The following is a 244,022-nucleotide window of genomic DNA, read 5'->3' as shown; positions in this document are numbered from 1 at the left end:
CGTCGCTTTTTTCATTTTTAAACTGAATTTCGGAAATCTGACTCTTACATCACCGAAAAATGAAACTTCTAGTGAGGTTTTTGAGATAAGTAAAAGATATTTGGAAAATATAATCAGAAGTCAAATTAGTAAAGTTGTCAATAGTTTTAAACAATACCTATAATGTAAAATATAAAAAGGCATTTACAACTCTTTTGATAATTCAGTTATATTGGGCATAGATATTATAGTGCAGTAGGTGCTACCATATAATTGTACGAATAAAACATAAATACGGACTAATTAATACAAAATTCAACATCACAATGCAAGGGCAATACGGGTTATCTGCAGTAATTTATACATATTGCATATTAGTAAGATAATAATAATACAAATAATATGAATTAGCGGTTGAAAACAGTTGCAATAAATTACGCAAATTATAAAACGGCGTGGTAAAAATGTTAATTAGCTCACGCGTGATACACATTTCCGTTTTTTTTATTGTAAAATATTATAATAATGTTAATATATTAGTAGTAGCATTATATAATACGCCTGACGTTAAATTCGGTGTCAGTAATAATAATTATATGCGTTTGCTGTTTACGATATTATTAACAATTGTATTTCGTTTTATTAGTTTGGTATAAATCAAAAATAAATAACCAACAAATTTCGATGAAATTAGAATTTTATTGAATATGTCTCCGCGTGGTATGGTGTTATTAATTATTGAGATCTTCGCACAACGTTAGAAAATTGCAACACAGATGCACTGCTTTAATATTATTACATTATACTAATATACAATAGGTAATTTTCAGAAAATTGAAGAGTTATGAAAATACTTCGTTACAGTAATACATAGTGTTTAAGAGTTTCGATACAATAACATCAATAACATCATATTATTATGGTTCATATGCCCATAAAGTTAGCCTTCTAAGTTAAAAAACATTTTTTTTCAGTCGTCAGTAAGTCATACTTCGTATGTATTGATATATTACATGTAAAAACTGATTGGTAAATTGTACGTATAGTCGTTTTTAAGTTCAAAACAAATTGGCTATGCACGTATGTCGTATATAACTTATATGATATATTATATAATTAATAAAATGTATGTTTTATATTATATAGTATAACTTAATCAAAATCTGATATTTGTTAGTCATTGCCAAAAGTTAAACTATCGAGCGAGATTTCTAAGTATTTGTGAACAAAAATTCAATGGAAAAAAAAGATATTTAATAATAAATAATCATTTAAATTTTAAGGATTACCTATAAACTATCTAATTATTTACAAAAAATCGTTGGTATAATGTAAAAGAGAGTCATGGACTTTTGTCTTAAACTTATTAAAAAAAAAAAAAAATTATTTTCAAAGATACCACATTCCTAACACGGTCGTTTGTATTTCTTGTAGTTTGAAATTCAATCCACAGATGGCTCTACGCTTATCGCATACTGTAAAAAGTCCCAGCTGTCTAAAATTTTTATATACTTATTTTTTCATATTAAAAGTATAAAATTTCGTTCTTTTTACATGATTCGCCCTACTTAAGACAAAAAAATTTCAATACGATTAGGTTTCAAATGAACAGTAATATTATATCAAAAAAGCATAATATGATATTAATACTAATGTTATTGTGACGATAAAATGATACATGATAAATATACGCTTTGGGCTAAAAAACAATGCCTGCAAACAATATTACCGTATCAAAATTAATGCACACGGGCGTTCGGCGAGGGAAATAGGGATTAGTGGAGAAAATAATGCACGAAATCGATCAAAACCATGACCGTTCATCAGTAAAAGCATGGCTGAAGTCTTTGGCTCTTGGCGGATATCCATATTAAACTTATATTATTATAATATTTTAAAATCATCCGGAAAAGTGACCGGAATTTTCAGAAGTGCGTTTGATGTTGTTTTATAAACATGAAATTCTTCGTTGAAAATATATCTAATAATAAAATGTTAATATTATATTATAGTGACGAGTGGAATTATTTTTAAAATCTTTATTTTGGGTTTTGTTATAGTAGCGCAGGTACCTTATTTTTTAATATATAGCTTTTTGGTACGCAGGTATGTGAGATATCGTTTTTTATTTTTAAATAGCACCACGTCAACGCCAATTTTTTAGAATTACAGATTTGGATAGTTTTGAAAAAATATAAATTTTTATTCCGATATCAAAAATTATTGTCAATGCCAGTTAGTTAAAATTTACAAATAATCAAGCTAATATTGCCTTTTTTCCAATATTCCAATATAAAGAATAGTCCTATAATATCAGCGTTTTCATCATTTATTTTAACAACAATTTGACTTGTAAGATAAGGTAACTAAAAAGTAAAGCCATAACATTTGAGCAGTTGAACATAAATTAACAAAACTAAAATATTACAATACTGATCATTTAAATTATTTAATAGATATATAATAAACATTAGTATTTGTTTACATCTTTATCTATATCATGGAGTACAAACAACGCGTAATAAAGTAATATTGAACCACATCGGGGATATTTCTAATATGAAATAAACATAATATTGTTTAAAATAGGGACTGCCCAATCGTACATTTTAACTTATTACAAATTTGTACGTTTTTTAACAACTTTAAATAAACTTTTTGATACTATAAACATTTTTGTATTCGAATCTGTAGAATAAATTGGTTTTCATTGAAAAAAACATAAGTTGAACAGCATAATACGCACGTACTGCAAGGGTTAAAAGTTTTACATTTGCTTAAAATGTGTATTTAAGTAGGTACCTAAATATATTGTTTATTTTACCAAAAACTCCATTTAAATTCAATGTCGTCCGGCTGAAATATTTAAACATTTAGTGGTACTGCTTGGTGTGAGCACTATGTAATATGTATATTATATACATGTACATGCATTTTGCATCTGACACAATCTAATGATATACCTACATGTCTGTATTACAGAACTTTTAACGAGCAATATCATATTTACATAATATTATGTTATTTTGCGTAAGTGTAACATAGTTAAATATTAATAATGTTTGCGTTTCTTGGTGGTGCACGAAGAAAAAAATAAAATGCTTGTCGGTTATTGTTTTGGTTATTGGTGTCTGCTATAAACCGTATCTGTATGACATAAATGGAAAAAAAAACTGAGGGTTTGAAGTCCCTTATATTTTTCAGTTAACTTAATGAATTACGACCATGGATTACACTTGCATATTATATTGAGCAACTTTTTATCACGCACGCCGCATTCATTAATCAAATTATATAAATATATATCAATGCGGCTTTGTAGTGTACCTACGCATTACTTTATTATTATAAAAAATATTTGACTATAATTATAACCATGACAATGACATGAAGCAAGATTTATAAGATTCAAAGCATACCCTCTCTCCCAAATAGCACCTATGATGATATAATATTATTAGAAGACTTTCATAACCGAGCACATTAGTATATGTATAATCAACGGGTACATTAAATAGATTTCCATATTCTTTAAGCTGCACCGGCGAAGACGTATTATATGACTAAAACAAAATATTATCATTTTGGTATCTATTATACTGGTATACGAGACTCGATTGAAAATTAATGTATTTTTTAGAGCTACTCTTATGTTAAAAGTGTGTCATTTAAAAAAATCTACTCATTCATTATAATATATTGTACTGATATTAGATATATTTATCCATAGACGTTTTCAAAAAGTATTTTTATTCGATACTAAAAAAATAATATGAGTCATTACGTTAAAAATCAAAGTTAAATTGTGCGAGTTCACTGACGGACATAATTGAGGAGATAATAAGCGCAAACAAAATGTTAGAATTGCTTGCATTTTAATCTTTGGAAAATATGTAGGAAGTATAGAAAAATATTTGATGAAATAAGAAAGAGTGCTTGTTTTCATCAGAATCGCTCTGTATAAAATAAATACTTAAAAACAAATTTATGTTTTTACTTGACGATTTCATGTGTATTAGTTTGAGTTGCACACGAATCGATGTACCTTAGTATTCTATCATATGCAATATTATATGCATGAAACTATTATAGAGCCCATATGGGTGTGTGTGTCATAAAGAATACAAACAAAAAAATTCTTTTAAAGCGTATAGTTAGCAAGGAAAAACTTTAAAAAAAAGTTCTACAAATGAAAATAAAGTCCAACAGAATTGGCGTATGCAGCAATGATGTCCAATAAATTTGTTCAATGTATTTCTTATTGTAATATGTGTGTATTTGATGGTTGTAAATGTTAAACTCGTTATAGTATAATTTTTTTAATGGGATTATTTTCTTAAAAGAATGTCGATCGACGATTTTCGGAATTCAATTTATTTGTAATTCGGTTGGTGAAAATTTTTCATAAATTATTGAAACTTAGTGTTAGCTTAATGATCTATTGTGAGAATCAGTTCTTCATCATAATATATTGAATATTCTAAATTTCTGACTGAGAAAAGCCAGTTCAGTGGTACAAATTTTGGACATACAATTAGCATATTGTATGCTTAATAACACTAATAGGCATAATATATTTTAATACATCCACCTAATGTGATTATAAACTTAAACTAGAAACTATCGTATTTGGTACATACAGATTGAAAATAACAATCAATTTTATTACACAGTTTTTAATAAAATAAACATAAAAACAAATGATTATAATATATATCGTTCAATCAATATAATAAGTTTTTCGACATCAGCGTCATATGATTTTTTTGTATTTAAATTATTCTTTTAAATAATAAATTGGTTTAGAAGGGGGTTTCAATAATTATGTGGTTTTTGTGTCGTCATTGGAGTGGGTGGTGTTTCCGATGTTGGATTAGTTGCCGGTGAAGGAGCTGTTGCCATTGAAGAATAAGTTGCCGATGTAGGATCTGTTGCCATTGAAGGATTAGTTACCGATGTGGTACGCGTGTGCGAGTTTTCTTGTGTAACTGGTGAGGGAGATGAGTAAGGTTCGGATGGACCATAGGCAATTGGTCTATTTTTTATTTGCGTTGATTGAATCTTGAATGGCATATTATTTGATGGTATCATAAATCCATTGCTTCCAGCAAACTTTTTATTTTCATTGTTATAATATGTATCGAAACGGTGAGTTGATATAAACCTAAACAATTTAAGGAAATTATTATGATAATATAATATAATATAATCATTTTATATAATTTGTTAAAATAATAAAATATGCGTACAATGTACATTTATAATACATGTAAAAAAATTATTGATAAAAATGATTTATTCAAGAGGAATGAAGCAGCTAAAAAGAATATTGTCCAAACTATATACCCTGCTACAATTACATTCCATATATAATTTTTAGATTCTGAGCGGAGCAATGAATGTATTGATTTTACCATGATGTGTGTTTTTTTTTGTCTGTCATCACGTTTTGGGGCAGTAAAAATGCTTCGATTTTTGACTTCAGTACCTCGTTCGATCAGAAAGTTAATACTTTTCTAAATAATCGAGAAAAACAAACTAAAAGTTAAATGAAAAACGGGAAATTTTACGCACAATCAGTTTTCGACAAAATCGATTTTGGTTTTTGATGTAACTCTGAAACAAATTACTATAGATACATGCAATTTTAACCGAATGTTTATATAAGTATATTTTATCCACCATGCAATTTTCAAAAATTTTCAGCTTAAGTTGAACTATTCATAGGCACTTCAAATTTTCGATCATTATTAGTTTTTTTTAAATTAATATCGATAAAAATTTATTTGTTGAGCAGAAAAGCTTGAAAATTTAATAAAAGACTCCTAACATATTGTTACAATAGCAAGTTGAAAAATAAAATAAATTCATAGTCACATTTTTTTTTTATAAGCATTCAAAGTTTGAATTTTGACAAAATACGTAAAAATCACAAAAATTCACAAATTATTTTAAGCTAGAAATTCATAAAAAAATTTCTTTTTAAATATAAGATTTGAAAATTTAATACAAGGCTCATAATATATTTTTACAATAGCAGTTGAAAAACAAAAGAAATATATAGTCACAATTTTTATTTACAAGCATTCAAATTTTGAATTTTGACAACACATGTAAAAATCACGAAAATCACGAAAATTCGCAAATTATTTTAAACTAGAAATTCATAAAAAATTTTCTTTTTAAATCTAAGATTTGAAAATTTTTAATAATCTATAATATATCCTAGACAGATAAACCGTCTTCGCTCAGAATCGTTTTTCGTATACAATAATATAATATCATTAGATTCAAATTGAATTCCATCCATTACAGTAATCCACTTGTATCCTACTGTACAGCAGAGCGACATCCACGACTTACCCGCCTTTTTTTATTGTACGTAAATTTAGGATTACGTTTTCAACGTTTATTGATGTTTATATAATGATTATTAAGACAAAAAGCTTGGTGTCAGGGGCGCGCGGCTATTGGCTGACATGTTTCACTAAATTTTATTTATTCTATGTTTATAATAAAAATATTATCCCACTGTACAAGAAACTGTTACAAATATTCCAGAATTGTTTTTAAATAATATATGTTAAAATAAAGGCAACAATGAATTAATTAAACTATTTATTTTAAGAATTTTAATCTGTGTTATGTTGTGTATTACCACTATGTAGATACTCTTCTTAAGTCTCATGCCTCGTATGTATGTATATATGTGTATATTTTTTTATCTTCTTCTCTTTCCCCACATATAATTATTGTAAACATTATTACAAATTGTATTTTTCTTATAATGTGTATTATATTTTTCAGATTAAAAAAATTATTAAAAGTTAACATATCAATGAAGTAATTAGGTATAAGAGTTACTATGATGTCATTTTTTTTTATGTACTAAACTTCTACCCTCTCCCTTAATAGGTATCGGTAGTTATTTATGTATATTACCTTTTCTTTTTAGATATAATATAATTTTAGCACTCATGTCAATCATCGAATAATACAGAAACTCATATAACCATATATATATATAATGTATACATTGGGTTAGAAAAAATGTATGTAGGTATATAAAAATGTTATATATTAATTTAATTATACTAACAGTTAGCAAGTTGGTGAATTGTCACCGCTACAAACAAGCTGCAGACGACGGAAATGTACGAGTGTGAGAGTAACGGGCCGTAACGTCTAATAAAACATGAATAGCTTGGAAGCGAACTGTGCTTTGAGATCCGGAACCCGAGTGTTTAGGATTTATAAAAGGCTACGGACGTTTATGGCACTTAATAAGCGTGTCTCAGCGGCTTACTGACAACCGATAACCGTGAAAAAAATAATTGTCAAAATAGATAAGACGGGTAGATTTTCATTCGATATCCACTTTCGATAACGGCATACAAACTAATCTAACTAACAAGGCAAGTTATCTGCAAAAAAATGACTCATAGTTTTCAATTTTATTACAACCTCACAAATCTTACAATTCGAAATTACAGTTATTTTTGATGAACGCGTTGTCTATAATATAATGAAAATTGTAACGCTTGCAACATTAAACTCTTCCAAAAATACTATTTTAATAATTATATCCAGACGTTTGTGGGGCAAGTGTTGGTTACGTTTTAATAGTTTTAATAATTTATTAGTACCTACCATGCGTGTGATATAAAATGATTTAAAAGTATTATTATAAATGCATAATGTTTTTATACGGACGCTATGAAGACGCTGAAAATAATTCCTAATATGCAAGTTTAATGTCAAACAATATGCCACGCTGTATTTTTGAATTGTAATAATACATCAATACCTTTTCTCAATTTTCAATCCCCCCATTAAATAACGAAAAACATTCAAAATTTAAAATTTACTTTAAAATTATATTAACTAGCTATTATAAATAAATTATTTGACAAATGAGAATATGAGGTACTTATACGAAACGCTACGTCGTGATAGGTTCGGGAATGAAGACAACGCCATACCAGTATACCATCATATGTTGTCTCCATCTTACAAACATACCTATAACATAGGCGCAAAAAGGGTTTGGAATTTGGAAGGCTGAGATTTTATTTAGTGCCAATTCTTATCAGAAATTTCTCATAAATTTAACCGTTGTTAACATGATCACGTAGTCCTCGATGCACCAATCGAATCATTCGCGATCTGCGAAAAGTGATACTTCTATTCAATGTGTTATGTTGTAAAATCATAAGACTTTTTTATTGGGGAGGATATAGCAATTTTATAGGGGGCTAAGCGCCAGCCCCCTATATTTGTGCCTATTCACATAACATACTAAATTGTACGTTCTGAACGATTAATTTACCTTCCTCTGTTATGTTTAATTTTAATTTTATTAACCTATTGCTTAATTTAGAAGTAAAAATTTTATTTAGGAATGATATAGGGTTTTTTAAAACGTACAAATTATTCAAAATATCAAATTTGCTGAGTTATGTACTTGTAAGACGAAGAAATTGTACGTGGATATAGCACTATAGCGGCTTTAAGAAGGGGTCCATTGCTCAATTTTTAAAGAATTCGATATATTGTATTAAACATTTAAGCCAGGTAATAAATATTATAATATAACATTATTAACATATTATTATTATATTATATAAGCAAAATCGATAAAAAATTTTTCTGTCACACCAATTTTATGGATGATGCGATTTTATTTGAATATTTGTAATCACTGGATGTCTTATTAGTCTACGTAGGTATGTTAATTTTTGATCCTACTAATGAATTTTGCCGTTTATTTTCTTAAACCCAAATTATACTGTTTATTTTTGTAGGCTAAACTATAAGCAAACAGTTTTAAGACCAGAGATTACCACGGTAGTGATAGCAGTATCATTATTTTCTACTTATACCATTCCGATTCTCGTATAATACCTTACTGGTCGTTTCTTGAGATAAAACTGTATTCTGCTGCCAGTGATCAAAATACATGCATCTAATACATATAAAATGTACATTATAACACAAGAATAATATTTGAAATCGGGACAATGAGATGATTAAACTCATTAAACATTTTTTTGAATACATAATATTGTGTGTATTTGACATTTGTACTGTGATCTGTAAATGTTCGTATTTAAGTATAGTTACGAACACAATCATGAAATCTTATTAAATAACATCGTTAATTGTACCTATATGAATAACTAAAAATATCCTGAATTCTTGTTTTCACCATGATAAATGTGAAGCTCATTTTATTAGAAATTTTTGAAGCATTTTTTGATTTCATTGAGTTAAATTACCACTGGCAGAGCATTTTAAAGTTTGTATTGCCAACTAAATAAACTTTTTGGTATCTTAAATATAAAAAAAAGTTGGTAAGTGGATGTAGTTCTGCTGTACAGTAATTCACAAATGAGTTACTGTAATAGATGATATTAAATTAGAACGGTTTAACAGTTTTGAGAAACCAATTTTTTTGAATTCTATAGTAGATCCCGGGGAAGAAGACGAAGCAGATAGATTTTGATCGCCCTAAGGTCCGTAATCATGACCAATTCTGCCTTTCACCACCACATACCAAACTGGTTGTTCCATAAACTGTACGGAGAACTGAAAATAAATAACACGATTGACGGACGAGCTTACTCGATGACCGATAAACGCGGACTTACATAAGGCAATTGTCGCTGTTTGCACTAAAAATACAAATTAATGTATTATTTCATCCTACTACTCAGTAATTAATGTTTACATGTTTACTTTCAAGTTTATTTAAGCTATAAACAAATTTGGAAAAATTGTTTTCTGTACAAACTAAAATGTATAGCTAAGCTATTATGGCTGTGCCATTGCCAGCGTGGTTAGACGTGCGAATTAGAATTGCGTGTTCATCATCGTGTGTCAGTTTGAGGGTAAGTCATATTTCTCTAGTTTCACATAATATAGACATAAATGCATATAATATTAATAGTTTATATCATCTCACAGTGCATGCATATCATAAATGGTTATAAATGTATTTATATTTATCATAATTTATGCCCTTATAAGCACAAAATATAAATTTAATAATGATTTAGATTTTAAAGCCAGAAATATACATTTAAAATATTTCGAAATCACTAATATATATATTTTATAATACTCTAAAATGTAATATTATATAATATGATCTTAACATCGAAATATACAGGGTGATTCTTTTATCAAACAACACTTATCATTATTTTAAAAAGTATTGACTTTTTTCAAAATATTTTTTTACATACTTAAGTAGTTTCAAGTTGTTAAAAAACCAACGTTTTTATTAAAAAATTATATTTTTAAATATTTTTATCCTTGTAATTTTTTAAGTTTTTTACTTTTTTGAATGACAACATAGAGTTTTAATTTCATATTCAAAAACAGAATATTTTTCTAAGTATTTTGATTCATAAAAATCGAATTTAGGACGAGTAGTTTATGAGTTATAAGTATTTATAGTTTAGACAAGCGGAATAGTGGACAAACATTTTGTGGGGTAACCCCGTACTACTCCACTCTGCCAATCTAAACTTTAAATGTTTATAACTCATAAACTACTGGTCCAAAATTCGATTTTTATGAATCAAAATATTTAGAAAAATATTCTGCTTTGTAATATGAAATTAAAACTCGATGTTGTCATTCAAAAAAGTAAAAACTTAAAAAATGACAAGGTTAAAAAATATTTAAAAATATAATTTTTTTAATAAAAACGTTGGTTTTTTAACAATTTGAAACTATGTAAAAAAATATTTTTGAAAAAGTCAATACTTTTTTTAATCATGAGTGTTGTTTGATAAATTAATCACCCTGTATAACGCCTTTCGGTGGAAATTGACGATGTTCACGTACTAATATTCAGAAACGTATGCCTTTTTTTTTTGAAAATTAGAGAATTCAGCCACTCTATGCATTGGAGAAAACTTCGATAGTAATTTACTATGAGATTAATCGGATACGGGATATGGTTTATGTTTATACAGTCAGAAAGTCGGTCCGTATATGAAGGAATCAGCCGTGGGTAAGCAAGTCAGACTATATGTGCCAAAATTGGTGGTTTTCACGTGGGTCGGAGTTAGTATTGTGTTACAGGCCCTCGAGCGTACCAGCGCAGCTGCCATTACAAGACTGTGGGTTACAGAAATAAACGTTGCGTCTGCCACGAGCCTGACAAGTTGTGTAACAGAAAGTGTCACGGAAGTACTTCTTGTAAAAATGATTAAGTCATAAAAATAATATTACAATAATACATTTTATTAAATTTGAAAAAAAATGCTGTTGTAAATCGTGTTTAAATATTATTATTTTTATTAAATACTTAGGATTAACGACCGGCGAAGAACGATATTATTTGTTTTGAAGTCATATTTTATTATAACATAATATTATATCATAAAACCCGATTGACGAAGCTTTGTGAAGTGATTTCGATGATTATACGATACTGAAATTAATGAGTAGATTTTCGCCATACAATTAAATAATATTATTTTAATCAAATTGATTAGTCACATATAATTCGAAATGGGTATAGCACATATTATTTTATAAAATTTTAAATACCTATAAAGAAAATTATGCAAAGTAGTAAAAAATGGTGTTGTGATCTATTAAATTAAATTAATTAATAGACTTACACACACAATGCGATTGACACGCGACGTGATTTCGCTATCCCGCGATTTCATAGCAAAGTTTATGGGGATCCACTAATGACGCAATTTGATAACAACGCGAGCGACGGACGACATGTGCGACTGGCAGTGCTGATCGCTTAGCAGTCGCGTTGCATGAATCGTATAATATATTATTATTATATACGTAATTATATTATAATATAACATTTTAATATTTTAATATATTTTATAGTATATTTTTTAACGATATAAATATATTTATTAATAAATAGGTTAGGTTAGGGTTAGTTTAGGTTAAATAACCTTTCCTTCTTTGATTCCTTTGCCGTTTTTCTCTACTAACTAACTTTTTGTAAAAATAGTACGTAGCAATATTGCTTCTTCGTCACTAGATAAAATCGACATTTTAAAAAAGGCTGTGAAGAACTGCAGTGTGCTGTGCGCAAACATAAGTAAACGACTGATAATAATCGAATGATACATATTAAACAATGATATTAATCGCACAACAATCGCTTCGTGTGCGTACGCCTATCGCACAAATCGCTCGTATCGCATACATCGCGCACACATCACATCGCGTGTCAATTGTGTGTGGAATAATAATAATAATAATAATAATCTATTGTCATCAGATAATGGTTAGCTTCTTTCAACAAAAGTCTCAAGATTAGATAATTGTGACTTTTATTACATATTCTTATTGTTTCTAGCTATTTATACAGATTGTGTATTACTTGTAAAATAGAAATAAATAAAAGTAAAAGAAAAGTATGATAATACTGTTTGTTAGATAGGACGAAAATCTGCTTGTTGTATAATAATTTATTAAGCGTAATACTATTATATTTGCGTAATGCAGCAATTAAAATATATTAACGTCTTAAAACAAGCAGGTTTTTATTATTCGCTTATATTTGACATATTAGTCAATTACTACAATAAATTACAAACATCGGTACACTCATTCCACGAAATTAATAACGATAAAATACATCTTAAGGTATTAATTGCTTTATATATAGTAATATATAATTGTATAATATTAGAGGGAATATCCAATACTTTACTAACTACGGCTTTTACCTCATGCCAATATATCGGACTTAACAAGCCCATCATTAATTAATATTATAAAATTACGTGTCACTAATGATTAAGTAGCATACTAATTCATACACAAATACATTTATATATATAATATATATGTGCAATGTTCATTATGCATTGATATACAACTAAAATGATACTATAAAAAAGGTTATTACCTACCGTTGTTTCTAATAAATAATACTAATCAATGATAAACAGACGAAGTTGAGAGTGATTTTGGCTTGATATCAAAAGATATTGAGCTTGTCTTGAAATTTAACCATCTTATTGCAGACTGCAGTTAGTATACTGCTGACAACTATTAATAATTAATTAATTTGTAGATATTTATAATGATTATTTATGATTCATTATTTTGATTGTTGATTGACAAATGGCAAATTTTATAGTCATTTATAATTCAAATAGAAACTATGCAATACAATTTTCAAAAACAAATGTTAGTAATTTTTGGGACATGATTGATAAGTATAATTAATACAAAAAGTTACCTTATCATAAATTATAACATAGTTTGAATAAATTTATGTATTATAGTTATGGATCAAAAGTTAAAAATAATAAATGAAAATATCACATATTTTAACAAAATGCTTGAAAAAATTAAAAACTCCTAGATATTCATAATAAATTATAGTTTTTCTAATTAGTTTAATTCATTTTATTACAAATGTTAAGAAAAGGAAAGAATTTAAAACAAAATTATTGTGTTCACTGTTCAACACAAACATTTTTATATTCTTATCACTATTCAAATTATATCTATTCTTATATAACAAACAGATATTGAATCGTAAAATTCGTCATGAATCATAAATGATTTAAAAAATCAAGTTGGCTTAAAAAATTACCTTAAATTATAAAAATGACATTAAAAAAGGAATATTATTGATAGGTGATTAGCATATTATATTATATCTATTGGATAATATTAATATTATCTATTTCTATTTGTCGCTGTATTTGAAAATTCGGATAAATCAGTGGATAGATTTCGGTGATTGCAAACTGCGTCCAAAGTACACAAATCATATATTATACACATTTCACCGGAGTGAATAATTCATTATGTAAAAAAGGTGACTTATAAACTACACCAGAGTAAAATTTTAACAATGAATAGTTATATTTCTGCAAAATTCAACTAAATTACTAAATTATTAAAATAAAATTACAATCTCTAATTTATATTTAGTTCATTACAGCCATATAGTATTAATAATTAATAAAATAAAATAAATTAAATGATTTAAAAAATTACATTATTAGGACAAATAACAACACATTGTTACATATTACTTATTTATAAATATTGGACTTTTACCACTATTATATTTATTAACTGACTTTGGTATTTTTTAATTTTTTTTTTTGTATTATAATTTTTGTATTTAAAGGGTTCGTTTATACTATTTAGTTTAATATACATTTATATTTGAATATCATTTAACTCTTCTATAAATATTAAAATATTTGAATGAGTTTTATAAAAGCTAGAATTAAAGTGAGGATGCATTAGTAGTTTAAGTTCGTTCTGATGATGTTTGAGCCCATTTATATTTCAAGTGGATACTGTGGATTTAAAATTTGAAATTATTTTCCAGCCCTATTTGTGCTGGATTAATTGAATACGATAGGTTCTAGCAGATATATGTCAAATGTAGTGATAACCATGTAGTTGTATACTGTGATAGTTAGTTATTCGACAGCATGTAGGTATTTTTATAAATAGTATGGTTTTGGACACAAAAATAAAATTGTTGTGATATAATAATTTTAAATAACACACACGTGACTTAAAATAATTCTAACCCTCTTGCCAGTAAGTGTTGCCGCTGTGTGATTACTTCATCAAGTCAATCATGTCATTAAACGTAAATCCTCAAACATGCTTATTGTAAAATGTATTTATAGATTGTATGTATTAAAAATAAAAGTTAAAAAAAAAAATAATACACAATCACAGAGACTTTAATAGATTAAAAATTTTGTATATTTTAAAATGAGGTACATCTTAAGTTATACCTTTTTAACACAGATAGAAATCGGGAACAGCTTACAAAAAAGGTCATTTGAGCGCCATTTACGTATGCCAATAGATTTAACATTGGTTATGTGTTGTATATTACCTGTAAAACCATAACATATGTCGTACAAAGTCAATTTGAAACGTGTAAGATACAAAAAAATAGTATTTTAACAAGCTTAAAGTCGTTATACCATAATTATGTAGGTAAATCTTTAGCTATACTTTTGACCTTATACTATACTTGCAACTTGCTATATTTGTTTGGAGTCTAACTGGGAATCTTCCCGCACGAAAACGAATAATAATTGTGTGTAGGTTATAAAGGCTATCAATAAAATATTTAATTATTTAGATGTTAGGACGATGACTAAGACTACTTAAATCATAAACATAAAATAGTGAAAATATATTTATTGTATTCACTAAAAAGTGAACTAAAATTAAAATTTTAAAATTTATAATCATAATATATATGGTACTGCGGTGGATAATAATAACAGGAAATTTTAGGTGCAATCGATAAAACTTATTAGACCATTGTAATTTTTTAACGGCTTAATAAATATTATCGTTATAAGAAAACAGATAACGTACCTAATGAGAGGTTCTATGCACGTCACACATTAACGCAAATATTGATCTACACTAATATTTTAAGCTCACGATTTGTTTTTTTAAACATAATACTTAAAATCTGGAATGATGACCGTCATTATATATTATATGACTATGAGTGGGTAAACAATATGATATATTAAAATGTTCACTGATTGTATATAAAGTACAATAAATGTATTACACCATTATTACCATTATTATAGGTAAATTATTGTTAAAAGTCTTAAAAAAATAAATTTAAATAAAATTAGGTTCTTAATAGTTTTGTTTATTATACATTATAATATTATTTTTAGTACATTAAAAGTTCAACCAAACAATGGTATACTCCCCGAACCTCAGCCGACGCCAAAATATTGCCATCACTCGCATCAGAATTGGCAACACCTTTCCTACACACTCCTTTCTTATTAGTAAAGACCAACCTCCTATATGCAACACATGTTAAACTCGTATCACCATAAGACATATTTTTGAAGAATGCCCAATACACGAGCCAACTCGCACACATCTCAACCACCGCCCACCCAACATCAAAGAAGCCCTCAACGTAGAATCTACTCCAAAAATCATCCAATTCATCACGAAAGACAACCTTATCAATAAAATATAGTTTAAGACCATATTAAATTGTAAACTTACTTAAATAACCTATAATTAATCAAATATTGTAATCTTTTTTTTATTTTTTTTAAATTTTTCTCAAAAAAAAAAAAAAAATGTCGACCATAGCAGTTAAAGCCTGAAACTTTAAAAAAAAAAATATTATTTTTGCTATATTATTTTACTCATCTTACGGATGAGAGAATGATATTTAAAAAAAATAATGTTTGCAGTAAAGGTAGGTAGGTATTATAATTATTATTGTAATAACGAGAAATTGCTGTGTGTATTAAGTGAAATTCAGTGCATTTATATTGTAATTAATCTGAGAAAATTGTTTTACTACAGACTCTGGATAAATATAATCCGTGACTTAAATAATGTAATATTTCGATATATTCGTTGAACTGCAGATGTAAGTACCTACGATATTATAAATGTATTGTAGTAGGTAGTCGCACTTCGTTCGAATTAATTATAACCATAAAATATGCAACGTCCGTGGGATGAATACCGTGATGTGTGGTGTGTCATATTTTACAAATGCCAATTCTCGTTGCCTTTGCGTGCTAAACGGACTTCTTTGGATGAACAGCGAACGTGACTCATTATTGGATCGTTCGCGGTGACAGTCGGTAATCCGTAAATGTACTAGTCACAAGTATCGCCGCTCACCCCCGCGCCCACGAGATCTACAATTCGTCGCATATAAAGTGTTAAATTCATAACAGTTATTCATCGCGTTTCATTTCATATTTAAATTATTTGTGTTGAGTTAACATCACTGGATTTTAGATTCTGAGCGTAGAGCTAAATATGGTTATACTGGCTGATTTAGATAATGCGTTGCTTAATTTTTTGATAAAATTAATTCAGTTTTTGTGTTGCAATTCAAAAATTAATAACCGTAATATTGGAGAGACTTGACAGTTTTGACAAATATCCATAAACCCGACAATGAAAGTTGTATGCACTGATTCAATAAGAAAAATAAATTTTATATAATTAATTATCATCGTTATGTTCATGACTTGACAGGTATCAATAACTAATAAAATTCGTGAAATATTTAAAAAAAAATACATAATATGGATATATACAGGGTGTCCCGCGAGGATTTACCCATTGCAATATCTTACGAAATAATGGAGATATCAAAATTCTGGTTTTATACAAATATTCTAAGGGATATGAACTACAATTACTTCATTTTTTAATTTATTTTAATGTTTTTGTAAAAAATTTAAGAAATATATTTTTTTATTTAATTATTTCCAAAAAAATTAAAGATGGCTATTTTGTAGAGTTTATTTTTCTAAAAATATTGACGTTTCAAAATTTTATTTTAATTAATTTCCTGATTTTTTTTTCGTTTTGAAGAAATAAAATATGATTATAAATTTATAACTATTAGGAACACGGAAAATATTCGGTCGACCGTATGGGAACGCGCGCGGCGCGGCGGATCACATGTTTGATAACATTACGGTGTTAAATAATTCGCAATTTTTCTCGAAACTAAAAAAAAAAACATTAAAAATCAGGAAATTAATGAAATTAAAATTTTGAAACGTCAATATTTTCAGAAAAATAAACTCAACAAAATTGCTATCTTTAATTTTTTTTGAAATAATTAAATAAAAAAATATATTTTTAACTTTTTTACCAAGACATTAAAATATGAAATAATTGTAGTTCTTATCCCTGTGAGTCTTATTACAAAACCAGAATTTCGATATCACCATTATTTCGGGAGATCAATGGGTAAATCTTCACGGGACACCCTGTATTATATATATATATATATATATTTCTGGTGTTTATGCAAAATAAAATTGTATATTAAAATAGCACATCATATAATCTTATACTAAGAAAAAGTTTCTTCCACACAGAAAAATCTTTGTTGAGTGGTTTGGGGCGTTGTTCAAAATTTAGTTTCAGTTCAACAAAATTGTAATGCATAAAACACGAGTTAAAAGTTCATACTTAGAGTTAAAACTTACCGTCATGTTTTATTTTTCAGAATTAGGTTTAATTATTCAGGATGTCTAATACAATTCTATATTAGTTTTTAAAAATATAAATTAAATAAAACAATATTAAATTATAATAAATATATGAAAGTAATTTTTTTTTTTTTTTTTAAAGAAATTTACAATCTATACCTTAGGCACAATGAGTCAATGTGGAACAGAAAATATATAAGGTATCAAAACAATTAATATTAATAATAAAAAGAGTTTAAAATAAATTATATAGTACATGCTACGTTTGATGAGAGCAGCCACCCATTAATGACACTCTCGCTCGTTTATGAAAGTAATTTTAAAAAAAAATTAAGTAGGTAAAATAATATTCTAAAATATTCAATATCATTTAAATGTAGTGTTAACTGGATAACATTGAAAACAAGCGACAAATAGGTTTTGTGTTTTTATAGTTTCTTTCATCAATATTTTGGAAAATAAAGGAGTTAAAATTCGAAAATAACCTTTTAAACACACAATACAATTAACGTGTTACACTGATTAGACGTCTTAATGCTTGATCTTTCAACTCTAAACTTATTACTAAAAGATGCCAAATTGGAGCATACTTCCAGTGGCGTCATGAAGGAAAAGTGTTCATCTGCTTTTCACTAAAAACATTAAAACTACTTTTCAGTTTTGATGATTTTTAATATTTTATTTTGATTATACTTTTACAACATAACATAATATATATTAATATACATAAAACATAACACTCAATAACTAAAAGGCGTGTGTGTGAGTGTGTACAACGGCAGTAAGAACATTTTTTCAAAAATTTTTATTTCTAAATTAACTTTCTTCATTTAAGCGCTAGAGTGCATCGACTTACGCAATAAATTCTAGAAACGATACGACCGCTCTAATTTATAAAAAAACCTCTGATACAATTAATATTCTTAATTGCTTTAAACAATCGATTCATCAAATGATTCACTTATGTTTAGTTTACCAATCCATGATTAAAAGTACTAAAACAAGACACATCTTCTCTAATTATTTGAAAATATGGTTTGGTTTTAAGTAGTGTACTATACACGTTCAGAATTAAAGCAAATGTATATTATTATTATGGAGTATCATAATTGCTGAATCACTGTCAGTACAGCCGTCAGCTTATTATTATTATTATTATTCGATCGAATATATTAATGATGTGATGTAACCTAACTTAACCGTAGGGTTTGATCATTAACGTTATGATCCCTCAAAACTCTTCAATAATACAAGTACAATGTTTGTCAGTTGTCACCGTAAATATATTATATCCATAAATATGATCATAATATTATGAGGTTTTTAAATACCATAATATTTACGTGTAGTAACTGAGTGCAACTTTTTATTTATGTTTTGTTTATTTTGGTATTGTGTTGACACACATATACACACATAAGCATAATAAAAATGGTAGGAATACTGATTGAATTAAATAAAACGTTTCAATGAGTGCGGAGAAGTGGGGTGACTTCGTTTGTTGCAATGGGAATGGGGTATGTGTATATGGAGGGGGCGTGGGAGAAAAAAGACGACGACCGTTGTTCGGGTCGTTTTAAATCCTCCCCTAATCGGATTCCGCTCAAAAACCACCGAAACCCCATCCCGTGTCGGTCGGACAATCTGCGAGCCATCGTCGCCGACACAGCGTAAAATACGCATACCGTATACTTATTATATATTCATACAGACTTAAATAACTATAGTGTATCATACGGCATCGCTCCGATAGCTACTCATCATTCCATTCCAGTTAACTGGTGTGTACAACCGACCTCCTATGAGTCAAAAACCAAATGAGCAGATTTTTTTGTTTTCAGCGTTCATCATAATATATATACATTAATCAGTTGGCAGTTAAATAATCAGTAATATAAATTAATTTTTCGACAACTTTTAACTTGACAAAAACATATTATGTTTTAAGAAAGCTTAATAATTTTTTATTACCTTAAGATAATTTTAACTTAATTTTCAATAATTTTAAAAAGTTATTTACCTTTTATAAACAAAAATTAATAATTATTAAACACATTACAGGAAGCGGTAACTTTCTGTGCATTATTGCCTTTTAAAACGTTTATAAAATAATATAATACTATAGTACTAAGAATTACAACTCAAGTAGAGCGATTGTTATTAAGTGCTGATAAGTAACTTTTAAGCTAGAAAAGAAGAGTTACAGATGACCGATACATCAAATAAATTATTGTAAACATTTTACTAACAGTTCTATTTATTATAATTTGATAATTGTGTATTTATTCATATACCTATGTTATTTTATTTGTTTTTTGTTAGGGGCAACCTGTGGCAACATACTCCATTGTTTCTGGAGTGGTACAGCGTGAGTTATTTTTGTTTGTAGGTTTTTGAGTTGGTAGGTTAGTTATGGATGTTATGTTGAAATATATAATTATATACTAGCTGAAACACTACACTAAACTGCACATAGAAAGTGTCAACTTTTATATCATTCAGGGCTCAAAAATTTAAATAAAAAAATACTATATTTTAAATTTTAAATTTTAAATTTTCCAATAGAAATAAGTACCTAATTCTTTTCTTTTCTAATTAGTAACCAATTATTAGTAGAAAAATACGCAGTTATGATTTTAATTCATGTGACTAAAAAATATAGTGACCAAATATCAAATATAGTTATATTTAAAATTATATATACAATCATAATCATAATCACAGTTTTATGTTATATAACCATAAACCAGTGAAAATCGTTTATAATATAAAAAAAAATTATTTTTTTAAAAATATTATTTGTAATAACGGCTTCAATTACAGAGGGTGATTAGCCTGCAGAGTTTAATATAGGTTAAATTATGATTAATATAGTAGCTTAGAATTATTTAAACATATACAGTTAAATACATTAGATGATATTTAAAATAATTGTTTCCAATAAGTTGGATAGTTTAGTGGTATTAAGAAAATAAAATATTGCACGGATGTTGGTCCCCTCAACCGGCTCTATATGATGTTGGTGGGGTGGTTTAATATGTTTTGATCGTGATTGTACTTGACACATTGGAGTGTGAGATGTTCGATTGTCAGTGTTAATTTACAATGCTGGCTTCAGTCAATTTTTTTTAGGTTTACTTAACTTAAAATAGTTCTAAAAAAAAAAATGGTTGACTTGTCTATTCCTGCACACATATATTATTGCCATGTCTAGTGTTTCATCATTATGATATCTTGCATAATATTACTATACCATCTTATTGTTAGCATTTCTAGTTAGGACGCACATCATTTTTATAGAATTAATTATTTTATTGAACACTGTTATGATTACTTTTATCACTACCCGATTTACGTTCTGGCGTGTCTAATCGTGATTAAAATGGTTCGGTAAATATTTTTGATTGAGTAATTCAATTATAACACTATAATTGATTCAGTGAAAGAATATAAATTCAAATTTTCAGGTGAATTACTCAGGATTCAGAGTATCATTATCACCGATTACATTAGGTATTACAAAAATAAAATTATGTCATTATACTAATTACAGTAAACAATAACGTGCATACCAACATCACAGGACCTGAAAACAACTGATTCTAAATAATACTAATCTAATAATTTGGTGGTGTGGGAAGTAGGTTCAAATCACTTGAACTCTGACCACCCCAATCACCAACAGAATTTTTTGACCTTAACGTCAGATGAAAATTTGCATCAATTATTATTCTATTGCTAAACTGAATTTAGTACTACTTCTTAAATCTCGGAATACTCTCAATCCTCATTCTGTATGAGATAAGGTGTTAATTTTATAGTAATAAATTTATATGTATACGGTAGGTAATATCCATTATTAAATATGTGATAGGTAGCCGAAAGAGTCGTGTGTGGATGGTCAACATTATTCATTGTGTAATTCTTGATAGATCATAAGTATAATAAAAATATTATATGATTCAACTTAATCACTTTTTTAATCGATTTATTGTAAGTAGCACCCATGCTACGCATGTTGATAGATAATTCTAAATATTTTGTAAACAAACGCACACCCTTTGTTATTGTGTGTATTTTTTGGTGAATATGAGTTTAGTTATTGATCGATCACAATCGGCGTTCGTTGCGATATAAGCTAAGGCGAACGCCCCCCCCCCCCTGACCAAGACCAGACCCATCGACAGGACTAGTCTGCGAGTCGTTGTCATCCGAAGCACTTTATTTCGTAATCGGCCATTAAGCCCTTTTTATTTTATATTTTAATAACTATTCGAGTAAAATAAAAGCTTAACTCTTAATTAGAACAAAAGATTATTGTTATTCTTTCGTATACAGTCCTATTCGTAACAGTATAACATACATTACTAACACTGAAATATAATGAACATAAATAAACATGTTCAATACGGGTTAGAGCATGTGAGGTATACAATACCTAATAAATGTTCTGTTTGTGATTCAACTGTGCAGTTTTCGGTAAAACCTCTGAAAAATGACAAATAGCAAACTCCTTTTAACCGGGTTGCACCTATCCGAAATGATAGCCACGGCAAATCACCGGTTTAATGTGATAATTATATAATAATATCATTATTGTGCTTTATACACATCAGTGTAACTACACACGTCACATAATAAAGTTGTTGAAGTTTTTGTTTATGCATTACGTATAACGTAATGTTGGAAGAGCGTTTAATTTAGCGTGCCAAACGAGAATGGTGGTTGACGGTAAAACGTTACGTTCGTGTGCACTACATTTGAACATTTCATACTGTTATTCTATTACACGTTTCACGTGACGTTCATAACAATGATTATTATTACAAATCGATTAATTCGTTTTCGTTTGTATTTAAAAATATATCACACAAAATATTATGAAGGAAGATTCTTTTCCACGATGAGTATGCAAAATTATTTTAACACTTTACCACATCCACTGTCACGGAGGATTCGTTTGCACTGAATGATTATTACTTCATATAATATTATTAACCCCATGATTTCCTGTTACAGGCATATAGGTATATCTACTATTTTGTATACCCGCGAAGGAAATTAAAACTAATTGTAAAATTATTTTTTATAAGACTAATTAACGTGTTATATTTTATTGCTTACAACGTCAAAGTAATTATATTATCAATACCGAACGGTTCAGCGTACATTATGGTTAAACAACTAACAGCTAATCGATTTTATAATTTTAGATTTTTATAATCAATTAATATATATTTAAAATTTTCAAAATTGTTTTTTTTTACCGGGACTTGCTTAGGAGCGTTTTCCCTCAACCTGAAAAAATTGTTGCTTTTGTTATATTTGAGTCTATGACTAATTGTATACCTTTGAAGATTGCGAATGATTCCACAGTGAAAATTGAACTATCATTTGGAAGCTTATAACTTCGCTTCAAGTCATTCCAGATTACCGAAGCTCCTACTCCCGCTTGACTTTTTGAGGCATCAGTGTATATTTTTTCATCCGGTAAATTATGTAATATTTGAAGATAGTGCTGTTTATAAGTTTTACTATTTGTGGAGTCTTTTTTTAATTATGATAAATTTGTAATGGCAACTATTGAATAATTCCAGTTAGGTGTTGTTGGGAAATGAGATTGGAGTATATCGGATGTCTTGAGATTGTGATGCTTCAAAAGTGTTGATAATTTTTGTAAATTAGGTGTGAAGTTGAGATTTTTTTAAGTAACTTGACCACCTTTAAATACTATTCATTATGATAGTTATAATAATACAAAGTGTAATAATAACGACAGCAATAATGTATCTACAATGAATGATTGCCAGTTTCGGAGAACGAATATCATTATGTTAATATAATATCATATAATATATATTACATTCTAGAACGCATGCGAAAATCCATCGGGGAAATCGTCGTTGTCGTTGTATTTGTTTAAAAACAAAAATCCCTATATATATATATAAGTAGGTATATAAGTTTGTGTATATATATATCCACACACATTACATAGATGTTATTGTTCACTAGTGCGTTTTCCCAAAGGCACAACGGCACACACCGCCACAGTGACCGTATTAGGTTATTTTATTAAGGGTTTAAGTTTTATTATTATTTTTTTTTCCATCCGGAATTCTATCCGCGGCGGGTCCGCTTTGCGCGCGAATAAAAAAAGGGACGAAAAGGTTTATTGGCCGATATTCACCAGAGACCGAAGTCCCTCGGACCGAGTGCGCCGCATTGACAGTGTCTTGGAAAGTGCATTGAACGTTTACATACTAAACACACACATGCTTTCGTGTGTCGAGTGCAGTGTGACGTAGGCATAATATGTGAGCGAGCATACGAAAGTAAAGCATTAAAATTATTATGACCGCGAATTATTAATGGAGTTACAAGATATACTAGGTGCTGTACCTACTTTATTATATCCTCACTCAATCGGCACTGATACTTGTTCCACGCTTGTTGTTGTCATATACATACATACAACATACACTATAATGTCAGGTGGAAATGTTCATTTATTGTTGTTGTGTGGGCCTGCAGTTAAATATACATATCTGTCTATTTAACATTCCGCAACGTTTACTCATTTTACTCTATTTATTTATGTACACTTTTGTAAATAGTTGCATGTTAAATTATCAACTGTTAAAAAAAATTAATACCACAATGAATGAGCTTGATGACTATTGGCTATCAAGGAATGTTTTAATAAAAAAAAAAATTCTGAACATAGGTAGTAGTAGTATTTAGTTAACGTTAGCAATTGGCTATTTCGAGTGCATAATAATGACCGCATTTACTACATTTTGATGAGAGTAGACAATTTAAAAATATTTAATTAAGGCGGTACACTGTAGTTCTTAAGGAAATTCCAAATTTTTAACGGAATTAAAATGTAGTGTATTGAACCGATGCCTCCCTAAATATTGTTATGTTGTAATAATATTTTATCGTATATAAATTCTCGGTATCTATCAGAATATTATTATTGTCGTTTTATACGTTCTCAAACTCCAAAACGTTGGATTAGCTAGTTGTGTTATAAAATCGGAATATTCTTCAATAAAATATCATCTGCACCGCGGTAAAATGCCGTTTATTTTATTGTAAACAGTAAATATAAATACATAAATGTATATGTGTTGCGTTTATGTACGTGATCATCACGGGTAAAGAGTTTTAAAAATGTTTTATAAATATAAATTATAATATTATCATTACCATTGCTTGTACATTGCCAATGCATAATAAAAATAATAATAATAATAATAATAATAGTAATGATACGTAAATTATTATTACATTTTTATCGATTATTATCGTCTACGCAACATATAACTTCGGACATTTGGATTTCTCACGTGTGCATGAATAAAAAAAAAAAAAACGTTACACGATGCGCATTGCGGTCATATATATATTATTACATGTATAATGCGGCCCGTCGCAGTAAAGAACATTAAATAGCTATTCCGAAACCACTTAAGAAATTGGCACACGAGTACATGTAAATGCACTTGGAGTACACCAATTTTATGGTGTACCACTAGGGTTAATGTGCAATATTATTTATCATCTCATCCTCGGTCCATATATATGGTATATATACATTATACAGACGCATTAAACGCTCCGTATAATATATATCTCTTCTGATGTCCGCGAAACGACTTGCCTGCGCCAAAGACGCATTTTAGTGATAAGTGATATATTATTTTATAATAATAATAATGATATAATTTCGATGGTCGTGTACGACCTCATAACGGTCGAGCGACGTCGTTCCATATTATTTACATGTTCCTATATATCCGTATCGTTTGTCGGATATCATATTAACAATGTTGTTCCTGTGTTCAAGTGGTGTCTGAAATCAATAGTTTTATTTTATCGTATTATAATATCAGTCAAGAGAAGATTACTTAACAAAGACAATATTCTTTTTATTTGCACACTTATTTTACCTCCAATATTCCCTTGTAAAACGAGACGGAGTGCCTATTTCGTATAGTTGGCTATTACTCATGGTAGGTATAATATGATCCCTTCGTATTTTAGTCTTCGATCTTTTATTATTATTAGTTTACCCATATTTTCCAATAATATACAGTCGTTGAATGCCTACCTATAGTAATATACGATCTGTCCATGGCATTCTTAACATATGCTTATACATGTGTAGTCACATTTCAATGGCATATATATTTTATCTTTTGTTAACTCTGTCAGTGTCTGAGATTCGATTTTAGATTCATAATACAATAATATTATACATTTGTTGCTTTATAATTTTTATGGAGTTATGCGATGAAAAACGCACTCGTAAATTTAATTTATTTTACAAGGAAGCCTGCGATTAGCTTGTGTCGTGATTTGAGATATATAACTATAACTATTAAAAAATATATATTATGCATCGCGCGTGTATATAACTATGTAATTTACCAATAATAATATAATGTATACCCCAGGGGTTCCAAAACGATGGGGCGCTTGTGTCACTTAACCTAACCTAACCTTGGAATGTGAAGGCGTTTTGAGTGGCACGTCTGCGTTCAAATTATATGGGTAGGTAATATAATGTACGAACAAATAACCTAACTATTTTGGGGTCGATAATTATGAATTAAATGCAAATACAATTATGAAAAATACCATGAAATACATTGTTTAGGTGGTTAGGTGTGAATGTGTAGTACTCGCTTAATTCGTATAGTTATAGACTGTTATAATATTCAAAGGCTAATATTCTACAGTCATTTTACCGTTAAAAATGTCATTAATTTATAGAATTTAATTACCGTTTTAAGAATTTAAGAATTTAAAAAAAAACTTTAGCATTTATTTCTTCATTTTATCATTCCGAAAAATGCACAATATACCTACTTTGAATATTTAAGACTTAACTAAAACCTAAACTAGTATACTATTTACATATTTTATTTGTTTAAATAAAATTTTTGAAAACGATGAGATAACAGCATACCTGCATATGCCGTTCGTACCATATTGTTTTCTTTCGTATTTCAGAAAATTTATAATTTATCGTTTTGACTGCATTAAAGTCGATTGATAAAAAATAAAATCGTTTTATCACGATCGTTACGATGGGATCGTACTGAAATTATTACGACCATATATAGTATAAAACAATATAATATACACACACGAAAAGTAAACGTTTCAATACAATATTATTATTCACTCGAGAATCGAGATTGATTCGTGGGCGGTGCGGCGAGGAGGAACCGAGTCAACCAATATCGTAGCAAGTGAAAAACGATTCGAATAGATGGTTATAGTTTCGATTATATTATTATGATAATAAACTGTTACATGCACATACGTTTATACGTTGAGTTATGTTGAAAGGCTAGCAATAGAAACGTTCGAGATAAATATTATATGGTACCCATGCCAATATATTATAATCGATCAACCCTTACGAGCATCATACATACATTATATATAAATAAAACACATTTATTTACTACGATGGAGAATAAGTAAAATGGCAATGAAAACCAAAAATTAGCATGCTTAAAAGTTGACACCCTTATTAAATACAAGATTTCGAAAAAATTATTGGTATAGTTGTATCATACCTAGACCGTGTTAGAAAGTTGACAGAAATTGGTGTAAGTTAACACGTATAAAAAAGTTCTGCTTAATTCTTCAACTCATTAAATGTTAGTCGTTGTATTCCAAGTTAAAGATAAAATCCTAACAACTAAAATAATTTATCACTATAGTATGGTAAAAAAAATAAACACATTTTATCTGTTTCAATTCGTATCATTTTTTATTAAATCGTTTTTGTGCTGCGTGCCAACTCCCCCCCCCCCCACGTTGGAATTTTCAAATTTTTTGGCAATATTTAGCATGTAATTAGCATGTATTTTAACTAGGCGTGAAATTGAAAAATAGGTGGGGGCTGTAGACACGTGTCTCTGACCCCCCCCCACACATCGAAATCATCTATTTTCAAATTCTTCTTTAGGCTAATATTAAGTATGTAATTAGCATGTCTTTGCATGCTTGGTCCCAAAACTCTATCTGTTGGTTCGTAAAATCATTTTTCATAATTCACACATGCCAATCAAGTTGGCATCAGCAGAACACACTAGGACTATAATTATATTATCAAAAAATTGTTAAGAATTCGTCACATTTTGCTTCACTATTTTTAAAATTCGCTACAGTCTGATTTTTTCGAAATACTAGAAAAATGAAAATTGCCCAGAACCAACACTTAGCACCAGCATTTTTGTTTTTATTAATTAGATATTATAATTTCACCTCACCTATTTTTCGATACCACGCTTAATTAAAATACAATATGCTAATTACAAAAGTTAGCATGCGAATACATGCTAATTACATGCTAAATATTTGCCAAAAAAAATTTGAAAATTCCAATGTGGGAGATTTGGGGACACGTACGTCGAAAAAACGACATTTTGGCGATCGTATTGTATATATTATGAATATTGCATCGAAATGAAACGTCGGGGAATCCCACGTGGCCAATGAAGGCACACGCGATGGACTATTAAAAATTCAAAACCATATTGTCCACTTTTTATCAAATTTATATGACGTACAAGTCGTTATAAAGCAATATCATATAGTATACCATCGGGATATAATATGTGCACATAAGTTGCAACAGTAAGAACGGCGTGTGAGCATTCTTCAGTGATACGTACCCAAGCTATTTTTTATTTTCTTCCGAAAAAAAACCCTCTTAACCTTTTACCTATAACGGCTATAACCTTTATGATAAAATGCAGGAATACACATTTTAATATTTATAAATACGTATTTTTTCATTTTAATATTTTTTTTTCACATTCAACCGTTAAGACTTATATTATTAATCGTCTAGCTATGATAATACATTTTTCTATGAAATAAATTATAACTCAACGATTGGTAATTAAACAACTGTACAACTTTTACGGCTGATTCAATAGAAGTCCGATGCCTACAACGTTTACATATCACCACGGTCCACGTATGTAGTGCAACGTAATATTATTTCATCTTAGTTTAATGATAGAAGGGGGAATTTTTTGACAATATTTCACAAAGAAAAACTGGTTTAATTTACAGACTGTGGCACTGACAAGATTGGTTTCCAAACGGTTAAACATACACAGTGCTCGACTGCACATAATTTTTCGGACTTTAATTTGTAGACCTTTGAGGTTTATTCTATGAATTTTAATGTGTACTGTATGGTGAAGAGGAGGTGTGTGTTCTAATATGTTATAACGCGTGTTTGAAGCTCATGCGCACTATAACAGCCCCATCTTCCCACTCGACTGAAATGCCAAAACGTTTGTCCACACCACTTCTATAATTAATATCAAAACACAGTGGGCGGTGTCATCACGTATTATTCGTACGTGTCCTCGCGACAAGGGAAAACGATTTACGGGTGCATTTAATACATTACATAACTTCATAGGGTCTTCGCTGCATTTCATCGACTATACGACGACAACAATAACAACAACACAAGTCACTAGATCGATTTGACTATTTTAATTGGGACACCTACACGTGAGTATACCGGAAAGTAACAGATCGAGTCGTCTGCAGGAGTGGGCGCGATGACGTGTTTTCATCAAAAACATTAGTTTTTTTTTTTTTTAAATCGTTTGAGAGAAACGTGACTTCCGATAATCATAGGTCGTTAATGTCAGCGCGTCGAATTTTCTATTTATTTTCGACTTCACAACTCGCTCAAGAGAAAAAAAAGTTCCACACTGGTATGTTAGGCTTATAATACCATACCTACACGCTATGTTCTCGAAATCTGTTGCGTTTGACTGCTACAGGTTGGAACGAAAAATCGATTGTGGTTACTGTTGTAATATTATTATATTAATAAAGTACCAATGAATCTATATTAAATACAACATATTATTGAGTTTATAACAGAGATATATGACATTCGAGTACTGCTATAATGTTTTTTTGTATTCCTAAGCTCAATGGGTTGTACACTTATGAATACAGTAACAACATTAAATTAAAAATTTAAGAAAAAACGATTTGTTAAGTGAAAAAAATTTAAAATGATATTTATAAATTTAATTACATTTACATCAATTTCATTTTTATTTGGCAAATAATAGATTCTATATTATTTTAACGATATTTGCTTATATTCATAGTTTTGTTATTTAGAATTATTATCATTATCAATTAATATTTAACTCAGAATAAAATAAAGGTCTATAATATTTTATTTTAACAAAGAAATATTACTTAACTTATATAGTTACGTAAATGAAAAAACTGCTTTTTGTGGTACAATTTTATATAAACTTTACCGGTAAATTCCACATCTTTAAATAATTAATATAATGCAATATTATGATTTCCTGAAGACACCAAAGTGAATACGTCGTATGGTTCCCGTTTGGATAACAATAATATGAGACATTGAGATGCATAATATTGTAATGTTTTTATTACCAATATTTTGTTTAATAATAGTAATATAATATTATTAATTTCCGTTGGCCGGCGTGTTATATAGGCAATTTCGGTACATCAATCTCGTAGCCTGTCTTAAAGGACGTTGTGCACGCAAGTGATCTTATCCATCTACATAGTAACAATGACTCAGTTTTTTTCACTTTTTTCTATACGAATACTAAAATAGTATTGGTAAGAATCTCACAACTAGTAGCGATTTGATTTTTATTGTTAGTTTAAACAAACGTATAATATGTTATCGATAATCAACAAATCGCTGTTTAGGTAACAACCACGTTACTTGACCCACGTCTTGTGGTTGTGACGGCGCGAGTAGGTGGATAAAATCCAAAACATTGATTTAATTGGTTATAATATTATTAGAATAGGTATTGAACTACCAACGTTGTGATGCGAAAATTGTATTCGTTAATAAAACATAGAAAACCCGTTTATCTTTAAAACGAACCATTAATAAATACCTGATACAAGCGAAAAGTGTTACATTTTATATGAGAGAGAGAGAGAGAGAGAGAGAGAGAAACTAGAGTGAAGTATTTACAAAATAAGTTTGGTTTACTTCAGTAGTTTGAATGGAATTTTGTTTTCATAGATGGCAATTGTGCGTAAAATAAGAATACTTTCCAAAGAGAATGAGCTATGCTGGGGCTTATAGTCGCTCACATATCAATCACAGGATACGTTGTCCATTAGTAAGAGGTTATAAAAAGTTTCTTTGTGGGGGAATTTCAAAGCTATAATTTTCCAGTTATTTAAAACGAATTGAGATAACTGAAGATTATATCGAAAAATAGTGAATATATTTTCGATAAACCTCTGTTATATATATACATACATATATATATATAAATATATATATTTTATTCCAAAACTTGAATTTAAAAAAAATAATATTGTATTTATTACTCTCAGCATATGAAATGATATTACGGTGTAACAAACTTACTTTGATGTTATAATTTTCGGTGAGGCCATGGTTTGATATAATATCGTAACGTCACGAGTCATTGCAATATTGTATTACATGACACATAATTACTATAACTGTATAAGCCGTTTCGTAGCACAAACGTCCGCCCGCTGAATAAGACTAAACGACGCCAATCTAATAACATTATAACGAGTACGTCAAAGTCGCCCAGCAGTTCTACACATGTTATCAAGACGAGGGTTCATGACTTATATGTACATTTATATACAGTACAATATCATAACTTGGTCCACGGGTCTGTACATTAATATATTTATACACAGATACATAGAATAGAGTGTAATTTCAAACATAAATAGTATTATTATTATTGAGTTTGAGTTATAGGCACACGTCAAACGTTTACTCTAACCCCTTGGAGCACTGGTTAATTTGTAATTATTCTAAATGCCATGGCGGAGGGTATATCGCTCGTAATTAAATTTGACTGGTTTCAAAGATTTAAATAGTATTCTGACATAACACACAATAATGGAGATGTGTCTTTGAGTTTGACGTTTTGTTTGACCAGATTTATCCGCTCTGATATAGCTTGAAGTGCTCGTCGGTGGTTTTGTTTATGTGTGTAAGTACACGGTATGGTCGTAAGCATAATAATTGTATTATACTGTTATACGTGATTACCAGAGTGGTGATAGTTATTTTGAGCGACGGTCAAACAGAGTCGAAGTACTGTAAAAAATAAACATTGTATACGCGGGATCTAAGGCTCACTAAAGGCCTCAACCTAAATGCGTAATTCAAAAAAAAAAAAAAAAACAATAAAAATAAAAATAATAATTTAGGATTTTAGGGGTTGAAAAAGGTCACTTGTTTTGTATTTCCCAATAGTATTGAAAAATAACCTGAACCAAGTTCCTAATTTTGAATAAAACTTGACCATTTTTGAGCACACATAAACTGGACTTTTACGTTGGCTACGAGACTTGTAAATCTGTATTGTCAGACATAATTTAACATAGCCTGATCAATGAATCACAAAAGTTTACTGTATGCATATGTACGTATTATGAACAATGCAATGTTTTGTAAGGTGAGACAATGGCAGACGGATCGACTAGAAGTGCAATCAGTATGTTTATTTGTCAGATGAGAAAGGTTATTACTTATAACTGTACAATCAAGAAAAATATTTCTATTGCATTTGTTTGTGTACCTCTGTAATGCATTTAAATATCAAAAAGTAAATTATGACAATACGTGTCTATAATATTATTTGTTAGCACTCACGTGTTCCCTCCACCATCGTTGAAAACCTACTGTACGACCCCCAACCACAATGGCCTATGTTGCCGCGGGTTAACAAATAAAAACAAAAATGAAACATGCCTCTCTCAAAATGTCCTGTTGTCTCTTATTGGGGGTGGGGGGGAGAAGGGATGGGTCTGGGCTCTGAACTTAACTCTTCAGTGTGCCACTATTAAACTAACTATAATTTGGCGTTAAAATTAATATTCAAACTAAACATCAAATGTTGGAAGGGGTTCATTATGTGTATATGTGTGTTTGTATATTCATACAATGTAAACTAATTAAAACAGAATAAATTTAAGTATCTAAAAGTTTTTAAAATAACATATATTCGTATATTTCTGTGAGTTATAAATTAAATTGAACTATTAAAATTATTAATTTCTGTGTTGCATTATTACGTTATTGAATAGTCAACTCGCACAAGTATGAACGCGGACCATATTAATAGGATATTTATTTATTTACAATATATAGACACACGAAAACCAGTTGATATAGTAGCCGATGTATCGTCTATGATTGAAGCTATTCACTTTTTCTTTTTAATTCCCTTACGCGTGAATATACGGCACTGAGTGGAAAAACCAATTAGAATGGAAATCGTAAAACGGGCTGAGATTTTTACGATGTTATGAACGTACATGTATACGCAAAGCCTCAGCTATACCATCATGTTTGCGTTTTTTTTAACTGTATCTCATCGGTCGCATCTTCCATAGCACGACCGCACTCGATAAAACGACTCAATTTTATTTTTTCCAGATTACTATTTTAATAGTCAGTGGGTAAATATTTTCAAACAATTTCGAAGAGAGACATGCGAGATTTAATGTTTATAAAAATGCCGTCACATTTACACTTTATATACGTGTTTTCTAGAGCGTATTTCGGCTCTTTCTCTTTCCCTCCCTCTCCCGAAGCACAAATCGAGTCTTTTTAATGGTTAAGAAAATACACAGACCAGAGTTTAGTGCGAATGAACTTTTGAAAAAAAACGTATATATTACTACACAGTATTTTTATTTTTATTTTTTTTGTCAAACGCAAAAATATCATATCAAAAGAACTCGACAACGTGGACGCCATACTGAATCTTACAAAAAGACACGTTTAGTTCGGTCACTGGAAACAGTAACACGGTAAGAAGAAGTGAAAAAAAATAGGAAAACACGCGCTCGACAAAACTAAAACTATTTGATGTAGAAAATTTGTAACGAATATTCTGCGTCAAAACGAAGATTGCTAGATTTCTGTATACAAAGAAAAAAAAACGTTGATGACGTAAAACTGTTCAATTAAAATTGTAAAAAATATCAAACTGAAGTTTTTTGCATAATATAAAATCTTTTTAATCATCGCAAAAATAAATTATTATCGTTATATAATGCTTAGTAATAACGAGCAGCGCAATACGCCTTAACACCCGTGAAATTGGGTTAGACCAAGATTCCAACCATATTATAATTTTTATTAATGACGCTAATAAATACTATTTCAATGAATAATCATTATAATATACAAAGTAATTATTTTAAAAGTATAGGTACAACCGTTATCTCAAAAAAAAAAAATTAACGTTTTCGGAAATTAATTAATTTTATTTCATTACAAATCATATTTATTCAAGTCATATTATTTTAACATTCTAGTTTTTTTTTATTGTTTTTTTGAATAACATAATGCATTTTTAATTTTAAATATTCAAATTATTTTCTTTTGAATTTGTATTGTTTATAAATCAAATTTTAAACGAGTAGTTATAATTACAAGTAATCTACAAAGAGTGGAATTCCATACTGTAAATCACCTTTATATAGCTATTACTGTATTAGATACTTTGTATAATACTGTATGATATACAATATCAAAATATGCGATAAATTATCATAGTAATATTTATGTTTTAAAAATTAAATTATGTGAAATAATATATAAATATACTGAAACTGTTTAAAACATCAAATAAATATTCATGAAAAAAGCTAGCACTAAAAAATAAAAATAATAATATCTAAATATGTTTTAAAGTAAATAATTAAGGAAAATAGCTTTGGAAATTAGTGAATGATAATTAATTTTAGCCATAATATTTATTATAATTGATGTCCTTTTATTTTCAGTTAATTTAAGTTAAAAATCTTATCTAATCTTGCACAGGCGTACACCATCAAGGCATAAAATCAAAACATACCTACTCATCTCCATTAAAATTAGTACACAGAAATATAAATATGTAATAGGTAGTATAAGTATATATTAATGATAATGTTATTTGATCAATATAATATTATTAAATAAATAATTTGAGAGAAAAAATTCTTCGATTTGATTAAAATTTATCAATTCTATGTTTAATTTATACAGATAAATATTATAATATACAATTCTTACAGACCTTAAGTATCGGTGAATATTTTTGGCATACGCATTTTTAACCAACACCGGTTGTTGTTTCAGTAAAAAAATAAATTGATCTTACAACCGAAACATTCGAAATACTCATCTTATCATCGCAATGTTATATAATGCGATGTTATAAGTAATAATTGCAATTTAATATATTACATAATCAAAAGTCAACTAGATGGCCTGTCACGATAATTTTGTACACATGACGGTACGGTAGTCTCATATATATATATATATATATATATAATATTTATACATTGAATATACGCGTTACACGTTGAATTTTAATAAGTCATCATTTGCAGACGACATGGATTAAATTACCATTATACGTTTTGCATAATCCTGGGAAAATCGGCACATTTCTGCCTCTAGCCGGACAACGTGCTAAATTATAATATTATAATATTATATCTGTGCGTTTTTTATTTTTCAATTTGAATTTGTGATCGTAATAATACTATACACACGACTGTACCTGCTGCGGCAAATCCATTCCAATTCTAAATATTATATTTCAATAAATTTATATGTATTCATAATAAATATCATAATAACATATAATATATATATATATAATACTAGCTGTCCCGACACGGCGTTGCCCGCGTATTAGTTTGTTTTTTGGCATTTTCGTAGGCCGTGTATAGTGTTATTACTTATTAGTTATTATGTACCTATGGGAAAATAATTTTTTTTTATTTGTAGTTTATTAGTGGCTTTGGAAATCATAGCGTATAGTAAACTATTGAGAATGTCAAATTAATATTCATATAATGTCACTAATAATAATTAATAATCCTTGGGATTAAGGATAGAACATAGTCTGCAATGAATGAGTAAATTACAAAGTTCTTTATTGTAACATAATCAAATATATTTTTATAAATGATATACATTTTAAACTATTTTAGATTCTGAACGAAGTGATGAATGTATTGATTTTACAATGATGTGTTTTTTTTTTCTTTTTTTATTGTAAGTGTGTGGGGATGTCGTATACTGGTATATGACTGAAAGATGACGGCCCATAAAAATAACAAAACACCAAATATAAATTTTTTTGAATTCATTGTATTTTTTATATCTTAACTAATAAATTTAAAATTACATCTCTATCATAAATTATATGAATTAAAAAAAATATTGTCAGTCTCTTAGTGCGATGGAGTGTACGATATTTTTAGTAAATCCATCTTTAGCCAACACAAACAAACTGGAAGGTTTACCCACGCGAGAACATGCCACGTATAATTGTCGGTGTGAAAAACACGGTGTGCCCAGATCTAAGCCACAAATAGTCATCGTTTGGCCTTGAGACTTATTGATTGTCATTGCGAATGCCAATCTGATTGGAAATTGAACCCGTTTGAATTCAATTGGGACATCTGTAGTGATAATAGGGATTCGTGGTAGTAATACATCTTCTCCGAGAAACTTCCCATTCAAAATGCTGGCTTCGATAACGTTTTTCATCAATTTTTTAATAACTAATCGCGTGCCATTGCACAGCCTTGGTGGGTTCAAATTACGTAGCAAAATAATAGGAGATCCAACCTTCAGTTGTAGATGGTGTGGCGGCATTTTCAAACTATTCAGATTACCACATGGCCCATGAATCATGTTTGTCGTAACAATATCAAACAGTAATGTATCGCAGTAGACATATCTGGAATTTCAGCAGAAATTATGCTATCGATTTCTTCAGGACGTATTTTGTCGATTAACCAAACCAAAATGTGTGCATGAGGTAATCCTCGTTTTTGCCATTCAACTGAATACATCCAGCAACGTGTGGGACCGACTACATGTAATTTTTTAATGAAACTCATTAAAGACTTTAATTTTTGTTTGAACACACGTGCTCAGGCACGCCCGTAGAGATGCAGCTCAGGGGGGGCAAACAAAATTTTTTTTATGTTTTTCATACAAGATTTCGGCAATTACGCCTAACCAGCCAAAAGTATTGAAAATAATCGTTATTGCGATTAAATACCTCCTATATGACTTGTTAGATACAAGGATTGTCGAATAGTCGCTCAAGATCAACTTTATGTAAAAAAACTTCCAATTTCGTAAGTGACACGAAAAATCTCAGGGGGGGCAATGGCCCCCACTGGCCCCTCCCTCCGGGCGTCCCTGCACGTGCTATAATGTCACGACGATGTATTGCATTTTGTCCTGGCAATAACAAAGATGTTATATCCAGCCATTTTGGATTACATGTGAACGTGATAAATAAACATTGTCGGCCGTATTCGCGCACGTAAGTTAGAGCATCCTAGCTGGCTGTATTCTTGCATATGACGTGGACTGCCTATTTACGATGATGGTAGAATGATAGAGTTACCAATTTCGGTGGTGTCGGCGTTGCACAGAATAGCGTCTCGAGTGAATGTATTCCTCCGCACGCAGCTTTTGTTGATTATATCGTAAATATCGTAGTCGTTCGCTTTCTATCTTCACGTATATGTCGACCATGAATGGTCGGCAAAGCTCACGACACCGTAGAATGACGTTGTCCTGACCGCGTCTAATCATCATACGATACGCATAATAATCGGGCCCATACTAGAATGCTAGACGAAGGAATGAATTGGATGTAAATGCTCTATGTACTTGTTGGCGTTGTCGGTCATTTGCCCTGCGTGTGTCAACTACGAATTGACGCGCTTCTAATCGTCTTATTTGATTTTGTTCAGCTTGTGCCTCACGCAATCGCACCATTGTTCACACGTACATTTTCATTGTTCGGTTGGATTTGTACGTCTCTTCTTTGTGCTCTTCTATCTCGCACGCTTGTACTTATGGTCGTTCGACGGACCAAATCAGAACCCTTGCGTCTTGCTGGCATTGTACAAAATACACAAATCGATACAATTAAAGTTCATGTTAAACTAAATTAATTTATTTATATTTATATCTATGGAAATACGTCAGACGATAGCGGCGACAACGGCGGCTGATCGGTCAGTGTGGCCATTGATTAAATATATGAGAAACAGCGATTAAAAAATATAAAAAAATAATAATAATAATTTAATATGTTTGGTAACCAACTGCAACTCTATAAAAAAAAAAATTGTCGTAGGTTAAAAAAAATCTTTGTATGAGCCACCCTTTAAAATAAAATTAGGGGTGTGAAAAATAGTTTACATCACTCTCTGAGACCTACTTAATATACACAACAAATTTCATGAAAATCGGTCCAGCCGTTTCGGAGGAGTTTGGTAACAAACATTGTGACACGAGATTTTTATAATAATTATATAGTTATATATTTATATATGATATGTGTATACATTGGGTGATTATTTTAACGGTAAACACTCATTAACTCGAAAAATATCAACATTTTTAAGAATATTTTTTTGGTAATTAGATAATTATAAAATACTAAGACAAACTATTTGCACGTATTCTGAAATGATACCATTTGTTGTTATCGATAAGCCCACAGCTTGTAGTCTATTAAAGTGTTCAACATTTTTATAGTATTTTTCCCCATGGAATATTTAAATTTCACGAACATAATAATTATAGTAAATAGAAATTAATATTATAAACGATTTCAAGGTAAAAAATACTTCCTCTACTTATATACCATGATACGAATAATTATGAACTAAAATAATAGACTTGGTATTAAAAATTGTATAATATTATGTATGTGTCACTATACAACATTTTATTTGATACTTTTCAAATTAAATATTATAATAATTATTATAAAAATACATTTAAAATATTACTATTTTCTTGAAAGACTTTATTGTTATGTAAATTTCGTATTGGTATGATAATATATAATCACACAACATAATTCGTAAATTAGTCGGTTATAACGTTAGAATAATGATATTATAAAGTACACAAATCATTAAAAGAAAAGAAAATTCGGGTTTTGATATACAAATCGTATGTGAAACAGCATATAAGACACAAGAAAGGTATGCATACACTGAAATTATTTATCATTGCTTATTTGATATGCCTATACAATAGTATATGATCACTGCATCAACGAAAAATTTTAAATATGTCTTGTGAAAGACGAATGTTTCTAGTTCAAAGACTTGAGTCGTCCAGTGCGAGATGGTTGGGACCGATCACGGTTTTAGGAAAATTTGTGTAGGGCCTTCGTGTCAGATACTCATAAAGGATATTTCTATTTAACGTCAGACGAACTCATGATTTTCAAAACAGTTTAAAATTCTAGTCAAGTAATAACTACTATAATAAGATTAGGTGGTGTTACTATAGTCAATCACCATTATCCATCAAATCCCACCATAACTAAAATTATCTTACTAAGTTATAAAAATAACATTAATAAATATGATGTTTTTAATCTTTAATGGTTACATAATATTATATAATATTTACAAAACCGTTATTTATTTTAAAATGAATACTGAAGGTATGAAGTACCGCCAGTGAGTTATAATGAATGATTGAAATATGTATGAAATGTTCTCACCTTTAATTATGCACATTTTAATCTTTATATATTTTATTTTCTATTACATTTTAATGGAGTAGTTCACTGTATCGATAAAAAATTAATACAGTAATACACATACCTAGTATATAGAGAATAAATAAATATATCAATAATTTTAAAATGTTCTTTTTTGAAATAACTTATCATAATAAACAATAATTTTCAATAAACATTTTTATTTACAGAAGTTATGATACCCATGAAACCAATTGTTTACGTCACAAATTATAATATTTTACTAACTTGGTCCCGTAGTGATTAAGGACCTCAAAGCTACAAACTGGTTTTTAATACAAGTATATATTAAAAGATGTTAATTAATTAAAATGATCTAGGTTGGTCAAGGTTTGAAAAACTAAATACAATAAAAAAATATGTGAACATTTTTTTATTATCTAGGTGGTGTATTTAGTCATCAAATGTTGATTGAGTGGTACCCCTCATTAATTTTTTACCAAACTCAAAAAAAAACTGAATGAATTTATCAAAGGCATTTTATACATATGCGTATCGTATACCTACTATAAATAATGAACGTGCGTTTAAAAAGTCTTCTTCTGCCCTGAAAAATTCAAATTTTTAACAAAGAAACTGAAAAAATGTGCAAAATCAAAATAAATAAAAATTATTGTTTGAAAAAGTACATACACTAATGAGAAATTAGGACGTACCTTAGATAGGTATAAGGTTGTAAAAATAAAAATAAAATCTGAATTTATCTTGTAGTAGGTTCCATCGTACACTTTCATCAGCCCTAAATTGTTTTAACAACCCTGTTCACAAAAAATCAGATTAATAACATGGTGTGCTAGAAAAAAACATAGAATTTGCATTATGAGGTTGCTGACAGAATTTACTCAAACAATCAAACAATAGATAAGTACGTGTGACTGATCTGTGAACCACTAAACGAAACTCTAAAATATCTGAATATCAGGTCGAACGAAGGTTCCATTGTCAATATCAAAGCGAAACGAAAAATTAATGAAAATTCCGAACAACCTGGACGGTGTGCCTACAGTAAATATTCTACAACTCATATGTGTGATGTAATTCGCCATTATTGCATGTGCAGTCTATTACCTACGTGGTTATGGAATGTTTTTTGAATATGAAACGGTTCTAGAAAATTCGACACAAGCCCCAAGACTATGATATTATTTACGCACAGACATCATCGACATCGGAATCTCTTTGATTGTACTACAATATAATATATGTACAGAAGTATAATATCATGGACTGGTGACGGTATTTATGATATTAGTATAAAATATAATACACACACCCACCACACCTCTCTTGCCCGTCGACCACGTCTCGTCGACGGAGGTAAGATATCGTCGGAAAACTTTTAAAACTTTATATTTTATTCGACCGTTTTCAACAAGGACAAGCGCACTGAGCAAGTGACTGCAGGGCGAGATGAGAAGTAGGAAAAAACTTTTCACCCCTTAAACGCGGTCCGAATTAAAATGAGCCTTCCGCGTAATTATATATATTATTATTTAATATTTATACGTCGACGCCGTGCCGAAAATATGCCGAGAGCTTCCGACAGTCGGGCGGGTGCGGTTCGGGGTGTGAAAAAAGCAGAAGAAATTAAAAGCATCGGTGTTCCGTCTGCAACACATATTATTATTATTATTATTATTACTACAGTCGTCTGTGTTGAGATTTCTATTGCACCCACCACCGTCTTACCGTCTTGGACTGGCTCGCTAACGGGTCCATGAGAATAAAAAAAAAAAAAAAAATAAGAATAAAGTTTTGTCGACGCTTTAACGAAAAAAACACAAACGGAAATTTACTCGACAAATTACATTACGCACATAATCTTGTGAACCCTCGAAGTGCACGCCGCGACGCCGCGTGCCCGCAATTATAATAATGCTTTTCATGAAAAACAAAATAGTGATCAGGATTTCCATGCGTTAGGTTTCGATCAGCATCCCCGGATAGAGGTTCACATGATAAAATTACATTATGTTTTCGAGGTGATTCGATACGTGCACTAAACGTATATAAGGAATAAAAAATATTATAATAATAAATAGAAAATGCACGTACTTACAGTATATTTACTATAGTTCCAATTTCGTGTCGTTACAAAACGACGAAAAACACAGTTGTAAAAAAACATAGAAAATATGATCTTACATTCGATAATATATATATATTCACATATTTATAAAACAAGCGACAACAAAAACTTGGAAGTACTGAACGTAAATTTGTAATTTTTTTTATTGGTCATAAGCCCGGCATTTATTGCGTCTGGGTATTATAGGGGTTAATACGATTGGTACGGTAGATTGGCAACACGTGTGCACTTTTTGTTACTAAGAATCAGGATGGTCACCCATCCAGTAACTAGTGTCAGAGAGCGCGGCGTACACTTCACTATGTTGCGTGACTGATTGCAGCAATAACGCTACAATCTGTAATCTATTGTAAGATAGATCCAATAACAGACGTAGGTGATTCGGACCTAACCGTTCTTGTGCAATAATTTAATACAAATTAGTTATGTATAAAGTGCATGAGTGTGACTCGTGCAGTGAGTGACTGCTATAATTGGTGACGGCGATCGTTGTGAATGACTAATGAGTTGAGTGTTTTTAGGGAGGGTTAGGGAAATTCTAAGCTATTAATCCCCTCAAAATGGTTGTGAAAGCTTAAAAAATAATTTGTATAATAATATTTATAATATACTACGTTATAAACTGTGATATTATTATGATATAGATAAACAATTGATTATGAATAATATATAATATTTATGTCCAACAAAAGGTCTCGTCCCAACGGTCGTAAGTATAGAGTTATGTATAGTTTTATACTAACAAACCAATAATAACTACCCAATAATAAATCACGTGAGATACCTATATGTTATGTGATAAAGATCATCGTAGAGCAAAAACCGATGCCATTAACGAAAATTCAAAGTTAGGTGTGTCTAAAACAAGAAAAAAAATACGCAAGCGATGTTATGAGCGATATATTAAATACATTATTTTTATTTTCATTTTTATCTTAGCTTCTATCATCAATTATTCTTATTGTTCTCCTTTGAAACAGATTGAATAAAACATAATAAAAAAGAAAGAAAAAATGTTTTGAGCATTTGGTTCGACAACCGTGGGTTGTGATATTACGATGATTATTTTAATTCCTTAGATATCTACCAAAAATAATTATAAATTGTTTTCGTGAACGAAGCACCGAATAAAAATCCCTGCTGCCCTGGAGCGCCAAAGTCCAGGAATGCATATTGTCATATACGCCGTCGGTACGATCGTCACATGAGAAAATAATGTTAAAAATAATAATAATATTATAGTTACACGTCGTGACCGATAATATTATCACTATGATTATTATTATTATTAACATCATCATAGTCATCGCCAAAGTTGTTATATTATTTTCGGACGGAATGCGTTTCGGAGCAACGGCGACAAGACTAAATCAGAGCAGAGAACAATAATAATAATCGCGTTCTCATATCATTATCACCATCATCATTATCATCGTAGTATTTTCGTTATTATTTCTTCTTATAACCTAACCGATGCAACAAAGTATATTACGTTCTCTTGCATCGAAGTATTTCAAGTGTATGCGCGCGTCCGGAGTTCTTAATAAACAATAAATTGAGAACATTGTCCGTGAACATGACATTGTTATACATACCTCGAGCGCGGAGTGCGACGAGAGACGTCTGAAAAATGTGAGAAAAACTTTTCCGAAGAATTCGCCACGCAAATTTTAGTGCGTCACCCGACGAAGTGAGTAACCTATTTGCAGGTGTATATATACAGGGTGTCCCACAGAGATCTGACATTCTGACAAATGAAATAACTTTTGTTCTAATCGATATTTAAAAAAAATGTCTTTTAAATATAATTCATAAACACTTGCACTACATTTTTTATTTTTAAATACTGAAAATAAAAAACTTAAAAATTGATAAAATTTTATTTCGAAATATTCAATATAACCAATTTGTAAAACTGATTTTTAGAAAAATTTATATGGTGAAAACACTTATTTAAGTCAAATGGCTGATTTTTTACAATTTTTTTAAATATCAATATTTTTGTTAAGTAAATTACGATCTAGTTTATGTTAGAAACCTTGTAATTTCAAATAATAATAAAGTTTTTTAAAAATATTTTATAAGAACATTTTTAAATAAGTGCATGTTAAAATCTAATTATTTTTTTTATTGTATTTATTTTAATAATATGTGATGTATAAACTATAAATTACTATAATTTACCTAACGAAAATATTGATATTTAAAAAATTGTAAAAAATCAGCCTTTTGACTTAAATAAGTGTTTTTACCATATACATTTTTCTGAAAATCAAATTTACAAATTGGCTATATTGAATATTTCGAAAAAAAATTTTATCAATTTTTAAGTTTTTTATTTTCAGTATTAAAAAATAAAAAATGTATTCTAAAAATGTAGCGCAAGTGTCTGTGGATTATATTTAAAAAATTTTTTTTAAAAATATTGATTAGAACAAATGTTATTTCATTTGTCAGAATGTCAGATATCTGTGGGACACCCTGTATATATATATATATATATAAATATATTGATCCACGGAGGAGGAAATATTCGGCTACTTGTTGTAACTTGTATAATATATATTACGCAGCCGAGTAGTGCGTGACGAAGTACTTTCGAGTTATTGTTGTCGTATAATAATATACTCTCTCGAGATTTGCGAACGAGTGAATTGTGTATAATATTATAAGCTTATATACTTTCGTTTTCGCTGTTGATTTTTGTCTACCATAATAATTGTATGCGTTGTCCGAGATTAATTCCATCTTTTCCGAAACGTATCTTTGCAGAATGTCATGTCGGCAGCTAGGTACACCAATATAATGCACATACGACTATCTATCACAGGGGTGCTCATTGTGCTCAATCTTTTGCGGGCCACATACGAAATTTATATTTATATTATATACTACGGATACGGACAGTATATGCATATACTGCATGGTTTTTTTTTTTTGTTCATTTCGTTAAAATGTTCTTAAACATCTCGTTTGGCTGATGAACACTTACACTTATTACTAAGAATTGGCGTTCCACATTTCACTCCGAATTTTGAAAGATAGGTTATATTTTTCATAACTTTTTTTTACACCTAAACAAATTTTAAATTTTTTTTAAATGGTTACGGGTCAGTTAGAATACGCATCACCAGATGTCGTGAGTTGGGCACGCCTGATCTATCGTCATATTATACTCATAGTTGACGACATTTTTTTTTGTGTATTTTAAAAGTCACGATGATGTAACATAATATTTACAGTAAATAACCTATATAACACTACATCTATGAAAAATAAAACGTTTTAAGATTTTTTAAGGAATCGTCAAACCTCGTATATATAACTTCACTAAACACTATGATAATGATCGAAGTTTGAAGTATTTAAAATTTAAAATTCAGACATTTCAACATACCTACACTTATTTTTGAATTTACATTGTTTGTAAACATTGGCATAATTTATCATTAAAATAATTAATAAACACAATTTATGTATGCACAAACCCTTTTGTTTTTAAATGATTTAATTCAATTTTTAATTAAATTAATTTTTATTATTAAATATTGATCGATCGTCAACTTTTGAAAGTTCAAATGTACAATACTTATTTAAAACCTTTAATGCCTAGGTAGAGAATTTTTCCTAACACTGAATAAATAAACATTAATATATTACTATCATCGTTCCACTCAGACTCAGACGTTATACGCCAATATCATCGAGTATAATATACTAGGCAATATTGAATATTATGTCGAATCATCCGGATTTATACGGGAGTGGATATGTTTAAGCGGGATTAATGAAGTTATATGCTATCACAATTTAATTTTTATAATATTTTATACACACGTACTCGTATATTGTATAAGTACCTGCATTAAAAAGCAGGCCGCTTAATTTATTTAAAAATCAATAAAAGTAATAATAACTCAACTGGCAATCCGGTTCAAGTCGAAAAATTTGTCTTACCTCGTCGACCCCTCGCGCAGAGTTGGGCACGCATTCCGATATAAAATGATTTATCGGGTGGTATAGAAAATCGGAAGAAAAAAAGGTGACCGGTGTGGAAGACTCGTGAGGCGGTAAATCTCCAAATCCCTGGCAGTCGACGATAACGTTATCCAGCCCCTTCGAACGGAGGAGCATTAACTACTATATGACATCACACTAAGTATCTATTTATTATTATACGAGAAAGCGCTACTCATGTGTTCTCAACCTTTCGAGAACTATTTCACCGCAGTAAAAAAAAAAATCACGGAAAAGAGGATTACGTGATTTTTCTACAGTTCTTGTGAGCGGCGGAAAGACGTTAGGCGGTGGTTGTACGGTCCGCGAATGTGCTGCCTAGGAATCGTCATTTCTGTAACTTTTGCCGAGGAAAAATTGAGTACCGAATTGGCTGACTTTTGTTGACCAAACCTCTGCGAAAATCCGGTTGTATATAAATTGATAGTGGCAGTTATAAGTGTTTGTCGTATAAGATGGATAAGAATAAGAATCACTAATTACTTATGCTTTACTAAACACTTGCCTAACAAAAAAAACATCTAGCAATTTTTAAACTCAACTATTTTGATGTTCTGTGGTAGAAAAATAATTGCTTCTAGTGAGTTACTTTACATTATATTTTCTACGCAAACAATTTTTATATTATATACAAATTATAGACATAATATAAATGGACTGCGAGCTTCTAAACTATTGTTCTAAACAAGATCTAAGAAGATAAATTAACGATATTATGGTTTTTATTCTAAGTTATTACGTGGATAATTGGGTTAAATTAAAATTATAGCACTTGTAAAACTTAAATTATGTATATTATACACAGACTTTTATACTAACCATATAAGGTACTCTTATATTATTTACATTGTTATCAGTGAATCTCGCACGGGTACGACCGTCATTTTGTCGGTTGGCATACACAAAATGTATAAGGAATAAATGAAATTATATAATTTTTTAAACGTGAAATTTAATAATAATGACAAAATGATCTATATAAAATAATTTTTTTTTGTCGCAAACAACAAGTCTAGAAATAATAAAATACAATACAACATCAATTAATATTTACTATAAATACATAATATATGATATAACATACTATTTGCCAACCGAGAAAATGGCGGATCCCGACTTCAACCAATGACCAGAGTTACTAATCTAGTTAATATAGAAGTCTGTGATATTATAAATATATCATGAAAGAAAGATGTGAGGATAAACATGTATTCATTATAATTTATCTTTTACATAAGCTGATGATCACTGATTTGATAAATTTTAAGCACCTATTTTACCGACGGTACTTAATATTTTGTTTGAAAAAATATAGATTATAATACATACGCATTGGTATTTGGGGTTTTATTATTTTTGTTCTTATACCTATTGATTATTTTGAATAAGGAAATGCAGACTTTCATTAAGTTCTTAGGGTTAGGAATTTTTCATACTCTACCCTCATCTCTTCCAAATGACTCCTATTTTCTATAATTATTATTTGTAAAAAAATCAATAAAATAATATATGAAAAATAATTTTTAATTTCGTCCAGATAGCGATTTTGTTATGTGTTAAACGGGCTTTATACAAGACCATATCATATACTAGATGATTACTAATGAAAGGTATGGATATTATTTTTTACATAAGTTAATAATTAAACAACATTATATATCTTAATATTTTTCAGGTTATAATATACAATATTGACGTACAATTTAAATTTAAAATTGCATAGTGAAATATTTTCAATACCTACTTAAAAATCAAATTTTGAGAGAACTTGTATTAGTTTTAAGACGTGTTAATATTATGACGTTTGATGGTTGTATTTGGTGTATGGACTGAAAAAACTACTCTACACATCAAAAATAAAAAAATTCTAAAAGTGTTCATTCAATATTTGATAAAATATGTCATGTTTACCTATAAAACAATCACCTGTATCACATATGATATAACATCTATTATCATTACGGTTACACGCTATGGCCGTAAATTTAAGGTACAACCATCATAATATTATTATATGGCACCATGCATGTGCACCCTTTGATGACGATCATTAGTCGCAAAGACGTCTCGTATAAAGATTTGCTATAAAAAAATCACGATTTCTGTGTCCGCGCGTCGTGAGAAAATAATTTTTGAATTTACGGCACGAACTCGGCACCATTCGTGACCAAATAAAAGTCGACTCTATCGCCGCAACCGCAGAGTCTTAACGCGTATTTGCATAGCAAAATGTCAACTGTCTTAAAACACTGTACACGTCCTTCGAGGATGTCTGATAATTCTATTAATCTTAAAAGGAAACGGGAGCAGAAGACCCGAATAGAAAATTAAAAAAATGCATAGTTATCATGTTTCTTTTCTCTTTCTCCCTCACTCTATCTCTCTTTCTTCCCCTCAGTAAAAGTCTCTTGAGTCGTTCCAAATCAATTACTAAATAAATTGCAGAAATTTAAATTCCGGCATTCGAATTATTATGAAGTATACGATGTACGATGTTTTATAAACTACACTAATCACGCGTCACAGCTCCGTGTCATAGCGTCACAGCTCCGTGTCATAATTTAATATGCCAAAAGTTCACAGTTAAATATACAACGGTATTTAGTGTAAACATTTATATTATTAATAGTGTTTGATTCGGAGCTGGAACACTCTGAGTGAAACTGCTATAAAAGGAAAAATTAATCAATTTATATATATATATATAGTATATACCCGAATACATAAATTACAATAATGTTATAATGCAATTTATATAATTTTTTCATCGATTTCGCTTACATTTTAAATGACCAAGACGTTTGTAATAGTTATATCGATGCTCGCCTCGAACTTATATAACCATTTATGATTTATGCAATAAATATTAACGATAATAATCTGTAATCTCTGGTTACAAAAGTTTGCGTTTTCATTAAATTGTTTATACGTACTTTTTTCAGCTCTAAGTAAAAAAAAAAAATAAATATAAATTATTAAATTATTATAAAAAATCTCTGGCTGAGAAAATGATTACGTTTTAATAATGCACCAGTTATTACAGACTACAATGAACTGCGCATATTTGTGCCAGTACTTAAAAACCAAATTAATCTCAATAACTCTACCTAAGATTATTCGACATAACGTACCGTTTCAAAATATTATAATACGTTATATACTCAATGTTTACGATGCAATATATAGTCGTAACTCGTATAGTGTCGTTAACGTTGTCAACAACGACGACGGAAGCTTTCCGATAAAATTTTATTATACTTTTTTTTTACAATCCATGCTCAAGAGCATAATAAAAATATGTGTTATGAGCAATAATTAATACATGAAAAATATTGAGGAAGAAATCCTTTCAGTGATCGCACTTTCTTTTGGTTATAAAATTATAATAAATAAACATTTTTTCTGTTATATTATTGACTATTATTATTAATCATTAAGAAGATCTCTAAACTAGTTTCTTTTAGACGTCATGGTTAGTTCCGGAAATCGTGTGAGTAGCTATACCAGATATAAGGGGATTGTGATATGAAGGAAGTTAGTAGAACACGTGTATAATACTTTTTAGTTTCTCCATGGAAAGTATTTATTTTTAAGTCAGCGTGGAGAGTAAAATTAGAAATATACCCCGAGGGACATTGCCTAATCTGCCAAGTGTAGGATCTTATTTTTTACGCTTTGAATTTTGTGAAGATTAGATTTTATAGTATTGCCTCAAATTTAAAGGTCACATATTCATAATGGATTAATTAAGGATTTTTAAATTAGTAATTTGATATTTATTAAATAATAATAAAAGACGCACATTTAAAGAGAGTTTTTCCTCTTACGTGTAGTTCCCAAGTATGTCGTCGGTCAATGGTGTACCTTAGATACTTCACTGATTGGGAAGAAGAGAACGGAATGTCAGCTAAGGAAACTTCAAGGGGTAACTCGGTAAGGTGAAAAGTGAAAGTATTGTGATTTTGATTGATTTATTTAACTCACCATTTATCATACTAGTTTGACATTAAGTTAAGAGGATGTTAACTATTTAGGGAAGCTGAAAGGTCTTCATATATTTTGTTATAGTTTACTTTATATCCGCGAACTTAGCTACAGTTGTGTTTGAAGCTGTAGGTTCATCAGTGGCAAATGTATCTCATAGAATTGGTAAAAGAATACCGGTCGATGAGATGTGATTTAATCAGCTAGTAGTATGTTAATGCCGTTAATGGAATAAACATTTTTAATTTACACAGTACTCTTTATGCCAGAATATTAAATGCTTGTGATACGTCGATAAAAACGTAAGAACGGTTTTTTTTTCATGTAAAAAGTTATAGCATCGACTAACCTATTCAGCTGGTGTGTTGTAGAGTGAGAATCACGAAAACCAAATTAAGTTTCAGGAAGAACATTTGATAAATGTAAAGGAGTAATCTTTTTTGGATTTATCTTTCAAAGATCTTAACATAGAAGGGTGGAGCCTTATAAGGAGGAAAGTAAATCGGGAGGCTTTTTAGGTTTTAGGAATATCGTTATAATTTAAATCCTAAAATTAAATCTATAATCGAATCAAACACAATAATTATGAGATTCGATTAATATACAATATAATAAACCATATTTTAAACTGGTAATTTTATTTATTTTAACAATTAAGCTTTCAAGTATATGTAATTAATTGTCTTTATGTAAACTCAACAGCTCACGTGGCGGAGGGTATGATAGAAAATAAAATATATATAAAATACATACTCATTCAATTTAGACTTTTTCAAGCAATATGAAACTATCAAAAGTGTTAAAAATTGATTCAACCGTCTGGTATTCGCGTGAATGGTAATTCTATAGCAAAATATATTTATTTTATAACCACCGTACGACATGGCTTTTATTTTTTTATTCTAATAAAGTTTAAACAACATCAATTCCATAAAATAGAACCATGAGTAAGTAGTGCATTATAATACATACGAGTAAAATATTCATGAGAGCTTAATCGATTTTTCGCAATTATTATTATTATTATTTTTTTTATTGGAAATTGTCCAGGTTTACAATCTATACAAATATACAAATGAACATAATGAGTAAATAAAATGAATGAATATATTATATACATTGGCTTGAATGACTTAAAGAGGGAACCGTTAAGCAACAATACATCCGACTTTGATGGGTTTTGATGGGAAACCTTTTTTTCTTATATATTATTTTTCTTATTATTTAAACAAGAGCGTCTCTTGGCTATTTTCTTTAATTTAAATTTAAATTTAAAACAACCGTAATTTATAAATGTATAAGGCAATGTAATTAAATTGTATACAATATATAATAATTACAAATTGTGCGTAATTTAAATATAAACTTTATATCAGAACCCTTATTTAAATATTTAGATTTTTTGAAAATCAAACAGAACTGGAATCAATATTTTACTGAAAATTAATCGAAATAGGTTTTAACAGTAACAGAATTTTTTTTATTTTAAGGAATCGAAATTTTGTCGGATATTTTCGTTGTTCGAATATAGCCTTGTTGGGACCAGAAAATTGTTGATATTTAGGAATCAAAACCGAGAAATTCATAAGGGTTTCATCCTCTAGATTAGGTTTAAGCTGCACTGACGTACGACGGGTTGTGTCTGACCCCAAATGAGATTTGAAACGTGAACTCGATTTCAATTTAACTTAGGTCAGAATGAGACATTTGCAAGGAGGTTTTCAATTTTGAGTTTCAAGCGTACTATAACAACTTTGACTATATAATAAATTAAGTGTATTCACAGCATGTAGTAAAACATAATATATGACTGCTTGACTATTATTGATGTACATTGTACTTATACAGAATGATTAACCAAGCATGCTCAATCCCTTTTTGTCTTCAACAATGCAGGATTTTCCACCCAGATTTTTAAAATTTTTAAATATACCCATGAAAAGACCATATTTTAAAACTCTTTTAGCTCTTTAGATCGTTTGTACGATTTTTAAAAATATTGTCATGTGGATACAAAACATTCTTTTTTTCTGCAGATTAAATTTCTCTTTCTACTTGAAACAATGAGTAAATTATGTATCAAAATTATAATACTTTGAACTAGTCGTTTTTGAGTTATAAAACTTTGTGAACTTTTTAGGTCCATGATGATTGATAACGTCAAATACTGAACTCAAAATTACCTTTATTTTTTTTTTTCAAAAATTATTTTTAAGAACTATTATCTTTACTATAAAAATATTAATAACTTACTAAGAAACTGTCTGCTCAAACGTTTAACTAAGAAATTACATCAAAATTTTCAAAAAAGTTATCCACTAATTAATTTACATTAAAAAAAAAAGGTTTTCATTTGTATAACAAAAGTTTCTTTCGCCACAAGACACTGTCACGTTTAGTATAGTATGTAAGTATAAAAACCTGAAGAATTTGAAAATATGCTCTTTAAGTAAATTAAAATATTCCAAAAATCATCGGAATCTGAAGAAATGCATTATTAAAGCAAATTATTAATCAAGGGTGAGCACTGAGCATGGTTGGTAAATCACCTTCACCCTGTGTATATTTTATTGGTATATACGTATTATTGTATCATATAATACACTACGATAGAGTTATTAAATTTCGAGACAAATGTTTCAGCTCCACGTTTGGCATGAAACGGCGTTTATGTTTTTTGGCAGAAGGGCAAATGAGATAAAAATTAACGGATTCACTATATATATGGTTCATATATATGATTATGTATATTGTATATGTATATAATAATATGTATACGAGTGTAAACGTATTACGCACTCCCTCGAAAATTACTCGAGCTTTCATCCGATAATCTGCTGACAAGTGTTTTTACTTTATTTTTTACATTTTTTAAACGGTTTTACATTATGCGAAATCATTTTTTTTGTGCAAATTCCCCCCCCCCCCCCCCCATTCCGTTACCATCGTCGTCGTTGTCATCGTACCGCGATCGTCGGTTTGCTCTCTCACTCGTTCGCGATATCTTTTCCCTTCTCTTCACTCAGTCAGTCGCTTTATCTTTATACTTCACCCTCTCGGTTTTTTCTAATTCTGTTTGAGCAGTTGTGGCGGTGGCGGTGATGGTGCCACCCTCCCTCGACGACCACCCCGCGAGAATTAATTAAGCGCGAAAGTTAAACGGAGCATCGCCGCGAAACGTTGACAACGCGGTTTAATGAACGGTTCTCCTCAACCCCGTTAATGAATCATCAGCTTAACCCACACTCGAACGAGACACACGCCAACACCACCCCCCCTCGCTCGCTGTTATACCTATAATTATATACACTGTGCGGACGTATGCGGGTGCTACACTGAACACCATATAACGTCTGTTTTGTTCGCGATGAAAAATATGAGCGCCCTCATGTCCGATGACACTTCTGTCGTGTTTTACCATAATCTATAATTTTACGTTATGAACGTCGAAGTGAAGTACTGCACTCGCACGTTATATTGTGGGTGTAGCTCACCACCGTACACAAACAGTGTTAACGCACGCCGCCGCTTAACTATCTCATTCACTCACCCGTAGCCATGTTAATCGTTTCGATACGATACGTGTCCGACGAGACTCGATGATCGGCTCTCGGGGAAAAAAAAGTTAAGAGCTAGGTGATTTGCATTTCTTTCGGCGAAATCACTTGAGACTATATTATACTTTTAACAGCAATCTGAGTCGGAATGCTGTTATAAGTATAGTCGTGCGATGTAGAAATATCGAGCATCGAACATCGATTCAACATTTTTTTTTTTTTAATTCATAAACATATTTAAATTATCGTTTAAATTCTGGACGAGCGGAAGAATGATGCCGTTACCATCGCACTTGACTCCTGGTCGTATTATATAAAAACAATAAGATTACAAATTAAAACTGTTTCTTTGATTTTTTCCGATAAACTTGATAGTTTAAAGGTACACAGTTCGGACCAGATTATTTCTTTTTTAAATAACAATTTATTTTTGTTTCTAAGAATCATTACTTACAACTCAATAGATGCTCATTATGCATAGCAATATTGTTTTTTCTTCAATTTTATTTTATTAAATTATTGGCAAATTTGAATTTGTTCATGAATTGAAATATTATTATTATTATTATTTATTGGCTTTTAGTATCAACTATTACAGCTTGGCAATTATATTATATACATTATAGTTAAATTAACAATACGATATTAATATACAGATAAGGATGACGCGTGGGTTACATAAATAGGTTGAATGTAATTGTTGGTAATTGGTTGTGATAACTTATGGGGAATGCATTGTGAGTTAGTTTATTAGGATGGCGAGAAAGGAGAGTAGAGGGTTTAATAAGATTTTATTTTTGTCAGTAATGTAGATATGTAGATATAGTATCAAAAATAATGTTTGTTGGTTGCCTTTAAGTTATGTTGGAATAAGTTGGACCAACTTTGGTTTTGTTGTAGTGATGACGAGGGCTAATTGAAATCTTAATTTTTGTAAATATATCTGTACGTAAAATATAATGTTTTATTTATAATAATTCATATTATTTATACCAACCTTTTATCAATATTATATTTATAAACATTTGACATACCTAATACTTTATTTTAATTATGGTTTCTAAAAATGTATATTTTATTTATTTATTTATTTAATCAACAACAACAACAACAACAATAATAAAATTACAACAATTTTCGGTATATTATTTCCTACATTTTTTTTTTTTTTTTGATACTGAATCTGTATATTCTATTAAATACGTGTTGGGAATTTGCAGGGTTTGAAATTCTTGTAATTTGTTATTGATGGAATATATTATATTTAAATAAGTTGAATAAAATTGTGGACAATATCTGTGCAAGGAAAGATGTGACGAGATGCATTTGATGACCTTATATTGCTTGATAAAAAACAAATCACAAGCCGAAATACAGTTGCATTTTTTCGATATTCATACGGAAAATGTTTGTAAAAAAATATAATATTCTGCATCAGATAATAGGTGATTATAATAATGTAAGATATTATCGTACAGTTTTGAGATCGTAAGTCGATGTTATAAGAAGTTAAAATTGCGCTATATGTATCTATACGTTCAATCTTTCAAAAAATACATTTAAAAAAAGCCATTACTTAGCACACTTGACAATACTGCTCAAGTCCACCACCGGTGTCAGGTATACATCGCTGAATAATGCACATATTGCCGCCAAAGCTTTATTGTCATTATTTTTGGCTTTTCATTTTTGTTCTAAAAATTGTGTTCATTTCCACATCACTTGATTGGCATTCAAAAAGAAAATAAATCTAGAAAGTATAGGTAGGTTCTAATAAAATTTCTATCGAGATAAATACCAATCTATTTTTGTAACGTTTGCTCAAACGTTTTCGTTGTTTTCCGAAAAACACTATAACCGTCGACTTTACGACTGACCATTAAAAACGATTAGAAAATTTACATTTTGATTGACATGCATTTTGACTTTACTTTCATAATGTACTTTCTATGAATAGAACGCGAAGACATCTTCCATTTCGATTGTCTTAGTTATCTCGACTTATAAACAAAGTTGAAAAGCCACTAAAAAGGTGTTTCAATTTTCAAATTTCCAAAAATGCTTTAACGTAGATTCGACTTTTTGCAAAACAAAAACAATAATAATTCAAATTATAATATTATGATCGTTTCAGAAGTATTCCACCTCGATTACGTATAAACTATCTTTAAAAATTTTTTTTATCTAGTTTAACTCCAAATAATGGAATTTCTCGATCTTGAAACAAATTGAAATATTATCGTCATTCTATAGTTTTCAAAATGTCCTTCACACAAATAGTTTGTTATATCATCAATAAAGTTCTAGCAATAGTGCATAGATAGTAAATAACTAGCTTTAATAGTAAATGAGTAGAGTAGTTGGCCATTGGGCAATATAAACATTATAAAAATAACATAATCTTTTTTTATATACATACAATTATAACTTAAAGATAATATTTAAAAAAAATAGTTAACATTTAATTATTATCTTTCAAGTAAAAAAGTGTTGACCTTAAAAAAAAAGCGGGTAAGTTGCGGATATCGTTCTGCTGTCGCTCTTCGTTAATTTCCTGATTTTTAATATTTTTCTAATTTTTAAGAAATAAAATATGATTATAATTAGGCACACTGAAAGTGTTCGGCCAGCCGTACGAGAAAGCACTTATTGGCACCGTGAGTCATATGTTTGATAATACTATGATGCTTAATAATACGTAATTTTTCTTGAAACTAAAAAAAGCGGGTAAGTCATGGATTTTGCTCTGCTGTACAGTAGGTTACAAGTGGGTTACTGTAATGGATGGAATTAAATTTTAATCCAATGATACTACATCATTGTATACGAAAAACAATTCTGAGCGGAGACGGTTTATCTGTCTAGGATATATTATAGATTATTATAAATTTTCAAATCTTTGATCTAAAAAGAACATTTTTTATGAATTTCTAGCTTAAAATAATTTGCGAATTTTTTCGATTTTTACGTATGTTGTCAAAATTCAAACTTTGAATGCTTGTAAAAAAAAATTGTGACTATAAATTTATTTTATTTTTCAACTGCTGTTGTAAAAATATGTTATGAGCCTGCATTAAATTTTCAAATCATAGATCTAAAAAGAAAAACTTTTATGAATTTTTAGTTTGTTTGGAAAACTATTGAAATATTTTTAATTTTGACTCCCCAAAGTACCAACTAGATTCACTTTCTGATCGAACGAGGTACTGAAGTCGAAAATCGAACCACTTTTACTGCCCCAAAACGTGATGACAGAAAAAAAAAGAAAACATACACCATGGTAAAATCAATACAATTATCGTTCCGCTCAGAATCTAAAACAGTGTATTTATAAATTATTTTGTATGGTGTATCTACGTAGTTTTTCGTGGCAGATTTCCAATCTTGAATGTATTTTTCACTATATAATGATGATAATTTTGTCGTCGCTGAACCTATGCTATGAGTTTTTCATAGAATTTGTTTCGTTTTTATTTCTCTGTTGATTAAAAACGAACTCACAATAATTACCAGTATAATCTCGAGGGAGATTATACAAAAACAAATCATTTTTTTCTGCTTGATAAACATTATCGTACACATGTGTTGAACTATAACCATGCACCGTAAACCATGTGTACAGGGATATTATATAATATTCTATTTTTTAGAAAAATAACTTTAACTAGCACAACTTCAAAGTGTATAGAATAACAAGTTTATTTAATACAGTATTATGGTTTATGGTTGAGACTTGAAAAAAATATTGTGTAAAAATGTTAATGTATGTAAGCATGGTTTTTAATTATCGCTACCATTATGTAAAAATTCAAATTTATATTGGTTGAACATTTCGAGAAAACAATACTATCTACAACACTATTAATTGGAACATATAGTTTTAAAAAATAATGTGTATTGATGTGTATTGATGTTTGAATCTAAGTTACATAATTGACATAGATTTACTCGCCGTTCTTAAGGTTCTTACCGATAAATAAGATTTTTTTAAATTTAATTCAATTATTTGTTCCTTAAACAGCTTATTCCAAATACTAGAATAATCATTGTTGTTGTTAAAGAAAATGGATCAGAATATATTTTACCTATTAAATATCTAAAAACGGTTTTTATTTGTTTATTTTAATTTCTGCAGTATAATTATCAAAATACGCATAACAATATCTGTTTGGATATTTATCGACAACTTATACAAATATCAATTTACAAATTGTATTTAATTTTGACGACTCATTGTACCGTGCATATGGGGATAATTTTAATTTCCAAACTTTTATAATTCGGCTCAATTTGTAGTTATTGACAATAATTACGAATTCAGTAATTAGAACACAAGTGTCCGAATGATTTTTTAATTAAAGAAAATACGTAACCAAGGTAACTTTATTGCTTGAACGGCTTATAACTATGAAAGTATAAATATATATATATATATTATCTCTACGTTTTTATTGAATCATTTTAATTGAATTCAAACTTTTTAATCGCACTAGGAAAATGTAATAAAAATAATTCCAGATGTATAATTTGTTATTCCACTTTCAAAAACTCGTGCAATCGCAAAACAATTATCAGTGAAAAACATGCAACAAGAGCAGCAATCGTATTCGATTCGTTTCTCGATGCCATTATCGTGCTATAAACTATTAACAGTTACATCATTAACCAATTCAACGTTGATTAAAAATTAAAAGTATATTCATTAGGACGTCCTTTAGGCATTCCGTCGGAAAATTTAAAATGAAATCTGATAAGCTTTTATTCACTTAAGATCAAATTTTGCACACTTTTAACTATGACCTACGTATCAAACTATTTTAGTAGATTTATGCGATTGCATGCCACGTATGTTATACAGTGGCCCTTCAAAGTCATAAATCATCCTTAAAATCACCGTGAAAAGTCTATACTTATATTTATAATAATTATGTTATATAATATATACCTACTTAAATATATGTTTAAAATTTTTTTTTAATCATCTATTAAAAATAACCAACTGATGTTAAACAATTAAAAATAAATTACTATATAGTTAATTTTAAAAAATTTTGAATTAGTCAGTTTTGTTTATTTTAATAATACAATAGTATGTTTGTTATCATAAGTATGTTATTATCACAAATAACAAAAATTAACATGCTTTATTTTAGATATTTTTAAAAATTCTGTTCTATAACTTTTTTTTTCATCTATCTGAATATTATATTCGATAGTTTATTCGATTAAATATTGAAGTTTTATTAAACATTAATTTTGAATGAAATTACATATAAGTATCTCAATTTGCCACAAATATGCTCAGAGTAAAAAGCTTTTGTTGGCCTTTGGAACAATCTCTGTATATTAAAATTACTTAAATAAGTTTCGCTTATTCGATCCCTACCTATAGAATCATTGCTCTTTGATTACTTGATAAGTGAAAAGAAATTTAGAACAAATTACCGTATTATACATGTATAAATACGTTCGAAACGTAACTAAAATGGATATTAAAACAATAAGGTTTTAATAAATTTTAAAATTTTCATTTTTTGTTATGAGAAGATGATAATTTGTATAAAAAATTATAAATATCAAAGTTCGGCATAGTATTATCCTATATAAGGAAGCGGTATGAATTATTAGTGTACCTAATTAAAATCAAGCAAAGTTTGTAAATTTGTATTACGGTAAAAGTATTTTGTTCACGAAAACTGTTACAACAGTATTACTAAATTGTTTAATATCTATTTTGTTACCACTTGTAGTTTGAAGTTTTAATACTCGAAGTTTATTAAAATCACAAGATTATGGAGTACTAAAATAATATTATTAAATGTATAAAAGAAACCCGATAAATAGTTTTTTTCTTTTTTTTTTAATTATAATATATTATAATTACTAATTACTACATTTTAATCGACGTTTAATACTTCCTACAGTTCAAAATGTATGTATTAATTGTTCAACACACAAATATTTTAACACAGCTTTTATAGGTTTAAGAATGATAAAGACACAAAACAATAAACATGTTTTTCATGTCATTGTGTTATCTAGTGTTATTCTTATATATAATTTAATGATACTATAAAGGTTGTCATTATTCTTACTACTACACATTCCATTACTTATATACACATGTGTGATTCATTTAGCAGCAATTAGCACTTAATTATTTCTGTAAGTATAATTAATTGTTTTTCTTCATTTTCGATGTCAACGCCGGGGTTGATAAATTGAGTCCCAAATGACCCTAACTCGGTAAATTGAGTCCCGGTGAAAACTAGGTAGTAGGTAAGTTGAGTCCCAGAAAAAATAAGGTAGTAGGTAATTTGAGTCCCACGGTAAAACGATTTATATGCATTTAAAATTTAAAAATATGTACTATACAATTTTTATTTGTGATTTTTAGACATTCATTGACTGCATGTATATGATTTTGAATATAGCAACATACATTTTAATTGCATTTTTATTAATTATATAATTATTTTTTATGCAATAAAAATGCATGTTGCTATTTTCAAAATCATATACATGCAGTCAATGAATGTCCACAAATGACAAATAAAAATTTTATAGTGCACCTTTTTAAATTTTAAATGCATATAAATCGTTTTTCCCTGGGGCTCAAATTACCTACTGCCTTATTTTTTCCGGGATTCAACTTACCTACTACCTATTTTTCCCCGGGACTCAATTTACCGCTTTCAAAATGTACCAAACTTATCTCGGAGTAGTGTTGTGCTTAGATAATTTTTTTTTATCTAGATATAGATAAGATATATGAACTCAAAATATATCTAGATAGAGATAGATAATGATAAATTAAAATATATCTAGATTTAGATACAGATAAAATCAATTTTATCTAGATGAAAATGAGATGATTTTTTATAAATTTTATTCTTAAAACATGATTTTGTTAAATTTTATTTTTTATATTAGGTTTGTAGAAAATATTAATACAATTATGAGTTATAACTATTTATCTGAATACTCAATTGTGATGGTATGATACTTTTTCCATAGGCAATGACTAATAATAAATGAAATATTTATAACTTGCAGTGGTTAATAAATAAAGGTTCTTGGCGATTGGTGAGTGGACTGAGTGGAGCTGGTGGTTTATTCAGTTATTCTTATTAGCTATTGGTATTTTTAAACTATTAGAACACCAATATTCCCACTTCCCAGTACTATCATCTATCAGGTTATTCTTAGACCTTCAACTTGAATTATTTAATATTATTATATAAAGCTTATCTATTATTGTCGTCAATCGTCAATTGACGATTGACGATCAACGATACAATTATTATTATTAATTTCTTAAAAGTGGTGCTCATTAGCGACAAATGACAATAATAATTCTAGGTACCTATATATATATATATACGTATAATTCATTATATATAAAATGCAAGTATTTTAAAAATAATATCAGAAACTATTATGTTCGTATATTTTTCAGACTACGTCTCATGAACAATCTGGATAAATTAATTTAGATGACGAAGTTTTCTATCTTAGATGACAGGTAGATACCAATTGTGTAATTTATCTAGATAAGATAAAAGATACGATTGTTTTATCTAGATAAGGTATCTAGATAAATTTATCTAACTAAATTTAGCTATTGCACAACACTGTCTCGGACTCAATTTACCTAGCCCCGTCAACGCGATAAACTATACATTTTATATTATCTCATAATATATTCATTTTTTTCCGCACTCGTCTAAATTGTTTAGGGTCTTAGGGTTGGCAAACAAGTCTCACAGATAAGATCTCTATGTAATAGATAAGTACAATCTCAATATTATTATGATCAACATACTCTTAAGTATAACATTATTATCTAAATATTAAATACTAAACTCGTTACGAAATATCGTTATCTACAGGTTTTTATTTGGGCCTCAAAGGTCGATTTTCATTCGTTTATACTCATGTGTGATTTATTTAGTAGCATTGAATAGTGAACACTTGATTATTTCAAAAAGTATATTTGATTTTTTTTCTTCAAAAAACGTATCTGCAGCGCGTTCGTTAAAAACAAATAATATCTAAGTCAAAAACTAGTGCAGATTAAATTCTCCGTTTTTTGTACGTTCCTTCCAATTTATTTACGACTTTTATGCCCCCCTCTCTCTTAGAGTATTGTCCAGATCAAATGTTCTACTGGAAAACCCTTCAATATTTAAGATAGGGCAAATATATCGAATAATTATTTAATTAAACAATAGTATTGTATTATAAATTACTGTATGACTTTATATAACATAGAACAGTTCACAATTTAAAATAATTCTTCACGATAATTATATTGCAGATTAAACTATATAACGTACAAAAAAAAATGGCCTTATATACTTCGGAAGTTATTTTTATTTACTGTGTTTTTTTTTCTAAAATATTCCATTCATTGGTCGGATTCAAAATATACATACCTAGCTGCTAAATGAAAGTATTTGAAAACTTTTAGCCAAAAAGTTATTTCAAAGACGTGATTATCTAAGACGGTTTGTCTTCAAAGTTTTGAAGCATTTACTGGGTTCCTAGTCGTTGCGTGCACGGAATAAAACAAAATCAAAAACTGTGAATAAAATAAATTTATTAATAAACGATTAGGTGCGTCCACCAAAATTATTTTAACAACAAAATTCACTACCATCTGCTACGAGATTTCCCGTACATTGTTAATTTTCAAATATTGACACAGAAAGACCTATTTGAAATTTAACTGAACTTCCAAACACTCGACATAAACACGTTTCAAAATTCTGAGCAGAGACGGGTCAAAGATATAAGGAGCAACGCATTCGTTTAAATATTTTACGTAACTTAATTATGATTAAATTTAATACTATATGTTACTATCACTTGCGATTAAAATATTGTTAAATTATCATTTGCAGATGGTGTAACGATCTTTATTGTATGATATATTATTATAATCTTTTTTTTTTTTTTTTTTTATTTAAATAAGGTTTCAACTCCTGAGGTTATTAGCCTGCAGTAAATACAAAATAGTAGTTATAGAGTATGATCTTAAAGCTATGGGGACACATTATGTTTGACAATAGAGGGATTTTGTAGAGTATATGTACATTCAATTATTTTTCTAAATTAATTTTTCTAATCCTATGTTTTTGAAAAAAACGTATATGTTTTTGGAGTTATCTTCGCCAAGTGCTTGTTGCATAGTTAATGGGTTCCCGAGGATTTGTCTGGAGTTGGTGAACTTTGGGCATTCTAGCGTGATGTGTTTAATTGTCAGCGCTTTGTCACAGAGTTCGCAGGTCGGGCTGTCTTCTTTTGTTATGAGGTGTAGGTGTGTTAGGCGAGAGTGTCCAATCCGGGTTCTTGTGGTAACTACTTCTTCGTGCCTGGATGAGGATGGGGGAGTTTTCCATGGGTCGACTGACGGTTTAATTTCTTTTAATTTATTTGTGTTTGGAGTCTTCTCCCACGAGCCTTGCCAGTGACTTTTAGTTAGATTATTTATGTTTGAGAGTGCGTCTTGAAATGTTATTTTATTTATTAGTACCGAGCTGGGTGATGTTATTGCTTCGTTGTATTATAATCTTTATGTACGTCTGTAACATACTGAATTTTTCCTAAATTGCTGGACTGGGCTTTTGATGACATTTTGTGTGTGTTTAAGTGGGTCCCTGTTGTGTTTAGATATAGCACTCGACACGTCATGTGTCTAACTCAGAAGGGCGCACTAACTAAGATTTTGAGATTTACGATGGAAATGTTTGTTTTAAATGGTTACTATTGGTTACAGCTTACAGATTGTAGTAGTAATAGGAGACAGAAGTTGGTTTTTTTATGTGACCATTCTCACATTTCCCATAATTAGGTATACATTTTGTAGGTACAGATATATTCATCGAAAATACAAGCCTTTGGCTGAGGAAACGTCGGGTGGAATAACTAGACGATAGTATAATATGTAAATATAATTTAAAAAAAAAATATGAATAGTAAAATTTATTACCATTATTTTAAATTTATCTTATTTTTATATATACTTACCTAAATAATTTTTTTATCAAAAATTTCAGCATCCAAGTGCAATAAATGCATTAGTATATAGCCTGTGTTAATGTTTTTTTTTTAAATTTATTTAATTATCTAAGTATATATATATATATATAATTAAACAATTACATTAAAATATATTGTTATTGTGTATGTGTAAGACATGAGCTCGAGGGGGAGAGATTGAACCATTCCTCCTCTTGCTACTAGGCTGGTAGTTCTGTCCCTTAAATATGCATGTATAATAACAATAAAATGTGCATAATAAATTATAGCTACGGCCATACAGTGACTGTTTCATTATTAAGTTGTAGAACTATAGGAGGTAAATTCTATATACAGTGAAACTTCCATATAACGAACTTCCATTTAACGAAATTTTCTGTTTAACGAAATGTTTTTAAGAACTATGACCTTCATTGTCAATTACACGTAAATTTATCTCCAAATAACGAATCTGATGTTTCTATATAACGAAATAGTTATTCGATAAAAACCAGTTTTTGTAAATGTTGTCACTATGAAGTTGATAGTTTATGTCATAGTTCTAAAATTGTACATGAACAATGTATCCGATAAAGATAAAACACCGAAGGTAGGCAAACTGATTAATTTTACTATAGTACATCAGTTCCAATATTGGTGCAAAACTGCAAACGAGTATGCATTCTTTCGTTTTCTCTTCGTCCGTACAAAAAAAATGTCGATACATAAATGTTTATCTATTGCCGATAAATTTGAAATTTTAAACGAAGTCGATAAAGGTGTTAAAAAGAAAGATATTGCCGCAAAATATAGTATTCCAACAAGTTCTCTATCAACCATTTTGAAAAACCGTGAAAACATAACCAAGCAAATGCAAAATTCTTCTCTCCTCAGCAATAGAAAACGAATGAAAATTTGTGTCTATAAAGAAGTTGACAACGCTGTCCTTAAATGGATGACTTGTATACGAAATAACAATCTGCCTATATCAGAATCGTTAATCAAAGAAAATTTAACATATTCAACGCTTTATCAGTGGTAAGAAATAGTTTTAGACAAGAAGCAAATGTTCCCGATGAAATTTTTTTAAAACTTGACGATATAGAAACTTTTTACGAAAGAAAGACAATTTTCAAAAATAATAAGCAAACAAAACTTACAGATTATTTCTTTTAAATTACATAAATACTATAAATTACTATAAATTATATTTAAGGTTAAAAATCAAATTACATACATACAATTTAATAAAAAAAAAGTTGAAAAAAATACGTAATTCTATATTTTAACGAATTCCTCTATATAACGAATTTTTTTTGCTGCTCAATCGACTTCGTTATATGGAAGTTTCACTGTAATTTGATGTTGACTTATTTTATTTTTGGAATAAATAATAATTCAAGGTATGTAAATGTAATACACTCTGCAGCGATCACTCGTCGAACAACGTTACGTTTTTTTTTTAACTAGGTACGTAGATATCATATATTTCCACGAATGGACGTACTATAATAGTTGAAGCAAATAAAACGAATACGGTTTGTAATTATTGAACATATTATTATGTATAAAACGATATCAATATATAATAGTATAATGAATTATTGCAATAGTAGTGCTTTATAATACAATTAGTTTGAAAATATAATAATAATAGGTAACATCATTGAATTTAATATGTATGCAATGTTCAGGTACTCAGTGGTAATATCATTCTACTCAAAAACAATATACCTACATATATATATATAATACTTTGAGGTAACCGGTAATGTTGTGACTATGTAGACGTTGACCGACGACATTCTTAGACCTAAAATTTGGGATGGTAGACTGAATCCGATTCCTACGAGCTTGCTTATCCGTATTTATATGCAGTCGGCTAGTGACATAATTATTATAGATTTAGGGTTTTCGTAATAATGTACAGAGCGTGATAATTAAAATTGGGGACAACACAGTGCACAATCCGATTTGGTGCCCTAATCCATAATATGGCTAGAAACATTATATATTTCATTTGAAAGTACGCTCTAGAGAACTTTCGGCCTCGTTTTTTAAACTTATAAACATAAAAGAAAGGATTCAAGAGTTATGCGTCTTTGACACAACAGCTACTAGAAATAATGTATAAATTACGTATTTTAGTTGATGATGTTTCTTAGTGTATTACATTTTCGATTGATTTTATTACATTTGTATGATTCCTTAACCATTGAATTTGATTTAAACAAAAAAAAATATCATTACTTATGAATCATTTTTAAATTAACTTATTTCCATAATTATTTAAATGAGACACATTATTTGTATATTATACACGTGGAAATTGACCAGTTACATTGTTCCACGCATGCTGTGTATAGAAAAGGATTTGCTTTAAAATATTAAATCAATATTATTAATAACTAATAAGTGCTCTGCGTTATAAAAGTGATTTTAATTAATTAATTATTTTTATTTGAACAAAAACAAACTGCATAATACGGACCAACAGTTTCTCTTGTTTATACTATAAATTAAAATTGCATCATACCTTAACATGCTTTTAATAATTATTAAATAAAATAATAAGTAAATATTGCTTACTTCGTATTGTATATATTTCGTAGAATTTGAATAGTAAGAAAAAAATTGAGTTTTGTTTTGGGAGCCTGATGCCCTGATACAAGTGCAAGTGAAGCGTTTGTAACTTGCGTCTATCTAGAAATGGTTTTATCAATATATTGTATAGGTAATCAAAAATCCAAATAACGACTGTACCAATTTTATTAGTTAATTTGTTTCACTATTTTACGTATAATTTATTAAAATATATTTCACTAGCTCACCTACATGTGATATATCTATAATACTTTTTCAATACAATAACGACATATAACTACGGATAAATGAATTAACTACGAATCTAAAATACATTGAACTCTAGTCGGACAATCATACTTTCATACTTTTTACACCAATAAAAATAAACAGTTTTTGAAAGTCTGCAAGCCGTGTATACTTATAACTTAGTCTATAAGCAATCAGACCAGTAATGAAATTTAATATAAAGTGTATATATATATACTATAACTATAGTACAGAATATTATTATTAGTTGACTCAGGTAAATACATTTACCCATAGAGTAATAAGAAAAGTTATAACCCAGGTACTTCGTGATACCCAATCCAATTATATTAATCATATTAAAAATGTATACGCGTATATTGAAAAAATAGTTTTTAAATTACAACATTTTCCGCGAAATGTTCATTATATTATAATATTCTGATAAATTAAAAATCTGTTAGAATTTAATATTATATTGCAATGTATGATGGAAATAAAACGAAAAATATGATCAGAATCTATATATATATATATATATATATATATATATATATATATATTTATATATTTATAAAAAAAATATCGAATTCGGAAAATTAAATCACTCAATTTGGGTAGTGTAATCTGTTATTTATTCCGTTAACTATTATGCTTTGGAAAAAAATTATAATGTAATGCCTAACTCTTCGTCTTAATTTCTATCATTATCGAACCTAATTCAAAGCATGATAAATAATATGCTTCATACAAACGGCAAATGAAAAATGGCAACAAAAACCAAAAATCTAACATTTCTGTCATAAATTAGTAGAGTCATGAATTTAGAAACTATTATAGGTAGGTCACTTATTTCAATTTCCATCTTGATACAACAAGAGTTTAAAAACACAAGTTGTTTATTAATTTACTGTCAAAATAGATGTTCTCATTTGAAAAAAAAAGTTTTTATTCGTACTAGACAACACTTTTATGATGGTATAAAAAAATGCGATTAAGTTTTTGAAATTATGATGGCAAAAAAATTCAAAAATCAGAATTTGAACAAATGAAGAACAAAAGAAACGTGATTGTATAAGTAATTACGTGTATACTTAAAATTCAAACATTTTGTCGGATTTTTTATTGATACGCTATCATAAATTATGAATACACATGAAATTCATTCAATCATAAAATAAAATATTGAATTTCTATATAAATCAAACCTACAACTTTAAGATTTTATAGTTAATGTAATGAAAATATCAACCAGTTCTTATGTTACTTATGTAGACTTGTTTAATAGCGCGTGTTGTTTTATAGTTTATTTATATAAAAATTAACTATTGTAAGGTAGCTTTACCATCGAAACAGATTGAATAAAAAAAAACTTATTTAAAAAAAACTATTATAAGGAGCTAAGAACACTACATCCAAAAAAGTTGTTCCAACATAAATATTTTTTTTAAGCTTCTAATGTCATAGTATTGTAGACTGTAAACTTTATTTTGTGAAAAAACCCAGGTGGGTTTCCTAGATCTTAGGTTACCATATATAATATATGAGAATATGACACATCATACTTACTTAATATGATTGAATATAGCGCAGGGAAAATTATTTAAGTTTTTTTAAACTATGATTAATCAACAACGACAAAATATCAGCATTGATAATATAAATGCATTGTTGTGTACATTTGTTGAACAAAGAAATTAAGAACATCAACAATTAAAATAAATTCACTTGCTAGTTTTTTTCACAGTCATGTTGTCTTAATATTAAAATTGTTAATATATCGTGTTTATTTTACTTCCATATGAGTTATTCCTAGAGATGCTCATCACATCATTTGTAAAAGATAACAATTAAATCATTTTTGATTTGGTTGATTATAACAAATATTGAAATTTATCAATTTTAAACCACGATATATAATATTATAGTGGTTTTTTTTTCACTTTTAATATATTTGATACGGGTGATGGGTGTACAGCAGTAGGTAGATACTTTGTATAAGTATTGCCGAGCAAATATCATTCTACGTTTTTGTATTCGGCTTGAAAAGAAAAAAGGTAATGGAGATATGTTCATAACGACGACAATAAATAAAATACAACTCTCTGTCGGTAAAACGAAAAATGGTAACTGAAAAAACATAATTATTTCATGCGTGTAAGTAGGTACTTACTTCATTGCCATTTCGCACGGTATCGTTCGTCGTCATAATATTTTATTTCACGTTTCATGTTCAATGATATGACATGATTTGGGATGGATACCGAAAGGTCACGTCATTATCGTGAAACATAATTATATTATTATTACTATTAAATATTGTAACGTATTTACACACCACTGTATAATATTACGTTGAGCTCGCAGTTGGTTGGTAGTTTTCCGATTATTATAGGTTTTCTGCGTTTTACGGACGCGACACTGTCGATCGGAAACAACTGATAAATCATACTGATAAAACACTCAATTGTCTCTGTGATGGCATAATATCATAACAATTGCTTGAAATGTTACATTGCGCGTAGGTATATATTATAATTACATAGGTATGGGAATCGTTGTTGGTTTAGGTTGGATTACATGTATATCGTATATGTACATCATAACAATATAACTGAAAACATTAGTATTTTTTGAATTACAATTTACAGTTTATTAGCTTTTGCGTCGAAGCAACACAACCATTACCATTATCATGTGTTATACAAATAATTATATAGTATAGGTATGTATAGGTACATGACACGCGAAATAGTGCCCAAATCGTCGAGTAAAATAGCTATAGTACAATAACATTGTTTTGTGCGCGTCGACGATCAATGTAATAATAATTTCTATTATTTTTTTTTCGTGTACATAATATTATTATTTTGACGATTATGATTATTTTACAATAACCACCTGTATAAAAAAAATTATATTTAAGGCGGGGAGAGGCAGGCAATAACAGTTGTACACACTTATTAAGTTGAACTGGTGTATACACACGCCAGTTACGTAATATTTTACATAATAATATTATTATAATTTCGTGTTTTAATGTATTCGGTATAGTTTCCGCCTGTGTGATTGTTTTAGCATTATTCACCGTCGCGATTCGCACAGGTTAATAATAGTAATAATAATAATAATAATAATAATAATATATTATATTATATTATTATTATGGCGGTAAAATATTATTACAAACTATTCTCTAAATATATTATATATATCGTACAACATAGATCGTAAATAGTAAATCAATTTACATAATAATATAATATCGTAGCGTAGCAATAATAATAATAATAATAATAATAATTGTTATACGTTTGTATAATAATAATAATATTTACATTAATATTTACGAACGATGATAAAACAACAATACAAAATATATATTGTACGGTATTTAGACAACAACGACGACATGTCGATGACGATGATAATGATAATAATAATAATAATAATAATAATAATAATAATAACATACTTTACGAACACAATTCGATAACCCCCAACCCCCCATTGCTGTTGTCAACGCCAGACGAGTCGTCGTGCACGATAATACTATTGATATTATTATATTATATATAAATAGGTGACTAACAGGTAACTAACGATAAGTATTACTAAATATTATGAAGGTATGATAATATTATAACATTGTTGTTATGGTTTGCGGTATGTACTTTTGTTCGGTTCTAGACCATTACCGTTTGTTGTTCGGTGTCGAGGAAACCGTCGTTGACAATGTACTGTTCCGGTCGAACCATTGGAAGCCGGACGTACGCAAGATGACAACGGTTCCGCCGCAAGCCATATTATATCAAAAACCGCCGGTGAAAACTAGAATGTTAAAAAATAATAATAAGAAGAAATAAAAATAAAACAATTAAATCATTAAATTGAACTATACTTTTCTTGCAAACATTTTTTAACACAAACATTAGAATATAACTCTATGTAGGTGAATTTTATTGCGAGGATATTATAATTGTATATTTATAAAAATGTAGATAATAATTTTCTGCTGAATCAACTGAATGGCTATTTGTTGGTTTTTACTTTGTCGAAGAGGGTATTGTTGATTCGAAATATGTGTATAATGGACGAAGATTATAATGTTATATTGTGTACTATAAATGTACATGATAATATATAGGCTGTATAGGATATTAAGAAACTAGGTTGGTCGGTCTTAGATTTTTTCTATACTTAATATTTACATATATTTTGTATTTTACACGATTAAAATAACTTGTACCTATGATGCAGTAGCCTCAGTATATGATACCTATTACCTAAATAATAGGCATATTATAATACTCATAAGTCATTTATTTTGATATGATAAATATATACATAACATATATCACGAAACCAAGTTATGTGACTTGTCGAATTGTCAAAAATTAAAGTTTACGAAACATTTATGTCAAAGGTACTGAAAACAATGATTATATTAATAATAATAACAACAACAATAATAAATAGGTACTGTTTTACTCCACCTATCTAAAACATGCACGCGTTTACATCGAACCCGAGGTATACCGAATCATATATGAATGATACAATATTGTTATTGTTATTATTCGGATAAAGTATATATGTTCATAACAAATAATACAAATAGCCAATATTATAGTATACCACATAAACGGTATACCTACGTTTACATATATTATTGGTCCTCGTTATGGTAGTGTACACAATTTTATAATTATTATCGTAGTGGGATTGCATTAGCAATATCACCGCTATTGCTGTGCATCAAACTATTATGCACTTACAAGTGCGACAGAGCAAATGGAAGGATGGAACCATTTTTTTTTTTGAAATTAATTCTTGGCCTGGTGATATGATAATATCGGTGATCGTAAGTTACACCAATTTGTTGTGGTCTATTGGAATTGTAATAAATATTATATTTTTCACAGAACGGTTTATCACAAATTAAAAAGGTAGGTACTAGCTGTTTACACAACCCGTTTACATATTTCGCACACAAAAGTCAACACTTAAAAATCATACAATATAAATATATTACATAACATAGTAAAAGTAATATTATTCAAATTATTAAAAACAAATTTAATTTCATATTATTTATCTTATTTGTCGGGTGATGTTTGCATTTTTAAATTGTCAAATGATTTTACTCGTGATATAGCAATATAAAACTTATTATGGAGGGAAGTGGCTGAATAGCAACAAAAATGATATTTGGTGATTAAAATAAAAATATAGGTAACGAATTGTATTAAAAGTTTTGTTCGGTAGAGAGAATTTGAAACAAAAACCCCTCGAAAAATGGCCGTAGCATGACTGAATACAGGTTGGGGTAGATCGTATAATATACGACCTTACTATTTCTCTATACATCTCACTAATCACTTATTAAACTTACCATACATTAAGTTGAATACCTCAATGATTTTCTTGCATGCCAAATAATGTGAATGACACAAATAAGTTAAAAATAATGTCATCTACTGGCTACTTGTTATATGGGGATTAATAAATTAAAATTATATATTAAATACTTAAAATACCCTAAGTTAAAATTAATAACGAATAATATAAAATATTAAAAATAATACAATATATGAACACCACCCCTTTATTGTCGACGTCAAACACATTTGTTACACATATTATAATAATAATATGTAGGATTGGTATATAGTTATTGTAGCGTTTTCGCATAGTTGAAACCACTAAGTTGAATTGATTGGTTTAAAAAATTCAGAAAACCCGTAAAAACATTCACCTGTACGCCACTTAATCGGTCTTTACGGTTTTCTGTTTAACAACTTGACTTTTTCCAACTCGACCACCAATTATTTATACGATCGGGACCATACACGTAGCGAGTATGGACAATACAAGAAATTTTTATATTTAAATATTATATTGATATTTTCCTTTCGGAATTTTGAGCGATTGAATATTTTTACTTTAAAATTCAAAAACCCTGTAACACAAGAATCCTAGCGTTCTAATATTCGATAGTAGGTATTTCAAAACCATTGTTCTAGTGACAAAATTATCGTATTCACCGCGAAAAAACGACGAACATAATATACAATATAGTTTACCGATGTTATATCTGGTACAACGAATCCGATGTCCAATCGTTGGCTGAAACAAAAAAAAAAAGAAAAACGATGCCGATATGATGATTTAAAAATAATAATAATAAATAAAGAGTGAAGAAGAAATGAGAAGAGGGAGGAGAAGAAGCGACAGCAAATATTCGAGTGGTGCATAATTTCCACTACGCAACTTTGTAGGTACATGTCTACACTATCTTTTTTTACAAAACGCCAATAATAATATTTCTCAAGGCGTCAAGAAATTTGCAGCGACTATACATGCACTGGAAGTGTATATGAACGCTGAATAAATTGAATAAAGTCAATTTTATTTACTTTTTTTTATTTTTTATTTTTTATTTGTTTTTTTTTTTTTTGGTATTATTATTATTATTATTCCGGAACGTGAGAAGCGTTGACAACACAGAGTAGATTAAACAACTGCAAACGTATGGCCAGCGGGAAGGATGGAGAGCGACTGTGGGAGACGGAAGAGACTAAATAAAATAGAGGAAAAAACGAGAAAAAGAAAAGTTAACGACCGCGATGGGACAAAGTTCTGCCGGGCAATATTTGTATTCAAAGAATTTTTCAACCTTTGAATTTTTTATGAGCGAGTGGCAAAAAAAGTTTGTACAACACGCGCCCCAGAGTATAAAAAATATAAAATTCATCTATTTTTGCTAATTTTTTTAACGTTCGACAACAAAGCGAATCACGTGATAATTAATACTATATTGGTGCAGTCGTTTCGATAACGGAATTAAATTCGCACGATTTATAAGCTCTGCGGAAAGTACTCATTACTAAAATTACTAAATAAATAAAAACGATGAAAAATATGACATAATAATTATATAATACAGAAGATCACCCGTATTTAAACGTATGCTTGTCTCCTTAAAATGAAATTTTTAAAATTTGTTTTATTGCATATTGCAATGACTAATTAGGATATATTATATTTTACTGTATGCGTGAATTAAAAAATTGGATTTGTGAACAAAATTCAATTTGAGACTTTAGTAGTGCAAATACATACTAAAATGTTGCAACACGAATTTTCAGTATGCCAATGTGGTTGAATATGAAAACGTACTTAAATATTTGCGAATAATGTTATCGAAAATATCAGTGCGCGCGCGTAATGTATATTATTTGTAATTTTTACAGATAAGAGTAAACTTCTCAGCCACAAAAATGCTATAAATAATATGTTTTTTTTAAATATAAGATATCGTCGTGACGTAATCGACTCGATGATTTGTCTACTTTTAGTTCTTTCGAGCGTCGTCCATCACGTAGATAATAATATTGTAGGTAGTCTAGTTGAAAAGTCGAAATTTTAAAATTTAGAGAGGAAAGTTCGAATAGGTATTATAGTCTGACGGCACTGATTTGCAAGTTTACACACGATCGCTTGTATGTCGAAAGTCGAAAGCCGTCCTATGTGAATTTTAAAGGGTTAAAAACTGCGGGCGCCTTTCGTTGAGTGAAGACTATAAAGGGATGCGGTTGAGGATGAGTGATAGTGAGTACCTCTCATCTCTGGCGCAGGCCTCGTCGATTTGTGATTTAAAAAGCCAAAACGTATAATAAATCTCGCCGGTGTGGCTTAAGTCAAAACTTTGGTCTTTCCATAGCTGCGGCATTGTACAATAATAATAATAATAACAATGAACGGCGTATACGCACCTCTATACATTATAATATAATAACATATACGTCGTCTAAAAAGTAATTCCGGGTACAACATATTATGTAGGTATCTCAGATTGTGGGCGGGCGGAAGAATTGATACAATTTACTCTCAGGTATCACTTTGTGACGGATGGGACGACGGGGCGTGTACGCGACCGTGTCTCACTAAGTCCGGCTTAGTCGGGACAAGTTTAGTTTGATAATAATTTACACGGTCTCGCATATCGAAATAATATCGGTGTTTGTGTTTGAGCCTGCCGGACGCAAGTTTAATCGTGGGGCGAGGGGGCTGGGGGAGATACCTATCCGTATACTGGGTTTCCATTACCCACATATATATTTATAAATATATCATAAACTATTATACCTATATGGCTATATGCACGGATCGCTGCGTAAATTATATTATTATTTTATGTATTTCATAGGGCGCATGTATATTCCCCCGAAAGTGGTAAATTCCGCTCGAAATAAACTGCAGGTAAAAAAAAGAGTAATATAAATTCCATCTGTAAAAAATTACACAAAGTAGGTACCTAGTTTTTTATAGGTAATAAAATAAGTAATAACATTAGGTATAGATTAATCATTATAATAGTATTTAAATAAATATAATATATTTGATATATATTCAATAATTGTTACTACATAAATCGTATAAAATACATAAAAACTTTTATATTTATTCACTAAGAAACCAAAGGTTTATTTATACCCAAAATTTTAAATTTTCCTAAAATACTACAAGTTTATTTCCATAACTTGAGCTATTATGGGTGGGTGTATGTGCGTATAGGACGTGTAATTCTAAACATAAACACACAATATTCTAAACGAAAATAAAGTGATCTAAACAATTTATTATATTTCCATATGTCCAATTATTAGATCCACAGTATTCCAATACAAACTGATAAGATATATGATATGATTGTCGACTACTCGTATGATACGATTGTCCCATGTTTGAACATTTTGTAACTTCAAAATACTATAACACGCCGCGTCGTTGAGTCACGGAACGAATGTTTATTTTTTCCGGGCGGAATTTACAAATCCATTTTTTTACCTGTTCACTTCGGGCGGGATTGATAATCTCCCATTTTATATAGCCTACATTGTATAATAATATAGGTGAGCTTGTACCGTTTCCGCCAAAATTTGAAGCGACCGATTTCATCATCGCCCGTTTCTGCCACTTTAAAAAAAGGTTCGATTCCTATTTCCCCCGTCTACCTACTATAGTATAATTTATTATATATTAATATTCATATTAATTGCAGTACTATTCCTATTGTTTTAAGATACACCACCTAAGTTTTAACTTGAAATAATTGTACATGGTTTATATGATAACGTTAAATATTGAAAAATAAATTTATAACTAATAATATTAAAGTAAAATTTGCTGTTTTATAAATAAGTACAGTAGTTTTATGGAGTACAAAATGTTCTTATCTGTACTGTTGTTTCAATCTTATTGATTTATATACATTTATTCCATATTTAAGTTATATATATATATTATTCAATATGTATAAAACACCTAATATTTATTGTATGTATGTGTACATTTAAAATTGACATTATCGTAGATTAATGTGTACAACTACCACATGTCACTCGTTTGTATCTAACATTGCCTTATGTAATACCGCATCATGTGAACGTAATTTCAGTGAACTCAAATTAATTAAAACATTTTTACCATCCACGATGAACCAAAACACTTAAGATTTATGAACTATGAAGATTTCCCTTTTCTATCAAAAATATGGAATATATTATAATAATTATTCCATAGCAGGTAGATTGGTGGAAATGGAAATCGGACCTTTTTTTAAATTTGCGGAAACAGGCGATGGTGAAACCGATCATTTCAAATTTTGGCGGAAACGGGTAATTCCCATAAAACGGTCGCCAACCGCGGTTATGTAGCCGTAAACCCAATAAATGTCGCTTTTCAAAGGTGTAATTCCGGGGAAATAATTGAACAAAACCACGGCATACTTAACCAGCGATATCGATGGGTCCTCGTTGCCTATCCGCACGAATAAATTGTCATTAAACACGTTCGATAATAACACTTAACTGCGTGCAGCTTTGGGTACGTAAATACGGCGGCGCTTATACGTAATAATTATAATCGTAGTGCTCTTCGTGAAATTACGTCAATTACGGTAATAACCCATAGGAATTATGGTAAAATTTTCTTCCGGGAAATGAGAAAACAAAACTAGCGGTAGTGCAGCAACGTATAGATTTATGTGAATAATAATAATAATTACATCTCCGAAAATCACAGGTGCGATTTCATACGCTAATTTTATTGTTTTGTAGTATATAATATATTATAGCGGAGAATACGATTACAATTATTTTCGGTGATTGATGACATCCATGGCATCCACAACTTCGAATTTTGAACCAAAGGCTTTCGTTTGTGCTACGAGTTACGACCCCTAATGAGCTACAACTACCAAGTGGATGAGTATTGCCAAGTATCAATTACTTAAAACTATTATCAATTTATTTCAAAAAAATTAGATATTTTGGAAATTTTTTTTTAATTTCTAAATATTTAATATTTTTTCTCATGGAATCTGGGCACTTCTTCGTTATTAAGTTATAAAAGTACTTGATACTATAGTATACTTGCAAAGTTGTTTTCCTAGCTACACAGCCAAAAATTTAATGTAGTTCGTTACTAATATGAATCATTTGAGGTTGCGGCAAAAATAATGAAACTCGATCAAAAAGCAATACAAAAATAGCACAAGCCAAAGCCCCCGGTTTGAATACAAATATTGGAGTTGTTGGTGCCGAAAAAATTCATCTCTAGTTGTGTTCATTTTAATTAATCAAACAGTAAAACGTTACGAAGATGTTCGTGTAGCATAATGTGTGCATTATCATGATGAACTGTAACGTAAGATAGGACAAGCTTTGAGCAGAAATCATGTTTCTTAGTTTCGTTTGTAGCCTACTGTTGTGGTAGATGGGCGAACGGAAAATACCGTAGAAGTAAAACGAGTTTGCGGAGAGACGAAAATATAAAACATTAAAATTACACAGTTAGAAAAAAAAAACATACGAAGCTAACAGTAATAATATAAGTAACATATTAATATCGTCGCGTTATGACAAGTGACACTCGAGGGTTGACGAACAAGAAAATTGTTGAATAAAAAAAAAACCCGTTTGTAACTCAAAAGCGTACTAATAGATTTTCATAATAATAATAATATTATGACATTGCGCGGTAGTCTTACAAAATAATAATATAATATCATCATCGTATATTTGTATATTATATTATGTTCAAAACGAATTTATGTCCACTCACCTTTGTAGTACATGTTTTTGTGCATGTTCAGCTTGCAAGTCTTACCCTGAAACAATGCAAAATTCTGTTAAAAAACATAAACTGTAAAGATCACCACAATAACATTAAAAAAACATTTATATTACAATGGTAGTATTATACCAATATAGCAGCAACTACGGTGAGTTGGCCTACGCTCCGTGTACCGGGAAAAATGTATACAGTAACTTTACATAGAAATTACCTTTGAATTCACATATCCATGATACACTCATTTTAATTTGAGTTTATATATAATATGGCGTATACAACAAATAGTTGGAGGATTCAAATCGCACTCTTACGTTTATTATAATTTACACATTTTTTTGTGGAGTATGACTTTTCTATAATATCAACAAGCCTATAACTGCTACTATTTAATTTTAAGTTGGAACGAAAGATGTGATAAGCAATATCACAGCCCGCAGGCACTGCAGTTGGCCAGCATCTTATGAATTTAAATCGACTTGAAACTAATTTTTAGAATTGCTTTTTATGATGATGAAACTGATTTTATTCCAAGAACTACTCAAACAATAATTTATACTTTTGGCCAGATCCAAATATTGTATTGTTACAAAGCCTATACAATAATCATTATAATATCAGTTCATACGCGCTTCAAACGAATTCATCGTCATCGGAAGTTTAGCTTCCGCGGAACAGTATCAAAACAAATTGTACTCGTTGATAACATTGATGTAAGTATTGTATGATATATTAGCATACTTTTTTTTTCTTGTTAACCCGTGGCAAAATAGTCCATTGAGGTGGGGGCGGTTCTGAAGGTTTTTTTAACGGTGGTGGTGGGATCACGTGAATGTTTTTTTGGTAGAATTTTTAAATGGACACTCGTAGGTATCTGCCATACCCGGGTGGGAGGCCTCTCTTTTAAAACAGCGTGAACTGCCCGGAAAGCGATGCCACCCATGACCGGGGTTCGAACCGGAGACGGTGCGCGTCGCAACCGATGCCTTAATCCACCAGGCCACTACATCCCCACTTGCATATTGTTTACTATTATTATTATTATATTGTATTCGTGTAAAATGCATCTTATATCTGTAGATATTATAATTAATGTACCTAGATATAGGCCTATATATTTTTACGGTTTATCATGGAATAAATTCAGGTTGTGATCGAGATTCATTTAGTGAAACGGTATGTTTTACTTTTTGCCAACTCCTAATAATCTATAATATATACACTAAGTTATAATCAAAAAATTACCTGGTGTAATTCAGTAAAAAAAGTACTGTTTTATATTTTAATTATTAGAAAAACATTTTTATGGAATAGCTTTGATTCAATGAACAATACATTATAAAAATGTATTTTTTTCGAAATATTACACCCAATTATTATTATATATTTCTTGTGTAGATAACTTTGTTGAAAATAATGAAAAATTTTTCAGAGACATCGTCACTATTAATGATAATCGATAATTTTGGGAGTATGGCCGTATGGGACGTATAATACTTTAAGCCACAAAACGAGCAGTATTATACCTATATTAAATAGCTTTTTGACGGTTTAATGGTTATTTTTTTCTAATAATGTCAAGTGCCCAAAACCGTTCACCATTATACAATACGCGCATTTAAACACACACTCAAATAATATATACACAAATGCTCGTGAGCGTGCGTGCGTGAATTCTTTTTTATGTGTGCGTATTCCTCTCCGTCGAATAACAGAATCACACAGAAAGAAAAACGTAGGATAATGTATAGGTAGGTACATTAAAAAAAACACGTTTGGTATAATAGTATACCTACATTATTATTATTATATACGTTTATGAGTGACTGCGTGTGGGAAGTTTTTATATTATTTAAATCGACGCGTATGGTTCGTTTAAACGCGCGCAGCGACTGAATCATCGGCCAAACCATAAATCGTAGCATGGGCATTGACAGCAAAAATTTTGTTTCCTAATCCTTGAAAGAAATTTCGTGTTTAATTGATGATTTAAAATTAAAAAAGTGTACTATTGACGATAGCTTTGAATAGATTAAGACATGAACAATCTATTTTCTTCATTCTTATTTTATATTGATCAACAGTATTACATCAAATCACTCCAAAATTTAAGTAACTTATATTATATTTTTAACGACTTTATCTACATAAAATATTACTTAAGATGTTAATATCTAAATATCAATAAGAATAAATCTGTGTATTATATTTTGTATTAAGTTCATTGAGCTTATTGAGTTAAATTTGTTAATAATATTTAAAATTTAGGCTTTTGTTTTATCAGTGATTAAAATATTTAAAAAAAAACATAGTGGTAATAATCATATAATGGTTAATATTACCTAGTAAAATATATCAAGTAATATAATTGAATCACATAATATAACATATGCAATTCATAATTAGGATTTAGTTTTGGAAAATACATTTTTGCTATAATTTAATTTAATTGAGTGGTTTTAAAGTTAAATGATCAAGAACGCATTTTCTATTCGTATAAATGTAACATAATTACCAAAAGTACCTTCTGTATCCAATAGGAGATTAAAAATTCTAGTTCTGGTACGATAACCATACGAATACTCAGTTGTGCGTGGTCGATCGTGTTTAATCGCTTATTACGTCATCTTATCATTTAGCAAAAACATGTTGACCACATACTATTTTCTTAAACATCCTTATTATTTATATTTATCGAAAAAAAAACGAATGTTCGATCGGTTGCAGCTCATGACGAGTGTGTATCAGACTACATGATTTGAAAACGATATGAAAACCTATCGGAGTACAGTGAAACTGAATACTACAGTGTTGACAATGAAAATTGCTAACGATCTCGTATAGAATTTCAAACATTACATGTCCAAGATAAGTTGATCAAAACTATGCGTAATATGTAATGTTCACCGACAGAAATTATTATCATATGCTGACTGTTCAATTGCGATTGAATTCGGTAACAATTTTTTTTTATCAAAATTATTTGTGTCCGTTGTATCCTTTACAGTGTCTATTGACAGAAGTTAACAATGAACACAAAAATGTGTTCATTTTTATCTCGAAAAATTCCATGATTTGATGACACACCACGTTTGGCTCGATAAAGAGACTAGATATGATTGAAAGTTGGACTTAATAGAAGTAACCATAAAAAGCTTACTTTTCACATTTGTTCTAAAGCAAATCCCAACTAATAATTATAATATATCAACAGTGCTGTATATATTGTAGTTATGGACTATGGAGCACAGTGACTGCCGCAGAACTCGTGTTTTTTTCCACTCGAAAAACAGTTTTTACGAAGTGAATTGTATATTATGATGCACCGTTACACATTTATATTATAATACTCGTATGGCGTTATAGGTAAGAAGTGTAGAAAAAAAAACTGTACACGAAAACTTTTGTTTTCGACTATATAATTTTCGAATATTACTCGGGGAAAACTTTTGTTGTGCTTTAAGATTTCACGTTGTTTATAAACTAATAGAAAGTGGTCGCTCTCAACGCGAGATTTATAAGTAAAGTTGTTATTTCATATGCGTTTATTGTAATTATATATATATTTATATATATATAATATGAATGAGCGCAAATATGTAAATAGCTATATTTACGTGTAATAACTGCTATAATAGATTTGGTAGGATATTATTATTATTATTATTATTTATCTGTAATAAATATCAATCCCAAATTTTCTATTGTAACAGATAATAAAAATTAACTCAAAAACAATTTACGATTTTAAGAATATGCGTTTACGTTCATATTCATTGTGACAATATAAAACAAAATTTTCAACTTTCAACTTTTTAAGTTAAATTTACTTCAATACATAATGTAAAAAAATACAAAACAAATAATACTTTCTATAATATATGAATTACTTTCAGATAACGAGTATTAGCGTACTTAATGTGTGTCAATTATGGTTAATAGAATCATCATGTAATCAATGTGCGCGTGGTTAACTATTAATTAACTCGACGTCTCACTGCTATTACCGAATATGCACCATAGAAAAACTAACCACTGGTGGTCCAGAGTTTTAGATAGTAAATTTTTATGGGCGTTTTCGACTCGTTTAGCACCAATGAATGGGTCGTGAGTGTTCGTGACTAGAAACTTAAACAAAAACAATGATTTTTAATTTATTCCGGATCGAACCACGTGAACTTAACACAAATTAACACTTTTTTCTATTCACCCCGTCGAGAATTTATACATCTGCACGAATTTTACCAGCTGTGTGTGGGTGTACCTGTAAACAATCCGAAATCAAGTTAATCGCACTCATGATCCTGGAATTTTTAACTCAGGTAATATACTCAAAGAAAATGCACTTGGAAGCAAATTATTAAATTTCGCTTTTTTAAAGAGTGACTTTTCCACAAAAACAAACATGTGTTTATTTGTGCATTATATGTTTACCATTTGTTTGAAACTAAAATAGTTATTATGATTAGATATAATTTTAGAACTGTATTTTATATTTCATCAAAAAGTCCCAAATAACTATGTAAAAAATCTGTGCATTTTACAATTAAAAGAATTTGAGAATATGGATAAATCCAGTACATTTAATTTGCTACGGACAACATCGTGCAGGAACATCTAGTATGAATAACTCATTAATAATTCTAGCTTTCGCATAAAGCCACCATCGTGATAACGGGTCGTTGACAATACTTTTTCATGTCGAACGATAACGAATTTCGCATGAAAGATAAAAATCACGCTTATTTGTTATTTTTATATGCATATGAGTATATGATGACTATTATACACTGTCTTATTTAGGTTAGTGAATAATATTAAAACATTGTAATAGCGAGTAATAAAGTAACCTGGAAAGTGTCTTACTACCCATTATTGGACTACCGTCCGACACATTATTGGCTTAAACTCTGACGATCGTGGCATTGCAGGAATACTAAGTCCACAGTGAACTCGGTAAGCAAATTTGATGGGACAACCCATCATTGTTCAAACAATATTATAATGTATCGTCTCAATGTTCACTTGTTGACGCTTTGATTATTTATTATCGTGGTCGATTAACTTTACGGTCGTGTTTAATCACTGGAGCGTTTAACGCACGCATTCCACTGTTTTACAATCGATCGTTTTTGGCAGTTAGAGGTTAAAACAACAGCAGGAACATGAAATGAATACTAATAATACCAGTATAGGGAGCATTATTTGTTGGCGGAATATTTCTAAAGGTTTCGGAAAAATAGTTATGGCTCGTTTTATATACGTTTTAACGACATACTTAAAGTTGTTTTATTTAGATTTTAAGGTTCGATTACCTACGATCACCCTAATTTCTAGATGAACTTTTAAACGAAACAAAAACGTTGTTTATAAAATCATATATTTAATAATATGTCATTTCAAACCAATAGATGTTTATTTTTTGTTAGTTATTCGTATGGTAAATGTTATTTTTTAGTTAAAATTTTTTGAAATCTACGAATACTGGCTTTTTTACTGAAAGTGTGAATTATTTTATTTATCATAGAAATATACAACTTATCCTTGAGGGCTTGAAATAACACCCGTTTTACCCAATTAGGACATTTTATGTAGAAAATGTCTGATTTTTTATCTGTAATTATTCTATTATCAAATTAGAATAACAATACAAACAAAAAAAAACTTACTCTCTAAAAAATTTTCACTCGCAAAAATAGTTTTATTATTGTATCTCAAATATGATACGAATGTAAACGAAAATAATAAAGGAAACGATGAAACGATAAGACAACAAATAATGACACAATAATAAGCACGTCGTATAATACGTAGTATATTATGTTGTAATGGTGCATTTTTAATATTATACAATTAGAAATAATTTATGTGCAGCCTAATTTTTAACTTGCCCAATAGGACAATAGACGATAATTATCTTTGTGGGTACGTCGGTAAATTTAATGAGCTAAAGATTCAATTCAAAGTTTTAAAAATTAAATACGTTTATTTTTAGAGAACGCATTTAATTAAAAACACGCGATTAAAATAATTTGTTTTTCAGGTAGGTAACCGAAATACGAATTTAATGAAACATTAAGTGAAAACGAGGAATTAAGATTAAAAAACGAGATATTAAAGTGCGAGTCGAGGAACACGAATTATATTATAATACACCACGTTTTGAAAAGTAATGTTCACGTCTAATAAAGTTTTGACTTAAAAGTACTTACCTAGTTACATAGATATATTTTGGGCTACCAGACAACACGAAATGTTAACGAAAATATATAGGTACCAAAACTGAGAGACAGAGAAGGTTCTATAAAACCATAAAAGACATAATGTTCATTACCCTTTATTTTTGAGACTATTAAGAATATTATTTTGATGTGACTGGTATATAAACGTATACTTCTATTAAATTTATGATAACACTGATACAAATAAGGTCTTATAATTAATTAAATAGCTCAATGGTACAAATAATAATAATAATATTTAAGAGCAACGTTTCCATGTTTTTCTAGAAGTAATATTTTTTATAATATTCTATAATTATAAAATTTAGGTACTAGATAATATATATATAGTATAGTAAATATACATCTTGTAAAACTACTTTAAACGGAAAGTTGGAACACGTAATCACGTACAACATAAGCCATTGGGTGTGGGGTGGTACAGTAGGGGTTATTTTTTTTTTTTGTGTATTTGTTTGTTGGTTTTTAAGTGGGTAGAATTGTAACACGTGTTTGTGTATATGAATGGCAAGATATCTTGCTGAAAATCCCGGGTGGTCACCCATCTGGGAGCTAGCAACTGCGGCCGGTACGTACTCTCAGTGCGTTTCCGCAGATTGAGCGTCCGACCACGCCTCACCAAGCCACATATCTATATTTTATTTTTAATTATTATATTATATTCATACACTAATAATTTAAAATTCTACTGTCAAATGGCTATATAAATGACTAAAAAAGTTCGTCTGTCTTCAAAACGAATTTTATCCATTAGTTATGTTTCCAGTGATAGGGGCAATTTTGATATACTTGAAATGTTTAAAGACAAAACACATTATTTATTGGTAAACAACTATATTATCGAAAAAGCTGATAGAAGAATGGGAGGTGAATAAATCACAAAGGGGCCGATACGGTGTTTGATCAGGTATTGATTTGCATAAACGACGGGACTAGACATTTAGGAAAATTTCAAAGTTTCCAGCTTCGGAGATAAATAATAAATAATATAAACCATATTGTTCGCAAAACGTTAATCTGATTATGTGTTAGAAAGAGAAATTTTATTAAAGTTTTGTTCTAGAGAAAGAGTAAGTAGGTATAGTATCAAAGAGTATATTATCAAGTTTTGATTTTTATCCCGTGTATAATAATAATATTATGTTGTATATTATATAGGTACCTATTATAATAGGTGCATATTAAATTTGCTCCCGTTCCCGAATATAATAACTGTGCAGTATATAATATCATATAATATTGTGTATAGTAACTAGTAACGAAATTAATTTATCTGCATAAAATATAAATTCGTTCTAAAAATACGCGACGTTTAAATTAACTTTGCAGAGAAGGAAGTATTTGCTCATGTAATGCGATATAACAATATTATTCTCCGTGATTAAATTTAAACTTCAGGGCACCACAACAACATAATGAAAAATATGCAAAAATCAAATATCCTAACAACTTTCGCGGTTCATTTTTACATTGCATATAATATAATAGAACGACGTGGCGTGGTCTACATTATTCAGTATTCACATATTATTATTAGATTACATATATTATAATGTTTATGAGCGCGGGAGCAATAAGCCGTCAAGCAGTCGACGGTAGGACATGGGAGGTGCACTGTACACTGAATATTTTTTATTAAATATTATGAATTATTTCAAAATATTAAAAAACCGACTTACCCTCACAATCGTATGGGGTGGCAAAAATTGGAAGGATGGGACTTAGATACAAATCACGTAATCAAACAGCCGACTGACTATAATCGTGACATGTTTTTATTTATATGTGGGTGATTATAATCATGTATATTAAAACTCAATTATCGGAATAAACACGCTAACGGTGGATATTAAGAAAAAAATAAAATAAAACTGATGAAGCAATAAATAAAGAAGGAGAATATAGACATAGGTACATATAGATCTTGTTTAATATATGTTTGACGTACACTAACATACTTCATTTTTTAAGCTGTGTACATTGAACTGGTACGCTACTTTAATCAACCCTCTAACCGTCTAACTGTTCTTCTTTCTTGGTTTATAAAATTATTTTAATCAGGAAATTTAATACAGAAGTTGTAATGAAATTTAAAAATCATAAATATAAGTAAACGTTTATTCACAACGTCAAAAGTATGCTACCTCTATCTGTTTGGTAAGGTAACTTAGTTGAAGAACTGTATTATATTTTTTATATAATGTTATGACATTTGCTGGTATATGACAACGCTCTTGTGATGACGGATAAGAAAGGTTTATTCAAAGTTAAGTCAATAGACGTTTTAAGTTTTAACAATAAATTTTTCTAACATAACTATTTTGATATATGTTTGTTATCACCCACTAAGTCGTATAACAATTATCAACAAATAATCAGTTTTTTAATTTAATCTTCAACTCGAACAATCGGCATATCTTCGTTTGTCTCAATATAAATATTAAGTGTGGGTTAGTGTACGATATATTATGTATCATTTAATGTCTTTACAAACAGTAATATGTGCCTAACAAAATGTACTAGATTACTATTATTCTAAAAAATTGTTAAAAATAATTTAAGCGAGTTATTTCCAACAATATTTGATGCTGAATACTGTTCTATATATTTACTATAACACAATCACTTTACATACTATTTGCAGTATACTCGCTAAAGAAAAATCAAAATTTATAAAACTTAATTTGAATCTGATATTTTCACCATCTGTGCAGATGCGGCAGGTCAACGTTATGACGTTAAAAATAAATAATTTTTTAATTTATATATATATTAACAATAATAAACTGAAGAAACGGGTGGCAACGCGTATTGTGCGAATATTAGCGAAACTCGTCTTTTTTTTTTTGTTTTTATTAAATTAAAGTGTTTCTGACATACAAGGTCATCTAACTTATTGATATAGGTAATAAAGAATTTTTAACATCATTAAGTTGTTAAGCGTAAATTAATTACAATATGTACAGTAAATTACAAAGATGAATAAAAAAATAAAAAAATATGACATCATAATATTAGTTAATCTAAGTGTATTTTTTTTTTTTTTTTTTGTAAATCTTATTGGTGTTGAGAAAGGGCATCATGAGGACGTCCGCGCTTGAGACACCGGAGGGTAGGCTTATCGCTGAGTTTGAAATATTTTGCACTTTTGGCGTTGTTTAGTTGGCTAAAAAAATTTATTGAGAGATACTGTATGTAGGATTTAACCAAAACTCGTCTAAATATGTCAACGCTTTGCGAAGACGATGACGTTTGTACGCGTGGAAAATGGCTTTTGAATTGCCAGGCGATACGCACAGTGTCATCATATATTATAGCATAATATGATGATATGGTATGTATATAGCAGTAATATCGGCGTAACGTGGCACGAAAATAAATATTATTTAAGACCGTCGGCAACGGCATTTCAATGGAACTTTACGATAACCGACTATGCGACGACGCGCGCCAGCCACACACGACACCGCTGAAGCTTTTAGACATCCGATCACAAAAACACAATATTATATTATATACAGCATGCTCACGGTATTATACGTGTCTACGAGAATTTCGTGCAAGCCCACAACGCTAATGGCATTCGGTTTTGTACACGATATCGTATCATATTATACTATTATATGTGCTTTCGTACTCTATCCCTCAAAATCTCGACGTCGTCGTAGGCGAGCTATAGTGTATTATTTATAAAATATAATATATTATTCTAAGTATAAGAGTGATTGTGAGACCTTGTGTGGGCGATGAGTGAGAGCATAATATATATGTATATATAGGTACTAGTAGGTGTAGTATAGTTTACTCGCTGATGACTATCACAATCACGTTATCATATTATCATTGTTATTATTAAATGCGAGACGAATCATTATTGTCGTCTACGCTGCCTTTGTTCGTATGAACTGCTCGAGAGCACTAGATAGGTCGTATGCCGGTGTCAACCGAATACAATTATTATGATTATTATTTGGCGCCAATGATTCATAGTTAAGCGTTCGAGTTATGCGATATATAATAATGAATTATTACCAAAGTGGATGTCTGCGGCGCCACCAAGGATCGTACGAGTAACGATTAATTATTATTTTCAAACAAAACATTTTGTTGTTATTTTTTTTCAACTGTTGTCATTTATTATATTATGCTGTGTTATTGAAGCAGATATCGCATTTTTAGCTTAAAAAATGTACTGTGCTATTAAAAAACTGTAAACTATATCGAAATCTAAAATATTTATAAATACATATTTTGATGTATCAACACTTAGTATAATGTCTATAGAAACACAATGATGTGATTTACGAGATAACTAATGGCTGACATAAATACCTAAAAGATCTCTACATATTCGTTAGTGTATTACCAATATATCTCGATTTAAAAATTATAATAAATACAATTTAAAATTAAGCTGCGCGTAAGAAAATAGCAAAAATATTTATTGCAGTGGTTTCTTATTTTTCTACGGACTACCAAAGTCAAAAACTAACGGGGGGGGGATTTCATTTTTTAGAAATAATTATACAACTATAGATATTTCTCAAATAAATAAATTGGTGGATTTGGGGTCGCCATTTTTCAATAACAAATTAAATATTATTTAAAAAAAAAAAAATAGATTTTATTATTTGTTAAAAACTACTTAACATTATGATTAATGCACATGCTTTCAATTGGCTTACTGACAATTCTTAAGTTAGTATCATTAATATGTAATGTATATAATTTCATGATGTAGTATATATTGTGTGTGTATGTAAATTTGTTTAAATCTTACCTGTGGATCGGCTTCGGTTCTCTGCGCGAAATTAATATTCGTCCTGACAGTTCGCTCGCGTAGGTCCTGTGTTGGCCTCGAGTTGTTTCCCAGTGGAGCTTTCGGGTGTTCCACTGAACCTTGAGATAATTTCCTTAAGTGGTACATCTGAAACAATGGAAAACAACTGTCGGGTTAGTTTGGGTTTCGTGCGTGATAATATATATATATATATATATATATATATATATACATAACAGATACACTGAACTAGCGTGCTTCCTCGAATGACAAACAAACGAAAATAAAAAAAACCAACGCGAAAGTCGTGCGTACACTGCATGAGAAGATCCTTTTCATTAATTCAAAAGCGACAGTTTTAACGGAACACGTCGTTTTGGAGAGCATCGTGTGCTGGTAGGAGGGTGAAGGAGAGAGCGAGAGAGAGAGAGCCAGATTTACAGGGAGACATAGCAGAGTTACATAATAGAAGCAAGAGTTAAGTAGAGAGAAGAGGGGAAGGGATTTGACGAAAAAAAGGATACGTAACAAAATATGTGAGTTTGCTCGTCCTCACATCGTCACCGCAATTAATCGTGTCCCACCGCTACAGCCACCGTCGCGTTTCCATTACCACGCGCGCACATAATAATATATACATATATAGTTGCTATATACTATATTATACACTCGCCTCTCGTCTGGTTATGTAAATGGGTTTGTTCAGCACTATCCACACGGTCGTCTCCCAGCAGCCAGGATGAGTGGTCGATCCTTCGTACGTCATGTAGTATTTGATGTCCGGGAGCATCTCCCTGATGGATATGTCCTTTATTGTACGAAGAGAACCTGTCAGCGGAGAAAAAGAAAAGAATTTTCGTTAAAAAATGAAAGTAGAAATATCATGATGCTGAGTCGCGAAATATCATTTCGCTTTCATAGTGGTACAGGTTGTTATTGTAACAGATAATTCTCGGAATCGGGACGCGTAAATGCAGCAGTCCAAAAACCCATCAAGGTCAGCAAAAAAACCAATTAGATTTGTAACCGTTTTCCATAATATTATATATATAATATATATATATATATATATTATATTAGAGTAGGTTTGTACAGTCTGCGACTGATATTATATGACACACGATGATTATTTGTGTATAAAATCGATGGAAAGTTAAGTGTAAAGTTTGTAATACTGTTATGGAGTAGAACCTACTGACTAAAATAATATGATTATAAATAAAACAGAATATTTCATCAATAGAAGATGAACTAAAGACTTACTGTTCCACGTTAGATATACATTTAAATAAACTATTATATTGACGTACCTACACGATTTTGAAAATTGTTTTTGATAGTTTAATGTTTAATGTTATTACTTATAATTAATAAAAAGTTACATTTTTGAAAAAATTAGAATGTTTGCCTGATAAAAATCAGATTTTGAACGAGTATTTATAAATATTTAGATATGGGTGAAATAATAGATAATGATGATCCATAATATTATGTACTACTCTTTTCAATTTTTACATCAATATTCTGCTGATACGACAATATTTTTTGAGAAAATTTATGTTTTAACAATTAAAAGAATCATTGTATATATTACTTCTCTTAATAATATTCCTAGTATACTTGACATTTTTTCAATAATATGTATACCTATAATTTATTTAAAAAAAAAAATGTGTTTAAAATTTATAAAGGACTGAATTAAGCTGGTAAATATAAAATAAATTGGCTGAATGCAACATTAATTATAAAACGCGACAGTTTATTACCTAAGAAAAATTAATTTATAAAAATAAAATATTATTTAAAAAATAAAAATAAATATATTTTGTAATACTTGAATAAATTTTGTTTTTATCATAATATCAGATATGATAATTTAAGTAATAATTATTAACACTTTATGAGTTGAAATAAATCACACCATTACATTAAAAATATTAAATTATATTATATGACTGTCAATTTTCTTTTTGCCATACCTACAACACAATTCATCAAAATTATAAATAATATGCATAGGTAGTGTCTATAAAAGAATTCAATGTAAATTTTAAATTTTTTTTATTTTTACCTCGATCTACTATAGTTTACCCACCACAATATTACATAATACTTTATTATTGTCTCCCGTGTGTACTGTGTAACAATATGTTATACGATTGTAATAATATTATTGTATGCAATGCAGTGGCGTAGCCAGGATTTTTTTTAGGGGGGGGGGGGTTTAATAACAGAATACATTTTACCACGACCAAATGATTGTATTCCTATATTATAAACATTATATTTTTGATATAAATACGGCTGAGGGGGAGGGTTATAACACCCAAAACCCCCCCCTGGCTACGCCACTGATGCAATGCGCACGTTACGCGGTTTTATGATGCGGCATCGTCCGACCGCGGCGAGTTATTATTATTATGATAATGCACTGCGCGAGGAACGAACGGATCGTTTATTAAAAGACATAAATCGCCCGTGACGTTTCTCCAATTTTCTGCTTGTCACGGAGATATGCATCAGACTTATCCCGCCGGACATGTGGAGCTATATATGTATAGTACGCGAAGAATACACGTATATACATATTATATAATATAATATGTGTACTTATTTATTATATATTTATTATATGTTGTCGTGTCGCCCGACCATCAACTTGCACACTGCACGCGCACTTATATACCGTTGCACTAAGCGCGTAATAGGGCAATTTGTTTGGGGTGAACAAAATTCGAGTCACGTACTTATTTTGAATCGTCATACGGTATATATGTCCCGCGAACACTGAACGAGTGTGTAGTACACGATCATGTACACGAAGAACGCCGCCATCGACCCAGTTATGACGACGACACCGCGGTCTTTATCCCTGGGGACCTTATCAATATAGCAGGCATGAGCCTTTATTTTTCAGCGCGAATAAGGTGAACGATGTTTCCCAGCCTTATACTCCCGAAGTAAAGACTGCAACAGTCATCGTACGTCATCCGCGTGACCGCGTCCCATCCGCTGTCGGAGGTACACTCTTTTTAAGGTCAGCAAACAGCTGTATCGGTCAGCGGGAGGACGACCGACTCGAGGAGACTATAGAGACGACCAAATCCGCCCGTTGTATAATATTATTCAGCACGCGATACATTTAAGTACGTAGTATAAATATGTCAGCGAAGGATCGGAGGTTCAATTTTTTTTCTCCTGGGGAGATGGACAAAATAATTTGCAACATTTATTTACGTGATATATGATATGCTCCTAGAATGTAGTACGTAAATCTGATATGTATGGGATTTATTCTCCGCCCCCTTCTAACCATTATTCATACATATACGTATTTGGAAACACGATGCTTACATAACATTAGTTTTGACAGTATACTACAAATTGTACTCGTTATTGATAAGTATACATATTATTATTTCGGATACTAGCACTATGCTATAAAAACGTAAAAATGTATTTATTAATTAAAGATTTTCTAAATAATTATCTGGGAAATTTTATTTAAAAAAATTGTGGTCGTATTTATTGTTTACGATAAACTTGCATACTATAGAAACCTCTTGGGAATATGAATATCCGTTTACAACCAGCACGGGGTGAAAAACGATATAAATAGAGAAATAACATGACGCATCACCGCAGTGTTTAAGAGGGTAGGAATACCACTCTTCATCACTTAGCATAAAACTACACTATACAATGTGGTGTAATATTTATATTACGTTTTATTTTGAGACAATCAAGTAGATGATCAACTTTTAAAGTGAAGATGAACGGATGCTTTTTTTTATCATATATATGTTTGAAAAAACGTAACATTTTCATACTGATCTGTTGCACTTGTACCAATTATTTTTTCTTATTTTTTACTACAGGACACGCCATTCCTTATTGAATACTGAGCAGAGTTACGAATGTATTAGTTTAACAATAATATGTGTTTTAACTCAATGACCAAGACTAATCTTAACGATATAACAAATATTTATATTATGTGTATCATATATGGTTAGGTTAGTATTACTGTATATGCTTAATTCTGTATTTGTTGAATCAATAAATACATATTAGATAATAAATAGATAATAAATCGATATTTAAATAAAAATCGTTTTTCCAAAATATACGAACTCAATCCTAAACTAAGAAAACCATTAGGACTAAGACTTCAGCTAGAGATGATGGAAATTAATATCGTAGCCAGTGAAATTTGCCAACGTGAAAACTGCCTGATACCTACTTGGAAACAACCAAATTATCGTGTTGATACAAGCCTAACAGTTCACTCGAAAAAAGAAACCTCAAATATTATCTACAATAATTTATTCAACGAACTTATACATAGTTCCAGTACCAGTACTCAGATCTACACCGATGCTTCTAAAACTGAAATGGGAATAGGACTTGCAATAGTCCACCTCAACGAAACCAAGCAGTTCAAACTTAACATGTACAACAGCATTTATACAGCAGAATATCTGGCCTTATATAAAGGAGTCCAATTAGCTCTACAGATTCAAGATACCAAAATTGATATATGTTCCGACTCACTTAGTGCCTTAGCTAATCTGCAATCAATAATACTTTCAGAGCCATTGGCTATACTAATTAGCAACCTTCTTTCAAAATCAAGCAAAGATATTCAATTCGTATGGATCCCTGGTCATTGCGACATAAAGGGAAATGAAAAGGCAGATGAAGCAGCTAGAAATGCAATTATGAGTCCAAACAGTGAATTAATCCCCTTTTCCTCACTTGTTGACATAAAGAGGAATATAAATAAATACTGCGTTGAATGGTGGAACACAAAATGGCACAACACCACGGAAAACAAACTTAGAGAAATTAAACACTCTGTCGAACTCTGGCCAAAATACACCGACCTAAATAGGAAAAATGAGGTAATTCTTAATCGCTTAAGAATCGGCCATACCAAATTCACACACGGACATCTCATGGCTAAAACAGATCCACCCCTATGCCCTACATGCAACATCAACTACTCTATCAAACACATCATTGTCCACTGCCCAAACTTTAATACAGCCAGAAGAGACTTCAACATCCCTGACAACCTGTATGATGCTATTGATCCTTTTTCTAACTGGCGAAACACAATTTTATACCTTAAAGAAATTGAATTGTATAACAGCATATAATAAGTTTGTTTATTTGTAATACTTGTTTTTAATTGTATATAATCGAATTGTCCAATAACTTATAATACCGTAAAATGTAGAACCTAAAATGTAAAATGTAAAAATGTAATAATAGTAAAGCTAATAACCTTGCAGTTGATGCTTAAACAATAAAAAAAAAAAAAAAATCGATAAAGAGTAAAAAATAAAAAATAACAAAAAAACAACCAATTCGTTTGGTGTAATGAAATTTATCACGCGAATACAACCTATTTATATGTACACTCAAATGCAAGTGCAATGATATTGTTACATTATCTTCATGTCTTCATTGCTCACATTGTTTTAAATTTTTAATGTTATCGTAGATATATCTTTTATTCGACCCGGAAACAATAGTGAACCACTGTATACTTAATATACATTAAAAATCTACAATTATCTTTTCTTTTTTTTTTTAAACAAACATTCAAAAAACGCACTTATAAATATTATACCAAAATTAGGATGTTGTATATTATTATTTGGGTACGTGAAAGTCGATAGTAAGTTGTGCAAGTTGTATCTACATATCGGTTACATTACATATATTATATTATATTCTAAGACGGCTAATTGGATTTAATTTTCGTTTGAACGTAAAGTCCTTTTGTCATATAATACCTATATTATATTAACGATTTGCCTTAAGATCGATAATACTCTCCGCATGGTCGTTACGCGTGTGTACAATTTGTGCACTTTGTACCTATATTCAGTATACTGCAAATTCATAATATTTTAGTACCTACTCGACTAAAAATATGCACTTGCGCAGTAGAATATTATGTGAGTATGGAAGTATTTTCAAAACGTCACGGGACTGAAACATTACACTGACGAGAAAAGAGGATACTTTTTATAGCAAAATCCTCGTATCACTCTAATTTTCCGGGAAAGCTTTTAACTTTTACAATATGATTAAGCTCTCGAAAAATATTGTTTACCGAGACTGCTCACGATCTTGATACGCATACAAGACTCGTGATAAATATATTTTTCTTAAGAAATCTCAAACATTGTAATCGATTTTTTCAAAACAACTATAAGGTGTCATTCAAACTTTTTGAGCTTTATATTTGTTGTTTTGTTTATTTTTTCATGATGGCACAAATAGTGATTGATATCTATCGTCTTTACTCGATAACAACAGTAATGAATAATGCTTCGGTCGCTAATAGTTTTCAGTTTTCATGATTCTTAAAATTATTTTTTGTTTTTACTTAGAGTAAGTTATTAGAGTTGATACAGACGACACAGTTCGTTCAATAATAGATAGTCTGTGCCCGTTCTGATATCAGTTACCTATGAATAATGTACCATATTTATTATCAACAATCTATCCAAAATTAAATAATTATTGTATATTATGTTAATAATATTACATAATATTATGGTATCGTAAGAACGTATATCAGTTTTAAAATATTAAACTAATCTTACTCCCTCGCAAAACATTAATTAAGTAATTATAGGCACTATGTTGTTTTAATAATACATTTATTTCATTTGAATTCGTTAATTTAAACGTGTTTAAAACCTAACACTCAATTCCGTAAAAATATTAAATTAATTTTAATACTGAGTATAACAATAATGTTGCAACCACTGTGGCCATAGGTTCAGCAATTATGAACTACAAACCGAACGTTTAATGGACGATTAATATCAATATAATAAAATCAACCGATTGGCGATGATATAATACTAACAATAATAATTGTTAATGCAATTCATGACACATCATTTCCGCCTGGTTTATATTTGACGCACTAAAAGTGATTCTTCCCCATATTTTATTGAAATACGAACAAAAGTGATGTTTTTATTCGATTGTTATGATAATTATTGTTATTATTGGTATTTCATACTATCATGCTAAATTAAACAGCCTACAAGTAAATATATATTTTATTTTTACGCGATTTCTCAAATTACCCGTAACATTTACTTATATAAAACTTGAAACCACCTAAATTTTTAATTTTTAATCAAAAACTAATAACCTCGAAAAACGAATTGTGTGTCATAATGTACACACGCCATTATTTGTCTTCCGAAAATATAGATGAGTCATAACAATAATATTATCACTGTTTAATTTGTCTGAGGTTTGGGGTAATATGAAAACTCGACACCAGCTAAGCATTAAATGTTTATAAACAATATAATGCTAGATAATGATTCCTGGAATTTAAATCATAAGTAAAGAATTCCGTTGGAAAAATAATATATATTAATATAACAATTGACTATGTATTGTGTGATGCTAAACAACGTACAATAAAAATATTATAATATTATAATTTCAATAAATTGTTTTATAATCAAAACTAATACATGTTTCTCTACATATTATTATAATTATAGATAATAATAATTTCGTATAGGTGAAAAAATAGAAAAAATATTAAACGAAAAAAAATAAACATTTTAACTATTCAAAATTTATAAACAACTCTATGCAAAACAAATTACCTACCAATCGATATAATATAATTATTGTTCTTAATCATTTATTTTTCTCTTTAAAAAACCGATAACGGAACCGTTATTTAAAACAATTTTTTTATACGCATTAATGTCATTATGGAGTACAATAATGTAATATATATATATATATATATATATATATATATATAATGTATAGGTTCCTACGCACCTACTGGTATTTATTTTTACTTTATTCAAATTTACATGGTTTATCAATTTTTACGCACAAATAAGAGACGTGCTATTTATATTTTTTCTAATTTACTATTTTGCAGTAGAATTATATTCTTATCAAACTTAGCTGTTTTAATCTTCGACTTAATCCCAACCACATGCAAATATGTATAGAACAATTAGAATATAACATTTTAATATATCGTATTCATTATTTTTCTACCAAGTTGTTTTCGTGAATAAGTAAGTCATTTTATTTTAAAACAATTGCGGTATCCAAAATACAAGAATAATAATATATAAATATCATAAAATTCATAGATTATTAAAATATTTTATTTAACTGGTCAAATAATTTTATTCGTGTAATTATTTTTTTAAATATATTGAACCATAACATTTTTATTTCATTTGAAAGTTGTCGATTCCATTAGTGTTAATATTAAAGATAGATTAAATACTGAACTGATTCTAACTATTTAGCCGAAAGTTTCCGTCAAGCCCTACTATACGTGGGTTTAAAATTAATTTTCCACCATTCAAGATTCGACACTATTACACAGTTGGTTATATGTACTTACTCTTTTTTTTTATGAAAAAATGTTTCACTGTAATCTGAATTAGTTTTTTTAGAAAAATATTTAGCGAGAAAAATGCATTAGTTAATATAAAGTAATTATACGTACAATAAAACGTTAAAAAGTCACTAAGTCCGGGGATTTGGTCTACGATTTTACAAGAATAATAAATAAGTTTAATCACACCTTCGTCAATCCGGAAAACCCGGGTTGGTTATGTTATTCTTCGAATAAAAAATTAAATAAGAAAACTAAAAAAAAAAAAACACAAACAAGCCGGTCTTGTTGACGAAGTCATTTTTCCAGCCCTCGGGCCGCCTATTGACCGCGCATTAGTTATTCAACAAATATTATAATTTTCAATTTTAATGATGCTGCCCCGCACACTACAAAAACGATGCACCAACTTAATAGTTTAAGCTCTAACAAGCCTTTGAATAAAACATTATTTCTATTTAAGTCACCCTCAATCATTAGACCGGCGTTTGCACCGTTATTAACATAAATACATTTTCATAAGTTTTAATTAAACACATTTTATATACACGCGGATACCGAACAGTTGGTGGTACTGCAGGTCGTGTATATAGAGCCTAGGTACATTATTATTATAACACACAATATGTCCATGTGTTTTATCGATATAACACGACTACCAATTAAACGCATCATAACATAGTTATGTCATTATACGTCCTACTCAGTCGTTTTAAACGATGTCCGATTTAAAAATCGTTGGTATTTGACATTCGACAACCACATTGTATATAAATAATATTATATCGTTCAATCACACTGTACACAGTACTAGTTGAGGTGACCATGAATAGCAACGGAATTGATACATATTTTTGCATCTCGAGGATTCTGTTTAGAATAATTTCGTTATTATTGTTGTTATTGTTGTCGTTGTCATCGTCAATTATAATGTAAATTTATTTAAATTAATTAATTAATTAATTTAACACCGTTGTAGGTACACCAATAGGTACCACACTAAATTTTATAAAGTATATACATATAGTATATCACAGTGCTTATTTGTATATCGTCTGTATGCTATCATTTGAAAGCTAACTATTAATATTTTGTACTGCTATCATGTTAATATCAGGGCTTGAAACCGAAAAAAAATTTTCCGATTTCGATTTCGGTTTCGGATAACGGTATATATTTTTTCCGATTTCGATTTCGGTTTTGGATAACGGTATATATTTTTTCCGATTTTGATTTCGGTTTTGGATAACGGTATTTATTTTTTCCGATTTCGTTTTTGTTTTCGAATACCGGTATTTATTTTTTGCGATTTCGTTTTCGGTTTTGGATAACGGTATTTATTTTTTCCGATTTCGTTTTTGTTTTCGAATACCGGTATTTTTTTTTTCGATTTTGGGTTCATTTTCGATTCCCGTGGTCCCCACTGGTTGAAAATATTAAACTATTTCACCTTGCGGTAATGCGGTTAGCGGGGGAGCAACACACACCCAAAGAGACTTCTTCATTTAATGAGGTGGCCACTAAAACTTCAACATTAAATTATATTAATAGTTAATACTATAATTCTATAGTGGACAGTCAGAAAAATCTTACTCTAATGGGCGTCCATTGGACTTTACTATGTGTCCATTTGGACACAAATAACATCCTTAAATAATGGCGACACAAAGCGTGCAGTCCTAAATTTGAAGTGTGCACATGAATCTGAGATGTGTACTAACTACTAGTAAAATATAAGTTACATCTTACATAAAAACACAGCAATTTGAAAAGTAAAATAAAATATTTTACTAGTAACTACTGAAAAATTATACAGGGAATATAATGTATATATTCTCATTACAATGGTCAAATTTCCATAAATGGTACTCCATTGGTACATGGGATTGGACTCAATTTACAGTGTAGTACAATTTTTAAGAAAAATAGGTGCTGGTGTGATAAGACTATGATACGAGTAAATACTATTCTCGAAAACCACTGATGTATAGCCATCTAAGTATTATTCACTTGGTGATAGCTGATAAGTTTTATGTTACTCAAATTAATTTATTTATTATCAGCTATAAAACGTGGTACAAAAAATATATGAAAGTGAAGCCAAAATGAAGTAGAACTAGGGAAAAACAACTTGCCGAAGTTAAGAATTCAATATTTGCCATTTTTTTTTTCTTTTTACGCTATCTAATTGTCTACCAGGGCCCCAAAATTTTACCTGCACTTTGGCCAAATTCCTAGTTGCTGCACTGTTTATCGGGTGCTTACTGACTAGTGACTACATTGATATTGTTATACCTAAACAATTTTTTTTTCACATTTGGTGAATACTTAGAAATTCTTACATAGAAAATTATTATTATGTCATGGCGTATTGGCGTCATTATATTCCACCGGGCACCGGCGGTAAAGAAAACAATAGAACCGCCACCGCCACCGCTGCAGTGTGTGGTGTCATGGGGACCTTAACAACTTGGAGTTTGGACCAGACCAAATATAGTAATATACTAATAATATTACCATTGATTTTATAATAGATTTATTATTGTAAGAAATACAAGTTGTAAGAATAACAACTGTGCTCAGTAATATTGGGCAGTATGTTATACAAATGTGTACAAGTTATATTGATATAGAATTTATGATAAAACTTACAGACTAAAATATTCGTGAAAAATTACAAATCAATTTATTTTTAATTCCGAGATAATATTATTAAAAATTTATAAATTATACACCTGTCACCATAAAATATGATCTAACCTATTTTACATCCTGTTTATTTATAAAATAAATTACCAAAGTACTTACATCAAAGTTATACCTAAACAGTTATAGTTATATATACAATTTAATTAGGCATACGTTACAACATTTTACATTTACATACTATTACGTCATATAAGTTATTAGTTATTACCACGAATTAAGATATATATCTTAATTCGTGGTTATTACTTATTCCTTATAATGAATAGAATATAATACTGTTTATAGAGTATTATATATAAATATTATTATAGTCTAGACTTTAGAGTGAATTTGCAATCTAATTACCCGCATCTCACGACTCCTATATTTATACTTTATTTCCTTCGGACGACCCAACACTCCTCAGTTGACCGTAATTATAACAGCTTAGCTATTTAAGTTTAAATGTGATATTTTCATTTTAAATTGTTTTCCGTTTTGGATAACGGTATTTATTTTTTCCGTTTTCGTTTTTGGATTCAAATATCGGTATTTATTTTTTCCGATTTCGTTTTTGCTTTCAAATATCGGTATTTATTTTTTCCGATTTCGTTTTTGCTCTCGAATATCGGTATTTTTTTTTTCAATTTCGTTTTCGGTTTTGAATATCGGTATTTAGTTATTAGGATTTCGATTTCGGTTTTGAATACCGTTATTGATTTTTTTTGTTTTTGATTTCGGTTTTGATATCGATTTCGTTTTTTAACGGTTTTAAACGGTATTCAAAAACGGTATCAAATACCGGTTTCAAGCCCTGGTTAATATATTTGTTTGTATACGCTTATACAATTATCATCCGATGGATACACAAGAATTTAATGAGAAATAATTATTTTCAGTAAGAGTAGTAGAAAGTATAGCTGATGTTTATTATTATATATATATATAAAACATTATACACAAAAAGAAATGTTTAAAAATCGATTTCACGCCAGCCGTTATTTATCTGACTTTTATTTATTATTATTATTATTTTTTACTTATTATTATTATTATTTTTTTTTTTTTTTACAAGGATTTTAAACCGATTGAACGATAAATTCCACCTCATGGGGGGTTTGGAACGCGCGAATCCGATTTTTATGACTCCACACAGAGTTATGGCATCTTAAAGAGCTTTAAAGTCCACGGCATTAACGTTTTTCTTCTCCTTCGCTATCTTCTTTTTTTTTTAGGTTAATTGTGAATCTCGACTACTGGCCGTTATTTTAACATAAAATCCTTTTAATTCCTCTATTCGTCGATCGTTGTCGTCGTTACTCTCTGAAAATGTTTTAATCGTCACGCGTTTACAATATTATCCTGTGGATCCCTGATAAAACCCGATTGTAGTTTGGTTTTCGTGTTTTGATCGTCTGTCTCTGCGTGTTGTATGTATAGTACAGCGTTTTACGGAGTGACCCATGAGCCGTAAAAGTCGTCTGAAAACAAACGGTCGCCGAAGGGTTGCTGCGTGTGAAAAACAAAAAAATAAAATAAAAAATATATATACCAAAGACGTCAAAGAAACCACTCAAAACAAATTGTCTCGTAACATCACGCAACCTCTACCGATACCACCTCTTTCAGCACATCGACAAGGGATGACGTCCGCACACGATGTGTGTAATATACGACAGCTGCATACAACATTTCTGCGTAAACGATCTGCCAACGATTTATATAGACTTATTTACCAAGCCATTCACCTCTATCCTTTCCTTCAATAATGAATTTCTTCTGCAAATTCAAATTTTTGGAACATCTAAGCTTATTGAACAACCATATTTTAAAATGCTTAGGTTTTTTATAACTTTTAAAAAGGTATACACATTGTTTATACACAAAATTCAAATAAATTATCAGCTCACAATCAACGGCAAAATATTTTTTTGAATAAAATATATTATATCACAACAAGAAATAACACTTTTTGAATGGTATACGAATTGATAATATTTGAAAATAATATACTCTATGAAACATTCTGTGTATGTATTAATATGTTGGTACATCACTGCAATATTGTGTAGTCATTGGCCATTGCATATTATTATTAACAATAATTGTACTTATTATGCTCGGTCGAAATACAATTTAAAATTACTCATGGCTTTGTGACTATATTATAATGAATTCATAATAACATACCTACACAAAATATCGATTTTAAACGTGAACTGTAATTATTGTTAATACTCAGTAACATACACTTAAAATGTAAATATAGATTGTCAAATGATAATCTATATGAAAGTTTTTTTTTTTTTTTTATCTCTATAAAATTGAATTCAATACGATTATTTAATTTATACCTATAACTAAAAAGTGAAAGACTTTTGTGTTAGATTTATGTTATAAATGGTCGAACTAAATTTGATGGTTTCCAAAAGGATAATATTATTTTGAAATAATATAAGTTTTGAACGAATCATTTACCTTATTTTCAATAATATAACTTACACGTTAAATCTAAAAACAAAAAAGAACCACAAAAAAATTATCTTACTCGAGGAAGTATACTATAGTAGTAAGTATGTTACAAATTATTTTTGTGACATCGACTCATCTTCATAATAATATTGAACATCTACGATGAATTAACTATCGTAGAAATAAATACTTGTATCTTCGTAATTTAACTACTATAGTACGAAACGATATTTTTTAATCTTATACCATATATAATAATTTTATTTCTATAGGTTGATTCTAGATTGTATTTTTTTAAATTATCTGTCTCCTCGTTTGTACTATTACTCTTTACTCTTACTAATACTATTTGTAGGAAAAATAAAAACAATTGAAGATTCAAAAATAGACATCAATACTTTGAATAAAATCATCACACACTGCAGTGTTGAAACCCTTCACAATATATACATAAATATATAAAACCAAATTTTATTAGAATATATCTATCCGTTGCACGTTGTCATGACGAATACAATAATAAATTATAAAATTATAATATTATGGCAATGTACGATTATGTACAATACACGCAGATAGGTTAGGTTACCTAATTAATTAATTAATTTTACCTATTTTTTTAAGGTTTAGGTTAGGTTAGGTTAGGCTAACCTAACCTATACATGAATACAATAACTCACATCTCACAGATGGTCGCGATTCGCGAACGACAGAGGTTAACGTCAATCAATCATGACAATAATATACTATATGTATTTTTATAATAACATAACTAATAATTATCATATTTTGTGATTTAATTTTTAAGTGTCTTGTACTATTGTTGCTTAATATTTTTATTGAATTTTATAACGAATATAAGAAATAATTAATTTTAGTAATTTAAAAAGGAATTCAATAAAAATTACGGATTTTGGAAAATAAACTTGAGATTCTTAGCGTAACATATTATTATAATTTTTTTTTAATTAATATTATTAGAATTATAATAAAATTTCATTTTCAATCGGATCAAAATAACTATAATTTTAATCTAATGATGGATGGTAAATAATAGATAATGGCTTTTGCTATGATATACTACCTATAAATTATACTATGAAGCCGGTGGATTTGGGTGAGGGTCAAATCAACTAAAAAACCATTATTAGTAAAAATTATAAAATTATCGGGTACACTGCTGGTAAAAATATTCACTTCAAAGGTCTAAATTATTTTTATTGGATTTTTAGCGATTTGTGAAAAATTTAAGTACCACAAAAATAACAATATTCAACTCTGATCTATATAGATTATAAATAAAACAATACCACAATAATAATTTATGAAAATACGCCAACGATGACGAATGAAAATTAAAACGTTCAAACGACATTTATACGACTGCCGATCGTGGGTGAAACGATCATAATATAATGGAATCTCGCCATCTCGGCTACACATACAAACCGTTAAATTTCGCTATAATAGCTTTTAAATTAACGATCGTATTGTTTATTCTTGTTGATTCGCGTGTGTCATTAGAAGGGCTTTGTTACAACAATAATAACATGGTATACATAATTTGAACAAAATGGTTTGCTATGTATAGGGTTTGTTGGTGGTTCGGATTTTAATTATTTCTGCTCTCGCCACGGTCATTAACCCTTACATTCCTCGCGCTTACAATTATGACTTATGTATTGTTGTCTAATATTGTTATGGTTCTAAAATGTTGAATTTTGTCTTAAATAATTTCTTTTTCTTTTTCGTTATTATCATTTTATTTTATAACTGTTATTATTATTAGGAGGTAATTATATAGTTTTTTAGGTACATTTAAGGTACAAATTAAATATTATTGTTATTATATTTTTATAAAAATCAGACTTTGAGACATCGTTACCTTAGCTTGGAAAAAATAAATAAAAAAATACTTCGTCATTTCTTAAATTAATATAAAAAATTCAACCCCATTTTTTTTTTCGTTCGATATTAACGAAAAGCCTCGTGACAGCGAGTCGAAATAACAATATCTTATTTTGTCGGTAAGGAACGTGTGGTTAAGTGAAAATTTGACACGACAATATGGCGACTGTTATTATAATGATGTTAAAACTTTTGACAGATTTTTGCGAATATAGGTATCACAACAGTTTTCTTGAATGAAAATAAATAGTGTAAAATTAGGAAATTAAGAAATTAGGAAAATCAAATTGTTTTTGTTTTATTTGTGTGTAGGTAGTAAACAGGTTATGAGAACCGATATAACATAACTGATATTAAAATAAAATAAATTAAAAATGTTAAGTGTCAATACTAATTAAGTGTACAATTCGATAAAAAGAGGATAAATCTAGCGCTATTAAACCTAAATAAATAACTAAAACAATGAATTCTAAAAGATATTTAATTTACAGTTCAACAAAATTATTGAATGAAGAACAAGACTTCAAATTTATATAAATATAAATTCTGGACGTTGAAATGCATGAACCTATTGAATTTACTTTAATGTGGATTATTATTTTTTGTGTATGTGTATCGATTTAAAGTTTTAAAAAATGTTTCAATTTTTAACTTTTGGCTGGAGTTTTTGTGAGGTTAAAATTGATAATTCCCAGTATTTTTCAAAATATTCAGGAAAATAAAAATTTAAAAATACATATTTTTTTATGCCAAATCTATTTTTATAAAATCGAATTTTGTTTGGTTTTGGCTTAACTTAAAAATGATTTATCGTAAGTACTTGAAATTTTTACTAAATGTTTGAGTCAGAAATTTCTCAACTTGATAAAAAGTTCCAAATATTTTTACGCTTTTTAAAGTTTATAAAAATACTTGAGGATTCCTGTTTTTTTGTTTTTATTTTATTTTTGTGTGGCCTACTCAATATGTCGAAGTACACTCGACTCCTACTGTACAGAGCATAGCCAACTTATTAAAGAACCCGGACCAAATATTTCCCATCTCGATGAATTTTATTGTATAATATTTTACACGTTGTAGTGGTAAGAAAGCAACGGCTTAGGATTAAAAAAAATCTATACATATATATTTATTTAAGACAAAAGACACAATTTTTAATTTACTAAGATCATTGTTTACTGCGATATATCGTATTAGATAAGTGCTTGACGGTTTTAAAACGTGCTTTATAGAGCGTGTTTTTTAAAAACACTCTACCGAAAAACGTGTTTTGGACAGTGGGGCTATACTGCAACATCAGTAACAGTATACTATAGGTATAGTGTTTTAAAACACACTTTACGCACAGACTTGGCCAATATATTATTATATAACTGCGCAGCGGCAGCTTCGACGTAAACAATGGTGTTACCACGGTCAGGTGGGTGACTATTGGGGGAAATCTGATCAAATAAATTTCTGTTGTTCGCAAAGATGTTTTATTCGCTACACACCGCCTCCCCCCACACTCTTTCAACCATGTCAGCACAATTGCACCTACCCTATTTAGGGAATATATATTCAATATTATGATGTTTTCGGATTTGTCTTTTCGTTTTCCGAATCGACATTGTGTTTAAGTGCTCCACGTACAATGGAAACCGCAGACGCTCGACTAGCCAATAAAATAGTAAATATCCATAACACAATACGATGCACGAACATACTATAGCGACCATTGTGTACGTGGACAAATGAACGGTGTGACATTGTGTGGTTGAAAAAGGATAATAGCATATATTATTATTACATTATTGTTCTTGTTATACTATTATTTCTAAGCACACAAAAATTGTCATATCTTATGAGGTAGTACGATAAACACACGCACATACTGTATAATATACTATTACACATGCAATTAGTCTTTTCCAAACTGTATCTGCCTCTGTTTGTCTCTTCATATAAAATAACCAGTTCAAATGTCCACCCCTTCATCATACCATCTTCGAATTAAATCTAATACTCGTGTAGATCTATTATTGTTCTCCTCTATTGAAATCCTAACGATAAACTCACGAACAATGCTCCTGGTGGTCAATCGCATTCATATTATCAAAAACGGTTAATATATCTCATTCGCATTACTGCTATCTAATAAAACTCCATGGTGGACAGTTTAAAAATAAAGTTTTAAATCTGAGGATAAACGATTCTTGTAATAAAGTTCCTTTAATAATCATATCTTTTAAACTAAGTAAAATAAGGCTGAAGCTTTATATCACATTTTATCCTTACGTAATAATAGAATATGCGTTTTATGTTTTTTACATTACAATAAAACCTTCAATTTGCAATATCCTACATATTTTCACTAGTGCCGTCATGTGCACGATAATCCTATTGAAAAATATGTAATGATATGCTCACATATCATAATTGTATATTTCTTAGTTATCCAATAAAATAAATAACAGTTAAGTTGTCGCACGCAAATAACCATTAAACCCCAATAAATTTATTTAATCACTGATGGAAGGAACGATCTGCATTGTTTGGTCACGTAAGAACCCAGACGTAGTTGTGACAATGTGTCGCCGTACGTTTGATCTATTTTGTGTGCCTGCGTGCCGCTAGAGACAAGGGATGGCCCAATGAGGGCCTCTGCTACCAAGGATAATCGTAAATCTTTAGAAAACGCAGAGGCCTTTGATGGAACCGCCTGCGACCCTGGCTGACTTGACCAAGTCGTCTCCTCTCAACAGTGCATGAGCACCATCCCACAATAAAACAACCTCAATAGTGCAAGAGCACCAGTAAAAACTCTTCGACACCAGACATTGCAAGCAACAGCTGGACCGTTTCCTTTTTAAATCGAAATTTAACAGTGTTGTTTTTCTTTCTGAGTGTTTAATAAAAAACCTTTATTTATCTTATTACGTCAACTGCGCATTCACACACAGCTGCGGATAAGGTAAGGTGCATGCGCATCAATATTCATATATTTATAAAATTGTATATATTATATTGTATTTATTAAATTTTTTATAATTTAATAATTAATATTTTATTATGACGGTGTACTTGATCGTTCTCGAATCACGACCTCGAGAACCCTCCGACGATCAGGAGGAAGGTAATAGCGCAATTTTAATATTTATATCTGGTAGCTTATTCTCCAGCTCTTACAAGAGTAGAGAACAATACAGATCCTTTAGTGTAACTTATAAATCAAGCAAACTCCCTTTTATTTCTAATATCATCCACTAATTAATATAACTATTGGCAAGAGCCTTAGTTGTATTTATTAGTTGTATTAATCTTAGTTATTTTACTATATTTTATTTTTGCATTATTACAAATACAAAAGTAGTTGCCAAATTAATCGTTTTAGTTGGTTGTTACAGGATGTAGTGGTGCAATAAGCACCATAGGCAGATGATTCGATTTTATAACACAAAACACATCAGAAAAAAATTTTGATTCATTTTAGTGGTTTTAATAATTTCCATGAGAAGATTTAAATAAAAAAGTATATCTCTATTAAGATTAAATAACAAAACTGACTAAATTATATTAGCACATTAGTTTGGAGTTAAAAATTGTAGAGACATTTTTAAAAGCAGAACAAGTAGAACAACCGACATAGTATATTCAATACACGTATTTGAACTGAATTTCCATTATCATGCAATAGTGGGCGTGGCCAACATCAATCAATTTTTTCTCCGACATACCATATTAATAATATAATAATTTGCATTTCAGTGATACAATTATTTATTTTTATGATCACACGGCGTTCCGGATAGGCATTTTAGCTACACCAATGTCGTGTGTTCATTTTTCCGACACCTATCATTATATGTATATATATTTTTTTTTTCGTATAAAAATGTCATTTATTTATGAAAAATTACAATCTATACGATAAATGGTACAACAAGTAAATGTGAATGTAATAATCAAAAAGAGGTGGTGAGAAGAAAGCAATGAATAGAATTGTCACATTAGAAATTTCTACATGGAAGGTAAATTAGGGAGAGATAGTAATTAACATGATTAACTTTGATGTGCATTGAGAAGATTTTTGGGCTATTCACGTTTGAGTCGTCTGGCTGGGTGGTCTAGAAGAGCATTGGTATGAAGTTGAGCGATGATGGTATTTGAGTGATGTTCCATGCTGGAGTGCAGGCGAGGATAGTATTTGATAGCTGTTTGTTTAATGCTGGGGATTTTGGAGTTCATTATATTATAGAGCAACATTTTTGACGTACTAAGGAGCTTTAGCAATCATCCGGAGGCAGATGGCTTGAAAAGCTTGTATGATTCATATTATATTCGATGGTTTAGCGGTACCCTAAAGAATGATTCCATATGACCAGATAGGTTGCAGTAGGGATTTGTAGAGTAGTAGACTGTTGGAGTAGTACATATTAGATTTCATGAGAGTCCTAAGGATGTGTAGGCGGCTGTTTAGTTGTTTACGTTTGGTTTTGAGGTGGGTCCCCTGGTGAGCCTTCTGTCGAACAGTAGACCGAGATATTTGACTTCATTTGTGTGAGGAATGATTGCGTTCTCGAAATCATTATATTATAATTTATTATATTGCCACCATAATATTGATATAACTACACTTATATTATAACTATAGTAGTATATAATTTATAATAATACGAGTCTTGACAATCAACCCAACGCATACATAGTTCAAAAGTAAACAATAACTTCTTCCAAGCCAAATATTACTACACACTCATACATGTATTATGTAACATATTTTAATATTTAATTTTGTAATATTATAAACAAAGGCATTCAAATGTTATTTAGTTCTAAAAATATCTTCATCTTTATTATACGAGTGTATTGCGTACCAGACATATCACATATTTTTTTTTAATCATCAGTCGGCGGAGGTCTTTAAAATTTTAATCGGGATGATGATTTTTATAAATATCATTTTTTACATAGCCTGAATCGAACGTATTGTATATCATACGATTCACATGAGAGAAAAAAATATTTTAATTTTTCTACAAAGCCACTTGAACGCTATACCTAGTAAAACGAGTAAGTATTATTTGAAACTTATTCAAGGGCTTACAACAACATAACCATAAAATATTGTATTATATTTTGCAGGTATATATTACTATTATTATTATCGTGGTAATCACCAGATTATATTATTTAATATGTTATAAAGTTTATAATATAAACAGCCTTTATAATTCAACTTAAAAAATGATGAAGAATACGTAGCCGCATATCATATAGCAGATTCATAGAGTGTTATAAATTATAATATTAAACCATACATAACACACATAACAAAATCGGAATCTTATATGTCGAGCGATTACTTCGTTTTAGAAAATACATCACATCAAAAATGTCCTTAATATCATAAATTTATTATTATTATTGTTGTTCTTGTTCTTGTCGTTGTTTCTATTATTATTATCATCATCTACTATTATTATTACTATTAAACCGTCCAACACACTACGCTGGCAGTGCGGTGGTCCTCGCGGCCATGATAATGATTACTATTGCACGCGAATAAATTGACGGACGCTTACGTTTACGACACGGTAATTACACAGCAATAACTGTACACAACGAAGTTGCACGCGTAAACATTTACCCGTACGCGCATTATAATAATAATAATATTGCACACGCACAAAACATTATGATGATATTGCACTATGCACTATTGTGTATAATATACAGAGTGATTCAATGATCACGTTCATATTCATATCACTTATTTAATCGTTAGTTTATTCAAATTCTTATCTTTAAAATCTTCGGGTCGTGATATTATTATAGACCATATTTTTTGTGACACTGGGGATTGAACCATTTTTTGCTGATATCAAATAGGAATAATATTAGAATATTATTTTATAGAATAGGCTACCTGCTACAAACTTTAAAAATTTCATTAGAACATAGATTAAGAAAAATATTTTGTTGTTTTTACTATATCCAATATCCATGAAATACAAAAAATTATTTGTTAAAAACCGTAAATCTCTGTAATAGAAATACTAAAAAAAAAACACAAAATCAATTTTTACAAAAACAGGATTTACGTAAAAATTACGTTTTTCCTAATTATTTTACTTTTACATCCAAGATTCAAATAAGATCTTATTTTCTACCAAAAATCACCTTCAAAGTTCTAGTTTGAAGCATTTTTAGTGTGGTGACAAGGACAAGAAAAAAAATAAGATGTTGTAAATTCCACATATTTGGCACTTTGCTTAAAATCCAAAAAGAAGGTTTTCGTTTTAAAATAATGAAATATGTATCACCACAAAACCCTATCAAGAAAACCGAAGTATTTATTAAAAAATATATTTTTCTATTCAATGTTTATCCTTTACAATGAAAATCTATGAATCTTAATTAATATATTATTGTCAACAAATATAACTATCGCCACGAAAACCTTACGAAAAATTGTTCAGAAGCATTTAATCGTATATCCAGCCCAAAAATAATATAGCTTTTAAGTTAGTTAACTCAGAAAATTCGAAAACAGTTTTTGTAATATTGATGCATACTTTTTATGGTTAAAAAATAAAATCTTAGTTATTATGTTATGATGAAACACTCTGTATATCATTCCTATAAGTCAGTTGTATATACGAACGCCGGTGGTCAAGTTTAACGACCACCGTGGACGAGCACTGAGCAGCTGTCGGAGTGGTTAAAATTTTGAACGATAATTACATGGTATGATAATTATTATAGTCGAACAATCATTCACGCGATTTAGTTGTTTTGTCTAAGATCACGATAATGCAACTAGGTTTTGAACTGAACGGTCTGAAATCTCAGTGAATTCTATAAAATATTATTACTTTTATTGTTGTTGCGGTGGTACAATTACGTCGAGTGGTTCATACTACAGAAAAAGTGATCGAGAAAATACAGAAAACCTGAGGAGGTACCTAACTTTATTTTATAGGTTAGGTATATTTAGCGAGGGTCGCCTTAGCTGGGTCCCGTAAAAAAGGTATACACGAATATCGTTCCAAAAAATATAGGTCAATTAAAAAATTGTTTATCAAATGTAATAAAAAGGTAAATAAATGTTAAATAAATTAGATAGACCTAATCAAAATCAATATAGTGTATAATATAATAAATAAATAAATAATTATAATTATAAGAATGTTGTTAATCAAAATTTCATTCAAAAATTAGGTTTATATTTATTAGATAAACTTTTTACAAAATCTAACCTTGTTATTTTATTTTCACCAAATAAAATATTATTTTGGTGTTCTTTCCTATATCAACGCATAGAAATTAGTAAATTTTTTATTAACATTATTCTATCGGTTTGAATTATCTTTAAAACATCTAAAAACGTATAAATATTTGGATGATACTGAATTAAGTATTTTTATCAGCTTGGTAAATCCAGAACATTGCAAAACTAAAATATGATAATATATACACATAAATATAATATAAAACTTTACTGATAATCGATATACAGGGTGTGCCGTGAGGATTTACCCATTGCAATATCTTCCGAAATAATGGTGATATCGAAATTCTGGTTTTGTAATAAGACTCACAGGGATCAGAACTACAATTGTTTCATATTTTAATTGATTTTAACGTTTTGGTTAAAAAGTTATAAAATATATTTTTTTATTTAATTATTTCCAAAAAAAATTAAAGACAGCCATTTCGTAGAGTTTATTTTCCTGAAGATATTGACGTTTCAACATTTTACTTTCATCCGTTTCCTGATTTTTAATACTTTTTTAGTTTCGAGAAAAATTGCGAATTATTTAACACCGTAATGTTATCGAGCAAGTAACCCACCGCGCCGCGCGCATTCCTATACAGCCGTCCGAATACCTTCCGTGTTCCTAATAGTTATAAACTATAATCATATTTTATTTCTTCAAAACCAGAAAAAATATTAAAAATCAGGAAATTAATGAAAATAAAATTTTGAAACGTCAATATTTTCAGAAAAATAAACCCTACAAAATGGCTATCTTTAATATTTTTGGAAATAATTAAATAAAAAAATATATATTTTTTACATTTTTTACAAAAACATTAAAATAAATTTAAAAATGAAACAATTGTAGTTCGTATCCCTCTGAATCTTATTATAAAACCAGAATTTTAATATTTCCATTATTTCGTGAGATATCGCAATGGGTAAATCCTCGCGGGGCACCCTGTATAGTAGGTAAAGGTAAAATAGAAGTCGTGTTTTATTGTTCACAATGGTGATGAACGAACTTGCTTATTATTGTTTATCAATCAGGAATCGGTAATAAAATCCATCCATTATCGTAATTTACATTATAATTGAAACATTATATCATAGCCCAGGCTCCCTTACAATTAATATGATACCTCGGAGAACCACTGAAAACGAAATAAAATTTCTACTACCTAACCAATATAGTTGGGACGCAATTCATAAATATAATTTTTACGAGACGCAACTAAGGTATCCCAATCTATCGTATGTATTATTATGGACATTTTATTTACGATACCACTCGTTTTGCTCCAACCAATGTAAAGTTGTATTTTACTTGACGTATGCACAAAATTAACTTAACTGTTGTAGTTTACTTAATATTATAATATTTTTTTTATTTTACGCATATGGTTGTTATTATTATTATTATTATTATTTTATTGATCTCAAGAACCCAAGATCTGTATCCATTAGTTATACTAATTACAGTTATAATAGGTGCATTTATAAGGATGATGTATTTGAATTACAATAATAGAGTGACAATATTAGTTATAGTTCGGATAGTAAATTACGTACAGTATTTACAATATTTAAGCATGTAGTAATAAAATAAGATTTAGATATACATATATAATTCAACATAGCATACGAAGGGTAGATAAATATTATTATTATCATAATCATCACTCAAATCACGGGCCACTTATAGAATATGACTTACACTAATTCTGATATATTTAATAATAAATATAAGTATATACCGACAAAATTGTTTGGAATAAACTTTGGTATTCTGTAAAATATTACGTAACGTATGTTTTTGAGTTAGTTTAATTTTTTTTGAGAAATGTCTTTCGTATGATAAACACACAGAACTCTACTCGTACGGGTTGAATCTTAATAAAGAGACATCCAGAAAATTGTTTTCCAGTGATATTTTTTTCGTATTGGATTTGATTAAATTTGAATTAGTATTCTTGCGACATAAATATTGCATATACCCAAAAGAATGTAATTTCGTGTATAGTGCATTATTATACATAAATTTAACTTTTAATATCGAGTTAAAAAACAGTAAAATCCACGTGACAAAATAACCCCTTTTAGTACAAAAATAAATGTAAAATACCTACACGCTATCACCACCTTTCACACTTCAATTTGTTTCCACGTTATCATGTTGTTCCTAATTAACAGCCTAAGACATTTTTTTCTAGTACTTATATGAGCATAAGCATAACATTCTAAAGTGACCATTACGTAAAAGTTTATTATATGTACTGAGAATGTAAATTTGCAATGCAATTTTAATTTAGCTACATGCTACATCTTTAAAAAAATATTAATTATTTTTAATTATTAGTCTGTTTTAACGTCATGTGTTTGTAAAAATTTACTGTTTTATCATTATAAAAAAAATAAAATGTTATTGTTTATTAATAAATAATGATATTTGAGAAAAATAAAATTGTTGTAAAATATTAATATGTATCTATATATCATACACCACAATAATCGTGCAATTTTAATTGGCCGATAAATATATTTATAATCACTCAACAAACACCATATTATCTTTTACCAATCTTTAATTAGTGATAGGTTTGTAGGATTGTGAAAGCTACAGAAGAATCTGCAATGAATAATATTATAATCTGTTCGTCTGCAAAATCTCAGATAATGTATAAATATTATACAAGATTGAAGGAAGATTAAACTATGTGGAATACCCAATTGTTATGAATTAATTTGAGAAAAATATAGCTTTTTGTTTTCAAATTGAGAATTTCTCATAGATTTTTCAAATACAACATATTATATAAATGTAAATTGTGTACACTTATATTTTATTACATACAGTCAATTCTATTTTTTATTTTTTTTTTTTTTTACTAAGCTCATTATTATACGGTTATAATAATTCTAGGTTTAATGTACTTATTTAATTTCATTAAAATCTTAAGTATCGCTAGTACTAAAAACAAAAAAGTGCAGTTAATTTACCTTGGTATCACATCTATGTTGATTATGGAATGATTGACCGAGTATGATCATCTTCATTTTATACTTCATAGATCATCAAATGTAATGATTAAATAAATTTTTCTGTAGTAAACAACGTTGTTTTTTTAATCGATGATCAAATATTGTAATCTAAATTAATAAACTGATACAATTTAAAAAAAATGTAATGCATGTAAATCAGATTTAAAATCGTGTAATTCTTAATCCATTTACTTAATTTATATGCCAAAGATAAAAATTCGTTTTACATAAAATACAAAACATGTAATTTTTAATCTAGTAAATATTATACTCAGAAAACTTTTATAAATTAAAAAATTATAGAAGATACTTTAATAAAAAAAAATGCAATAGGCAATTAATCATCATTGCTCTCATAATATATAACCATCGACAATTTTTCGAAATAAAATTATATAATACCAAAACTACTTTTTTGAATTTTAATCTATGTGCAATACAATTTTAAAAGAAAATCAACTACTAGAAAATGTATTTACGGTAAGAAAAATGAGGTACTTGTATGAAAAAATTATATTTGTATAAGAAAAAAATTAGAGTGTTTACTGGTTATTATATTTGTAAAATCACCCTATGTGTATATTTTAAAAGTGTATTTGAAACGACATAAAACATTATTATCAAATCTATAATGGGCCAGTTTTTTAATTTATTACTATCATTATTATTCTAATCAAATACATTTGGTTAATTTTGGTTCAAATCAACAACTCAAATGAGTCAACCTGCAAAGTGGAGCACACTTCAAACTTTGTTATATTTGGGTCTAATATTTCGTTACTGAAAGTTAAACATCATTAATTTTATAAGGGCCGATTGTGTTAAAAACGCACTCATACATTTTACATGTATTTTGTACACATAACATAAATACATCTCTATTTTTACAAATATTCCATACACTTGGACATCATATAATCATTTAAGTGAATATAAACAATAATAACATAATAACTGGGCATACTATAAATCACCTACGTATATTTATCACGTTTTTTTTTTTTTATACAGAGTTCAATATTATTATTATTATTAGTGAGTTTGTAATCAGCTATTGAAATATTTGTATAATAGTGTACGTTTGGACAATAGTCTTCTAGATATTTCACAAACTACATTATTTAGATTCGAATATTTCGGATAAATATCTAAACTACATTAATCGAGGGCATCGGTGTATTATATTATATATGAAATGGTATTATGTACGTTGACATATTCAATTATTAGTACAGAAATAAATTGCGTTCTGCCCTGTCGACTATTATAATAATGCATACGATAAATTGTCATTTGCTCATACGGCGTATAATATAGTATTATATTTGTTCCAGATCTTTGATCCGTTACATTTTCGAATGGAGGAAGAAAGCGTTGTTTTCATAGCATAATTAATATACATACTATATTTATATTACGTTTAAATGGGACTAAAATAGTGAATTGTATTTGTTTTTAACAAGCATTCAAGATACCAAACAATTGCAATAGCTTCCATTTTCAGAGTCATTCGAAAGGATTAAAGTTGACAGATACTAATATATAATAAACTAGGTAGATTACAAACACAAACGTGTAATATATGTAAATAACTTTCTGTAAGTACGTTTATTTTGGTGTAATTTAATATGATTAAACGTGATCTTGAAATATTTATATTTTTTCTTAAAATAAAGATTAAGAGATAATTTGGAGTATAACTTTATTTTTTTTTTTTTTTTTATTGAAAGCGTTTATTTTAATGTTGTATCGAAGTTTATGACTAAACAAATTAAGTTTAATCATTTGCTTATACCGTCGCAACAACAATCAATTTCATTGGCACACCATGGTCCGAAATACCTTTATAATATAAGTAATAACCTTAAAGTTTAAAACAAATTTTAAGCACTCACATTGAATAACGTATGCGATTTAAAGGAAATACCCAATTAACTGAAAAACAATTAAAACGGTTATCGATGCGCATGAACATAATCGGGTATTAAAAATAATCGTAAACGTGTCACGTTTACGTTTACCCTTTGCTATGATTTACTTAATGCCAACAATTATTTACAGAGTTGGCGTGTGCCTAAAACTTTGATTTTCGTCATACATGCTGCTATAATTTTATTTTTTAAACACGCGTTTAGTACCATCGTTTTTCAATTAGTAGTTTTTAACATTTTTAATAATTTAAAGTATCATTTAATGAAAAGTTAGTACCTACTTAATATCATTAGAAACTAAAATATTTTAATTTTTTTGGATTACCTACCATATTTTTTAAGCTTATAGTTTTTATTTTTAAATAAAATGCACTTTTTTGTAATATTCATTTACAATTCGAATAATTACTTCAGATAATAAAAAATAGAAAACCAATTTGAGAATTCAGAAAATTGTGTTAAATGAACAATACCTAAATATTATACAGCCAAAAAACTATATTGTTCAAAAGTACTTCAAACGATGCGACTAAACAAATAATAACAAATAATGTAGGTTCATCTACTATGAAGTGTGGATTAAACCTATAAAAATCAAAATAATTATTTATGTATTGATTTTTATAAAACTAATAATAAAATACAGTATAAATGTCCTTTATTGTAACCTTACTAAAAAGTAGAGAATTTACTTTATAAATGTTTATAATATAGGTAGATATAACCAATAAAAGTATTTACACAAATTCAAATCCAAACTTTTTATATAATTATATATATATATATATATATCAATTGAAAATAAAAATTCTCATAACTAAACACAAGTTTCAGGTTGTCTAAAGTCTAGAACGCCAAATATTTCATTACGGCATACTGTAATAAAAACGGATTTCTCGTATATACGACACTCTCGACGAATTTTAACTTGTGTTTAGTAAAATGTTTGGAATTCACGAAATAAATATTTAAAACGAATTCATTCATATATTTTCATAAAAAAGGAGTTAAAGTGGGGTGAATCGAGTTTAAAGAAAATAAATAAATTCGTTTCGTTTCATTCATATTTCTGAGAAATGTTCAAATATCGATTCATGATATTTTACTAACAACGACTTTATTTTAATTGTACTTTATCAAACAGGTTTTGTATTATTGAATAACCCAGTAAAACTTAAATCCTTTCACTAAGTAATCATGTTTTAAAACAACTGTGAAAACTGTACGACAACGCAGAAAAACATAGTACCATGGAAGAAACTAATTTGTTAGGTAACAATCTGAACGCGATACTATATTGCAATTTTGCGTCAGCAGTGTGATTATTTCCATCGTAACTTGTAACTCAATGCAAATAAAACCTATTCGAATAATATTTTATAACGCCTTTATAATAATATATAGAACACAGCGTAGTACATTATTCATTGATTTTTCACCCGCTTCTGTTGAGATATTTTTATTGTATTTTAAATGTTCACCATCTAAAAATATCACATTAAATAATTGTTTTACGCGTTTCGTATCACGCAACATATAGGTATAAGTAGGTATACACGTATACATGTACAAATGTGTGCGTCTAGTGGTATTCAAGACAAAAACAAAGTTTTAAAATGACTTAGCACCGCGCAGTTTGTTGTCATTGTCTTTCACACACGTGACACGACAAAAGCACGTTCGCATTAAAGCTGAAATCGTTAAGTGACTGTAAAGTGATTTTAGAGCTGTACTTAAAATTAAGGACGATGTAATGCCGTATTTATCTGCCTAACTCCTACTAAATCAGCTCGTACAAATAATTTTACCGAAATAATAAAAATGAAAATAAAATTAGAAACGATACGCACCGAAAAATATTAGTATTTTTCTACCTACGTTTTAGTAATAAAATTGCGGTTTCAATCAAAAAATCAGCATTTTATAACATATACTATGTAGTATGTAGATATGAATCAACAATATTGACTTTAACGAATTCATAATTATTAAGTTGCCACAATATAATACGATAATTTCACAGATATTATTGATATAGATTAAAGAAAAACAATAAGACAGCTAAATGTTTTAAAATTATTTAAATGGATATTGCATGCATACATTTTTAATTTGTGATTATGCACATGATTTTATTTTTCAAACTTATTAGTATAATTAAACTGTTTGCTGATCAGTTTTAATATTTTGTAAGTAATAATTTCAGTTAATTATTTTTCCATACAGGTAGAGCTTGAATTTGGAACAAAACCTGAGGGCGGACACTGATTTAAGTTCAGAAAGTAGCGTTTAATAACAGATAAATTATACAATTATCAACGGTGGACAAAGTATAACACGTAAAAAGTTAAATAACTAACACAACTACATTATAATTATTCTATTGTTAAGTGACTCATAGTATGTGACATTCTGACGTACGTTGCCGTAAATCCATCCGAAATTGGTTCTGCGATTACGTAAAATAATCAAATCATATAATATCATTATACCTACTGATTTATTTTATTTCTTACCATTAGTAATCATCATCGACGACGATTTTTTATTACAAAATTATGAAAATAAAATATATAGGACAAGTCAATAACTATGTATGTAGGCAACTTCTAGCTATAATATTATTGGAACAGTTGTCTGCCGTTAACGATATCTGTTTCCTTGGGAAAAATAACCATTACTTTGCTAGAAATTAATGAAAACAAAATCCTAATACACCATTCGAAATGGCATTTCCTGGGTGACAATTTTTTAGCATCCCTCAGTTAATTAAATTAATGTGAATACTGAAATCTACAAAACAATAAAAGCGGACTTGGTTCACCTGTACCTCCCACCTCCCTAATTTGAGCACTATATAAGCTCGATTAGATTGGTATTACTACAACTAAATACTGCTTTGACGAATTATTTATAGCAATAGGTTTCATTTTTAAATTATTATTTAACACATCAAAACACGGAAATTGATGATTTGAAAATTAAATAACATTTATCTTTACCATGATAGTATAGGTGTTAGTATGAATAGTATAAGTATATTAATATTTCTTACCTTTGTACAAAAGTTTTCCAAACTCGTTGGTGACCATTTGGAATTCTGAATTTGTTGTCTGTCCAATCTGGAAGGTTAAAACAAATGATTAAGAAGGCATACAATTATAAATTAATGAATGTTTATCAGTACTCACTTGGACCATAAGTGATACACCAACGATTCCTTGAGATTTCATTTGGGCTTCAGACATATTTGAATAAAGATCAGTGTTGTAACCATAAAGCTGAATCTAAACATCAAAACGATTTTTATTGATTATTAATTATAATAATAACCACGTTACACTTAAAACTTGAAACATTGTAATGCGATAGTATAATTTGTGCAGATGTAAATATTATCGTAATTTCATGTTTTTTTAAAGATGTTAAGTGAACCAAATAGAAAAATATGCACATAAGGAATATTTTAATGGTTCTCTAAAGAAGTGGCGATTACTGCCGAAATCCATGCTTATTGCCGTAACATTTTATTTATTTCGAAAAAAAATCCATTTTCATCAAATTCGAAGTAATAGGGATAGTATTTTTGGTGGAAGCGACAATATGAAAAATATATAAGCTGGCGTTAGTATCCCGTATGAAATGTCAAATACTATCTTAACATACATTATATATATATATATATATATATATATATATATATATATATATATATATATATTATATATAATATGTATATATTAATAAATGTATACAGACTTGTCCCGCAAGGATTTACCGATTACTATATCTCTTGAGATGATAAATATGTTTTTTTATTAGATTCACATAGACAAGGGCTACATGTATTTTACTTTTTAATTTAATTTAATTTTTTGATAAAAAAGTTTTTTAATTTTAATTTTTCAAAAAAATAAAGGCACATTGAGTTTATTTTGCTGAAAATATTGACCTTTCAATATTTTATTTTCATTAATTTCATGTTTTTTATAATTGTTTTTTACTTAATGGAGAAAACGTGAAAAACTGGTTTTTATCCGGGAAGCGAGTCAGCCTCTACGAATAATGGGTACATCCTCACGGGACACTCTGTATATATATCTATATTATGCTGTACAAAATTCACGTATATTAATCTCAGCATTCTCACTCATATATAACTTACACGAAATGTATGTTTTTGTCTACTTTCGTACACATAACTCTGAGTATAATTAAAAAAGAAAACAATTAAATACGGATTACTGCAGTTCAATTCTTCAATATAACAGTATTTAATAAATATTAAATACTAAATATTATAAACGTTTAATATATAAGCAGTAGCTAAATTGAATAGTCACTATTAAATAGGTACTTACGATATTATTATGTTTCTATATAACACAATTTGTACAGCTCATTATTTTATTAGATTATACATATAGTTTTTTTGTGAAAACTCAATGAAAGATGTCACCGAAAATATATAACTGTATGCTTGTGACAATAATAATCACAACTTTATTACATTTATTAAAATCCGCTTAAATATACAAATATCATTAAGAATAACATCAGAAGAATAAGAATATTGAATTGGTTATATTACTATTAATGAGTACATATAAATTATTCACGATTTCTAGAAACATTTATAAAAAATTGAAGTTGTACATTTCATGAGAAAGGAAAACAGAGCTACGGCTACAATGCCACATAATATTATTTTCTCATTGTAAATCAATATTGTTGAAATGTTGAATGTCACAATGTTCGAATAGTTTTTTGTCGTTACTATGCTGTTCGAATCTATTTCAAATTCAAGAGGGCTAAACAATGATACAGACGAATTTGCATAGTCGTATAAATCTAGTGAACACGTATTTTTTTGAATACTAAAATTTTTATTTTTTAATGCAATTCTTATCCGTTGTAGATCTATTTACATGATCAGTTGTATATTTTTAAAACATTTTTTTTTTAACGAGCACGTGCACTTTTCAAAAAGTTAACACGCATAAGTAATTTACCATTCAAACAAAAACTCGTATAGATATTTAAAAACTAGAGATTATCTTCTTTATAGAATTGAAAGTTAACTGTTAGCTTACAGCTAAAAGACGTATGCTTCATAATGTTCGATTTTTAGATCTTTTGAAAAAATGTGAATATGTCTTGACTATAAGTTTATGGTAGAATAAGATTTTTTCCGAAAATCGTGTTTAACGTTTGCTAAAAGAACACATATACTCAAAGAGCACTATTAGAGCACCATTAGGTTCAATGGCTGTCAAAGAGTAACCGGAACTGTTTACCCGGCTGGAAAAGGTAAGATCCTTTTTTTCATTGCCTCCATTAAATGCGTTTTTTTAAAAGTCTTACTTCCGAAAATGTTACTAAAACACTTGTGAAAACTCTACACCGCATTACATGATAGTCAAAGAGAACTATTTGCATTCACAATAATTATAATTACGATTTATATAGTCTGAATCACATGCCTGAAGTGTAAATAAATTACTAATCGATCAGATAGACAAACTTTTGTAAACAAAAAGGGGTACTCAAATTTACATGGAAATCATAACATAACCGATCAAACCTAGTGCAAGAAATATGGTGTATTTAAATAACACAATATTCTTTGGCTGGAAAAAAAATCGCGTGTCAATCCAAAATGATTTTTCCAAGTAAACGGAAATTTACACAGCATACGATAATTATATATGGCAAATTGACAACTTTATATTTATTTTACCAAAGAAATGACTAAATTTATTTTCATTTTTCCAGATAAGTACAATATATATATATTATATAAGTTTATATAGTTTAATGGTTTCTTAAACTATTGTAATTTCGTTTCCTTGGACATTTCTTTCAAAAGTCAACTATACCGTACGTGGAACGTCTACATCATCAATGCAATATTATTATTGTTGATTACGGCCGGTTGACACAGACACACACAGCTTTCACGAAGAAAAAAACAATTAACCAGTTAAATACAATTGTACACGAAATTTTCAAAAATGTAATAGTTGAAAATAATATTATGTCACTAGTCACGACATTATTTTACCTACCTAGTTACAATACTGCGTGGTAAGTAACAGTTATTTGTTCCTAAAAGAAACTACCTATACAAGATGCGTAATATGTACCTAGAACCTACTAACCTAACATGTTAGGTTTGTAAATGTATATTTTTAAATATAAATATGCTAGATACTGTAAAAAAGCTTTACAATAAAACTAGATTAAATACCACGTAAAAAAAAGTAATTAGTGTGTGACGGTTAGCAAACTCAAAAATGGCATATAATACCATTATATTATTTTACTCGTTGTTCGCATACATTCGAAACAACCGACTTCGTCGTACCAGTATATAAGGTACAACGGGTAGGTTATGGTATAGGTAATGGTTTTTTATAAGCTATCATGTTTTTTTTCCTCCGGCATTTTACTTGGCAGTTGACTATGGGCTACCCCGCTCGTGCGTCAGTTATCGTCGATCTAATCACTATAATATAATATATTTATATATACGGCTGGTGGTCACACAAATACACACTCACATGCACACTCGCGGTAATGGAGTGGGAAAAGAATCAACTCTCCGCTTCATTCTATATCATCGGTTCTGCCACCCGCCCATCTGTCATTCGCGTCTCGGCTACGTCGGCCTTTTGCGGCTTTTTTTCGTCTCCTCCGCACCACACAACGATCCATTCGTCTATCGCCCAAGTGCCTATTTCAGTTGTACGCCCACATACACACACACACGAGCTATAGCGTATATTCCTATTCCTTGGGGGGATTATTTTTTTAAAAAGCATTCGATTCGCCTCCAAGGGGGGTTTAAACGCGACAAGCAGCGGCGGCGGTACTCATCTCCATTTCGAGATTGAAATCGAAACCCAGCGGATTATAGCCTTTTGACAGCGCGGTAAACGCTTGCATGCGGATTCTTTCTGGGTGGTATTTGCAAGAGACGACGTACCACCACGCCGGACGAAAGAGGAAGGATGAGCATGTTTTGAAACGGCAATGGTATTGATACGGCGGTGGAGGGTGAAAGCGAAAAGATAAACACACTACACTGAATATAACATTATGCACGACGATCGTGCTAGTTAAATAGACGTTCTCCGGCGTGATATCCACATCATAATATTATATTTATATAAAGTCTATACTCTGCATCAGTGTATTTCTACAACGAATGTCACCATCAGGATAAACATAAAATATACCACGGTTGAGTGGCCCTAAATTAACATTTTCTTTAAAATTGTTTATTCAATAAATTAAATTATTTATTACTAAGAATTGTATTATTTTTCACGGTGTCTCTTGAATAGTCTACGTGCAAAATCTTACTTAGCATTATTTTTTTAACTCATCTTGGATCATGGGAAATAAGTGTAGATTTTTTCTGTCAGTTATGATACAATTGCTTACTTACTTTACTTGGTTATTAAACTTATAATTCCTCGTTTAATTACATAATGTAATTAACTTAATTTGTTTAATTGTTTGAATATAAAATATTTTTTTGTAACGAAATAAAATTATTACATTTAATTTATAAAACCGTCTATCTACGTTTGTATAAAATGTAATCTTCTAATTATTTAAGATCCTGTCTATGCTACTATAGCAACTAACTATTTTATACAACGGTATTATATTATAATGTAAACCATTTACCTGCGAGCTTACTTCACCATAAGCATATGTGTAATATACATATCATAATGTTTGTAGTTTAAACCTACCTGTTTGCTCGAGTTGTTCTGTTTTTATAATACATTATCGTTCTGCTTTAAACGCAATCCATTACGCGACATTTCGATACAGAAAAACGTCGAACTTTCACGAAAATGTATTATCATGATCTACTATAACGGGATATACTATACATTTGATAGTACCAATGGCAGTTGTTACTAAAATATAAATAATATATAATGTATAGATTAATACTCAATATTTTATATGTACACACGTTTCGCACGACTCGTAAAAACTTAACTTATACGAAACTTTTGGTTGATAATAGAATGTATAAAGAAAAATAATAATGTTGAAAACCTATTTCATATATATCTGATGGCATCTATAGTCGTAAACCTAACGTAAGTACCTATCAAAAAATAATAAAAGGACATTATCACGTATATGCCCAAAGAGAGAATAATTTGACGATCTATCGGGCACACTTTAATTACTCTAGCCCAGGCCCACTCATTCACTACACCAAATATATTATTTTCTTACTATGTATTAAAAAAATTATTTATGTATAAATTATTCTAAAAAATGTATTGACTTAATCTTAAAAAGATTAATTTATGATTAAATAAGTACTTAAAAAATGAAATATATATAACCCTAAAACAGGATACAACTATGGAATTTTTTTATAATATGCATGCATTCGATAGTTATTCATTTATATGTATAGCAGTGTTGGTGATTCTTGAATATGAAAACCAAAATAATAGCACAACATCAGTGAAGCAATCTACATACGTGCCTGCTTAGCACTTGCTAAGTTAAAGTAAATATAAGTTTTTTAAATAAACTAGAGTATAAGAATAAATTAAAATTCTGTATGTGTGTTTCAATGTTTGGCAATAAAAAAATTTGGAATTATTTATTTTTTCCGGGAGGGGTGCTGGGGAAATGCCAAAAACGAAAAAACTGATTTTTCAAGTATAACGGGTCTCGCACAAATTCTGGAAATAGCCGCGAAATTTCACACTAATGGCGGCGCATTAATGTTTGACCGAAAAAAAATGTTTAATTTAAAAAAAGGGGAGCTGGCAAAATGTTCGTTATTATTTTATATAATGTAAGTAATTGTATTTTTCTAAGCTGTACAATCAAAGTTAATATTCAATATTAATACTAATGTTAACAAACGATTTGATCAATACGGAAAATAAATAAAATAAAATTATAATAGACACATTAAGAGCACTCGTAATCAAACATCATAGTGAAATGTTCAAAACCGTAAAATATTTTTACCAAAATCAAAATTACTGACAAACGTTTGATTAAGAATGAAATTTCATATATTTTATATTATATTTATATGAATGTATATAATATTATATAATATACTATTATAATGTATAGATATTTCAGTTAATTAAAACAGAGTACCTTTCTCAATCGAAGAGTAAAGCAAATATAATTATCAGGTAAATTATCAAATATACGACCCTTACCATTATCCTAACAATCTTCACTGTGCCTCAGTATACCCTAAACCGAGCACATCGACCGATAATTGTAATCATCATCTAATATCGCTATAATAACACTATAAACTTAACGGGCACTTAAATCCCAATGTAAATAACATGTATAAAAACAATTTCCTCAGTTAATTACGTATCTAAAGAATATAGATGGTAGTTATTATAATAACGTGTTCATATATAGGACATGCCTACCTAACCTATTTAAATTATTTTGTGAAACAGTGAATATATATTATTTTAATATAAATTTTTTTTTTAATTATCCCGTGGCAACTAAGGCCATTGGGAAGGGGATAGTACTGTAGTTTTTATGGAACGGTAGGTTGGTTTTACACGTTGTTGAGAGTTTTGGCAGAATTTCTATTGGGGCACCCGTAGGTTTCTACGATGCCCCGGAGTGGGGGATGCCGGCACTTGTTCTCCGGACACCGTGACTTGCCCGGAGAAAAATGCCGCCCGATGTTCGAGGATCGAACCCGGTCCGGCTGAGCCACAGCCGCCGCGTTAGACCACTCGGCCACCTCGTCCCCCTTTTTAATATAAATTATAAGACTTTAAATCACTATCTAAGATTATTAATTAACTATCAGTATCTGAAAAGGTAGCGTAATATGATAAAACTATTAGAAGAAAAAATACGATAGTATCATAATAAAACATAAATCTACTATTATAGATATTAAGTGTTTTTTTTTCATAAAAAAATTCTATATTATGTTATCTGTAACATTGCTGAACAACTAAACAATAAGCCTAATTTATAAAATAGTAAAAAACAGACAGACGAAACTGAGGGAATAGGCCTCCCATCGAAGGTACTTCAATAGATGTTTAGTTAGAATAAAATAGTATAACAACATTTATAAGTGATGACATAATATGTACACTATATTTGTTATTTAAATTCATGTATTTTTATGAATCAGAAGATATTATAGAATTTATTTCTAAAAATCTTTTTTTTTGTAAATTAAAATATTTTTATTATGCTCTATTTACGTATTATATTAGTTTGTGTGTATGATTACTAATTCAGTTAATCATTATCTCAAATAATATAATTAGTTCATTATATTGCATAAATGTATAATATGATCAAATGTTATATTCTACAAAAAGCCAATTATTTACACATAAAAAATTTCAATCAATTGGTGTAAAAACGTCAATTCTCAAAACATTTCTTGCTGGTGTTTTTTGCAATGGCAAAAAACGTGGTTAGCGTGGAAAACGTGGTTGTTTAATTCGAATAAATTTAAAAAAAACTACAATTTTATTTAGACGAATCAAATCAAAATGCACATTTTTAATAATCATATAAAATTTTTTTAGTCAAAAACATAATATTGTATTTCAAAATGGTAAACTATATAATCGCTGTCAACGTTTTCTAAATAAAATAACACTAATTCATAAGTCGTCTCCTCACTCAAACGATTAGTTTATTATAAAATAAATTCTGTATATCAGTATATTTTTATCTGTAACTCAAACTCAATTAAATCAATTGTCCCGTATACTTTACATTGGTTGGCCGGCGTGTTGTATAGGCAATACCGATACAACTGCGTGTACGTCATATTAACGGTATTCTGGACTTTTCTCGACAAGCAAATCCAACATCTTTTTTGATTTAAAAGTATGCTACAACGGAGTGACTGTTAGTTATAGGGTCAATCGATTTAAAGGATTCTTTTATTTTTATAATATTTTTAAATTTGATGTTCAATTAATCGTGTAATAAATAATATTATTTCAAATCTTTGAACTACATTACAAACAGTTACTATTATTATTCGTTTTCCTAAACACTTGAAACTCACAATCACTGTAATAAATATGAAATTTGATAAATAAAATATAAATTGAAATGTATGTAATCATAATATATACTATTTAAACTATGTTATTAATGGCTGTGATATTTTCAATGGTTTTATTAATTTCTGAATAAGTAAAAAAAAGTCAAAATACTTGTAATTTAATTAAGTGTTTTAGAATTATACATATGAAACGATTTTAAAATTTCTTTGTACGAGTAGGTACTCTAACTATTTATAAAAAAATAAACAAAAACTATAATTAACATATATTTAACAAATGTGCTTTATAATATCAATTACTTATTCAAAATCGAATCATTAATTTATAGTTTTATTGTTTATATTAAAATTGGACCTAAATTACATAATACAGTATTATACATTTATAAATGATTTGCTTTGTAAAAATGTATTACAAAAGTATATAATTTATTCTATATTAAGCTAAGTTTCTCAGTCTAATGTTCCATTTTTTAAACGCTATTTAGAATATTTTAATTATTTTGACAACATCACGCATCTTCGACCGGTTAAGATAAAACTGTCACTGGGACAGAGCATCGTTAACATTTTGTCCCTCAAAAAGATATCATTTTACATTCAATTTATATTTGTGTTTAAATCGCATTAAAATGAGTTTTCACCGAAGTTGATTTATTGCTAATGGCATTTTATTTTTTTCTTATTATTATTTTATACGCATTCTGTTTACTTTAATGGTTCTTAGATGCACACCATCGTCATTCTTTATCGTTTCCATTTTTAATGGTAATAGAAGAAGTCAATTTAACTGGTCTATAAAAAAATATATATATATAAGTATATAAGAAACAGAAGAAAAAACGAAGGGTAACCCGATTAGAAGTTTACGAAGTGCTGATAAGCCAGTGCTGACAGTGATAAAGTGGTTTCAAGTGATTTATCAAGGATCCGAATTAATTAACGTATAACGCCCTATCGATTAGCATCGTCAATGACAAGGAGACCCAAGACGGTTACGTAATCTATTTATACCTGGAAATTATTTTGGTTTTATTTTAGACGTTTTTATTGAGACAATGCCATCTTGAACTATTAATGATACGAGAATTAACGAAGACTTTATGTAGATTATAATATTGTTCTAGCACAAATAATCAATATAAACTTGTATTGGTTTACGTGAGTATTATTATACATCAGGTATAATATGTCATCAAGACATTATTTTATCATTTAATTAGAACTAAATCAATTTAGTTGCAATTGAAAAGAAATTAGACTTATTAAATTATAACTGAGATTATTTAGGTTAAACATATAATATTATGTATACTAACTGGTTTTAATTCACCATTATAAAATAGCAGTTTGTTATGTTGTAAGTCAATTTTACACGAATTAGAAATATTGATTATGAGTGAAACTTGACTTATTTTAATATATTTATAATTGTTTTGGTTTTAATTATAATTCTTTAGTATAATATTAATTAATGATTAAGTATTTTTGCTTGTATAATATGATTATAGTGTTTAACAATTTTTTATATTTACCAAAATTCATAAAACTATCTAAATAATATAGAGTATCGTTTACCATAAAAAGTATAGTCCATCGTGAGTGATTTTTTTAATTCAGTTTAAGAGGTATGTATTTTAATTTAAGAAAACATATTATTTATTTTTCACTAAGTTAATTTTATTTTGAATTTTTATTTCAACGAGTAGGTTGTTAAAAGTTGGTTGACATAATTTTTTTAAAACAGAATTGCGAACATTATGTATTATCAGATATTATAAAAAAAAAAAAATATATTTAATCCAATTTACATTGGCAATGATGGCATAATATTAAGTGTCAGTTCTTACATTCATTTTTTATTTAAAAAAATTACTAAGTGTATTACTTTCTATCATATTGCTTGTAAAATAGATGTCTCAATGAATGAAAATTGACATTGTGTAATAATATGTGTCTTGTTGTTCAGATATAAAAAAATATATATATTTATTTTTGCATTTTCTTTGTTACAACTAAAGACCGAGTTGTTTTATTCCATTTGGAAACCTATCCCATCATATAAATAACTTTTAGAATTGTGTATGTAACCAAAAATAACTTGGACAGACGACTAACGACATTCATTTGCCAACTATGTACGAATAAAAGTACATTTATTTATGTAAAAGAAAAAAAAGCACAAAGGAAAAATTTGACATATTATATTTTTTTAAACACTTATGGTTGTATTAAAAAAAAGGTAAGCAATATCGTTATGTGTTTGCTGAATCAGACACAATGAAAATTATGCGTTTATATACACAGGTATTTGATATTAATAATTGCCATCGTTATGAGAAAATTGTTTTCCGTTTTGTCTGTAGTTGTCTGCTCAGTGATAATGATAACTAACAATGTCGTTTTCAATGAAACAGGCACATATTATAGTGTATGCATAATGAGACATATCTTTGTCATTTTATATGCAATTGTACACTTTGTTCCATAAAAATGACTTACAAGCTACAATTTACTTTTGCTGGGTATCGTAAAAATACCAACGGCTATTCGTTTAGAGTAGAGATATATCCTATATTCATGATACGTTTGTATTCAAATGCATTAAATAGCGATTTCGAAATAGGTTCACTAATTTCAGAGCTAAAGAATGAAAAATAATCTTCAACTATTGCAGTATCTACAGTAAATATAAACACGTATTATACATAATATATACCTAACCTATGTATATTTTTTATTTTTTTTTTTTGAGCGAAACTAAAACTACTTACATGGAATATATTAGCAAAAAATATTTTGTATACATTTGTATACATTTTAAGATAAATATGAAAATTTCCTAACGTATAAAACGTAAAATAACGATTGATGAACAATTTAAACAAAAAGTGCACGTTATGAATAAACTGGTAACAATTAATATTAACTGACATTATTAATTAATCACACGCTTTTTGTGTCGTTCTAAATTTTAATTTTAATTTGTTTTTCTATAATTTTAGGTTCTGATAATTAAATATCATACAGTTACTGTCGTCACTAAATACCATGTAGGTACGTATCTCTTAAAGGAAATTAATGTATACTTACATACAATGTTTCAGACTTATAGATTATCATTTATTTAGTTTTAAATTTTCTTCCATATTGATTTTATATCGTTATTGTAACCCGAGGGAAGCTTGCCGTTTAAATCCTAACGACTCAGTTTACCTTTTTTCTGTTTTCGTTATTTATACAGCTATATTATTTCAAATTTATCACTTAAAGACAACCGGAAAAGAAATTACCACTTCATTAAAATAAACATCCCACAATGTAAATCAATAACCATAATATTTATGTATACAATTATATTAATGACTCACAAACGAGTACATTTTAAACTTCTGCAAATAAATTTATAAACAAAATACGAACAAAATAATCGTCTTTTAACAAATAAATTAACATGATTTATACATATTATATATATTATATACATATTATATATGTATATATCCAGTTTAATATAATTATAGCGGTTTACAAAATAAACGTATAATGGTATATTGTGCTCAATAACGCAATGTTGTTGGATGCATCTTTTAGAAATAATTAGACATACCTAACTATTTGGAATGTTATTATAGTACCAAATACAGATCTATATATGTTTGAATACATATTTTTCCAATAACGTGTCCGTATAAATTGTGATGTTCTAAATCTCGTAATAAAAAAAAATTGTATTTCCAAATAACAATATGTTTGTTATTTTAAAAGGTGATACAATAAACACAGGCGTCATTTGGAGAAATCATTGTACGAAAACACTCATAAGAATGAAACTAACTATCTATGTCGATGTAGCTTTTCTTAATAAAAACTAAATTATCGAATAAAATCATACACCAATGTATCGATTATATGGTGAACGAATAACGATACAATAAGTACCTATTTAATTTTTTTTGTTTCATTCTTATTTAAAAGTATTATGTTTATTTAAATTAAAATGATAAAATAACTATATAATTTATACTTAACGCGAATGATGAAAAGGAAAATATTCATAAAAATAGTTTATCAACAGAGAAAAATTCATTTTTTTTAAATCTGGTTTATAACACAGTGAAAAGAATTGTGTAGGTAGTGCAAAATAAAATAAGGAACGTTATATTATATACAGACTTGGTATCATATTATTTTTCATATTTTATTCTTCATCTTTAAAAATACCTATACTAAATAAACCTAGGAATAAATTCGGCATGCAGAAGCAAATTACCATCATCAAAATATTGTTGTATACAGTAATAACGTACAATATGACAATTGTAGATGCATTAAATAATAAAGAAACAACTAACGGTTTTAAAAATAAAACTTGAAATTAGTCGATATGTTCATACAATCGTTGAAAATCTAATTGCATATTAAGAGTTTGATAAAAATATAATTAGATCAATTGTGTTTAAAAGTAACTATAATTATCAAAGAAGCAAAACATATTAAACAGGTATATCGACATAAATCGAAGGGATGCTTGGCAGTCTAAGTCCTTCCCCCCACTCACATCAATGTTAAAAATTTTAATCTCCTCCCTGAAATTGTAAAATATTTCACCAAATTTCCAATTTTCATACTTAATAAAGTCATTGAACATAATATAAAAGTTAATCATTTTTAAGAAAATTATACTTACAGATAAAAAAGTTTGGAGGTGTTTTTAGTGCACATTGCCTAACAATTGTATTAAATGCCATACGATTTCATTTAATACGCATGTATTAAATTATTATTATAGGTATATGTGGGTTTATTATCGTGAAATACCATATTATTATGTTTATTTTACTCAAACTCATCATTATTTTGAAAATTGGATTCCACAATACGTTTTCTCATGTAGCTTTTATATTGTTCAGATTTTACGATATACGGAAACAACATTCCACATGGTGGTAATGCGTTCCACATAGAAATTGAATTTATACAAGTTCCGGCACGACTATTGGAAAATTATTCAAATGTGACAGAATATTCGATGAAGGGAGAAACGCATTCGAACGATTATGTACGTAAACAGATCTATACGGCATATTTTGACGAATTTCCGCGTAAAATTAAATTCAGGAAGTTAAAATAAAACGAACGATCTATCATTACACCATTTCTATATACACGATCATGACATCAAGATCGAATCACTTGTAGTTTTGAAATACTACAAATTTATAACTCAACCATTTCCCGGTTAATAAATTATCTATTTCGAAAGCTATAGATACATTTGAAGTATTGGGATGCGTAATGAACTGGTCGGATTAAACAATAACACATTATATGCGTGCCTGAGGTAAGACATACGTTATAAGTTTTTTTTCAATCAAAACCGCTTACATAGGTACTGAAAACTTTTGAAACAGAACTGTAATATATTTGGAATAGCGTTAGGCACAACAAACATTGAGTCTTGGACAAACATTATCAAACGGATACGAATCTAGAAATTGGTATTAACAAAGATATATATGAAAAAAATCATGTTAATAATGAATTTAAGAAGAAAAAAATGACGAAAATGGATACCAATAAATTGATCTATAAAAATTTAAAATCATATTTTTAATTTTAGAGTATAATATTATATAATATAGGTACTAAAATAATATGTTCCATACATTATTATTTTTTTTTTTAGGAACCAGAAAGTAATAATAAATGGAAAATACTAGGTAGCGAATGACTATAAAAAAAGTTAACATATTGTAGTGAAATTTAGGGACTCTAAGACATACACTTCATTTATGAAAAACTCAGAACCCTTAAATGTTTATTAATTACCTACTTTAAAAGTTTCAATAGTTTTGAAATATGAACCGGTATTTCTATTGTACGTAAATTTAATATCTTCCAGTTAATTTAAAAAATAATACGCTAATTTTCTGTAAAAAGTGTTTAAAAAAAAAGAAGTTAAAAAAGTTTTTAAAAAAGTGGAAAATAATATTATCTGTGTATACTAAATTTTTTTATTAGATAAAATTTACTATAAACAGATAAAAACCGATATTGGATACCGGTTAAAACAGTTGAAACTCGAAATAGATTTCGAAACAGAAAACGAAATCAGAAAATAATATTTTCGTTTTCAAGCACTATCCTTATCTAGAATATTGTATTAATAAAGTATAGCTAACTGTATTTAAAATTACCTACGTAAAAACAAATTTAATGCATCTTTTTATCGAGACGTATTTTTTTAGTTTTGTCCTCAGATTTTTTTTCCGATTGACGTTGTTATCGTTGGTATATGGTGTATAAATAACCCTTACATTTACTAGAAATAGTAAAGTATGAAAATATTATTTTTTATTTTGGTGCATGGTGGTAGACGGTAGTACATAACTTTATATAATAAATACGCAGCTAATTTGCTTGTATATATACTCAACTTTTAATGAGCATCTAATGTAATAAAATTTAAACAGAAAATTGTAAAAACCTATTTACACAATAATATATTTTGTTTATCTAGACAAGTTTTATACCTGGAGTTAATAAATTATCAGCACACGGTGTCCTTTTTTAATTATATATATATATATATATATTATGTGCGTTGGTTATTTGAATTTCTTTTACCCTTTTTTTTTGTTGAGTAGAATAACTTTTTCGCACCAAACAACTTCCATGAACTTTTGAAATTACGTAAAATTTTATCGAAAGATGCAAATTATCGTGTTCAACCTTGGAGGTAACATATAGGGAAAAAATCGGAGAACATATAATTTTAATTTTTTTTTTCGTTTATCTAATTAACTCGATTTTGAAATAATACAAAATAAACAATTTTGTTCAAGAAATAATAATTAACATATTAGTTGATCCAGAAGAATACCTAAATCCAAATACCGTATACATTACCTAAGTACATTTTCTGGGATTCAATCAATTGCATTCGACTTTATTCCAAGAGAGACATTTAAAAAATAATGAAACAAATAAAACGACAACACTATTCAAAAGTAAACAATGTAAAAGCGATTTATCATTGTATTGTAGCAAGAACTAATAAAGTGACCAATGAAACACAGTATTGTCGACTATCTTAAATTAAGATTCGTATCAAATTAATTAATTATCTTGGAGTTTTATTTTGAAGACATAAAAAAATAATTTTAGTAATAATAAGTAAAAGCAAAGGAATAAAAATAAATAAAAATAATAAGTGTGGAAAATAGATGGACCTTACTTACAACTCTAAACTTTATTACTTAAACATAATTAATTCGAGATGTCATATTTTTTTAAATATAAGGTTGAAGGTTCTGTGTGACATATACAACGTAGTGCGCCGTGCGTCGTGCGTCGTCACACGATTGTCACACGATAAATGCATAACGGATAGCTATATTAATCACGGCTTATGTGTCTTAAAGCTTAAATAATACATTTTAAAAAAAAAACTCCTTGAAAAGTTAAAAAAAAAATGTATGAAACGTTTAGTGCTAGTATACAGAAAAATATATAAGATGTATTAAACACGTTAAACACATATTTTCTTTCCACTCGTCAATTAAAATTGATCCAACCAGAAAATTATAATATTTTTGTGCAATAAAATATTTGATTCACTTAACATAGTAAAAAAATAATAATATTCATTCGTTTGATGAATACGAAATTATTTTTTTCTAATTATTTTATGTATATTATATATAGTAGGTAGCTGTTCTGAATCCTCTATTTCGTATCCTTTTATCGAGCGATCAAATACTTAAACACTTATAAAATACTGTATGAAATACACTTATATGATTGTTTAAACTATGTCGTATAAATATTTACGACGAGTGCTTAAAATAATGCGATGAAAGTAGTTTCAATTTGACCAACGAGTTTCAAAACCATTTTAAGTAGGTACAAGGCTGATGTAAAATATATAATATGCATGTACAAAAAGTTTCAAATTATTATTAAATAAAGTATTATAAATTTAACATTAGTCATTTCATTTTATAATTTGTAATATTAATGATTATTAGTCTCGATTCAGATTTCTCTCAAGTGCTATTCTTTTGATTATAATTCATTTTTTTTATTATTATTTTAGATATTGCGAAACTTATAAAACAATTTATACGCGCAATTGTCGCTAATTTAAGCATATTTTTCCGTCAAAAATAATTTTTACCACAAAATATTAAACCTCATACCACCGTAAAACTTAAATCAACTTCATTTTGCTTGTGATATATAATAATAATTTAGTTTATGTATTGTTACGCCACGGTTTATTCGAAAAAAATATGTAGTAACATAAATACTTACTTCAGCCGGAAACGAGTAACCCTGGATTTTATGTTCGGACCCGAGATTGTTATCGGTGCCAAAGTGTATGTAGAACTCTTGAAATTGATAACGATAAGTCAGTGGACCTTCAGTGATGTTCAAAACGTATTTCGACTCTTTATCCACTCTGAATACCAAAGACTGTCCAGTATTTTCGATTGTTCCACTGACCTATCATGTCAAACAGATTAATTATATAGTGAACAACGAACGTTGTTATTCAAATAAAATATATCCAACAGAAAATGATTGATTAAATATTTTTACTTCTTTTATGAGCGTGAAAGCGAGTGCATCCACCAGCTAAACTATCATAATATATTATGATTTTTGAGAATTTAATTTTAAAAAGTACCTGATAATTCCAATTGTTATCAGTAGAAATGTTATTGTTTATTTAAACGAGTTGTTTGTGTGTGTACGTGCGCACGTGGGTAGAAAAAAATACCAAAGAGAGCAAAATTAATGTAGTCGGCCGAGTTATCAAGACATTATAATATTATACTCTGACATAATATTGCTTTCCGTTTCAAAATCCATTTTTCATAAAAAAAATAATAATAATGATACGCGTCAGAATATCGTATGCAGCATATACCATATTATATAAATAATATGTATATATAATATATGTGAAATGTGTACAACTTGAAAATCCTGATTCCAGACAGATTTTATTATTTTTCCGTCAATCCTTGCATAATATTCGGGGATATATATTTATATATAAAAAGAATTCTACTGAATATGATATTGCCGTTAAATTGGGCGTGGTAGCTACAAAAACATGATGGCTGTAATATATACATATACTCTCACTTTGTCTTTATCGATGTGAAGATTTTTCAAAAATGGATCAAACAGCAGTTTATCCGGATCAATATCAATCGGAGATTGTCGTTTGCCAATTGAGCATAACTTCCACAGTGGGTTTAGAACACCCCAATATTTTGGCCCTGAAAAAATACATAAGTTTTAAGTAGGTATACACGCTACACAGTATGTGTTCGAATATAATTGTGATATTCTAGTGACACCACTTAAGTACAGCTAAGGGTCGTCCACCTAAAAATTAACTATACAACTATACAATATCAGATTATAATTTTTAACGTTGTAACTTATAAGTTTACACGAGGATATTATAGTATATTGTTTCATAATCGTAATTGCATATTCGTATAGTAACATAATTATTCTTTTTAAATCATTAACATTTATGATATTTTAAAAATATACCTGTAATTTTAAGTTTAAATGCGTTTGTATTATATTTTACTAAATCTTTTATGCTTTAGATACTTTGTATTATGTATAAAATGTATCTAACCAAGTCTTATAAAAACGAATACTTAACTTAAGTTCAGTTGCCACCTATGCAATAACATCCAACTCACTAATAAATATTCTATTACGTTGTTCGGAACTTTACCGTACTTGTATCTTTAAGAGCATCAGTGTTTTTGAAACTAAAATCTACAAACTCGACCCAGTAAACATTTTCTTAAACAATAACGTTCAACAAAATATTAGTATAGTATGAACTGTACTTTTTAATATTTCAGGTGATTTATCAAAATAATAATAATATAAATATTAATATATATAATAAAGTAAGACTGATTGTTTTATTCTAAATTATTACGAAAAAAATCTCATTAATTTTCATAAAATAATTTTAGGTAAGTTAACGAAAAAATAAACGCTATTCGCGAGTCTTTTAACTTCCACCGAAAACCCATTTCCGTGACTGCGAAACAAAAGCTTAACATAGTTGTTTTGAAATTACGCGTCAACATTAATTCACGTTTATTTATATTGTTCTCCTTTGTGTAAAGTCTAATATGACGAAACATGATCTACTATTCATTAAAGTACACTGGTGATACTCTCAATATAACATTAAATTAGCAATACGATATTATCCAAAGAAATTTTCACATTATTCACAAAATAATTTTTCTAATAATAATAGGGTTATATTTTTTTGTAAAATTAATAGATAAGTAGTAAAAATCAATTATTATTTATTATTACTATTTATCACTAGGTATTTATTAATGACTAAATATGATTCAGCACAGGCACACAACAATAAAAAATATGAATAAAACTAGTTTACAAATTAATTCGAAAAACATTACATTTGATTATTATTTTATTTTTTTTCTAATTTTAGTACATTCATTATATGTATAAATGATGGTAATGTTTTTTTTTTTTTTTTTAATTTGGAACTTGAGTAGAAAAACCACACATTCAATCAATTAATCAGTATCAACAATCCTGAATTTAAAACCTCAGTAATTAAAATTAAATATAAATTATATTTATTGATACTCTACAATAATAGTAGGTATATGTGTTATTTAACGTTGTTTAAAAATGTAGAAAAACGAATGGCCTAAGCTACTAGAATTGAATTAGACCAATAAAATAAATATTTGATATATTATATTTGGTACCATGTAGAAACGTAAAATTGACATTAACGTGTATATACTATTCAATTATTATTAATTATTATATAATTGTCAAGTGAATTTACGCAAGTTAAATTTGATTATTTTGTTGTCTACCAAAAAAATATATTAAAAGTAAAATGTATATTTTAGATCCATTAGCGAAGGGATGAATTTATAGCTTTTACGACGATGTGTGTGTTTTTAAGTGTGTCTTAGGATAATTTTTATAAAAGAAAAATATCTTCTACTTGACAATTCAAATTTTCTAGTAGGAACTCTAATCTTGTTGATATTTTTGGGTAGTCGAAATAAATAAAAATTTCTGTCCAAGTACTTTTCAAAATAATCAACATCTGCAGATTACTGCTTGCAATGACCATTATAGAATCGTTAATTAAATATTCCTGTTAATAGATTAATTGGAGCATGCATAAACAAATACAGTGACAATGATATAATAAAACATAATTTACATTGATTAGGTAGGTAGTCATTGTATAATAAATAAATAATTAATCATTAAATGATTTATAAAACTATTAGAAGAATTTAAAAAAATCAGTTTCAGAACGTTTAGAATATTATGTTACTATTACCACATAATATGATTACGTAAATTAATAACAATAACGTCTTTGTCAACCTTCAGAATTCTACAATAATATAAATTTTTTATTGAAATTTTAGTATTTTAATAAATAAATAAAGTCTGTATGTCTGTATTGAACCAAATAACATACAATTTGACTTGAATTGTAGTTTAAATCCCTAAGTTAATAATTACATTTTGATGGTTTTATGACTTATGTACAACCATTAATTGATCATAAATAATGTGCACAAATAATTATAAGCCTGATCAAAATGAAGATTATTTTGTTTTTAGTACAATTATTTTTTTTTTTCAATGGTTTTAATTTCGAAATATAAGTGCGTACAGCATTAAATGTGCGAAAATTGTTTTATTGCTAATATAAAGAGAAATGGTTAAAACAACTTCGTAAATAAAATTAAAACTTTGAGTAATACGCAAAATGCATTAAATACAGTTGGTGCTAGACTGTTGCAATTCAAATAAAAAATTAAAATTGGTTATGCACTGTCAAAAAATATAGTATGAACATTAAAAACTTATCTCTTCGTTATTTGATGTCATTGTTAGATAACATTTTAGAAAAAACAATTTAATTTTATAAAAATTTTTCCTTTTTCCAATCACGGTATAAATTTTAATTTCATACTTTGCAAGAAAAATATTGTTCTGAGTACTTTGATACGATATAAAAATGAAATTAGTACGAGTATCTGGGTAATATTATTATTTATAACTTTTTACTTATAAGTATGTTTAGTTAATTACAGATTGTATATTTTAACATTTCTAAATAAAAAAAAAAAGTGTATAAAATTTAAATGAACAGAGTAGTAGACGAACCTATTGTGGAGTACTCCTGCAGTGACACGATTAAAATGAAAAAGATACGTAACACTAAAAAATATAAAATATAATTATTTCTCAAAAATGATATAAAGAAATATGTTCAAAAGAGTTAAAACAAATTTTAAATATTAAATGGAGACACTTGAACGGATCCCTTGTTATTAAGATATTCTACTGTAAAGTTCTGGGTAGTGTTTATAAAAGTGATTTTAACATAATTAAAACAATTTAAATTATTTAAGAAAAAACAAACACGAAAGCCAATACTGATAGAGAAGAACGACAGTGTCTCGCATTAAAAAGCAATATACCGACCGCGGTCATTTATAGAATCGCATGAATAAACTGACGATAATCTTATATAATAAAATAATAATAATAAAACGTTATACGCTGGGGTAATCTGATGGTTCGGAAAATCTCGAGTTTGATCATCGGTGTACCTATAGCTATGCACTATCAGTGCTGTACTAAATCGCTGTGCGGTCGTGGACGTGACGTACGACGAACCCTCGGTACCGTGAAATTGAATTGGTCTGTTTATGTATAATCTATATACATATATTTAAATATATTACACACACACGTTCGACCCCCCCCTCGCTCGTCACGTCAAACCTTATATCCGTGTCCGCTTGAAGCACGCTGACGACGCGACGCCAGTACGACTATATAATATATATACGTAAATATACGTAATCCACCTGCAAACCCTGCACCTGCTTCTCCTATACACCGACACCAATTCCATCGTGCTCACTCGCACTCACCGTCTCGATCCCCATCTATGCATCGTACGACTCACATAAATATATTATAATATGTTCAAATAAAGACCTCGTTCGTACAAAGGGTTAAACGCGTATAATAATACGGCGTGCGTGTTTCGGACGCGGGCTCGTGACGGCCGTTCGATTCCCAGCGTGCTGCCGAAGACCGACTTTCAAGCCCACCGGCCCGATCGAATCACAGTCACCCCTCGTTCCAACCATTGAATACCTCTACGACTAACAATATAATAATTTATCGACGTTTAGTGTCTGTGATGAGGGGTGACTGTTTCAGTTTTTATTTTCTATTATGATAATTTTATTCGCTGTCGTTTTTGCGACCACGACCTTCCGTGGTGAATCAGAAACGTCGTCTTTGCAAGTTATCATGGTGTAGATAGTAAACTATCAAGCCTTCTACAGTGGCGACTTACTGACAATAAGACTTGACTTTAGCGTAAATATAAATTATAATACATACGCTATCGGTGAGGTTATTCATTAAATATCAATACCACAGCATTCAACCAATGCTCACCACCATTTTTTCTATTATCATTCCTTATTAAAATTCTAATTTTTGAAATTTTTGAAAATAATTATACTAAATAGTACCTTATTTTCGATTACTTGGCGGTACAAAAAGTTATTTTTCAAACGAAAATCATCCGTTTTTATGACTAATTTATTAAACCCATGATTTTATAAATATATATTTATTGTGTCTATGAATCAAAATCATTACGTTTACTTACCATTTTTTTTAAATTTGCTGAAGTACAACGGATAGTTGTTCATGATAACAGGTTTTGAAAATATTAAGGCTATTATAATTAAAAAATTATAATATGTAAACACCATATGAATAAAATAAGTACTTGGCTAAATATTACATATATTTTACATGCTATGCAAAATCATTATTAATTGCTATTATTCTTAGTACATAAATTTTAATATCTCAGAAACTACTCGTTCAATGTCGTTTAGATACATAAAAAAATACGTACTTATCATTTATTAACATCGCATAGATTGTATCTATTTGAAAAAAGGGAAAGATTGTACTGTCACAAAACACTATCCTTAAACGGTAAAAAATAAAAATAAATCAAAAATATTGGATAACAATATAGCACTTAAGGTATTTGAAATTTATATAACATAAAAATACATTAAGCGGTTAAAAAAGTAAAAACAATGGAATGTTTGGCAATACATATTATATAATATATTCAAACTTTAATGTATGTATATATTGTATATGTTTATTTTACTCCCCTTTGAAGTTCTGTTTAAGACCAACTGTGTGATGGGTGAAATTATTTTTACTTAAAAGGTATACGAATACCACGAACGGGGGTGTGTGAAAATTATTTTTGTAATCCTTGGACCAAATGCTACATCTACATCACTGGACACGCACATATCTGATTCAAATATCTTCAACAAATATAATACACTAAAATTATAATAAAAAGGTTACTTGGGAGAATTTCGGAGTAGATACGAGTAATAACGATAGCCACACGCTACGCGATGTGAATCGTTCTCGTACGAACGATTCGGAACGGTCTCTGAATGTCAAAATGTATACAAATCGACTATTAAGAAATTATTACTATCGTGGTTGGTTTACAAAAGATTCGTTTTATATTCAACCAGACGGTTTATATTATTACGTTACGCTATGTTTGAACTCGAATCGTATTCAAAAACAAAACGAATATTACATAGCGTTGGCTTAAAAATACAACGGGACGTTAAAATGTTGAGTGACCCCAACCCCAGTTTTAGACGAGAAAAGTATACAAACGATGATATAAACTTGAGTAGAAGACAATATTACAGCAGCTGCTACCAGCATAAACACTAATTTACGGTGTTCATTAATTTCGAATATTAATTAACAGCGAAAATTTTAAATTTAATACACATTTATCGCTGTTGCAGTTTTTGATGTATAACAAATTATTAAATGAACTTAAAATAAAGCCTAAAAAATAATTTTACAAAACTCCGTAGAAATAGTACACTCGTCTCGTATATACACAGTATACACTCATATTATATTACAAGTATCAATAAACTGTAAAAATTTACAAAGATACTAATATACCTATTAGGTATAGGTAATTATATTAAGACAGTAGGTATGTTGGGAACAAAAAAAAATTGTTCAATGTTTGTTCGTCACATATTCTTAGATAAAGAGTAGATATTTAAGTATACCTTCCTATTGTACATCATTTTTATCCATTGGATGTAAGGTAGTAAATACGATTATCAGAATATCCAAAAACAACATCATGAGTCAGTAGTCACTCAATTTTTAGTTTCATAAACGTGCAAAACGCAATAAGTGCAAAGAAACAAGAAATCGTAACAAAACATACTTTGAGGATTATTTAAAGGTTAATACTAATACTCAACGCTATGTCATATATAAAACCTGCGAATGTGAAAAAAAAAACTTTGTTAAAAACCGACGTACATTTATATTTAAACATTTATCCGAGTCATTAGTTGTTAACTGTAACTCTCCAGATAACTTTGAAATATTATATTATAAAAATAAACTAAATTTGTTTCAATAGATTTTTGTTCCTGAGTTTTTATTTAGTTGAGTGAATGTTAAAAATGCAACATACCATTGAATACATCATACAAAATACAATTAAATTATATCAACTAGTCATTTAATACATTTTTTGTTCCATATTAATTATTTAATGAATTATATACATTTTTAAACTAAATAAATTTAATTAAAATGCGTTTTTGTTCTCATATGTATGCATATTTGAATGAAAATCAGTGCATATGTACATGCACATTTCGTACATTTTTAATACATATAATTCCGGACCCTAATTATTTATTATAAAGTACTAATTTTTATGTAACACGCATTAATAAGGGGTAAACCAGGGATGGCCAACCCGCCGCCTTGGAAAGTTTTGCGGCCCGCGACATTTATCAAAAATGTATTTACAAAAAAAAAATTATATAAACACTAATAATTCTAAAATCTAATCTGATAAAAATATATACGAGTAGACACTATAGCAAATTGTATTTTTAAAATAAAAAAAGCTTAGTGAACGAGTTGAGAAACAAATATCTCACTAAATAGTAATGTTTACTCCATTTTTTTTGTATTAAATATTTTTATATAAATTAAATATATGTGATTATATTAATATTTTGGCTGCTGACCTTTTTTTTTTTTTTTTCTGGCAATCCTATATGTGGCCCGCAGGATTGTTATGTATTTACAAAGTGGCCCGCAAGATCATTTGGGTTGGCCATCCCTGGGGTAAACCATACTAAAAATTGACACGGGAATACGGACCTTCCGTTCGCCGATACATACACTACACATGTACAACATACCAGGTATCTTCATTTCCCAATGTTAGGTCGACATCAAGAACCTTCGGAACAACCGATATAACCTACGCGATTACCCTGACATCACAAATAAACCCATTTTCGGATCTAGATGATAATATTATCGCTACAACTCATGTAAAGTTTTACTGTAGACGACGGATATAACATACAGAAGCGATCGAACTGGAAGTAAGGGACTTTAGATCGTCGTCAAGTTAACCGTCAACACCGTGTATTTGGCGGACGTTAGCGTTACGTAAATTATATTAAAATGTTTCGACTGGTGACGAAACCGTTTAAAGTTTTAAATAATAAAAACGACAAAAAAAACTCGCGATCCGATGTGATAAATACCATAAAGTGCGTTAAAAGTATATAAATACAAAATAATGTCAAGCCAAAACATTTACACAGTCGAAATTTTGTAATGTTTCGTTTTTTTTACTATTATTATTTTATTTTATTTTGAACATTATCCTGCCGGTGAAACATTATAACAACCATTCTCCCGTAACTCGTTATAAAAGCTGCCATAGTGTAATTTCGTTTAGTGAATATTGCTCAGAAAATATTTATATTTACGATGTATACATCCCGACGCGTTTCGGCTTATATGGCTTGAATAATAATAATATAATACGACGGATATTTTGTTTATATACTTTTTTTCTATATTCGAGTTAAGTAAGCATTTTTGGCCTGCAGTTTAAAAAAAAATCATTTTTCGTCCAGACCACGCTGATGATTAATTTTATACGGTAAAAAATTATGAAATATTCATTTAATAATAGCTAATCACTTTTTATTCCTATATCATTATATTAGTTAAGCAATACACAAGTGCAAAATTATTTTACTATATAATAAACTATTTTTAAAATAAACCACATAATATAGTAATGTGGTATACAATTAGTGCGGGCAAGGAGTATAGCACGCTAATTCCAACAACGTTACTGTAGTAGCGTATTATACTTATCTGTTAAAATAACTAATGTTATCATCGAATCGCTACAGACGCCCTGGAGTATACCTACAAAGTATGACAAAATACTATAGACCTTACACTACTACATAAGAACTCTGTAAACACACAATGTAGGATAAACATTTTTCACATAATTAAGTCCGGAAAAATAAGATGACTACCAAACTGAGTTCTAGAACTACTCTCTTTGAGAAAAATTTAATCACAGTGACGAGTTAACATAATATACAATATATTATATTATTATCTTAAATCGTTATTAGCGTGTACATTGCCGTGAAGGGCGCTGGCATCTTTTAATATAGCTGATTTTGTGACTTAGTGAGTCAATTGTGAGAGAAAAATATATTTTAATAAAAAATAATTTAATTTAATAAGAAGAGATGATACATAATATTTGTAATCTCTCCGTCAATAAAATAATAAAATAAATTAATATTTAATATTCATATTACCTATATATTATGTATTATTTTATTATATTGTGTATAATATTATTACATTATAGATGTATTACGATTTAACCATGATTTAACGTGCATTTTTCAAACACAATATTCTTAAATACGCCTCGCACGTGTTTGTTATTATAATATATTTATATGCATATATACAGTGAATTAACCCCTCTCCCTTCCATTTTGGATACGTATGGAATATTGGAATTCTCGCAATCCCTACACGGAGCCCGTGAATAATAAATATTAAATATAGGTGATCCATGTGGCATGTACAACGTACCTTTACAAGTAGCCCAGCGCGTAATTCTCGTGAAACGAAAGGCACGTTTCGTCTGATCGTTTAGGACTAAATGTTTCGCCAAAGTTTCTTCACACTGCCCAACACTAATTTATTATTCCGGGTAATGTTACTTAGGTAGAATACCTATGCACTTGCAGGCAGCCACGTGAAAATAGTCGAAGTCCTTCGTAGTTCATGCGCCTGACAATGGCGAGGTGGTTACGGATAAAATGAACGACGTTCGTTGTCGTTTACGACTCGAGAATATCAGAACTATTCGACGGAAAATCTGAAAATATCAGTGGTTACCTGCGAGTATACCGTGTACAATAATAATATGGCCTGCTGCTTTGACCGAATCCACCAGTTACCGCAGCTACAAGTTTATAATAAATAATAATATAACCAAGGCATAATATGGAATTCATGATTTGTCAAAAAGTTAATCCAAAGAGGTTCTAAACTGTGCAGTCCAACCACGGTTGATGCGATCGCGTGACCATTAATTATTATGATTCGTAGACAAATCGTATATTGCGAATTTTCTGCACTACTTAAAGAGAGTTCAGTGGTGATACGAATTTTCATTTCTGAAAGCGATAATCTCCTTTTTAACTGTAAATGAAATAAATTAATATATTGAATAAATTTATCCACTAAATAGTGGATACCTCTTTTGAAAATGTTGATTTATTTAATTTGTAATTCAAAGAAGTAGTTAGTCGTTAAATTGGTTGTACTAAGAATAATAATTTGTAAAAATGGTTTTACAAAAATATAAAATACGTGTAATAGTGGATTTAGTATTTATAATACATGAACCATTTAAAAAAATTATAAATGTTAATACCTTAATATTAATCATTGAAATGTTACAATGTTCCAAGTACCATAATCCTCATACTTAAAAACCTATCATCATAGACATATTATCTTTCATACATAAAGATAAATTACTTAAAATCTACTCGTTTGAATTTTGATTCTAATGCAACAGCATTTTCAGAAAAATTACCCCTTAAATTATATAATATGGTAAAAAGGAGAACACATTTTAAAAACAAAATTTTGTATGGCTACATGACACACCTTAAGTTAAAAGAAAATTTTAAACAATATCAAGAATTTTAAAATATTGTACAAGCTTTACAAACTATACAAGCTTGAGCACATGCTGAGTACATTTGTGTGAAACACGTTTTTCTTCCCTGAAAGAAAAGTGTTCTCCTCACCAATACACACCGGTATTAAAACAGCTTAAGCTCAAGTAAATTTTAAGGTCCCTAGTGCAAACCTACGAAAATTCTCTCTATTCCATGTATTGATGTACGCTACTAATAACTATTTATGTAACCAACCTGACCCGTGCATGATAATTGATAAAATTGGCCAATGTGGCTCAATTGACAATTCGAAAACATCTGTATTCTTTTAGTATTATTTTGTGTGTTTTATAATTGGCTTGTCTAGTGAATTTATATCAAATCAATAAATAAAAGTTTCTATAACGAAATATAATATGCAAAACGTTATGTCTTCAATAATTAAATAATTATACGTTTGAGAATGATGATAATATCATCTGGATGAAAAAAAAAAACAATAACTGCGTGCGAACCCAATACCTATGACCAGCAGATTAAGTAGCATGTGTATAAGAATGTGCGGTGGGGTGGGCGAGTGGTTGTAATATAAACCGAAATTACTCTAATGGGACCGAATCGCTGTGAAAATTATTACGTCCGATATCCGAATGACGGTTCATATTTCAGTCAATTAGTCGACTGCATATCATAATATAGTGTATATATTAATATATTGATATAATAAATTACTATCAAATGTGATAGAGCACGCACAGTAACAATATAATAACATTGCACAACTTGCCACTATACCTATGGCGAATATACCCAGACGGGATGCACGATAGCTGAATAATAATATATTATAATTATTTATTTATATTATATAAATACGACGATTATTATTTACGGGGGGGGGGGGGGGCACAGAGTTGGTAGGTACTATAATATTACACTATAATTACGTATATATAGACAACAATTTAGTTGGTAAGTACGTATGGCATCTATGTAAGCTCATGGCTTAAAATTCCTGTTATCGGATGTTGATCTGAACACGGGAGATTTAAGTCGTTCTCTTTTCTTGTACGAGTATAGTAACAATGACAATAATATTAGCCAGCAATGTTCCCGTAACGTATATTATTATGTCTATATTAAACATTCAAGATTTTATGATAAGGTTTGAATTTTTTCTGAGTGCGTAGACTTTGAAATATTATGACTGTTAGTATATACTGAAATTAATTAGCCAAGTCTATTGATGAGTACTTTTACAACTTATTTATTTATTTTCTTAATAGATTTCATGATAGACTTGAATAAAATACCTTAATTTATTATTATAATTGTATATCATTGATACCTCTCCTCCGCTAATTAACCATCAGTGAAGAATAAATTTTCGTGGTCAGACATTTTACAGCTTAGTAAATATTCAAATAAAATTTATGGGAACATCAATAATAATTATAAAAAAATAATAATAATATGGATAACGAGCTACCGTTTTTCTGAATTTTCTTTTGTTGGCTGAACGATAATATGGTTAGATACTAGGACCGCTATATAATGTACGGACTAGGTTTAGATTAAATTTAAAAATCAATCAATTTGGCATCATATTATTGATACTCAAATTCACTCATATTTTATAAGATTTAAAATGTTATGAATAAAACAAGATGTGTCCGATGTTTGATATTAAGTATGTGTATTTAGGTACATGAAAAAGTTTTCTAAATAAATCGTCTTACGGTTATCAGATTTCTAACATTACTACTTATATACATTTCGCCGTTGATTATAAATATACTCATGACTCATAAATATAATGTACATTGTATATTAATCAAATATATCATAATACAATGGTAAGCTCAAACGTTCAGCAAATTTGCATGGCACCTATTTAGCACGCATTTACACCGGGTTTAAGCTCGTAGATTTTCCATAATTTTTTTCGAAAATAAACAATAATAATAAAAATGGCCATTTAATTGTTTATCAGTGAACAGAATATATTATACAGGTCACGAATGATTTCAATAATGATTGACGATTAATAGTTGGGTGGGCTTTAGCATGCTAATGATATTGTTTCGGGATCGGATTCGTGGTATTTTTGTTCACCCCACCCCCTCCCACAACAAATGAAAATTGAATTTTCGATAAACACCTGTCGGTCTGATCAGGAAATACGGGGTCGGGGATTTATGTGGTTAATGATCTGTGAATAACGTTTTCGAACATAATAATAGTTGGTAGGTACATGCAATAATAATTCATCGGTTAACTTTCGACGGTGACCCGTGGTAAAAAGAGAATAATAAATTTTTTCACTTTAACCGCGGGAACAATGAATATTTACGTAGGTTGTTGAATCCCTTTTTTATTCCTTTGGACGAAATAAAAATAGAGAGAAACGCAAAGGGCTGAAAAACGATTTGTATATAAATAAATAAATATATATGCATATCGATATAAATGCAATCAACATTACAATACCCAAAAATGATATTGTACAATTTTTAAAGAGCAAATTAACAAAGCTATAACCGTAAAATGAATTTTATTGTTATTGAGATGGTTTTTAAATAGGGGTAGTACTTAAGAAAAAGTATAGTAAAATCTATTGAATTTATATTTCAATACGTTATTAAGAAGTATTTGTGCGAAGTCATCTATTAAAATACGAAAGTAACATTTGTTTTAAACTAGTTGACATTATTTCACTATAGTACATTTTATTTATTTTTTACCAATTGTAACGTAATTTAAAACTTAAGTAGGTGCCTATTTTATATCAAGTTATCTTTAATTATATACAAGAGCGATCATGAAATAATTAAATGTAGAAATATTAAGTATACATGAATAAGTCATACATTTAAAATGTATAACTCAGTGGACAAAATGTTACAAATCATACACGGAAACATTTAATAGGGCTTAATCCATGCGAAAAGAGTTTTGAGTATGTAATTTAATTTCCAGAAAACCTATTCGTTGAATTTAGCCCGTTATATGTATGTCTGTTTATAAGTTGTTTTTTTTTTCTGTTACTTGGGAGTTTTTTTTTTTGGTTGATTAAATAAATATATCTGTAGATACAATATAGTCAGTGATTAATTTTTAACCAATCTATAGGTCAATAAATATAAATATACGGGCGCTATGGAAAGTTCAAAAAGTACAATCAAAGACATTTTGTGCGTCATCCGATAGAAATTAGTTTACGTCGTTTTATACAGTAAGAAGAGGCCAAGAATTAAGACTTTATTCGACTGGAAATCGCTCGTGGGCTTTTTGAGTTGTTCAATTTGTACATCGTTTTAATTCAACAAAATCTGCGGTAGAAGTTCTGGTCTCAAACTTTGATACTCGACATGCATGCCTAACTTAAAGACGTGCCTGTTGTGTATGAAGCCACTGATAATATTATATTTCATAATTATTATAAGCCATAATACATGACGTATAGTTTGGATAATTTAGGATCGTGAATTTTACTTAAATTGTTCCATTTGTCGTATACACTTTTTTATCATAACACCAGGTAAGTATCACGTTACTTCTTCGATAAATCATTCTATCAGTGATATATTTTTATTCTGTGATATTGTTCAGTAAGCCCTACACTTACAACCATCTTATTGTATTGTGCCATTATTTTTTTGTTTTTCGTGATCGTCCAGATTGTCATTTTACACTACAATTGTTTCAAACTATTCCAACGTATCCCGACAAATGGATTTATAATTTATTTTCATGCTTTTTTTCTGTTATACAATTCACAGTTGATAAATTTTTTGTCATTTCGATATAACTCACTTGTTGTTAACACTAACAATCGTGCATTTCCCAATATATTTTGGGACTATATATTTTAATCATTTTCCCTTTGTAAATATTATTGTTACTTGATCTTGATCTTCTTGGGTAATTCTAATTTCAATGCTCTGAGAAAATAATACCTCGTTAGTCTTCGTAATCTACTTAATTATTTGCTATATAATTAGATTATCATTATAAAGTTTTACCAACTATTATTTGAAAACCAATTGCTTAAATTAATTTCTATAGGCCCGCTCATTGACACGTCATGATGTATTGATGTTCGTCCCTTGTATGAGGTCATCCGAAATTTATGAAGCTAAACATGTAAGGTCCTGTATCTATATGAATTAAAATATTATTGTTCTTTACCATAATAAAAACATGCATAATATATGGTTTATAGTTTCATTAATCTATTTGATAAAGACTTCCATAAAAAATAATCGCATATAGAACTGGTACATAACAAAATTAATTTTCAAATTATGATTATTTTGATTATAAAGAATTAATATTTATTTTTATTTTTTTTTTTGGTAAGCTCTAAATAAAAATTTACAAAAATTGTTTTAGTAAAAATAATAGTTTTATGAGTCATTAAATTATAATTTGGACGAATTGAAAAGTAATGTAAATCCGACAAACAGTTTCACCGAAAAAAATAACACCCGTTATAAAATCAATATCTAGTATTGTATTGGCATCAAAATGTATCGTGGTTCATAGATATATATTATAATATATACATATCATATATAATGTATTGTAGGTATCAAATACCGTAATGAATTTAATATAATAACCTTTGACACTAAACAAGTGAGAATAATATATGCTGACGCACTGTAAGACGTATAGAAATGAAGTGTGATAATATATGATCATATTTGTTTACAAAGATATAAAATAAAGCTGCAATGAAATAAAATAATATAATTTTAAATAAAGTAAGTTAAATATTATATACACAAAATAAGGTAAAAATGTATATTTCATCACCAAATAGTTATTTTATCGTTAAAAATATTTATTTTTATTTTTTTAATACTTTTTTTATTGATGCATAATTTTAAATCATTGCACACACATAGTACTTAATAATGCCTATAACTCGAGGTATTTTATTACCGTTTGTAAATTTTAATAACGATATAAATGTATATAGTAACCATTATCGTATATTATCAAAATAGAATATGATCGTTACAAAATAATTGATGCTGGCATTGCTTAAACATATTTTTCTTTGAAGAATGATAATAATGATAATATTTTTATATGAATACAAATTTCAGTCAGTTGAATAAAGTCCTTTGATTATTTGATTATTTTTAAATCCAAAGCTCGTCGAACTGGCGTTATTAAAAAGGTTTTCCGATATGACTATTATGACGGGTACGAGGTAGAAAAAATACTAACTAAATAAATAACAGTATAGACATTAAAAGAATGAAAAGTGAAACACATTAAACATTCATGTTGTGCTAATGCAAACGCGAATCATGCGTAGAACATTCGTCATTCGAGGATTTCAAAAGTAATATTATTTCTGCTAGTTTGAAAAATATCCTATGGTGTATCACGAACCGTTCCATCGACGTTGTTGACAAAAGGATAGACAGTCGCGGTTTGCGGGTGGTAGAATCTGAATTTTACTGACCAGTGACCGTTATCGTAGAACCATTTAAAGGATCCTAACATATACGAATGGATATGGTGAAAAAAATCTCCTAGTAGTCTCATCGAACTTTTACGACTCATACATTGTTATTATCATCAAAAAAAAAAAAATAAATAAATAAATATAAGTCATAACTTTTGGCAGGACATTGGGAACGTTTATGGCCGACGATAAAAACCGTTACTAACTGGACCATGCCTAGAACTGGGTAAGAAATATGTGGATTTTTGCTGTATTGACAAATCCGAAATCGTAAATTTGTTCGGTAACGCCTAGACAAATTATCGATGGTAACGCGTATCGGACGAATAAAACGCGTTTTTCGATGAAAAGTTGTTTAATTTTTATATTTTCAGTTCAATGTTTAGCTAAATTTAAATCTTAACTGCAGCAGAGGGTCATTAATCAATATAATATTTAATTCTTCTATCATTTTACAATATACAATACAGCTGAAATTGGGTATTTAAAACTTCTTTACTCTTTAGACTATAACCATCACTATCGAAAATATGTAATAAAATGTCATTAAAAACAATATCACTTATAAATATAAGACTGCTATTAGGGACTAGAGAAATTATAGTTATAACTTTGTAAGTATGAACGATCTTAAATGTGAACCTTCATAAATAAAAGGGATTCAAAACATAATAACCCATTTCTGGAAAACGTTTATAGCTAGGTATAAAATAGCTTACGGCTTAATTTAAAAATGTTATTAAAACGTTATTATGTACTTAATTTGTTCCAATAAAAATAAATAAATTTGAAACTATAAGAAAGTATCCTATAATCAGTTCAATAATCTTTAATAGAAAACCGATTTTATTAATATCCAAGCCCTTAATTTAACACAGTTTCAATTTAAACTTCTATTACTCCCATTAGGACAATAATAATATAAAGGTAATTTTTTTTATTATTTTTCAGTTTTTATTTTTTTGGTGATTTTTATGCATCCCCGGACGGCGTTACCGGCGTAAAGTAAAATCGCAATTGTAAACATAACGGCGATGTGTGACCGGAATACATTTGCTGTGTTTTGATCCTTTTTGGAAAAACAAATACAATAACAACTTGGATGTTTGTTTATAATTTGCAGATCTATAAGTCAGCTTGTTGACTTTGGCTTGTATTCTATTTTTCTCAGCCGTGATTGAAAGTATAAGCGGATTACCAATCTGTGGTACTTGAACGTGAACAAATTATATGTTACTTTTTATTCATACATTTTCTATTTCATATATGTGTAGGTATAGATATGTTTTGCCAAGTTTTTAAAATATTTTATCCGAAATTAGCCAATTCTATGTACGTAATGTACCTATACTTATCAATCGTAATTCCTAATAAGACATAATAGAGATATTTATAGCAGTAGTACTCGTTCCTGAACACATGATCTCTATGTAGTATTTTTCATCTATTATTTTTTGTTTTAAGTTTTCGTAATAACAACTATTTACTGCAAACGAATATGAATGATTTTTAACACTAAACTAAAAAGAAAAACGACTAAGTTATACGGTAATTTTTTTGAACTATAAATTGAATATAAACTCTATCATTCTGTATTTGAAATACAAACTTACCCAATCCAATCGTAGTTCAATCTTACACTGAAAAACATGCTGCGGGCTCTGTCTTTGAAATAGTTTACCTCTAAAATAGGTCATAATAAATTCTCGTAAAATAACTAACCCGAAACCTACTCAGAATTCTGAAATGAAAAACTAAATGAAATAAAACAAGGATATTCGGCGAATTTAAACGAAACAATAGCAGTCCACTATCGTCTCAACGTTTTCAATAGTGAGCCACAAAAGCCACAATCGTGATTAGAACCCTTAACGGCCCGAAAAACAACCCGTTGGACAGGCATAAGAGATGCTTAGGATTGAAAAGTAACAAGTACACAATTGTCAAGCAATTTACCAAAAGTACTTAGTTTACAGACCGATTCTAGTAAATCAGTTTCAGCACAGTCGGGTGCTGAAACGACTACTGCAGTTTATTTATTTGTTTATTTGTTTTTTTTCTTCATTCTACAGAAAGTTTTATTGCTAGAAATAAAAATAATGAAACTTCAAGTCACGTAGCATTTTTTTTCTAATTATGTTCTTTCTGTAAATTTGCCAAACATATAAAATAATAAAATTGTAGTCATTTTATGCCTCAAACATGAATTCCCCATGCTCGACATAAAACTACAAACGCCTCCCTCAAACCTTTATAACTAGAAGAAACGGAAAAAATCTAAAACTAGGTTTCTTTTGATATTATCTGATCGCAACCTTATCACATCGCCAACGAGGTAATAAATTCTTAATGTTTTTCCGACCACCGAATAAAAATTATTTAAGATTTCTTTTACACACAAAAAGTATATCATTAAAATTGCCAAGAAAGTTATGATACTTTAACGACATTTTTATGACCATTCCTTATTAAAGTGAAAAAATGAACGTTTATACTTTATACTATCGACAATTAATAATATTTTATTTATTATTTATTATATATTGATATGTATGTGCTATACTTCAGTGATATGATGTTATGTCGTATAGAATGTTATTTAATTGTACTAGAAAAAGTTATAAACCAAAATAATACAACTGTACTATCCCATATTACAATTTCTTATTAATATTTGCTATTTGATGTGTATTTTGAATAAGTATAACTCATTATTAAATTATTGAGTTATTATTTTCTTATCATATGCCTTCGTTATAATTTCAAAGTTTATTAATAAGGGAAATTCAAGAGCGCCATAAGCAAACTGCTTTGAAGTATTCAAGAACGTAATTGGATACGTCATTTAAGGCTGAAAACTTTAAATGCGTTTAGTAAATCCGTGAACCCAAGTCCAATACATAATACTTATAGCACAGTTGTTAATGACACTCTAAAATATTATTTATAAACGTTCTTCTCGACATGAATATGTAAATCATTTATTTATTTAGTTCATATTTTATATTTGTTTATTATTTACAAACTTAGATCGATAATTTTGGCACCTATCTATACATTTCAATAGTTTTGTTTTCCTCTTGACTATGGTATAGTATTTATGTCATAGTTGAGTAGGTTATGAGTAAATTATTTAAACTATAAATAATTTAATTGCTTACAATTTTTTTTTTGCGGATTTTCTGAATATTTACAAATTTCAGAAATGCTTGCCATTACAGTAAAAGTGGAGTTTGGGTGTCATCTCTCTTTCGGTTTTTATTTTGGTTGGGTATTTAGAAATTTGAAACAAAATTAAAATACAAAAATTTGAGTGTTATTTATATTTTATAAAATGTTATAAATTGTTTGTTATTTGAATATCTATTCAGTTATCCATCCCTTAGCTCACCACCACAAAAATTAGTCCTAATCTTAGATCCTGACATGTCTCCTTTCCATAATCTAGCTCTAATTACTGCATTGCACCGACCAAATAAACACAACATAATACATTTAAAGTCTATACTTATTTTCAGAAAAATTACTAGGTTACTTAAAGTGTTATCTATAGTTGTGCATCATATAACTATAAAATGGAACTTTCAAGTTCCAATGCTATATAGTACTTTTTCTGCTAGACGCCGTATTATAATATTATTTAAAATGTATTAGAGATAAAATACTTTATAAAATGTACATATTAATATGATTATAAATCAACATCAAAATATTACTGTTGTAATATATCATACATTCCCTTCTTTTTTTATTTTTTTTTTTTTGTTAAATGAAAACTATAACTATTTGTGTATGTTCATATTATCTTTACCACAATACACAATTTACGGTGCATTTTGAATAAACCATTTTATGAATGATATGATTTCAGGAAATAATGTATACGATCAAACTATAACTGTCAAGCATAAACTACTGAATAAAGTTTTGATAAGATGAAAGGTTTTTAAATATTTTTTGGACTCGTGGTTAAAATTTAAAACATCGAATAAAATAACAAAAGTTGTGTTTCACTTGTATAAAAGTTCTTTCACACCTCCAGAATAATAAAACTAATTTACACAGATAGTACTGAACGTGTCTGTTTCAGTGCTACCTATAGAGAAAGACAAATATCATACAATCATATACCTAGTATATATGCCGCGATTTTAACCTAACTTCACCAGTTAATAATAAAAATAAATAATGGTTCATTATATCACAATTTATTTTTGTAAATGTATATACAAATTATTGTTTCCATCCACAATGGAATTATTGTAAATATATTAAAAAATTACTTATACCCAATGTCTTAATACAACTTTGAATCGAATACCTAATCAACTATAATTATTTTATAATTCCTTTTCTAATATGAACATTTATAAATGATGCACTACCATTTATACATCAATAAGTAATGCCAGTTATTTGAAATAACTATTATTTCTAATAATAAGTGTATGCAATACAAAAATTATTTAATATTTTGAAATTTTTAATGAACATTTTCCTTTATTTATTAAAGTTATTCAAGTTATAGCAAGTAACAATAATTTAATTTGATCATTGTTTCGCATAATACTGTACAAAATTAGTGTACTTTTAAACAACCATATTTTAAAATTAAAACTACTTAGAAAGTATTACGCTGCCTTTAAGTCTTCGGGTCGCGAGAATAATTTGTTTAAGTTTGAATCACGATTATTAAGTGTAGTAGTCGAATTCAGTTAAAACCTTAATTAAATCTCTGTGCGTACCAAATTCGTATGCTAATTTTATGAGCCATCATACACCGCACATTATACTGTGAAATATCAAATCAATAATAATAACGTTTCGATGTAATGTGTTGAATACATTTTGTTATCACTACGGCATATTATTATTATTTTATTGATCGAGCGTATTTCGTCAACTACAGCTATCGTCGTAATACAACAATAATAATAACAGTAATGACATAATTATAATAAATAATAACGATACCTGATATTCCATCGTATGTCCACCACTCGTCCCAACTGGCTTGCACGCCTGTAACAATATAATAATACACGAAATCAATAAATTACTGATCAAGTGTTATACCGTGGTACGCATGCGGTACATATAATAATAATGTAACATGTATAATATTTATATCGGTTTAACAATAATTATTAGATGCCTTATTTGTAAATGTGTGTTCATAATAATAATACATGTATTTAGATTATATTTAACGGTTAAATGCATATAACACATCATACACGACGAGGCGGCCGCGATGTCAACCCCTAATTATCGTATATTGTTTTAGTTGGATAATATACATGTGTATATTATGTACCAGTATAGACATAACTGACGGATAAATCGACTTGTCTCATTGTTGTGTTTACAAATATATTAACTTAATTGTATAATATTGCGGGGACTATGAATTTGTTAAAAAGTATATAACTTGTGACCTCAGGCTACAACTGTGAAACATATTAATATTTAACTTCCTATACACAAAGTTTGAATTAGGAGATTGTAATGAATTCAATCTTGGAATTTTTACTTTGCAATTTTTGATATTTTCAATAATAATTATTACTTCTTCAATGGCTTCAATTAATTGATTTTATAACCAATAATTTTTAATTGTCATCTTATAAATAGTTGAATACTTAAATGTTTTGAATGAAATTCTTATTTAGTTAATAATATCTTTAGTTTAAAATATTTTACACTTGATTGATTTTAAACAATAGTTCCTTAGTATAACTATAGACGTATACCTATAATGCATTTTGTACTGGATTTTTTCGGTTTGAAATTTGAATGTATTTGTAAGGTTTATCGGTTTATTTTTCGGGGTTAATAATACATTTTTAAGATTTTTTATTAGAATATAAAATTAACAGTCCCAATTATGATGCTATAATAATATATTTTATACAAACTGTAAAGGTTTTTTTTTCTATGTTCGCTCATTCACTCTCTCTCTCAATCCACCCGTCGCATACAGTCTTAATAATAATAATAATAATAATAATAACATCAATACTTATACTAATGGGTTTACCTACAGACGGTGTTGTGATATTTTCTTCCTTTTATATAGGTTTCTGTTCTTTTTGCTATTTTGACACATAATAATCGTTTGCGTAGATAATAATAACAGTAATAGTAATAATAGTATATTACCGACATTCTCTTGACGATACTATTATAATAGTGTCGGTTGCGGCAGCGGGACAATAATTTCCGCTTACGCTCCGAAAAATCCTTTTAAGTATGGCATGAGAAAATACACCACTCGTCTCCGATTGACTTCCACCGTTATATCATGTACATTCACCGCGGCGGGCAAAAGGACGAGCGGATATGATATTCGTTCGGCGGCGCCATCGAGTCGGTTTGTGTTGCCAACACCGATTAATCTGCTCCGCGCGGCCACCCCTCTCGTTTCGTATATTATACACCGTCCCTGGTTTTATTATTGTTGCCGCTTTTCTGAACACACACACACACACACACACATACATACGCATACGTAGTTTTCACCGAGAGATATATTTTAGTTTTTATTTTTTTCCCACCCGCCTGCTCACTATCGTCTCCTCTACCCATTTATACTCTCACTCGAATCCCCGGCGCCCTCTGAGGCGCAACCCCTATATAGACGAACATAACTGGGCCGCCGTTAGCGTTTTCCTCGCGGGCGCCCGAAAGACTAGACGAAGTCCTGCCGAGTGGCGTCGTTGTCGGCCGCTGCAGTGAGTCGTCTTCTCGACAGTGTATATCTTTATAAAAGAAAATTTTTACGGTTCGACCGTTATATTCTCGACCCACCCCCATCCACCGACCGGCCAACTGACAAACGGTCGACACATTATTATCATTCGGTTCGAATCGATACGCAAAACCATAATATCATCATATATGCGCGCGTTGTATTCGCTTGGTGTGTGGTCCATCATGTCAAGAGTGGCGAACGTTTCTAGAACCCTGCACGTCACCTACACGTCCACCCCCCCCCTTCAAACAGTCGAGAATACGACCCCTCTGTCGCCTGCTCTCGTCAATCACCCATTTAAAGGCGTAAAACAATGATGTGTATACCTATACAAGCTAAGCACTCGTAAACGATTGCCATTTCGCGTGGCGTGATTTGTATGTCGCATAATACAACGGTTTTTTTTTTCATTACTGTTTATCGTTTGTCATTACGAAAATAAATGTAGGAGATTCTTTTACAATCATTTTCTCTAGAAGTTTTACGTTTATGGAATTTTTTTTAGATAGTCCTAAAACATAACGAAACAACATTTTCTGAATAAAAAAAAGTCAAACAACTGGGAATTCGATCAGGTGCGATCTAGTGATATTGATTACATCATATTATTATTCATTATTACAATTTATGATATTTAAAACTTGACGATTCTCAATAATTCTATGAAACCAAAGTTTACAAAACAAATAAAATGCATAAATAATATTATATGCGTTGCATCAATATGAAACGCTTAAAAAAAAATACTGTAATATGAAAAAAACAATCCATTTGTCAACAGGACGTGGTTGAAACAAATTGGTAAAAATAAAATAAAATACATTAAGGACGATTTTATGCGAAACTGGAATCATTCATATTATATGGAAAAACAATCAAACCGAATTCATGAGAGAAACAGCCTAAATAAAACCTCGTATAGGTACAATATAACAATTACAATATAGTATTACATACTTTACGTATCTATATACGACAGTGTTGACAAGTATATTGTACACAACCTGTTAAGGTACAACATTATAATATTATGCACTCAATTTGCATTTTTTCACGAGTTTGAATACAAAACAAATTAAAAATAAGGCTATATTATTATAATATACTCGCGATACTTCGTGTCGACAGAGTCTGAGCTTTTGTGCCTTCCTCGTTAATAACCAGCATAGCGTGTGATTATGTGGCTACAAAAAACTTAACGCTCACATTGAAGTAATTTCCTTCAGTAATAGTGACGTAATACAAAAGTTGAATGTTAATATAAATTATTATTAAAACAACGATGGTTATTTAAATACGTTATCTTTTATCATTTTAAACACGGGAAATTTTATCAGACGAACGAGACTACACGCCACGTGGATCCAATCAAATCGTGGGTGGATGACATTTTTAAAATCGGTACTTTTTATTACTTACGTTACTGCAACAGCAGAGGTACGAAGTGAGGAGCTTTCTGAAGGATGCAGTTTATAGAAAGAGTATAGTTTTATTGTAATTGCAGGTATAAGTATAACATTATAATATAGTAACTGCGTAAGGTACCTGCTTAAACTTGCATACATTTTAATTTTTTAATTTTTAGAACCTCCACAGCTCTACCCATATTTTTACCTATTTGGGTGTGAGGTAGAATTTAAATTTTAACACCTATTTAATATACCACTACTTGTTTCACACCTCCCACTGTCGCTTTTGGTCGCATAAAAAAAACTTTGCACCATAAAACCCGTCTGCAGTGCAATAATCGCGGTTTAGACACGTATTCGCGGTCGCACTCGTGTGAGTTCACACGGTCTATAATACGATATTATTGTGTACTCGTTTTTCATTGAATAGCTACTAAACGCGTGACGTCATATCATAAAACATTCGATTCGAATTAAAGTATTACAAAACGATTATTGACTACTACGAAGTACGTTTTTTTTTTTCACACAATCACGCTAATACCTACACGTGTCTCTGTATCCATATAACCGTGTGTCTCTAATCACGATATAATGATAATAATAAAAATAATAACATTATTATTATTCAGTCCCTAAAATTGAGTGTAGTACGACACACTTTGTGTAGTTCGAAAAAATTAGTGTGTAGTACGACACATTTTATGTAGGTAGTTAAAAAAGTTCAGTGTGTAGTACGAAATTTAAAAGTGTGTTATTCACATTAAACCTTTATAAATTCATTAAACCTCTATAAAATTTTAAAACAACAATATTAACACAGGATATCAGTAAGTTCTTCGACCACAAAGAATTTAAAAAAAAAACAATAATTTACATACTTAATATAGATAATTTAAATTTACTTTTATTCATTTACTGATATTATGTATTATTATTTTCATGCATTTTGTACACTTAAAATGAGTTTTATAAAAAAAAAAAATGTTTTCAACAAAAATTATATTTCACACATTTTTTTATAGAACCTTTAAATTTGTTAAATAGAGGTTCTGTTTTATTTAAATAAAATTATTTATTGTAAATACATATTATTATTAATTGATAGGTACTATGTATAATATTTAGATTGGACTGATTTGAGACTATGTGTGTAGTACGAAAATTTGGACATTTTAGGGACTGTGATTATTGTTATCGCTATAATACGTGTCAGACGAATATGTATTTGGGCTTAACTTCATTGAAGCCAATGCATTGGTAACGAAAGTTTTGATGCTCTAGATTTGTCGGTGTCAAATTAAAAATTCAGTTAAACGCATACATTTTTCCGTTATCATATGAAATTATATAATTTTATTGAAAATAAATAAGAAGTGTCAAATTTCCAGTGAACAATATTCCACTATACGACTGATAATCAAATTATAATTTTAAAAAACAAAATCTCCAATCGATCATGGTCCTTATTGACTTATTTTATTCCAATATTGATCTACGGAATACCAATGGTCAATGATTGATGGTTTGATTGCAAACATGATTTCACTTTTAAATTTTGTCTTAAAATAATGTAGATATATTATTCAAAATTTAGATTATTGAAATGTTTAACTAAATGGGAATACGCCTTCCTGACTTTTATAGTACCTTCCCCCTCCCCCGCAAAAAAAATCCTGAAGAGTTAACAGCATATAACAATAACATATTAAAAATGTCAGTTTTAGCCCTCCTAAATCTTAAATGCTATTTGTGATTATGAGGATATTCCTTAAATCTGAGTATTCAAGATCTATTTAAAAATATTGTTCCTAATAATACCTACTTAAAAATGTATATAACCGTCAACCAGATTTTATAATATACTTATGCGATGTTTTGGTTTCACACCAATGGGCTATGATATAAGTATCCTATATTTATTTCTCATTTTCAAATAATAACCATTTTTTCCCTACAAATTAATATGCAAAATATATTTTTTTTAATGTTGGAGTATCTAAATTCAATTTTGAACGAGTAGTTTCCCAACCTTGCATGTTTCAGGAGAAATCAAACTATAATATCTTACGTAGAAAATTATAAATAATATATAATTTTAAAATCTCAAACATTAATTAACAATACCTATGCCATTAATGAAATACAAATGAAGAATGAGCGTACAATGTAGAATTGACACGGGTCAGTTAAGCATCAGACATCGTTATAACAATGAACAAGATATTAGATAAGTCATCACAAATTCACAAACGCCTGCACTATAATAAATCTATCTTGGATAAATGGAACTGTTTGAACGTATTATAGAGATATCTAAACGTAAAAAAGGTAATAATAACAATAATACAATAATGAATTTAAAAAAAATATCAATGTGTTTAATATTATTTATCTGTATATTCGTTGAATATATTATACCGTTGTGGTACAAACGATTTTACTTGAAGTACAAAACGGTACAAACGATTGGAGTAGGTTTCAACTCGAATTCGGAGTTGTGATGGGTGCAGAGGAAATGGACCTATTAATTACAGGTTTTTAACCTGAGGATAAACCCAGAGTGCCGTGTTAAGCTATGTTGCCGCCTCGGGGCAAATTAAAATATGCTACCCTTAATTTTTTATTTTATGTTGATCCTTAAAAATTTTCCGCCCTATCAAACACCATAAAATTTGCCGCCCTTGGGCAGTTGCCCCTCCTTGCCCTCCCCGTTAAATGCGGCTCTGGATAAACCGGTCGGGTCGCTGGGAGTACTCAAGCCCCCTGATTCTGGCCACGCTTAAGAAAACGCGTCCACTTCAACGCTGTGGTCTCTCCAAAAGGTTCGCCGTTGCGCCGCTCATAACTGCTCGAGCAGTATTGGGGTTGAATCAGTAACGAGCTCGCCAGACTCGGCAACTCGAACGGTGTCGGCGGCCAAAGACTAAAATGTCGAGTCTGCCACTAACACGCAGCTGTCGAATCGCGACGTGTGCGACGTGCGTGTATGTCGTATTACAGCATTGTTATGTACCTACACATTGCAATATTATTATAATATTGATGACGAAACGTTTCGGGGGACGATTATCGCGAAATCCCGCTGTCTGTAGTCGTTATATTAGCCGGCGTGAGTCTGCAGAGACGTGCGGGGTTAAGCCACAGCCGAAGGCAGAAAACTTCGATCCCGCGCGGTCGCAGCGGTGTGTGTATAATGCATAATAATAATAATATAATGAGCTCAGTGTGTCGAACGCCATCTGTCGCGTGTCAAAATCGGTTGTCGCGCCCGACGGTGCCAACGCGCTGCAGTTAATATTCTATATTATAATATACACTAGACAGACGTTAAATTATCATTATTATTATTACTATCGCCGTTTTCGTAACGATGACGGCGATGAACCGCAAACGTGAGCAGATCGCGATGAGGAGAGAACGGTATACGAAACTATATAATATTATAATATTATATTATATTAATACTGTTTCCGTCAGACCCAAGTCGTTTATTCACGGAATTCCGCATAACGCGTATCACATTATACGAGATCGACGAGTGTCGTGTCTTACCGTATGGCCAACACTTGGTCGCCGAAAATCGCCGGGTCTATGTGTGTTTGGGGGTAGGGGGGGATTGATGACACGCCCTGACCATATAACTATTAATCGCTAAATGTTTGGTAATGATTAAACAGCATTTAGTCGTGCCTAATAATAATGTAACTATCTATCTCCTTTTTTTTAAGAAGAGACGAATCTAGACGAAGTGTACATAATTGAATTTAATATAATCATACACGTACGCAAGACATATAGTTACAGGGTATACAAATTATGCAACTTTGTATTACGTATAATTAAGAAAGTCGCCTTTACTTTTCGTAGCATCCCAAGCTATCTACAGGTCTTAGGTTTATGGTTGCTTTCAACACATAATTATTGCTTTCTGATCCCAGTTGCTATAATAATAAGAATAATATTGTTTTGAATTTTGAGTACATACCTATACTTACATATTAATATGCTGTATGCATACCATAGTGTGTTTTACTATTATTCAGAAAATATATGTGTGTATTTGTAAGGAAAAAACAATGGTCAGGATGTTGATAAGACCTTGAAACCTGGAATATTATGTATTGTAACAATTATAATATGTTACACGATACCTAAGTATGTGTATATGTACTACACATATACACACTTAACATTATGTACGATTAACTGCTGACCAATACAATTATATTAACACACACTCATAATTGTAAGACCTATGGCCAATACACACCATACATGAAGTAAGTTAGTTCACTGTGCACCTTAGACCTCAACACTCAATGAATATCGAACTCCGTATAACTACGATACAGTACGATCAGTACGACTCTCACTGGATATCTTACATTTAGCTGGTCGTTCTCCCGACCACATTACAGTATTAAAACGTACAACTAATGTGAAAACTATATCATTTTGATGTTATATTGAAAATAAAAATATTGGATGCTCATGTGATTTGATGTTATACATATTGCTCTATATCGGTAATCCAATACAAATAAAACCCTAAAAGAGTCAAACGCGTCGTCAGCTGTACAACGATGAGTACCTTTCGCCGTTTAAATAAAACGGAAAACTAAAAACAACCGAAGAACGCGCGTATGGTCTTGACTGCTATATTAAAAGAGGGAGATAAAAATAAAAATAAATACCTACCATCTAGACGGTCCGCGTAGTTAGGCCTGCTACTGTTATAATAGGTGCTCCTAGATAAATAATAATATAATAATAATCCTTTTATGTGATCTCGGAGCCACGAAAAAAACCGTGAGGGCACGCACAGATAAGAACGATGGAGGAATAAAAACCCTTACCACTCTGTATACCACTTCGATGATAATTATTAGGACCGCGATTACGGCGAGTTTAAACGGTCTCCGTCTGTTCCCTTGCCCGCCACCACCGACGCCCCTGCCGATAAAAACGAGATTTCCGAGAAAACGACGAAAGCTTTTCATCGAAACCGTTATCAGATGACTTCCCTCATCCTTCTCGCGCGCGTTACACGGACCGCTTAAAACTGTGGTAGCTATGAAAAATCTATTGAACGGGTCATAAAAAAAAAAAACACACACACAATATACTTTGTGCAGGCACATCATATTAAACACTGACGCGTTTTTGAACTATACCTACGCTTAACGCGGTCGCTGATAAATTTTTATTTGTGAGTTCTAAAACGGTGGATACGATATAATAATAATATGTTAGGTTTGCGCTGTTTTTTTTTTTTTTTTTTAATAAAGCAAATGGAAGATATAGGTAGATAATACGCACCACGATATTTTATGTCATTTTGTCATGTCTAATATTAATTTTCAATGGATTTTGGTTACTTAAAAATAGTATGGAATCGTACAATCGGCTAGATCAGTACGTTGAGATGGGCACGTCCTGTACCTTATTTAAGTCAATTTTACTTTTTTCATATTTTTATATTATTATATAGTAATAATCAATTTAGAAAAATTATTAATTGATGTACTTTAATTGTAAAATAAAATAAAAATGATGTATTTCAAAAACAAATATAATATTATTTATTTAATAATGTTAAGATAAAATATGTCCAACTATAAGAACACATCTTATCATATTTTATAACTATTTTGATTAATAAAAATACAAACGCCTGCGTGTTGAAAAAGATTTCAATGCATAAACATGAATCCGTAAACGTAAACTTTATCTCTCAACATTGAAAATTTGAAAGCTTATAAAAAAAACACAGAGGTGACAAAAACCTGATTTTTACTAAGAATCTATTGCTTTATTTTTTTAGCTATATAAATTATTCTAATCTGAAGATAAAAACTTTTTTAGGAAGTTTTGAGTTCATGTTTAATGCATGTATAACTTTGTCCTATACTTTAAGAGTTCGAAAATAGATTTTTCACAAAATAATAAGCATCTTAAATTTAATTATAATTATTTTTCAAGATTTCATTGATTTTATGCAATACCTTATTTCTAACCATTTTAAATGTTTATGATAGACATTTTTCAGCTTTTAAGACGGCGCTATGTATAGGCAATTCGTCAACATTGATGGCGTGATCACCTTCTTTTTCATAATATGAAATTATATCCAAACATTGTTTAACACTTTTCAATCGGTAGATTAATAATTTGCTCAGGATATTTAAGCATTTATAAAATACTATTATTGATTTTGATTCAGTACCTACATATTTTATTTGACACACTAAACAATTTTAAGCAATTTTTGTTAATTGTCTTTTCTGCAAATTTGAGCTGTTTAAAGTAATTAAATATTTATGATTATTACCTCTACAGTAATTAAGACCATAACGAGAGTTCCTTAAACTTTTGATTTTGGTTTGTGTACTTAAAATATAGTGTATATTGATTTTATGTCTGACATACTGAACTTCTTCATAACAACTTTTGAATACATTATATTGCAATGACTCATTTTAGTAGCATTTTATACCAACATTGTTTGATATTAAAATAAATAAATGATTTTTTTCCATTTACAAAATTTATTTTTCAAGAATAAATAAATAAATACTGTACTTGTATAGCAACATTTTATTTTCAAATTGTTCAAACCATGTGTTATATTTACTAAAAATAAATACAGTTATACTGACTGATAAAAAAGTTATTAACATATAAATTATATAAATAATAAATAATATTATAATAACACTTGTAGGTATTCGTAATGTAATTTATCATATCAAATTTATTTTGAATTATATTCGATATATTAAATTTAATCGCTTTGTAGTTGTAGTGGAATATGAGTTTTTTTGATTTCATAGTTACTATATTTATCGCATATACATTGGCATAAACAGATTTTACTATTGGAAATTCATATCAATATTAGTAAAATATTTCAACTGAATTTAGATACACATTATGATAAAATCTGAAACAAATCATAATGAGTACAAGAGTTTTAACCGCGATTAATCCATTTAAAATTTTAACTGTTCTAAAGACAATTATTCACATGTAATACGTTATTATATAACTTATAATACAAATAACTAAAAATATAATAATTGATCATCAATAAAATAACGTAGTACTAGCAAGGACGTTTTGTGTCCATAGTTATAAGTAAGTAAATACTCTTTAGTCAAAGTCAAATATTTGTTGGAATAATAAATAAAACTACAGCTGTTTAATTAATAAATGTATGGAAAATTTGATATTTTTAATATGCATTTATATTCCATTTCATATAAATATTATATTATCATTATGTGCATACTTATGGGAATTGTTGTTATATCTATAAATATTATTACTATACAGTTTGAAAACTTCATTTTTTAATATTACAAAACCAAAAGTAAATAATTCCAAGAGAGTTGAATTGACTTTTGAGTGACATTCACGTGTATTTAAGAAGAAAAAATATACTCACACAACAAATTTAAACTATCTAACTTCATAACTGCACGCAAAAACGTAATAATTAATTTGCGCTATTTGCACAACACAAGCTACTATGCCTTGGATGTAGAATATTATGTTTACATAAAATAGGCTCAATGACGTACCTACAATAAATACAGACTGCGCGCAATTCATAGAATCATAAACATAACATGGTAATATTGGCTTGAGATAATAATGAACGGGTCCTTAGCTTATTATTGTTTTTTTTTATTCTTCGACAATTATTTCAATACAACACAAACATAAAACTATCGAAGTATGTAAATTGTTTTCTGTGAGACCGAAGCGAAAAGGGTCGTTCAATATGTTTTAATGGCATATAGGCAATTTTAAATCGGAGACTTTGGCGATAATTTTACTTTTCTGAACCCACGTGTATATAGTAGTTTAGAATCAGAAAATGAATATATATATATATATATATATATACGCCTTATTAAACAATTACCACTAGTGGCTCAAATGTCAGTACGACGTCGCTTATTAGAACTCGCGAGGAATGTGCAGTTTATGGCACCGACGAATGGTTTCAAAATACACGGCAAACGGTTGGCATCGTTCCCCAAATCTCAGAAGTGAGAACTACTACAACGACTATTATTGCTCTTATATTTTTTTTTTTTTGGTTTTTTTTTTTAGTATATGAATCTCTCGTTCCGGTACGGTGCACCGGAGTGTTTCTACGTCGGAAGAAATATAGGAAATAATATAATAACTGGTTCGCAGCACACGCACACGGAAGAGACTTTTGCTTCAGCGATTCGCAATCAACTTCGTCCTTAGACGAAAAACAACAGCTTTCGTCCGCATCACGGAGTCTATATAATAAACATCCGTATATATACCTTATACGTATAACCAATGTTCGCGTGTGTGTGTATATGTGCGTGTGTGTGTGTATGTATGTGTGCGCGCGTGTGTGCGATAGGTCTGTATGTGTCTGTGTGTAATAAACGATACCGGCTGCCTCGAGGGCGTATCGGTGTTAGGTCAAATTATTTTTATTTATAAAAATGCTATATCCTTCATCAGAAGGGCCGAACAGAACAACAGACTGCGACTGGACATGTTATCGACATTTCTATACTTTATACACATATAAATATGAAACAAATTTCAACTTATATGCTTTTAATATATTCACCTTATACTATATTACATAAACTTAACGGTATGACAGAAATTGTAGACTTTTTCAACACATAATAAATCCATCGCATCTATAATATGTGTATACTATAAATAATACGTAATTGATTAAGTAATACATTGATATAGAAAGCAGAAAAAATTTAAAATCCTTAAATCTAGTACCATGATCAATGTATAATAATATAAATAAGAATAATCATAAACTATGATTTCATATTCTATATTTCATTTTCATACATATTTTAATTTAATGCTAGTAGGTAAAAAAATACTTCGTACTGAATTTATTTTTAAAATAACTAAAAACTTTGATTTCATATCAATTGAATATATTTGTGAGAACTTTTAAATTTTAAAGGTCCTAAGAATAATATTTTTATAATTATAATAAAATAACTCATATCGTTTTTTTTCGCTTAAAAAATCTCAAACGACATAAAAATTAGCTTAAATATTTTAAAAATTTCATTGTGTGAATAAAATTATAGTTAAGTAATAGTGGAATATTTAAATTTGCTTTGATTACAATTTACGATTCTATGGAAATTAAGTAATCTTTTTATATGATACTGAAATTAAATATGATTCAAAACAACAAAGCTTTTGACTGGTAAATTTATAATTACGTTTTTATAAATTCAATTTTTACTCTTTACTTTACACTAATTAAAACAATGAACTCCGAGTACCTATAATAACAGTATCAATGATAATCAAATTAATGTGTGGCTCTCGGAAGATTTAATTTCCAATTTAAGTTCATGAACTAATTTTTATTAGATTCAATGCAGAGAATTACAATGTCAAAAATATTCCTCAGAAATAATTTCAGTATTTTATATAATCATAAATGTATAAACCTCCAACTTGTTATATAACATGCATGCAATATATTAATAATTACTAATTCAAATATTCTACAAAAAGTAATATATGAGTAAAATTTCATACACGTAATCTTTTCCTTTATATTGTATTTATTTACAATCATTAAAATACTGATTTTCGTTTGAAAGAATGGAAACCAAATTGAGTGTACGCAGCGAAACGAATGCACATCGAATTAGATACCTAGCCTTAGACGCTGAAAAAAATAATTCTTTGTTCGTCCAGCTGAGACAGACAATCGTAATTGGCAATACTTCCGAATTTTTTTAATTAAGATTTTTTAGTGCCATTTTTACTGTCTCTTACATCCGATCAAAGATCCGATTAAAACTCGTAACAATAATAATAATAATATTAATATCAAACACTTGGTCACCATTGTTTGAGACACTTCTCTGAATGTATATATATATATTATAATATGTCGATTGGTTGGGTTAGGAATGAGAAGCTTAAAATTGCATTTTAAACTCCGTCGCGTCTCGCCCTACCGTTCTTTCATGTCTTATGCTACAAGCCTGCAAATGTCTTTACTTCAAATAACATGTAAATTAGATTACTACACGAAGGTTTTTTGCTTTTTAAAAATAAAACTTCGACAACACAATTGATCGTGACGTATGTTTGACTTTCGCAACCCACCCGAGACCAAAAAAAATATTCCGTATAATATATAAGTTGAATAGTACCTATACTATAATAGTCGAAAGCATTGACACATGAATGCAATAAGTGTCTTCATTTCTCTATTTTTTTAAACTAAAAAACAATGCTATAGGTTATAAGCTGCTATAATATATTACGTAGTGTGATAGACGTGCCACCCTTAAAGACACGTTTCGACTAAAACAGTTGAATAATTTGTGACAATATTGGTAATAACTTTTTGGTATAATTATTTTCATCAATTCTAAGTTTCATTTTAAAAATTATTAAGTAATAAGACAAGACTTGATTTTAATATGATAAGCTGTATGCTATAAAAACATTTAATTTATTGATTTAAAATTATCGAAAATCAATCCCGTAACTTTTTATTGGTTAGCCATAAAAATAATTTCTATGATAGAATGCGTAAAAAATAAATGACAAATCAAAATAATAAAGCCTTTTACAATGACGTACACTTGATAATCCAATAATATTTGTTATATTATAGAAACTCGATCAATTTCTATGATGACTTTTTTTGTTAACAATGTATTTCTACAACAATAATATATTAATATGATTTATTATATAAATTGATTGAATTTATATGATGGTTTTTTTTTTTACAAAATATTTTAAAGAATAAGTACCTAATAAAACATCCGAGAAACCTCGATCTTAATAAATTTTTCCAAATCACTATTTTATACCCATTAAATAAGCGAGTCTAAAATCTATTATGTAAGTTAATGACATTCTTGATTTTTTTTTACATGTAAAAGTGGCGGAAAAAAGAAGTTCAATGTAAAGAGCGAAATATTGTCGTATTTAGTAAAAAAAAAACAGTTTTACTAAAAAATTTTCTCGAATAATTTTAAATTATAGTGTATAAAAAAATAAGGCTTAAGAAATATGAATACAAATTCTTTTTCAAGACGTTACAACATCTTTTTAATATACATCTATACAATTTATAAAGAAACAAACATAATTATATTTATGTCATTTAATAATGGGTTATTTTGAAAAGGAAAACATTATTACAATAGAATTTAAGTATTTTTTTTTACTAATATCAAATAATGTTGATATATTATTATCGCTCCAAAATACAAAATATAAATAAGAAATGATCATACGCCTAATAAAATAACATGTTAGTTGGTTCCTTAATGTATTTTTCAAGTAATATGGTATAATATTGAACACAAAATAAATTATGAGTTAGGCTAGGTGTATAGACTATATTGTATTACTATTCTGATTTGTTAATTTTAAATTAAACATATCAAAATTTGTCTAAACGTAATTCACTCATTCCAGTTTATACTATTATATTATTATATTTATAATAATTAACAACAATCAATGGTTATTATCTTAAAGATTATACATTTATACATTATAACTAAATATTTTTACATGTTTGAAATAATACCTACATTTTTTTTTTGACCAATAGATTTTCAAACAATACACTATTTTATTTTACAAGCATAATATACAAATAATGTTACACGCCTAAATAGCTATTAATAAAATAATCATTTAAATTGCAATTTTTCAATGAATTATATATTTATATCATTTATATCCCTAATAATTATTTAAATTTAAATTTTATTTTGTATAATTTTAGATTCTGAGCGGAGCGATGAATGTGTTTTATTCTTAATATTTAGTTGATGCCGATGATAACTTTAATTAGTAAATTATCTTGTATAACTCATAGCTTATTAGTACATAACATTCACAAATTATTATGAAAAATGGGTGTGTACAAATATAAACAAATAAAATCAATTTAATGAAATGTAAGCCCTATACTTTTTTTATAAAAATTGAAAATTATAATTTTTTTTTTTATAATAATAAACATCGAAGTACCTAATTTTGTTAACGATTCATATTCAGAAATGTTTACAAACGACAAGGTAAAAAATGCTTCAACTTTAAAGTACATATATATATGATATCCCAAAATAAATCATAGTATTCGAATACGGTTTATAATAAAATATAATATTAATTTAATAAATGATTACCTACCTAATACACGTATTTCATTAATTAAATATATTTAAAATTCTAACATAATATTTCAAAATGTAAACTATGATATCTGTATACTAAATTCAACCATATTATTTTTACTGATGTACAAAAAAATGATTTTTGCATTATAATAGATCTGTGTATTGGTTTGATAGCATTTGAAAAATGGTAATGTTAGAAACATTAAAAAAAATATTATAGTCCTCGGAAGGTTTTTATAGTGATCCTGAAATATTTTGGAATCATAACCATTTGTATTATTTATTGTATACCTACAATAAATCATAATTTTGTGTGAATAATTTCAGTTTATAAATCGCATTGAGCTTTATATTATACCTATTATAATCTTGGTAAATCAAAAAACTTAAGTAATGTATATACATTGATAATCTGCATATAGGTAGGTAATACAAACTGAAAAAAACTTTTACCACACTAACCTAAGGGTTACTTTAGAAAAAAACAGAGAAACGTTTAAACGAACAGGATAAAAAAATCGAGTAAAATACTTTCATCGAATTGATTGAAGAGTATAAGCTTTGGGCGTTCCGCTTAAAAGATATGAGGCTATTTTCCAATCAAGATATAAGGTTGATTGACAGTATTTTACTCACCTACGATGGGTGAAAGAGAGGTAAAAAATGGAGAAAACCTCCGTCTACTGTTTTTTTTTTGCATTTTTCACCTTTTATTTCATACTGAAACAAAAAACTCTAGTTGATTGATCGACTTGTGGGTGTAACCACATAAAATCTCGAACACTTTTTGCTGCTAATTGCAGTTGGAAATAGATAAGAAAACATTTTGTTTTCCAAGGGTAATATTGGAATACAATAATCCCGTATTTGAAAATCACATAACACTTCTGCTTTCTAGTTAAAATAAAAATCTTCAAGTGTCTTAACGTTATTTCTCCAAAAACTTTGATAGGCTTGGTTAATTATGGTAAAATTTCTATTCATAAAACGCTGTTTTTCACCAACCACTGGTGTATTATTAAATCTTACTGACAAGACAATCTATCAAAGTCTACTTACTGAAAACTTCCTACAATATAAACACATTTCCCCGGAAAAACAACAGATTAATTCACTTCGCTCCTTATACTTTTACCACCTCTAAAATTATAGAACCTATTTTTTCTTACCATGGCATTGTTGCGTTAAGATTCCTGAGAACAATTTTTTTTTTTATTCAAGTTTTATTTTTATTTTCAAGTCTTGAAATATATAATCTTAGGTATATAATGCTAATAAATTTTGGAACATGAACCGTATAAGAAGTATAACTTAATAGTTTTATAAGACATACAACAATATTATACCTACTATACAACAGACATTTAAAACTTCAATTAATATGTGTGTATTATGTATGTAGGCCTTATAATATTAGTTTGGTCAAGTATAATATTATATAATAAAACGATATTAGTGTTTTATTAAACTCTTAGAATAATCAAACAAAATTAACTTGGGAAATTGTAAAAGATAAAATAATATAATTTTTTAATTTTAAAATTTACCCCAAACAAGTAAGTAATTTCAATGTAATATAATTTAATAAAAATTAGTTAGTTTCAATTAGTTATGACGTGTTGATTTCATAACTTTTTTCGCTAAAAACATAAAATTTGATTCAATATTAAAATATTAAATACATATCTTTGCTTATCTAAACTCACGTTTTAATTGTGTAAAATGCATCAATGATTATTTATAACACACTTTTAAATCAGCCTCATGTATAATATTATATAATTTCTATAAGCAGTCATAGGGGACAAAAGCTGCATGTTTACAACATGTCTGCGTGGAAAAGCTTTTCCGGGTAGATAAAGCTTCGGTTTGTACGAGGGTAAAGTGGAAACGAAAAAAATATAGAGGGAGGGAATTACTGTTTAAAAGGTTGGGCATTTCAACCGGAACCGTGGTAGGGGGTTAGTTTTCTTATCTAAAACAGAAATGAATAATGATTGCCCAAGACCGGAACAAACGTACAAAACGCTATCCTCTGAGTTATATTTTCAACAACAAAATCAATTGTGTCACCAATATGCATAAAAAAAACAAAAATACATCGAGATAAATTATTGATAAAATGATAACGTATTCAAACGTATTTTATTGTAACATTTAGAAGCCAGTCGAAATGTCACTATTGTAAAATACTAAAATGTATAAGTGACCCATTCTACACAAAGTCGTACATTATTAAAATGAAGCATATTCGTAGTTCACGTCTTGCATATAATTTATTTCCCCTATAAACCTTTAACCTTCTTAAGTGGTAATCAATAATCATATTAATAATATAGGTAGTGAAACAAAAAAAAGAATAATAATAATAAAGAATCAGATTTGCTTTATTTTATGTATTGTATTGAGTTAAATATATATTATTATATAGTCTACTACACAAATAAACATTACTCGAATGAATATTTGATTCAATATTATTGATTATTCCATCCCATGATATTAAATTAAATTAAAGGAACGATATATTGTAAATATATTATATTGTATTGGTACGCATTTTACATTTTCATCCATATAGTTTGATAGCATACCTACCAATAGTATTAGTATAAGATAATTACTTCTTCGTATATTTCCTACCTATCATCTGCAATATGTATTAATTAACAGATTATTAATAACACAATTTTAAATTTTGCGTTGCTTTAAAAACGGTGAACCCCAAAAATTAATTGCCACATTACTAATTATTAATTATAGAATTATTTAATTTTAAGCGCTTGTAAAAATAATTGATGAAAAATAAATATCAAAATAGTTCTTTGAAGTTGTATATATATATATTATATTTGTATAATATAAACCCTTTACAAAATTATAAATTTAAAGAAATTATATGAAGAAAACTCTTATAGTGTGCTCTCAAAAATGTGACAGTAGAAATTGACTTTTAAAAATTCCAACACATAGTAGAACTGATTAAATACCCTTAAAATGTTCAAACTTTTTAAATATATATATATATATATGGAAAGTTAAATATAATATGATACATTTATTACAGGGTTAGTATTATTTAAGTGTTTATAAAATTAACTATTATTTGACCTAAGGATGAGTTTTAAAGAGATAGAGTACTTAATGTGTTTAATGAAGCGGACGCAGAGAAGAAAATTGCCGGTTAAAAGTGGTTTACCGTGATTAGAGAGCATCCATCAAACCGACGCTCCTGACATCGAACTTGTCTGATATGGCTTTTACCGTGTCTGCCACAGAAAAAGTTTTTCGATTCTCAACTTTTACGGATCAGTTAACCAGAATGAAAAACTTCGATACGTGGGAAAAAATAAAAATGCTTAACTGGCTCATAAACTTAAAACTTGCCTAATTGTAAGTATCTGACAAAACTATGTAAACAACATTAATCTAATTCGGAACATTTTCGAATTGATATACACCTAAATTCTTAGTTACGCGACAAATTTGATTCAAAACATTTTCGATCATAAATATTCACATGCTCGCTTAATCTATTAATTATATTTTTAGTTTTTATGGAAAAGAACTTTGAATCCAAATGTAATAGATAAATAAATAGATTTTTAAAAATAATAAATAAGCAATGAAACTTGAATTGAAATCGTTTTCAAATAATTTCAACTATATTAAACAAATATTATAAAAAACTTACATTTTTAATGACATAATTTTATTACTTAATCACGATTAATGAAAAACGTTCAACTAACGTAGTTACGTATTAAATATTTATAAAAACTTACTAGTACTACAACTGTGCTTAAAACCAGAATGTACGTAATAATCTAATTATTTAAAAACGCTTTATATCCTACATTTTCAATAGGTATATAGATTATTATCCCTAAGCTAAAATGGTGGATTATATATGTTTCTTAAAGTTTCTAAGAAGTATTATTCAACAATTTCAGATATTACGTCTCTCTTTTCTTGAGATCATGTAAGGTTATAATAGATAGTTTGTAAAAGCCAAAATAAGCCTTTGTTCTGAGAAAATCCTGTTAGAAGTTTGCAATGAAACAACTTTAAATAGTTATTTCATAAAAACCATTCAAGAATAATAGATTTTTTTAAACCTTTGATTCACACAAAAGTGTAATCTAATTGTTAACATTGAATTTTAAATTATATGATCATAATACTTGTTTGTATAAACTAAGTTCTATTATGCAAATAATTTTGATTTTTAATATCATAAAGGTATATTACAATAATTTATAAAATGTAGGTACAGTAATTAATGAACAAGATTCGTCCAAAAACACTAAAAAATTCAGAAGTAGAGTCAACTCAGATAGTGATTATTAATTATTTAATAATTCAATATTTAATTTATAAACAACTATAATACGGTTTAAGAACTTTGTGTATATATAATTATATATAATTTGTGTGAATAAATTGGCAATTTTTTCAAGTATTTCTATTTTTATAGGTTTTCCGCTGTAAGTGTAATGTGTTAAATGATTCAAAAACCACAAAATAAAACCTTATTAGCTGCTTTATATAATAGTTTATAAGTAATCTTCCTCATATATCTGTCTACTAGCTGATATATCTTATCTTATTGGCTATTGCTTATCCTATTCACATACATCAATCCAATTTTAATTTAAAAACAATGTGCTCGAATAAAAATCTCTTAAAAGCTTATAATTAAGAAGATACACACCACGTGTGTATGAATTTTCATTTAAAACATCATTATGAATATCATGCTTGGCTATAAGTTCTCCTAACTTCTAAAATACCTGCGGCCACGTTAGTACTGGATATTGTAATTTGTAATATAGTTTGTCTTTGAACTTGTTAACTTAAACATATTTTACCAGATGACGAATTTCGTCTAATAACATATCAGGAGCCAGTGATGACACCGTTTTATCCCCTCGCCTCACGCACACGTGAGAATTCCTTTCGTGGTTGTCTCTGCATAAAATCCACAGTAATAAACCACCCTTAGTTATACCCCGGAAAACGAACGAGGACACTTGACTAAAGATATTTGATAACCCATTATAAATTATTCAACTATGTCAACATGATCTACATTGTATACATCACTTGTATATTACATACTTCCAAAGATTGCACAGTCACCAAAACATTAACGAAATGGACACGTTTGCACTTTAAACTTACTTAGTTGTTACGGAAAGTGATTAAAATTTTTTTAATACTACAATATTCTCAAGTAGTTTTTAACTTAAGGATTTATACGATGTACCATTATATTAATACATTCATAATTGGATTTTTTGTATGTATTTTCCTGTTATTTATTTTAGATATTTAAAGTCACATTATTTAGTTGTATAAAATATTTCTTATAATGAACATTTCAATAGACTAATTGGACCATTTAAACAAGATGGAATACAAATATATCTATTTCATAATTTTTCGTTAAGATTTAAAAAATGTCAATTAATATATGGTACTCATTATAATTTACACAGGTACCTATACTTGACTTTAATATATTTTATTCAGTGCGTTTATTATATCGATAACTTATCATGTTTTTTCTCCAATTGGATTGCAATACTGCAGATAAACGATAAAAACGATTTTGTCTATGGACCATAATATAATGTAGTTACAAATAATATTCTGATAATCAAGTGAATTACCAAGAATAGTTTAAGCTCTTATTCCATAATAATAATAAAAAAAATCAGAGAAATGTAACGAAGCAATGATTTTTGAATGCACGCAGTATAATAAAAAATAATTTTCAAAATAAAAACCGGGGTACTTGCTATGGTGTCTACTGTCTAGAGGGTTTCGAGTGTATTATTTTGCCACTACACTCTGCAATGATTTTCATTGGGTCCATTTTGCACTTCTTACATTTGGATTCAACAATAAATAATTTTGTATGAAAAATAATTTATGTTGAATGAGAAGAGATGCTGACTACATCTATATTTGGATGGTTTATATTACATTGTATTTATATTATTATTCACATTTTTTTAATTTGATAAATTTAACAAATTATTTCCAAAATTATCACTTGTATGAATTAGTCAATACTGGTGTACCATAAATAGTATAAATAGGTTTCTGATTCTGGGCTTAAAATTAGTCTAATTATTATTTTGAAGATTTAATAATATAGAAAAAAGTTCTATAACTCTACTATAAATATTTTTTTGAATTACAAAATAAAAAGCTATTATTAAGGATAAATTGTGTATTTTCGTATACATATGTATCCAAATTCATTACAATTTCAAATGCTTAATAAAAAATCCCAAAGTAGTTTTGATATTTTTCATGTTATTTTGACTGAAAAATATAAATAGCTAAAAATAAACCCCAAAAAAAATTAAAAACTATGCCTACTAAAAAAAAAATTATGATAAAAATATTTGTTAAAAATGTCAAGGTTTGACAATAATTTATCTTTTTTTCACAAAAATCAATTTTTTGTAAAATTGTGTTGCGTATAAATTCCCATAATATTCCTATTTTCAAATTGATTTCAATCATTAAGAGAAGTACTGAGTACCTACTGCTGACTTTATTTATTCTTGATTCCAAAATTCAACCAAATTTAATGAATTGGTTACCAGCCTCGATAACTATCATCAATGTTAAAAGTTAAAAAAACTTCCATAAAAATCACAAAATTGAAAATATACATGAAGTAAAAATAACAGGTACAAAAAACCAAATAGCGATTCCTAATAAAGTACCAATAATATTATACTCCTCACATCACTCCGAAACATTCACAATTAATGATATAAAATATATAATAGTAATTCTTACGTTAGTGTACCTGCTAAAATGACATGTATAATCGATATTTTATTTGTATTTAATTGGATAATCGCTAAAATATTCAAGTATTTATAAGAACCAAAATTACTAACATACAAATATCGGACTTTTTTTAGTTCATTAATTCCGTGTAATGATGGTATATATTATTTATTTTTAGTACTTCAATAAATAATCATTTACAAATACCTTCATTTTATAAAGAAAGTAAACCAAGCGAAAAATGTTAATATTTCAATATGAAAACAACTACCAACTAAAACACTTGAATACTGTATTTAAACACCTTTTCTGCACTTTAGTACACAAAACATATGAGTTTTAATGGTATGCAATATTATTTACAACATCTAAATTAACTGTATTATATTCCCGAATAGAATCGTGTTTTTAAATAATAAATACTTTCATCTAAATTATTGTACTCTATTAATATACCATGTAAAATAACTGATAAGTAAACATGAATACAATTTACTTTAAATAAAAAAATATATATCATTCACAAGAATTGGGTTTAAAAGGGTTAAGCAAAATCTCAAGGGTTCGACTGCCAAGAGTGACGGGTTGAAACACTATCACGTTTAAAATCGAAATTCCTGACACTATAAAGTTGTTGCTAAGGTATTCCTATCCTTTAGGGATCTTTTCACACTAACCTGGTAGACTAGGTTTGAAAGAGGTAAGAGGTAACTTATCAAATTACAGTTTAAACTTTGGAGTCAAGAAAAGTATTTTTGAAATATTACATGACAAATTTTAAATTGCCATCAAAAGATTTTTGTTACAAGAATTTAATGTATAATCACTAATACGTGACGTATTTTAAAAATGTTGAGCTTACAATTTTAATATTTTTCCAGTTAATTTCTATAACAGACTAAATTTTGAAAAAAAAAAAAACAGCTGTTCAATAAATTCTATAGAGCATTTTCCTAGTAGACATTTTATTTTAAACCAAAATATCAAAAATGGTTATAATTTCTAATCATCTGTAAAAATGAAATCATCTAAGATCACCTATACATATCAACGTATTAACATTTGAAGTTCTGATTGTGACTCATTAAATCATTCATTTTTTTAAGTAAAAAAATGATTTTTTCATTGCAATTAATTACCTATAATTATAGTAAGCCATTTAAATTCCATATCTTTCGAATAAAATGTAAAAAAAAATTTATTCAAATTGTTTGGTAATAACTATTTTTATAATTACGGAAAATAAATATTTTTACTCACCCCAATTTCCGAATGCCAGTACAAGACCAAAATGTAATACTAGTAATTTGATTGAATTTGAAATCATGATGAAATTCTGTGGTTCAATTCTAAAAAAAAGTTTACAATTTAAAGCTTTAGGTGCTGAATTTGTTTGAACATGACAATGATTTTAATGTGTGTCATGATAACTACTTTTGAAAAATATATATACATATCATGTTTAATGAATATTTATCCAATATATTTGGCGCTTAATTAATATTATATGCATAATTATTCTGAAATATGCAATTTGTTTGGGTACAATGATACCACGAAATTTAAATAGAAAGATATAAACAAATCTATTTATTTTTTTTTAATGAAAATCGAATTCTTAAAATGATCATGGGTATTAAACCTTCGATTATTGCATTTTATAAAACGTTGGAGAAATTAAATTCTTTGTTTTGATTATGATCTCTGGAAAAATAATAGATGGAAATATTTTTTTGTATATATATATATATATATTATTCATGATATATAATATATATCATTAATATATTTATAAGATTTTCTTATATCTTAAAATTTATTTATTTTTTTTATACCCAGAAATTATTAGATACTAATATCATTATTAATACAAGACTGCAGGTATCAATTACTGCGTCTTTATGCTTTGACATACCTGTTTCGTAAATATATAGATATTACCTATAGATGTTCTTTATCATTTTATTTTTGATACATTTTGTTTTGGACTATACATTTTTAATACAGATTATTATTATTGTTATTTTTTAAATTCTTGACGAAATATTTCGTAATCGGAAAAATGCACAAACAACGCGATACAGTCCCGGGCTGCGAGTTTGAAGGCAACTGGCCAACGTGCTGACAACGTGATTGGTGTGTCGCACAACCGCGCAGGACTAAAGCGTCGGAGTATAAGACGCCCACATCCCTTTGCACACGCTCACTAAACCAACAAAACAATAAACAAAAAAAAAAAATAATAGTTTCGTGGTGATTCGTGAAACTAATTTTCAACAATTTAATTCATTCGTCCACGAAAAAAATAGGTAATACATAAATAAAGGTATTAATCAAAATCGGTTTATGAAACATCACATTTTTCCAAATCAAAGTTGTTATTGGATTGAATTTTACATGTCGATATACAGCACACTTTTAAGAATACAAAATATAATATCTTAACCATGAATATATATTTTAACAATTGATAATTGTTTTTATAATTTAATACTATGCATTGAATATTCTAATTAATTTTGTTGATCAATTAATACTATACATAAATCGGATACAACATTTTTTATATAAATTTATTAAGTGAAGATTATTATCTAACCCTAAGGAAATATTCCGTGATAAGTTTAAAGAAGATGTTTTCTAAGAATCTCAATTGGTTGTTGAACGTGAAAATATTTTGTATAAATTCGAAAAACTTGTAACACAAAATATAATGTAGTAATATTTTTTTAAATATTTACCGAAAAAATGTGTGAATATAATATGTTACATTCTATACGTTTTACAACCAGGACAAGTCATAAATTAAGTAAAGAAATGTTCAATGAAATGTACAATGATATTTTCCATATTATGACTATATTATTATCACACGGATATTTTTCAAACTCATTTTAAAATTTACTTCATTTAAATACTTAAAGCTCATTTACACGTCTCAAACATCAAGCCCCTAAATCAAGTATTTGATAGGAGGTATTAAAGTCGATCTTATATAATAAAATAAGAAATAATAATGTCCTTTGATCTGTATACCCGTAGTGTCTAATTAATATTCCATTGCAAAAATTTGAAAAAAGCAATAATTGATTCTTAAGAAATGAATAATACATACTGATAAGGTATAATATACTTAAACAAACATTCATTTACAAAATCGCAATATTTTATTATTCTTATTTAAAAATGTTAAGTTATTCGTTCAATATGTATTTGGATATGAAATATTCATTTTAAATCTACTTTTTTTTCATTCAAAATATTTTGTTATTAATTTTCACGAGAAATGTTTTATGTAAAACAATAATTAATAATAGGAACTAACCAACGACGCAAAATTAATAAATTATTGAAATTCAAAACGAACTCGTAATGTCACATATAAATGTAAAAAAAGATGCATAATTAAAATGATAATTCTAATTTTTAGAATTTTAGAATTAAAAGAACTGTATTCTCAAATTGCAAAAAAAAGCGTTTTCGATACATAAAAGTCAGATTTCAATTGAATATTTTTTTGATTATAACTCATAGGACGTAGGTACCGCAGAAAATGTAAGTTCAATGAACTTAGTTCATTACTGCGATCATTAGATAACTTTAAATAATTAAGGTACTATACATATTATAAATATATTTTTATGTAGTCGTTTATAATCTAAGTACTCCAAAGAATATCTTGCCTTCAGAAAACCAAATAAAAATGTATGTTATCGTCCAATAGATTATAACTTATATAAAAATAAAATAATAGTAAAAATGTTAAAAATAAATTTTAATATTTTGTAAGCCCAATGGCCTATGCTGCCGAGGGCTCTTTCCTAATAAAAAAAAAAAAATAAAAAAATAATAATAATATTTTTTTTTTTTAAATAGAAAAGTTTTAAATATTATTTACAAGACTGACTATTAATTTTTTTCGTGTAGATAATTCATTTTTATTTATATAAATTAGGGGCTTGTTCTTCTACAGCTACAGATGATTAGACTTCAAACACATAGTTGGTTGTAGAATTTACTCTACCAGTAAAATCAGGTAAACTTGACCATCTTAAATTGTTGTATTATTTAAATCCCCAAAAACAAACTTCATAACCAACCTATATTTTCACAACCCAATGGCTCCAGATAAAATATTATGCTTATTATATTATTAATTTCATAATCAAAATTAATTTAATACATTTGGAAAATTATTTGCAACATAAGATCAATAATTACTTAAAATATATAGAACAATATTTGAAATCAAATTTAAAAAAAAACATGAAAAAACTTAGATTAATTACAAATTATTATACTGAAAAATACAAGTTTATTTCCACGTCATTTGTGATATAAGAAATACTTTTGGTACCTATGTACTTGTTTAAAGTAGGCTCGACTTTCCTTAAAAAAATTACACAAAATATAATGGTTTTATAAAAGAAAAAATTGAAGAAATTGTTTTTATTATTATGTTTGGACATCTAGTCAAGACATTCAGTCTTAGTGACTTAAATTGTAATCACAAAATATTTTAATGTCATAAATCAATTAACTTAGTAATCAGAAAAGTGACCTCAGAATAATTTCAATAATAAATCCTGTTCTATGCTGGCTTTATTTTCAAATGTTCATATTTGAATTTCATTAAATTCTTATTTCCTCGATGATAACTAAAACGTCATGCCCTGAACATCTAAAATCACTTTTTTTCAACTCTGAGCCGTCTCGTTTTTATCTTTTATGCTTGCCCAGACAAATTTATATTATAATTTTATTCCGTCCCTTAATCTGTAGGCTGCGCCATCCGACCGAAATGAAACCGGGATTTGACTTTTATTGTTTTTTTTTCCCTTGGATGAAATACTTCTACGGAAAAAAACCATACAAACCCTTACCGCGCACTGATCTTCAGTCTGAATTTAATATCGATAATTTAATGGGTAGTATAAAACAACTATAGACTAAGTCAGAAGATGAAAAAAATTATTCAGGACTACTGCTCCCACATAATGTTTTAAAAACTAATTTAGTAGTACAACTATATAAACATTTGAATTTTTTCTTCTCTGCTAACACCAAAACTAATTAGTCAAATGTTGAAATTAAAACAGGTCTGACAAGATATTTAAATTAATACATTTAATATTATTTTTGGTAATTCAGTTTTTTGTGAAATTTATAATCTATATTATTATATTCATGACTCGAAATTATAATCATCATAAAATTACCTACTTACTAATTAAAATATCAAATTTCTTGGTGTAATTTTGTACTATTTCAATGTTAATAGTATTATGTACATAGTATTGATCATTAATGGAATAATATTTTAAATGTGGCTTGGTGAGGGGCGGTCGTACGCTCAATCTGTGGTAACGCACTTAGCGTACGTACCATCCGCAGTTGCTAGCTCCCGGATGGGTGACCACCCGGGATTTTTAGCAACATATCCTTGTCACACATATACAAACACGTGTTACAACCTTACCCACTTAAAAACCTACGAACAAATACACGAAAATAACCCCTACCGTACCCCCACACACAATGGCCTATGTTACTGCGGGTTCCCCTGCGAATAAAAAAATATATGTGTAAATATTTTAAATAAAACTTTTTTTTGTGATATTTATTTAATTTGTACAATCTGTAAGAAAAATATTTATTTACAATAAGCAGAATGGAGGGATACAAAATGGCCATTGTTGACTTGACTGAAAAGCTATTCAATAATAGCACTTCATAGCGGGAAAATAGTGGTTAGTGGACTAGTTAACTAGTCAACTAAAAAATTAAACTTAACACAGAATATATGAAAATATTTTTTTTTTTAGTGTAACTCAAAAGCTAATAAACATAAACATTTAAAAATTGCACAAAATATTTATATAAGCATTTTCTATGTATGGTAACATTTTCAAAATTGAGTATTGTGAAATTTTGTAAATCTTTTCAAGAACATGATTGATAAAAACTTTTTCATTTAATAAAAATCTTGGAAATATAATGCAAGGATTCTCATGAGATTCTCTAATAGTACAATAATATTAAAAATACAAGGAAAAAATATTTTTTATATCCATATAAAATTCAAATTTTATCAAAATCCCGAGAATCTTAAAATGATTTTTCAATTAGGATAAAAGTTTTCTTTCCACAGCTAGCATTAAACATTTTTATAGAAGATACTCCACGAATGTTCTTTGTTGCAAGCTAATAACCTTAGCAGTTGAAGCTGTACCATGAATAAAAAAAAAATTTTCTACCTTTAAAAAAAAAAACAAGTTTAATGGAAAGTTACGACATTTATAGCCAAGAAATATTTTCAATTTTTAATAATTTTTTTTCAATTATAAAATTTTATTATTTATACTAGGATTATTTATTGAACGAAATGTCTGAATAGTTTTTTGTAATGATTTATCATTAATTTCAAATATAACACAACTATTAAAATTACTTACTCGACAACTACCGTACATCAGAGTGATCCCAACTTGTCCACCTTTTTTTAAATTAAATCTGATTATTTTTATTGGAATACTTTTCTTTTAAATTATAATTTACAGTACAAGAATTTCAATAACTATCATAATTTGAATGTACATAATACACATTTTCAAGCAAAATAATAATAATAATTTTACTTCACATTTTTTAAAGAAATATTTGTGACTCAGTTTTAAACAAAATATACTGTTTAGTGACACGAAAGACATACTGTTGACTTATTAAGTATTTATATGAAAATAAAATAATTTTTTGTTCAATATATATATGAGTAATTTCTCAATGATTTTACAAGAAACTAATCTAAATTATTATAATAAGGTAACATGTTATATATTACATCTGCTAAAGTATTTTATATACTAAGTATGTAGATGCTCTTTTAAATTGTAAAGAGGAGGTTTTTAAAAAATAAACTTTGTTAAATTTTTATTTTTAGGTTATTTAAAATTATTTTAAACAATAATTTTTCACTTTATCGAATTTTCATTACAAAAGAAGGTTAAAGCAAAAATGTAATCTACTGAAAATACATTTAACGCAGATAGACAATTTTAAACGCAGTCGCGAGAAATTTTAAATAAAAATATTACAACGTAAACAATTATCATGTTATTTGTAGCGAAATTGTACCAATAATAATTCAAAATAATAGGGAAATAATTTTATCTCTCCAAAACGTCTTTCTAACTTTACTAACTATAGTTACAGGTAATTACATCCATTAAATTTAAATATTTTAACACCACAAATTATTGTTTTAAGTTATTATGAACAATAATAACACTGAAAATTCGTCTGATTTATCTTCTTAAGAATTTGCTTTCTATGCATCAGATATAGATATAGTGTTGTCCGTCGAATGTAAAACCTAAACTTTTGTTGAATTTTGAAGACGCCGTACCTACCAATTAAAATTGTTGAACTTTTCAAGTCTGTGTACCAGACAACCACGCTTCTTTTAATTGTTGGTATTTTGTTTTTATTTTGTTTTTACAACCTACGCTTTCCTGAAAACCTGTGTATTCAAAACCAATATTGCATTAAACGTAACAATATTCGTTTTTTGTAATAATTAAATATTCTATATCATTATATCCATAATGGGTGGACACTGTATAATATATAGAGCGGAAAAGAAACAAGTACAGGACGATAAGTGATGGTATCTGCTTTTCGAAAGCTTTTAGCTTAAAATAAGCTACATCGAAGGCACAACATTCAGCTCTAATGTCACGTCAAGGAACATTATGCACCATATTATATTGTTAGTGACATATTATTATGCTGTAAAAGAATATAAAATTGTCATCCAAGTATTTTCTTTACGATGTGTGTAGTGTTGGAGGGATTATTTTTGATGAGTTTTGGTTCTAATCGTAACCAATGCTTTATCACTGTTCTCTAATAAAAAAAAGTACCTACCACCAGAAACTTAAATTAAACTCCTGTTGGTTTGTGGCCAAATTAACCAGCATACTCGCCAAAACGTTTAAATGCATTGAACCACGAGAGTGGTTTTTTCCACCCACCTATTTCGGATAAAAACTTTCTAGTAAACAATCGACGTTAATATGTTTCTTCGCCAGCTCGATGTGAAATGTCTAACTGCTATTTATTTTATTTTTCTTAATTCAAGTAGGTAACTACGTCTATATCAATTAAATAATACATATTATATATATAGAAATATATATAGAAAAAAAAACAAGCGGAATGCTGAATCCACTGTGGATTAAATTAACACAATGAAAAGTTGTAGGATGTCACCAAAGGTTTCCGAAAACAAACCCTATCAGTCATTTTCAAAAGTTTACCTCAAAAAGTTCTGATGGAAAGGGGTACACTCACATAAAAGCCTCTATGATCTCGAAATTCCATTTACTTTAAAACTTATTTAACATAACCCATAGTTCCATAACTACGAAAAATACTTCACATTTTTACTGAAATAAAAATAAAATAAAATGCTTCAATCAACCACTTATGGAATGATAGTTGTAATTATTTAAACCAAAAGAGTTTTTCGAACATAACTGAAAAAAAACTCAAATATTTTTTGTTTAAGTATTCATTTTTGTACATTTAACGGATGCCTGAAATACAGACAATTTTACACAATAAACTCGGAGAGTGATTTGAGTAAAACGATAAGTTTTATACCATAAAAAGTAGGAAACGTTTGCTTAGCCACTGGAAGGCCAGATAATTGAATAACACCGCATTTGTATAACGACCGGAATAACCTAATAGAAACTGGGATCAAACTTTTGATTCAACCACCATGGCAACGATTCGAAACAATAAACGTAATTAAATAATAGCATATAGATGATGCAGACATGTATTTAATTTAAGAACTACGACTTACGAAAAATAATATAAATAATTTAACGATGCTAACCAAACATTGTAATAATATAGGAAAAAATTATTATCTAGTAATTATCGATTGTTTGTATTGAATATTTCTATTGGAACTGATCTAACGCCTTTATTGAATATTAATTTATGGTATTATATGTTAACTATGTTGACTTTAAACATATTTATATAAAACAATTCCAAAATATTATACTCATACATAGTTTTGTATGGACAAAATAGTTTAAGTATTTTAATTCACCTGTTCTCCAGTTATTATACTTCATGTAGTATATGTTAGTATTTTAAGTTTAGGTACTACTCACATTCACTTGAACCTTTTATACAATTTTCAGTTGCTTTCGATTTCAATATTCTAACACTACACTAAACATCAGTGACGAGACAAAAAAAAGTGTTATATGAAACAATTATAATTAATTGATTTAATTAATCATTGTAATATATTATAATTAATATAAGATATAGGTACATATTATAATTATTTAAAATTTAAAAGAGCTCTCAAAATTTCGTGAAACATATTATATATTTATATCTTCTATCAAATTATTATAATACCGGTATATTATAGAACACTATTTCAATAAAATAAACACCTAATCTGACAAATTATTATAAATATTAGCTGTTAAAACCGAAATATGCTGTTCATTCATTCATTGTTCAATATTTTTATTAGTAACGTTCTTGTTGACTATGCCAAAAAATAGTATGAATTGTTTGTTAACGTCAACAGTCTCCTTATGTATTACCTCATTCTATTATCCAACTCTAATGACATCAATCTAATCGTGACATTACGCGAAAATGTAAGTTGATTCCATTTGATTGTTCTTAATTGAAACTGTGTGGACTGTTGCAAGTGACGTCGAGAGCTATGTGATTTAGAGATGTGGCGATAAATAGCCGACTGCTTAAGGATTATTTATTTAAGTGTCTTTCTGTGCAAGACAGTCGAATAAAATCCATTCCCCAAAATTATCTATTTTTCTTTCAAGACCAGATTTTCGGTGTTTAACTAATACAATAAACCATTAGTCACCAATTTAACAAGTTTAAAAATATAATAAATATTGAAAACAAAAATGTTTTGAAAATGTTTAGCTTTAGTAACAAGTTCTTTTAAAAAAAAAAAACATTAACTAATCAACTTCGCATAGGTTATAAATTAAACGTAATTAATGATGGAAAAGTCAAGTGACTTACCTACTCGCAAAGATACATTTTTCAGAAGTGACTAAAAAAAAATGTTTTGAAACTTTGAACACTATATTAAGTATACTTTATCATTAACAATTAAAATCTCTATTTTATTAGCGTTGTTGGTTACATCACTGTCCTCCATTCACTAAATATTTAAATAAATTTAAGATAAATAGAAAATAATTAGATTAAAAATATTATTTATACAATTGTATACACATAATAATTTATTAATGTGTACAAAATATATTAATTATAATAAATAATAATCTAATATAGTATTCCGATATGTTATATTCTATAACATAAATATTATATTTATTAAGGAATACTTTTCTGAGTTTCCAAGACACATTAAATTTTTAATTCAAATTTTAGATGGTAGTTGAGTTTTTATTGGTAGTAATTGAAGAAAAAAAATTAGAAAACCACAAGTTAAACCGTTTTAATGTGCGGAATCCACGAAACCAATTATTTTCGGTTAAATTAAGGAGTAGATATAGGATTTACCATTCGGCAAGGTAATTAAACAAAAAGATAAAAATGCCGGGGTCACCGTTAAGGTCTGTACCTACCACTGGCAACAAAAAGTATTTGCGGTCTGCCAAGAAACTCTGTTCTCAGAGGTAATTTAATAGGAAGATATCGAATGCGAGATGAAGAGTACAGAGATAAGGAAATATTATCACTGTATGCTCTGTTAAACGGGTACAAAAAAAAATCCATAATGGGACTCCGGTCCCTTGCAGTGAGTATAATAATATGTACGTTTTATAATATATGTTATGTTTATATGTGCGTGTGAGTGTGTGTATTATGTATATACGGCAGAAACATTTCATGTAACCGTTTTCCAATTATTATGATGTATACCGTCCGTTTTATTTATGTTACCAGCGATTTGTCAACACCCTTGTAACCTTGTGTGTAATAATTTCTCGGGAACCGACCATTATGGATCATTGTCCCACAGTCCACCCACACTTCCCAATAGTTTTATACGTAGTGACGGGCATGGGTAGCGTATAGTAACCCATAGAGAGCCTTTAACAATAAATCAACAGTAGTCTCCGCACTCCCCTATTCCAACGACCGTATCGTATATTTAAACTCGATACTCACCTGAGCAGAATAAAGGGTTTATCAAACCAGACGACCGCCAGTAACTATAAATAAGCCCAGAGATTGTCCTCTTCGTCATGATATACCCCCTATTGATCAATAAAAAAAAAATAATAATAATAATAAGAGACGAGATAATAAAACATAAGGATGTGAAATATTATTAGGTCCTCGTTGTCCTGCATGCACACACTCAATACGTTCCTATACAATATACTCATGAAATTGTCTAGGGAATATTATTTAATTTTTTTTTTTTTGTATTTAATCGAGTATCGACAATATATTATGAATGTAGGTAAAGAAAATGAAATTATTAAAAGTTGAAGTATAGTTGGTTGACGATTATTCAAGCATATAAGTACAGTTCGATGCAATACATCTATATTCTATACATTTACCTACATTTAACTGTTTCAAATAATTAATATACAATATTTTAATTAGTTAATTTAAACTTTCCATTAGCATTAAATGGTTATAACAGTTTAACATTATTTTATTTGCAAAATTACAAAAACTTTACTACTTGATTAAGAATACAAACTTACTAATAATTAATATATGTACATTTTCCAAGCATACATTTTTTGTGTATGTACCTAACTGGCTATCCATTTTTCATAAACCATACGCATTTTATGCTTTCATATATAGCGTATAATAATAATAATATTTTTATATACAATATTTTTATAAATAAATACATTAGTCACTCGATAATTCAAAAAATTTAAGGGACCGAGTTAAAAATTTGATTTATAGAGGTTATCGATTTACCGAGTATTTGAATAATCGAGGGAAAAAAACTCATTTAAACTAAAAAAAAAGTGAACAATTGTATGTATGTACATATTAAATTTATTTATTATAAATACATATTATTATTATATTTTACAATTAACATTTATTTATTATAGCAGAATAACCCGGCTTCGCCCGTGTACAGTTTTTTATGTTACCTACTATTACTTTTATTTTATCAGTTTTTATATTTATTACAGGCTGCTTTTAGATATTTTTAATTGTTGATCCTAGGTTGCCCTCAATTTCTACATATTAAGCGTGTTTCTCTCTCATCATCTCCAACGAAATAAATCTGTAGAAATTGAGGGTTTTGTTGAGGTAAAGCTTACAAACCACCAATTAAATAATACACCTGAACTTTCACTTTAAATGTGGGCATAAATCCATCTTCGATAATTTGTTTCGCTCCAAAAGATCTCGTTTGGAAACAGTTATTGTATTTTATAATACGGTCTATGAAATGTTTGTAATCAGGATGGAACTCCATAATCGAACTACAAAGAGGAAAAAAGACGAAAGTTGTACATTGCCAGCACTACAACACATTCCAGGTGCCTCTTCTTTGAATTTAAGAGCATCGCAATATACGCATTTAACTCATAGTGCCCAAAGATACAGTTTTAGGTATCCGTCACATCATCTATTTCCGATTCATATTTCATGCCGGAAAAAGTTTTTATTTTCCATCGAAGAATATCTTCATATCTTCATATGGTAAATAAACATCAAAATGCCCATTAGATCGGTTTTGCATAGAACTAAAACGAAATCTCTTTCCGGCGTTCTTTTCTGAACAAAATTTTTCATACAGTTCACCATTGAGGTACACCTCAATAAATACCAAAAATAATTGTCCGGCTGCCACCCGCTCACATAAACTTACATAAGTATATAAGTATTAAATTTTAACATATCATTAAAGTAGCCGGAAAAACAACGATAATTATTTCCATCAGTAATCATGTGACATTATTGAATAATCTTCCCGGTGATTTATCACATAATAGTTACTATCTTTTTACGTACTTCTTGGGCCTTATCTTGAACGTCATATAACAAAAAAATATTGCCCTAAACAGGCAAGCTCCGTCACCAATAATTTTAATGATAGTGAGGGATATAATTGTGCCATTTATGTTCAATAATTCGATAACCATATTAATTATTTTTTATTAATTTGTAAGAATGTAAAAAATGTTATTTTAATACACTTAAAGAACCGTACATAAACTGGGGTACGTATACGATGACGCATTAATATTCGAAAATAATAAGTAAAACACCATGTTATTTTAATACATTTCAATATTTAATAATATTGTAATAATAAAGTGATAAATGTGTCAACACATAAATCAGGTTGTTATAGCAACCATTTATAAACAAAATTTCCATCGTAAATCTCAAAATCTCCATTTGAGCAACTCTTTAAAATGCGAATTTTGAAAAGTTCTTTTTTAGTGCGCCTCTACATTGCTTAAGGAACCTCTGTACAAGATTTCAAGTCTTTAGACCCAGCGGTTTGGTCTGGGCGTTGATGAATCACCCAGGACAAGTCTCTTTATATATATAAGATGTTATTATATTTTACATATAAAAGAAATCTGTTATTTATTTTTTTGTGATAAATTGTTGGGCACAATCTGGTCTATAGCGTTGTCGAACTTTCTGATAGTGAGATTTTGATTCGAATTATAGAGTGTGTCCCACCGACAGGCATTTCGAATATTATTGAGGGGGCTGGAATACATGTATTTTCTACTAATTATAGAGGTTTTCTCAGGGGACTCTGCCTTTAGTTCGATTTATGGAGTTTTTTAAATTATCAATGTTCGGATTATCGAGTGATTACTGTATATTATATACACAGTTTTGAATAAAATCTTTAATAACAATTAACAGTTATAATAAAAAAATGTCCAATATTACTAATTTAAAATACTGTTCACAAGTATGTTAGGTAAATACGCTATATATCTATTTACTTTCGTATTATTCACAGACTTATTACCATAAAAACAGCAAAACAATTTAATACAACACAAAATAATATTAAATGAATAATTATAAATATCATAAGTAATCAAATTTTTGATATTACATTAATGTTTAATGATCAAGACATATAACAAATCATTTTAAAACATGTTTAGAAATTATAAAAAATGCACAACAACGTGATAATTTCAACATCTTAGATATTTAAGTACTCATATTTTCAAGGAATTGCTAAAACATTATTTTGATATCCATTCGTGTACTTAAATTCAAATTATATTCTGTTATAATTTTATCATAAAGTAATAGTAACACAAATCAATTATTATTTTATCCGATAAAGTTCAATAAAATAAATTATTTTTTCGAGGTAAAAAAAATTATACATTAAAATTATATAGGTATAATAAACATATATGTGATATTTCAATACTTAAAAAAAGTTAAATTTCAGACGATAAAAGTTTGTTTCTAGAGTTTAATAAATTTAATGAACGCGGCCTCCATTTAGCTGAGTCATTAAATGTGAGGGGAAAAAAATAAAATAACCGATAAACTTCGTGATACATATTATGTATAGATCTTAAGTCCTATATCTACGAAATGTTTAGTATATTATATAAAAGACACTTATTTCAATCATAACTTTTCTAATACAGTAAGACTTATATTTATAATATATTAAATATGTCACAATGCTACATATAACTTAGTAAAAATCACTCAAAAGTCAAAATAATATAATATACCTATATTAAACAGAGCATAACATTTTCCGAAATCTATCATAAATGTTTTTTGAATATGTGATCATAAGTTTAAGGTTTTAGTCAACAACAATAGCCACGTCCGATTTTCCAACGAACCGTTCAACTGCAGCGAAAAAAATGTTTCCAGACAAGAAAATTGCTATCGATTATTTTTCAACCTTTTTCGTAAACGACTGCAATCCTTACATCTAAAGAAAAAATATTAAGAAAGCATAAAATAAACACCATTATCGTTTACGTGTCAAGAATGGATTATAACAATAATATTAATATAAAAAAAAAAATATAATAATTTGCACGTTTAAAAAATATGCAAAACTCAAGACTGTTGATTGTAAACGAGAAAAAAAATCTCCTGTACGCAATTTGTTGTCAGCGGATGCCTATAACCTACATAATTATATTATTTTATTATCGACACAAGAAAATTTAAAACGATTATTCAAAAACTAAATAAATGTCGTATGACTCGTTGAACCAACGCATGATCGATCAAATCGCATTACCACACATACATACGCGCGTATGGTGCCTACTAACCGGACATTGATATCAAATAGTTACGTTAGGTACGTGTAATAACAAAAATAACAATAATACTTTTTTAATATTATACATTTCGGTGCTAACCTTCGCTAGTTCGCCCTATTCATTGTCGTAGATTTAAACTGCAAAAATACACGAAGGACAAAAATATGACGACACTATATATATTATTACTACGTACCTTTATGATATTATGAATAGGTACATAATACGACACCCGTAAAACGCGCTCTGGGCGTGACCGTGAAATCGAAAAAACCTATAACTATACCATTGAGACGATCACAGTAAAACATAGGCGATTGCATCCAATGACACATGAACCTGTGAATAGTTTACCTAACTACGCTACGGACGTACGGTTTTTGTAAAAGGGTTTAAAAATATAGACAAATTCTATGTAAATGTAAGGAAAATAATTGCAAAAATAAATGATGTCATAAGATTTTGTTTTTTTTTTTTTTGTATCAATATCATATACTGATAGAGATTATCAATCGATATCGAAATCGAAAACACCAATATCGTAATATATCAAATATAATTATTGGCGATTTTTTTTTGTTTTACAATCATATAACCAACAATTTTTTATACATTATATTATATTATTTAATAATACTATACGTATTAATATATACATTATACACAATATAAAAAACATTATAATACATTAAAAAATGCAGGTAAATAAAATAATAAAATAATGATAATGATATTAAATAACACTTGGCTTTTTATAGTATTTACTATATGAATTTATTTTATGTTAAAAAGTACGAAAACATAAAATAAAAATTATAATATATTTATTATATTCATATCGATATTTATATCAATACCGAATACCGATTACTTGATTACATAAATATCGAACACATTTTCCGCTATCGATGTCGTTTTACATCACCACAAAATAATATGATTATCAGTAGGCATAACTTTTATAACATTTATCCTATATTTATTAGTATCTTGATGTTAATTTTTCAACTACACTAATGCCATCTGTAAAGAAATCACAGTATATTACGTATCATATATAATAGTCACTACAAGTTACTACCTAAATACTGATGCCTCTTAAGTATCAATTGCTTATAAACATGAGAGCTCGTAGGGTGTTCAACCTACTGACCACTATATCGTCTACATCCAAACCGTAAACTCTAAAAATAATGTAGATTAGTCGACAATAATATTATTTTAATGTTATACGAAAATATAATAAAGAAAACAAAATATATGAAATAACCAAAAGCACCATAATATTTTTTTATTAATTATTTATACAAAGTGCATGCCTTAAAAGTTTGATTTTTTTTTTTTTTATTACCTAATTAGAATATTATTTACGCTTACGACACTGTAGTCCATTTAGCGCAGCACCTCCTGGCTCTTAAACGAGTTACCAAAGTCTGCGGATTACAGATTCAAGATCGTTAAACTATGAAGAATAAAAAATCATTTTGTGTATAATATTTTTTTTTTATCATATATTATTATCTACACAATCTGTAAATATTATTTTGCAATAAGAGTACCTATGTGATAGAGGTGACATGGCTTGAGTGTCAGGAGATAAGAAGCCGCCTATTTGAGGCACTTTATAGGTTAGTATGTTAGGCTAGGATTTTAATGAGCTAGCAAATGTATAATATAATGTGTAGGTATTAATGTATTATAAATAATGTATATTAAATTTATTTTCATATAGTTACATTTTTAAAGATATTTATATTTAAAAAACAATTTATGGTTATCAATACAATCAATAATTATAATATAAATGTAACTATTAAGTATTAACTAATATTACAATAAGTGTGATACAGTCATCACGCATTTTAATTTGTTTCGAACCACTTTATACTTAGCTTATTTAATTTTTAAGCGGTCGATCGCATCCGCTAACTTAAATCAAACAGTCGATTTCCAACATCAATATTCATACGAGGTGGATCGTCCGTCAACCACCGCTGTTTTTTTCCAGCTGATTTGTCGTTTATAAATATTCAGTTGACGTGATGCGTGTAGCGTGTGTACTTAATATTTTTGTTTTAGTGATATTTTAATATTCCAGCCATTATTAATTAATAATTGTAATCAACTGCTGTTAAAGCCTTATTCTCAATAAAAAAAAAAAATATATATATATATACCTATATACTTATGTGTGGTATCAAATTATAAATTAGGCACAAAATAATTTAAGTTTAAGTAAAATATAAGTATAAAATATGTAAATATGTTTTACAAACAAAACAAGCAAAATAATAAAAAGAAGCGGGTAAGTGGGTATTTGATTGTATTGTATTGTATTGTATTTATTGTATTAATATGTTATGTTTAAGGCGAAGCATCATAATTATGTATGTATGTATAGGTATTAGCGTTTAATTAAACATTAATAAACGATGGCAGCAGGGGAGTAGTAATGTTCACACAGATCCTCCCCTGCTGTCGGTTCAAACAGAAAAAAAAAAAAAAAGTGGGTATCGCTCTGCTGTACATTGGGAGTGGGATGGACCTCTGAGTCCATAGGGTAGGTTAAATTTGAATGCAATGATAGGTATCATTGTATACGAAAAACGATTCTGAACGGAGACGGATAAACCTAACGTCTAGGATATATTATAGATTATTAAAAATTTTCAAATCTTAGATTTAAAAAGAAATTTTCTTATGAATTTCTATCTAAGATAATTTGAAAATTGCCGTAATTTTTACGTATTAAGTCAATATTTGAACTTCAAATGCTAATAAAAAAAATTGTGCCTATGTATTCTTATAAATTTTTAATCACTATAAGAATAACTTATGAGGAACTTTGTATTAAATTTTCAAGTTTTTTGATAGGGCCAAAAAAATGTTATCGACACTTCAAAAAAAAATTTCAGAGAAAAATTGAAAATTTCAGTTGTCTAAAAATATCTAAAAAAAAGTCAAAATATTTCGAAAATTAAATCATGTAAAGAAAATGCAAATCTAAATAACTTGTGAAATTTTTGAGTATCTACGAGTTATACTTTTTGAATAATAACAAATATTTAAAATCGTTTGAGGATAAATAGTTATCGTTACGCTATTTCGTAAAAATTTAAAATTCAAACGCACTTAAAATTTTTCCTATAATGATGTTTCCAGTTTTATCTATAGCTACTTGAAGGAAAACTTATGGAAAACTTAGAGTTGTATTTTTAATCCTTAGTTATAAACACAACATTTTTATGATTTTTCAACTTCAAAATTACTTGCAAATTTTCACGTTTTCGACAGATTTCGTAAAAATTTGAACTATAAACGTTTATAAAAAAAAATTGTGGCTTACGATTTTTAATTTTTTTTAGCTACAATAAGAACAACTCATAAAGAACCTTGTATTAAATTTTCAAGTTTTTTTGGTCGTCCAACATTTTTTTACCGGCACTTTAAAAAATAATTCTAAAAAAAACTGAAAATTTCAGTGGTCTATAAATAACTCAAAAAAGTCAAAAAAAATTTTTAATTAAACTGTATATATATATGACTAACATAAACATTTGGTGAAAATTTCAAGTATTTAAAGTGATTAGTTTTTGAATTACAACCATATAAAAAAATCGATTTGGTCGAAAACTGGTTTTGCGTAAAATTTCCCGTTTTTCTATCATTTTCTTTTTTGTTTTTCTTGATTTTTTTGAAAACTGTTGGAAAATGTTAACTTTTTACCTGTATAATGCACCAAGGATATTCACTTTTACATCGGAAACCACCCCCAAAGTTTGAAATTGAAGCATTATTTCGACTAGTTATGCTGTACACACACAAAAAAAAAAAAAACACATCATTGTAAAATCAATACATTCATCACTTCGTGCAGAATCTAAAACATAATTTTCTCAACATAGGTAGTAATTGAATACATAGCATAAAAATAACCGGAATCTATACGACTACAGTATAACTCAACTTCACCCGGAAAAAAATTAACAAATTTAAAATACGATGCTGTAAAGAAATATTTCGATTTTAGTGTAGGTATCTCGATACACGGGAAAATCGGCGTTGGTGTACTTTTCTTTGTGAACTAATTCTACAGAGATCTGCTCGTGGCGGTAACACTTGGTATGCTTTCGAACGTGGTCAAAACTACTCTCTACACTTTCCTGATATCTCAAAAAACAATATCTAACATTTTTGTCAAAATCGGTCAAGTAGTTTTTGAGTATACGTATAGCGTACAAAGTACAAATATACAGTGATGTTTTTATATATAGGTTATAAAAGTGTCTTTAATTTCCATAATGAATGGAGCAACCTTATAAATAATTATAAAAATATTCGATGTTCGTTAGCTAGACAGAAATTCTTGCGCTAGTTACTCAAAAATGGCCAAAATAACCTATATGGGTTGAAAAACTAAGCCATAAACACTGCCCTGCAAGTCTCAAGAAATATACGTATGCGAAGATACGTAATGTAGATGTAATCTGAGATTACCAAATACTATTATATAACAAACGCACATGCAATTGATTGTATACATAAATATGAACATATTATACAATAATATACTATATATATATACAGCATACAAGTATACATATAAGACAATATGCTCGATGACAACGTGATTATCGAAATATATATACACGACAACATATCTGATGAATGACTGTCGGCCAGTGCCGTAAAACAAGTTGAGGTGACGAAGACGACGACAAGGAGTAAAAGGAACATTTCGGTACTTATTATTATTTTTTTTTTTTTAATCTCCAAACCCTTTGATTAAAACTCCACCGAGGACCCATAAAAAATTTCACACTCCCCCTACACACACACACACCACAAACAATGCAAAGTTTCCAGCAGTGAGGTGACGTCTACTGTATACGATAGCGAGGTGGTGGTTATAGCCTTACACGGAGTCCAAACCCTGTGGAAAAGAGGAGATGATAAGTATACGCTCGCTGCCGCTGTTGCCTATTATTAAAAGATTTAAGAACTCATTAAGAAGTTTTAATGAATCGTTATGATGCCGCACCATATTCTTCACCGAGTGTCGTTAACGGATTTCTCTGAGAAAACCCGGTGATTATTGTTGGGTGTGATTGCAACGAGCAGTCACCGATGTTTTTTTTTCGTGGGGAGGGGGAGGGCCAGCGCACCCAGAAAACTTTTTGCTCCACAAGTGCCATCGCGATCGTGTCAAGTGTGAGCCATACGCATCTCTCCGTGTTTCTACGACGGTTTTCCACTGATTTTATCAACACGAAACACATCACTAGCTATATACGGGATGTCCCGCGAAGATTTACTCATTGCGATATCTCACGAAATAATGAAAATATAAAAATTCTGGTTTTGTAATAAGACTCACGGCGATAAGAACTACAATTATTTCATTTTTTAATTTATTTTAATGTTTTGGTAAAAATATATTTTTTTATTTAATTATTACAAAAAAATAAATTATAGCCATTTTGTAGGATTTATTTTTCTAAAAAAATTGACGTTTTAAAATTTTGTTTTCATTAATTTCCTGATTTTTAATATTTTTTCTAGTTTTGTATAAATAAAATATGATTATAACTAGGCACACTAAAAGTGTTCGGACAGCTGTACGAGAAAACGCGCGGTGCGACGGGTCACATGTTTGATAACACTAGATACTATGGTGTTTAAAAGTTCGCAATTTTTCTTGAAACTAAAAAATAAAAAATGAAATCAGGAAATAAATGAAAATAAAATCTTGAGTCAATATTTTCAGAAAAATAAACTACAGAATGGCTATAGTGATGTTTTTTGGAAATAAATAGATAAAAAAAAAAAAAATCGTGGATGTCACTCTGCTGTACAGTAGGTTACAAGTGGGTTACTTTAATGGATGGAATTAAATTTGAATTCAATGATATTATATCATTATTGTATACAAAAAGCTATTCTGAGTGAAGATGGTTTATCCGTCTAGGATATAATAATATGTATATTTTTTTTTATTTTTTTTTTTTTACTAGCTTTCAGTAAAAACTATTATACCTAGCTCGATAATTATATAAATAATATGTATTATAGATAATAAAAAAAAAAATTTTGAATCTTAGATTTAAAAAGAAAAAGTCGCTCAAATGTTTTGAAAATTTTACCATGTCTAGGTAAGGCTTATATAAGTAAACAACCCAAATTTCAAATTTTTACGAATGTTTTTAACCGAATTACAACAAAAAAACTTCTAAAATTAAAATGTCTATAAATAGCTAAAAAATGGCTAAAATTTCCAAAATTTAAATCGTAAGGAACAAAATTCAAATTACAACAGATCTCTTGTCATTTTTCATTTGAAGCAATATTTCTGATAGAAAACGTCGTCCATAATAATTATTTAATATTATAAAATCGTACGTTTTTTCTTCTTTAACCGCAACCACTTTTATATCGAGTACCGTTTTGAAAATCGAAAAATGACCTCTCTAAAGTATCAACTCAAGAACGTTACCTTTCAAAAAAGATGCTACACTTGATACTTTTGATCAATTTTAGAGAGAGAAAAAGTGTTAACAGAATAAAAAAGAAAAAGAAATAAACATCATTGTAAAACCAATAGAATCTAAAATATATTTTTTAAATTTTTTTCCAAAACATTAATATAAATTAAAATATGAAATAATTGTAGTTCTTATCTCTGTGAGTCTAATTACAAACCCAGAATTTCGATATATCCATTATTTTGGAGATATCGCAATGGGTAACCTTTTTTTTTCCTGTTCAAAAACAGGGTGGGAACTGTTCAGCACAATACTGCCACCCGTCCCTGTATCGTTTATTCACCAAATAATACAATAAATCTATACACAAATTGGGGGCCTCTACCCAGCCAAAAGCAAAAAAAAAAAACAAAAAGAAGCTGGCCTTCGGTCCATAGAAAACAACATTTCTTATACTGCCCGTCCACCTCTCGTCTGCCTGACGCGCTCTGCAGCCTCCTTCTGCTCAAGTATCATCTCCACCATCCTGTCAAATGCTACGCAATGGGTACCCAGTATATTATCATAATGTATACAAAGTATATAACAAAGTTATAAGTACATATCAGTGTCAATACATTCACTATATAGTTTCAACTTTTTAGAAAATATTATTCTTACGTAATCTGACGTAATAACAAGACAAATAAATTGAAAAAAAAAATATTTTAACAACTATTTATGGTTTTATATTTTAAGCTTGTTAATTTATTGAATGAAATAATACATTTTTACTGTCCTCTCTTAAAATAGTGATAAAGGAATTGATTTTACAATTTTATTATATATTTTATTGTATATATGTTATATAATAGAAAATAATATGTTTTTAACATAAACTTCAAGGGTGGTATCGAGTGAAAATTAAATGTAGTTGGACAATTGGTACTATGGAAGGTGAAAAATTTAACTCTAAGTAATTTTCATAATAACCAGAAAACCAAAAAAAAAAATTAAAGAGAAAATGGAAATCACTCAACATATAACACATAAACTTTGAGTTAATTATCCCTTAAAGATGATTTAGTGGTCAATGATCCATTAAATTTTATTGAACCAATAAATTGTAAACTTGTTCATGCATTCCAGTATTATTATAATATATACTAATGTATATATATACTAATGTGAGCTAATATATACGGTCGTTTTCCATTAGAATCGTTTTCCTATGCACTGATTTAACATTAAATTTCAATTTAGCACATAATTAGTTACTTACTGAATACGAGATGTCAAGATATACTAGACACCTACTGTAGATATACAGCAGAGCGGTTACCTACTTGCATACTGTTTTAATTTTCACATATTTTAAGCACATCTATTTTAGATAAAAAAAAAACAGTCTAGTGTATTTTAATAAATATTATCTATAAAGACATGATAATACCTACCTGTAATAGTATAGTGAATGTGAATAACACTATAATATAAAGTTTAGGTATTATAGCCCTATAAAGTGTTGGTCGATACATACGTTTCATATAAGAAACATAAAAAATTAGTAGCACAATATACAATTCCTACAATATTTTATTGCACACGATTATGTATCCGAACGATTTGTAAATTTTATATTTTTTGACACCTAATACTTTAAGTTGTAGATATTATATTTAATATTATGGCATTATCGTCTATTAATAATTAATTGCGCACAATTCGGTGACGACCTTTAAAAATCAATTCGTAACCTATACTCGCGGTGTCCTCGAAAAAAAGGCGGAAATGTGATTTGTTTACCAGATGTAGATAAAAAAAAATATACATAATATACACTTGCGCATGTAAATTAAATATAATATATAATACGGCTTTATGGGAACGTGTCAAATACTCGAATATCGGTATACATGTAAACAAACAATTCTACAATATCGACAATAAACTCGTTCGGAGAAATTTCTTGTATTTTATAATTTGTGTCAACAGTCAACATAATAATAATATTGTCGTAAAATCTAAATGTAACCCTACTATACGTTCGCGAGTACAGTAAAAATACGGTTGTCGTATAATATGTGGTTTTTACCTATAGTGTATAAATAAATTGAGTTTTAATTCAAAACACATTGAAAGTGGTTGAATTTAATTTAAAAATATATATACGATTGAATTGTCGCTATATATCAAAACGACTAATAACTAACTTAACGAGATTTGTTTCGTGGAAACGTGCAAAGACCATCACTGCCGAAAACTGTACTAAGTTTCGACTTTCGAATAGGCAATCGTAAATGTTATATTATAGCAATTTAAATTAAGTGTGTCAAATAATAAATATCCACAATATAATAATACATGAGTATTTGAAATATACGATTGCTATATTGCAGGTTTTTCAACAGTTTTTTTTATGGTGGTGAACATAATAAACCTAAAAGATCTCATTAAAGTATTAAACTAATAATTATTATGAGGGAAACTTATCAGACACGTAGCATACAAATATTATCTTTTCGATCGTTCAACAAGAGCCATTTGATTTGTTGTTACAATTTTGTCACGCCATTGTTTTATATAATATAGACGTATATATATATATCGTACTGCGTAAACCTAAGTTAATTTCTTCAATAAAAATAATATCATTATAATTTAATCATAACAGTGTAACACGAGTATCTACTATTTATCACTTTATCAGCATAACTAGGTACATAAGTCATAGACATTTAGAACTAGGTCCCCAAAGTACAGGGCTTGTAGTCCAGTGGTATGGTTAAATATCTTAACAAATGCATTTCTAACAAATCTGATCAAAATATAATGATATAAATATGTGACCACTAAACACGAAAACTGCATAACGAGACTTTTTCACCGAAGTTAAATACAAAATAGTTTTTTTCCTAATGTAAACATTATATATTTCTATACACACAATTTACAGATTAAAACTATAAAAATGCATACCTAACCTGCAATAAAATATAACAAATAAATACTTAATTAAATTACATGCTACATCATTTATACATGAATTTACATAGAATCAAAAAAAAAACCGAAACCTACAATAACGCAAACACGATAATATGTTATAGGTAATCATTATAATATAATGTGTTTGGTATGATTTGGCCGCGGGTACCGGTTGATATTTTTGAGCGTATTTTTAATGTTTTTTCATTTAATCTACCTACATCGCGTACGCTAGCATATAGAATACCTACCCAGTAATTGATATTTATAACATTGTGTGCGATTCTATACCATGTTGTTGTTTAAAAATAACGCGCCCATAATAATATGGTTTGGAATACGTGGACGGCACTTAAACGTCGGATAATATCCTTCCCTCGCCCCTTTCTAATCCATCATGGCTACATAAGTGTACGAGCGGAACACGAACGGTTTTCAGCAAAATTCGACGAGACGACCGTGTGTCTTATCATGTCAGCTGAAATAAAATATAGCCATCATTTGTGTGCGTGTGCGTGTGTAAATATATAACCCCCTGCCCGAAAACACTTCGTTAACCACGAAAAGTCATCCACGAGAAAAAAAAATACTCTTCCGAAAGACTGACTGAGATATATTGCTAGCATGTTTCGTAGTCCATCTCTAAGTTGCTTCAACTTCGGTCTTTATTATAAAGCCTGTATAATATAACTATATACCTATGTAGGTATCTACGTGCGTATGCACACTGCACAGCCATTAGCTTGTGTATATATGTGTGCATCATGCATATATTATTATATATTAATTATAAGGTATAATTACACGGTAATAATGATGATTTTCAAAATCATTTCCAAAAAACCACGAGGGAGGATTAAATAGGTAATTATAATTTATAGTTATATAAAAAATAAAACATTTTAAATTATTCAGTGCTCGATATTTTTAAAGTAACTGATGAGCTTCTGAAATCCGAATACTGCATATGAGTACTACAATTTTAGTTGCAGTTTAAAAAAGTTAAACAGTAAAATAAAACGAATAATTAAAAAAAATAGTTATGCATTAAATTATTTTTATTTTTTGTCAAAAATAATAGCATCAACTGTAAGGTATAGGTGTTTAAAATTTAAAAAAACAATATTTATTTTTTAAACACTTACTTTTTTTTTTAAATTATTATTATTCAGAAAATTTACAATCTGTATTTGTTAAAACAATAAGTAACAAAGCAGATAAGTGCATGGATGTCACTCTGCCGCATAGTAGGTTATCATTGTATACAATAAAACGATTCTGAGCGAAAACGGTTTGTCAGTCTAGAATATTTTAACTAAATAATATTATGTGAATTTTCAATTTAATACATTTTATCAAAATTTAAGCTTTAAACTACAGTTTAAAAAAAAAACACTTCTATGTATTTTTATTTTTAATATTCTTCAGCAACTATTGCTATCATATAAACTTATGGGGAGCCTTGTATTACATTTTCAAACTTTTTGACCCAACGAATACAATTTATTGACATTTATAGAATAAAAAAAAAAATTTTAATATTGTTTATAGGTATAAGTAACTTTAAAAAAGTTGAAATATTTTTAAAATTTTATCATAAATAAAAAATTATAAAATAAACATTTGATGAAAATTTCAAGTACTTACGATTAATAGTTTTTTGATTTACAATAGAATAAAAAATGTATTGGATGAGAAATCGAGTGAAATCCAATAATGTTTTAAAATTTTAAACTTCAAACAATTATAACAATTTAATTTAACTAACCAGTTGACATTTTTTATAGATAAAATTGGAAAAACTTATGAGGAAACTTGTTTTAAATTTACAACATTTTATAAATTTCTAACTCAAAATAATTGCAAATTTTCGTTATTTTTTTGTTTTCTCAAAATTCAAATTTATAAACAAAACAAATGTGATAATGTATATTTAATATTTTTCAACTGCCATTGTAACAATAAATAAGGAGCATTATGTTAGATTTTCAAGCTTTTACACCCAACAAATAAAACTTAATTGGCATTTATAAAAATAAATATAATATTCGGACACTAAAAATGTCCATAATACACAGTTAAAAACAAGTCAAAATATTTTTTAAACTGTATGGTGAATATTAAATGTAAATTTATACATTTAGTGAAAATTGCTGTCATTTGTTTTATTGGAGTTACCTCTACACCAAAAACCAAAATCGATGTTATTGAAAACCGGCTTTTCGTAAAACTTAACGTTTTCCCTTAAGTTTTGTTTGTTTTCCCTGCCGCTTTTGAAAACTATCGTGAATTTTTTATTTTTGATACCTCCCCCCCCCACCAAGTACCAACTAGATTTACTTTCCTGCCAGAAAAGATACTAATCAATGCATTTTTACTACGACAAAATATGACTAACACAAAAAAAAAAATAAAAAAAACACACATCATTGTAAAATCAATACATTCATTGCTCCGTTCATAATCTAAAATATTACTAACATATAACTATATAAGCATAATACACGATAACTAATATGCAGTAATCGCCTATTATACACATTTTTCCTCGGTCCAAGAATATTATTCACAATAAGCGACTTCTCTGTGCATAGTAATATAAAACAACACATGAAATTCAGAATGAGGAGAGTCATCCAGGATCCAGCGATACGACCCTCCAAAATCCGTAGGTTAAAAAATCAATAAATGTACACATATAAAACAAAACTATTTTACTGCGAAATTAATTAACAAGTTATAACACGTATTTTACTGAGATACCGCGAACGTTTCGTTTAACTATTTTTTTTTTCCAATATTAAAAATGTAGGTAGATACCCAATTTATTAAATAGGCGTATCTTAAGGTGACAATCGGGTATACGCACAATAGTAATTGCCTGACCGTGTCGGACCAAACTTAAGGTACAATACAATCACTGTACACTGACGAGGAGCCAAGGCCCACAAGGTTATTAATTCAATATTTTTGCCTGTAACTAATATAGTACAATATACGATCAAGTGTACCCATACAATAATGCGTCATACGCCTATATAAATACGATTTATGTGAAATATATATACTCTATTTTCATACGAATAAATTGGTAGTATTATAATTTATTATATTTTTTATAAAACCTCCAAGATAAATTAATATATAGCGGTAGGTCAGATGATCAATGATATTATCATCTACGCGGAGCGAAACAAAATATATAATTCTATTACATAATCAACATTGGCACATTGCTATTATTATTTTTCGTCAAAACTCGCGGTACTTAGCGATGCATGTGTCACTCCATCATACACAATACGTGCGTATGGCATATATCTTAAAGCGTATACCAAATATTACTAACGGGCGTAGATACTGCTATTATTATGTTTATAAAAATAAATAATAATACATACCTACCTACGGTTGAGAGAATAATATTATTATGCACAACTCGTGTTTTCGCTAGAAAAAAAATATATTACCATAATGTAGGTATATGTTATTATAATATAGATAGATAATAGGTAACATATACCTATATATTAAGGTATACGTTATTATAGCCATCTCGAAAGTAGGCCGATCGTTCCATTCATAAAACCGTTTAAACACTTGTACCAAGTTCCGCTGATAAACAGTACTTTTTGACTGTTATTGTTGGTACATCGGTATATGAATATGAGTGCTTCTTTTTACAGTGAAAAAATATTTAATATTATACAAGCATATCATTATAATATTAGCCTAGAAAATAAAATCATACTGCAGGTAGGTAGATTAGTATAATGCACCTATTTAATTTTAATAAGCTCGCGTCTGAGAAAAGTTCTTTCTTTCTTGTACAATATATTTTGTCTAAATTGATAACAAGTAATAATTAACTAATTGATTGCTCTAAATGGTAGCACGACAAATTGTAAGGTATTAAATTTTATTGTTTATAGAATAACCTATACCTATGGTGTTAAGCTACTTTATTTTTACTTATTGATCCTGCATATTGTACCAATATAATGCTGTACTTTCAAGGATACATAACTATGATGTCAAACAATACCTAGGTAACTAGGTACTGGCTACTTACTACTAAAACAATCCATTTAGGAATAGAAGTTGTTTTTATTTTAAATGTAGGTAATATGTATGATAGAACGAGTGTGAATACGGACGGGGCGGACCCAATTTAAGTCTAAGCGATTTAAAATACTATATAATCATCTCAAATCGATAGTTAGAATCGGTCTAATTAAAAAAAAAAATCGACGAGTCGTTTAGGTGTACCTAACTACATTGTCGTCAGAATATTCTAATACATAATATTTTGTATTCGAATTTCTTGCTGTGCGGTGGAGACGATGTATCTACTCAAATTCACGAGAAATTTAAAATTATTTTACCCTACCAAATTCATAAATATTTGGTTAAATATGAAATTAATACTCATAAATAATACGAATAATCAATTTCTGCGTCGGAAAGCCAAAACAAGTTCAAACACACCAATTGATATATAGGTATATATAACCTATATTCAAGTCACAACCACTATGGACTATATACTATTATATTTATCATTATCTTGTGTATTGTAATTTGTTTTTAAAGTTTTTATACATCGAGTGACTCCGTTAGTTAACATAACCGTTCACACAAACTGTTTGTAGAAAATATAACTAGATAATTTTTTGTCGGTCAAAATAATAATTTAATATTTTATGGTTGCGTGTTTTTTTTTTCAGTTCAAATTTACCTACTTTTATCACCATTTTATAAGGACAAGATTCGTAACTCTAAAATATTAAAAATTATTATCCAATCGTTTTGGGGTATATAGGAAGACTTTTAGGTGGGAAATCCTAAATCACCGATATTTGATCATGCAAAAGCCCTCGTGCAACTGTTTTACCTATTTACCATTACCAACGTAGACAATACTATACAATAGATATATTCAAGTAATATAATACATTTAAACCTACCTATTATGATTTATGAATTGGGGATTATGCCTACTCGGTACTCACTCGCAGTCCAACTTATTGACATATTATAATATAATGATACTAGACTATAGGGCATAGGCGGTAGATGAAGCCATGTAAGTACCTATACTGTAAACCATCGACACTTGGAATCGAGCCAAACTATTGACAGATCGTGAAAGAAAAACATATAAGGTGGATACATATAAAATAAAAACTCATTGGTATTTACAAATTATGATGGTATAGGTTGGCAGCTGGGACACATAAAAAATTTAAAATATATGTCAAACTAAAACCAAAATGAGACGCACGTCAAGATACGAGTAGTGTGGAAATTAATTAAATTATACAACCTGGACGCTGCGCTTGATTTGCAAATTATGTATTTTAATGCGTGCCAGCTAAAATGTATAATACATATTTGTACCATAAAATCGGTTGTATACGAACACCGGCCTTTGCGATTGAACTACACACCGCGGAGTTTTAGTTGGCAATAACTAATATTATTATAAACTATGCATAACGCGTTGGCATACGGTCGGGTTTGAGTTCTTTTCAATAAGGCGCGTGTCTCTCACTCAGTGTACGATATAGTAATTGACCATTGTCTAATGCTTTTAAAAGTTGAAGCGACGTTCGGTACATGTGTCTATAATATATGTATGTCTATTCGTCATAAATCAAAATATTAAGTAATTTAGTGTTTACAGCCTACAGGGCACCCACTGTATTTGTCCTGTACGACTGTGTAAATTGTTTAATTACAGCTACCTAATAAGTAATAATTAGGAAACACTACTAAATTAGATAATTAATAATTCGGTGGGATTAAAATGTACGGCCATCTTCAATATATCAAATACATACATTATTTACAAAATATCAATTTAAAAAAAAAACTATCAATATAGGGAAATAGCATTACATATTTACATCGCAAACGAATAATGAGAACGAGTCTTGCGACTTCGGACGTTAACGAGACGACTATAATATAGTTACAGCGCACGAGTATAATTTAATTCTGTAGCCAGACGTTTCTATTTAATCCTCTGGACGCGTAGTCTTATAATCGTATTTCTTCTGGGCGCGGACAACCGTAGAGGTACTAGCCACGTTACGACGTGACGTCTCCCTCCCTTTCTTCTTTTTTTCATTCCTTCGCTCGAACCGGTAATGCAATTTCCGAGACGCGGAACTATGTTGACACTCAATTTTAATCATAAATATTGCAGTTTTTACAATATAATGCACATGGATGACGGATTATAGATTGTAAGACAACACTAGCTATTTTATATATATATGTATAATAAACGTGTCAAAACGGTTTATTTCAATTCCAAAACTTCAAAAACGATGCCAATATATAAAATAGATACAAAATGCTTTTAAACATCGAAATATCATATTAATATTATGATAGTATTATATTATATATAAAAAAGAAAAAAGCACAAATAAATAAACAAAATCAAAGTTAATAGTAGAAATATTAAATAATAAACGAATACTACTTATCAAAAAAATATTACACGTATTTATAGGAATCGTAAAAATATATAAATATTATTTAAAGAATGTAATTTTTCAGTCGAGGAATTTCTCATTGAGTCTTGTATTTTATCGTGTTGGCCATAGTTTAAATTAAACTTTAATACAGGTAATATATAGTTATTTAATAAAAAAAAAATACGTAAAGAAATCGATTTTCCCGTTAAATTTATATTGTTCGGAAAAAACACCATTGAGCTCATACAATACAAAATATTAAGATTAGGAACTCAAAATAAGAGATCGGGTGTAGTTTCTTCACTCCAGGGCACATATGTGTCCATCACTGACATGTCTTCTTCGTTTTTATCGACCGCGCGTTTTACGGGTTTCATATTACTTCTGCTTACGCCATATTCACCAAGAAACGCTTCTTCATTTGTCCCCAATTTACTTGGAATGTAATTACCGAATTTACCTGAAACAATAAAATTATGATTTAACGTTTAATAACAAACATTTCTCAGACATAATAATAATTGTGAATTTAAAACTATAACTTAGATACTAAAAAATAATTTGATTCTTGTTTAATCTTTCCTTTTAGAAGCGAAAATGTTATCATTTAACAATAAAAATCGAAGAATTTTTATGTGATTATGATTTGATTAATTTCCGATGGTAAGATTTTGTTTTAAATCTTTAATAACCTTCTCAGAATATTTTTAATTGAGCAAGTGTATGTGCGTAATACGTATTAATATATATGCACATAACAAGTATGACAAAAATATAACTAAATAGGTTTCGAAAAGTTAGTTTGAAAGGAATGGCTATATGAAATTAATATGCACTGTCCTTATTGATATGCTAAATACCTATAATTATTTTAGTTCGATTCAAGTGCAACAGAATAAATACGCGGGTATCATGACGGATGAATTATGCACGCATAGAAATGTGGTAAATAAGAATATACACACATATATATATATATATATATATATATGTATAATGAGAACAGTTGAAATCTAAATGCAAACGGGATATTTCAAGATGTAATTTCAATATTGAACCTTGACCATCAGTGAAAGTATTCACGACCTACTTTATGCAGATTGCAGACCGAACCGATAACAATACGTACATATTTAAATGAAATATAATACATTTAATAGGTTTTTAGTTTTATACGGAACGTCATAATATCGTGTATAAAAACCATTGTTTTTGTTCCGGTCTGGAAAAAAAATTCGTATAGCATTCGAGGCGATAAATTGTGTACATTACTTTTTGGCGACATGGTTGTAGAATCATCGTTTTTTGTCGACTCCTCTTCGACTAACATTGACGCTTCAGACGGATATTCATGCGTCGTTTCGAGTACATCGGAGAATTTTATGTGCAGGTCCTAAAATTTAAATGATAATTGTTAATGTAACACATCAATAAAGGCTGTCACGTACTTGATATCACATTAAAAATTAAAACAGTAATTATTTGCAGATTCGATTGCGTATGACCTTAAACTAGGTTTACTTAGTTTCTAACAGTTACCACTTTATAGAACACAATGCCGTTATAAGTTGTTATTACAGCACAATGACCCACAGTTTATGACCTTCGGATACTATATATTCTCACACAACGAAGAATTTGCTACCACTAAAAATTTTAATTTCGTATCGCGAATTTTAAACTGTTTGTAGATCGGTTATTTTTTTTATCGGACTACATATTTTTGCTAATGATTGACCTAAAACCGGTATGGCAACCTAAAATACCTATGCAGCATGCAATAAACTATAGTACTTTATTATAATACACCTTATAATCTTACGCGAAAGTAAAAAAAAAATACATAATTACTTATTCAATTTCCTATTAAAATGTCACGGTTAATACTTCGGCAAACGAAGTGAATAACAATCTAATTTTAATAATTTTAAAAGAACAATAATCTACATTGTCAACGAATTACAAAATAATATATTTAATGACACATTTCGGACACTATATAATAATATTTACTTTAATAACTATATTCTAATATCTTTTCGGGAACCTATAAAAATTAAACTGAATCCAGAACAAATAATTTACTATTAATTACAATTTTGTTTAACACTAAATTATTTGTTGATTTGTTATTTAAAAAAAAAATATATATAGAACATTCCTGTAGTATTGTAATATGCTCAATATTAAGATAGGCTTTCCAATCAATATTTTTATCAACTATTTTTTTTTTGATGGAGTTTAATTTTTTTTCACTTTATTCTATTATTTGTGTAAACTATTGTTTATTTCAAATGTTTTATTTGTTGACAGATAAATATACTATAATAATTTCCATATAGACTTATCTGGAAATTAAGCAAAATCTTAACAAATTACAACATTCATACTTAAAAAAGATTAAACTGTAGTAAGTATTACAAAAAACTCTTTGAAACAGGAAATATTGTATAGGCATAGCGTTGCCCAGTGGCAAATACTACAGCATTCAAGTGTCATTGTGCAAAAGAATGCGTACTGCGTACATATTGTATTTATAAAATAAATAATAATGCCTGAGGCTATTTCTACAAAGAACCAGCTCATTGACCTATGATGAATGTCTTCAAGCTATAATAATAAAAAAACTTGTTTAATCTACCCTTTATTGTTACTTATTCAATTATTTTCAAACAGAAAAATCGGGTAAAAATAAGTATTAATTAAAACATATATTAAAACTATCATTCTGTTTAAAAATTACTGTTAAACTTAACATGTTTGAAAATTATTTATTATAATGTATATTTTAAATTTTACATTAATTTATGGTTTAGATTTTTAACTAAATTTATTTATTATTATTTTCTATGTATAGGTTAGGAATAAAATGCTTAGAAAAATATGTATTAATATGATTTCTTTTGTCATTTAGTATAGAAATCTGAAACATTATAAAAAAGCTTTTAGCAAATTGTATAATATAATATTATAATCCCAAAAATCTTATAATTTTAATTTATCCCTTTGATCTAAATATACAAAGCAAAATAGTTATAGTTATTATTATGTAATACATTATTTTTGAATAAATTATAAACTAATATAAGTAGTAATATACAAGCCATAACAATTCAAATATCAACTGTCACCCCGAATACAACATTTTAAAAAATAGATAAAATATATATTAATCGGTTTTTTTTTTACAAGCGCAGCTAAAAATTTCACTAATCAGTGATTGAGAATATAACTTGTAATTAATTCATAATTTCAAACCAATAACCATAATAAAAGTTAGTATTAAATTGATAAAAATAGAGGAGTTCAAATATGTTAAGTAAAAATAAAAATAATGAGTGAACTGGGAGATAACATTCAAATGTCATTACATAATATATGAAATAGTTATTTCAATAGTTACACACTTAAGACAACATTTTGTAAGTAATAAATAAAACATACTTTTTTGGGAGTTGGTGTATTTTCTTTTCGGAGGTTTGAACGACCAATTATAATATTGTCACCAACGAAAGTGACATAATTATCATTATTTACATTATCAATGTCATCAGTACTTGATTCTTCACAATGTGCGTCCAACATAATACAACCATCTTTAACTCCCTAAAATCATATAAATTAATGACATAAAAATAATAACTCAATTAAAATGATATATTACATAAGAATTATCTCTTCTTTGCACTGGACCTTCACTATCAATATAGTTTGGGACTCCTTTTCTGTTAACGAAATTAAAAACTACACTGTTTTCATGATTATCCCAACGTTTTTTATCCCACAAGCCATTTATTCTCTTTTCCCCGTTGGTATTATTGGTACTAATGGTATTATTGGTATTATTATTATTATTATTATTATTATTATTAATAAATTTTTTTTCTATTTCTTTATCAGACAATTGAGCATTTGTAGTTTCTTCAGACTGTAAAGTAGTTCTGGTTGTTGGTCTGATAACACATATCTGCTTGGTTTGTATTGATATTGGTTTATTATCAATAGCTGTTGCAGTGATGGCAGTTTTAATAGTAACCCTGTGTCTTTGTGATCCACCATCGTCAGACGACATAGATGATTCATCTTGGCTAGAGCTAACCTCATCATTGATCAATGATTTGGAACGATCAAAACCCAACGACTCCTTTTTTTTGAATCTATAAACATATTACCTAATTAGAAATACTTAATAATTTTTAATTACAGTATTTAGGTATTCATTTTAAAAGTATACTTTAACAAAATTTAGGTACTAAGATAATAAATTAAAATATCTGAAATTGAATGCATAACTTATATAGTTATACCTAATCATTGACACATTTTAAGTAGATAATAAGGCAATTAAGGTAAATAAAGTAGGAACCTATGAATATTTAATATTGAATAAAAATAAATCTATTTGAAATGTTTGATATCTTATTAATTTATTAAGAAATACTTAAGTATTTAGGTTATAGGTACCTGCAAAAAATAAAGAACATTTAGTTTGAAACTATCAACATTTTTCTGTTTTATGATTTTTATGAGTACCTAACTTAATACCTATACAATGTAATAGATTATAACCCTCATTATAGCCCATAACTTTCATTACATATTTAAAACACTAACATACTAAATCATTTTAAAGTAGGTAACATTAAAAAAATAAGTATTTATCTATGAATATAAATAAAGATAAATTACATTTGTTAATTGTTATACAATCATTATTTGACAAATAAATACACAACAAATCATAACGTAATTGTATATATATATATATATATATATATATATTATATATACCTCCCTACATAGGAAATGGAGAAAAAATGAGATTAATGAACTTGGCAGCATCTATTATTATCATAATAAAATGTTATTTTATAAGTTATAACTGTAGATAACCAAACAAATACATTACAAATTACAGATAGGTACTAATAATAATTTTTAAATAGTACAAAGTAAAATAGATTGATAAGTAGATAATAAACTCATACAATAGACAATAATTGTAAAATAAATCTTACTCAAACTCTATGTTTTAAAGGTATACCGTATACAGCCGCCATGTACCTAGTTTGGAGTAATTATGAGAATTTAATGAGTTCATAATACCAAACTGTTAGGTAACGAAAGTAATGATATGATTAGTCTTATTTGGTATCTATTTAACACTTAATAAGTTTAACTAGTAAATCTAACCATTCATAGAACACTAATGAAATTAATAGGAACCAATTGACGTTATGAATGAATAAATGTTTAATTCATATTACTACATAAATTCCACATTACATTTACTATTAGAATAGGTTTCTATTATAATTTCTAACCAATGCTCAGGTAATTATTATTAAGAGATAGGAATTTATAGTAGCCATAAATACTTCAGCAAATTTTAAATGTGCATACCTAAGTCAGTACTTATCCACAGCTTATTAAATGTGCATATTATTACCTGTTTGGATATTTAATTGGTGGGGACATTTTCTTTAATGGTGCCTTATTCATCCTAGCCGGACGTGATTTTTCTGGACTCATCATCGGTTTAGGCAATATTGCAGGCTTTATCTTAATAGGTTTCAGTTCGGTCTGTGTTTTGGTTTCAAATATTTTTTTATACGTCTTGACGACATCGGGTGGTGGTAATTCACCATTAGTTGTTATCGGCTGTTGTTCATCCATGTAGCTGTTAGCATTGATCGAATGGGGATCGGACAAAGTCTCCATGGAACGAGCACGTTTCATGGTCTCGCTTTTGACGGTCGCTGCCATACTGACAACGTCCGGCTGCGAATAGAGTTTGGGTTTGTCGACGAGCCGTTTGTCGTCAACCATGTTGTCCATGCTGGTGGACCGGCGCAACGACGGCCTGGGCTTTTGTTCACGCACCGTCATGCTCATGTACTTGGATTTGAGTTTGTTCACGATGCCCGGCCCATACTTGAACTCTTCACTGGAATCCGAATGGTAGTCCAGGCCATTGGTGATTTCGGTGATGATCTGCGGTTTGGTTTTGAATTTTGATCGACAGCGGTTGATCTGCGGATTTTTCTTGAAATTGGTCATGATAGTAGTGGCCTCGCACTTGAACAGCCTCATGCTGGTGGGACACACGGCGGTGCCGACTACGACTGTGGGCTGCTGCTGATGCGGCGGCTGCAGCATCGATATCTGGGCGGCGGCGTTCGACTGCTGGAGAAAGTGTTGAGTGGTGGGGGAAGACCAGGTCCATTGAACTGGTTTTACCTGAAGTTGTTGTTCGTTATTGTTGCCGCCACCGGCACCACCGCCGTACTTCGATTGATTGTTTCTTGTCCGTCTCCTGTTAATCAGCTCCAACTTCCAGGGCGGTACGTTAGGGTCCACGCACGTATCCATCCCGTCGGTATTACGCGATAAAACCACCAAAAAAAAGTCCGTTCATCGATGCCAGAGGCGGCCGACACACGCACGCACGCTCACACACACACACCTGACTTATCGATCCCGTCGAAATAGAATATCGCTAAGATTTATCGCCTATAAATATAATAATATTATTACGCAATATTATTATATTATCGATAGGCGAACGGAAATTTGATACGGGCCAATATCCCTCTGCGTATATTTTTTTTTTTTAGAGCAGTAGTGCCTACCTTCCTGCCTAGCTCAGCAAAGTCTGCATGTTATTATGTCCTACCTACTGAACTGTACACGTCCGGACACGCACGTCCGTAAAAATAAATAACATTAAAAATCGTTATCACTAAACGTTTTATGGTCGGGGGTGTGGGAAAAACTGGACCTGCAACGTGAGGACTACCGATACTCGATACGACCGCTTTTAACGACGATATCACGATAATGATTGTCAACGTCTTTCTGTGCGGCGGTACCTGCACGTTTGTTTGTTGCCGCCGTCGTCGTCGGTCCTATAAAAGTCGTGGCTGTATCTGCTGCGGTCGCGCCGTCCGCGTTCATAATATTATTAATTAAATATGTTGATGTCGTTATCGTCGTAACTGGCTGTTTCACCTTACGGTTAACGTTATCTCGCTACCGGTAATTATAGATTTATAATAATTTAATAATTATTAATCGACGGACTCGCGAATAATAAAATAAATAAAAATAAAAACAGTTTTTTCTGCGTAAGTGGTTTCGACCCGGAGCAGTGTCACAAGTTCGAAATCGTCGCGAAAGGGGAAACAAAAACGGAAACCGCGAGTCGGCGGCGCGGCGGGCGTAGTACAAAATTATATTGCTATTGTATACGTGCGAACACTTCCAACGGCCGCGGGCGATATTTACGATCTGAGTCGCGTCCGAATGCGTTGCGCGCGCGCGTATATTGACAACCAACTACCAAGCGCGCGTACGCCACCGCCCGCCGCCAGCCCACCCACCCATCTGGCCGTTACCCCCTTTTGGCGTCAGCGGCAGGCCGCCTACCGTGCGTACTTGCGCGCCGATGAATACATACTGTAGCTACCGCCGCCGCCGCTACCGCTCGTCCGGTCGTCGTTGATGCGTAACCGCGAGTACCGTTACGGCGTTACGCACTTTACATCACACTCGCAGCAACGAGTACACGATGTGTACGATTATAATAATGATAGTGTGTAGACTACAGAGGATGGTATTGTTATTATGTTTGTTTGGTATGGGTATTATTCGTTGAATAGCTATAAGTATAGGTAGGCGTACTCGGACAACTAAATAGGTATATCGTACCGTTGCGCCATGTACTTATTTATAATAATATCGCGATGTCTGGAACGCTCGTCGATGGCAATATAGTCACAGGCGTGCGCGCGTGAATGGTGCTTTCGCCACACCAAACGATTTTTTTTTTGGTTTCAATGGGCTGGTGAATAGGCCAATATTTCATTTTAAGGTTTCGCGTGATAAAATATTGAATCTAAAACACCGCCAGCCGAGCGGTTTTGCGTCGGTCTAAGTAGTTGAATCAGAATCACACATTATTTTATACATTCACATTTTTACAATGTTTTAAAAAATCATTAATGATTATTAATGAAAATGTCGACCCTAGGAAAATGGTTGAATATTAAACGACATTTTACTCTTTCGTAATATAATAGATTGATACACGAATATACATCATTTTTACGTTACGCACCTTTTACGGCAAGTGACACCTATGCCACAATGAAGGAAATACGTAGGCTACTATTATAATATCAATCTCTCGGTTATGTTAAAATGAGTAACGCATTACACTTACACACACACCTCGCACACGCCTATATGATTATTTTGTAAATCTAATGAACAAATGAACTGAGTTATTGTATTTTATTTCTCAAGTTTAAACTGATACAGCTACGTAAAACGGATAAATATGTATGCTACTTATTTGGCTGGTCTCTGATCTCTGTACACTGTTGGTGGGAGGGGGGATTTTAATTCTCTCAACTAGAATATGCGACGCGGAAGAACACGCGTTATTATATATTTTTGTATAACAATAACAATATCGTTTAGTGAAAGCCAGATTTACATGATTTTGGACCAGGGACTTCAATATGAAAGAGAAGATATCACACAATAAGCATAAATAACCTAGATACCTGATACAAAAAAAAAAAAATCAATCATAATTATTCAAAAATTGAGGCTCTCAAAATAGGACGCCACCACGCCAGCTAATAATTAATACCTATGTATCTTAATATCAACAAACGTAACTACGTACTGGTTACTAATGAACAGACGCCCAGATTAAAGGATTACAGCATAGAGTATTACTCTATGGATTAAACGTACAGATAAGATATGTGAACTATGAAGTATTGTATAAATATTAATTGATATTTAGAAATCTAAAATGAAAGAAACTTGTATTAAATCCCGTTTATTACAAATTGTATTTTAAAATTATAGGTATAGCAATCGCCAATCGCTACGCACGTGACGTTGATTTAAAGTTCCATAATCAGTTCTTTAAAATATTATATTACAAGACCATATTGGTTAATTCCGAAGGCCGAACTATACATTTAAACATTCGTGTAGGTACAAGTTTTCAATAAATACTGAAACAAAATAATTATAATGAAGTTAGGATTAATAAATACTTATTTATTTATTTACTTATTTAATTTACTAATAAAAAATACTAAACTAAACTGTGTTACAATAAGTCAATAACTAAAATAATGGTCAGATTCGTATGAATATTATAAAATATATATTTTATTATACAAACCTACTGAATTCGAGCGGCTATTAGTATTTAAATATGTGTACGAGTTTTCGAAGTACCTGCTATAAAATTATAAAAACAGATTCTAATGCAATGCTAAAAGGGTTGATGCAACTATATGTGAATTAAATGCAAGCTCGACCGAAAAGGGAGTTGTATGTTTATTGAACTGTGGTCAGTACTGAGTGCAATCGCGTGGCTACACCATTTACCTATATAGTTACATAATACATATAAATACATAATTTACTTGTTCTGAAAATAGGTAGGAGTCGAGCGATCAACGAAATAATACACATGAGGTGCAAATTGAGTGAGCCTAAAAACACCTAAACAACTAAACAATAATTTATGGAACATTTTTGAACCACTTATAGTCTCTGGTATTTGAGACTAAAATTAATAAATCTAAATTCCAAAGCTAGAACAACAACTGTGTGCTCTAACATCAGCAGCTCATTTTTAGATGGTTTGACCAATAATTTTTGGTTTTAAAATATTCATATTAGACATATTATAACTTAACAATTGTCCGTATAAAATATTTAATTGTTTTCTCAAATATATATATATATATTTTTATTATGTTTTATTCAATCTGTTTCAAAGGAGAACAATAAGAATAATTGATGATAGAAGCTAAGATAAAAATAAAAATAATATATACAGGCAGATTTGGCAGATTGTAGAGGCCTCCCAGTGGAGGTACTACGACATGAGTGAGATTTTCTTAGACTAGGTTATTATTGTACATATATTCACTTAGGCTAGCCGGTCACGACACCACTGCCTTTTTAACCTTTTAGTTGGGTTACCTGAGATAAAAAACAGATGATAGGTCAGAGATTAAGGGATTTGTATGGTGGGCTAGGCGACTATTGAAACGTTTATAATGTGTTTTCGTTAATTCAGAGACATACGGAATTTTGAGGTCGGAATGGAGGGGGTGATTAGAAACAAAGAATGGTACTTTAAGAATTGTACGTAGAGTTTTTGATTGGAATCTTTGGATGCGGTTGATGTTGGATTCTCAAATATATAAATGTTAACAATTTAAATTGTTAAAAACAAAAATATTTAAATATGGGTTCCATAGCTTAACTATATATAATACTATATGCGATTCATATAGAATAATATATATAATAATGAATTATTGTAATAATAAAATTAGTATCGGTTTTTTCAAAAAAATAATTTCGATTTTATTAAATTTCTCCTTTACACGTGCGAACAACAATAATAATAATATTCGTTCAACTTGTCAATAAAATCAAACATCCAAAACGTTGACAACACTGATTTGTTCGGTTTTTCTATTTTCCCCTCAATCACCCCGCGGCCTACAATCGTGACGTCGCTACCAGACCATATTACGGTCTATACGACTATACCAGCTATATAGATGTTTACCAAACAATAGCTGATTTGCCGGTATGTGCATTGTGCGGCAGTGCTGTAGTGTTGTACGATGACGCGTATCCGACGGTGACGGACTCAGTCACATATCGTATTATAAGCTATGTTCGTCTGTCGGAACTATATAATATACCGTTTAATAATAATAACATTATATTATTTTCGGAGGGTTGGGGATTTCAAGATTTTCATGGAACGCTCGCATAGGTATGGCCGGTATGGGTTTCCGAGCATCATTGCTGCAAATTAGAGTATCTGAGATGAGTAATTACATAATATTACACATAAATACACATAATAACAATAGGTATTCTATAATTCTATAACCTACCAAGTTTTATGTTAGAGCCGTGGCAGAACCAAGATGGAGAGGTAATTGAGTAAGGTATATGTAAAATCTTATTAGATACCTATATTCATTTTTTTGGTATTAGATATATTTTAATTACCCCCCTCCTCCACTTCACACTTGAGAAATTTTTGGATCCACCACTGTATTAGTCACTATTAGGGTACCTACCTACAATTTATTATTTACCATAATCTAATATTATACAGTATCTACAATTATAATATTATCCATCCGATATTTCCTAGTGCATGCTTCCGATGACCTCTACCAACAGCTAGTAGGTAAGTAGTAACAACAGTAGATATTATTTGCGTATTGTAAGTTGTAACTGAAAAATATACCTAATTGACAAATTAAGTCTAACTTTTCTCATAAAAAATACATTTTTTTGGGGAAATGTTAGTATTTTTATATCATAATTATTGAAAATATTATATAGCAAAATTATACGGTGATGTGTCACTGACCATATCTTCATAACTGCTAAATAACGATGCGGTGGTTACTACGATGACCAATCTTTAATCATTGTTTAATGTTTTCCGATGAAAACAAATTTAATGTGTCCTTATTAATATCTCCGTCGTCTTATACTTATACCTACTTATTCACTTAAATTCACTCGTTAAAATTCAATCTCTTTTTGTTCTGTTCAATTTGTTATCTTATTATATTTTTATTTTTTTTATTGATCTTAAGCCCAGCGACTAAGGCCATTAGCTATTTATTTTTTAATGCCGCTTACATTCGTTAAGATGATATCTTTAAAGATGCGCGCACTTGGAAACTATATAACTTTTAACTTTTAACAGAACAAAATATAATATTAATGTATAATACTATATTAGTATACATTCAACGTATAAGCATTAAAATATGTATTAGTAATTTTAATGTTTTTTTTTTTTTTGTCAACGCGAATAAATTCCTCACGTCTAGCGTCTATAGTCATTATGTACGACGCATATCCTATTATTTATACTTATTTACTTTGCACGTACTCGTATAACACAATGTTTGTTATTAGAAAGACGTATAAGTTAGGCACTTAAAACAGCTCTGACAACCAATCCATTCCAGTCACGATAAAAGTATAGAACGGCGGTGGGGGTAGGATAGGAGACTTTCAAATCCACAGTGACTCGCGAGTGAGTAAACAAAACACGTATTTAGGCACTAATACGCACTATATGTAGTACGTTAAATGGGTTTGAATTAAAAAAATATATCTCCTTCTAAACACCTACTTCGCATTTTTGTAGCTTTATACTCACGACACACATCACATGTACGCATATCACATATATATATATATATATATATATATATATATATAGATGTATATTACATAATAATATACTAATAATATATACTATATTATATATTATGTTGCATTGTGGCCGCCGTGTACGTATACTTAAATTATTATGCATCTATATACACGGTTATATTATACATAATATATGTTTATAATATATATTATAAACACACTTGCAACAAATAAACGTTACACGTGAACGTCCATCTGGTAATATTATGCTCGACGTTAGAATATTATAATAATATTCCTTTTGAATCGTATATGAATTATGTTAATAAAGCCGTGAACTGCAGAGCGCAGTAAGTGCGGGTGTAAGACACTCGAATCGCTTATACCTCTCACCTCAGTACAAAATAGTTATAATAAAGTTTATCGTGTTTGGAATATAATATAATGAGTTATAAATGATTTTTCATATGATGATGTTAAATACGAAATCAATAATAATAGGTAATACATCACTCTATAAATGTCATAACTCATTAATCATTAATCATAATAAATGATCTTGGAGGAAGGAGGGAGATATGACGAATACATACTTTGTGTACCAGATGAATGAGTTGTACCCAAAATTACCATTGCCATTGTTATTTAAATGATTTATGAGTGTGCACATATGAATCCAACATAACAAATAAATACATTATGATAACAAATCAACTTCAGGTAAGTCGTAAGTACCTAGTTTGAACTTTAATAATAACCGAAGAATTATAATATCAACAATTGACTTTCATTTGGCCAAATGACCCAATCAGTGCTCGACTTGGGGGGGACGCAGGGGAACGGAGTACCCTAACTAATTATTCAGAAATTTCAGCGTACCCCTACTTTTATTTTTAAGGGTAACGCATGGGACGCTAAATTATGCCATCATTGCCATCATTCTGAATTTTTAATTTTTATCAAAATGTACGTGTTAAGTGCAGATAACATATATAAATAAAAAGTTTTTTTTTTTTGTTTTGTTTCAATTGTTCTTGAGTTTGTTATATTTGATTTTATAAGTTAAAAATATAATATACAATATAATATTTACATAATTTTTTTTTTAAATTTAATTATTCATAAATATTTCCTATATGATTCAAAGAGGTGTATATCATAGCCCCCACGGCTTTGTAACGTTTGCAGACAAGTGGTGGGGACGCTCTTTTTTTAAAAGTTAACAGAGTCTCCCTACTTTAATTTTGTCAAGTCGAGCACTGGACCCAATATTACTTATCGTTTGGGATAAATTTGCACGAACGCCACGAACCTCTAATTTATCTAATACATCGTTTGAACGAGCTTAAATTATATTGGTAATACGTTTTCCTTCCCATTTTATTTAGTTTTAATTACTGTGAAATGACTTAGACTCATATTAGAAAGAGGTTTGTCAGTTGAATCTTTCGACTACAGCGATGGTGGAAATTTAGTAGCTTCTGCAATGTAATTATTTAGAACATAGTCTGAAAAATCAGAATTTATTATCGGTCGGACAACCCAACATCAACTATATGTGACTCCATATGTTGAGTTTGATCTGATGGTCGGTAAACCAAAGAAATATTTCAACCAATCACCAATCTCTGAGTTATTGTTAAGTAATGCTTTAGTCAAACAGTATTTTTTTTAAACTAATTTTGTACAAGATGGAAGATACAACAAATAATTTGACAAGTTAGAAAACATTTAAGTACTGATTTATGAGCGACAATTTCAAAATCTAAATAAAATTTAGTAATATTTAATTTAGTATTTACTATATTATGTGTTACATAAATTAATAATTTCATATCACAATAATTCGTACTGTTTAAGTAATAAGTTAAAAGTTAATAAAACTTGCTCATTATTTAATAATTAATAAATTCGCTCAAACGATATGACAAGCCTTACTGGGGTAAATTTGAGTCATTCGCCCAAATGAATGGCACCTATAATATACCAACGTTGCTGTGGAGCTAATAATATTATCGTGCGCCTGGATAAAAGTAATACCTATTGCACAACTTAAAATAAATTATTGTTTTTATTAATATGAATTAAATTTTTTAATGAAAAAACATACGGTAAGAACTAAGTATGGAGTTATAAAAAAGAATTATTGGGAAATTTCGCTAGATTTTATATAAGATATGCATATTGTATAAATTTTAATAAATAATAACACAATTTAAATGGTTATCAAACATTCGTTATATAATAGGTTATATTATATTTATAGTTGCTAACAATTTTAAAATAAAACTAGTTTTTAATTGCAATTTTGTAGGTATATATACAAAATATTGCATGAGTTTAAGACAATGAAAGTTAACGGTGTACGTAATTTAGATTGTGTACTTTAGTTTTTAAATATGTTTGTATAAACTAAAGAGAAATTAAAAACAAAAATATGTAAAGCATTCTACGAGCTCTAACAAAAATCGTAATGAAACTATTTTGGATCATCCGCAGTATACTGTAGACATAATAGTACTTTTGAACTGTAGGTTGTTCCTGTTACATAATACCATTGATTATAAATACTATTTATAATCAACGATAATACTATTTAATTCGTTACAGCCGGTTTTTGATAACTGAAGTATTCAATAATTCAGTAATCCTATCATGTTAATAATAATTTTAAGCTTTATCATTTATTAGCATTTAATTATTATCATACATAATCTATTAATTAAAATTGAATAGACGTACAAAAGTTAAAAAGTGAGTAAGTCAAAACATTTTCAATGCATACAATAGTGGTAATTATAAACCTATCTATATCATTACTGCCATGTTGGTATTCTGATACCAATGAAACCTATAGTTAATAATTATGTAATTACGTTGCTGAAAAGTGAAAATATTGTGGAAAACTATTCGAATTAAAAACCGTAAATTTGCCAAAAGTCAACATAAGAGGTACCTTGTGAACCATATTTTTCAATGATATATAATCATAAATCATAATAATATATTATGCAATATAATTATATTATTGATAAAAATGTCGAAATAACATACTATGATAGGTTTTAGTGGTAATTTGATCTGTTGACAACGGTTAACGACACAACAGTAACATTCTATAAAGAAAAGAAAATGGGATAGCCAACAGGTATAGTACCTAATAATTTTATACTGGTATACATTTATAATTCTTTAAATTAAAGTGTTACCTGTTGGACGTTGGATATGTATTATACATTTATACAATTAGAGTTTCTAGCCCGTGTGTACAAATATGTGTATTATATACTATATTATATTATATGCATATAAGCAATGAGCATTGACGCATTGTATTCACTATGTAGTCACTAGTATTACTACATACAATCGATTCAGGATTCTATTATTCTACCTACCGCGCTTATTGTTGATATCAAAATGGCGATAATATAATATTATTAATATTAAAACTTACAAGGTTCATTGATTGTACGTATCACGTCATTTTATTCCAGTAAATGAATTTGTTGATTAATATAAAATAAAATATTTCGTTTGATTCATTGGTTAGGTACCTACTATATAAAGTGGTAAGATAACCTGCAAGATTTTTTTGGGGCACGCGTGATGTTATAGGATACCTATATTTATTTATACATAATGTTAGCTTAAAATCTAATCTTCTTTATTGTTGATTGGAAAATGTATCTATAATAAGTAATTATATCCATATCAATATAAATATGACTTGGCATATTCAAAAGATCTAAATTATTTACCTGTAGAGATACACAAGTATTTTTTAATATTTAATTTTCAAACTAGAAAAACTTTTGTCAACTAATGATAAAGACAATATAGACATTTAAGTTACTGATAAGTGATAATATTGAAATTATTTTCAATAAAACCTAAATTTAGGAATACTATGACAATGAATATAAGGAATTTTTTGAAATAAAGCGTTTTTATTTATTTATTTTTGTTTCAAAAGCTCAAATTCACTTTTTAATATTTATAATTTGTCTATTGTCTTGTACATCTACAACTTACATAATATAGGTACTCCAAGGTTCATTAAATATTAATTATATAAATCAATAGTAGCGTTTATATCACTAAACATTGTATTGCTAATTTTAAGTGCACTTAATCATGATGGTAGTAAACAAGTTAGACTTTATATTTTAGTCCGTGGTGAAAAACAGTGTTTGATAAATTGATATTTATTCAATATTTGGAGAATTGATTAGAAGTAATCGCCTAAATTTCAATTTCGACAAAATTTACTAGGTACTTGTTTAAATGAACAACCTTTGGCAATACAACTTAGGTTATAGTAACTTTATAAATTAAATAATGATATAACATTATGAAACATCATAATGATATTAAAACTTAATGTCATTAATTTTTTTTAAATAAAATATAATTGATTGATATTATATATGTATACAAAAATGAATAATTTTTTGTTTGTCCTCAATAAATTCAAAAACTACCAGACCGTTATCAATAAAAGTTATATCGTTTAGTGTGTTCCTAAAGGATATATCACATATAGATTATAGGCAGTATATTACTCTTGAGATATTTTCACAAAATTATTGGTATATATACAGTTAACTATATGTAGTATTTTGGTACTTGACTATTTAGTAAATTAGTAATAATATACTCTCAAAAAATATAATGGATGCCCCCTGGTTATATCGATAGACTCTTTTATATAGTGGCTCACAGTTTACACAAGAGTTTAGTTTTGGATTTATTTTTCAATATTTCATTAGTATTCTATTTTATAATCGTTTTTATTTGGTATTTTAAACTAAATATTCAATGTATTTATGTAAATATAATGTCACTCATGATCAATTAATTTTGAATACATCATATCATAATTTATTATAGTGATGGATTTTCAATTAAATAATATATATAATATACAACATAATAACTACCTTTTATTTAATGTTAATATTTGTATATTTAATGCACTGTAAAAATGAAAAATTTATAAAATACATAGCTATATATTTACTTAATTCACATGATTTCAATGACTACCTATATACCCCGAAATAAAAATGCATGCATATACCCACAGGCGATAAATACAGCCAAATTAAATATGAATATTATTCATAATAATTGTGGATATTGTAATAAAATTGGTGCATAAAATTATAATTATAATTATTTTAATTAAATGTTATCAAAAATATGGGCGTGACCCACAAATAGAACAATATACTAGGTTATATATAAGTATACAATAATTATTAGGTATAACCTAGGATATATTGTGTCTTATGTTATCTGAATCTAAAAGTTACAATTTATTTCATGTATAAGAAAGTGAATAAAATGTATTTTTTGAAGTATATATCTATAGAACTATAGAATAACGGATATTATAGTGATCTCACTGATCTAACACTAACAACAGTAAATACCATGCTGTTGCGCCTATGGCGTACGCATAGTTTTAAAATGTAAAAATAATAAGCTAATCAGCATTGGAAGCTTAGAAAGTAACAAAAGCTTAATAATATTATATTCTTAAAATATTGAGCATTTTCCAACCAATAATAGTTTCAATAGTTTCATTCTTAAAGCAGCGAATTTCGAAGTTGGAGACAATATCTATGTGGAAAAATAAGGAGTTAAAACCATGATTTTTAATCTTCAGATTTGATTATTAAATATTGATACACATTCATTGTGTTATAGCGTGAATATTTTAAAAAATATCAAAAATAATTTCACAATATTATTTGCAAACTGAAACAACTAAAAACGTATCTGCAGTCAACAATGTCTGCAAAAACCGACTTTGGAAAATTTTTCCCAAAAAAAAACTTACAACTGTACTTATATGAATCGATGATATTAATTCCCAAAAACGTGTCTAAAAAAATGCAATATGGGTGGTTGGTTCAAACATTAAAATCATATTGTAAAAATACTTGCATACAAAAAATATGAACTAATAACTATTAACACGATTTAAAATTGCTATCACATATATGTAACTCAAATAAAACAATTAGCGAGTTTTAAACGGAAGTTTCGAAAGCAAACGTTTTACTAAAAAACCGTTTTGTAGATAATTGTATGTCAAAACTACTGTTCACTAAAATGTATTTGTTCCTATCACTAGACAACTTTTTCAACAGTTTAGTACTTCTGGTAACCTTGATAGTTGATAATAGGTACATTTTTGTTTTGACTATGAACAAACTTCATATGCCTTGAAATATATATTAGGTTTAAAATTATATAACTTATATTAATATACGATATACCTAATAATTTATAAATTTGTAAACAGCAACTACCAGAAATCAAAACAATATGCTTCAGTTCCATTATCATAATCTCTCTTAAAAAGTAATTAATTAGTTTTACTTTTTAGAAACTTCAAATTAGTACCTATATACAATTTATCGTATTATAATATTATGCATTAACATATTCAAAATCAATAGATCTGTTAATATATTTTTGGTTTTAATATTATTAACTATCGGGTAAGTTTATGTATAGCGCATAGGTACGTATAAAAAAATATGCCTTTATTTATAAGATAAAAATTTCAGCCAATAGCCCAGATGTTGAAACTTATCTAAATAATAAAAAAAAAATTGTTAAGATACATTAAGATACACTTTTGTTTATTGTGTTAATTAGTCCTTACTCTAAACAAATTCTTGGTATACTATTATATTATATAGTATACCAATAACAATATAATATTTAATTATCATCCACTCTATTAATTTTCAATGCCCTTATATAAAATGAAGCATGGTTATTGCCTATTGCTATCAATAGTAAAATTATATTAAGTGTGTTGTGTTGAGTGACCTATATTAGCCATAATAACAATCGTAATAATAATGACATTTTCTGTAATATTTATAGATTAGTACTTAATTGTATGAAAGACAATATAATATTATTGGCATATGACGTTATAATTTAATAACCGAGTTGCGTACAGTGGTACAGCGTATGAGTACTATAACATTGATTATTTATAAATAATTAATTTATAAGTATTTCTAAATTTCTAATCTACGGTACTACGAATCAGTAATATTTATTAGTCATAGAGACAAAAACCAATAACTAATAATTAATAATATTATATTATAATTGATAATCTTTAAATGTTATCACTCAATATTTAGTATGGAATTTTAATCAACTTGTTTACAAATTTCATTTTTAACTTTATTTTAAAATAAACAATATGTAATTGAGTATTGCAATATGCATAATATATACTAATATACTTTGTAACTAAGATATAGGTACATGAAAAAAGCATCAACCCAATGATGACACTATAAAAAGGCTTAAAAACTATAAACTTTTTAATGTAAAGACATTGTTACACCAAGTACCTACCTATACTGATTAATTAAGTACGAATTACACTTAAATTCAATTAAAGTTCATAATTTTGAAGCGAAAAAGGTAAAAGATTTTTCTTTTTTAATAGAATAATAGTCATAAAATATGATACGCATGAAAACGTATTCATAAATAATATATATTTAAACATAGGTACATACTACTATCATAAATTAGGATGACAAATAAAAAAATTATACTTGTACCTTTCAGATGCAATACATTTTTAAGCTATGTACCAGCCACTTAAAATATAATTACTAATTTAGTAAGTAACTAGATATGAGGGTAAATCTAATTTTGATAAATTTTGTAAACTGTTTATATTCATGCGTTTCAAAAGTTTCGCAGAATTAAAACCTTCATCTTAATATTGAAATATAAAAAAAAGAAATCCCGGATATGCATGGTTAACATGCCTAAACGTTGAATAGACTCTATACTACTGTAGTCAGATGAAACTACAGTATTAAAATATCCCAGGACATAATTATCAAAACAATGAAGCACATATTACAACAAACATAGAAAGGAGATTTTTTAAATAATACAATATATTACCATATATAATTTAGTCAATTTAATATATTTTAATTAGATACAGAATAAATTAAAAGTGCGCTGTAACAACTGTTATGTATGAGTCTTGATCTATAACAAGACGATAATTAATGAGCATGAAGTCGAAAACAATATTATATTTTCTAGTTATAGGGAAAAAAACAGTACATAATATTTTAACGCGTTTAGCACCAAAAGTCATCTATATAGAGCCTATTATGGTGTCAAATTGTTTTTGGTGATAGCCAATAAAACATTAAAACGTACAACAATACTAATCAAATATGAATAAACAATAGTTTGATTTGTTGCACTATATGCATTATGCTTGTATGTTGTATGCCTATATAACATTATAAATTTATAATAATAGTTACTAAATTAATAATTACAATTACATTATGTCATCCAATTATTGGAGGACTTTTTTATATACATGCAGTAAGACTAGGAGCCTAATAAAATAAGATTAGTTGTTCAGTTATATATACTTATTCTTGAATTCTTAGTAAAATTATTACAGCACTACAATAATAATAAATTATTTTTCTCAATATTTTTAAGTTGATAATTTTTTTTTTTTTTTGATGAAGTGGCCAAAATTATTTCAGAATTATAGAAACTTATATACTTCATTGAAACTTAAACGATCACCGGTGTCCGGTGATATATATTTTTTTATACGGCATGCAGCAGGTTTGTATAAAAATTCTTAAATACTATAGAGCAGGTTAATTCTAAAACGTATACTACCCATTATTATTGAAAATAATGTACTACCTGATACCCAATTCGGATTTCGTGCTTCTCATTCGACTATACACCAAGTGCACAGATTAGTTGACGCTATTTCCTATGCACTGGAACAAAAATTATATTGTACGTGTGTGTTCTTAGACATCTCTCAAGCATTTGACAGAGTCTGGCATGATGGCCTACTGTATAAGCTTAAAAAATTCCTTCCACCTGCTTACTATCTAATTATAAAATCGTACCTCATAGAACGTCATTTTCAAATTCGCTACGGTTCTGCCTTCTCGGATATAGCAGTTATAAACGCTGGTGTTCCACAAGGTGGCATATTATCCCCTATCCTGTACAACATTTATGCTTCAGACCAACCAACCACTCCTTTTACGTCAGTAGCCGACTATGCAGATGACAAAGCGATAATTTCTATCAACAACGATCCCCTCATTGCCTCTTCAAATCTACAAAATCATCTTACCTACATGGAAAACTGGTTTACCATATGGCGTTTCAAAGTTAATCAAAGTAAATCTATCCACACTACCTTCACCCTCAGACAGGCTCCGTGTCCAAATGTTTCTCTATATGGCACACCCATTCCTACCTCTCCTACTGTTAAATACCTTGGTCTAACACTTGATCAAAGACTTACTTGGGCCCACCACATAAGAACCAAAAGACTAGCTCTAAATAATCGCCTACGCATGTTAAAAACGGTATTATGCAATAATAAATATACCTCCACGTCCACCAAACTTCTTATATATAAAAGTCTACTCAAACCAATGTGGACGTACGGTCTGCAGTTATGGGGTAGTGCAAAAAAAACAAACGTTAACAAAATTCAAGCATTCCAAAACATTGCCCTAAGGAAACTAACAAATGCACCTCCCTACGTCTCAAATTTTTCCCTTCATTCAGACCTAAAACTAAAAACAATAGCAGAGGAATCCAAATGTTTCTATAAAAGATTCTACAACCACCTAAGCACTCATGCGAATCCACTTATTAAAAAATTGGCCTCCGCTACTATACCAGGTAATCCCCCAAGACGCCTAAAGCGCAAGTGGTGTCGTGATTTGTTATAGTTATAATAATAATATATATAAAAAAAAAAAAAAAAAAATAGTAAATAATTAAGAATTCACAGAAAGTGTCATCAATGGGTGGCTCCTTTCATCAAATTATTTTCCTGTCATATTTACTCTTAGCATATATTCTTATTGTATTATGTATTAATGATACAGATTGTATATTACTTGTAAAAAAAAAAAAAAAAAAAAAAAAAAATTCTATAGAGCAAGTGTATACATATAATATTATATTAGGGTTATTATTGGTATATGTTATATCATGATCCATTGGAAACAAATCGACTTGGTTGATGGATTCTTCTTCAGCGAGTCGACGGAATTCTTTTAATACGTTAATCTGAACATATACATATATAATACGTATATTATTCATTTTTTTGTACTTTACAGTGCAATACTAAAAAATGTATCTAACAATATTTAAAATATTATCAGATAATATTGAAGATACTTAAAATACTTAATACTTGAATACTTTTATTGTGTTTTTTATATACCTACTATATCTCTTGACTAAAAGTCTTAACATTTTTAGGTGAACACCGTCCACTACAGATGTGATATCTTAAAATTTTTTTTAAACTCAATGATTTATAATAAAATCATCCTATTATGCATATTATTATCTGAATATTTCAATTATTTTTTGTATATATACTATTTTTTCAATCCTCTTATGAATGAAAATTACAAAATTGTAGACTAAAAGTTTTATTAATATTAAATCATTTTGAAACATTTATTTTACATTCATTCAATTAACCAATGTGGTATAATATATAAAATATATTATGTAAATTCAAAAAGGCTTGTCAGTAATTACATAAACGATAAACGTCTTGACTAAATGACGTCTATACACTATATATCATAAAATATCTAATAGCCGATTTACACATATTCGCCCTAGAACAGTTTTGTTCGGTGTGAGGGGGGTTAAGTGATGTTAAAGTATGAAATGTACCTAATATTATTAAATAAAATAAATAATAGATGGTTACACATGAGTCTTTCAGGTTTTTTTTAAATAATTGAGTCTAATATTCGACTGTAAATTGTAACTAAATTAATGTAATCTGATTGATTTTATATGATCAAATATATGCATTTGGATATAGGTACGAGGTTTTTGGAGATTCCATTTGTTGTCTATACGTTGTTCGATTACGTATAGGTAGGTTGATAATAATTATACATTATACAAACTGTTGAAATATACAACTAATATTAGTTTAATAGTACCTGGCATATTGTTGTAAGTACGCGTGTGTACACGATTTCACGAATGAATATTGTATTTAACTATTAACCTTCTACTTAAATATTATTTATTAAGACATAACTTTCGATTGTTATATGGATATAGGTCATGACTTTATGAGTATATAATATGATGTGATGGAATTTAAATAAGGACTTTCAATGTACCTATATATTATAATGACACTGGCTTTACAAAACGTTGTACCTGCAAACTACGTGTATGCGTATATACAGTTCCTGATGGATTTTAGTTGTGTGTTAAATTTATATTTATGCAGTTAATAGCGTTATATTACAGAATTCGTATGATTATAATGCCGTTTTATTTATCTATATTAAATATCTAAATCCTAAGTCTGCACATTCTTAAATTTAACACAAACAAATCGTTTGCAGGTTTTCATACACAGGCTTCATTTTTCATATTGTATAATGTAAATTTTTGATTTGAAGGTTTCGAATAAAGTTTCAATTCATTAAGAAAAACTTCATAGTGGCAACACTATGTCACAAGGTATTCATATATGATACTAATTAGTACCTAGTTAATAGTTTATCTCAACCAAAACACTACGTCAACTCCGTGTAAAAAAACGCTAAGTAAAAAAAAAAAAATATATAAATGCAATAAAATGTGTGATATAAGGTGGAATCTAAGTAAATAGTTTAATGAATAAAATGTATGTATAAATAATTAATTCAAATTTAATAAAAATTGGTTATTTATATTAATTTATAATATGAATTATTTTAACTCAAATTGATCCAATTTTGGTTTACTTAGCCGGAAACAATTTATTTATTGTAATGGTGCTTTCATTATTTATTACATAAACTATTAGTACTTGGCTATACATTTTTTAGACTGAATCTTCCGGCCAAGTAAACCAAAATTGGATCAATTTGAGTTAAAATAATTCATATTATAAATTAATATAAATAACCAATTTTTATTAAATTTGAATTAATTATTTATACATACATTTTATTCATTAAACTATTTACTTAGATTCCACCTTATATCACACATTTTATTGCATTTATATATTTTTTTTTTTTTACTTAGCGTTTTTTTACACGGAGTTGACGTAGTGTTTTGGTTGAGATATCATTAGTTTTTATTAGGGTCAAGATATTTTTTATTTTTTTTTCCATTATTATGATGTAATGTCTTATTTATAATTTTTTTAAGATGTTTAAACATATCGTTCTGTACAAAAGTACATTTTGTTTCCTATACTTCAGCACCCATTTTAATACTCTATCTGCAGTACACCTACCTTGAACCAGAGGCATTTTTAATTTACCAATTGATCTATTGGTACATTTTTCAATATTTAATAAAATGGAAATAACTGTTTGGATTTTGGATTCTTTCTTTTTAGTGGTACTTCATGTACCGTGTTAATACTGCACTGTTTAATAGTAGTACTATTATAACTTTCAACTACGATTTTAGATTGAGTAGACTCCTGATATTTTTTTTCCTCATATCTCGCGCCTTTTGGAGTTAAGTTACCATTTTTAATGTAGACACAATTCGACACAAATATGAAGACAGTCACAATAAAGTATTATAAATTATAATAAAGACTGTTATAATAATAATTATTATTATAACGACTATATATTATTTAACAATAAAATGCTCAATGGAAAATGATAGATAGTCGATACGGTTAGGTTTGGTGATACCACGTGCATTGAATAATAATATTATGGACACGAGACAATAACGCCGACAACAAGCTCGTACGCAGGACGCGAGACGAAAGAACGAAATTTCAAATTACGAAAACAGAATGCACCGATACCGATAACTGATAAGCGATTGTGGACCATGTTCGCGTGTTAGTATGTTGTATGTGTCTAGCGGTGGGGGGAAGCAATAGTAGTGGGAGACACACGCCGCCGTCGCAAGAATCCTCTCACTCGTCCCGTCAACATGACGCGTTTAATACGGCAGCCGGCGGCGAAAGTAATATAAAATGATCACTTAAATATCCACAGTTTTTTGATCATAACTAAAATACTATTCAACCGATTCTATTTAAAATTATAAAAGCACGTAGCCTATGATTTTCTCGATCGATTGATATCTCATTCTAACTATTTGGTTCATTTATTAGACCTACAGCCTTTAATAAAGAATACCAAAATATTAACACGTATTAAATGGGAATGTTTAGGTTTCTGTATATATACACGGTCGAGTGCTTCGCCTTCCTTTTTTTTTTACTTAGCTCGCGACACTACCGTGTCGCTGGATATGTTTATATGGCATGTAATTGACAAAAATATAAAAACATTTATTTAGCCTCACCAGTCACCAATTGAACACGGTTTAAATTACTTTTTAATTCACAAATGTATCCCCAAAGGGGGAAAAAAATCTCCATAATTGTTGCCGAAATCAGTCAATTAATTTTTAAGTCTATAAACCAGTAACCACATTGCCTTTTATACATATAATAATCAATATTCATACAACTTTTCTATTGTTTAGTTTTATGTATGGTTTTTGAGTTTTTGAGATAAATGCAAATACAATTTGTGTCAAATGAATGACGAAAAAAATAAAGTAATTACTATTTTAATGTGCATTAATAAATGATAATTCTGATAAATATAAAATTACAATCCAATCTTCTTATAATTTTAACGCATATTTATGTTATTTGCGATTCAATTATTGATATTAACTGCTATAATAGTACCTAATAAATAATTTTATTGCTTAGAATTAATTAAACATTTTTAATCAAAAGTGTTTTAGCTATCCACTACACAAACACAATATATACCTAAAGGCTAATGCGCAATTACTAATTATTATTCTTCATGATGTAGCTATTCCTTAAGTTTATTATTACAAATATTATTCACAACAAACGTCAATTCATTGAAATTAATACCATTTATATCAACAAGTATTCAAACTTGTGACTCATGTTTTGTACTATTATCGACCAATTTTTTGGCTAAATTCTATGTTTGATTTTTAAAATTCACACCACATCTTTTTCATGAATAATACTAATCTAGATTAAATACCCCACTAACAATAATACAACTATAAGTTGTAAATTTTAATAAACTATACTCAGAGCTTTCAAAAAAGAAAATATACATATATTACATAGTAGGTATTTCCACACAAATATTTTTTTTATTGAAATGAGAAAAATGCTGGATATTGAATTGAAGTCCGGTTAGTTGAAGCTATCGTTCCTCAATGAGCATGATGCTTTGATGTTGTACTAGTATATGTTTAGCTAACTTTCTAAAAGTAAGCTATAAGCATTTGTTTTAACAGCATATTTTCATTGTTTTCGAAAATATTTATTTTCATGTACAGTTTGAACTATTTTTCTAAAAATTCTGATAGATATATAAAAATCAAACTTCAAAAACTGAGTTTTTTTATTAAGTGATATGATGCACAATATTAATGAACTTAGATAATTATTGATATAGCCTAAATGGTTAATATATATTCACTAACCTATAAATACAAAAAGAAAAAAGTAGTGAAAAAATGTCATGAAAATTTCTTTATTGGTTAATATACTTATTATTGGTCATAAATCATAATCTTTGAATTGGTACCTACCGAAATAAAACGACATTTATCAACCGATTCGATTATTAGTTACTTATTATAATGTTCACATTACAATATTTAAGTATACACATAGTTATCAATAGTTATTATAGATTTAACGTTTATAAATTATAAAAGAAAAGTGAAACGTTAAAACACACTATATAGTAAAACCGTAATGTTCGATTCATAATTTTGCAGAAAATATTTTACTGAAACTAATTGAAAATATTATTATTTAATATAGGTACCTAATAATTATGTACAAGGTCACAAGGATACGAAACAAGTAAACAGTAGCCAGAAACTGATATAGGTAGTACCTATTTAATATTTAAACAGATAAACAAAAGAGTACCTATATTCAAATGCATACGATAAAGTTTTACAATATGTGATTATAATTTATTGTAGTAAATTTGTAGTTTGGTACATATCTATTAATATATATGGCCGTGAGACGCCGACCGTTATTATAAGTGACGAATAGATATTCTGTGATGTAAATTATACCAGTGTAATAAAATAATGATAAAAAACGATCTCACATCGGTTCAATATAATTTTTTGTCGGTAGTGTATAACATGCATCAACACTTATTATAATTTATATCGTTTCGGTTGTTATTCTGTGAGAAACTATTCTCTCGAGGTACCGGATTAAAAGAGAAAAAAAAGTGGTTTGGTTTTCGTGGTAAGTGGACCTAATAGGTTAATTATTGGGCAGCGGTATCTACGTGAAATACGAATTAAAAAAATTAATAGAAATAGTTTAAACTTTTAATGTTAAATGTAGCAAAGTAGTTAACATGCGATGGTAATAACACCTTTGCCATGTTGTATTTTTAAGTCTACAATTATCGTATGTACTAAATTATTACATACCTAATAATTATTAAAAGACATATAACACATTATTAGGTAGCCACTTGTTGGATATTGAATTATTATAATAGTATATTATGTACAAAATTAAAATTACAGATCACGAATTACAAATATTCTTAACACTTTGGATTATATGTACGATGTGATCAAACATAATATAGTATTTATTATTCACTATTATTATATTATTGACGAGATACCACTTTTATATTAAACATAATATTTCATAATACAGTTTTATGTAATTATGTAAATAGTATTATACGTATTGTATCATCATTACTTATTACATACATATTACTTTTAAATACTATTATGTCATTTATATATGTATAGGTACTTAATGAAAACTTTATAATAATATATATATATAATATATATTGTATTGGTTGAGAAAAATTGTATTATACATTTTTTTCTGAATTCTTATAAGATAAGATTATAACGCGTAGATGTTCTGCTACTTATCATTCCATTATTTCACTTTTGTTTAACTATCGTGATATAGGTATATAATATATACATGTATACATGAGTACAATTTACACCTATTAATCTTGGACAGGAAATTAACCTGGAATCCTCATATCACCTCCAAACTACAACAAGGCTACCAAAGACTAAAAGTTCTATACCCGTTGATTAACCGTCAAACTGCATTAAGCTGGAGATGCTCTCTTATGCTATATAAGCAAATACTACGACCATTACTTCTTTACGCATCCCCTGTGTGGGGAAATTGTGCAAAAACCCACATACATAAAATACAAATCTTTCAATCAAAAGTTCTGAGAACCATTTCTAATGCCCCATGGTTTGTACGCAACGATGCACTTCATCAAGACTTCCAGCTACCCACAATAGTTGAGTTCATAAAAAAATCAGCAATCAACTTCTTCGGGCACATCAACTCTGCTCACAGTGCGAAATATTACAAACTAAGTGTCCCTCCTTCTGTACGCCGACTCAAGCGTGGACGTCCCCACGACTTGTTGCTATAACGCCTATAACTAATTTATTTAATTTAATTTAATTTAATAAGAAATTATAATATTATAATATTATTATTATATTACATATATGTAGTCATTTGTATCTTATATCACTAATGTATTTTTTTTTTTTTTTAATTGTTATTTATTTTCTAAATGTTAAAAAAAATAATGTAAAATAAAACTTTATGAATAAAAAAAAAAAAAAAAAAAACTATACATATATTAATTTGTCACCAACATTAAATCGTTATATCGAGTACGTAGGAGAAGGTGGTCACTTTTAAGTTTTACCCACAGTAATAAGTAAGAACTAATAAAGTAATAAGTATCTTAAATACATTTCAATTGTATCTTTTCAACTGTATTCGTACTACTTTTCTGTTTAGTATTGAGTATCTCGTATCGTGACACTTTTTTTAATTTATATAATATGTATAACCATACATATATGTATAAAAAAATAAAAATAAATTGTTATAGGCGATACTCAATACAAGAAAAATGTATTTTGAACTGGAATTTTGTTTTATTTTATTATTATTATTTATGAAAAGTAGGCAAACGGGATAATTATTTTTAATTATTATTTACAGTTATTATTATTTTGTCAACTTAAAAAAAAATGTATAATAATTAAATTTTGTTGGTAGGTACCAACCACATTGTAAGTATACTCACAATCACGTTTTATCAATATGCTTATTACCTATCACATCATATACATATAACATTTTTATAAATGTCAAAGCATAGTGTGTTTATTACTTTATTGTATTATGTTTGATGTTATACGGTCTTCCGAAACAGTCGAGTCGCGAAATAACGATATGCCCGCGTATGCCATGCATATATTATATAATACCAAATGTGTGCACACTTGATATCAATATATACGATGAATTCTCATTTGATCGACTATATACCTATATTATTTAATACCTCCTATCCTATCGGACTGCATTCTTCGGCAGTCCGGTGACGGCGGGTTCGGTGCTTCCCTTCTATATGTCACCGTCGTCTCGATAACTCATCAACCGTTTCGGTGGAAAATCATTATAGGTACACTGCAACACTGCACGCAGGCCCATAGTTACGGGAGCTAAGAGGGGGCATTGCCCTCGCTAAACCCAACCATACTTACTTTTTAAGTAACTATATATAAATGAATCTTAACAGTTAACGATACTGGATTTATGTCTACTTTCGTTAAAGTCGTCGAATCTGTCTCCTGCTATATGTGTTTTGATAAAAAAAATGTCCTAAATAACTTAAAAATTTGATGTTCTTGAATATGGTTCTGTTGTCTGGTCAACATAAGCCGCCGCTGACAATTTCTGAATTTATCGCGTGCAAAACCATTTCATGAGCAATGCTGGTTGTTACCTCAACATATCCCCCGCCCAAAACATGATTACCGGCCTATTAGTCAAGCTCTTAAACTCAATTCCCTTTCAGCTAAGCGTGATAAATTTGGTATCAACTTCATTCGAGGTCTATCGAGAGTCGAGTCGATGTCCTGAGGCTTCTTGAATTACTAGATTTTCGTATTCCCAATAATACTAGGCTACAGTGTTTTTATTATCCCCTTACAATAATTAGTATAACTTTACCAGAAATGCTCTACTCTCAAAAATAATGTGCAATATGAACTCGGTTTAATCTTTAATACGAAGGGTTAAGTTACCAACATTTTTGCTTGTTTATTGTTCTATTTTTTTTTTTACTTTTACGATTCACATCATGTTATTTTTATAATATTTAGATTATTTAGTTAATCATATTTGGTCCTATGTAAACAATATTGTTGTTATATTTTTATCTTTGTATTTACATTCTATATATATACTATATGCTACATCGTAAAAAGCTGACTGGTGTTAAAACACAAATAAATAATTAATAAATTAAAAATCATGAAATGAATCATTGTACTTAATTGTGTTTGTAATAAATATTCTAATTAAAGCAAAACGTCGATTGATTGTGAGATATATATAACTTTATCCTTGGTGAAGTCGGGCAATACAGTTAAAGTATAATAAATATTTCAATTAATGAGTAATATTATTACACCATAATATTATGATTCAATTAAAATATAAATATTCTAGGTAACTACATACATGTATAGTAAGTAGGCACCTCTACTGTCAAAAACGCGATTTGAGATAAAGTTTAGAGAAAATAATAATCGTTTCGTTAATGGCTTCATTTTTCTTGATTTTTGCACACAATATAATATTATCACATAATATCATTTGTCGATGACTGAAATGAGAGTACCATCCGAGTTTTCTTTTCATGCACTTTTCGTCAGTGGTACACAATTCTTAAAAATATACGTTCTCCGCTCTGTCGGCTATGTATTCGCGACGATTGAAATTCCAGCTGATCGGGTTGGCAATTATATACATATATCTACATAGTGGATAATGGTGGCGGGGTGGGGGGGAGGGGATCGACGACAAGGCGACACACACCGTGGCCGACCTTCGCCGAGGCACTATTATATGACCGAAGGTCGGTGCACTCAGCAGCAGCCGCGCGAGTTCGTGTTCGCGTGTGACGGTGACGCCTGCGGCCGTGTGTCGTCGAACTTTGTTCGTCAAAATTCGTTTTCTCAAGCGACAAAATAATAATAATTTATACTTTGTCATTTTCCTCCCGGTTTAGACGCACCGAGTATCGAAATACAACGATAAGACGAAATTAAAAAATAATAATCGTACTAAAAGAAATGATGTCACGATTCGTCAAATTCAATTACGATGATAGTAAATAAATCGGTACGAATCGAAAAATCGTGTTAGAACCAGGTCCTGGTTTTATGTGCACCACAAATGTACAAATGTGCACTACGGTCTGTGAAACAAAAATTACAAAATATGCCAGCCAGTAGAAAATTTGAGTATTTCCAGAATTTTGTAGTTTGATTTGATTGCATTGTTAAATTATTATACAATTATTTAACAAAAACATTAATACGATGCTTTTTCTAAGATAATAGTGCATAAAACTCATAAAAGTTTCAAGCAGTAAAATTAAGTGTGCAGACGTACAGAATATACACGAGTGTATATAAAAACAGTGTAAGCATTTTTAATGAATAAATTACTTTGGAACACAACTTAGGTAGGTACATAAAACGATTTAGTTTTATATCCACTAAAAAATTGCGGGAAAAAAGGTTGATTTCAGAGGTAGTGTTTCACATGAAGAACGCCCGCCATATGTCCTGCGAGTTAAGAAACATCAAAGACTTTCTGATTTATTGTTACTAAAGTACGTTTCTCACACTTTCAAATTGATAAATCTAGTAGTTTCGCCGCCTATCACCACTCTCACCGCAAATAATCAAAATATTTGGAATAAGTACACATTTACATATATATATATACAGATTCTTTTTTTAGGAAGATTTATGAGAAAAAAATTTAAAAGTAGCTCTCAATGATTTACCAGAAATTTCTTTTATCTTTTTTTGGAATAAATTCTTATTTACATTAATAAATATATACTTTGTTAAGAACCACTGAATACTGTTGTAACATTATTATTATTATTATTTATATTGTAAACTGATACGTGTGTGACAACAGGCGAGTAGTACTCCTTCTCCATACGACTGGTCTAAGGAATCTGCTGAATAAACCCTTTGGAACGGGCGACCAGCTCGTATGCGGAGACTCGCACACGTAGCAGTCAGTTTTTGAGTGTTGGTGTTACGACAGACCATTACAGACCATTGCAGAGTGTTTTCATATAATTAAACGTATTACAATCAAATAAAGAATATTATTTTGAGCCAAAGTAATTTAAACTCGTGTTATTTCATTTGTGTGGAATCGCTAAGTGCGCGTCCATAACAACTTCTAAGGTGAACATGTGAGGGATTCCCGAATATTATGGACGTCTGTCATTCATCTGACGTAGTGACGTCCATTGATAATCACAATGATGAGTGAATGACCCTGTGCTTGAAAAGTTAATGTGTTACTTTATTATTCCTATGCTAAAATTAATAGACAGAAGAAATATAAATTTACTTTAAAATTCCAATAGGTAGATAGTTCTAAGTATTTTAATACTTAGAACTATTTGTAACTGGCAAGTATTTTAACTAGGTTTTGTAAGGATTCGATTATTTTTTTATTTTTTTTTTGTTCAAGGTAGGCATTCGTATTCCTCAATACTTGTTTCTTTGAGAATTGTTGAATCATATGATGTAAGATTTAAAATATATTTGTGTTAATAATAAATATTAAAATTTTAAAATCTTTTATTATTTCGTTCAATATAATGTCATCTACTGGTGATTAGTTTCACTAAAGATGGTATTTTTGTTTTATTTCTTATAGTTAGTTGAACTACTAATATACTAGACTACTAGAGCGCGTACTTGGAATAAAATAACTATATAGGTTTAGGATCATTATAGGTACCAACCGTAAGTTATGACGTTATTGTGACAAAACTACTCAGTAGATATTATTATTTAAATTTGAAATCGGAAAAGTAGGTATTTAACAATTTACCAAGAATATCATATATTATAATCGATTGAGGTGTTTAAAGAGTAAGTTTCATTTTTCAATATATCAATAATCGGCCACCGAACCAATGACTAGTTGAGTAGTTTCAAAAAAAAAATCGTATATAATAATAAATTAAAGGCGCGGTCAAACAGAGAGCAGACTGCCGTATCTGACGGATATGCAGACAGCAGCGGGTTGTATTATTTTACAAAGACCGCGTGAGCAAACTGCTTTATGTTTGAATGCGCCTTAATATTATTGAAATATGCTTTTTATAACACATCAGTGGCTGTCAAATGACTTTGTAATGTGGAGGGGAGGGGGATATATAGCTGATTTTTTTAATATTATGCATTATTTAGTTGTTGAAAATAAAATGT

At 28.8% G+C, this 244,022-nt stretch overlaps 3 protein-coding genes across 6 annotated transcripts; all 3 read right to left on the bottom strand.

Moving 5' to 3' along the window:
- Positions 1 to 4,643: 4,643 nt before the first annotated feature.
- LOC107172060 (uncharacterized) lies at positions 4,644 to 68,618 on the bottom strand. 2 transcript variants are annotated; one of them, XM_089226850.1, is made up of 2 exons: positions 14,757 to 14,856; positions 4,644 to 5,143 (listed from the first exon to the last, which is right to left on the bottom strand). In XM_089226850.1, exons 1-2 carry the CDS (start codon positions 14,837 to 14,839, stop codon positions 4,795 to 4,797), a joined length of 432 nt encoding a protein of 143 aa, XP_089082976.1. In that variant the 5' UTR covers positions 14,840 to 14,856; the 3' UTR covers positions 4,644 to 4,794. The 2 variants fall into 2 exon arrangements, with proteins under 2 accessions (XP_089082976.1, XP_089082977.1); XM_089226851.1 differs by lacking the exon at positions 14,757 to 14,856 and adding an exon at positions 68,346 to 68,618 and having other exon boundaries at positions 4,650 to 5,143.
- A 183-nt stretch (positions 68,619 to 68,801) lies between these two features.
- CARPA (Carbonic anhydrase-related protein A) lies at positions 68,802 to 181,181 on the bottom strand. 3 transcript variants are annotated; one of them, XM_089226702.1, is made up of 12 exons: positions 180,987 to 181,181; positions 180,306 to 180,394; positions 156,829 to 156,876; positions 136,285 to 136,421; positions 135,445 to 135,636; positions 119,231 to 119,326; positions 119,095 to 119,161; positions 89,007 to 89,161; positions 88,334 to 88,480; positions 77,303 to 77,348; positions 72,259 to 72,301; positions 68,802 to 70,003 (listed from the first exon to the last, which is right to left on the bottom strand). In XM_089226702.1, the coding sequence occupies exons 1-11, from the start codon at positions 181,004 to 181,006 to the stop codon at positions 72,264 to 72,266; spliced, it is 1,035 nt and encodes a 344-aa protein (XP_089082828.1). In that variant the 5' UTR covers positions 181,007 to 181,181; the 3' UTR covers positions 68,802 to 70,003; positions 72,259 to 72,263. The 3 variants fall into 3 exon arrangements, with proteins under 3 accessions (XP_089082828.1, XP_089082830.1, XP_089082829.1); XM_089226704.1 differs by having other exon boundaries at positions 180,961 to 181,179; XM_089226703.1 differs by lacking the exon at positions 72,259 to 72,301.
- A 29,314-nt stretch (positions 181,182 to 210,495) lies between these two features.
- LOC107172952 (uncharacterized) lies at positions 210,496 to 217,635 on the bottom strand. The gene is made up of 5 exons (XM_015523277.2): positions 215,752 to 217,635; positions 213,967 to 214,459; positions 213,747 to 213,908; positions 211,575 to 211,695; positions 210,496 to 210,762 (listed from the first exon to the last, which is right to left on the bottom strand). The coding sequence occupies exons 1-5, from the start codon at positions 216,672 to 216,674 to the stop codon at positions 210,575 to 210,577; spliced, it is 1,887 nt and encodes a 628-aa protein (XP_015378763.2). The 5' UTR covers positions 216,675 to 217,635; the 3' UTR covers positions 210,496 to 210,574.
- Positions 217,636 to 244,022: the final 26,387 nt, after the last annotated feature.

This window comes from Diuraphis noxia, unplaced genomic scaffold (genome assembly GCF_037042655.1).
Source record: "Diuraphis noxia isolate RWA-SAM2 unplaced genomic scaffold, SU_Dnox_SAM2 contig0004, whole genome shotgun sequence".
Taxonomy (NCBI): domain Eukaryota; kingdom Metazoa; phylum Arthropoda; class Insecta; order Hemiptera; family Aphididae; genus Diuraphis; species Diuraphis noxia.
This window is presented reverse-complemented; position numbering and strand designations above follow the sequence as displayed.

Excerpts from the sequence above, each read along its gene's own strand:
- LOC107172952 (XM_015523277.2), bottom strand. The coding sequence starts at position 216,674 with ATGGATACGTGCGTGGACCCTAACGTACCGCCCTGGAAGTTGGAGCTG. Across the intron at positions 211,696-213,746 it reads ATACACCAACTCCCAAAAAA|GACCTGCACATAAAATTCTC; the intron begins GTATGTTTTATT and ends TTTAAATTTTAG. Across the intron at positions 210,763-211,574 it reads TACAACCATGTCGCCAAAAA|GTAAATTCGGTAATTACATT; the intron begins GTAATGTACACA and ends TTATTGTTTCAG.
- CARPA (XM_089226702.1), bottom strand. The coding sequence starts at position 181,006 with ATGATAAAGAACATCTATAG. Across the intron at positions 89,162-119,094 it reads TGGAAAACTTTTGTACAAAG|GTTCTCTTCGTACAATAAAG; the intron begins GTAAGAAATATT and ends CTCCGCTGACAG. Across the intron at positions 88,481-89,006 it reads TTTACATAACCAGACGAGAG|ATGTACCACTTAAGGAAATT; the intron begins GCGAGTGTATAA and ends CCATTGTTTCAG.
- LOC107172060 (XM_089226850.1), bottom strand. The coding sequence starts at position 14,839 with ATGTTAAATCTATTGGCATACGTAAATGGCGCTCAAATGACCTTTTTT. Across the intron at positions 5,144-14,756 it reads TTTCTATCTGTGTTAAAAAG|GTTTATATCAACTCACCGTT; the intron begins GTATAACTTAAG and ends TAAATTGTTTAG.